At 33.9% G+C, this 265,145-nt stretch overlaps 40 protein-coding genes, 5 long non-coding RNA genes and 3 other non-coding genes across 65 annotated transcripts; 27 read left to right on the top strand and 21 right to left on the bottom strand.

Annotated features, from left to right (window-relative positions):
- The first annotated feature begins 2,590 nt into the window (after positions 1-2,590).
- On the top strand, positions 2,591-7,653 carry LOC108827642 (uncharacterized). The gene is made up of 14 exons (XM_018601079.2): positions 2,591-2,940; positions 3,024-3,185; positions 3,278-3,343; positions 3,441-3,584; positions 3,681-3,794; positions 3,905-4,006; positions 4,114-4,299; positions 4,549-4,638; positions 4,711-4,845; positions 4,945-5,067; positions 5,185-5,270; positions 5,372-5,984; positions 6,072-6,149; positions 6,310-7,653. The coding sequence occupies exons 1-14, from the start codon at positions 2,674-2,676 to the stop codon at positions 7,366-7,368; spliced, it is 3,225 nt and encodes a 1,074-aa protein (XP_018456581.1). The 5' UTR covers positions 2,591-2,673; the 3' UTR covers positions 7,369-7,653.
- A 1,905-nt stretch (positions 7,654-9,558) lies between these two features.
- On the bottom strand, positions 9,559-10,730 carry LOC108827640 (serine/threonine-protein kinase-like protein CCR1). The gene has a single exon (XM_018601076.2). The coding sequence runs from the start codon at positions 10,708-10,710 to the stop codon at positions 9,712-9,714; it is 999 nt and encodes a 332-aa protein (XP_018456578.1). The 5' UTR covers positions 10,711-10,730; the 3' UTR covers positions 9,559-9,711.
- LOC108827641 (uncharacterized) lies at positions 10,727-11,730 on the top strand. The gene is made up of 2 exons (XM_018601077.2): positions 10,727-11,234; positions 11,417-11,730. The coding sequence occupies exons 1-2, from the start codon at positions 10,913-10,915 to the stop codon at positions 11,503-11,505; spliced, it is 411 nt and encodes a 136-aa protein (XP_018456579.1). The 5' UTR covers positions 10,727-10,912; the 3' UTR covers positions 11,506-11,730.
- A 4,682-nt stretch (positions 11,731-16,412) lies between these two features.
- LOC108827639 (uncharacterized) lies at positions 16,413-17,180 on the bottom strand. The gene is made up of 3 exons (XR_001945709.2): positions 16,954-17,180; positions 16,792-16,854; positions 16,413-16,712 (listed from the first exon to the last, which is right to left on the bottom strand). It is a non-coding gene; the product is annotated as an uncharacterized LOC108827639 (long non-coding RNA).
- Positions 17,181-21,727: 4,547 nt separating this feature from the next.
- LOC108836373 (uncharacterized) lies at positions 21,728-23,386 on the top strand. Of its 4 annotated transcripts, XR_001947115.2 has the most exons (6): positions 21,729-22,012; positions 22,090-22,315; positions 22,419-22,559; positions 22,696-22,833; positions 22,907-22,963; positions 23,092-23,386. It is a non-coding gene; the product is annotated as an uncharacterized LOC108836373 (long non-coding RNA). The 4 variants fall into 4 exon arrangements; XR_001947113.2 differs by having other exon boundaries at positions 21,728-22,012; positions 22,419-22,833; XR_001947114.2 differs by having other exon boundaries at positions 22,237-22,315; positions 22,419-22,833.
- A 3,160-nt stretch (positions 23,387-26,546) lies between these two features.
- LOC108836374 (uncharacterized) lies at positions 26,547-28,079 on the top strand. Its single transcript, XR_001947117.2, has 3 exons — positions 26,547-26,752; positions 26,845-26,975; positions 27,269-28,079. It is a non-coding gene; the product is annotated as an uncharacterized LOC108836374 (long non-coding RNA).
- A 2,305-nt stretch (positions 28,080-30,384) lies between these two features.
- On the bottom strand, positions 30,385-32,649 carry LOC108823740 (putative ALA-interacting subunit 2). The gene is made up of 8 exons (XM_018597016.2): positions 32,355-32,649; positions 32,171-32,232; positions 31,992-32,066; positions 31,788-31,904; positions 31,637-31,707; positions 31,262-31,550; positions 30,888-31,177; positions 30,385-30,813 (listed from the first exon to the last, which is right to left on the bottom strand). Exons 1-8 carry the CDS (start codon positions 32,443-32,445, stop codon positions 30,768-30,770), a joined length of 1,041 nt encoding a protein of 346 aa, XP_018452518.2. The 5' UTR covers positions 32,446-32,649; the 3' UTR covers positions 30,385-30,767.
- A 2,785-nt stretch (positions 32,650-35,434) lies between these two features.
- LOC108824145 (50S ribosomal protein HLP, mitochondrial) lies at positions 35,435-36,663 on the bottom strand. Of its 4 annotated transcripts, none has more exons than XM_018597513.2 (4): positions 36,539-36,663; positions 36,390-36,425; positions 36,102-36,190; positions 35,435-35,982 (listed from the first exon to the last, which is right to left on the bottom strand). In XM_018597513.2, exons 2-4 carry the CDS (start codon positions 36,421-36,423, stop codon positions 35,581-35,583), a joined length of 525 nt encoding a protein of 174 aa, XP_018453015.1. In that variant the 5' UTR covers positions 36,424-36,425; positions 36,539-36,663; the 3' UTR covers positions 35,435-35,580. The 4 variants fall into 4 exon arrangements, with proteins under 4 accessions (XP_018453015.1, XP_018453016.1, XP_056851085.1 ...); XM_018597514.2 differs by having other exon boundaries at positions 35,435-35,979; XM_056995105.1 differs by having other exon boundaries at positions 35,435-35,979; positions 36,535-36,647.
- An 802-nt stretch (positions 36,664-37,465) lies between these two features.
- LOC108828439 (cullin-4) lies at positions 37,466-42,341 on the bottom strand. Its single transcript, XM_056994581.1, has 17 exons — positions 41,946-42,341; positions 41,508-41,623; positions 41,073-41,419; positions 40,806-40,986; positions 40,582-40,704; positions 40,210-40,497; positions 39,630-39,755; positions 39,387-39,488; positions 39,242-39,295; positions 38,977-39,083; positions 38,839-38,899; positions 38,624-38,755; positions 38,382-38,519; positions 38,199-38,279; positions 38,016-38,096; positions 37,853-37,933; positions 37,466-37,692 (listed from the first exon to the last, which is right to left on the bottom strand). Exons 1-17 carry the CDS (start codon positions 42,193-42,195, stop codon positions 37,579-37,581), a joined length of 2,382 nt encoding a protein of 793 aa, XP_056850561.1. The 5' UTR covers positions 42,196-42,341; the 3' UTR covers positions 37,466-37,578.
- Positions 42,342-43,822: 1,481 nt separating this feature from the next.
- LOC108823614 (vacuolar protein-sorting-associated protein 33 homolog) lies at positions 43,823-49,194 on the top strand. Its single transcript, XM_018596860.2, has 22 exons — positions 43,823-43,982; positions 44,066-44,105; positions 44,246-44,326; positions 44,410-44,604; positions 44,705-44,815; positions 44,910-44,975; positions 45,038-45,145; positions 45,243-45,287; positions 45,402-45,458; positions 45,753-45,847; positions 46,169-46,220; positions 46,302-46,355; positions 46,598-46,660; positions 46,778-46,884; positions 47,045-47,167; positions 47,258-47,339; positions 47,448-47,518; positions 48,060-48,140; positions 48,411-48,468; positions 48,577-48,629; positions 48,723-48,816; positions 48,908-49,194. Exons 1-22 carry the CDS (start codon positions 43,930-43,932, stop codon positions 48,995-48,997), a joined length of 1,779 nt encoding a protein of 592 aa, XP_018452362.1. The 5' UTR covers positions 43,823-43,929; the 3' UTR covers positions 48,998-49,194.
- Positions 49,195-51,532: 2,338 nt separating this feature from the next.
- Positions 51,533-52,143, bottom strand: LOC108826392 (uncharacterized). Its single transcript, XM_018599777.2, has one exon. It carries the CDS (start codon positions 52,114-52,116, stop codon positions 51,682-51,684), a length of 435 nt encoding a protein of 144 aa, XP_018455279.1. The 5' UTR covers positions 52,117-52,143; the 3' UTR covers positions 51,533-51,681.
- Positions 52,144-52,436: 293 nt separating this feature from the next.
- LOC108823898 (potassium channel KAT1) lies at positions 52,437-57,597 on the bottom strand. The gene is made up of 10 exons (XM_018597206.2): positions 56,737-57,597; positions 56,426-56,641; positions 56,182-56,337; positions 56,030-56,087; positions 54,625-54,942; positions 53,936-54,175; positions 53,747-53,845; positions 53,437-53,655; positions 52,904-53,351; positions 52,437-52,816 (listed from the first exon to the last, which is right to left on the bottom strand). The coding sequence occupies exons 1-10, from the start codon at positions 56,913-56,915 to the stop codon at positions 52,704-52,706; spliced, it is 2,046 nt and encodes a 681-aa protein (XP_018452708.1). The 5' UTR covers positions 56,916-57,597; the 3' UTR covers positions 52,437-52,703.
- Positions 57,598-68,317: 10,720 nt separating this feature from the next.
- On the top strand, positions 68,318-71,056 carry LOC108827843 (la-related protein 6A). 2 transcript variants are annotated; one of them, XM_056994124.1, is made up of 11 exons: positions 68,318-68,694; positions 68,797-68,878; positions 69,253-69,347; positions 69,481-69,546; positions 69,634-69,713; positions 69,786-69,870; positions 69,974-70,021; positions 70,083-70,148; positions 70,233-70,388; positions 70,495-70,570; positions 70,672-71,056. In XM_056994124.1, the coding sequence occupies exons 1-11, from the start codon at positions 68,431-68,433 to the stop codon at positions 70,860-70,862; spliced, it is 1,209 nt and encodes a 402-aa protein (XP_056850104.1). In that variant the 5' UTR covers positions 68,318-68,430; the 3' UTR covers positions 70,863-71,056. The 2 variants fall into 2 exon arrangements, with proteins under 2 accessions (XP_056850104.1, XP_018456846.2); XM_018601344.2 differs by having other exon boundaries at positions 68,319-68,694; positions 70,675-71,056.
- Positions 71,057-71,192: 136 nt separating this feature from the next.
- On the bottom strand, positions 71,193-73,935 carry LOC108827842 (3-oxoacyl-[acyl-carrier-protein] synthase I, chloroplastic). Its single transcript, XM_018601343.2, has 6 exons — positions 73,386-73,935; positions 72,379-72,810; positions 72,118-72,291; positions 71,918-72,031; positions 71,661-71,829; positions 71,193-71,574 (listed from the first exon to the last, which is right to left on the bottom strand). The coding sequence occupies exons 1-6, from the start codon at positions 73,845-73,847 to the stop codon at positions 71,507-71,509; spliced, it is 1,419 nt and encodes a 472-aa protein (XP_018456845.1). The 5' UTR covers positions 73,848-73,935; the 3' UTR covers positions 71,193-71,506.
- A 5,989-nt stretch (positions 73,936-79,924) lies between these two features.
- Positions 79,925-80,004, top strand: TRNAL-UAG (transfer RNA leucine (anticodon UAG)). The gene has a single exon. It is a non-coding gene; the product is annotated as a tRNA-Leu (tRNA).
- A 6,697-nt stretch (positions 80,005-86,701) lies between these two features.
- On the top strand, positions 86,702-90,574 carry LOC108827706 (LRR receptor-like serine/threonine-protein kinase FLS2). The gene is made up of 2 exons (XM_018601180.2): positions 86,702-89,884; positions 90,019-90,574. The coding sequence occupies exons 1-2, from the start codon at positions 86,740-86,742 to the stop codon at positions 90,387-90,389; spliced, it is 3,516 nt and encodes a 1,171-aa protein (XP_018456682.1). The 5' UTR covers positions 86,702-86,739; the 3' UTR covers positions 90,390-90,574.
- Positions 90,575-90,610: 36 nt separating this feature from the next.
- Positions 90,611-94,046, bottom strand: LOC108827707 (WRKY transcription factor 8-like). The gene is made up of 3 exons (XM_018601181.2): positions 93,428-94,046; positions 92,127-92,270; positions 90,611-91,153 (listed from the first exon to the last, which is right to left on the bottom strand). Exons 1-3 carry the CDS (start codon positions 93,874-93,876, stop codon positions 90,784-90,786), a joined length of 963 nt encoding a protein of 320 aa, XP_018456683.1. The 5' UTR covers positions 93,877-94,046; the 3' UTR covers positions 90,611-90,783.
- Positions 94,047-102,241: 8,195 nt separating this feature from the next.
- LOC108826249 (two-pore potassium channel 2) lies at positions 102,242-104,221 on the bottom strand. The gene is made up of 2 exons (XM_018599637.2): positions 102,844-104,221; positions 102,242-102,765 (listed from the first exon to the last, which is right to left on the bottom strand). Exons 1-2 carry the CDS (start codon positions 103,998-104,000, stop codon positions 102,591-102,593), a joined length of 1,332 nt encoding a protein of 443 aa, XP_018455139.1. The 5' UTR covers positions 104,001-104,221; the 3' UTR covers positions 102,242-102,590.
- A 2,788-nt stretch (positions 104,222-107,009) lies between these two features.
- Positions 107,010-109,161, bottom strand: LOC108826598 (uncharacterized). The gene is made up of 6 exons (XM_018599979.2): positions 108,884-109,161; positions 108,576-108,681; positions 108,270-108,497; positions 108,037-108,184; positions 107,421-107,939; positions 107,010-107,317 (listed from the first exon to the last, which is right to left on the bottom strand). The coding sequence occupies exons 1-6, from the start codon at positions 109,029-109,031 to the stop codon at positions 107,168-107,170; spliced, it is 1,299 nt and encodes a 432-aa protein (XP_018455481.1). The 5' UTR covers positions 109,032-109,161; the 3' UTR covers positions 107,010-107,167.
- A 512-nt stretch (positions 109,162-109,673) lies between these two features.
- On the bottom strand, positions 109,674-112,095 carry LOC108828324 (uncharacterized). 3 transcript variants are annotated; one of them, XM_056993852.1, is made up of 9 exons: positions 111,861-112,095; positions 111,559-111,630; positions 111,391-111,478; positions 111,057-111,299; positions 110,848-110,968; positions 110,614-110,745; positions 110,257-110,530; positions 110,057-110,121; positions 109,674-109,982 (listed from the first exon to the last, which is right to left on the bottom strand). In XM_056993852.1, the coding sequence occupies exons 1-9, from the start codon at positions 111,949-111,951 to the stop codon at positions 109,824-109,826; spliced, it is 1,245 nt and encodes a 414-aa protein (XP_056849832.1). In that variant the 5' UTR covers positions 111,952-112,095; the 3' UTR covers positions 109,674-109,823. The 3 variants fall into 3 exon arrangements, with proteins under 3 accessions (XP_056849832.1, XP_018457482.1, XP_056849833.1); XM_056993853.1 differs by having other exon boundaries at positions 109,817-109,982; positions 110,057-110,135; XM_018601980.2 differs by having other exon boundaries at positions 110,057-110,530; positions 111,861-112,094.
- A 239-nt stretch (positions 112,096-112,334) lies between these two features.
- LOC108828323 (carboxyl-terminal-processing peptidase 1, chloroplastic) lies at positions 112,335-114,971 on the top strand. Of its 2 annotated transcripts, XM_018601978.2 has the most exons (11): positions 112,335-112,777; positions 112,846-112,965; positions 113,133-113,270; positions 113,364-113,468; positions 113,543-113,711; positions 113,800-113,921; positions 113,999-114,082; positions 114,186-114,224; positions 114,325-114,387; positions 114,475-114,604; positions 114,729-114,971. In XM_018601978.2, the coding sequence occupies exons 1-11, from the start codon at positions 112,361-112,363 to the stop codon at positions 114,782-114,784; spliced, it is 1,443 nt and encodes a 480-aa protein (XP_018457480.1). In that variant the 5' UTR covers positions 112,335-112,360; the 3' UTR covers positions 114,785-114,971. The 2 variants fall into 2 exon arrangements, 1 of the variants encoding a protein (XP_018457480.1); XR_008938281.1 differs by lacking the exon at positions 114,729-114,971 and having other exon boundaries at positions 113,999-114,099; positions 114,475-114,513.
- A 289-nt stretch (positions 114,972-115,260) lies between these two features.
- LOC108828325 (60S ribosomal protein L32-1) lies at positions 115,261-116,349 on the top strand. Its single transcript, XM_018601981.2, has 3 exons — positions 115,261-115,408; positions 115,799-115,980; positions 116,068-116,349. The coding sequence occupies exons 1-3, from the start codon at positions 115,319-115,321 to the stop codon at positions 116,195-116,197; spliced, it is 402 nt and encodes a 133-aa protein (XP_018457483.1). The 5' UTR covers positions 115,261-115,318; the 3' UTR covers positions 116,198-116,349.
- A 536-nt stretch (positions 116,350-116,885) lies between these two features.
- Positions 116,886-121,568, top strand: LOC108828322 (disease resistance protein RPS6). 2 transcript variants are annotated; one of them, XM_056995107.1, is made up of 6 exons: positions 116,886-117,482; positions 117,565-118,681; positions 118,775-119,065; positions 119,162-119,533; positions 119,966-121,231; positions 121,322-121,568. In XM_056995107.1, the coding sequence occupies exons 1-6, from the start codon at positions 117,007-117,009 to the stop codon at positions 121,328-121,330; spliced, it is 3,531 nt and encodes a 1,176-aa protein (XP_056851087.1). In that variant the 5' UTR covers positions 116,886-117,006; the 3' UTR covers positions 121,331-121,568. The 2 variants fall into 2 exon arrangements, with proteins under 2 accessions (XP_056851087.1, XP_056851088.1); XM_056995108.1 differs by having other exon boundaries at positions 116,887-117,482; positions 117,565-118,135.
- Positions 121,569-123,570: 2,002 nt separating this feature from the next.
- On the top strand, positions 123,571-136,673 carry LOC108828685 (disease resistance protein RPS6). 5 transcript variants are annotated; one of them, XM_018602440.2, is made up of 7 exons: positions 129,881-130,019; positions 131,485-131,799; positions 131,908-132,837; positions 132,944-133,924; positions 134,200-134,517; positions 134,636-135,628; positions 135,707-136,673. In XM_018602440.2, the coding sequence occupies exons 2-7, from the start codon at positions 131,497-131,499 to the stop codon at positions 136,454-136,456; spliced, it is 4,275 nt and encodes a 1,424-aa protein (XP_018457942.1). In that variant the 5' UTR covers positions 129,881-130,019; positions 131,485-131,496; the 3' UTR covers positions 136,457-136,673. The 5 variants fall into 5 exon arrangements, with proteins under 5 accessions (XP_018457943.1, XP_018457941.1, XP_018457944.1 ...); XM_018602438.2 differs by lacking the exon at positions 129,881-130,019 and adding an exon at positions 130,444-131,248; XM_018602441.2 differs by lacking the exons at positions 131,908-132,837; positions 132,944-133,924; positions 134,200-134,517; positions 134,636-135,628; positions 135,707-136,673 and adding exons at positions 123,571-124,170; positions 124,266-125,355; positions 125,486-125,779; positions 125,882-126,289 and having other exon boundaries at positions 128,362-130,019; positions 131,485-131,644.
- A 4,526-nt stretch (positions 136,674-141,199) lies between these two features.
- Positions 141,200-141,673, bottom strand: LOC130500240 (uncharacterized). Its single transcript, XM_056995005.1, has one exon. It carries the CDS (start codon positions 141,671-141,673, stop codon positions 141,200-141,202), a length of 474 nt encoding a protein of 157 aa, XP_056850985.1.
- Positions 141,674-141,824: 151 nt separating this feature from the next.
- Positions 141,825-146,837, top strand: LOC108824378 (disease resistance-like protein CSA1). The gene is made up of 6 exons (XM_018597796.2): positions 141,825-141,922; positions 142,003-142,558; positions 143,270-144,409; positions 144,541-144,867; positions 145,017-145,982; positions 146,065-146,837. The coding sequence occupies exons 2-6, from the start codon at positions 142,499-142,501 to the stop codon at positions 146,713-146,715; spliced, it is 3,144 nt and encodes a 1,047-aa protein (XP_018453298.2). The 5' UTR covers positions 141,825-141,922; positions 142,003-142,498; the 3' UTR covers positions 146,716-146,837.
- A 1,908-nt stretch (positions 146,838-148,745) lies between these two features.
- LOC108825333 (disease resistance protein RPS6-like) lies at positions 148,746-153,944 on the bottom strand. The gene is made up of 5 exons (XM_018598636.1): positions 153,490-153,944; positions 152,274-153,393; positions 150,517-150,813; positions 149,989-150,396; positions 148,746-149,912 (listed from the first exon to the last, which is right to left on the bottom strand). The coding sequence occupies exons 1-5, from the start codon at positions 153,942-153,944 to the stop codon at positions 148,746-148,748; spliced, it is 3,447 nt and encodes a 1,148-aa protein (XP_018454138.1).
- Positions 153,945-156,013: 2,069 nt separating this feature from the next.
- On the top strand, positions 156,014-157,401 carry LOC108826187 (membrane protein PM19L). Its single transcript, XM_018599572.2, has 4 exons — positions 156,014-156,226; positions 156,600-156,819; positions 156,959-157,004; positions 157,154-157,401. Exons 1-4 carry the CDS (start codon positions 156,100-156,102, stop codon positions 157,232-157,234), a joined length of 474 nt encoding a protein of 157 aa, XP_018455074.1. The 5' UTR covers positions 156,014-156,099; the 3' UTR covers positions 157,235-157,401.
- A 95-nt stretch (positions 157,402-157,496) lies between these two features.
- Positions 157,497-171,832, bottom strand: LOC108825332 (ABC transporter B family member 7-like). The gene is given in 19 exon segments (XM_056995420.1): positions 157,497-158,169; positions 158,247-158,510; positions 158,601-158,867; positions 158,941-158,976; positions 159,167-159,374; positions 159,449-160,031; positions 160,104-160,377; positions 160,456-160,981; positions 161,061-161,299; positions 161,368-161,589; positions 161,680-161,855; positions 161,934-161,988; positions 163,536-163,618; positions 165,701-165,702; positions 166,421-166,572; positions 169,258-169,644; positions 169,848-170,309; positions 171,343-171,574; positions 171,793-171,832. Coding segments are annotated over 18 exon segments (4,779 nt in total). The 5' UTR covers positions 171,541-171,574; positions 171,793-171,832; the 3' UTR covers positions 157,497-157,524.
- Positions 163,844-165,922, top strand: LOC108823844 (uncharacterized). Of its 2 annotated transcripts, XR_008939012.1 has the most exons (6): positions 163,844-164,198; positions 164,286-164,458; positions 164,547-164,612; positions 164,769-164,850; positions 165,094-165,171; positions 165,586-165,922. It is a non-coding gene; the product is annotated as an uncharacterized LOC108823844 (long non-coding RNA). The 2 variants fall into 2 exon arrangements; XR_008939013.1 differs by lacking the exon at positions 164,547-164,612 and having other exon boundaries at positions 163,845-164,198.
- Positions 171,833-175,998: 4,166 nt separating the features above from the next.
- Positions 175,999-176,070, top strand: TRNAC-GCA (transfer RNA cysteine (anticodon GCA)). Its single transcript has one exon. It is a non-coding gene; the product is annotated as a tRNA-Cys (tRNA).
- A 2,941-nt stretch (positions 176,071-179,011) lies between these two features.
- LOC108823581 (AP-2 complex subunit mu) lies at positions 179,012-181,817 on the top strand. The gene is made up of 13 exons (XM_018596819.2): positions 179,012-179,243; positions 179,355-179,532; positions 179,602-179,692; positions 179,779-179,873; positions 179,956-180,048; positions 180,134-180,182; positions 180,263-180,401; positions 180,491-180,607; positions 180,697-180,787; positions 180,873-181,015; positions 181,102-181,216; positions 181,313-181,357; positions 181,510-181,817. Exons 1-13 carry the CDS (start codon positions 179,161-179,163, stop codon positions 181,588-181,590), a joined length of 1,320 nt encoding a protein of 439 aa, XP_018452321.1. The 5' UTR covers positions 179,012-179,160; the 3' UTR covers positions 181,591-181,817.
- Positions 181,818-184,285: 2,468 nt separating this feature from the next.
- Positions 184,286-184,921, top strand: LOC130499891 (uncharacterized). Its single transcript, XM_056994368.1, has 2 exons — positions 184,286-184,524; positions 184,715-184,921. The coding sequence occupies exons 1-2, from the start codon at positions 184,434-184,436 to the stop codon at positions 184,852-184,854; spliced, it is 231 nt and encodes a 76-aa protein (XP_056850348.1). The 5' UTR covers positions 184,286-184,433; the 3' UTR covers positions 184,855-184,921.
- Positions 184,922-187,654: 2,733 nt separating this feature from the next.
- LOC108826819 (uncharacterized) lies at positions 187,655-188,247 on the top strand. Its single transcript, XM_018600168.2, has 2 exons — positions 187,655-187,807; positions 188,001-188,247. The coding sequence occupies exons 1-2, from the start codon at positions 187,717-187,719 to the stop codon at positions 188,132-188,134; spliced, it is 225 nt and encodes a 74-aa protein (XP_018455670.1). The 5' UTR covers positions 187,655-187,716; the 3' UTR covers positions 188,135-188,247.
- A 2,402-nt stretch (positions 188,248-190,649) lies between these two features.
- On the top strand, positions 190,650-192,719 carry LOC108826243 (AT-hook motif nuclear-localized protein 8). Its single transcript, XM_018599630.2, has 5 exons — positions 190,650-191,434; positions 191,525-191,577; positions 191,756-191,878; positions 191,977-192,135; positions 192,218-192,719. The coding sequence occupies exons 1-5, from the start codon at positions 190,948-190,950 to the stop codon at positions 192,506-192,508; spliced, it is 1,113 nt and encodes a 370-aa protein (XP_018455132.1). The 5' UTR covers positions 190,650-190,947; the 3' UTR covers positions 192,509-192,719.
- A 1,415-nt stretch (positions 192,720-194,134) lies between these two features.
- Positions 194,135-195,153, top strand: LOC108826844 (RING-H2 finger protein ATL30-like). The gene has a single exon (XM_018600194.2). The coding sequence runs from the start codon at positions 194,296-194,298 to the stop codon at positions 195,151-195,153; it is 858 nt and encodes a 285-aa protein (XP_018455696.1). The 5' UTR covers positions 194,135-194,295.
- A 3,010-nt stretch (positions 195,154-198,163) lies between these two features.
- LOC108823931 (protein TORNADO 2) lies at positions 198,164-199,831 on the top strand. The gene is made up of 2 exons (XM_018597246.2): positions 198,164-198,809; positions 199,283-199,831. The coding sequence occupies exons 1-2, from the start codon at positions 198,312-198,314 to the stop codon at positions 199,592-199,594; spliced, it is 810 nt and encodes a 269-aa protein (XP_018452748.1). The 5' UTR covers positions 198,164-198,311; the 3' UTR covers positions 199,595-199,831.
- Positions 199,832-201,171: 1,340 nt separating this feature from the next.
- On the bottom strand, positions 201,172-202,955 carry LOC108825830 (protein RGF1 INDUCIBLE TRANSCRIPTION FACTOR 1). Its single transcript, XM_018599182.2, has 4 exons — positions 202,721-202,955; positions 202,231-202,422; positions 201,914-202,138; positions 201,172-201,726 (listed from the first exon to the last, which is right to left on the bottom strand). The coding sequence occupies exons 1-4, from the start codon at positions 202,781-202,783 to the stop codon at positions 201,526-201,528; spliced, it is 681 nt and encodes a 226-aa protein (XP_018454684.1). The 5' UTR covers positions 202,784-202,955; the 3' UTR covers positions 201,172-201,525.
- Positions 202,956-204,694: 1,739 nt separating this feature from the next.
- Positions 204,695-206,564, bottom strand: LOC130499536 (uncharacterized). Its single transcript, XR_008938412.1, has 3 exons — positions 206,059-206,564; positions 205,732-205,947; positions 204,695-205,499 (listed from the first exon to the last, which is right to left on the bottom strand). It is a non-coding gene; the product is annotated as an uncharacterized LOC130499536 (long non-coding RNA).
- Positions 206,565-212,150: 5,586 nt separating this feature from the next.
- LOC108824202 (putative gamma-glutamylcyclotransferase At3g02910) lies at positions 212,151-212,926 on the top strand. Its single transcript, XM_018597576.2, has one exon. The coding sequence runs from the start codon at positions 212,300-212,302 to the stop codon at positions 212,822-212,824; it is 525 nt and encodes a 174-aa protein (XP_018453078.1). The 5' UTR covers positions 212,151-212,299; the 3' UTR covers positions 212,825-212,926.
- Positions 212,927-223,260: 10,334 nt separating this feature from the next.
- LOC108835702 (glycine-rich cell wall structural protein 1.8-like) lies at positions 223,261-224,551 on the top strand. The gene has a single exon (XM_018608922.2). The coding sequence runs from the start codon at positions 223,290-223,292 to the stop codon at positions 224,340-224,342; it is 1,053 nt and encodes a 350-aa protein (XP_018464424.1). The 5' UTR covers positions 223,261-223,289; the 3' UTR covers positions 224,343-224,551.
- Positions 224,552-226,967: 2,416 nt separating this feature from the next.
- On the top strand, positions 226,968-229,606 carry LOC108825329 (uncharacterized). Its single transcript, XM_056995004.1, has 4 exons — positions 226,968-226,995; positions 227,094-227,229; positions 227,518-228,044; positions 228,129-229,606. Exons 1-4 carry the CDS (start codon positions 226,968-226,970, stop codon positions 229,604-229,606), a joined length of 2,169 nt encoding a protein of 722 aa, XP_056850984.1.
- On the bottom strand, positions 227,315-227,421 carry LOC130500616 (small nucleolar RNA R71). Its single transcript, XR_008939233.1, has one exon. It is a non-coding gene; the product is annotated as a small nucleolar RNA R71 (small nucleolar RNA).
- Positions 229,607-236,252: 6,646 nt separating the features above from the next.
- Positions 236,253-238,378, top strand: LOC108828003 (transcription factor MYC3). Its single transcript, XM_018601537.2, has one exon. The coding sequence runs from the start codon at positions 236,406-236,408 to the stop codon at positions 238,104-238,106; it is 1,701 nt and encodes a 566-aa protein (XP_018457039.1). The 5' UTR covers positions 236,253-236,405; the 3' UTR covers positions 238,107-238,378.
- A 4,676-nt stretch (positions 238,379-243,054) lies between these two features.
- LOC108823527 (abscisic acid receptor PYR1) lies at positions 243,055-244,310 on the bottom strand. Of its 2 annotated transcripts, none has more exons than XM_018596753.2 (2): positions 244,070-244,310; positions 243,055-243,925 (listed from the first exon to the last, which is right to left on the bottom strand). In XM_018596753.2, the coding sequence occupies exon 2, from the start codon at positions 243,911-243,913 to the stop codon at positions 243,263-243,265; it is 651 nt and encodes a 216-aa protein (XP_018452255.1). In that variant the 5' UTR covers positions 243,914-243,925; positions 244,070-244,310; the 3' UTR covers positions 243,055-243,262. The 2 variants fall into 2 exon arrangements, with proteins under 2 accessions (XP_018452255.1, XP_018452254.1); XM_018596752.2 differs by having other exon boundaries at positions 243,055-243,932; positions 244,070-244,309.
- Positions 244,311-245,699: 1,389 nt separating this feature from the next.
- LOC108826727 (uncharacterized) lies at positions 245,700-246,637 on the bottom strand. Its single transcript, XM_018600101.2, has 4 exons — positions 246,560-246,637; positions 246,288-246,446; positions 246,015-246,179; positions 245,700-245,934 (listed from the first exon to the last, which is right to left on the bottom strand). Exons 1-4 carry the CDS (start codon positions 246,635-246,637, stop codon positions 245,752-245,754), a joined length of 585 nt encoding a protein of 194 aa, XP_018455603.1. The 3' UTR covers positions 245,700-245,751.
- Positions 246,638-246,980: 343 nt separating this feature from the next.
- On the bottom strand, positions 246,981-249,067 carry LOC108823724 (mitochondrial carnitine/acylcarnitine carrier-like protein). The gene is made up of 3 exons (XM_018596998.2): positions 248,769-249,067; positions 247,997-248,388; positions 246,981-247,611 (listed from the first exon to the last, which is right to left on the bottom strand). Exons 2-3 carry the CDS (start codon positions 248,386-248,388, stop codon positions 247,101-247,103), a joined length of 903 nt encoding a protein of 300 aa, XP_018452500.1. The 5' UTR covers positions 248,769-249,067; the 3' UTR covers positions 246,981-247,100.
- An 8,880-nt stretch (positions 249,068-257,947) lies between these two features.
- Positions 257,948-259,665, top strand: LOC108826191 (transcription factor bHLH28-like). Its single transcript, XM_018599574.2, is given in 2 exon segments — positions 257,948-259,268; positions 259,271-259,665. Coding segments are annotated over 2 exon segments (1,479 nt in total). The 5' UTR covers positions 257,948-257,998; the 3' UTR covers positions 259,480-259,665.
- The last annotated feature ends 5,480 nt before the right edge of the window (positions 259,666-265,145 follow it).

The following is a 265,145-nucleotide window of genomic DNA, read 5'->3' as shown; positions in this document are numbered from 1 at the left end:
ACATTTTCTCTAACTTTGAAAACAATTATTATTGGGTTGGAGTATTATAGTAATGTACTTTAGTTTTCCACTTGTCTTACAAAAGAACTCATGGCCACATATACCTTTTTGTTCTTAACAATCACATGATTAATTGAATATTACTTGTCAAATATGATTAATTAATATTGCTCATACATTTTTCACGTAATTTATATGTATAAAAGTGGTGACTCTTGAGAGTTTTAGACTTTTGACTCCATTTTAAAATACACTAGAACCTAAAACACAAGAAAACTAACTCTTTGGACTTTGTTTTACCACTAATTACTAAACACCATTCCTTTGATATTTTCACCTAAGTTGATATGTTTTTATATAAAGTATATTAGACAGATAGTTTGGTTCAGTTTTTTTAATTTTTTTTTTGGTTATTTGGTTGATAAATAACGTGACAATACTTCACACAAACCTAGTTATTAGGACAGTTTAACACAGTTGGTTCAGGTTCTGATTTTATTTACAATCAAACATAATTTTAATTTAAAATTTTGAGTTTTAACATTAATTTATTATTTCTTTTCATTTGAATTTCCTGTAATACTAGTATACAAATAAACTAAACAAAACAAAACGTAATTCAGTTTTCTGGTTGATTATTTTGGTTCGGTTTGGTTAAATTATACTGGTTTATCGGGTTTGAACATCTTAACAGTTGACCTCTGGTATACATAAATTAAACGGTCTAAAAACTGTTAAAAAATTTGAACATGTAAAAAGACGGTCATATCTATTCTATTAATTCTTCAGCATGATCTATTGATATTAGTTATGTCCAAGTTAAAAAAAAACAGAAAACAATATATAACTGCATTTGTATATAAACTAAAGTGAATATGTACGTACACATATGTGAGTTTAGTGGTAAGTGGTAACTGCATAGAAATATAACTGCCTTATATAACTACCACTTACTAATATATTTTGTAACCTTCTTTATGATTCCAAAATTCTTTTTGACCGAATGTAAATTATACTATCAATACTATTAAAGTTGAAGTATGTTCTATTGACAAATTATAATGTGTAATATTTTTTGTTTGGTATAATATTACGTGTGTAATAATAATGTTTTATATCATAATATCTAAAATCATCTCATGAAATGTTAATGAGAAACATATAATTTTTTTATTTAATTACTATTTGATTACTAAACAAAATTATAACTATAGTTTATTTTTTATATATAAAATTAATAACTATCAATACTATTAAAGTTGAAATATGTTCTATTAATATTAGACGAGTCTAATTAAAATAAATATTATTACTATATGTAATTGCTTATGCGTGTGTATATATAACTATTTCTACACATGCTGTTGTGATCTTCAAAACCGTTTTTGTGTTCGAAAAAAGTACGGCCGACTATACGTGTGAGTTAGGTCTTCCGCATGTTCTTTAATATATTTTGCGCTCTAATTCACACGTCAACTACTTTCTTCATTTTTGTTTGTAAGTTTAATCAACTAAAAGTTATTTATTTTTAAAGTATTTGAAGCCTAAAAATATATCTGTTCTTTTAAGGACGGATCATAAATTTGGTCCAACTATTTAAAAAATCGATTTGCGGGTATGGATTATGAATATTTTATGCGGAGTGAGTGTAGGTTGGCGAGTTTTGGATCGCGACTATCCGTCGACCCGCAAAATATTTAAAAAAATAAAAAGTAAAAAAGTAAATATCTTTTTTAGAAATACAGGAATTTGAAAATAATAATTTAAAATTTAAATCATGTATAGTTTTTTTATTATAAATATATTTTTATAATAACTAAATTAAATAATGATTTTTAAAATATATATATATATTACCCGCAGATAACCACAAAATTAAACGGAGCGGGTTCAGGTACAAAATTATCTGTTTGCAGGTTGTGCTGGTCAGATTTTTTGACCAAAAAAATTGAAAATCCACGGGTTGGCGGGTCATTGGGATGAATTCGACCCGCAACCCAGTTTTAACTGTGCGTATACCGGATCAATTTTTTAAATTGCTATTATTTAACAAATATATTTCGATTAAGATCTATACAGAAATATGATTACAAAAAATATAAATATACTCAAAAAAACAAAAATATCAAAAATTGAATTTAAAACAAAAATATACCCGCCCTTTTAAGGGCGGGTCAAAATTTAGTTATACTTATTTATCTAGTTTGAACATATTAACAGTTAAATTGAGCCAACCATTTTTTATAAATTATCATTATATAATCATATAATCTCTAATTGTTGTTCTCTTCGATCCAAGACAGACGGTTCTACATGTATAATTATTTTTACAGTTTTTTTTTCACAATAATAAACCGTAGAAAAGTTGTGTTTGGTCCAAGATAGTTTTGTTAGTGTTTTATTTGAACACTAATAAAAAATAAAAAGAAATCTCCAAAGTTGAAATTTAGATGAGCTAAAGAAACTGGGCATTAACTAGAGAAACTGGGCTAGGCTTATCTCCTTCATAAGTAAAACTGGGCTAATAATAAAAAGTACACAGTACGGCCCATAGAATCTTACTTATCGCTGGCTCTCTCTAGCGAACGGATCTTACTTACTTAGGTCTCTCTCTGGATTTCGTCTCTTCCGTAGATTCTAAGATTTTTCGAAACTCCCAACAATCTCGTAGAGATGAGAGGTTTCTTCAGCCGAGGAACCAAAGACTCGCCGTCCACCTCCGCCTCTCCGTCGCCGAGATCACACCCTTCGACCTCCCCGGCGTCGTCCTCCGCGGCGACGGGACCACCGAGGCCGATCCGCCTAGTGTACTGCGACGAGAAAGGAAAGTTCCGGATGGACCCCGAAGCAGTCGCCACGCTGCAGCTCGTCAAGGAGCCGATCGGCGTCGTCTCGGTCTGTGGTAGGGCTCGTCAAGGCAAGAGCTTTATCCTCAATCAGGTAAGGTCTAGGGTTTTAGAAAATTAGGGTTTTTGATTTTTTTTTTCTGGAATTGAATTTGTGTTGTGTTGTGTTGTGTTAAGCTTCTTGGACGGAGTAATGGATTTCAAGTAGCGTCGACGCACAAGCCGTGTACTAAGGGGCTTTGGTTGTGGAGCTCTCCTATCAAACGAACTGCTCTTGATGGATCTGAGTATAATCTTTTGTTGTTGGATAGTGAAGGCATTGATGCTTATGATCAAACCGTAAGTTTCAAAAAAAAAAAAAAACAAACTTCGCTTTCCTTTTTAACATGTTTGTGTGATTCGGTTTCGTGTTTTGCAAATCCCCCACGCAGGGTACTTATAGCACTCAGATATTCTCGTTAGCTGTTCTTTTGTCAAGCATGTTCGTGTACAATCAGGTTTGTTTTGTTTTTTTTTCCATTTTGTTGTCTGACTGCCTTGGTATGTCGTTTTTTTGGTTTTGTTAGATGGTTGTTCTCTTCTGTTATGTTTCAGATGGGAGGGATTGACGAAGCTTCGCTTGATCGTCTTTCTCTTGTTACTCAAATGACTAAGCATATCCGTGTTAAGGCGTCTGGAGGGACGAGTTCACGTTCTGAGCTTGGACAGTTTTCTCCCATCTTTGTTTGGCTCCTTAGGGTAATCCTCTGCTATTTTTTTTGAAGTTAGTTTTGGTTGTCTATTTCTGTGGTTTACTGATGTATATGTGTTTAACCATGATATTTTTACTTGCAGGACTTTTATTTGGACCTAGTTGAAGATAACCGCAAGATTTCCCCGCGTGACTATTTAGAAATTGCGTTAAGGCCTGTTCAAGGTAGTGGAGGAGATATTGGTGCTAAGAATGAGGTAATAGTTGCATGTGCTTTACTTTTTTTTGGCATGTTTATTTAGGTAATCATTCACTCTTGAGAAAGAAAAAATTGTGAGTCAATGTTAATGAGAACAATGTTTTGCAGATCAGAGATTCGATCCGTGCTCTGTTTCCGGACCGAGAATGTTTTACCCTTGTAAGGCCTCTGACAAATGAAAAGGACCTCCAGAGACTTGATCAGATTCCGGTTAGTATCATTCTTTCTTTGTATGCTTCTTCACTTGTTATACTACGCTGAAAGGTTTGAATGTTTGTTTAATGCTTGGTTACATACTATCTCGTGTGTATGTGCAGTTGGAAGATTTGAGAGCCGAATTTGGTGCTGGCCTAGATGCATTGACCAAGTTTGTATTTGAGAAGACAAGGCCCAAACAGTTAGGGGGTACTGTGATGACCGGTCCTATACTTGTTGGTATTACACAGTCTTATCTGGATGCGTTGAATAATGGTGCCGTGCCAACAATAACCTCATCTTGGCAGGTTTGATATCTCTTACTTCTGTGGATGATCGATACATTTAATGTCAAAAGGCCGTTCTTTTCACAAGTGGTTAAATATCTGAGACTAGTATTTGACCGGATACGGCGGGTTTTACTTTACATAATATGAACGAGCATACATTTATAATGCCCCATCAAGGGGATCAGTTGGGATGTTTTTACTAATGCATTCTCTCCTCTATTTTCCTCAGATACTTCAAAAATTGATTTTAAAGTTATGTTCTTGTAGAGTGTGGAAGAAACTGAGTGTCGAAGAGCATATGATTCGGGTATAGAAGCCTATTTGGCTGCCTTTGACCAATCAAAAGCTCCTGAAGAAGTAAGTACTTTGCCTTAACCTCTTGTTATTTGTAACATATGATTATTTTTTTTTTCAAATTCTGCTACATAGGGTGCACTGAGGGAAGAACATGAAGAAGCAGTTCGAAAAGCCTTGGCTATGTTTAACGCTAATGCTGTAGGGGCTGGTTTAGCTAGAAAAAAATACGAGGATCTTCTCCATAAAGACTTGAAGAAAAAGTTTCAGGTAGTAGACTCTAAGACAGTGTTTATCACTGATAAGTACTTTTCACTTAATTTGCTCCTCGCTGCGTGATGCTGATATAGACCTTCTTTTGTTGTTTAGGATTACAAAAAGAATGCATTCATGGAGGCAGATTTGCGATGCACGAGTACCATCCAGAGTATGGAAAAGCAGCTTAGAGCAGCTTGCCATGCCTCTAATGCAAATATGGATAATGTTGTCAAGGTTGGTTTCTTATAGATATATATTTTGAGTAGATGTACTACAGATGGAAGTTCCCATGGTGTAGTTGGTTGCTGATTGTTTTTTTCCCTTTGTATTTAACGATCGATTGCGTCTCAGGTTTTAGAAGCTCGTTTGTCAGACTATGAAGCATCATGCCATGGCCCAGGGAAATGGCAGAAACTTTCTGTGTTCTTGCAGCAAAGGTACTTACTACTTCTATTCCCCCACTGATCTTGTGTTACGTGTTGTTTGTTAGAGGTTTGTTCATGTATTTTGCCCATTTTGTGTTTTGTTTCCAATGCAGCTTGGAAGGACCGATATATGATCTCACGAAAAGGCTTATAGATAATATCGCTATAGAGAAGAACTCACTAGCAGTGAAATTCCGTTCTGTTGAAGAGGCGATGAAACATCTAAAGCAGCAGCTGAAAGATAGCGAGAAATACAAGTTGGAATACCAGAAACGCTATGATGAATCCAACATCGACAAGAAGAAGCTGGAAGATGTATATAGAGAGCGCATAACTAAACTACAGGGGGAGAACAGTTCGCTGAACGAACGGTGCTCCACTTTGGTTAAAACCGTGGAATCCAAACAAGAAGAAATCAAGGAATGGAAAAGGAAGTATGACCAGCTCGTTTTGAAACAGAAAGCTGTTGAAGATCAGCTTAAGTCTGATATGGAAGTCCTTAGGACACGAAGTACTACTTCTGAAGCTAGGCTTGCTGCAGCGAGAGAACAAGCCAAATCCGCTCAAGAAGAGACTGATGAATGGAAAAGAAAGTATGATTATGCTGTGGGTGAGGCGAGATCTGCTCTTCAGAAGGCTGCTTCAGTTCAAGAACGTTCAGGCAAGGAAACACAATTGAGGGAAGATGTTCTGAGGGAGGAATTTACCTTAACTTTAGTTGAGAAGGTATTTTCTTTGTCCCATTCGTAACTACTTTTAAGTTTTGTAATCATCAGTATATCATCAATATGCGGTGTTGTTGATAAATTTCAGGATGAAGAAATTAAGGAGAAGGCGACAAAAATTGAGAAGGCGGAGCAGTCTCTAACTGTTCTAAGATCAGAGTTGAAGGTGAGCTTTTCGAAATGATAGTGCATCCAGTTCCAATCTTGTCTTGTTAATTATATTCTTATATGTGATATCTTTCTGCTCCTTTCATTCTGATAAGTTGGCTGAATCAGTTGAACGGTTAGTTGGAAGTGGATCTTAGTGATGGTCGTGTCTTTTGCAGGCGGCAGAGTTGAAAATCAAAACCTTTGACGTGGAAACAGCATCGCTGAAACTAGAGTTGAGGGAAATGATTGATAGGTTAGACAGTGCCAACACAAAGGCTCTAGCATATGAAAAGCAGGCAAACAAGTTGGAACAGGAGAAAATTCGCTTGGAGCAAAAGTACCGATCTGACTTTGAGAGATTCGACGAAGTCCAAGAGAGATGCAAAACAGCTGAGATAGAAGCTAAAAGGGCTACTGAACTGGCGGACAAAGCTCGAACCGATGCCGTCACTTCCCAAAAGGAGAAAAGTGAGAGTCAGAGGCTGGCAATGGAGAGACTTACTCAGATCGAGCGAGCCGAGAGACATGCGGAAAACTTAGAGAGGCAGAAAAATGACTTGGAAGATGAATTGCACAGACTCCGTGTGTCTGAGATCGATGCTGTCTCCAAGGTTGCAGTCTTGGAAGCAAGAGTAGGAGAACGAGAGAAAGAGATCGAGTCTTTGTTAAAGGAAACCAACGAACAGAGAGCGCATAACGTGAAGTCACTGGAGAAGCTGTTGGATGAAGAGCGGAAGGCTCATATAGCTGCAAACCGAAGAGCTGAAGCTCTTTCTCTTGAGCTGCAAGCCGCTCAAGCAACCGTTGATAATCTTCAGCAAGAGTTAGCTCAAGCTAGGTTGAAAGAAACTGCGCTTGACAACAGAATCAGAGCTGCTAGTTCTTCACGTGGGAAACGTACCAGGGTCGAAGATGTTGTTGATATGGATATTGAAGGAGCAAGTGATAGAATCTTGAAAACTAATAAACGGTCTCGGAGCGCAAGAGGAGATGATAATGGTGCTTATGACGATGATGTTTCTGTTTCCAGAGGAGGTGAAGACGAGGAGGAAGCTGAAGACTACAAGAAGCTAACGGTGCAGAAGCTTAGGCATGAACTGACGAAGTATGATTGCGGGCATTTGATACTGAACCAAGGCCATCAGAACAAGAAAGAGATTCTTGCTTTGTATGAAGCTCATGTTCTTCCCAAGAAAGAGGAAGAGAGAAAGAGACAGAGAGAAGCTACTTCTTAGGAAAAACTCTGTATAGAGTGAGGCGATATAAACATGCGTTGCTTTGATCTTGAAGAGATTAGTAAAGACTAAAAGAGTTGGACTTAGAAAGGCTCTGACATTTTAAGTATTGTTTTATCATACTGGAGCAAGTTGTGTATCGATTCTGAGGTTTAGGGTTTCTAAGTTTGTCTTTGTGTTGGTATTAATTTGGGTGTGGGGGTTTGAGTTGGTTTTGGTGTTGGACTTTTGATTTGTAGACCATATCTTTCTTCAGAAATTATGGTGATTGATTGTTGAGTTTGAGTTTGAGTTCGACCTTTTTTGCTTTGGGTTTTACTATTCAGTTCTCAGTCGACTGTATTAACAATTTGGTTGAAAATTACATCAGGAATTGAGTTTTCAGCTTTAGTGATAAAAGCTTTTCTATATTTGACTTGTATACTGATGTGGCCGAGAGAAGAAATTTAGTAGCTTGGATATTGGATTTAATATTTCGTAGTTAGTAATAAATGATTTGTTGACATTGTTATTTTATAACGGTTCTTTGCCGTGATATAAATTCGCCGAAAGCCATTATTTCTACAGAAAGAAAAATGATTTTATTCGTAGGATTATCTTAAAGGTGATCTATTATTTTTTTCTGTTATAAATTTTTCTTTTGCCATATAATCAGCCTTTTTCTAAAATGAAAATTCATTAGCTAATTCGAAAATAATGTAATCGCAGTAGAGAACATTATTTATATGTAAGGCACGTTTTAAATGGAGAATATAACTTGAATCACATCAATCGCTTGATTTTAAAATTATCATTAGAAAAACAAGAACATGTTTTGAATCTAGTCATTGTTATCGAGAGTTTCTCAAATGAAATATCTAACAAATTTTATTAGTATTTAATTAGAAATGCAGTCATATATCAAATATATAGGTTTCGTATATTCTGTATATGTTCTCCTCTGCGTTTTCGAATTTTGTATAATATTACTGGACCTTTAGGTCATGAATTAAATAACAGAATATATTCCAAGCTCTCTTCTCAAACGTTAATATAATGCAAAGATTAGGAATGGCGAATGAATGAAAAAAATTGGCTTATTTATTAGGTTGTAGATTATGTATTAAAGAATGCATGAGTGTGTCTTTTGTGTTAGGTTGTTTATTTGTGTGGGGCTTGAGTCGGTTTGGTTTTGGACTTTTTCTCATTTTCAGAATCATGTTAAGTTGTTCGACCGATCGCTTTGGATTTTACTCTTCAAACCGCATTGACTAATTTGGTTTTACGGAATGAAAGATGTGTATCTTACCTGACATGAAAACTATGTGATGTGACGCCGATAGAAGAAATTTAGTTATTTGGATGACTATATCATGTAAACCATTACATATGTGAGCTCTGGTTAATCGGATAAATGATTGTTGAATTAGGTTGTGTAGAAGATGTAGAACGGTTCCTCGGGGCCATGCGGTTAAAATACTCCAACTGTGATTGAGCAAATTCTTTTAATCAATCAATCTTTGGTTTCTGAAAAAAAACACTCTACAGAAAACACCTCTGTTTTACAAACATAGTTCAACTGGAAACCAAAATCTAAATGGTTTTCAGCAACCAAAAGTCTACGTTACATTCAGGACCGGCCCTGAGCAATGCGTAATGAAATATTTGCAACAAGTTCTCGAAAATTTTGAAGAAAATTACATAGACATAAATCCCTAAAAAATTTTTTTAGACCCCCAAAATTTTTATTTACATAGACAGTGTAACAGGTTTCCAAAATCTCAGGGCCGGTACTGGTTACATTCATTACAAAAACTTCAGTTTACAAATGCTTTTTAAATTCAGCAGTAGTTACACAAAAAGGTGATAACTCTGATGCAAACTTACACGAATCAAAACTGAATTATTACACCCAACAGAAATAAAAATAAAAATCTACCAATCTTCTTTCACCAAAAATAACAAAACTGACTTGTTCCACAAGGTGAAAGATTAGGTCCACCGTCCCATTTTGACGAAATCTAGCTTTCAAGTCTCGTCAAAGTATCAAAAACCCGGTGCGTTTAAATATTCTTTCGTACACACCCACCTACAATATTTTAATTTTAAATCCTCGTAATCTATGATTGTTTCGGACATAGCACGCAAATATTTTTTAAATACAAATCATCTAGAATTTGAGAATTTATTAATAGCTTGATGCGGATAAAATCATCAATAGAAATCAAATAAAATCACATGAAACCAGTTAAAAATGTACAATTCGTGAAATATACTCATTTACAGAATTAATTATCTTACATTCTCACCCCTAAAACATTCTTAATCTTCTCCGTAAAAAACCCCAAAACTTTTCGAAATTACTCAAACCACCCCTGCTTCCCTCTCCAAACTATTCAAAATCGCCGCCACCTGAGAAACCGACGGCCGGCTCCTCCGCGAATTCCCCACGCATGCCAAAGCCACCTTCGCCAGCCTTATCACCAAACACTTGACCTCGCTCCGAACAACCACTCTCGGATCCAAAAGCTCCCCGAATCTCTTCTCCTTGATCAACGGCGTCGCCCACTTCACGATCGATCCTCCCTCGCTTCTCCTCCCGCTCAAAATCTCCAGCAAAACGACGCCGAATCCGTACACGTCGCTCTCTCTACAGTACCCTTCCTCGACGCACCCCGCGATCTCCGACTTCTCCCGCGCGATCAGAAACGCGAGTCCGTAATCCGAAACCTTCGCCGCGAACTCGCCGTCGAGAAGCACGTTCGACGACGTGAACCTCCCGTGGACGATTCTAGGGTTCGCGACCTCGTGGAGATACTCCAGACCCCTCGCCGCTCCCGCCGCGACTTTAAAACGTTTCCGCCAGTCGAGATCGGAGTAGTCTCCGCCGTGTTGTTGTTGTAAGTGATCGCTCAAGCTCCTCGCTTCTCCGACGAACTCGGTGACGACGATCCTCTCGCCGGGAGCTTCCGAGAAGCCGAGGATCGAGACGACGTTGGGGTGGAGAGAGGAGGAGAGCGTTCTGAGGATCGTGGAGAAACCGGATCCCGGTTTGCTTAGAACCAAACCGGGATGTATTCTTTTGACCGCGACGAGGTTTTTGTGCGTTGGGATAACCGCGGCGTAAACCGTACCTAACCGGCCACTGCCGATGATTCGTCGCTGGTTGAAACCGTCGGTTGCCGAATCTATTTCGGTTAAGGGATAAGATAGACCGACCGGTTTGGTTTCTGGAAGGAGACATTCGTCGGTCCGGAGCGGTTTCTTTCTGCATAGTAAGAAGAGGAAGATGATGAGGAGGAGAAGAAAGAGCGAGAGAAGAGACAAAACCGAAACGTAAGCTATTTTTTCAGATTTCTCCATTTGATCTTTAATTTCTTTAAAAAGTCATTCATGATTATGGTTATGTGCTTTGCGTGTGCTATATATACACGTGAAAATAATATGATAAAATAAAGGTCAAACAAGACAAAGGTGAAGGAATAACTTTTCTAGATGGTCTTATAAATATTCACGGACTCTTTTTATTCAAGGGAAAAATATACTTTACTTTTCGTTATAATATATGAGGGAAAATCTCCACCTGAAACATGGAGTCACAAAGCTTGACGAGCACGCTCTGGTAGACGCAGACACTCACAATCAAGAAGAACTGCAGCCAGCCCGCGTACATTCTTGGGTGCAAGTTCCCATGAGAGGAATTTGGCCCCGTTTCAGGCCTCTCCTACGAACCATGGGTTCCCACACGCCTCTCCAATACAGTCCACACACACCAGGGCAAAAAGAACCACAACTAAAAGCAATGTGCCCCTCCCATAGAACACAAACTCCACTCTCCAAAGAGAACAGCATGATTTTCACTCCGATCATCCTCCGCTTCCTTAATGGTACTGAACTGGAACTGCCGTGGGATTGAGAATCATATGACAGTTCGGAGATTCATGGAACTTAACAAAAAAAAAAGCTGTAATATCATTTTCCTGCAAGAAACTAAAAATCTAAATGAGTTTGTGCTGAAAGAAGTTGAGAGCCTAAATCTTTACTCACATTTCTTGATCCCACCTTGCAGCCAAGGCGCTGGAAGCCTTGCTCTACTCTGGAAGAACTACATCAACCTGCAGATTCTGTCATCCAATCAAAATCACATTGATACGTTGATCACCTACAAAAATGCCATCTTCATCTATGGAGATCCGGATATAACAAAATGCAAGAGATCTTCAGCATGCTGCATGGTGTATGACGTATCATCGGAGATAGATTTTATTGGACAGTTCGGAGTGGTGCAGTCAGACGTATATTCTCATATGGTGGTAAAAGTTATGGCTGTGTAATCATCTATGTAATATTTCTCATCGATGTAATACATAATTAATCAGACGCTAAAAATATACTAATCAATTTTCACGTTTTTAATGAAAAACATTTTTTAAAACATGACCGAATATGGCGGTCCAATCAAATTAAAACATGAACCAAACATACCTAGGTCAAATGTATAAAAACAGTTTGTTCATAATTTACTATCAAAAATACTTTTTAATTGTTTTATCTTTAAATCATATAAATAAAAAAAAATTAGTTCTTTTTTAATTTATATGTATCTTTAAAATTTTCATAATTTACGATGATAAATATTCAAATTATTAATTTCTTTGAGGTCAAAATATTTATTTAATATTTATTTTTCATTTGGTTTGTACTAATATTTTGTTACATGATTATTTCTAAATAAATAAATTTATATTAAAGTTCACACCGAATATAACTAATAGAACATTTAGAATTATATTTTTATTATATGTTTTAATTTTTGAATTTAGTTGAAACTGAATGAATTCGATCTATGACTTAAAAAAATAGCGGTTCAGTTACCGGTCTAATTTTTAAAATATTGATAATAAATGATTCCACTACATGCAAGATACAACCAATATATTAAAAGTTTAGTTAAAAGATAATATTAAATGTTATTAAATTATTAAATTACTTTTTCTCTATCTAATTTCATATACATATTGTATGTCTTTAACAAAACCATATGAACAGAACCGTGCCTGAAATATCTCAGCTCAGAAGCAAAAAGAATTTGTGGGCTGGGCCTATTGTTCTTACAAAAACCACGAAAATATTAAAAATTTAGTGGGGCTTATTGGATTAGGCATTTGGTAAAATTTTGAGGATTTCATATTTGCTAGAATTTAACTGGTATTAGGATTTTGTGAAACTTTGAGGAGATTTTGAGGAGAGATTTGGTAGAATTTTAAAATATAAACAAAACTAGATTTGGTAATATCTTATAAAAAAATATTCTAAAACAGTGTAATCTCTTTCAAACTTTTTGTACATAGGAATTATCGTGTCTTTATCTTAACCATGATAGAAGAAACATCTGGAAAGTTGTCAAAAAGTTTGAACAACGAAGGGTGAACCTCCACGAGATACGATACACAATATACATCCACAATACTCTGGATAAAAAAAACTGATTTGATGAAATGTTTAACAGAAACCATTAAATTGACTGTCAAGGAGGTGTTGCCAAAGCAAAACGAAGAGACATGGGTCGTGGAACCTGGGTTTCCAAATCCATTTTCTCATTTTAAAAACTGATCACTATTGGAGCTATACCGGTTTCCTTTCGCCGGTTTACTAATTTATTAAGATTAGGTTTATTATGGTTTAGTAATATCAATTGTATATATAGATTTTGTACAGTTGACCGTTGAGTCTAATGAGAAAATCATCTTCTCCAACAAACTCTTTCTCTCTTATCTTCTTCTTTCTCTCTCAAACTCTGAATCGTAATATGGTATCAGAGCCATCGCGCTCATCTTCCGACTGATTCTCCGATCATCTCCGATCATCTTTGCTGTTGATCATCATCTCCGATGGTTTCAGTGAAGAAAATCCCTCGACGAACGATTCGAACGAGAGCTACTACTAGCTCAGCTCGCAATCCAACTCGGATCTCCTCTCGCGCCGATACCGATGTCGAATCTCCTCCTCCGATCCTGCATACTCCACCGATCGGAGCTCCTCCACCGATATCGGTACCGATCTCGACTGATCCAACTCAATCTCCTCTGTATATGCACAACTCCGATCATCCTGGTTTACAACTCGTATCTATTCGCTTAGATGAATCTAACTATGATGATTGGAATGCTGCTATGCGTATTGCCTTAGATGCGAAGAACAAAATAGGATTCATCGATGGTTCTTTACCTCGACCTGAGATCTCGGATCCTTCGTTTCGCCTATGGTCACGATGTAACAGTATGGTTAAATCGTGGATTCTCAACTCGGTTTCTCAACAAATCTATCGTAGTATATTGCGTTTGAATGATGCTACAGATATATGGAAGGATCTTCAAGGTCGTTTTCACATGACTAATCTCCCGAGAACATTCAACTTGACACAAGAGATACAAGATCTTCGTCAAGGATCTATGTCTCTCTCGGAGTACTATACGAAGCTGAAGACATTATGGGATAATCTGGAGAGTACTGATGAACCAGATCATCCTTGTGTTTGTGGAAATGCCGTGAAGATACAGCTTAAGGCTGAGCGTGCCAAGATTGTGAAATTTTTGGCAGGTCTCAATGAATCCTATGCCATCATTCGACGCCAAATTATCATGAAGAAAGCTTTACCATCTCTGGCTGAAATCTACAACATCCTTGATCAAGATGACAGTCAAAGAGGGTTCTCTGCTATTGCTCCTGCTCAAGCAACATTTCAAGTCTCTGATAACTCCTCTCCTTTGATGGATCAATCAATCTCATATGTGCAGAATGGTCCAAACAAAGGTCGCCCTATTTGTTCCTTCTGCAAACGAGTTGGCCACATTGCTGAGCGTTGCTATAAGAAGCATGGTTTTCCACCTGGCTTCGTCTCTAAGTACAAACAAGCTGAGAAAGGTGGTTCCTCTGCCAAGGTAGCGGCTCAGGTTTCTAAATCACCTGCTCCCTCGGCTCCTTCCTCTACGGTTGAGAATATGATTGGAAGTCTCAGTAAAGATCAGATTCAACAGTTCATTGCCTTGTTCAGCTCTCAGCTACAGGCTCCTTCAGGTTCTCTTCAAACCGACGCTGTTGAATCTGCTTCTGGTATTTTCTTTTCTCCTGCGACTTACAACTTTGTTGGTATACTTATGGTATCCCAACATCGTCTTTCTAGTCAGACATGGGTGATTGATTCAGGTGCTACACACCATGTTGCCCATGATCGAAATATATTCATCTCTCTGAACTCTGCTCTTACAAGCTCAGTTAATCTACCTACTGGCTCTACTATAAAAGTTAGTGGTGTGGGAACTATCAGATTGAATGAACACATTTTACTCCATAATGTGCTCTTCATTCCCGAGTTCAGATTGAATCTTCTCAGTATAAGTTCATTAACTGATGATATTGGTTCTTCTGTGACATTTGATCCCTCTTCTTGCACGATTCAGGATCCTACCAAGGCGTTGACGATTGGTCAGGGTAAAAGATTGGGGAACCTCTATGTCTTAGATACTCAAGCATCACCTACCTCAGTTCTTGCAGTGGTTGATATTGGTACTTGGCATGCGAGGCTTGGTCACCCGTCTTACAAGAAGCTTGATGAAATCTCTGGTGCTCTAGGAACTTCAAGATTGAAGAATAAAGGAAAATCTTTTTGTCATACATGTCATCTCTCCAAGCAAAAGAAGTTGTCTTACATATCTCATAACAATATTTGTAACGACAATTTTGAGCTTTTACATATAGACATTTGGGGTCCATTTTCTGTTGAGACAATTGAAGGATATCGCTATTTCTTAACGATTGTGGATGACCATTCCAGAGCTACTTGGATTTATCTGTTACGTACTAAAGATGAAGTCATACAAGTCTTCCCTGCTTTTGTCAAACAAGTTGAGACTAAGTATGGAGTCAGAGTCAAGTCAGTACGATCAGATAATGCACAAGAGCTGCTGTTTACCAAGTTCTATCAGGCTCAAGGCATCACTGCATATAACTCTTGTCCTGAAACTCCCGAACAGAACTCGGTAGTAGAACGAAAGCACCAGCATATACTGAATGTTGCTCGGTCTTTAATGTTCCAGTCTCATGTTCCACTATCTTTTTGGGGAGATTGTGTGCTTACAGCAGTCTTTCTTATCAATAGAACTCCTGCAAAGCTTCTCCACAATAAAACTCCTTTTGAGGTCCTCAATGGTACGTCTCCTGATTACTCACAACTCAAGACTTTTGGTTGTTTGTGTTATGGTTCCACGTCACCTAAACAGCGTCACAAGTTCCTTCCTCGTTCCAGAGCTTGTATATTCTTGGGATATCCTCCTGGTGTCAAGGGATATAAGCTTATGGATTTGGAGAGTAACAAGATTTATATCTCTCGGAATGTTCTGTTTCATGAAGATCTGTTCCCACTAAAGAAGAATTATGATCTACATGTCCCAGAATGGGTCAACCCGTCTTCTGAGCCTCTAGCTACTCTTCCTCATCCTACTCCTAATCCCACTTCACCAGAAATTCCCACTTCTACTTCTTCCTCTCCACCCGAAATTTCTAAAAGTCGTGTTAAGAAAGTCCCTCTCCATCTTCAGGACTATCATTGTTACACTCTCTTATCAGATCACACACACTCTGTTTCAAACTCCCTTTTATCTTCCAAACTTTCTCCATCTCATCTTGCTTACATAAATTCCATCACTAAAATACCCGTTCCTACTTCTTATGCTGAGGCTCAGACAGACAAAGAATGGTGTGACGCGGTTGATCTTGAATTTGGTGTTATGCACTACAGGAAATGTGGGTAGTAATAGCGGACGAAAAGCGCTATGATTCATGTTTAATAGCGTTTCCTTGGACGCTCTGACATCGCCCGTTATAATAGGTCCGACCCTTTTAATAGCGGTTTTTCTTTGTGCTATAGTTAAACATACAACGATAGCAAATGTTTGGTGTTATTAATTTGTTTTTAATTATCTAAAATTTATTAAAAATAATTACCAAACCGAACCAAAACATATTACATAATTAAATAATTAAAAATTAAATTAAAAATTAATTCATAATTAAAAATTAAATTTTATTTATTAAACTAAAACAATATACAAATAATTGGTTTACAATTAATACCAATTTATTTATTAACATTGGTTTACATACAAACCCGGTTTATTAAACCAATCCTATCTAAACCAAACCTAATAAACCAACCAACTAAACCTAATCTACCCCACTGCCTTCATCTTCTGCCGTCATCTTCCTCCCATCGTCATCTTCTGTCTTCTCTCCTTCTCCCTCTTACTATTTTTCTTCTTGCTCTGCTCCATCTCCACTAGCACAGCTTTTTCATATCATGCTTCTTCCTGTAAAAAGTACAAACAAATCAAATTCAAAACCAGAGAGAGAACAATGGCTATTGAATATTGACTGCATCATACATACCTATCGAGAACAAGAACAACCACCAGGCGTCCCATTATCTATTCCACTTCCTCTTCCCCGTCCCTGAAGTCAAATCCCCATTTAATCAAGTTACAATCTTGTCAAACAACACTAATAATTCATTCAAAAATCTCAAAGCAAAACAAGGAACATATGACAAACCTGACTATCTGAGATGTGGTTGGTGTTAACTAAGACCATGAATATGCATCTGGAAAAGAAGAAGCATTGATAAGATGATAGATAAAAAGAGTGGTTGAGACAGAAATAGAGAACGAGGAGAGACAGAGTTCGTTTCTGGTGTGATTTTTTGTAAGGTCTTGAATCTCGTTCTTTGTTTCAGAGAGAGAGAGACAGAGAGAAAGAAAGAGACGAAGAAAGTGAGAAGCGTGAGAGAGGGAGAGAGAGAGAGAGATAAACACAGAAATATTAAATCTGAACCCTTCAAAATATCTAATCTATGGTTGAGATTATCAATCCACCCACAACTTTTTCTAACCAATAGAAACAAAGTGTGAGGATTGATACAAGAATGAATATGGGCCATTGATTCAAATCAATCAATGGTTCAAATAAAACAATACAAATTGTCTTCTTATTTATATATTACTATTATAAAAAATTATTTAATTTTTAAATAATTTGGTATCATAATTTAAATTTTGAAATCTAAATTTTATATTTGAATTTTTAATTTATTTACAGAAACATAATTCATTTAGAAATTAAAATTTAATGTTTTATGATATATTTTAAAATGAGATATGTGGTTTGGGGGTTAGGGTTAAGATTTTGGATTAAGTATATGATTTAGTTTTAGAATAAACTTGAAGGTTTAGGTTTGGGGGTTTAGATTTAATTTCTGAAATAATTTTTTAAAATATTAAAAATGTGAGAATAGTGATTTTGGACCTTTGAAATTGTTTTAGACTTATGATACATGTGTTTCTTTTAACTCCCATGTCGATTGACTTCTATTACCATCTTTCATATATAATGTTTACGGAAAGAAATCATTTAGTGTAAAAGAAATACAAGTTTTCTTTTAAAATGAATTGTGCTACAGTTTATAGTTCTAACTAAATTAGATTTTAACAAATTTTATGAATATATTTCGAGATGTATTGTTTAAGTTTAAAGTTTAGGGTTTAGGGTAATGTCTATGGTGTATGAAGTTTGGATTTTAAAAATGAATTGTGAAAAATAAATTTTTGAGTTTAGAATTTAGAGTTTAAAGTTTGAAGTTTGAAGTATAATATAAGATTTGGGGTTTAGGATTTTAAATACACCAAACTCCATATATATTTATAAATATACAAACCCCTAAATTATTATACATATATATATATATATATATATATATTATAAAAAACTTTAATAATCATTTTTATCCTTTAGTTTTACATTTATATATCTTGAGGTTAAAAATATTAGGGTTGGGGTTTAGGGCATGTTTAGGGTTTTGATCTTGAGGTAATTTTTTTCTTTTTTTCGAATTTGTTATTAGAATTAGATTTTTCTTTTTTTATCATATTAGTTGTTGTGTTATCTTTTGATTTTACGATGAAATATTTAAACTGCAAATTGATTTATAACCAAAATATACATTGTATTAATTCATAAATTATACATTTTACATAGACTTTTACCCTAACAAAATTAAAATTTTAAAGCTTAGGGTTTATGTTTTAGGGTTTGAAAATATGTTTAGGGTTTAGGGTTTTTTTTGTTTTAAATACAAAATATAATTAATGATAGGTACTTTATAAATATAATTGTAAAATGAATTTTTTAATAATGATATAAGGTTTATGTTTAGAGGTTTAAGCCCTATAATTATATATATATATATATATATATTATTTTTTTTTGTTTTCAAAGTTGAGATTAGATTTTAAAATGATTAAATTTTGAGTTTAAGTTTAAGATTAAAATTTGATGAGTGTCATACATATATATATATATATATTTTGTGTTGATTTTTTAGCTAAGTTTAATTAGTTTTATTATGTATTATGGTCTTTTTCGAGCCTTTTTGTGTTCTATAGTATTTACTCAGGTCATGGGGGCTAAAATGCATAATCAAGAGTTATGGAGCAAAATCATGTATTATTCTGCACAAAATGAACGTTCTAGGCAAAAAGCCGAAGAGGAACAAAATGCAGGGACCAAATATACAAATTAAGAAAAGATGGATCACTGAATCACGAAGAAGTCGAAGCGCTCAACCTCTTCTCCGACTTGCTTGATCCGGTGTTCTAGACCCAACCATCGATCCTCCGGTCCGAGCTGAGCAAAGAGACCACTTGGAGAAGACGAGCTGCTCGACCCAGCACCCTCGAAGCTCAAATCGACCGCTTGGACTCGAACCGGTACGCTCGTCTCAGTGCTCTTAGTCCCAGATTTCAAATTCAAACCCAAAAAAACCCCAAATCAAAAAACCCTAAAAAAGAATTAAGAAGAAAAAGTGAACGATGAAGATTGGATGTTTTGTTCGATGGAAGCCATGGCAAACACGATGGAGGAGATATGGAGATGAAGAGACTATGACTTTGTGAGAGAAAGGTGGAGAAAGAGACTCAAGTTAACGATTCTGAGAAATAATACAAAGCCATCTCAAATTGAGAAGTGTTTTGGTGGCAAATTTCTTTTTTTTGGGTAAGTGTTGGCGCCTACACTTAAAAAATTAACATGACTATTTTTTTTATGTTCCCGCGATGATAATATAGCGTTTTAAATCTACAAACGCTATATAAAAAACAAGTTTTAGTATACAATAGCAGAATTGTCAAAAACGCTATAATATGATGCTATTAATACACAGATTTCCTGTAGTGATGGAATCTACTCATACATGGGATGTTACAAGTTTACCACAAGGAAAGAAGGCAGTGGGGTGTAAGCTTCTTTATTCTCTGAAGTTTAACGCTAATGGAACACTTGACAGAAGAAAAGTGAGACTTGTCGCAAAGGGATATACACAGAAGGAGGGATTAGATTTCAATGAGACGTTTTCTCCTGTCGCCAAGATGGTCACTATCAAGTTGTTGCTCAAAATCTCTGCTTCTAAGAGATGGGTTTTGCATCAACTTGATATCTCTAATGCATTTCTCAACGGTGAACTTGAAGAAGAAATATACATGAAGTTCCCTGAGGGATATGCAGATAGACTAACTAGACAGGGGGACACTATCCCTCAAAATGCAGCTTTGCGACTTCGACGCTCTATATACGGTCTGAAACAAGCTTCTAGACAGTGGTTCAGGAAGTTCTCTGAATCGTTGCTTATGATGGGATTTCAGAAGTGTCATGGAGATCATACATTGTTTGTCAAGAGTTGTCATGATGAGTTTGTGGTTGTACTCGTATATGTCGACGATATTATCATTGCTAGTACAAGCACAGATGAAGCATTACGTTTGACGAATGATCTCAAGAAGTGTTTCAAATTGCGTGATCTTGGAGTTTTGAAATATTTCTTGGGATTAGAGATTGCTCGAAAGTCTGACGGGATTTCTTTATGTCAACGGAAGTACGCATTGGATCTTTTGACATCTGAAGGTATGTTGAATTGCCGGACTTCTTCTGTCCCTATGGTACCGAATTTGAAGCTTTCCAAAACAGAGGGGGAGCTTCTTGATACACCAGAACGGTACCGTAGACTTGTAGGACGCCTGATGTATCTTACTATCACTCGCCCTGATATTACCTTTGCGGTAAAGAAACTCTGCCAGTACTCATCAGCTCCACGGCTTCCTCATCTTCATGCTGTATATAAAGTTCTTGAATATATACATGGAACGGTTGGTCGTGGTCTCTTTTACTCTGCTGAAGCTGATCTCACTCTCAAAGGATTTGCGGATGCAGATTGGGCTTCTTGTCAAGATAGTCGACGTTCTACTACTGGTTTTACTATGTTCGTTGGTTCTTCTTTGATCTCATGGCGGTCTAAGAAGCAACCAACTGTCTCACGGTCATCTGCAGAGGCTGAATACAGAGCATTGGCGTTAGCGACTTGTGAGATGATGTGGTTATGCCAATTACTTCGTGATTTACGCATTCATCATCTCCCAACTCCGGTGCTCTACTCCGACAGTACAGCTGCACTCTACATTGCTATTAATCCAGTCTTTCACGAACGCACGAAGCATATTGAGCTCGACTGTCATACGGTTCGTGAGAAGCTTGATAAAGGTCTTCTTCGCACACTACATGTTCGAACAGTGGACCAAGTAGCAGACATACTTACTAAACCATTGTTCCCTCATCAATTTCGGCATCTTATGTCCAAGATGAGCTTGATTGACATACATAGCTCATCTTGAGGGGGACTACTGGAGCTATACCGGTTTCCTTTCGCCGGTTTACTAATTTATTAAGATTAGGTTTATTATGGTTTAGTAATATCAATTGTATATATAGATTTTGTACAGTTGACCGTTGAGTCTAATGAGAAAATCATCTTCTCCAACAAACTCTTTCTCTCTTATCTTCTTCTTTCTCTCTCAAACTCTGAATCGTAATAATCACTTTTTACGGTGAAGAAGATGAAACTATTGTTTTTTTGTTTGAAATAGCATCTCTTTAGGTGGTATTTTTTCCATTAAATTTTGACTGTAAATCAAATTTCAAATAATTTCAAATAATTCTTGATATATATTGTTAGTGAAATCCTTATTTTCCAATAAGGGGGAATTTTATAGTTTTTGTATAAATGACTAATCCAATAACATTGGATTTGTAAGAATCAATACTATATTAAAAGGTAAATAAGTTTCATAGATAGAGTGTCCACGTCGATTAATTAAATTAGCCAATCAAGAGCTTCGAAATCGCCATGTCATTCCATGTTTACTCGAAGCAGATTTTTTTCGTGGGCCAATTCACGGAAACGTCTTATATTAGAAAGTTAGGGCCCATTTTAACCAGACCAAGTCTCCTTACCAAACTGCAACTAAAAGTCAGTCTTTTGCTCTACCTATGATTATCGTTTCTGATTTCTGCAATTCACAGTTTCTCTGTATTTATCACTCATCCATTCACATTCATTCAATTACGATATTGACTCCAATCTTCATAAGGATGCTATCCTTTCACCTCCCTTCGTTCTCCTCTTATATAAACCCTTCATTGAAGCTCACATTCAACCATATTCTACAACCTCTGTTCAACTATATTAATCCATGGCCATGAAATCGGTTCAGAACTCTGGCAAGTCTCGGTAAGACTGGATTTTCTTACACCCTTTACTTTTTCATCTTAGATAGTTAATTTATTCTATGACCCTAAATTATCCAGAGTCGGAGCAAACGAAGCGCTGAACGAGATTAGGGAAAGAATATCAGACTATAAATCTGAGAATATGAAACATGACGAAAACATATTGAATGTATTTGTATTTTATTCTTGGATCTGATATGATTTATTGTGCCTCTTCATTAGCAGATATTTGGCAGATAACAAAGCCATCGAGCTGGATCCTACACATAGCCAAGGCCGTCTCTATATGGCGTTATGTTAACGGGTTTTCGCCTGTCTTCTGTTAAAACTTTTTCTGGGGAGATTGTTTGGGTACATGGATAGATTTTCTAATCCTTTCACTTATTTCCCCTTGCATTCTATGGCAGAATCTCAAGTTTGATGAATAGTTCAAGCTGATGTCATGGCTGGACTTAAGGGCAAGTTGGAACGACTCTTATAGCTCTTGGAGTAGGTGCTAGGGCGAACACTCCGCTAAGAGGAACCAAGAAGCTACTGTGTACCCCAAGGTTTTCCTCCTTTCTCTCTGGCACCAACTTTAGGTTTCAGATTAATTCGGAAGATTTTGAGTGTGTTTCTCAGTTTCTCTTCTCTGTTAATGATGTCTATCTGGAGAATTGCTTTGGAAATTAATAATACGTGCAGGTCATGCTGGTAAGTTGGTCGCTTTGGTTCATATGAATAATCTTCACTCAGTAATGTATATGTTCCCAAAGAGAGGGTGACAATCTTCATCAAAGTTATGGAATCATTGAGTTCCTTAGTGAGGAAGACGCTGACTATGTAAGTCTTTTTCTTTTCCAAGAGTTTTAACTTCTTTCTCTACACAATAGTAAATGTTTCTTTCCATGTGCAGACAATTAAGGTTCTTAACATGATTAAGCTCCATGGAAAGTCTATACGTGTTAACAAGGTATCATTTTTGTTTCTATAAGCATCCTCTGTTTTGTTTACCGAGAAATTTCCTAGACTTTTTATAAGTTCTGAATTTGGCCCATCGTAGGAGTTTGCTAACACTTTGTTTCCTGGTTGAAATTGTAGTAGGCGTCTCAAGATAAGAAGATCATCGATGTTGGTGCTAACCTTTGGAAACAGTTGAAACCATGGTTGATGTTTACGCTTCTGCCAAATGATGTACATTAGAAGATCTTCATAAGAGAAATAGAACAAAATGGGTGTGGATTCTGAGCTCTACGAATCGGAATCGGGTTGTTCGTGATAAGTCTGAAATCAACAAGAAGCGTAGAGACAGCTGTCGGAGTTGGTCATGTTAATTTATTTTGATGCCAAGGCCAATAGTTGCGTATTTTAACAGAGGTCAGCAAGTGATCACTCGACAGCATTGATAAGTACTCAGATGGGCAGTTAGTGGGTCTCGGAAGGAGAGGAATTAAATGAAGCCCAAGACATATATTTTCTACTTTCTCTTTATATGTTGCAGTTGTTCTTTGTAAACATTTGATCGAAAAACGATCATAAACATATTTGGGTAAATCCCTAACTTCTTTTCTCTCTATCTTCTTCTTCTCCCTAAACTCTTCGTCGATTCTCCCCCTATTTCTGTCACACAGATAAGATCAACCTCTGATCTTATCATTGGTATCAGAGCTCAAGTTCCTCTCGACCTTGAGAGTCTTAATTTAAAAAAAAAAAAAAAAAAAAAAAAAAAAAAAAAAATGCCTTTCAGTGATGAGTTCGAGAAGTTACTGCAATCATGGAAACAGATGGATGTGGATCGAAAGCTTCGTGAGGAGCTTCGAATGGACAGTCAGAGACTGCATGAGGAGTTCCGTGAGGAGTATCGGAAGCGGCGGAAGCGGCCGTATGGTGAATCTCATCCTTATAACGCTTTCATCCCTAAAAGGTTTGAAGATCTCAAGCCCAACGGAGGTATCAGGTTCAGAAGGATTCCGATCAAGCTAACCTACCACAAGGCTAGGCTTAAGAGACGGAAAAGATGGCTGATGAGGGAAAACAGTGATCCATCGGTTACACAAAAACCAGAGATATCAACAAGCTGTCTGCGATTGGGTGTGAAGAGTGTGGGAATGAAGAAACAATACCATCAGAAGAAGAGAACTGCTCAGGTGAAGCTTGCTCAAGCTTGTAAGAGCTGGGGAATGTTCCTAGACTCTCCAAGTTTTAGAGACCCAAAAAGCTGTACGAAGATCTGTGTGGTTAAAAGGCAGATAGTAGATACAGGAGTGAAGCGAGAGACTTATCTCTTCCGGTATGAGTTTACTTCTCTTGATCCTAAGGATATAGATTGTCGTGTGGATATGTGGATAGGAGACCATTTTCTTTTCGCTGAGGAGGTTACAGCACTAGAACATGATGATCTTGATGCCGCGATGGAGTCTTTACAGGAGGTAACGTCAATGGAGACGAGCAAGTATAAGAATCGGATTAAACTCTCTCATGTTCATCAAAAGTGGGGCAAACGAGGGTTTCATAAGGTTCGGTTCAAGGATATACTTCACCAAGGAAGTAAAATGACAGCTGAGAAGGTTACACAAGGTGGAGAACCTTTCAAGATGGGAAAGTCAGAGTCGCTTCACAGAAGAGGATCCAAATACACAAGGCCTGGTACTGTCAGATGTTACAAGGTCAGGAAGCGCAAAAGGGGTTTTGATTTTCAGTTTAAGTATAGTGGTGATGACAGTAGCCTGTGTTTGTCTATGTTGTTTGGGAATTGTGAAGAAGTTTCAGAAGATGCTGGCGGTAAGGAGACAAAACTCAAGCATTCATTGAACTGTGGTGAGGAATTGGATCCGTCTCTGGAGATACATGACTGGGATCCAGGTCAAGCTGAGTCTGCCAAGAGACTGCTAGAGCTTCTCAAAAGCTCTCACTCAGAGAAAATTTTGGTTAATGGCGCAGAGGCAGTAACTATGGAGCAAGAACATGATTCAGTTAGTTCCTTTAGTGAGTTGGCGTTTGAAATTTGTGTGGCGGATACAGGATGGCAACGTGGAAGTGGAACTGACAATTTCAGCTTCTCTACGTGTGTGAAGAAACAGACTTGGAGGCTAGTGAAGAATTTTTGTGGGAGACAAGTCTCTGAGATTTTTTTGGCTGTTCAAGTTTGGGAGCCTGGTGGAGATTCTGATAAACAGGTTCAGTATATGAAGAAGCTTCCAGAACCTTTATGGAGTTTCGTTGGTGATAGCTTAACGGAGATGAAAGTTATACGAGGTGCAGTGGCTCCCTTCCTCAATGGAGAAAGTGTGATCACATTTTCAGTTTTTGGCTTCTTGGGCCTTGAGGACAAGGCTGTTCTTCTACCGGGCAGAAAGATGATCTATGACCAGAAGATGATAAAGCGACAACACAGTTACAAGAGCACTCTGTTGCTACCTTCAGTCGTTACATATGTAACATCTCAGTCACCAAGACCACCGGAGCTGAGTCTGTTCATAGTGAGGTATAGGCGTTGGAGGTCAATCAAGCCAGAAGTCGGAGAAGTGCAGAACGCAACTCGAGCTACATCAAGTTCAAACGACATGACCTGGTCACAAGTGTACGAGGTTATTTACAGCATCATTTCGGTGGAAGTGCTTGTTGCATCATACAAAGGTGTGGGTGAGGAGTTTGTCACTGATTTTGCCTGCTGGGTAATGAGGAAAGCAATTTGTGATGCGGTTGTGAAGCTTTTGTATCTATGTCCGCAGAGGAATGAAGAATCTGAGCCTGTGAATTGTCCTGAATGGGATCCTGGTGGGGTTAGCCTCGAGAAGGTTCAGATAGTCATTTTAAACATAAGTTGCGGCTTGCTTAAGATGGAACAGGGTATGGAAACGAGTTTTGCTAACTCGTGGCTGGAGTTGTTTACGAGAAAAGGAGTTACGGACGTTACGTCAGAGATGTTATGCGATGCAAAAATTATCGCGACGGTACTACTACACATCAACAATCTGGTTAATGTCGGCAGAAGGGTTGGAACAAGCTGTTTAGTAGCTATTGGATTGATGTTCCATCTCCCAAGACCGCCAGAACTCTTTTCAGACAAATTAGAATGCTGGTTTTGGTACGTGATGGGTTGGTTGTTGCATTTTGGCCTTAATGAGAACCTGATGATGAAGAAATGGCCAGGAGCTGTAATACGAGTTGAAAAGTACAGTTGCAGGTTGCAGGAGTTTCTTATTGATGGCAATTGTTCTCAAAAGATGAGTGGATCTGCAACTAACACAAAATCTCAGCTCAACCTTGTGGACAAGGTTGTTTCAACCGGGGAGTATTGATAAGTACTCAGATGGGCAGTTAGTGGGTCTCGGAAGGAGAGGAATTAAATGAAGCCCAAGACATATATTTTCTACTTTCTCTTTATATGTTGCAGTTGTTCTTTGTAAACATTTGATCGAAAAACGATCATAAACATATTTGGGTAAATCCCTAACTTCTTTTCTCTCTATCTTCTTCTTCTCCCTAAACTCTTCGTCGATTCTCCCCCTATTTCTGTCACACAGATAAGATCAACCTCTGATCTTATCAAGCAACTACTACGTTGAGAGAGTAGCACGAGGATGGTAGTAGCGAAAAGACAAGTTCTTTTGGTGTAAGAAAAGAGTAGTATAAAAAAAAAAAAAGAGAAGTAGTATAAGCCAAGGTAGTAAAGAAAACAGTAAAAGCTGATGAAGAGACATCAGGAAAGAAATATCACAAGTTTATTAAACTATCCTCTCTCACTCTCGATACGCCAGAGGTAATAAAGCTATAAGTTCATGTCATTTTTTTTTTTGTTTATTTTCGGGTAGGGAGGTTCATGAAATAACACTACATTTTTCTGTACATCAGATACCAGCTGTGAACGAGTGTTTTGTGGAGATGTTAGCAGCAAGAGTCATCGTAGAATCTGTTATCAGCGGATGATAGCAAAACTTGGTCTGATTTCAAATAAGTTATATGAAAAAGGATCTATACCAAAGGTAAACTTTTACAAAACTCACACCCTTTTGTCTCCCAACTACCTTCACTTCCAATCATTGGCTTTAAAGCAAATATTTGGTTTCCGTCTGTTTTTAGGCGGATGAATGCTTTAATCTGACCAACGTTGATTCTCCACCCTACTATCTCTTGCTCATTAACTTTTCTTTGTTTGGGTAGCTATGAAAGCTTAGTATAGATAAATATATAAAAAAGTGACACTGAGGAAATTGTATAATTTTCTGGGAATAAATTATTGTCAAACTTATAAGATATTGTTAATATTATGTTGCAGAATGTGTCACAGATTGCTTCGATTTGTTATGATGTGTTATTGTAAAAGTATCCAGCCAAAGTGAGGAAGAGCCCTCACCTTTGATTGCCACTGAACTTGGAGATCTGCTGCAACCATAAAAGCTGGACTTAGTCCACCGTTTGGTCTGGTTTTTTGCCTGCTTTGACCTTTGTAGATGCTGCTGCTGCAACTACTCCGGTGACGAACATGCCTGGTGCTGTCAGCAAAACTCTGAAACCATGTCCTATGCTGACCAAAAGTGTTCCAGTAAACACCACATGAGTGAGTGATTAGTAGCATTGTTGTTTCCTGTTTTTGGTTATCTTCACCACAGGAAAAAACTAAATTTTCTGCAAGTTGAATTTTTAATGTTTCTGATGAATCTCTTGCCTCTTCTTTGGTAAAAAATATTTTGGCAATTGTTTTTAATTAATTAGTCCTACTTTTTGCTCTACATTGTTGGGATCTGGTGGTGTTTCAGTCAAGAAACCCACCCAACCTTTAGTCTTTTCTGTGACAAGCCAATGACTCCTGGAAAATGCTATATGGTTGCACAGAGGCTTGGTGACTACCTGATTGAATCAGGGCTCTGAAACTCAAGTTGCTGCTATGTTCATGACATCAATATTGTCTTCATATTGAGAGGAAAACTATTTATATTATGAAATGTGATTGATCATTTTAATATTCAAACTATGTCTTACCTTCTATCATGCTATGGATCTCGGGATTGTATGATTCTAAAGCAGACTGGTATTGTTTTCATTTGTGTTAAGTTGAAAATATAAATAGTTGAGTTCTCGAGATTTGATTTCTATGGTGTGTGAAAAAAAAATCTTTCTGTGAATCCCAATGTATAACTGATTCACATAGACACTAAGACACATCTAATTACATTACAACTAACAAGTACTCTCTGTACATCAATTCCATTGAAGAAAGAAAAAAGAATCTTAATTGTACCAATTCCTAGACAAAACTCTTGAAAAGATATCTTACCTTTTTCCTACTATTGTTACATACTTATATTCATGCTGAAAATATGTCAAAATAAACAAAAATGATATGCACTGAAATAAATTAGATAATTAAAATCAAAATGTTTAACTTAATAAAAAATTTAGAACATTAGTTAGAAATTTAGTCTACAAAATTTTCCAAATTGGTAAATTTAGATAATTTTTTTACCCAAGTAATTTATAATCAGAGAACCCTAAATTTCAAAACTACTAATTAAATTTTTATAAAAATTAAATTATAAATAAAATTAATAAGAAAAAAATTATAAGTCACAATCCGCGCGTAGCGCGGACAATAGATCTAGTTTTTATAAATACTCAATTCAATAAGAGGAGATTTAAACAAAAACTGAAATTATACCAAATCCCTATTCCAATAAGGCCCTCTTAGTTTTGGAGATTCGAACCGGGTAAACATGTATGCTAAATTATTCATTACAAGTTGAACTGAGAAATATTTTCTTAAGATTGGCCCCTAAATAATTTATTTCTTATTGGCCATGTATGAGACGTTCTTGAACCTCATCAGAGATTTAGCAGATAAACATATATATCACATAAACTCATATATTATTATAGTATTTTTATGTAGCTTATAGTTTCCTGCGAAAATAGAATACATTATTTGTATGAATTCCAATGTAATGCTAAAACGGGTGGTATATCAAGGTTTCTTGAAAAATATATTCCATCAAGTTTTGATGTCCATATACGTATCTCACCACATTTAGGAATAAATCTATGTCCTGCTTTATATACTTCAACATTATAAAAGTATTCCAAGTCAGGTCCTTGTCTTAACAAACAATCCCATTCTGTTAAAAAAAGCACATCATCATGGAACTCGATGACAAATGGAGTACCATTGAAGGTTAAGTTCTGGATACCCAAATCATTGTATAAGGAATAACAATGGAACTCAAGAAGTCTACCAGGATTGAGTTCGTTATGAAGTACAACACGATTTTTTTTACAAGCTTCATGTAACCTAAAGTGTGTAGTAACCAATATAAAAAGTATGAGGCATTTCATTTCTTTTTTTCTTTTGATCTAAATGATCAAGATTGGAGTAGCAAAGGCATTAATATGTAGTATTTATATTTGCTCTCGTGTGGAACATCTTTTGGTTTAAAGTAATACTATATACTATCATACTTTATTAGTAAATTTCTTTTTGACCAAAATTTATTACTTATAGATTCTTTCAATAAATATAAATGTTGACCGTAATTTCAAGATCTTCTCTTGAAACAAAGTTTGACAAGTTGATATGTTTCTTTTTCTAATGTTTCAATATCTCTCTTAAACTAGTTATAAGATTTGCCATATTCTTTTACACTTTATTTTTTTCTGTTTCGTTATTCTTAACTTAATACTTTTATGCTTTCGATATTGGAATGGTTCAGTGGTCACTTAACAGAACTGAGCCTCACAACTTCCAGCCCAGAAGCAAATTAAAAAGTTGGCCCATAATATAAATAAAACGAAAAATATTTAAAAAATGGACCCAGGTGTTTCGAACACTCGAATGTTCTAGTATTTACCACCAGAACTACAGAGTAGCTTCGGTTAATGTTGGCCCATAAGACAAGTTCGACCTGTTTGGCATCAAGCCCGGCGCTGCATCTGAGAATTCTTCTCACCATCACATTCACATTAAAGAAAAAAAGTCCCGTAACTATTAAAAAAAAAAGAAAAATCAAGAATCCTTGATACTCTTGTGCAACACCATGTACAAGATCATTGAGAGTGCAAGAGGAAGAAAGATGACAACCCGCTTGGGCGCCCTAACACCAAAACTATAAACGCAACATCCTTCTTCAGCAATCGTCTCAAGCTTTGGCAAATTTGAGAACTGCTGTTGTTGTTTCTTGTTAGATACGATAAGCCTTGGTGATACCTCTCCCCATGTTTGAACAAACCTCATTCCCTTAGCCATTTCTTATGCAGTAGAAAAGGAGGGCAAAAGGAAGATTGAAAGGTGATTTTGACTAAATGACTGAAAGATCTTTCAATGGGAGAACATAGAGGTGCATATGAAGTGGAAGAGACGAATGGTGAGAGGTTTAAATAGAGAGAGTAGAGGTGACAAATATGGAAAATGAGAAAATGTTTTTAGGGATACCAAAGATCGAAAGTGTGTGGTTTGCAGATCGCCAATGATGCATTCTCTAACATATTTTCTGTTAGATATGCTAACTTTAGACACTCTAAAAACAGATTGTACCCAAATAAACCCATCACATATAGAGGTTTACGACTTCAAAAGGGGTCAAACACTTTATCTTTAGAACCCAAAAACCGAATTGTAATAGAGAAAACCGAGGAACCTTTATCAGTTTTTTTCTACAACTACAGGCTTCATAGAATGGTTCTATACTCTCACTATATCTATATGATCACATATACAGGCTCTTGAGTAATGTATATATGAACCTGGAATCGGAATATGTTAGAGAAAGAATGGTAACAACAGTTTCTTAACTCGAAAGGCTTTTCTTGTTCCAAGAATTGTCTCCATAAGGCCTGATTAAAAATGACACATTTTTAATTTAAAAAAAAAATAAGAGTGGTCTACAAAGAGATTGTATATTTTTTACCTCGGATTTTTTAAATGGAGCAATATGAAGATGATGGATATGACTATGGAAGAGGCACCAACGACGATATATGTGATGCCGAGGAAGTCGTTTCTTCCTCCTAACCAACTCGACGTGGAGAGAATAAGCTTCTTCTGCCCACTAAAGCTATAAGTGTTGTAGTTGTTGAACAAATTCACCACAACAACGCTCCCTGGTTCCAAGTCCTCTTCGATTCTTCCGTATAGTTTCCTGAAGCTTAGTAGAGCAGCTGCTCGCATCCACACAATAAAGTCCTCTTGGTCACTTAGCTGCAAAGTAAAAAACAAAATCTCTTAAGCTCAAAAAAAATATGATTGATGGTAATAAAACTGAAGTGGGTTAAGAATGCATACAGGAACTTTAGGATCCAACTTAGCTCCACCAACCAAAGAACCGTTCTGGAAATTGAAAGGATAAACATCCTTTCCAAACTTGTGCTCACGGTCACTCTTCCAGGCAATGTTGTTCCTGCTCACCTTCAGCTGAGCAAAGGTAAACGTATCATTGAACATACTCCAAGCGATTAACCCGCAGGGGACAATGGGGAGACCATCATTAGATGACTCCTCGGGTTCACAAGCACTCGTGTGGCTATACTCACGTCCGTGTAACAGTTGTTGATCACTTCTACTCTTTACATACCTGGAAATAAAGCAAATGATTTTTTGACTTTGTCATCATCAGTTTAAACTGAGAACAACATAAGGGTAGGGATCTTGTTAGTTTACCGGCGGTGGTTCTGATAGTAGTTATCAAGCTGGTAGTAGATAAAAATGGGAGCTTTCATATGCTTTTGTACCTACAAAAGTCAAAAGATTGTAACAATGAAGAAGATACCCTTTGATTGGGGGAATCAATGGGAAGGAGAAATGTAGTTACCTTTAAGTAACGAGTACAGTTCTTAGAGATGGATGAATCTGTAATGTAAGAGAGTTTGTTGGTTCTATATTCTTCAGGAATACACTCAACATCATACCGGTCAACAATTTCAATAGCCTGCCAGCCATTGAAGAGACTTTTTAAAAAGGTTTTGCTCCAGAAATTACAAGCTAAAAAAAAAGAGAGATCATATTAAAGACATACATCACGAGAAGCACGGAGAGTAACAAAGCCAATGGGAATGAAAACAAAACCCATCAACATAAACACTGTTATAACCTGCAATGACAGACATAAGCATTTTAGAGCTTTTAGACTTAATTTTTTGTTGATCAAAGAAAGAATCAGAACAGGTCACCACAAGGAGTAGATGAATTACTAACCGAGGTTGGAGTTAAGACTGGCTTACAAGCTGGTAGTTTCTGCTGCTTAAACTGATACAATACTGCCACAAAAACACACACAATGATTTAATTAATTAATGTTCAGTCAAACTGATGAAATGAATCTAACAAAAATGCAACGATCGGAGATTTATCGCCCTTAATCAATCAATCAATGAATCACCTTTGGATCGGCTGGAACGTAAGGAGGACGATTGAGGAGGAGGAGGAGGAGCACGATTCATGGAAGTGTTGGATCCATCCACTTCCATCATTTTTATCTTCTCTCCACTTCAACTAATACATATCAATTATACTCCCTCCGCGATTTGAAATTACAAATCGGCGGCGGCGGCTCAGTACGGTGGATCGAAAGGTCGATAGAGAATCCGCGTCGGCGTTCAATACGCGTAGAGAGAGTAGATTCATTCACCTGATCTCCACTTTTTTATTTTTTTCGCGTCTTTTTTTTTGTAGACTAACATATAAATTTATTGCATAGGTTGCACAAAAAAAAAATTATTGCATAATTAATCTTCTATGTATATGTATATGTTTTAATTTCTAACATTATTGTGTTTTCTTTATTTGAATCCACTAAATCAAGTATATAATCTAATCACTGAATTTTTTGGTTACTAAGAGCATCTCCAAGACTTACCTATTTTCACCTCTATATGCTATAATAGAGGAAAAAGTGCTCAATCCATCTCTATTTCCACCTCTATAATAGAGGAATGCTATTTTATTTTTAAAATAATCCTTTAATTTTCAAACTTTTATATTTATAACCAAAATAATTATTTTATAGAGAAATAAAATGTTTATAAAAATAAAATTATATTTTTTGTTTACATTATAGTTTTTGAATACAAATTTAGTTTAAACAAATTCATAATTTTATGAAAATATTTTAAAAATTAAAAGTAAATAGGGTTAGTTATCAATTTTTATAAATAAAAAGTATTTTTTGTAAACTTAAAATAGAATCTTTTGAGAATATTTCTTTATAGAGGCAAATATAGAGGAATACATCGAAGACAAACTCATCTCTATTTTAGAGTTCCTCTATTTTAGAGATAAAAATAGAGAACTACATTGAAAATGGTCTAAGAGCATCTCTAATGTATGTCTCTATATTTTCCTCTAAAATAGAGAATCTCTATTATAGAGGTGGATTTGCTCCAACGTATGCTTCTATAATAGAGATCTTCTATTTTAGAAGAATTTATAGAGGAATGTTACTTTTTAACTCTATATTTAAAGGTGAAAATAGCAAATCTCTATATTTTCCTCTATAAGTAGAGGAACTCTATTATAGAGGCATATATTGAAGCAAATCCATCTCTATAATAGAGATTCTCTATTTTAGGGAAAAATATAGAGATAAAAATAGAGGTGGGTTGGAGATGGTCTAACTATATATAGAAACCAGCAAGTATGGATGTATTCAATTTGTGATTTGAATTGATTTTGCATTAAGGTGATATATTTTGTTATTCAAATACAGTTCCAAAAGATCCTTTAAAATATAGTTGTTTTGTGGAAGTTCTTTCGTATAGTGGTTTGAATAAGAATTTATTAATGATTCTACTTCAGAAGATCTGATTTTCAAATTATAGAAAATGCAGATTATGGAAAAAAAATGTTACAAAAAGTTTTTAGAATGATGTAGGGCATTTGGAGTGACGTAATAAAATGTATATTTTCATATAGTGTTAGAATTATCGGTTGTAAAATCATTTATATAATATTTTCAGCATTGTAAAAACATAATTAATCAGATGTTAAAAAAATATAGATATTTTATTTGCAGTTTTTTTACTGAAATTTTAAAAGTTTTAGAAGAAAATGTCTAATGTCTGAAATAAAATCACACCAACTTTATTATTCACGCAAAATCATTTCAAAACTTGTTAAAAATCGGGAAAATCGCATTTTAAACCCTGAGAGTGTTACTTTCTAGCACTTTAAATACTGAAGTTTATTCACTAGCACTTTAAACCTTGAAAGTAACATTTTTAGCATAACAAACCTCCAAATCAAATAGGTGACCGGTACTGTTCATCTTGTGATGAGGTGTCAGTTTTTTATTTTTTTATAATAAAAATAATAAAAAATAATAAAATGCAGAAAAAATTTGAAAAATTCCAAAAGCAAATTCTAAAAAGTTGGAAGTTCAAAAAAAATCTAAAATTTCTAAAACATAAAAATTAAAATTTCAAAAATTAAATTTAAAATTTCAAACTGAAAATAAAAAAAAATCTTTTAAATATGTTAATTTTAAACTTCACTAATAAATTAATTTCTTATTAAACAAACTTAAATTTTCTATTTTTTATAAATAATACCAATAGATCTCTTAACAAATATGTAAAATTTACATAACATAATAATAATAATGTTTTTCTTTTCTATATTTTTAAAAGGTATGTCTCTTATCTAAGAAGTTTCACTCACACCACAACCTAATATATATAAGAAAAACTATTTTATCTAAAATTAACATATTTTTTAAAAAAATAATTGTTATATTTTTAGTTTTGAAATTTTAATTTTTATATTTTTAGATTTTTTTCTATTTGTTTTTATTTTTTTCGATTTTCTGTATTTTATTATTTAAAAAAAAACTGACACCTCATCATCAAATGAACAGTACCGGTCACTTATTTGCCTTGAAGAACAAGTAAACTTCGTTGGAGGTTTGTTATGCGAAAAACGACATTTTCAAGGTTTAAAGTGCTAGTGAAAAAAATTCAGTGTTTAAAGTGCTAGAATGTGACATTCTTAGGGTTTAAAATGCGATTTTCCCGTTAAAAATCTAATTATCATAAAGTATAGTTGTTCTGTTGGAGTGTTCTTTTTACATTAAAAATCTAAATCTTAAAGTTTTTAGATGAAATTTAAAATGTTTGAAATAAAATCATACAAACTGTCTAATTCACTCAAAATCATTAACCTTGTTAAGAAAATTAATCAGTTTTAAATCTTCTCAAATATCGAATTAAATACATCCTCCATAATGAATAAAGTGTGATTTTAACAAATATTTTGCAATCATTAATTCACTAGCACATAACTTTGATGAGATTTCAAAATCTATTTTAATTCAGTACACTGTTTGGTGACCTACAAAATGTTAGAAAGAAAAAAAGTTGGACCTTGAAAAGAATAACTTTTTTTTTTCTTTTGGAACAGATCTTAAAAGAGATAATTAACCAAAAAAGGAGTGAATTTGGAAATTTAGCCTTAAGAAGCAAGGTGTAACATAATTAAAAAACTTAATCAAAGCCGAGCAAAATTATTTCTGAGTTGCATAGTTCATGAAACTATTGATGAGAGTTTACAAAGAGAACATAAAAAAAAAGATAGACAGTAGCTGGTTCTAGCGCTTGATGTTGGTTGTTGTCTCAAGCAATGTGTTGAGCCAAAGCAAGAATCTTGAGATGCTTCTTCTTACGAAGCTCATGAGGAACAGGACCAAACACTCGAGTACCAATCGGCTGGCGATCGGTTTTAGTCTTCTTGTCTTTATTATCAACGAGAACAACCGCGTTATCATCGAACCTAACTTCGCTCCCATCAACACGACCTCTCTGCATCGCAGCTCGCACAACCACACCATACACAACCGCTCCTTTCTTCACTTTACCGTTTGGCATCGCTTCTTTCACCGAAGCAACTATCGTGTCCCCAAGCCTAGCTCCCTTTTTACCCTTTAGCGCTTGGATACACATCACTTTCTTGGCTCCTGAGTTGTCCACCACTTTCAGAACCGTTCCCATTTGAATGAATGTCCTTCGCTGTTGCTGCTGTTTCCACCAAAAAAAAAAAAAACTTTCAGACGTCAAAACAACCATTTTGATCTATTTATTATTTTCCTAAAAAAGGTTTTTTTTTTTGACCAAACGAACACAAAGAGGAAAATGACCTGAGAGAGGATACTCTCATTCATCATTCCAGTGGAAGTAATCATTGAACCGGAGAAATCATTTTTAAGACCTCCAAGCAATGAGCGTCCTGTAGTGAATAAACCAGATCAGACAACAACAACAACAAACAACCAAATGCTATATAGCATTTGAATCTGTCTCTCATAATCAAATAAAAAGTTGACGACTTTCTTCGATGTTAATCAACAAGATCCAAAACCCATCAGGGTTAGTAAACATTTAATCTCATTTCATTACTTTAAAAAAAAAGTCCTACAGTCTCTTACCACGAGATAATCTGGAAGCCAAAGCTGCAGCCATTTCTACAATCACAAGTTTCTTTTTTTAGTCAATAGTAAAGTAAAACAACATAATAATGTTATCGAGAAAAAGAGAGAGAGAGACATAATATGGATCTGGGGAAATACTAACTTACGATTTATTGAAGGAGAAACAGATTTGTCGGAGGAGGAAGAATCAGATCAGTAGTGACTAGAGAGAGGCGGAGGAGGATGGATGGTATACGGAAAGGTTTAAGGGTGGCAACAAATGGTAAATAGTAGGTTTTGACAAGGGTATAACCGTCATAATGTTTTGATTTTTCGGTATGTTTCTACTTTCGGCCCAAATTAAGTAATGTTGGGCTTCTTGTCGTGTATAGCTATTTTAAGCAAGCAAAAAAAAAAAAGGAGGGGGAAATGTTATTATAAATCCATATTTCAAAGGAGCTTTTGGTGCTGTTAGTTTGCTCTACTGATTTCTGGATGCATATTCGAATTATTTTTATTAAACACATATGCTAATTATTGTATTTCTGATGAGGAAAACAAAAGTTTGGATGAACGGAACTCATCTAAAGTTGTAATAGTCTAAAATAACCCATCTTTGAAAAAGTTCCGGTTTATGAAAATGAAATCAATGTTCGATAATACACCATGTATTATTCTGAAAACTTCATGTAATTCTTTTTCTCTATAATTTTCATAATTTATATTTCTAGTATCATTTTATATAATCCATGTTCGATGATACACTATATGTATTATATTTAAGACTTTTTGTAATTATACTTCTCTATAATTTACATTTTCTGAAATTTAAATTCATTCATCAAACCACTAGACTAAAAAAGACTTCCACAAGTTCTTTGATGATAAAAGCTTGCGGTGTGTTTAAGTCCGAAACTCCAAATTAAATTCTTGAGCTGCAGTGTTTAGCTTATATTGCTTTCCGCAATTATTTCAGTACAACTAGTCTCATAGGCGTTATTCGCTCACAAAAGTAGCAAGAGAACGAAGAAGGAAAATACCCCCAAGTTGGGGCTGGGCTGCAATATATAATAAAATCAGGCAAAAAGAAAAGATAATCGGAACTTAGTTTTTCAAATTGAAAAAGAAAATGTCGGCCATTTTTTTGTGAATAAAATATACAGATAAAGAGATAAAATGTTGAAAGACGTTCAACAAAGAGAGATAACTAAGCAAGATAATTATATATCTGAGGGTTGGTCTTGTCCCTCTCCAAGTATTCTCGATCGATCAGGCTCTCGATCCTCTTCTTCAGATCAGCCGGTTTTATTGGGAACTTCAGCTGCAAAATCACAAATCCATACGTTTGCTTAGTGTGCTACTTACATATACAATGGTACTAAGAGTGAGAGAGCTCTCTCATCATTATAGCAACAAATGGTCAAAAGATTAGACGAGTTCAGGCTTTTGATATCATCAAGAAAGAGAGGAAGAAAGTTTACCTGTTGGAAGAGCTCAGTGATTAGAAGAGTATGGCTCAATACTTTTCTAGTCTTCATGATTCGAACAATGGCTGCATCAATCTGTAAAAGACAAGGAGTGGTGATGGGAAGTCACTTTCACAAATCTTTTCTCGCTGTCAGAAAAACAGGAGCAGAAACGAACCTGGTATTGTCGGTCCTGGAATACTCTCTCGGTTGTACTCGTGTTCTCTTCTACTGTCTCTTTCATCTGGATTGCATTCACCTGCACCCAGATAATAATAATAATATGATATATTTTGGTTTATTATATGAAACGCGAGATTCTAGAAAAAAAAATGAAATGAGGCAACCAGAAAGAATATACCTTAATGCGGTACAGGGGAGCTGTAAAGGTGTCATTAAAATCAAATTCATCCCCGTCTTGAACATCTCTGCCTTTAGGATACTGCAAGAACATTTACACAAAGGCTCGTCAATATTGGGGAAAAAAAATGCAAACCCACAGAGCAGAGAGGCTAGTTAACAGAGTCCATATTTTAAGTCTAACCTTCTGCAGGACACGAACTTTCCCACAAGCAAGCGACTGAAGAGTCCTTCTCAGTTCCTTGTCCTCTATGCCAGTGGAATCTTTAATGTCCTCAAAGCTAAGTTTCATTGCATCGTTAAATAACATCAACACAACAGCCTGAGACAATCAAAGACAACACATAAAGAATAAAATCAGAAATGAAGGGCAGGAAAAGCTTGACAAGGAAAAAAAAAAAGAAAAAAAGAGAAAATCGGACTGACCTGAAACAGGGAAACTGCAAGCTCCTTTTTACCTTTGGAGAAATCAGCCTTCAAAACACAGTGACCTAATGAGTTTTGCCACATTAACCTCCTCCCACTGTACTTGCTCAAATAAAACTCTTTGAAGATATCCTACCAAGCAAACATATATATTAGAAAAAGAAAAAAAATTGAAAAACAATAGCGGAAATATATATTGGTGCTTCTGGTAAAACCTGGTAGACATTTAATTCATGAGGAAGTTTAACATCCATAGGTGGATATGTTGGCCAGTACCTGCATCATCCGTGGAACGTTAACACGATTTTATAAATATCTCGTTCTATACCCTATAATCCTGGTTGAATTCATACCCTGTTGTTAAAACGTGGACACTCATCTCAATTCCTGATGGCAATTTTGTTCTGGCCTGGGACGACTGTTTGAATGACTCGTTGATTTCCTTTGACAATTCAATATCCTGGAGAAAATATTCAAAGAGAAATGAATACTAGGATATACTGTAAGAATAAAACTCCAGAGATGATACATGTATAGGATCCTTTTGTGTGTTCCTTTAGCAACCGTTAAAGACCAACATCCATTTACAAAAAGAGAGAAGGAGAAAGAAAACGAAACCTTGAACATCCCTTCAAGCTTGTTTGTAAACTGGCTACCACACTCAGTCTTGAGCTGTAGGTGTCACCAAGTTTGGGTCAGCGGTTAAGAACTTACCGAAATAGAAAAAGAAAATCAGAGTGAGTTTGCAAGATCCTTTTGTTACCTTAGAGATCATTGATTTCTCAGCATCAATGGAAGCGCTTTTTCCCAACAGGAGTCTCTTTGCAAGATCCTTTTTATAGAATGCTTCGAACACATCCTTACCCTTTGATCAGAAAAAATAGAAATACTTCAGCAAAACTTAATTCAGATGGTCAGATAGTTGGTCTTCAGACCATCCACTAGCTTAAATGCAGTTATTTAACATAGACAAACACAGTACTAGATGTAAAGAATCGTAGGTAACCTGGATAAATCTGAACAAAACCAAGACTTTCTCAAGGGTACTCTCCAATTCTTCTTCAGAAGTACCCTTGTTCCCAGCACGGAGCTTCTCGTCCAAAAATTTGGCAATAAGTTCAGCTGGACGATTCTGCAAAACAGACCAGGAGCATTTATTATTTGAGTCACGTACTAACATGCAAACTTGAAACATCTATAGATTTAATATGGTGAATAATAAGCAGAATGCTAATGTGAACTTTTTATCAAGATGATTCTTGATATTGTTTTGCTAGATACTTGAGCTAGTACCAGATACAGAACAAAATTTATCAAGACTATTTTGTATTCTAAGTGATACTAGTAACAACACTACTGTAACGCCCAAAAAGAATCCCGATATCAAAAATATGTTTATACCCAGTAAAAATGCCTCATTGTTGAGTAGTAAATACAGTACGTAAACATTGCTATAAATTCCACATATTGCAACATTGTAGATTATGAGGTTGACACTTCCACAACAATCAGTACGTAGCTTTTATATGGAAGTAAAATTGTTAGCAAAAGATTAGTCAATAATAAATAAAAAAAAATATCAGTACCTGGCGAAGATTTATCAAATGCTCAAATGAATCTTTAATGGTGTTGCCAAATGATTCATTCTTGCAAAAGCTATCTTCCCATACTATGTCAAGAGAAGCCTTGAAGTCCAATAGTGATTGTACCATATCCTTATCTTTCTCTTCATCCATAACGATCTTCTGCCCAGTTTTCCGAGTGTAGGAACTTAACGCCTGCCTCATAGATTCAAGTGCAGTGACTCTAGAAAACAGGGTGTACATCCTCTGGAGGTCCTCAGTACGACGTCCATCCATTAATGGTGTGAAACCCTGGAGTATGTTCAGAGATAGAATAAACGTAAAGCAAACAAAAATTTGCTATATATGCAACCACAAGGATGACAGGAATTAAACCTTATCAAGGATAGCAAGTGTGTGACGCTCGAGAAGTTGCTTTTCAACAGTTGATATCAATGGTTTCCTGGTTGATGCATCTATGTACAGTATGCATTTTTCATTCTCTTCATGCAACCTTCCCTGCACCAATCACCAGTACAAAGCTTAGAGAGGCCACATCAACTAAAACATGTATGGCAGCTTATCATAAGGAGGAAAATATATGAAGTAATGCAAGGCACCTCGACATGCTTGAGGTACTCGGGAACGTCATACTGCTGCATGTATTTCATTCCTTCCGCAGCATAAAACTCAGAAGTGCATTCAAGGAAAGGTTTCTCAAAGCTTTCTGTATATATTCCCAGTGCAGTAAACATCTTTAAGAGATGGCTTAGTAGTGTCCTATTAACAGCTTCGGCCAACCTGCACGACCAATAAAATGAAAGAAAGGTGAGTAGATTCACATGAAAGTGAAAGAAAGACTGGAATTGTTACACTAGATTGATTACCTTTCGTTTTCAATCATTCTTAAAAGAGCAGTAACAGTCCTCTGCTCAACATCAGGGGAGAGAGAAAGATGCTTGCGAAAAAGCTGGAGGCCCATCTCCCACAAGGAACGCACGTTGGGGTTCAGTATAACATACTTCCTATCGAGAGTCAAGGCGATACTACGGATCATGAGCATCTGGTCACAGAAATCTTGCCAGCATTTCTCGACGAGGGACAAGAAAACAGAGAGATGGGTGTCTTGGCCAACCAAAGAGTGCAAAGCGGCAGAGATGTGGTCTTCACACTCCTTCTGCATCCGTTCGTAAAGCTTCCCTTCCAGCTTATGCAGGCAAAGGTCATCAACAGCCTGAGATAAAAAAAAACAATCAAACAGTCAATTAATTTCACCAAATACAAGAAGAAGAAAGATGGAAGAAAAAATTAGGGTTAAAAACCTGGTAAAGCCTCTCGAGGCTGAAAGAAAAGGGCTTTTTGAGGAAAATAGCTCTGATGGCTGACTGCAGATTCTCCCAGGTAGTATCTTCAAAGTTTGTTGGTAGTGTTGGTTTGGCTTCACACACATATATATAATATAACAAAATCAGAAACTTTCAATCCTCATAATTTTGCTTAGTGAGAAGGAAGACTATGGCATAACAAGATTCCGGATCTGGCTAGACAAAAACCCTAACCACTCAAAAACCAACAATCACAGTGAATCTGGACACAATTTTTAATCGCAGCCTAATACAAAACCCTAAAATCGAGAAGCCCTAAGCTAAAACAATCAATCTCGAGTCATTTCCAATCAATCGAGAGCATCGATTTAACACACTATCCCTAAGATTACGATTCAACAATCGGAATCGAGGGGGGCGGGGGGGATAAAACACCTTTATTGAGCTTGATGACGAGCTTCTTAGTGGGCTGGGGGAGTGTAGCCTTCTTCCGAGAGAGATTAGCGGTGGCGGAGGAGGGAGCTGGATCTTCTTCCTCCTCCATGGGGAAGGAGGAGGGGACCTTATCGGAAGGAGGAGCGTGGAGTCCGTTTTTGGATTTTTTCATGGGTGGGGAAGAGTCGTCGGTGGAGGCAGCTGCTGCGGAGGAGGGGCGAGTAGTAGAGCGTTTGTTTGGAAGAGACATGAAATATAGAGAGGGGGAGGTGGAATCAAGAGGACGACGAAGGCGATGGCTTGTCCCAATTTAAGCCTTGTTGTTAAGTTAAAAAAGAAAAAAGAAAAAAGAAAGAAAAAAACACTTTGCTCTCTCTCTCTCTCTCTCTCTCTCTTTCTCAGACCTAGGGAGAAATTCGCCGAAAGAAAATGTGTATATAAATACTTTTCTTTAATTCTGATGTAAAAATAGATTTATTAATTTAAAAACTATTATATGTGACAAATTAAGGTTCTACATTTTTAGTTATTTTTATAAACTTGAAAGATGAGATAATAAAAATAAAATTTCTGAGCTGGTTTTGGATTTAATTGTACCGGTTTAAATTTTTTATAAATTATAAACGTAAGTATATGGTCCAGTTAATTAATATCATTAGTTGGTTATTATTATTATTATCATTAGAAAAATTACACACAAATCAATAAATTTCTTGACTTTTTTCAAGTTGAAATTTCTTTATCTGTTGACAAAAAAAAGAAATTTCTTTATCTAATTTATATGCATCAAAATAATAAAGGTATTGTGTTTACACAATGCACCATTTTCGTAAAAAGAAGAAAGAAAGAGAGATGATATAGTTGTTTTTAGGTGATAGTTGTTTTGTTGCGCATAATCTGCTTTAAATATATTTTAATAATTATTTTTTTGGACAACTTATATAATAATTGACTTTGATTGGTAATATTTCTTAATTGTGGGGTTGCAAAAAAAAGTAATTAAACTGTAGAAAGAATTAATTGAGTTGCTGGAATTTTGAAATCTACTGAACAAAATTGTGAAATTGTTTTTTAAATAATTGGATAAATTTTAAGAAAACGCAAAATATATATTTTGTTTTTAAACTTTGGACTGTAGAATAGTCCGGTTATCTAATCCTTGAGAACCCTATATAAAACTATACCTTGTCTGTTTATGTATTTTTTGTTTGTACGAAAAAATCATTACAATAGACATTTGATCCTCTGTCGTGTTTTTCTTTGTACTAACTCTTATACATAGTCTACTTTTCGGATGCAGCTTGGAATCCATCGACAGGTAATTGTGGTTTGGGCTGGTGTCTTTGTAATACTATCGGAGTGTGCGAAGAAAGTTTTTTTCTCACTGTCGCGTTGTTCCCTCGGTTCTAGTAGCAGAGGTTTTGATGGTTAAAGCTGCAGTAGGTGCAGCTGTCTCTTCACATGTCAAATGCTTAAAGGTGTTATCTGATTCAAAAGCTCTCATTTTGCTCTTGAATTCTCAAATTCAGGATGTCTGTCTTAAAGGGTATTCTCCATGATATCAATGTTCTGGCTAGATCCTTCGACTCTATCTCGTTCAATTTTATTCCTCTTTTAGAAAATGCTTCTACTGATTCTGTAGCTAAATCAGCATTGTACTCCCTTCAATTTATGTAGCAGAATTCCTTAATGCAAGTTATTTAAAAAAAAAAAAACTTAAGTCCATGTACTTTTTTTTCCTTTAACAACCAAGCCCATGGCCATGTATTCTAAATCAAAATATTTAGTTTTTTTTTTTGGATTTTTGAATTTAGTTATTGTTAAGCCCATCGGTAGACTTATGTGGCCCATTTGATATTCTTAACTAATAGTATTCCCCACCGCACCGTATTCGCTGTTTCTGTTGCGGTGGTGACTAACTAACGTCGCGGTGAAAGAAAAACGGAGGAGAAAGATCGGTTCGGATCATCTCTGATCGTCTTCCATGGCTCAGATCCCTAACTTGGAAAATGCTCCTCTCAACCTCAAGTCCATTAGGTTTAGTCGATTGCAATCTTTTGATCGTTTTCTCCTTCTCCTTTCCTCTCTCATATGTTTGCTCAAATTCTATTCTAATCCAGGGAGAAGTCTCAGAGGGAGCTCGTAAACTTGCTCAAAGACGTAAGTCTCGTTACCATTCGCAATGTCCTACTTGATTATCCTCAACCTATTTATAATTATCGATTTCACTTTTGTTTTTTGGGTAGGAAAAAAAAACAACTTTCATTACACAACTAATGTTTTGCCCTCTCTCTTTGTAGATTCGTGGGACTAAGTGTCTGGTTATTGACCCAAAGCTCAGTGGTTCTGTCTCATTGATCATCCAGACCTCCACACTTAAGGTAAATGTTTAGCTTTGAGGAAGTTAGATAGATTACTCTGGATTGAACTTTTAAGTGTCTGATTTTTTTTTTCTGCTTAACAGGAACTTGGTTTGGAATTACGACATCTTTCTGAAGAACCAGTTCAGACTGAATGCACCAAAGTGGTTTATCTTGTCCGCTCTCAACTCAGTTTTATGAGACACATAGCTTCTCATATTCACAACGATATTTCAAAAGCCATTCAGAGAGACTACTACGTTTTCTTTGTTCCTCGTAGGTCTGTTGCGTGTGAGAAGGTATTGCCATCTTCTCTCTGACTCTTTGTGATTCAGTTTTATTATTGTTTTTACTATCTCTTAAATGAAGGGTGGTTTTCTATTGGAATATATATTTCAGATTCTTGAGCAGGAGAAAGTTCATAACCTGGTTACCGTTAAGGAGTTTCCCCTCTATATGGTTCCACTAGATGAGGATGTCATCTCATTTGAGCTTGACCTCTCTGAAAAAGTGTGTACAACTCTCCTCATCTCTACTTGTTGCTTCATCTACCCTTTCCCTTGAAGCCTTAACTTCACATTTATCTTGGTTTTATGAATGACAGGATTGCCTTGTGGATGGGGATGTTAGCTCACTTTGGCATGTTGCAAAAGCAATACATGAGCTCGAGGTTTTAATCTTTCCTTATTCTTGATCCACATAATGCTTTCTCATGCCTGACTTCTATCACAGTTTTCTTTTGGAGTTATACCCAAAGTGAGGGCAAAGGGAAAAGGATCAGTTCGTGTTGCAGATATACTTAATCGCATGCAAGTGGAGGAACCTGTCAATACCAATGATGTAAAATACGTTTTCAGTGCTATAAGATTCAATGACTTCGCTATCTTATACTGTTTCCTTTTGCCATCTATTCTAAATGATGCAAGTTCTATTCCAGGTGGGAAGGCCTGAAGTAGATACACTCATTCTCTTGGATAGAGAGGTACGATTATCATGCGTTTCCCAGTTATATGATATCCTTCAACACAAAGATATCCTTCACAAGTTGAATGTTGGGGAGTAAATTCTGATGGACTTAAAATACTTTTTGTTTCAGGTTGACATGGTTACACCAATGTGTACCCAGTTAACTTATGAGGGACTGTTAAACGAGGTAATGCCGCAGATTTGGAACTGCTATATTTGACTAGATTAGCTTGACTTGTATTTTCTAGGCAGGGCAACTGGTTTACTATTTACTAGTATTTTGAGCTATATTGAGTGTTTTCGCTTTCTCTTCTCATTACAAAGTCTTACAAAAGTGTGAGCCAGATTAGTTTTCACGGGCTTTCTCATTATCTTACTTGGTTTCATTGGTTGCATTGAAAACCAAAAACTATACAACTTGGATTTAAATTAAGCTGGTCGATTGGGTTTTCTGTGAGCTGACTCCAACCCCTATTTAAAGTTTTTGCATATCAGTAATGGGGCTGTCGAGGTCGACTCGTCTGTGATGGGTTCTCAGCAGGAGGGGAAAAAGATGAAGGTTCCCCTTAATTCAAGGTTAGTTTCTTGCGTCATATGTACAAATGCCTTCAACCGTATGAGACCATTTCTACTGCGCTGCTATATGGTTTTTGTGAGTATTTTTGATGCATGGAGTAGAAATTGTGATTTTCTTGAATTGGATAAGCACACTGTTGTGTTGATATTCATGTGTACTAATGGATTATGCCCACAAAAGCGCTCCCTGAACTGGTGGCTAGATTGGACATTCAAAGCTACATGTTGTGTGTCTATCTATGTCTTTCCTAAATTTGTATGTAATGCTGACCTTAAAACGAAAATCTGTTTGACTTATCGCTTGAATGTTTAAATTTACAGTGATAAATTGTTCAAGGAGACAAGGGATCTCAACTTTGAAGTCGTTGTGCAGGTTGACCTTTGTCCTTTTCGCTTTCATTTTTGCGTGGCATGGGATTCTTTTTACTCATATACAGACGCAGTATGATTGCAGGTTCTACGGCAGAAGGCAACAACCATGAAGGAGGACTATACTGAAATTAATTCTGTATGTTTGTTCTGTCGCTCTTTCCCTTTAGGTAGTCTTGTTTTCGCGGTAGAAGTTATGGTACATACATATATGTGCTCAGATCTCTTAGACTCGATCAGGAGTGTTCTTTGGCACAGAAATAGTTACCAAATTAATATAGACCATGCTATTCCTTGGGAACAATCAGCTTATCATACATTTTATACTTAGATTATTAGTTGGACCGAGATTTTGATGGTGTATGATAATAAAATGCACAGACCCAGACAGTTTCTGAGCTAAAGGACTTTGTCAAGAAGCTTAACTCATTACCAGAGATGACAGTAAGTATTGCCTTGTTTTCTTAAAGTTCCTTTTGTTTTATCTCGCAGATGGTTCAGAAAACGATAAGTTTCATCCTAACTTGATTTTGTATTATTTTGATTTTTTTTCTTTCCCAGAGGCACATACATCTTGCTCAGCACCTGACAACGTTCACGTCCAAGCAGTCATTTCTTTCGCAGCTTGACATGGAACAAACACTAGTTGAGGCAGAAAGTTATGACATGTAAGTTTCTTCCTAAGAAAATTGCATTTAATACTTCCACCCAAAAATATTTTGATGATTCTTTTTATTACAAGTGATGTGAAAAACATCTTACGTTGGTGGCATAATGGAGAAGTCTGTTATATGATTATTATTATTACTAACTCTAGTTTGTTAACAGATGCTTTGAGTACATAGAAGAATTGATCCATAAACAGGAGCCACTCACTAAAGTCCTGCGTCTATTGGTCCTGTTCTCTATTACGAACTCAGGATTACCAAAAAAGCAATTTGATTATATAAGGCAAGTTAAGATTCCATCATTCATTCTGTATTACAATAATTTAGTTTCTGTTTCTTTAATCATATTTTGTCTTCGTATCTCAACTTCCAGAACGGAACTACTCCACAGCTATGGGTTTGAGCATGTGGTCGCATTGAACAACTTGGAAAAAGCAGGATTGTTGAAGAAACAGGTTTGGTTATTCTTGGCTACTTTGTGGGATGAACAATCTTCTTGTTTATTGGGGTTAAGTGTGTCTGATATTCTAAGGGCTTGTTGTACATTCGTTTGATTTCTACAGGAGTTTAAAAGCAACTGGCAGACAGTGAAACGTACATTGAAACTTATAGTTGAAGACACAGATACGTCAAGGTAAATATTCCTTATAGTCATGTTGTCACCAACTGGATACATGATGACATGATTTTTGTATATGGGGTTAAGCTTATGAAGTGGGGTCCAGATGTCTAGGCCAGAAAATATTCAAACTCAATCTTGAATGAAATTATACCAACCTGAAAGCTCCTTTTCCAACTACAGTATCCAAAGATACCTCTCATTATCGCTAGCTAATGCATGATCTAATTACAGCACTGGCTGAATATTTTATTTTCAAATGTATCTCTGGTTTCTAAAGCACGGCTTGAAAGCTCGCTCTTGACTTGCAAATTTTGTTCATCTATGAGGACTCTCCCTTTCTCGACTTGCAATCTGTTTCCTCCTCGTTTATCTATTGTATTCTGTGCATTTATGGTTTGACGTCATCACTTTCTCACATGTTGCATTTGTGATATATCATGTCATATGTTACCTTCATTCACCTGATATGCTAGGCCTTGTACCAATCTTTTCTAATCGTAAGAAATAAAATTAGTGCTTATTTGAGTTGTTTGAAACACTGTTCTTGTTGCAGGCCTGTTGATATCGCTTATGTCTATTCTGGATATGCTCCTCTTAGCATTCGTCTTGTCCAACAGGCTATACATTCCGGATGGTTAGTATGTTCTTGCACTCTTTTAGACCAAAATCTTGACTAGCTAGCCTGTGTATGTAACACTTTGGGTTTTCTATATATGTATATATTAATATAACCATGAAGAGAAAAAGTCTAGAATTCTGTTCAGTTTCGACTTGAGAAGCATTAAGTGACATGCACAGAAGAATTCAGCAAATATCAGAACTTGAAGGAACATTGGTTAATTCATTTATGAATGTTGACAGAGTGATGTGTTTGTTATTAATGAGTCCTCAATTTACCTTACAGGCGTCCAATAGAAGACATTTTGAAGCTGTTGCCAGGACCACATCTGGAAACTAAAAGAGTCAGTACACGTTTACCCAACTAGAGAGAAAAAAATGGAATTGTTTTGTTATGTTCTCTATTCGACTATTTTGTGATCACATTGATGTACCATCTCATCTCTATGCAGAGTGGCTTCCCAAGTAGTCCATCAGTTGATTCATTGCATGGAGCTTCAAACGGGTAGCTTTATTATCATTAATTAACAATTAGTTCGACACCACAAAAGTAGTTTCTACAAAAGGATAGAACATTAATGCTATAACATGTTTACAGGGTTGCTGATGGAAGACGCTCAGTTATTCTTGTTGTCTTCATTGGAGGTGTAACATTTGCTGAAATCTCTGCCCTACGGTTTCTCGCCTCCAAGGTAATATGCAAAACTTCCAAGAGTTTATTATGATTAAAGGAGACACACTCTTTTGCTGAAGCCTTCCTCCTTCAAATTGCTTCTTTTTCAGGAAGGAATGGCTTATGATTTGATTATTGCTACAACAAAGATCGTCAATGGCGCAGCACTAATAGAAACATTCATGGACAAACAAGGCTGATCAGTAAGAGATCGTTATCTTTTTTGGAGTGCTATTGTGTGTTTATTTATTGTCTTTTTGTGGCTTTCTGAGTCTTCTTCTGGATCGCTTTGGTTGCAGAGTGAATGGTATTTAAATGTTCTAGTATATGTTTTCTTTTGTGGTGAGAGAGAGTGTGATCTTTTACATACTAATCAATCAATAATATATTTGTTTCATTACAACTTTACAATTGATGTCAGAATGCAGTAACGAGTAGAGAGAATATTATCTTACAACTACTAACAAATACTTTTAAGTAAAGAGGTTTTATTGTATACACAAAACTGAGTTAGACACTACATAAGCTTCTTTAGTCAGAGTCAAATCCAAACGTTTCCTATAAAATCTATACTGAAACAAATAAGATAACAGAAGAGCGAGACCGTTAGTAGATTTCACAACACCTTCAAGTTGCTGAATGATCTCCAACAAGCTCTCGCAGCTTTCCTCTTTGCTCTATCAGTCCCATTCTACTGCAGACCGAGACCGTTAGTAGATTTTTTTTTTTCCCCAACCTCTCTCGCTACATTCAACCTCTCCATATTTCCCAATATGGAGATACCAAAGTAGTATTGCTGCAGCGTTCTCCCTTTTCCTCGGTGACCCTGTCCTTATAATCTCAACCAAAACAGGAATAGTATCTGCTTCAGCTATAGCTGCTTTCCCTTCTTGGTTCGTAGAAAGTATTTTGCCAAGATAGAGCCAAAGCTTCCTCCACCTACATCTTTCAGTAACCTTGTCAGAGGATCAACGATACCTCCCTTAATGGTTCTTGATTTATTCCCTTGGTATATGCACATATTGAAAATAGCGTCTTTTCTTTCCCTCTTCTAGTTCCTTCCTCAAACAAGGTTATAAGAGCTTGTAAATAAACGATACAAATACACAAGAACAACAAATAAAAATAAATAACTTAATTCAGATATGATTTTGAAGTTAATAATTATTGAAATTTGAATAATTAAAAAGTTAAAGAATTTTAAGTGTTAAAAAGATTATATTAAAATTTATTTAATTAAAAAAATTTACAATACCAAATTAATGTAAACATATGGTCCAGTTAATTAATATCATTAGTTGATTATTATTATTAAAAAACTTACACATAAAGTTCCGATTCACGCTTAAGCAGATACTAGTCCTAACCAAAAAATTTCCTGACTTTTGTCAATTTGAAATTTCTGTATCTAGTTTATATGCATCAAAATAATCAAGGTGTTGCGTTTAAACAATGCACCACTTTTGTAAAAAGAAGAAAGAAATTACAGATGATAGTTGTTTTTAGGTGATAGTTGTTTTGCTGTGCATAATCTGCCTTAAATATATTTGAATAATTATTTTTTGGACAACTTATATAATAATTTACTTTGATTTATAACATTTCTTAATCGTGAAAATAATTAATTAAACTGTAGAAATAATTAACTGAGTTGCTGAAAATTTTGAAATCTGGTGAACAAAAATTGCGGAATAGTTTTTAAAATAATCGAATAAATTTTATGAAATGGCAGAATATAAATTTTTAAACAGAAACTCTAAAATCGAATACATTATTAAATCTATTGAAAATTAATAAATATGAATAATTACATATATTATTAAATAAAAATTCCAATTAAATTTAGTGAAAAACTTTATTTATCTTAATTATTTATTTTTTAAATACATTAATAATAATATATTACGTACAATTAAGAAATGAATTTATAGATTAATATTATTTTTCCATAATTATTTATAATTAACCAATATTAGTTAAAACTTTAAAATATTATTTTCATATAATTAAACAATATCAAAAAATTGATTCCACAAATAATTTACTAAAACATAACTTTTTTTGCCTAATGAATTATTTTTATGTTTTTATCAGCGTTTTCGCATTTTGTATTATATCCACAATTTTTTTGATCGATAAATTTTTTACCGATATTTATTTTTAAACATTATTCCGTATGTTACCAATTAAGGCCATCGTTTTCAATCTCCAAATCAATACAAAATATAATATTATCCATGGTATGTTATTGGTTCAGTTTGTATTTTATAATGCCGTGATATCGTTGTCTAGATGTTGAAAGACATGGACGAGTATGGAATCCTCAATGGAAATGAAACGTGCTTTAGTAGAGAAGAAGCTAACAAGATCATTTGAGAGAATATGATGGATGATAAAGATTCTCCACTACCTGGTTTTGAAATATTTATATTTATTATAGTGTACCTTGAGTTTTATATTAAGAGTAGTGTCTAAGAGGCCAGAAAGAATAAAAAATGTTCAATGTTCTTTTTTTGTTTGAAAACGTTCAATACTTTATTGACCACTGAGTTTATATGATTTTTGTTATTCTGTATGGCTGCATCCAGTGTTCATGTTGATGGACATTTCATGGTATGGATGAGGCTATGGAATTGTCTATGGCCTAATGGTGATTATTATTATAATAATCCTATAAGCATAGAACAATAACTTTTCGAAAGCATAAAAAAGAAGTATAGAACAATAAGAACGTATATCAAAAATAACTATATTAAGTAAATTTCTACAAGTTAGAACAATGAGAACTATATTAAAAACAAGTTTCTATAGCATTATTTCATCACTATTATAACTGGAAAGACGCAGATAAACAATAAAAGCAAAGTTCAAGACCGTTGACAAATCACTTCTCTTCCTCCTCAAAAGCAGTGACGGGGAAAGTACGTGACAGTCCCGTCGGATTAGCAAAAGTAATCTTAGTTTGGTCTCGATCATTAACAAAAATCTCGGAGATCGTAACCCAAAGAAGAAGCTCTTTGCTCTTGATCCCCGTAAGGCTACGCATCCGACGGTTCTCCACGAACGCAGTGACCTCCGAGTCATACGACACGTTTCTTCCGATCGCCTTGAACCGATGCTGAACGTTCTTGTTCATCTTGATCCAGATGTAACCGGTTGTTTTGTTGTGACCGATCTCTGTCATATTGTCCAAAGGGAGAAGTCCTCTGGGGAGATTCATGGTCGATAAGATCTCGTTTGCTTTTTGCTTGCACGTCGATCCTCCATTGAAGATCTCAGCTCCTTCTCTTTGGTCTGTTTTGGTTTCTAGAGACGACATTAGATTGGTTTGATATGATGAGGGTTTGTGAATATGAGAATCCTTGATGGTTTTTTATATATAGGTCTTTAGGTTTGGGACTTTGTGGGACATTTTTGGCTATGGTGAAGTTACGACATTGGGCTTGTAGAAACGAAGGAGCAATGCGCGAAGGCGAGGGTGCAATAGGAATACCAGTAAATAAGATGAGTAGGTTAAGCAACAGATGTGCGTACTGCGTAGGTGGGATGCATGCACTTCGTGTTCGTGGAATATATATTTAGTTTTGTCTTGTTTCAACTCGTGAAATAATTATTCTTACTAAACTAAGACGGTTAAAAAAGATGAACAACAAAAATTTATTTATTGCATTACATACTTTTCTTTTGACTTCTTATTTTTTCAAGTTTTTTGTTATTACATTATATATGTATATATCATATACATTCCACAAACTATTGACTGTGCCGTTTGTCAATCCATATCAGTTTCGCAGATTATGGTTTTTGATAATCTAGTTTTTTCTATGAAACCGGGGTAAGGATAGACTGGCGCAGATATACATTGATGTAACGAAGGGAGGCTAGTCTCAGTTACTACCTTCAAACTCAGTCTGATGTAAAAAACAAATGATCACCATCCCAAATGACATCTAAATCATCAATCTCAGTGTTCTCTACATTCGTGATCTTTGTGAAGCTGCAACCTCCAAACTTTTCACCTATATTATTCCCAAATCTTCGAGGTTAGATACTTTTGTCACAAGGGATGAGTTTTGTTCTTCATTTTGAGTATTTTAAGAGCTTACCTGCTAGACTTAGAAGCTCTTTAATGGATTTAGGTAAGACTATCAACTTCCCGTTATGGCACTGTGATAGATCCTTCTCTTGTGACAACATGTGAATAGTAACTCTCTTGTCTTTTCCTTTACATGGCTTGATTTTGATGCTGGAGCTGCAATGCTGATGTGAACTTAGTAAGTGATCACATATGCTTTTCTTTCTTTGTAGCTCTGCAAGAGCCTTTGGTTTCTCTATGTTAAACCCTTGTTTAAGTAGCTTCTTAACCATTTCAGTATCCCCCTTGTGAATTGCGTCCATTAGGGCCTTTTCTCCATTTTCTGAAGTCGACTCCGTATCATCTAAGTCATCGCCATATTTTCTTGAATCCATCCACTCCTCCCACCCCATTCGTTGGAAATCTCTGCTTTGCTGATCATAATCTTCTATCGCTATTGTTTGTTGTCCTCTGAGTTTCTGCAAGTTTTGTAACAAAACATGAGTTTAAATTTGTTTAAACTATATACATAAGTTTCAAGAGTATTGGTTTTAGCTCACACACCTTGAAGAGATTGTTCATTATAACTCGTCCATCTTCAGCATGAGCGTGCATCGCGCTCATGAGAGATCTTCTACTTATCCGTAGTATTTGAGATAGCTCGGTTGTCTTTACCGTAAAAGGTTGAGGTCTACAGCATAAGACTCCAATCTCTCCAAACATATCTCCTACAACTGCTTTGCCTTGAATCTGATCATTTCCATCAACATAGGCTGTGAAATCCTACAACAGTTACACAACGTTAGAAGATAATTAATTGATATTTCTATGTATTTAATTATATTTTTACTGATAACCGATATAATTTGCTTACCACTGATCCTGAGACCAAGATGTAAAGATCCGTAGGAGCTTCGTTTTGTAGAATTATATCTTCCTTAGGTGGGAAATATTCAGCATCTATATCTGAAACCTTGAACAAAAAATAATATAACTTTATGAAACCTCTTAGGAGTTGCAATGATATTAAGTTGAACTGAAAAGGTAGAGAATATAATTTTACCAATTGAAAGAGGAAGTTACGAGAAACTCCTTGAAAGAGGTAAATGTTTTGAACAATGGGGAAGAAGAGATAGTTTGCAATGCTTGACCGGATTGCTTTTGGCAAATTGTTCAAAGTTTCTTGTTGTTTCAAGCCCTCGGTTTTGAACTTCAGGCAAATGTGTGATAACATTTGGTCTTGTATGTCATGTGGGAGTTGGTTTCTTGAAGCAAACTCTGAAGCAGCTCTCACTGTATCTCTCTGTTGTATAGAAAGAATTAGTATTTTGTCTAGTTTGAACTGAAGATGAGTATATAGTTGAGTTTCTTTTTTTAAGAAGTCAAAGTATTGGACCATGAAAAATAACAAAGAAGTATTTGACCATGTCTATAACTTTCTTGTAGGTTGAACAATTATTTTGAGGTTCAAAATAGGCATATGCATTCATATCATGTTATATGATCCTACCAATACCTTATTAATATTGCCTAGAACTTTCATGTTAGTTACTAAGTTGTATCAAGAATTTTAAATCATCCATTTTTAATTAATTACTTTTAAAATATGTAAGTTTTTTTAAGTGTTTCAAAGTATCCATGTCAGAGTAATTCTATTGCACTGATTATACATACCCTATCCATATCCGATATTACCTAACTTTTTATCCAAAATGATCATGCCGGGATCAGAATAAAAGGGAACAAACTTACAAAGCTCCTGGTTCGTCTAGTCCAGTGAACGACGAGGTTAGTCATATTTCCAATCAGGTAAGCTGTCAAGCCGAGGTTGAACATCATGAAGAAAATGTCAAAGAGCATTTCTCTTGGATTCTCAGGATGCAAATCCCCATATCCAGTGGTCGTCAATGTCGTAATTGACCAGTAAAGAGCAGTCACATATCTATCACAGAGACTTGCTTTCTTAAAGTCTGGATATACATCTCCGATCCATGTCTTTCTTGGATTAGGGTATCTATCCGCGATCAGGTAGTTGAAACATCCAGCACAATGTACAGCGAACAAAGTGACCTGAATTGAATAATTCAAGTAAAGCTACTACGCTAAAACTTCTTTTTTTTTTAACAACAACTACGGTAAAACTTCTATAAACTAATAATATCATAACTAATATTTCATTACTAAAAGAAACCTATACTAAGACTAATTGGTTCCAAATAGACATGGACAATACTCCGGAACCCAACAACAAAATCAGAATCGAACCAAAAATTTGAAACCAAAACTTACAAAAACTCCATCGGTTCTTACTTTTCTAAATTCAAAAAACTAAAACTAAACTGAGAATCAAATACATATCCAAAATACAATTTATTTACCTATAATATTAGTTATTTTTAGTTCTATAACTCTATATCTAAAAAGTATAATTAATAAACCAGAAAATATCCCCAAAAACTGAAATACCTAAATATATTTTTCGAATTTAACTCGGGATTTTCATATTTTATCAGTTTTTAGGTTTAAATCTGAACTGCATGTAATTCAGTTCTAGTTCAGATTTCATTAAGAATAGAAAATTGATTCTAACCTGACAAGATAGATCTGAACCGATATGATCTAAAAATATTGATTTCTAAATTGGTCCAAAACACCTCGGCTCAGGTAACCAAAACCGTAATAACCCGACCTGACCTGAGTCTTTAACCCGAATAACCTGATCCAACCTTAATCATAACCCAAATGCACAGCATTAGCTCCAAATTTAATTTAAGTTTATTCTGCTTGAAATGAATCAATTTGCTCAAGTTTCTTTTATATTTGTTCTCTTTTAAATTTCAACATTATGAGATCTCAGCACGTCATATCAAGATGATGGTTCTTATCATTTCATTTCGAACCGAATCACTTAAGACCGTAAATACACATTTTTTGGGACTCTCCTATTTGCATGTTATGTTCTTATGGTTCCAACTACCAACTTTAAACCAATTGGTATGAGGTGAATTGGGTCAAATTTCTTCTCTATTAATGTTGGTCTATTGAAATATTGACGTGGAATCTCAGCGTAAAGTGAAAAAATACCAATTTTAGGAGATTATATTGTATTATAAATAAAAAGAAAATTTGTTTCTTTTTTTCTTGTTTTGCGACTAACCGAAATGAGTTTTGTGCATCGTATCCAGAAATAGTTGAAACGGATATCTTTCTCAAGCCTGAAGCAAAGTGAAAAAATAGTTAGAGAAATGAGATAAATACTTTCTTAGTCACATCCTAAGAAGAACATGGTCTCAAATAATTGAAATAAACCTTTCAAACAGCGAGCTCACTCGTCTCAGCCTCCATAACCTGAGCATGCTAAGAATTCTGAATCCTAACTCGCTTCCATTGTAGTTAAACAGTAGGCTCAAAGGCTGAAATGGTGCAGTCGAACACACATCGAAAGCGAACCAAGTAGAGAGGTACCTGAAAATGTTACATTTTCAAGATATTTTCAAGAATCTGATTCACTTATTAAAAAAAAAGGGTTTCAAGTAAATCTTTTTTTTCTCACCTTATTGCTATTTTCTTAGGATTGTCAACTAGAAGATAGGAGTGGCTATCGAGATAGGCGACGAAGAAGGTGAGGACAATATCAATGGCGAAGAAGCCATTAACAATATTGTCTATGATGAAAATCGCGTCCTTTTTGTAGGTGATGAATGCAAACTCAAATGGGCAAATCCAAGCTGAGTAAATGACTAGAAAGACTAGCCACATCTCCCATGCTCTGTTTCAAAATAAAACAGAGGATTGGCAAAAACAGAACATAATCTGGTTTAGTTAGAATTGACGTCCAACATAGTTTAGAGATGAGAAACTTACCTATATTTTGGATTGAAAGGAGATAATATGTGTTTACGTAGCTTTGTGGATTGGTTAATTCTGGCTCCAAGAGATGGCAAAAGATCTGCGGAGAGGAAACTACTCTGTTTAATGGTATCAATATTGTATTCATCAACGCAGAATCTTTCAAAGAAGTTTCTGGTACAAGAGATGGGCATCTTTTAGATGTTTTGGTAAGAAAAATGAGTATGTGAAAGGCTTTTTTTTCTTGGAGGTTTGAGGCTTTCTTCTTGGCAAGGAAGTTATATATATATATATATAGTGATGAAGATTGTGATGAATGACGCGGGAAAGTTCTGTTAGGAACTTTTGTAGCACAACTTGCTCTGGCCCAATTGCTATTGGGAAAGGTTAACGGCTTTAAGCAGAGTCAGTGCGCCATTTTCAGAAACGAAAATGGTTTAAATAGGAGAAGCAACAATGGTGAGCTTTCAAAAAAAAAAAAAAAAAAAAAACAATGGTGAGCAAGAAGCTTAAAACACGGAACAGAGTAGTGCGTGAAATGAGAAAAGCTTAAGAGATGAGACAAAACTTAAGTGGTAAACATTGAGCTTTTGAGGTAGAAACGCTCATGGTTTGTTTCTTTTGAGAGGAAACAGATTTGATATCCAACATAAAAGAAGAGGAAGAGTAGGACGCAAACTGGTTATGGAGATTGCTACTTGATTAGGTTTATGACTGTGGTGTGAAATCCACTTTCTCAGCATCTGAAGGTGGTAGTGATATATAGACATACCACACATAGAGAAAGAAGATACGTTTGGTGTGTCTGTGTGTCAATGGAAGGACAAAAATGGGCACGAAAAATTATGGTGTGTTCATTTCAGGAATCCAGATATGGAGTAAGCAAAAAATTAAAAAATAAAGAAAGAAAATGGCATTTAACCGAATATTTAAGGGGCCAGAGTATATGATTTTTCTTTCAGAATTATTTTCTCTTCTAGTATTATTTAAAGCATATCTTTTCCTTTTCTACTTATTCTCAAAAACTATCATTAACTTATTACATTGTTCAGAAAATCACTAGACTCTAATCCATGACATGGTATTTTCTTTTATCTGAGAAATTACATATATTAAACATAGAAAGATATTTTTTACATTAAATTACATAACAACATACAAACAATAGTAGAATTTTACTTAAACATTAATATTACTATATTTTTCCCACAAATTATCAATTAACGCATTCCGTAGAGAAAAATAAGTTTTTTGATCTTTAATTCGTCTAAATCGAATTTAAAACTTTTGGAATCAGATAATTACATATTAAGCTATTTTAATTTTGGGAGGTGAAACTTCTCTTTCAACTACAATCGAGATATCGAGATAACGTTCATCTTTAATTTTATATTCTAATTATTCAATTATAACTTATATTTAATTATATTTTAATAACAAATTGGTAATTGTATTTCAAGAAGTTCTATCAGTATATACATATTGAACTATAAAGTTTTTAAACTTATTTTTAGTGTTAAAATTTTTTTATGCATAAAATAAAGATTGTCAAAAATTAAAATCAATATACAAATAAAAAATTTTAACATTAAAATGAGTTTGTGAATAGTATTCCCTCGCAAATGATGTAATATTATTTTATATAATCATTTTTTTCAAAATAATATATTGTTGGAGAGAAAAATTTCCTTCAACTTTTATGATCTTCCTCATTATGATGGACAAAAAATGCCTAAAGGAATTGTAAAATTATTTATTCACATTATAATATACAAACCTTAAACGGATGTTTTTCTTAATACGTTCTGATTTTAAGTTGTTGGCTTTCGTGTTCAAAAAAAGTTCTTTGATTCTTTTTTTTTTGAAAAAAAAAAGAAAAGAAATCTTCGAGTTTGATTCACGTTTATTCACAACATTTATTGATAGGTTATAGCTTTGTAATCATTAGAACCTCATATGTTAACATATATTTATCTATATTACTAATTGCGATGTTCATCAATACAATTATTTAGATCAAATTAATGATTGTCATTACAGTGGTAATCATACGTCAAGGATATGAATTCTAAATTAAAAAGATGATTTCAGTTGTTTTAGGATCGATCCCTGCAAATTTCATAACTCTTCGTGATGATTTCATGAATAATAAACACATAAATCATATCGTTTTACATCATTTTATATTACTTTGCAAAGGAAAAAAACAGACTTGCATGTATCCGTGGGCATTTCTTCCCCTTGGGGATTAGTCTGGGCCTTCTGGGCCTGGGATACCCCCAGGTTAAACAAAAAAAAAACAAAAAAAAAAAAAAAACAGACTTGCATGTTTTCCATGCAAAGGAATCTTGTCCTAAATAGTGGAGAAAAAAATCTGAAGACCTGAAAATGGTTAACAGATAGTTTGCCACTTGCTGTCTTCCTAGTGCAAAGTGGGGTCGTTAATGTTAACGGCTTAAGTTTTCACATGCTCAGAGAGAGTGATGTAGGGTCCAAAAAAATGTTTTGTGGGACATAAGACCATCTTTATTGGAGTGACTTGGGAAGTCCCTTAAGGAGAGAGAGATCACGAAATGCAGAGACCGAGGAAGAAAGAGAAGGGAAAATCCCTTAATTAAAGGACATCCCTTAACCGTTTCCCGACCAAACAAAAAAAAAAAAAATTCTTAAGTCCCTTAATGGAGAGACTTTCCCAAGTCACTCCAATAATGATGCTCTAAGTTTTCCAATGGATCTGACTAAACCGGTTCGTTTTTTTGGTAAAATGTTAAAAACCGGTTCGTTTTTTTGGTAAAATATTAAAAACCGGTTCGTTTTTTTTGGTCAGCAACCGGCTCTTTTAAGTCTTGAAACGAAATTGGAGCCTAGAACATTAGGGTCTGTTTTCGACTGGTTTTAGTTTTTATAAAAACGATCATGTGATTCATGTTGATTGTTGAAGCACATTGGTCTACGGTTGGTATAAAATAAAAGTGATGTATTGAATCAACAGTTAAGTATTTTTTGAATTCTTTAAATTTGACGGGTTATTGTCTGTAAAACGTAAAAACCATATTACATTAAATACTAAACCATGGGGATGTTATGGTTTGGACAATTCCTCAAATATAGTTTTTGTTAGAAAAATAATATTCAAAAAATAAAATGATCAAAATAGTACTTTTTTGTTTTGAAAATTTTAATATTTATTTTTTATTTTTAAAAATTTGAACACATTTCTAAAACTCTACCCCTTAACTCTAAACTCTAAATCTTAAATTAATTAACCCAAAATGATAAATGTATATTTATCCTCCAATAAAATTTCTTTTAGTCATTTTCCTACTTCTAGTGCTGCTACTCTTATGACAAAAAACATCATGGTCTTTTTCTCTTTTGTGGTTTGTTTCCCGTTGGAAAGGACCAGACTGAACCTTTCTGATCTATTCCACTACAAAATAAAAAAATTGTTATCTAGAAACCTGTTTTTTCGAAGGATTTAGTACCCCACATACTATATTGCAAAATAATAAAGGATCCAATACTAGATAACAGATAGAGACATATTGCATTAATTATTTTGTATTTTAAATTGTCAAAAAACATTTTCCATTAATTCTTCCATTAAATTCAAAGACAAACAAATGTATTCTAAACTTTTTTTTGACTAAAGGCTTAAAAAAGGTTCAGAATACAATTGTTTGTCTTTCTCATGATAATTAGACCACAAGACTTTTAACGTCTATATAAGTATAATGATGTTTTTTTGTCATCAACAATGTGTTAATATCGACGTACTGTATAATTTGGATTTAAATTCATATAATGATGTTGAAAATTATAAAGTTGAATCGTTGATTATGGAGGAAAGATTTCGGACTCATTCTCTTTCCCATATGATTCTAGAGAAAAAAAAACTTACTTTACAAAAATAAATCAACTCATGTAATGTCGCAATGTCGACATAATCAACAACTGTCAGTAAAACGATAAACCTTTAGCGAAATATATTTATTTGAATTTAAGTTTATTTTTTACCATATATCTAGAAAATCAATCTTTTTATTTTGCGAAGAAAATCAATCTTCAACTCGCCTAAAAATTCAACTCGCCTACTCCATTTTAATTGATTTCAGTTATTATACTACTTAACTAATCATACTCAATATGAGATGAGAGATTGCTTGAAATACACTGAGTTGGATACTATTTAAAAATTGGATACTATTTAAAAATAATTAATCAAAATACATATAACTTTTTTTTTTTTACATATAACTTTATAGTTCATAATGTTCATCAACTTAAATAATTGAAATAATTGAAAGTATGTATATAATGCGATGAGGTTTATGTAGTTATAGTCGGGTAGAGGGGGTCAAAACCAGAAGGAAAATGCTCGCGGTTGTCCTACAACGTGGGAAACTTTTTGCTATAAAGCAAAATTAAAATCATTCACACATCTTTTGTTGTTTCGTTGGGTAGGTATATATAGCCTGTGAACTAGGAACGGTTTAAGCTTTTGAAAACTCTCTTTTTTTAGGAACCACACGATCAAAAGTTGTGTTAATTGGCTCTTTAATTTTCTTCCCCATAATTAGGTGCTTTGATTTCCTTCCGACAAAAAATTAAAATTCCATTTATTAAAAAAATACGGTACTGACATCTTAAAAGTCGGATATATAAAAGATTATTTAGGTGATGATATGCATCGTTATGTAGATTAATTTAGTTGCTGGCACATGCATATAGATGGATAAAACTTAAACTATAGATGGAAATCACGCTTAAAACAACAAACAAGATTTTCACTTTTATGTAATTACTAAAGAGTGACCTGACATAGTCTCACATACTGATTAAATCGAATATTTTAGGATGAGATAAATTGATATTATATTTCGTCGATCATGATGGAGCAGAAATGTTGTTATCTTGTAGTCGGTTCTCCACTTCTCCTTATCAAAGTTCTTTAGACCATCTCCAATGTATTTCCTTATTTTTTCCTCTATAATAGAAAAACTCTATAATAGAGATGTATTCTTCTCCAATGTATTTCTCTATTTTTTCCTCTAAAAATGAATATTCTTAAAAGATTTTTTTATTATCTTACAACTAAGACCTTTTATTTATAAATGTTGAAAGTTCACCCAATCATATAATCTTTTTAATTTTCATAAAATTGCAATATTATTTAAACTAAAAATTTTATTACAAAAAACTATCATATATAATAAAGTAGATATTACCTAACCATAATACTATATTTTTACATAAATAATTTGTTAATGCATTTCGAAGTGAAAAATAAATATTGATTAATATTTATGTTGAACTTAAAGATTTTTATTAATATGTTAAAGATATTTAAAACTTTTAATAGTTAAATTTTAATTTTAGTTTCAGTTAAATAAAACGTTAAATTTCATTTGTTAATTTTTTCAATTTTGAATAAATTAATAGTATTTTTATTTATGATTATTTATAATTGTGAAAATATAAATATTATGTAAACTAAAACTGTGTTATTATATGTAAAAAGAATTATATTTATCTATGAAAATGTATTTTAATTATAATCACAAAAATTTAAAGGACCATTTTGCAAATAAAAAAGTATGCCTCTATTATAGAAGAATGCTATTTTTTCCCCTAAATATAGAGGTGAAAATAGCAAATCTCTATTTTAAGAGAATAAATAGAGATGGATTGGAGTAGATTTTACTCTATTATAGAGTATAGAGGCAAATATAGCATAGGTTGGAGATGCTCTTAGCATAAGTATCAGTGGGATTCGGAAAGTTCCTTAGGGGAAGAAAACCACAAAATGTAGGGATCGAGAAGGAAAGAAAAAAAAATTCCTTAATTAAGAAATATTTTTTACCATATCCCGACCAAAAAAAGTAAATTTTTTAATTTAAGAATTTTCCCGAGTTCTACTGATAAAAATGCCCTTATGCCATAGTTATGTGAAATCTTAATATTCTCTTTTTGAAAGTTGCTTTTTACAGCTTTTGAAAGTTGCTACAGCTAAGAAATGTGTAAAAATATAAAGGTGGAAAAGGTTACATAAAATCTAAGAATGAACATTATAAATTTATAATAACCGGAAAGTTTTTGTTTGGAAACTTGTTAATAAATATGATAGTCTATCGTTTTGTTAGTAGAGTATGTAATATATAATGAATACCTTTTAATTGTTTTACTATACAATTTTACTGAAATGCCACGTTTACGTTAATATAATATATAACATATTCGTAAATTATATGATTATAGAAGTGCGCAAACTCATGCCTATTGCTAGTGGGAAATATTAGATTAACATTTTTGTGAAACATTTCACAATTTTCTGTGTAAAAAGCTATATTATTGACAAGAAAATATTAATCAAATTTAGCTTATACGACATATATGATATTCGTAATGGCCATAATTATATAGTTTATTTTCGTGTATATAGCTAGAAGAGTCCCAGTATAAAACGATACTCCCTCTATTTTTATTATATGATGTTTTGGCTTAATGCATATATATTAAAAAAATTAATTTTATCACAAATTATCATTAAAATATAACTTAAAATTAATTTATTTAATTATAAATAAATATAATAAAAATTCAATTGACTACACAGTTTTTGATAAAATTAAAGTTATCTATATTTATGTAAACTTCGTTTACTATAAAACAACAAAAAAATTTCAAAACATCATTTATATTAAAACGGAGGGAATATTAAACAGATGAAACAAATGTACACTTTGATTTCGATTTTTGTGGCAGGGAATGATTGACACTGAAGAAATTTTAATTAAAAAGGTAAAATATAATTTTTATGGTTCTTTGTAAAGATTCACACATATCTTGATTTATAGTCAAAAACAAAAGTGAGAGAGCTTCAGTTTTCAATGTTAGTGCGAACATATGCGAATGAAAAAAATTCTTAAAAATATACAAACTAATTTTTATTTGCTCATAAAATACACTAACTATTTTGGATCTTCATTTAAAATATACAAACTAATTTTCATTACCTATTAAATACACAAATTTTTGATATTAACAGATTTACATATCGTTTTAGACTACACTAATCATATTTAACAGAAGTGATAACAGCGTTAATGTATAAATAAACACATGTTTAAATTGTGAAAATTAAAATTTCTTAAAAATACACCAACTAATTTTCATTTGCTATTAAAATACACCAACTCTTTTAGTCAACGTTTACTGCACGAACTAATTTTTTTTTTATTAAATATACAAACTTTTGAAATTTGCAGATTTTTCTCATAAATAAAATAACATTAGTTTTAATTAAACGTGTGGTTAAACAGTGAAAAAACACGCTCATCCTCAGCCAAAACCTCTCAAATCGATTGAGTCTTAATTCGTCTTAATTCAAGTTAGTATCAATTCAAATTTAGCACCCTAATCTGTTCATTTTTCTTCTTCTTTGCTTTGATTTTCTTTTATATCGTTTCGAAGTGGAATCAATTTTCATGTAATGAAAAGGACGAAGAAAACTAGGTAATTTTAAACTAGTTTATGATATTGGAATTTGTTTACTGTTATGTATTTCTAATTCTTATTCTTCACTTTGAATCTAGTGATAATGATTCAATCAAGGTTAATTTACACTATGATAAATAATTTCAGTGTTATCAATTAGGCTGTACATATATTCTTTCTACCATGATCAATACATTTGAAATTCCATAAAAAAATTATACAATGAAAGCTAATGGTGAATAAAGCTAATAATCTATCGAAAGGATTTTTAATAAATTTTCCTTCACTTTAATCATATGTTTAATTAAATACTAACATTCAAACATAGATGACATCATCTAAATCATGTTAAACATAGTTGACGTTTTTTAAATCGATGTGTAAAATCTGAAAATTTCAAATATTTGTGTATTTAATAGAAAATAAACATTAGTTCGTATATTAAACGGAGATCCAAAATATTTAGTGTATTTTATTATAAAATTAAAATTAGTTTGTGTATTTTTTAAAGAATTTTATTTTAACAATTTAAACTTGTGTTTAATTAAACACGGACGCTGTCACTATTTCCATTAAATATAGTAAACGCCGTCTGAATCGATGTATAAAATTTATAAATTTTAAAAATATATTTAATAGGCAAGAGCGATCCAACAGATTTTGTGTATTTTATTAGTAAATATAAATCAGTCCGCGTATTTTTAAGTAATTTTCTCAATGCGAAATTGTACATTTATTTCCTAATTGTTTTTAGCATCCTATTTAATTTTGACTAATTCACTGACTTCTTTTTAGGTAAGTTCTAGATAAATGATGGTGACGAATAAATCACTTTCTTTCCCTCCTGATGATGGACACTCTTGACTCATGCCTCCGAGTCTCTTGTGACTTCCACGAGTCTCTTGTGACTTCCACGTGCGATGTATGTGAGTGGAGGTTATGGGAAATGGTCAAGTGGAGGTTATGGGAAATGGTCAACTAAATCATTTACTAAACTGAATACCGATATTAAAGTGTGTCATTAATGTTATCTATTTAATTAATAACATTTTAGATATATAAATTTATTTATAAAATCAATATATTTGTAACTAATATTAAATTAAAAATAAGTATAAACTTATTAGAACTGTAAAAATGTTAAACTAACATTTAATATGAAACATAACATATCCTTAAAATCCTAGAAAGAGAGAGTGTTATAAAAGTTTGTTACTCTTTATGTTCCAAAATACATAAAGTTTTAGAATTGTGTATAACAACTAAAATATTTTTTTTATCTAAAAAATATTTTTAAAATTTAAAAATACTCAGTCACAAAACATACTACAAATTATCATTGATTACACAGTTTTTGATATATGAAAACATCATATATTTTAAAATATCAAATACCCCATAAAACATCATTTATTTTGAAACTAAGGGAATACTATTTAAAAACTAAAACCTACTAAAACTCTAACAAAATTTTAACCTTTTTGACTTTGTCTTACAACTTTTAGCAGAATATTTAATATTTTTGTAAAAAGGTATTCATGTTGAATTTGTAAAGGGTCTTTGAAGGTCTTTATATGTAATGAAATATTTAAATTGAAACTACGTTACCATATCGAAGTCTCTTTCTATATAGTAGCCCAGAAAATATCAATGTTCTTTCATTCGCTCAGAACGTACTGCAAATTGGAATATGTACCGCACATCCATATCTACGGGAAGAATTAGAATAAACATTATTATTTTTGACCAAAAAAATAAACATTATTATTCCTTTTGAAACGTTTTCACATTAGACACAACACATACGACCTGTGATTACAAATAAAAAAGATTAACCGAATATAAGTCTACGAATCCTATATAAATGTTTTTATTTGTAAGAGATGTACGGACTAGGAAGCCCTACAAATTACATTACTAATACTTGATTATGTCGAATATTATCTATATTGCTAGTGTTGTTACATCAAATATTCTAACTTATAGAAGAAAACAACATGTGTGTACGTTATAAACTGGTCGTGTTTTCTAAAGTAGTGGGATGCCTTAAACAAACCTTTCAGCTGTTATAATATTATTATCGACAACAATCTTGATCAAACAATGTGTTTATCAACTACAGCCAAAAGTATTAAGCATTTGTACTTGATATAGACTCGAAACACAGTGAAAAAAAAAGACTCGAAACAAATTGTAGAAAGAAAGGAGAGAATATAAATGCTCTCATATAATAGGTGGAGGACCAAATGTGGACCAGAAAATAACTTAGCCAATCGCATCTCACGGCAAGCGAGAAGATACTATATGGGCATCTAATTATACAGCGTTTCATTTTATTATATGAATCACTTGGACCAATTTTACCACCAAATTCTTTAAAACTAGATATATACAAAAGTAAAGTCAGATAATTGAATTCACATAATATTTACAAATCTGATAACTATTATTAATTCATATAGATGATTTATTATTATGGTTCTTTTTATAATCAAGTGGTAGTGGTCTAATGATAAGAAAAATAAAAAACATAGGGTCAAATTAGGAGTCCAATTTGGTAAAAGCGAACCAATAAAATTAAACTGAATCGAAATAGAGAAAGTAGTTTGGATTAGATAATAATGAATCAACTAAATGAATGTTATTTTTAAGAAACCGCAGTATATGTATGTGATTTGATATATAAACCGATCAAACCAAATAAACCAATTAATTAAAGTATTAGTATACTTATATAGAAATTTTATGATAAAATTAATAATATATACATAATTTATTTTATTAATATTATATTCATAAATAATACATTGAAATTAATAATTTGTTAGTTTCTTTAAGTTAAACATTTTTCTAATTTTCATCAAATTAAATAACATAAATTTTATTTTTATTGGTAACTATTTGTGATAAAATATTCTTATATAATAATATTGTGATATTATTATTTTCTTACTTTTATTTTAACAGTTAAATAAAAAATATTATATTTAAAAGTTAGAGATAAAGGAATATATATTTATGTTTTAATAAATCTGATTTTTAAAATCAGTTGCAAATTAGAATCTTATTTTTAATAATATAATCTAAAATGTATTATAAACGATAAATATAGGTATAGGTTTTTGGTATAAAACCGAATAAACTAAAATTTGATAGTATATAAACTGAACCAAATAAAATTAAATATGTTTCTAATATGACTACTAACTTTTGTAAACCGAAATATAAAAAAAACAAATCAAAACTGGACCGAAATCCGGAATGAAAACTCGCTCACTTCCATTTGATAAGTGAAAACAATGCCATATTTTATGTCTATTGGTAAATTTTGTGAATGAGTTGAAGAGCTAATTTCGCCTTAAAAGATTATTCGGCTGTTAAAAACTCAAAGCCCCCTTTAAGGATAACTCAAACAATCTTACATGATCCATTATTGGTTTACAGTTTGTGGAGTTCAGGAAAACAAATGTAAAAATATCATCTAAGTTTCATGTACATTGCTAGTCCACATATTTAAAACAATCTAAAATTAATTATTATATGATATGTTTGACATATAGGAAATCAAATATATAGTGTTATACTTGATATATCAGAGTCTTAGTTGGTCATTGTCAGCATGTATAATGATCATTAGGTGTATAATATTTCATGATATGCTAGTGTATAGATCAACATTCCTTTTAAGTGGTTGATAAGAGAGACTATAATTTTCAATCTCTGAGTCATCTTCCAGTAATAGTATGAAGATTAGTTGTTCTCTCATGTCTTAATCCTTTAAGAGTGCAGATACAAGCCAACGTTTTGTCACATCATTTACAAATATGAATACAGTCTCGATCGTTTTTCTTTCTTGATTATATGCTTCATATTGATTGACCTCAACTTACAAAGTTACTTTGATTCAGTTTGATTTGATCTAAACATACATTTGTTTGACTATAAATTTTATTCATTCAAGTCAAACTTAGCTATGTTTTCCTAAAAGGACTTGACATGAAAGCCCATTAAGAGCCCACTATGTCCACTTTGAGCTAATGACGAAACTAACCTTTGACCGTTCACGAGAACTAGTCTTGGGAATCGAATAAAAACCTGGAGGAAGGAGAAGGGACGGAGAGGTAAGAGGAAGAGAGACTCAAAAGGACAAAGGGAGGCGGGGACTCATTCATCTCCCATCTCCGGCGATCTCTTCCTCTTCTCTCCGGGAACATGGAAACGGTAGAAATGCCTTCCGTCGTCGCCGCCGCCGCCGTCGTCAAATCGGAAGCAGCGGAAGACGCGATTGGCTCAACCGCGGATATTTCCCAACCGCATCCGCCGTCAGGTGAAGTCGATTCGTTACCAGCTTCTGGATCTTCCGATGAAGTTGTTGTTGTCTCGGATTTGACCCCGTCAGATGATGATTTTGATCACGGCGATCATCTTCCGGTCGAGGCCGACAAGGATGAGTTGAAGAAGAAGATCATTAGACAGGCAAATTGGTTTTTTTTTAATATGCTATGGCGCTTCTCTGTAGCTGTTAAGCTATAAGGATAGGTAGGTTCTGAATCAAGGGTGTGTGTTTTTGTGTTGCAGGTTGAGTACTACTTTAGTGACGAGAATCTGCCTACTGACAAGTTTCTTCTCAATGCTATGAAGAAGAACAAGAAAGGCTTTGGTTAGTTTACTATATAGACTCTGGAACAGTCGATATAGTCTTGTTTGTGTGATCGACTTTGAGGTTATTCGTTCATGTAGTAGTTTATACACTTTTCTGAAACATGGTTCATTGAAAGTTTGAGACTTAATGAACTAGAATTGGTGCCTAAGTAAGGTAGACTTACTTCTTTGAGTTGTTTTCTAGTGCGGCCAGCTTAACTCACGTTGCTGATCATTGAAAGTTTGAAACTTTGTGACTCATCAACTAGAGTTGGTGCTGATCAAATCTCGTTTCTTAATAGAATATAAATGTGGTTGGTTTATTTTGATTTACTCCTTCAACTATGTATCATCGTTTCGTTTGTGTATGAAAATTGTAACTTTTGTACGCAGTTCCCATATCTACCATTGCCACATTCCATAAAATGAAGAAGCTTACACGAGACCATGCTTTGATTGTATCCGCGTTAAAGGAGTCGTCATTTCTTGTAAGCTTCTTCATAGCACACTTAAGTAGTTACGTGTAGTATGAAAGAAAATCGTTGGAAGTAGTCAGTGCGATAGGAAATTAAATTAGAATAACAGATGTGGATTTTGAGTGTCTGTCTGGTCAAACTGCAGGTCGTTAGTTCGGATGAGAAGAAGGTGAAGCGTCTGAGTCCTCTTCCTGAGGTCAGGGATCCAAAGGTATCATCAATTGCCTCATAACATGAATCTAACTAGTGTGTTGTATAAGTGCTCCCTTTATTCGCTCCTAATTTTGGTGTACCATAGATCTTCACTGTGCTGGTAGAAAATTTGCCAGAGGATCATTCAGAAGATAACATTCGTACGATATTTGGTAAAGCTGGAAGGTAGGCCTAACCTTTATCTGTCACTCTTTCAATTCTTTTATTACTGATTCAATTTTTTTTTTCCAACTGTAGCATCAAAAGTGTATCCATATGTGATCCAAATGCTGCTGAAGAATCAGAGAAGGCTTGTAAGAAGGAAAAATTTATCAGAACCAGGGTAAGCAATTTCATGGAGAGCTTTCTTATATGGAATCACAATAACGGTTTTATGTATTTTTGTGTCCATGTAACTAATTGGCTTTTTCGTCTTTTGGCTATAGTTACATGCCTTTGTGGAATATGAAACAGTGGAGGCTGCTGAGAAAGCGGTAAGTGAACCTCTTATAAGGAATGATTGTCTTTATATACTTATATATTAAATTGGTGCAGGCAGCTACACTAAATAATGAGCAAGACTGGAGAAATGGGCTTCGAGTTAAGCTTCTTGAACAAAAAGTAATCCCTGATGAATTTCAACTTAAAAATACACATGGAAGCTAGCTATAGCATTTATAAATTGATTGGTTTATTCAACCATAGGGAAAGTTTGCACAGAGAAGACCGGGTAGGAAGGAAGTTGATACAGTGAAGGACAATACAGGCCAAGTGCATGATCAAATTGGAGGTGAGGAGAATAAAAAGTCAAATGAACATGAGCATCACCGTCACCATCGTTCTGATACTCCGGGTGATAATGTAAGTTCCATCTTATTTCTATTAGTAGATCTCATGACCTATCTTTCATGGCATCTAACGATTAGTAGTGTCATCATTCTGATTGTTTCTTTTAAACCCTTTTCAGGATAGTGGGGATAAAAATGGGAACAAAACCAGAAGTCGGGGACGGGGAAAGAGACAGAATCATCAAGGCAACAACGGTATTAGTACTTTCTTTAAGAGTAAAGTCCCTTTTGTTTGCAACAATGGAGAGAGTACAAATGAAATTATGAGACCCGTTTTTTTGGTCGTTGTGCTATAGCAGGACATGGAAGCTCACCATCAACCTCATCGTCTCTTCATCATAATTATAAGCATCATCATCATCATCACGTTGAGGTCTCAAAGCCTCCGCCGGGTCCGAGAATGCCTGATGGGACGAGAGGGTTCACAATGGGACGTGGTAAACAGGTTCCTCCTCCCACGTCTGCTCAAACCAGTCACGAAGTTTGATGGGTTTTCTATCTCTGTTGTATCATTGTGTTGTGTGTGGTTTTTAAAATGGGAAACATGTAAGTTATGATAACTGAGATTGTTGTGTGGGGCTTTGAATTTCCTTTTTTTGCATATTCAAGTCCTCTGAATCTTCACTTGGGTTTTCTAAGCCTTTTTTGGTTGAACGGGAGAATGAATCCATTTGATGACTTCATGCTGTCTTGTAGTTTTGTTCTTACCTCACACTAACGAACAACTCACTTTCATTTTTTGAGTGTTTGATTTCGATAATTACCCATTAGCTATGGATTAATACATTAAAGCTCATTATACACAGGGAGTTGCAAAAAAAAAAAAAGATTGAGAGCTTCCTTCCTTTCTGATAATAACATCATTGCTACAAGATTCATGGTTCTGTTTATAAATCAGACAAATATGAAACGAACTAAGATTACAGATACAAACATTTCTTAGGATTGAGAAGCAAAATCTGAAATCTCAACGGCTCAATGAAACAATGTTGAATAGAACGTAAAAAACGCCAAAGAAAGAGCCCAAACTCGTGGAACAAAAAGCTCCAAGGAGGAGGAGGATAGTGATGGATGATGATGGTGGTGTTGTAACAGTTGGAGCAGAGAATACAAAAAAGGTCTTTGAAGGAATCAGGGTTTGAAGGCAGAGAAGGCGACAACTGAGTTATGTCCACCGAACCCAAACGAATTTGATATCGCTGCAGCAAAATAAAAATACATTATCAGAGAAACCATCGTGTCCGTTCAAGACAACTAACTACAAGAAAGGCCGGTCGCCACTTACCAACGTTCACTTCATGCTGCTTCTTCTCGTTTGCCACCGTGTCAAAGTCCACGGCTGGTTCTGGGTTAAATTGGTTGATTGAGGGATGAAGCCATCCAGTGTTGATAGCCTTCACGGTGGCGATGGCTTCAAGACCTCCAGCTGCACCGAGGCAGTGACCTATCATAGACTGTTAACATGATTCATTCACAAAACTGTCATGTTATAGGAAATCCAAAACAGCACTAGTAGGTGTAGATGGAGCATTGAGAACAGACCTTGGTGGCATTGATTTTGATCCCTGAAGTGCTCTTGAATACTTTTTTAATGGCATTAATCTCAGCAATATCACCAGCTAGTGTGGAAGTTGCATGTGCATTGATGTAATTTACCTGAATACAAAAAAAACGTTTAAAACAAAACCACAAGCTATGAATAATATATAATTAGGAAATGTAATAAGGTATGTTTTTATTACCTCTTCGGGTGATACACCAGCATCTTCAAGGCAGCTCTCAATGCATGAAGAGACACCAAGCCCATCAGCTCTTGGATCAGTCATGTGATGAGCATCACAGTTAATAGCACCTCCTAGATATTCCGCTACAATTGGAGCCCCACGTTTCATCGCATGTTCCAAGCTTTCCATCACCTATAAATAACAACATTGACCATATTAACCTTATAATCCATGGACTTGCAGAAAACAAACATGTCACTATGTATGAACCAATCATACCAGAACACCAGCACCTTCACCCATGACAAACCCATCTCTCTGTTTATCCCATGGCCTTGAAGCCGTTTTAGGGTCATCATTCCTCTGCGAAAGCGCCCTGCAAGCAACAAAACCTCCCAAGCCAATAGGAATGATAGCAGCCTCTGTTCCACCAGCAATCATCATATCAGCTTCCCCACGCCGAATGTGGTTCGCAGCAGCGTAGAAGCAGTAGTTAGAAGTGGCACAAGCGGTCGAGATGGAGTAGTTTGGACCCATAAGACCAAGATCAATCGCCAACAAAGCAGAACCCATGTTTGTTATAGCATAAGGAATAAAAAACGGAGAAATCCTCCTGTGACCTTTCTCCATTAAAGCTTGAACACCGTCTGAAAACACTGTCAAACCACCCATACCAGTCCCAACTAGTACTCCAGCTCTCAACTTGTCAATCTACACGTAATGTGTCAAACCCATCAGAGAGAAATCAAGTTAATGTCTAAAAAATTAAACCAACAATCTTCAAAATCAATCATAAAGTTTTGAACTTTATCAAACTAAGACAGTAATGTGTTATACCCATTAGAGAGAAATCAAGTTCATGTCTAAAGATTAAACCTTTAAACTGAATAATCTTCGATTAATACATAAAGTTTTGAACTTTCTTAAACTAAGATAGTAACTTATCAAACTACTAAGTAACGTGTTAAACCCATCAGATATAAATCAAATTTACGTCTAAAGATTAAACCTTTAGACTAAATCAACCATAAAGTTTTGAACTTTGATCAAACTAAGATAGTACTTTATCAAACTACTAAGCTATGTCTTAACCCCACTAGAGATAAGATTAAACTTTTAATGAATAATCTTCGATTCATACATAAAAAGTTTTGCACTTTCTCAAACTAAGATAGTAATGTGTTAAACCCATGAGAGAGAAACCAAGTTCATGTCTAAAAGATCAAACCTTTCAGACAAATCAATCAAAAAGTGTTGAACTTTGATTCAAACTAAGAGTAGTGTACCGTGTTAAGCTTATCACCACCAAGATGAGCACTTTCAAGAGCCTTCTTCCCAGCAACAATGCAATACTTCAAGCAATCATCAAGCCTACGCTCGTTCTTCCCGTCGATGTAACCCTCCGAGCTAAACCCGCGGATCTGTCCGCCGAACCGAGTCGGGAACTTGGACGCATCGAACCGATCGATCGAGCTGATCCCACTCTCGCCGGAGAGCAGTTTCTCGTAGTAAGCGTCGACGTCGTTCCCGAAGACGGAGACGAGACCCATCCCGGTTATCACGACGCGTTTCTTCGGATCCGTCTCGCGTTTCGGAGCGGAGACGGCTGATGCGGAGATGAACGAGCGTCTCCTCCTCCAGGCGGGTTGTTGTCTCGCATTGGTGATTTGGTGGGACTGGCGGTTCGAAGGTTTGATGAGTGGGTTCGGCGGAGAAGAGCGGAGGGAAGAGGATTGAAGAGCTTGCATGGCGGATCTCAGAGAAGGAGAGAGGGAAGGCGATAAGTACGAGGTTGTGTGAAATGGAGTGTGTGTGTGTTTGTGAGAAAGAGCTTTTTTGAGTTCTGTCAGATTTATAAATTCACTGGAAAGTAAACTTTCTTCTTTTGTTTTAGTCCCTTTATATTTAGTATTTACAACTATTTTAGTTTCGGCCTATATAAGTTATATTGTTTTGTTTTCTGGGAATTTTTTTCATAAAAATACATCATCTAAGTTAAGTTTTGTTATGAAATTTAATATTATCATTTTTTTTGTTATCCGGTTACTGAAATTAATTATTTTTATTATTCTGTAAACGTTAGTTGTGAAATAATTTGCATATGTATCATCATTATTTTCTATATCGCCATTAAGGCAAAATTTTATATAAATATTTATATTTTAAAATGTTATTAAAATATATTAATAACTAATTAAATTTGTATGATTTGTACATAACTATTTCATATAAATTTGATCTCAATTAATCTTTTCTTTTTAACAGGGTCCCTAAACTATTAATCTCAGTGTAAAATTGCAGACAGGCTGCTGAACAAAAAAGTGGAGTCGACCTATTGTGATGTAGATTAGAAATGCCACTTCGCTCAGCTTATCAAAAAGCTACTAAATGCTAACGACCTCCCGTAAAATAAGACATTCAAAATTGAGCATGAACTTTTCAAATCTGATTCTATTTGATTTTGGATTGGAGAACACTTATAATTATTAAAATTTAAAACTTATAAATAAATTTAATTTAAAAATAAAAAGTGACAAGTAACCAGAAAAAAGTACTCGAAATACAGTTTAATGGAGATGGTAAGGTGGGTGAACAGATACTAACATGGAAGCATTCATCTCAAACGGTCAATTCAATAATGAATTGTGTGAGTAGATAGTCAGTATCAGTTGTTCAACACCTATCTTCTTTTCAAAATCTAATATTTCGTACAAAGTGTCTTTTAGTCTTCTAACGCGTTACGCCTACTTGTTTGAATGATAGATGATAATGTGCAATTGTTTTTCAACGCTAATAAGAGAAGATCTATTTACATTTTCTTATAGAATATGTTTGCCATATGCCAACTGCACGCAATGCTATAAACGTTATGTAACAGTGTTACAGTAACTACGGTCCGCAGATTTTCATGTCCTACCTCGGCCTATGGATCCCATCTTCGTCCAGTGGAATGTATTTTTTCTCGACCTTGGGCATATATAGGAGACAATGAAAGATTTTAGTCCTCTAGATAATGTATTGTACATATATAGACGTTCTAGACAGTCCACAAACCAACCAAATATAACTCGTCGTTGACTTTGTCAATCATACACTATATTGCATTGACCCAACTTGTACTAAAATAAACTGCTGCCAGAACGACTGACCCAATTTTATCATAGATAGAGAACTATTGGATTCGAGTTGGTTGGAATCATCAATTTTAACTATAACTTGATTTATGTTGAACTTAAATTTAAATATTAAATATTATTAGCAACCCAGACTAATTCCCATCATACTGTAATTCTGAACCTTTATCATTTCCTCGACTTCAGACTTTCGAGACTCAAGATAAACAATCTAACCTAGGACCAATATGAATTGTTTATGTTGCATTTCTGTTCTGCACATAGTTATACCAAATTCTCATTTCTCCATATATATAAATATATACCAAATTTTAAAATTAAAATGTTTTAATTTTAAAATATACAATGTTCAAAAAAAAAAAATATATCTTTTATTTTCTATTTTAGTTCAATATATGAATGGTTTATGTTGCATTTCTGTTCTGCACATAGTTATACCAAATTCTCACTTCTCCATATATCTAATCTATTAATTTAGGGTTCTATTTTTATCTACTATTAACAAGTCATAGTAGGACCACTTAAAGAATTAGTCAATATGACATATTTGATTATTAACAATAAACCAACTATAAATATATTAACAATAAACCAACTATAAATTTGATTTTTTTAATTATAATAAAATCTGTTGAGAAAGAATCTAACAAAATCTTAGTTTAAAATTTAAATATTTTTTTATAAATAACACATTAATATATTTCGAAATTAGTAATATAATATTATTATAAGTAAATTTAACTAAAACTTATTAAAAAAGAAAATAAAAAATTCTTTATACTATTTTTTTATTGATTCTATGATATATTCCGTATTATATAAAAATAGAAGTGCTATATGAATTAAATATTAAAAATATATTAAATAGGTAAATTAACAAAAAAAAATTATTTTATTTTTAACTTAAATAAATTATTGATCATCATTATAATGGATTAAACTTCGAAAACTATATAATACTTTTATATTAAAATAAATGTATTAACATAAGTTAAAATTTTATATTTACAGCCATATATTATCTTTTTAATTATTTTGAAACTATTAGCAATATATTGCTTAAAAATGTTTATATACAAAAATATAATAGTATATAATAACCTTTAGTTCATATACTATTTAAAAATATGTTATTAGTAAAATATGAAATTTCAGTAATTCATTTAAAATATTAGTGACAAAAATCAATTTTAATTATAAATTTTATTTTATTTTAATTGTAACAAAATTTGTTGATAAAAGAATTAAAAATATCACCAAAAATTCAAATATTTTATAAAATAATAAAGTAATGTAGTACCAAAACAAATTCAAAATTCATGTATTATTCCAAACTCAAATAGTTGTGTAATTTTCCAAAGTTGTCTCGAAAAAATATATTATTTTGAAAATAAATATTCAAACTCAAAATGATAATATTTCAAATTTTACAAAGACAAAATCATGGATAATAAAGATTAACTTTTTGAAATGTACCTGAAAAAACTAACTATATATGTTAGTAAAAATTTAAAGTAACCTAATGTTTTGACGTCTTAATTTAAAAAAAAACAGAATTTAATATCATAACATCCAAAACAAATATCCTATATAATAAATTTAATAAAATAGTATGATAGATACTACTAAGTTTACTAAAACAATAGGATTATATTATTTAAAATAAATAAATCCCGTAAAATACTAAAATGAGATATGTTAAAGTATATTTTCTTAAACACAACATGTAAATATAATTATTTTAGTCATATTTATTTTCTATAATATAAATAAATAAAATTTAAAAATGTATTATATGCAAAATGTTTAAATTAAAGAAAACAACATAATTTGAATGGGGTTCTATATTTGAGTATTTCATATTTTTATTTTATTTTACCTAACTCGAAAATATATTAGTAAGTAATAAAAATCAATAACAAAGTAAATTTTTTTAAAAACCATTATATATTAATAATACTGAATAAGAAATATAAACAATAATATGATATAATAATATATATAACACTAAAATAGAAATTATATATTTAAAACATTTTTAATAATATAAAATATATTTAAAAAATATAAATATATCCGCACGAACGTGCGGGTTAAAATCTAGTATTTACTTAACAGCGCGATCCCCTAATCTTTTTAAGATAAAAATGCATTTTTAGCTGCAGGAATATCTAGTATAGTATTGTTTAGCAAAAAAAAATATATCTGCTAAAATTACAGTTACAAAAAGAAAAGAATATCTGATAATAAATAATATAGATTAGGTCAAATCTCTAGAACATAAAAGCATTTACACCTTTCTTTTGCAAGTACGTATTTTTTTTTTTTTGCGAATACTTAATTTGCTTAAACTTACAAACCTGAACGAAGAAAAAATAAAAATGTTCCAACATTAAATAAGAAGATTCCCAAAGCACATTACAAAGTTTTTTTTTTTGAGAAAGGGTTTACACATTACAAAGTTCAGTATGTATTTTCTTGCTTATTCAGAAAATAGAAAACCCATTTAACAATAACAGATAATTACCTACTTTTACACATGCTTAAAAATGAAAATTTGAGTCATTAAATACAGTAACAGGGTAAGAATCCTAATAGCAGAAACGTACGAATTCGCATAAAAAAAGATACCTACAAACTAAATTTCGGTATTAAATTGAAATACTTAAAATCGATTTACATTATCCAAACTGAGAATAAAAAAAAGTTAAGAAAAACTGAAAAAAAGATAACAAACAGTTAAAGAGTTTACCATACAAAAATAAAAACTAACTTGTTAGAATCTGCAACCGCAACAAAGAAAGAAGAAAGCAAGCTTAGAAACCAAAATCATTCCTTCGATGATGGACATGATTCTAAACCTCAAACTTTCGAAAAACGACATCTTAAGATTCAATTTTTTCCACTTTAGCCCTCCAAGTCTCCAAAATTTCAACTTCGTCCTCTCTTTCCTCGTCTTGAATATCGAAAAGCTCCCTTTTCCCACCATCTTTAGTTTTGAGATCCTCTAGAAATGAATTGTGAAGAGAGAAGATTTAGGTTATTATGTTTGGCTTTATGGTTTTGATCTTGTGATGAAGTCTCTCAGAAGAACAAAGGAGTTTTATGCAAGCCGATGAGGGTGTTTGGTAATTAACAGTCGTTGGACTCAAGCGCGTTTTCACATTCCAGTTTCCGAATGATCAATGTAGGTGTCCTGACGTGAGGGCACTCTGGCTCTTTCCGAGGAAGTTTCGTTGATATATCGTTATCTATTGATATTTAAGTTATATATTTTTGTAGGTTTAGGAGATATTTGCGGATGATGACCATATCCTACTTCTATTTCATTTTTTACCTGGTTCATTTCAAACTAGAATTTCCTGAAAATACATTACTTTTGAATTTACTTAATATTTTATTTTTAATATCTTAATTACAGGTTTTTAGATTTAATTGAAAAAATAGGTTTAGTTTGAACTTAGATCAGTATATTTGATTGAAAACATAACCTAATTCTTCCCTCTGCACAATTTGATTTCTAGAGAACTCAAGCTCTTCTTCCAACTATTCATCCTCTACTACGATGTTTACGGAGAACCTCACAAGACCACTCTTCTTACAATACTTCATCGTCCTTGAGAAGGAACACGGGGGAGAAATCTAGACGTTTCCTATATGTTTTTTACAAATGGAGTAAAACGACTAAGAAAATGAAATGATCAAATCCTTATTTTACCGCAAGAGCTAAGAGTTCGTGAAAAATATGCTAATTCCTTGATGTTAAGGGTGGGTAATTACTAATGCAAATGCAGTAAAACGAGTAAGAAAAGGGTAAGAAAATGATCGGACCTTAATTTATCGCAAAATATGAGAAAATGAATAAACTCTTTCGAAAAAATATCTGCCATTTTCTAGCTAGAAAGACATATTGGGTTACAGAAAACCGAAGAAAATGGTCCATCATTTTACTTAGGGGCCATAACTTTCTGAGAAAGGGTCGACAGAAAACGAGATTATTTATCAAGAAAATTAATTCAAATGAAAGATGAAACACGTTTGATAGAAGAATCAATGGATGACAAAAGGAGATATATAGAGAAGATGCCTTAATATAGACGAGAAGATTCTTGCATTCCTCCAAAGCGGTTGCTATTAACAAAGAAACTGGAGTGACATGTCTCAGAAACCTTTGCAAACATTGGATATCCACATGTCAACATAGCGAAAACAACATCAAGAAAGAGGACTCCCTCCTCAGAATCCTTAATAATAAAATAGGGCATTTTTATGAGAAAGAACACATGGAAACTCTTACCTGATAACACAGTAAAAGAGAGTAGAGCATCAAAATCAGCTTTTAATAAGGTACGATGGCCTTTGACGAGGACCAGCTTTTGATAAGGGTATTCTTCTCCTAAATGTTATACGTTTCTAGTTTACCTGGATTCAACCACTAGCATGACTCCATTCTTCTTTTTTTATTAGTCTGTGTAACAATATTTATCTCAAAATATCACTTAACGCAATACTACTAAATCATTCAAACATCCAGAATAACTTATATATGTGTTGAAATAGTATTCAGATGTAACACTCTCAGTTTCAGACACAGAAGCAGAGTTACCGGAAGATATGTTTACAAACTTGGAAGATGATTCCATTTTTTACAAATACTGATATAAAAGGTGTAATGAGAACAATTAATAAGTGACAGTTTGGCCGAGTGGTCTAAGGCGCCAGATTTAGGCTCTGGTCCGAAAGGGCGTGGGTTCAAACCCCACAGCTGTCATATTTTTTTCTGAGTCCTTTGTTTATATTTTTTTCAGTGGACGTTGTGGGTCAACGTGAAGTAAGCATTACACCATTAGTATCCGGAAGAATCCATTAGTATCCGGGAGAATTTAGATGTGGTATTGTCAAATGGGTCAAGGTCAAGTAAGCACAGAATCCGGATACAGGTTGTCCAAATCGACTATATCATCGTACTGTATTTGAATGAATCCTCGATCCATATGAGTCCATTAATTGAATTCATTTTAAAATAACTTAGATGTGGTATTGTCAAATGGGTCAAGGTCAAGTAAGCGTAGAATCCGGATACAGGTTGTCCAAACCGACTATATCATCGTACTGTATTTGAATGAATCCTTGTTCCATATGAGTCCATTAATTGAATCTACTATATTAATTTAGAGTGCTAAAATTTATCTACCATTTAGAAGTTGTCATTTAAATTTGGACATTCTCTAGAATAGTAGGTGTTTGGCTACTTAAATCTGTTTGGTTCCTTGAATATATCAACATGTCTAACAACTTAATTTAAACCAACATAAATACACATTATAAATTGTTTAACTAATGGGCTTTGGAAAATTATTAAAATTGTGTTGCTTTACAAACAAAAGGCCATACGATTATGTAAACCAATTTACCTTAGGCCTTATAAAAAGGTTTTAACCAACTAACATTGTATTTGAAACTTAAAAATAAAAGACTATATAATATATCTACTATATTAATTTAGAGTGCTAAAATTTATCTACCATTTAGAAGTTGTCATTTAAATTTGGACATTCTCTAGAATAGTAGGTGTTTGGCTACTTAAATCTGTTTGGTTCCTTGAATATATCAACATGTCTAACAACTTAATTTAAACCAACATAAATACACATTATAAATTGTTTAACTAATGGGCTTTGGAAAATTATTAAAATTGTGTTGCTTTACAAACAAAAGGCCATACGATTATGTAAACCAATTTACCTTAAGCCTTATAAAAAGGTTTTAACCAACTAACATTGTATTTGAAACTTAAAAATAAAAGACTATATAATATATCCACAAATAATATTATAATAAAAAACACATTATTTTTTATGGAATTAAAGTTTATTTGATTTTTTTCGTTTTCTCAGTAACAATTAAAAGCATTGTCTAAATATTTTACCTATAAATTTTGAATCTCACACATATTAACGTTTATATACAGTATAAACTCTTTGAATTAATACTCTATAAATTAATATACACTAATTTTTTTTAATAAATATTATAACTTTATAGTCTCAACATTGAATTTTTGGTTCAATTATTATATCGATAAATTAATAACCTCTATAAATTAATTTTTTTATAGTTTTGGTGTAGTCCCAAACATTATTAATTTATAGAGGTTTCACTGTACAAGTTTTAATTTAAAAAATGTGTATATTTTATAACCAAAAACAATATTATTCAAAAACTATATATATAAAAACTATTTTTTTTTATAATTTGTATATTCTAATCTCGGTAACAATTAGAAAAGTTTGTTTAAATAATTTCCGCCCTTGAAAAGGGCGGGTCAGTATCTAGTTCATTTTAAAATCGTACTAGATTTTGATCATCACGTCCGTGCGGTGTATATATTTATAAAATATGCTATTTTTCATATCAATATTAGAGTTGGGCAAAAAATTTGAATCTAAAAAATCGAATCGATCCCGATCAAAAAGAAGTACAAAACATGAACCAAAATTGATTAAATGTCAAAATTTTGGTATTTAGAGAACTGAAAATAAATCCATTCCGAACCGAAGTATTTCAAGATACCTGAAGGTATTCGAAATAGATTTATATACTTATATCTATTTTTTTGACTTAGTGTATATAAAACATACAAAATATATATGGTACTTATAAGTTGGTTTAAATAATTGAAAATATATATAAATATCTAAAATAGTTAAAGTATACTCAAATCACTAAAAATACTTAACATAGCTATTGATTATTTATCTAAATATTTAACTCAAACCAATTTATATGTTAAGTTCAGGTATTTTGATATATGTTATTCAAATATATAAGTACTATATTATTTATTTATATTTTTTTGAGAAATTTAAAGTATATAATGAATTTAAATGGGTTATCTGAATCTGAACAAATCCGCAAAGATGCGAATTCGCATCCGAACCAAAATTTAGAAATATCTGAATGAAACTGAAATATTTGATCCCAAAAACCCGAAACTCAAACAGACCTAAACCGAACCCGAATGGATACCCGAACGCCCACCCCTAATTCACAATCTATTTTTTTCCTTTAAAACACACCAAACCTATAATTAATAGTATTTTATATGTATTATCATATAAATAATCACATATATTATATTTTCAATAATCACATATATTAAAAACATTTTTTTTAATAATGGTTGTTGGAAAATATTTTAATAAAAATAAAATTTTGAATATATGTATATTTTAAATTAATTTTTGATATAAATCAACTTTAAATTATTATTTTGATTTGAAATATGTATATAAAGTTTAAATTTTTTTTACGATTATTTTAGACAAATGATACTTTTAGATTATTAGATTAGCTCATTTCATGTATTTTAAAATTGACATAAATATATAGTTTCTCTTAATATAATAGATTTTCAATTTTTCTTAATAATATAAATTCATCCTTTTTAAAAATAATGATATCAATGTTTCCAAACAATATTATATCCTTTTTATATCGCTATTCATGTTTCCAAGTAAATCTATTTTTTCAAAATTGATATTCATGTTTTCAAACAAACCTATTTTTTTTAAACTAGTATCCAAGTTTCTAAACAAACATTTTTTAAAAATGTTATCTGTGTTTCCAAAAAAATCTAATTTGTAATTCAATTTTAATAATATAGAATAAAAATAGTGAATTCCTATATATTGTTATGAAATCACTGTTTATAATAAAAACTATAGATGCAGCGGAATCAGCCAATCAGGTCATAAATAGACAACAATTTAATCAATGATTTATTTATGCATGTAACAAAAATACGTTGTGATTTAACATTAGCAAAATGATTTTCCATATTTTAGTTATTTTCAGATATTGTGCATATCTACTGAGATTTTGTTTTGAAATTTAAGGTAACTAACATTTAAAAAGATATTCCATTAATTATACTTAATTTTCGATTTTATTAAAAAAATATTTAGTATCAATGGCACAAGTTGGTAAATATTAAGAAGAATTAAGTGTGAATTTTTATTTGTACTTCACTTTTAATAAAAATGAATTGAATGAATCCTCGATCCATATGAGTCCATTAATTGAATTCATTTTAAAACAACACACACATATATATATAGGACGAGATCTCGGTGGGACCGATGGACGCTTCTCTGAAGTTCGGGTCTTAGGAAACGACTCCGGTTCCTATATCTTCAATATAGTCGTTGGAGATGGAATCTGGTGGTCATGGTGTGTATCTGGTGGGTGTGTTCTGTTTCTTACAGCGTCGACTTCTATGGAGGAGGAAGTGCGGGTGACTTGCGATTCTGGTGAGATCTCGGTTTTCGATCTCGGCGGCGACCGACAACCCTTCGTATGACGAAACCTAACTTGCGGACACGCATCCCATGTTTGTTGCGTTTTGCACACGTGGTGAGCGGTGGAAGTGGGTCGGGTTTGGGTCTCAATTTTAGTTGAGCTTGCGGTTTAGGTTTATTGTGTAATCTTTGCTTGGGCTGTATGGGTCTTTTGTATGTTTTTGTTTTATATATAATAATCTTCAGATGGCAAAAAAAAGAATGTGTTAACAGCGGACTGAATGGTAGACGACAAACGGTACAACTGTGGTACAATTTTAACAGTTATAAAAACGTATAGCTATATAGTATATCTAGAGATTTTTAGTTATTGTTAAGTATTGTGTGGTACAGTGCGAATTTTAGCATTCAAAACCATAATTTTTGGCCTTTAAATTGGGCAAATAACAATTATATGTCTACACAAAAATACTATATTTTTATCCATAACTAGACGATGCTACATATATTGAAATGTAACATAAAAAGATTTAGGTTGCATGAAAACTCGGATGAAGGTATATTTCATGTCTTAGAAAAGTTTAGGAAACGATTTTTTTTTGAAAACTCGTGGAAATTCATTAGAAACTCATTTTTTGAAAAACTCATTTTGGAAATTCAGTGGAAACTTGCATTTTCACTTTGGAAACTTGTGATTTTATTTTAAAAACGCGAAGAAATTTTTTAAAAACAAATTCTGAAACTTGTATCTTTATTTTGATTTAAACTACTTAATACTTAAGTATAGATATCTGCTATTTTAAAGTTTTAATATGATTTTGATTTTTAACTATTACTTACTTTATTTTTGTATACTTAACATAAAACTGTATTTGTTGATTTATATTTTTAGATAGATTAAGCAGACAATTGTTAATCATTATATATATATATATATATTTATGAATGTTTCCAAAACGTTTTAATTCCTAAAAGATAAATAAAAATCATGTTTTCATGTTTCGAAATGTTTCATTTCCACATATCCAGATCCGATTCCATGCAACCTAGAAAAGGAGAATATAAAATGTATTGGTCAAAAATTTGTGCCATGAAAGTATATACGAAAGAAGCATAATTTCATTAGTTAATTTGACTTCTCATCTATTTTCATAACTCCTTTTTGTCACTGACTATTTTCATAACTTAAATATGTATAAGTATATAATAGAGTTTGACCCGAACGTCTATATGGATGTTGATTTTTATTTTAATTTTAATTTTTATAAATTATTTAACAACAATTTTAAACATATGAGTTTACTTGTTCATTTTTTAGTTCTTAAATATCACAACCGAACCAACCTGAATTTAAAAACCCCCGAATTGAATTCCATCCGAAAATTTATAATATTCGAACGGTATCTAATTTGAAAACTTGAGAAAATTGAACTCTAAATAGCTAAAATATGTACGCGAATACCCATATCTAACTGATAAATACTCATTCAAACATTTAGAACTATTATGGTTAATATATAAAATAAATAAGATCGAATTACGGTAAAAAATAATTAATGAAATAGTTAGGAAGTGTGAAAAAAAATATAGTAAAATAAGTAAGTTATGTTTTGTAAGTGTATAATAAATTTTATCAAATTATTTCGAATAAAATAATTAATAAATAATTAATATGAGTTAAAATAATGAACTAAAAGATGTAATATATTTGTTGAAAACAAAATTATTTTCTATATGTATTTTAGTTTTAATAATATAGATTATCAGAAACAATATCGTTTTACATATCTATCTAAAAATGAATGTCGAAAAAAAATTCAGATTATAACGAATCTTTGAGAGAAGAATTTTGTTTTCCCTTTTCTTTCCGGGTTGCGAAAAAACAATTTAAAATGCTTGACATTTTAGATTGTTCGAAAGAAAACAAAACTTGAATATCATACCAAAAACACTATTTGTAAATAAGTATCTTATTAATACAGCGTACAAGGTTTTTGATTCTTCTAGTCAGAACTCAGAAGACGTGTTAATGCATTAAATTATACTCATCCCTTTCGTAATATAATGATGTTTTGGTTTAGTGTACAAAAATTAAGAAAACTGTTTACTAAAAATAATCCTAAAAGTATAATTTTAAAATCATTTAATAAATTATAAAAAGATCATAAAATTTTATCAGCCGAATAGTTTTTAAAATTAATCTAAGAGTATTTTTTATTTTAAAACAATAAAACTTTTAAAATATTATATAAATTGAGACAGGGAATATATATCTAAAACCAGATATATATTTTTCTGTAGAAACAAAAAGATGATAATTGTTTTGTTGTTAAAGTACTCAATAGTCAAACACTACGTTGCGCACAATGGTTTTAATGATGCTACTCTTTGGACCAAAATGGCTGTCTTTGTCAGTTGCCAAATTCACGTTTTTTTTTTTTGAACTTATAAAGAGTTAAACCCGGATCAATGATGACACAAGCCTAACCCCCGGGTGAAGGTACAGCCTACGGATAGACCCTCTCCTGGACATTCAAATGAGTCGAAAGCAATAACTCATATCCGTGTGGCCGGTGGCCAAATTCACGTTATTTTTTCAAATAAGCGTTGACGCTTATTATATATTTTGAATAATAGTATAATACTTTACATTTTCTTAAAAGCTATGTTAAGTTTCAAAGATATATTCTGAATTTTTCGTATCCTATATATGTTTAGTTAAACGACCAAGCAAAAAAAAATTCATTTTAGCAGTAAAATATATAAACTTGAATATAACGTTTGGATACAGAAGTTTTTCAAAAAAAAAAACGTTTGGATACAGAAGAACATTGATTTTTTTTTTTTTGGTTGAGACAGAATATTATCGATTTATTAGCGAGATTAAATGAATAAAGATATAGTAGTACATTTTAAGAATGTATGGGTGGCAGAGTGGGAATGCATTTAGTTGCTTTTATGCAACTTGGCTGAATCATAAACTATATATATAAAATTGCTACTTGGCCAAAAGATATATTGCGTTTTGGCATTTTCACACCCGTGACATGATCCTTACGATAATATCGTCTTGACAGCATGTTCATATATACAAAGTTACAAATCTACGACTTTCTGTGTGTGTATATATAGATGGTTATCTCATAAGTCATAATGTCATATCACAAAGTCATTATATTTTCTCACTATTTTCAACTCGTCTAACAATGACTTCACTCTCAAAGACAACTTTGATCTTAAATCTCTTCTTCTTATTCTCTGGCTTTTCACTTGCGAGACAGAAGTTTAAACCAGAGATCGAAGCTTTAATTTCCTTCAAGAAAGGTATCTCTGAAGACCCTTTAGGGATATTATCGGATTGGAGCACCACCGGTCTGATACGACACTGCAATTGGACCGGAATCACCTGCGATCGTACCGGTCACGTTGTCTCCGTTACCTTGATGGAGAAGCAACTTCAAGGTGTCCTGTCTCCAGCCATAGCAAATCTCACCTATCTCCAGGTTCTTGATCTCACTTCCAATAACTTCTCCGGCAAAATACCGTCTGAGATAGGGAAATTAACAGAGCTTAACCAGCTCATTCTTTACTTAAATTACTTCTCTGGTTCAATTCCTTCTGAGATTTGGAGGCTTAGGAGTATCGTGTATCTTGATCTGAGGGATAACTTGTTGACCGGTGATATTCCCGAAGCGATCTGCAAAACTCTATCTTTGGAATTAGTAGGATTTGAAAACAACAACTTAACCGGAACGATACCAGGATGCTTAGGAGATTTGGCTCATCTCCAAATCTTTATGGCAGGCTTGAACCGGTTTAGTGGTTCGATTCCCATATCAATTGGTAATCTGGTTAATCTCACGGATTTTAGCCTGGATAGTAACCAATTAACCGGTAGAATACCGAGAGAGATAGGAAATCTCTCGAACTTACAAGCTCTAATTTTAACTGACAACTTGTTGGAAGGAGAGATACCAGCTGAGATCGGGAACTGCACGAGCTTGAACCAACTTGAGCTGTATGGTAATCAGCTAACCGGGGCAATCCCAGCTGAATTAGGGAATTTGGTTCAGCTGGAGGCACTTCGGTTATACAAGAACAAGCTGAATTCTTCAATTCCATCCTCATTATTTCGGTTAACGAGGTTAACCAATCTGGGATTGTCGGAAAACCAGTTGGTTGGACCAATACCTGAAGAGATTGGTTTCCTTACGTCAGTTAAAGTCCTTACGCTTCACTCCAACAACTTAACAGGGGAGTTTCCACAGTCGATCACAAACTTGAAGAACTTAACAGCGATAACGATGGGATTCAACTCGATTTCCGGTGAGCTCCCGGTGAATCTAGGGCTTCTTACAAACCTTCGGAACCTCTCGGCACACAACAATCTTCTTACCGGGTCAATACCTTCTAGCATACGTAACTGCACCAGTCTTAAATTTCTGGACCTGTCTCATAACCATATGACTGGCGAGATTCCTAGGGGTTTAGGACGGATGAATCTTACATCTCTTTCTCTTGGGCCGAATCGGTTTGCAGGTGAAATTCCAGATGATATCTTTAACTGTTCATACATGGAAACTCTTAATCTGGCAAGGAACAACTTCACAGGAACGATCAAGCCATTCATTGGGAAGCTTCAGAAGCTACGGATTTTGCAGCTATTTTCTAACTCTCTCACTGGATCAATTCCTCGAGAGATAGGGAATCTGAGGGAGCTGAGTCTCTTGCAACTTAACATTAATCACTTCACGGGAAGAATCCCGAGGGAGATCTCAAATCTGACTCTACTGCAGGGGCTTGAGCTGGATACAAATGAACTTGAAGGTCCAATTCCGGAAGAAATATTTGGTATGAAGCAACTCTCAGAGCTCTATCTGTCCAATAACAAGTTTTCAGGCCCAATTCCTACCTTCCTCTCGAAGCTTGAATCTCTTACCTACTTGGGTCTTCGTGGAAACAAGTTTAACGGGTCTATCCCAGCAAGCCTTAAGTCACTTTCGCAACTCAACGCATTGGATATCTCCGACAATCTTCTCACCGGAACCATCCCTGATGAGCTGATATCTTCGATGAAAAACTTGCAACTTACCCTCAACTTCTCAAACAATCTACTGTCAGGTTCCATTCCCAATGAGCTTGGAAAGCTAGAAATGGTTCAAGAAATCGACTTTTCAAACAATGACTTTTCTGGGTCTATTCCACGATCTTTACAAGCCTGTAAAAACGTGTACTTCTTGGATTTTTCACGAAACAATCTTTCAGGCCAGATTCCAGATGAAGTCTTCAAACAAGGCGGCATGGATATGATCAAAAGCTTGAACCTTTCAAGGAACAGTCTCTCAGGCGAAATCCCCGGAAGCTTTGGGAACATGACGCATTTAGTCTCTCTGGATCTCTCTTATAACAATCTCACAGGCGAAATTCCAGAGAGCCTGGCCAATCTTTCGACGCTGAAACATCTCAAACTATCATCAAACCACCTCAAAGGCCACGTCCCTGAATCCGGTGTGTTCAAAGAAATCAACGCAGCTGATCTGATGGGAAACAGTGATCTCTGCGGCACCAAGAAGCCTCTCAAGCCATGTATGCTAACCAAGAAGAAGCCAAGCCACTTCTCCAAAAGAACTGCAATCATCGTGATCGTTCTCGTATCAACCGCTGTTCTTCTTCTCACATTCCTCATCTTGCTTCTCACCTGTCGCAGAAAAAAAGAGAAAAAGTCTGAACCTTCATCAGAACCTCCAATGCCGGATCTGGACTCAGCTCTGAAGCTCAAGAGATTCAATCCAAAAGAGCTCGAACAAGCAACAGACTCATTCAACACCGCCAACATCATCGGCTCAAGCAGCTTAAGCACAGTCTACAAAGGCCATCTCCAAGACAACACAGCAATCGCAGTAAAAGTCCTAAACCTAAAGCAATTCTCATCAGAGTCAGACAAATGGTTCTACACGGAAGCCAAAACCCTAAGCCAGCTAAAGCATAGAAACCTAGCGAAGATCCTAGGGTTCGCTTGGGAGAGCGGGAAGATGAAAGCCTTGGTGCTTCCGTACATGGAGAAAGGAAGCTTAGAGGACGCGATTCACGGCTCCGGCGAACGGATCGGAGGCTTCGCGGAGAGAATCGATCTATGTATCGATGTAGCGAGCGGGATCGATTACCTTCATTCTGGATTCGGATTCCCGATCGTTCATTGCGATCTGAAGCCGGCGAATATACTCCTCGACGGAGATCGAGTTGCGCACGTCAGCGATTTCGGGACTGCGAGGATTCTAGGGTTACGTGAAGATGGAAGCGTCACTGCTTCTACATCAGCTTTCGAAGGGACGATCGGGTACTTAGCTCCAGGTAACGAACTCTAAACCCAAACTATAGTTAAAAAATCAAAAATATTTTATGTGGCTAAGTGGGCCGGAAGCCCATGATTATTGAATTTGGGCCAGGGCCTGCTCTTAACTCTTTTTCTTTCTTTTAATGAACAGAGTTTGCTTATATGAGGAGAGTGACGACGAAGGTTGACGTGTTCAGCTTCGGGATTGTGATGATGGAGCTGATGACGAAACGGAGACCGACTTCGGTGGTGGTCGATGAAGAATCACAAGGGGTGAGTAGTCTGCGTGAATTGGTGGAGGAAGCGATTGGAGATGGATTGGAAGGGATGGTTAATGCTCTTGATTCAGAGATTTGGTCTTCTATCATTTCTCGGAAGCAGGAAGAGGCTGTTGAAGATTTGTTGAAGCTTTGTTTGTACTGTACAAGCTCTAGACCTGAGGATAGGCCCGATATGAATGAGGTTCTTACGCATTTGATGAAACTCAGAGGAAAGACGATCTCAGTTGTTCCAGAAGTGTAGCAAGCTGAAGATGGTTGAAGCTATCAAAATTGTTTCTTTCTTTTTTCTTATTCTGCTCGAAAAATTGAATTGTAAAATATCTCTCGTAAGCTAATGGGCTCTAGACTAAGGGTCCATCACTTTAGGTCCAATAACAGATGTGTTGAGTTAGGCCCAAATTTATATATCTCGTAAGGTTTCTGAGATCCTTGGGCGTGGCTTTGTAGAACAAACTCTTAATATGTACATGCACATGCATATAACATTTCTACACTATATCATATCAGTCTCGAAAAAAATATACATGCAATTTTAATAAAACTACCACTTATAGTATGCATACGATATTGTTTATGTATGGTAGTACAACTACATCATCAAGGTTTTAACTTTTGCACCCAAAATAGTTTTTTTATCAAGGTTCTTGTTTGAAGAAAACCGAAGGAAACATCTCCTTCAAAAGCTTATAGTCACTGTCATGCTGAAACTCATGGTTTTGTTGCTGCTGATAATAAGGGTTTGCATTCACGCTTGAGTGTGGCACACGAAAGAGATCATCATGTGAGAAGCTTCTTGGAGTGTTGATGAAATTGGAAACGGGAGATAGAGACGATGATTTATAATCAGATGCGGCGGGTCCAGGAAACATTGCCGTGCGGCGAGTGGTTGGGATCGGGTGGTTGTGTTGACTCTCGTAGGTTGTGATCACGACTGTTGGATCTTGGTAAGATCTCTCAACTCTCTTCTTCACGTTGCACTTCTGCGTTGTACATCTATAGTAACTCCTGTTATCGTAATAGACATATAAGATATTGACATTATCATTCAAAATTTCACAAAGAACTTGAGCTGACCATAATATCGTTTTAATTTTTTAACTTGAATTTTTTTTTTAAATAAAATGAGTTGATTTATGAAAAATGTATGTAAATGTGAACAATCATCAATATTCTACAAGATATAAAACAAAAATTATTTTTTTTCTTACAAAAAGAAAATTAATTTTTTTGTCAAAAGAAAATTATTTTTTCTTACAAAAAGAGTTTTTCTTACCAAAAGAAAATTAATTCGTAGAACTGAAATCAAACCAAAGATAGACATACAAATAGAAAACCAGGAAATATAGCACACGAGGAAATCTTTCTTAGACCTTGAATGGATGTGAATATCAAAAAAAAAAAATTTTAAATAAAATGTTGTCTTTGTTTTACAAATAGAAAGAAATCATGAGGATTTTACATTAATATATACCAGACTATTTTTAAAATGAGAGGAGAATTTATGGTTTAAGAATTTTGAAATTAAAACAAAAACTGAAAAAAGATTAGGAGGAGAATTCAACTAAAGCTTTAGGTGGTTTGTATTAGAATGACAAATCTATTGTTATTCAAATATGAATTTTAAAACTCAATTAAAATCTATTATTATTGAATTTGATATTTCGTAAAATACTCAGAAATCTATTGTTATTGAAAATATTTTAAATTGTGAAGTTTTAAAGTTTCCCGTTGATTTTAGGATGTTTGAGTGGAGTTTCTTAGTTAACAAAATAAAAATTTAAATCTCATGGTTTTATGTGATATTCTAAAATACTTTAACCAAAAATCACCTAAATCTGTCCAACTTATTGAAATCATTTAAAATTCCATTAATATTAAATCAAATCAAATGTTAAATAATACACCCCAGCATTTCATTAGTTTATTGTACCTGATTATTTTTATCATATATAATTTATATAACAGCCGATTATGGTACCTCGGATAGGGACTGTTTTTGACTGCCTTTTGGCCGTACTTCCTCCAACGATAGCCGTCTTCGAGATGATCAACTTCAGTCTTAGTCATAAACGAGACTCGTGGCTCTCTTATCTTCTTCTCTTGATTCTTCTTTGCTTTAACTCTGAACCATAGATATCACGCAATTGAATTAATGCTTTGTCACAATGGACCGTATTGTAATCCATGAGATCGTACCATACAATTGACTTTGAACAATAGAGTTACTAATGCTTAGCACCAAATGATTGCTGGACGTACAAGTTTTTGCAACAATATTAGGTGGTAGTCTACCAAATATGGGACTCGTCGTTCTATTTAAGTGGGTTCTTTTGGTGGGCAGATAATTCATCAATGAACAAACAATTTTGGAATCACAATATGCATTACAGGAAAACACTAAGGGGGATGTATTCAATTTAGCATTTGATGTGATTTGATTTTTAATAAAGTTTTAGATGATTTTAATAAGTTGTAGAGATTTAGGTGATTTTTGTTAAACTACTCTAGAATATCATCTAAAACAATGGGATTTGAGTTTTATTTTTTTTAACTAAGAAACTCCACCCAAACACCCTAAAATCACCTCAAACTTTAAAATCCCACAACTTAAAATATTTTCAATAACAGTGGATTTCAGAGTACTTTACGAAATGTCAAGTTCAATAACAGTGGATTTTAAATGAGTTTTTAAAATTCATGTTTGAATAACAGTGGATTTATCATTTTAATACAAATCACCTAAAACTCTCAGTTGAATACACCCCCCTAAGCTTTAATTTGTGATTGAATAGCTAGAATCAATAAAGTATTCTTAAAGAGATCTCATTTATGATATTCAAATTCTGTATATGTATTCTCCGTATAAAATATTGTAAACTAAAATATCTTTTATTTATAATTAGTTAAAGAAACTTATGTTCGAGAAAAGATTGGCCCTCAAACTGAAAAAGGAAAGAAAAGAAATGCATTTTAAATTTTCGAAGAATTCAGGTTTTAGTTTGGTGTTTGATTGCTAGAGTTTTGTTTTTTTGTATGCAAAAGATGTTTGATTAGAATAACGAATCATTTTCAGTGATAGAAATCAAATAAAAGTTAATTTGATCGTGATTCATGTGATGATGAACTCTTAATATTTCCATCTTGCTTGACTATATTATAAAAGTTTAGCTACTAAAAACAAAACAAAAATAACTACAAAAAAAAATTATGAACTTTTCTCATAATTATGAACTTTTCAAAAAAAAATATTATGAACTTTTCTCAAAAAAAGAAACTTACACTTTTTGAGAACGTTGTTCATCTCCTCCATCGTCAGCTTCTCTTTTCATGAGGCTCTTGCCAGAATCTTTGCCGAGATAACGACCGGCCTCACTGGAAGAAGGAGATGCAGAAAGCCTAGTTTCATTCTCAATGATTGCACCACCACCACCGACAACTTCATGACTCTTCAGACTAGTATTATAATTATAAGCATTACAAAAACCATTTTCTTGATCGATCGAAGGATTGAAAAACTCGGTGGAAGATGGCGACGGATAGAAACCAAATCCGTTCGCTCCGTGAGAACTCGATAGATCAGAACCTATTTGTGATGAGATCATGTTTGCATCATAAGTGCATGGACCAGAAACGTAAGGGAGGAACATATTTTGGCTGTCAATGCTATTGTAATGATTATACGATGAAGTGTAGTGATTGTTGTTAAGATCTTTGGTCTCATTAGACATGATGAAGAACAAAGAGCTTCAAACCAAACAAGTTTGGGAATAAACAAGACAAGAGGAAAGAGCTTAAAGAAAGAAAGAAGGACGAACTTTTGACGTTTATGATTTTTAGTCGGTCTAAATTTGGTGATAGACTTTTGGGTCTTCTTGTATATATACCGTGTGAAAACTATATATTATTTAATATGTTTTGCTAAATAAAATATCGTAAAAATGGCGCTTTAGAATATGATTTAATAATAAACAAAACAATTAAAAAAACGAAGGGTTGAATGAATAGCTCGAGTGTGAATGATTTAAAGGTTTGTGATTTGGATGGCTTTTAATATTAAAAACGAAATTTCTTTTATACATTTGAGTTGACGAAAAGCATTTTACCTCTCAAACGGAGAGTTACAGAACTGTCCTCGAGTAAGGAAACATTACTTGGCTTTGTTTCTTAAATGCCTAATGTGAACATAAAATCAAAACCATTTTTATCATTCTTGAACTTCTTAAAAGTCTAATGAGTACATATGAAAAAAAATATATATTTGAATAACTAAAGTAAATTTTATAACTCTTACCATGTTCACCAAAAATATTGATGTTTTCTACAACGGATGTCCCATATTTAATTAACATGGAGTACTTATTTATATGTTTTTTTAAAAAGAATTGGATAACTACTAATACTATAACAAACAATGAAGCCTATTATAATTGTATTCTACAATCGACTATTTATTTATTTTATAAAATTCATGTCTACACATTATTTAAAGATTTTTAAATGAAATTCATGATTAACGGTATTCTTAGATCAATGTCGAAGATCTATTATAATCATTTTCCTTCATTTAATTCATATTATTTCTTCATACTGAAATTTGAATTAGACTTCTAACTCTAATTGTAAAAACTTTATAGGAATTAGTCAAACAAATGGATTAAAGAGCTTCTACATATGGGTTCCGATCCTTTTGTATATTAATTTTCTTTTGGAGTTTTCAATTAAAACGTGAAATCTATCTTATAATCTAAAGTTTAAGTGGAACTCACTTTTAGTTACATGTTTTTTTTGTCATCAGTTACATGTTTACTACAACAATTGGCACTAAAATAAACTTATTTTCTACCATTTTCAGTAAAATTATTTTGATCACAATTGTTACATAAATAACACACGTTTATGCGAAATCACAAGTGATTGTCTAGACCTTTTTAGGGTTAATTAGGAAATAACTTACGAACATGACTTACTAAAATAGTTTTCGTTGGTTGTTTGAAAATATCTGGCTTATACTTATACTTATCAAAGTATCTTTTTTTTTTCATTTGTAGTTTTTTATATATAATGTCTTAAAGACATATATTAAGAATACTTCAATTTTTATAGAAATTCACCAAAATTAATTTGTAAATATCCTTTCATGTATTAATATTAACATATACTGACATTCTGAGTTATGCAATAATTAATATTATTATTCTGAATTTTTATACTGTACGTCCCATTGTAAAAATGAATCGCCAATGTTCATTTTTATATATCATATTATACAGTAATACTAATTTGTTCCAATATCCAAATTATGCAATTATATTGTACGATTTTCATACATTTGGGAATAATAACTTAATATTCTAAATATTATTTTGGTTAACGAATCCAAAAAGGTATCTTGAAAAATACATATCTTAGGCTTTTCACTACATGAATACTTCAATAAGATTTTCTAACCTAATAGATTATTCTAAAAAATAATATATATCATATTCTTTAATTATTTTATTTTTAAACATAACTTGTGAAAATATTAATAAGCTTTTACTGTTATAGTAATGGAAATCGATCTTGTTAAATCAAGAACATATTTCAATTTTTAGCAATATATCTAAACCCTTTAAGATATATTGGAACACTTAGGTTAGAATCATGACTTAACTAAAAATTCTTAGGAATATTCTTCAATTGCTATATCCTAAGATTCCTAACACTGTATAGAATGTATACTCTATGTCAACTCCTAGTATTTATATATCTATGTTAAAAATCATGACTGTAAAAAATTGGTGTACATAAATCAACCAGCACGAGCTGGTCCATTTGCGATTACTTGAAAGAATATCGGTTTTAATACGGGAAACCATCCGAATTCGACTCGTGCCGGCCATTTAAACATTCATATTCTTTCTCCAGGAAAATGGAGTCACCCACTCACAACCATTTTTTTTTACTAACATAAATCGAATTTCTATCTTTATAAATCATTTTAACAGAATAGATTATTTAGATATATTGACAAAAAAAGATTATTTAGATATAATAATACAGAAGTTACATTTGAAATACTCATTAATTATCAGTCCAGTTTTTGAATTGTCAAACTAAAATGAATAAAGGCCGTGTAAGACATGGATCAAACGCTAGTTGATCTTATTATGGAGATGTAGAAGAAGGTGGGAACAATCTTGTGTGGAGAAGCCGATGACAAATGTTAAACCGTTTACGGCCTTACGGGAAACGGTCAGTCTCCGGTCATCTTTTGTGTAAAGAAGAAGAGCCAAGACAAAATTTCAAAGAAGGCAATAACAAAGGCAAATATCGTGAGGTTATTAGGATGACACGTCTTAGTCATAGCAGCGGAATTGACCGTAACCGACACATGACCTGGCACGTGGTGGACTTATTGCATTTGGTTCCTCAACCTTATAACAATAGCAAGCGTTAGTTTTTTGAATTTAGTATTTCTAAGTCAAAGGGGCATGATTACAAGTTAAGAAAATTATATAGAAAAACAAAATAACTGTTAGAAACTTGGAAACAATTTTTATCATATACTAAAATAAGATGTAGTTTGTATTTAATGTAAATCTGTTGTGAAAAAACTAATTTTCATATATAGTAATTAAGCAAGTAACAATTTCGTAATGACATAAAATAGGACAAAAATAGTTACAAATATAAAAAAAAACTGAAATATATACGATAAGAAATCTCTAATGTTACATTCATTTTTTCAAAATAGATTTGTGTTTACCTCAATAGTTACCTTCATTTTTCCAGCAAAACAAAATATTCCAAATATATTATTACTACTTATTTCTAACAATGCTATTTATTTAAAAAACTACAAATTTTATTTAACTATAGTTTATTTTAACTAAGTCTTTAATATACATAAATAAGTTTGTAAATAGAATAGACAATGTTTATGAAATATAATTATATTAATAAAAGTATTACTAATTTCAATAAAGCACAAAACGTAAATATTTGATCATTTTAGATGCCAAACAAAATCAATAAAAATGTAAGTATTAATTGCAAATAAAATTTTAATAATAAAAATGAAATTGTAAATAATATTTTTAAAATTTGAGAGACTTTCATATTTTCATTTTTTTCTTCAAAATGATTCATAAATTTAGATATTTTATTTGATGTTTTCTTTTAAATGAGAAGCCATCGGAGGTGGTCCAAAGAAAATATGAATCATATGTGACATATTACCAATGTGATCACTCTTCACAAATCTTAATTCAGTTTTCACATTAGAACTTTACTCGAGCATGTAAAATGAACATTAAATTATAAAATAAGATATTGTCATTTATCATGATATATATATAATTGTTTTCGAAATAAAACTTGTTATAAACATAGTAAAATAGTCGACTACATGGAATATAACATTATAACAAAATATCCATAGATGACGAAAAAGGAGCATATATTGACTTTACAAGTTTAATACATCACTAGATTTTGATCCGCGCTTCGAAAGCGCGGATTTTTTTTGAGTTATAAACAAATTTGTAAATTATCAATTTTAAATTGTGTGTTGTAATATCATTGTTACAAATTCATATTAAATTGAAAGAAAGAAAATTTCTTAAAATTATAATTTATCAATTAGTTTATTTAAAATTCTGTATGTATCTCTTATCTAACATTTTTCGAAAGCGTGGACATTTACCAGACTCGGGGAAACCAAAACCGAAATCGACTCAAAAATGTAAATGCTATTTGGATATGTCCATTGTAAATATAATATTAAGATTCTTTTGGACTGACGGATCCCTGTTGGAGTCTGGATCCTACCCGAGAGTCAATCGGTACAAAAATACATGAAATGTTTTGTGTATATCACATATATTGTGGGTATTTTAGATATGTTTTAGGTATTACATATACTTTTTAAGTTGTGAGTTCATTATTTTCGATTATAGTTTTGGGTTTCAAGGAAAATCAATATCTAAAAAAAAATATTTTTGGGTATTGAAAAAAAATTGGGTATTTTTGTGTTCCTCAAATCATTTTCGGTAAAAATTTGGATGCTTGGGTATTGCTTTTTTTTTGGTATTTATTTGGGTTTTCATGTTTAATATTTTTTCTGGTTTTCGGGTACTTCAATTTTTTCGGGTCTTAAATAACCAAACAATCCAGGCCCATTACAGATCCAAAAAATTAAAGATTTTAAAAAAATTTGAATTATGTATCCGAACATATCTGAATCTGAGAAAACCGACTTGAAACACATATCGAAATTTTAAATACTAGTTATGGCCACATGTTTAGGATCTGAAGAACTCAGACCCGAAAACCGATCTCTGTATTCGACACGAATACCCTAACCTAGTTTCTTTTATTATTTGTATGGGTAAATTTATAAGAGTTATATTTGTTGAGTGATAAGACTTAAGATTTATTTTGCACTTTTTGACTAATTTAAAATATAAGATTGTAAGGTTTTTAATAGTTTTTAAATCTATCTAAATAGATCTTTATTAAAATTATTTTTAAAGAGAATAATTTGTAATGTAAAAATAATCTTCAACAGGTGGTTGCTAAAGTGTTTTATTAAAGTTGAATTTGTAAATATTTGGAACTTTAATGTGAAAATGAACTTGTGTGATATTATGATATATATTCTTAAATAAATTTCAAAGTATATTAATTGGGTTCAGAAGTTGATTGCATATAATGTATATGTTTTGATTCGTGATTAGTCAACCAATAATTATGTATAGTTATCAAATTGATTAGGTTTCCTTCAAATTGTTTCTGAATGGTTAATATAATTAAATTAATAGAACTCCTTTAATGGCTAGAGGAAAAAAAGGAACATTAGAACCAAATATATTATAGGTCACGTGTTTTTAGGATATATAGAGATAGACTAAACAAATAATTAATTAAATGAAAGGGTCCAAAACAACTTACATAAGTAGATTTATTTAGACTCCTTCTCTTTTAATTGAATAGATATTTTCAGAGTTTCTTTGTGTTCATGATACTTATATAAAAATGCTCATGGTTCAGTAACGCTTCTTTGTGTTTCTTTTTCTAATTGTTTGTAATTAAACCTTTAAAAAGTTCATAGATGAAAATACATAACCCTAACAAGAATATAAGTTGTCATGTACATCTCGATCTTAAATTCAGATTACAACCTACAGCCGATGCATTGATATATAGTCTATCAGAACGTGGGTCACATCATTCAAAAAGAAAGAAAAAAAAAACTAATCGTCGTGAAAAGTTTCTGAAAAGCGAAAATGATGAAAAACGTTTGGAGACACCGTATGTAACTAATTTGTAACAAAATACTCTATCTATTTCAAAATACTCCCTCCGTTCCTAAATATAGGATTTTTGGAGTTTTTCTTTGTTCCACAATATAAGATTTTCTAATATTTAAGGTAGTTTTGTAACTTTGAGGTTCTTTTTTTAATAAAAGTGGTACTGATTAAATTTTATTGGTAGACAGTTATTGAAAGTGTGTAAATGATATAAATAATTAAATAAAGTGCAAAATTATTATTAGTCTTAATAAACGTGAAAAGTGTAAGAAATCCTATATTTAGGAACAGAGGGAGTATATAATATTGTAGGTAATGCACAACTATTAACAAAAATTACTTTTAACCTTAAAATCATTAAAATAAATTAAAAATATTCAACCAATTGTAAAATAGACTACAGAATATCATTAGGTAGACAATTTTTAATAAATTTAGAAGTTACTTAAAAATATGAAAATATCTTACATCTTAAAACATTGAAAACTCTATTAAACTTCATGTATTCGATAGGGAGTATAAATAATTGATTGATGTATAATTATAGCAATCTTTTGATAGATTATTGATGATCCCAAGAAAACGACTATGAGTCATGATTTTGATGGATCATAAACGTCAAAAAATGCTGTACTATACTTACGTTCTTGATACATTTTTTACTTTCCATATATCCAACAAAAAAGTATAGTTTCAAGTAAAATTTCATTTTATATAAGGTTGAAAACAAAATAAACACATGTATATTTATTTATTCATAGGGTTAAACTACCGACTAGATTATAATTGCATTTGGGTCTAACTGGTGACAACAATTGAGAAAAATAATAGCAAGGAATAGTACATTCCACCTAGTTCCTTTTTTTTTAACCAGTGTGTGAAATTTTGTATATTTGAAATTTAACAATTCCTTTTTTGAAGAATTTAGTGTAAATATATTCCACATCAAATTAGACAAAGATCTAAATTAATTCTTTTTTTTTCTACAGTTTTTTCCTTCCAGTTGATTCTTTATCATTCCTTTGGATTCCTTTTTTTTCATAGTTCCTATCATTTTTATAATGATCATCAGTTAATCCCATATTAGTATACATAGTATAATTGGTGGACTGTATTCGTTTCAGTGATATTTTTTTCGAAGCAGCCACTCATTACATAACCAGGACTCTGAACTACTCTGGACATTCGGATTTCCCTTCGGGTATTGATAAGAACCTATTCAAGCATGGACACATGCTCACTCAGATATTAAAAATTGCCTCATTCAGGTATTAAAAATTTTAAAATTTTGAAGAATTTCTCATTCAGATATTATAAAAAGCATATTAAGTTCGAGTCAAGCCTTCTTAGGTGGGATAAATTCAGTTTCAACCGAAATGATCAACAACTGATTCGTTTCTAGGTATTTTATATTTAGACTACCTAAACTTACTTAAAATAGTTTTAAAAACCAAATCACAGTAAATATGCTTCAAATCAGTTATTTTTATATGAAAATAATTCAACGTTAAATTTGATTCAGATATTTTGTAATCGAATCATCCATTCTATCCATAAATACTAAAAATAACTAAACTATTTAATTTATAATTTAAGTTAGATATTAATATTATAATAATTATAATATAATAATATATATATATACTATATATATATATATATAATTATTATATTTGGATACTTATTAATTAGTTTTCGGTGATAATCTGATTTGATATCGTATTTTGGGTTTAAGAAAAGATCTTCTCGGATATTTAAGTCCAGTTGAGTCTGGTATCCTGATTTACAGTCTATTTCATATCACTTTTTCGGTGCGAATATTATATTCAACCCTGCTATATTCTGAATATTTTCAAACTAGATTTCTAGTATAACTGTATATATATATATTACATTTACTTAGTGCTAATTTGCTCACACATCTTATTTGTCTACTCACTTGCGTCTTCATATCCAAGAGATTCTATGTACATGATTTTTAGAACTTTTTTATAATATTTATTTCGAAGTTTTAGTGTATTTTCTTTTATATTTTCAATCCTTACTGTAAATTAGTCAACCTCAACTTTGATAAGAGACAAAAGGCGAAGCTTACACAAAAAATACATGTTCGCAGATGATATCTACGACCAGTTGTTTTGTGGAATATGCATGTGCGGATGCACTAAACTTCTTAAAGATGTTGGTGCGTATGAAATTTCATTCACTATATATATTTGTTTGAGTTTTTATTTCTTTTTAGTTCAAATAATTGTTTGTTGAACAGTTAATTGTTGTATAAAATTGAAAAAAGCATAACTATAATTTATAAACATTATTAAAATCTACTTAGCGCTAACAAAAAGTCAATGTGATGATTGATATGTTGAATAAATAATAGAATTATGTGTTTAATTAGAGCCGAAAATTAGAAAAGGACTCAAATTGTTATATCATACGTGTATTAAGTAGTTATGGACATTTGGTTCTCAGTTTTGATTTTTCGATTCTAAAGGTTTAAAAATCCGTTCTAGTATTTGGAAAATTCAATTTGGTTTTGATTCTGTTAGCTTAGAATCCCTTCGGTTTGATTCAAGTAAGGGTTCGATTCAAGTAACAAAGTTAAGAACAAGATAATAAATGTAAAAAAACTAGAATAGGTTGTCTAAGGTATGATAATTCATAAAGGGAGAAGTTGACGATGAGATTGTTAACCTTTCCTAAGTTAAGAAAACATGTTTCTTGTTAGGGTGTGTGAAAAAATAGGAAGAAAGTAATTTTTTCTTATACATGAAAAATGTGAATACTTTACAAAAAATAGTTGACCGCAAAGAAACTGATTGAAAATAGCCCAGATACCAAATTATACATTAACATTTACAGTCTCATATTTGGGAACACTAGTTACTTTACTTCAAACGGTAACAAATAACTTCAATCAACAATATATGCATAAAATAAACCGTTCAACTCCTTAATTAACCTATCCATCAAACCGAAGCAAACCATTGGCATATACCCATTTGGTATGACAGGCATCAAACTGGTCAAAGGAAACCAAACATCAAACTTCTTTCTCTTCATCATCTTAGGTGAGAAGAAGACAAACTAGATTTCAAACCGGTTTAACTAAACCGGTTCAACTGCACATCTTTTTGTTAAGTTGCATGCTAAACAGAAGTTGCAGTGGGTAACTCGTTGGTGCTTGTTTCCAACAAGTCTAAAAGAGTAATCCTTCCACTATTGGTTTTGTCAAGCCTGTGAAACTGGTTACCGATCGGATCAATATCCTTATCGGTTATCTTCTCCATCTTCTTTAGTTTGTATATCACAAACTCCGCTTTACTGCAAAAACCAAGAAGATCATCAGATCCAAGAACCTGAACAAAGTATGAAACATTACTAATAGTATATATGAGTTACCTAACGCAGCCATTATGGTCGATATCAGCAGCAAAGAACTGAGAGACAGACATGTTCTCACCAAGCACCCTCTTCGCCCTCTCCCTATTCCTCTTATCAACCCTCGCCTCAGCCAAATACAAAAACGCTCTCGCCACAGCCAGAGTAGACACAAGCAACCAAACCGCAGCGAGAAGCCTCCCGGTCAAAGTCTTAAACGCCCTGTCCCCATACCCGACCGTAGTAACCGACATAACCGATAAATAAAACGAATCCAACCAATCGATCCTCTCCACGTAATGCATAATCAAAACCCCGAATCCAAGACACAGCATCACAACACCCAACGCCAGCCCAACCTTCAACCTAATCCTCATCCTCCCTTTACTCACGTCGATTATATACGACGTCGTTTTCTTCTTATTCTTCTCCGCCCCCTCATCGAAGCTAGCGTCCTTGGCGGCTTTTAACATATAGTCTTCTTGAAGATCAAGAACGTGACTAACCATCGCGCTAAGAAGTATATCCATGAAACCGAACCCGACGAGGACGAACAGGATCGAGAACACCTTGGTGAGTACGCTATCGGGTGTGATGTCTCCGTAGCCGATCGTGCACATCGTCACGATGCAGAAGTATAAACCGTCGACGACGGGGTGAGTGTGGACGACCGAGTAGCCGTCTCGGTTCAGACAATAGATAAGGACTCCCAAGGATAGATACACGAAAAGCAGAGCAGCGGCTTGTCGTACGACGGACTTTGAGTTTGGTCTCTCTGTTTTGAGGTCAAACGGGTGGGTCAAGTCGTTGATGGCGACCATGGCGGGAGCTGTTTTGGAGCGGTGGAAGGTCGGTTTGGGTTTTCGCGGTGGTGGTAAGTTGTGTTCTGGTGGGATGTCGACGGTGGAGGAGGTGTCAGAGAAGGAGGTGGAGGAGGGTGATGATGGGATGTTTTGAGAAATGGCGTCGATGAGGAGCGATGAGTCTCGTTGGGAGCGAGGGAAAGGGCCGAAGATTAAACGGTTTTTGAACTCCGTTGGTGTCATTGGCATCGGGACCGTTACGTCGTCGTTTTCGGGTAAGGGAAACAGAGGAGGCGGATGTGGTTGTGGTGGGTTGGTTCTTGGGCTGAGAAGGTACTGGAGTAATGGGTCAATCTCGTTTCCGTCGTTAGCCATCGCCGGAGTACAGAAACCACGGTAAGATCAAGCAAAGATGAAACCTTTATGAATTATGATGGGGTTTGGCTTATTCTTTTGGAGAATCGTTCAGAGGGACTGTGATTATTATAGGACGATGATAGTTTTGAGATGTTGACAGGTTTTAATAACAGAGATTAGTTTAATTTTGATTGACACGATCCTTTCATAGTTTTGTAGGTGTTAATTGTTACAGGTTTTTGTATTCTTATTTAAATGGTGATTAGATTTTTAAAAATGTTACAAAAATGGTGATTAGATACTTCTAACTATTTGATTAGCGAACCTTGTATCGTTGATCATTTATAAATTAGCAGTATAACTTTCCTATGTGTCAATTTTTGTTCTCCCTTTTTCCCTTAGGTAATCAAAGCTGCAACTGATTTTTCTTTTCTTTTTTTAATAAAATGATGTGAAATAGTTTACTCAGTCCATTCCACAATATTATCATTTATCTTCTATCAAACGAAATCTAAATTTCATGAAAATAATTAGAATCCTAAATATTTATTATAATTTTAACGAAAAATGAATTATCGTTTTATGTTATTATTATACTGTGATTATTTTATTTTATTCATTTTTCTTATTTATAATTCAGTATATTTAAAAATATGCTATATATTTTTTATAAATTAAATCATTTATTACACATCTATATTTAAAGATGGTTAACTTTAATAATAAAAAGATTTTGTTATGATACTTTTTTTTTTTTTTTTTTTTTTTTTAATTATAATTAGCAACCCGAACCGGGAATTACAGCGTCAATTACAAGCTTAAATCAACCAAAATGTTCTATATCAGACCTAACTAAACTCGCTTCGCTCGCCCACTTATCCGACGCCATCCGCAAGCTTCGCTCGGAAATCCCTAGAATATCAAGCACTGTTCTCTGCCGATAATGTTAACCACTCGAATGTGGGGTTTACCTAGTTGCCTAGGATGCCGGTTTTCTCATGACATCACCGTAGTAGCTGGATTTTGAGGATCTCTTCAAGCTCATAACTTAAACTGTCTATGAAGCGCGACCCACGGACTGAGAGAGAGATAGCAAACCTTTTTGAAGTGCCATCAAACTTCAGAACCGCAAACAACAGAGGGAGAAAGACGCCGAACCAAGGGACTACTCAGCTTGAAAAGCGACCTCTACCCTCCTGACAAACGGATTGCAATGGAGGTGACACCAGTACAAACACTTCACAACCCTGCAAAAAAGATAGAGATTAGCCTACAAAGAAGACCAAGAAGCCTCCTCTGCACGCAGATGACTAAACTCTCCCAAGCCTCCTCGCATTCTGCTACCTGAAGACTCAAACGAGCAACAGAAAAGCGACTTGGTCCGAACTTAGAGAACCTAAGTCGACCCTTTCTTGAACTGCAGGAACACTCCGCGCTGGAGACACGCATAGCGACTGACAGGAAGGGGTGAAAGAAACAAGACCACTCGCGATAATGGTCCGAAGAATGCACCAGACATGAGAACTAATCTGCAAGGAAAGAGCAACCGCAAGAGACAACGAGAACACTGCCATAGACGACAGATCCTCAACCGGCTCCGAAATTGCATACGCCAAACCACAGAGACGCAACTGTCACACAACCGCCGCGAAACCGTGCACGCACCGACGTAGAAGAGACGCCGCCTCTCCTGGTCGAAAGCAGACAAACCTTCGAAGCAGGACACCCAGCTCCGTCGAGAGAGAAAGCTTCACAACCCACTCCACATCGAGGAAGAAGCCTCGAGATTTAACTACCGAACAATTGGAACGAGGAGAGAGAGATCCCGAGTAACACCCACCACCACCGCCATGGAAACCAGACGGATCTACAAAGAGAAAAAGAGAAACGCTGGACTCCAAACCCTAAAAGCCGACTCCGTTCTAATTCACGGCCTTCAACGCCTCGTCTCGCCTCCAGATACAGCCATACCCACTGGATCTATCTCCCCCCGGGAGGATCTAGGGTTCCAGTTTCATGACCGCTCCACAACTCCGACATATCGACGACGAAGACCAGTGAGAGAAAGAGGCAAAAGAAAAAAAAGGGGGAGAGAGGAGAGGAGGAGTGCCTCCGACGGTGGAGCTAACGCACACCGGGCCAACTGCCGATGTCTCCAGTCGCCGGAGCAAGATCTTCTTTTTTTTTTAGTTTGTAGTGAGAAGCGAGAGAGATTTGTGAACAGTAGAGAAGAGAGCCCGCAATTTTGTTATGATACTTGGTGATATCATATATCTTCTTTTAGGGTTTATAGTTGAATTCTTGAATTGGTATGATGTGTAAGCTATTAACTATATGTTAATCAGAATTATAACTATTAAGGCAAAATGTTTAGGCTATGGAAAATTGAAAAACATACAAGTTGGTATTGTTATGGGTGAGATACGTTAGTATTGGAAATGAAGGGGTCAAAACCTATAAACTACGGAAATATATACCAAGTTAGTGCATATTATATACACCGTGTCACTTTCTAGCTGCGAGTGACAAACGGTACGACGTGTCGTTTTGGCCGTTCCAGATTACGTGGTTCCGGCGATTTTGAGCATTTCTTACACCTTTTTTTACAATATCATTTTACACCTTGCGGATTTCGAGAAATCATAAATAATATTTCTTCTGACAGTTTAAATCAGAAAAAAACAATCGAATTAAAAACAAGCTAAAATTGTTTTTGTTCAGTCTGGAGAAAAATCCATTCCAAGGAGACAAAGATCACATATTCAATCCAACATGTATTAGAAGCTAAATATGAAAGTAGAGCATACAAGCAATTTAAAAAAAAATGAAAAGATTTATCAACAATTACACTCTTTGGGATTTTGTGAGCACACGTTTTTTGTTACTAGAAACCTGAACAGAAAATTTCGGTCAAATGGAACTATCGATCATATAATTTGTTAAAATATATGCTTAAATATCCATGTATAGAAAAATTTAAGAAAAAACTAACCCTCATAGGAACAAACTAAGAAAAGTCGAAACTTTGTTCTAACAAAATATTCATTTTTGGTTTATATCATGAATTCTTGATGAACCTAGTGTATAACAAAACAAAAGATAGAACGTAGTACTTCAGAACACCTTATTATTCACAAACAAAGTAGCTTAAGCCATCGAAAGAAAATCACTCTGATTTGGGATTGCTAGTTGTCTCTTTGGGTTTGGTCAGACGGATCATCACTCCTATCGTTTTGTTGGTTCTGAGTTGCTAAGTCATCACTCCAAGGCAGGTGTTGTCGTTGTTGGCGGCTATGTGTGTTACTCGGTGGCCGCACAATTGAATCTCCAGTACTCTGTGAACAAAACAACAAGCAAGAGAAAAGATTAACAAAAAAACAAGCGTTACTTGTATGCCAAGTCATCCAAGCCCTAAGAGAGATTTGATGGGTTTTTCACCTGATGCTGCGGAATTGATGACAAGTAGTTGCCTGGGACACCTTCATAACCAAATCTCGAGTATGCAGACGTGTCAAAGGGGTTAGGAGAACCGTAAGCATAAGTAACCACAGAGCCATCTATCTGAGGCATGTTGTAGATGTCGGTCTGTTCTGGTCGCCAGTAAGTTGTCGTCACCATAGTACCATAAGGAACCACAAAGGCATTTGGCTGAGGCGTGTTGTAGATGTCGGTCTGTTCTGGTCGCCAGTAAGGATATGTCACCATAGTACCATAATGCGCCGTGTTACTACCACCAGGTTGCTGAAATGGTAGTGCTGATGGTGGCAAGTAAGGAGGTCTCGTGATATTACTATACTGCCCTGAAGGAACTTGCAACTGAGAGTAATGAGGGTTCATGGCTTGTGGGTTCCTCTGTGTCTGTGGTAGGTTCATGGCTTGTTGGTTCCTCTGCGGCTGCGGTAGGTTCATGGCTTGTTGGTTCCTTCTTGGTACAAAGTCAGTGGATGTCATAAATGCCTGCGTCAAATTTGATCAAAACTAAACGTATGAAAGAGAAGTAGTTTTAAAGAATATAATTTATATATATTAATGGTTTATGAGAGAAAGACTTTACCTTGGTCATCGAGACCGATGGGCTACGACCAGATGAAGATGCAGTAGTAGTAATGCTTTGTCTTGTAGGCGTTGGCTGAATCACCGGCTCATGAGTTCCGTACTGCACATGTTCTGCTTCAAGATGGTCTGAGGAGGAGGAGGGATCTCTGTGAAAACAAAAAAAAAACACATTGAAGAGATTATTAATAGAGCAAATAAAAAAATGGAGAAAGCTAGAGGAAGCAGACTTACATTTTGCTCAGCTCTTTTGAGTCATCATCATTCTCTAGAGGGAGTAGAGAGAAACCCTTTTTAAGTCGATCTCTTGTTTCATCATACCCCCAGCATGTGTTATCAATTAATTTAGTAACGTCTTCATCATCAGGCAAGGGACGGTCATTCTTGACAGGAGCATCAGACATTAATGGCACCCCAAGAGGGGAAAACATCATCTCGTATTCACCTGAATTTACTGGCACACTAGAACATGGGAATGATGTTACAAACCGAGATACAAACCATTGATTGGTACCAAAATAATTCGAAGCAGATTAATACCTAGAAGATGTTGCTTCACCCGAGGTTACAGGCACATTACTACTAGTGGTAGATGAAACAGGCAATAGTTGATTAGCACTGGTTCCTTGCTCATTATTACTCGTCCCTGAACCAACAACCACAGTATACAGAATCACAAAGATCAAGTCTTTTTTTGCATCACATGATCTCCAGCAAAGCATCACAAAACATTCGATGGATATATTGAACACAAAGAAAAACAGAGCGATCTTGCTGCAGCAACTGTACAAGATAAATGCACAGTCGAAGAAGAAGAAGAAGAAGAAGACGAATGTAAAGGAAGAGACCTTGACGAGAAAGAAGAACGTTCGATATGTCCTGCAACAGCTGATCGATCTCTCCCGATTCCGCCAGATTACCATCGGCGTTTACGTTACCGTCGGCGAAAGTGTCATCGGCGTTTAAGTTGCCGCCGTCTTCGTCTTTCGCCGCCATTTTTGTCGAAACTTGTCAGAGCTTTCTTGCTTTCACAAACTCACAGTCGCATGCAATGCAAGAAGAACGAACGAAAAGGATCCTCTCTCTCGCTTCTTCTTGAGTATCAAGAAACCTTTGTTCCTTTCCCTCTCACTCTCTGTGCTTTATAGTTTTTGGGAAGCGGTAAAAATATATATAATCAATATTATAAAAAAAATACATTACTTTCCAACTATATTCAAGAAATAATGCTATTCCATTTTAGTCAACGTCCTCAACGCCTCTAAATATTTTGAGGTAAAGACTGTATATTATAAAGTTAGTAGCTTTAAATATGATAATTTAAAAGTACAAGGATATATTTTTTGACGGTGAAGATCAATTCCATTCCATTTTAGTCAACGTACTCATCGTAATTTTCTATGGGTAAACATCTGTACTGTTATTTAAAAATGACCTCTTTTTTTATAGATTTACTCTTTATTTGCTTTAAGTATTACTACATCTTCTACCATTCATATATCTCCACTCTAGTGTTAAAACATGCATTTTTTTCCTTCTAGATTTACTCTATTATTTGCTTTGAATATTACATCATCTGTCACTTCTATATTAGTGGTAAACCATTATACATTTTGTTACTTAACAGTCATGTGTATATTTAGTTTCCAACATTTTATTATAACAAAAAGTAAAGAAACATAGAACGTAGTACATCCAGAAGACATTATTTGAGTTTTTTCTCACAAACAAAGTAACCCAGCTTAAGCCATTAAAAGAAAGTCATTGGTATGGTTGATTTTGAGCACTCTAGTTGTCTCTCTTGGGCCATGACCGTTCTTGGGTTTGGTCAGACGGATCACTCCTATCGTTTTGTTGGTTCAGAGATGCAAAGAAATCACTTCGAAGCTGCTGCTGTCGTTGGATACGTCTGGGACTAGGTCGCCACACATTTGAATCTCCAGTACTCTGTGAACAAAACAACAAGCGTTACTTATATGCCAAGTCATCCAAACCCTAAAAGAGATTTGATGGGGTTTCACCTGACGCTGCTGAATCGGTGGCAAGTGGTTCCTTGAGACACCACCTTCATAGCCAAACCTCGAGTCTGCAACGTCATCACTCGACGAGTAAGTGCCAAAGATGTTAACAGAACCGTAAGCATAAGGAGCAGCATGAGAGGCAGCTGACTGAGGAGGCATGTTGTAGTTGTTGCTTTCGTTCTGTTCTGGTATTATATTACCATAATGCGCCGAAGTGTTGTTGGTACTACCACCGAGTTGCTGAGGTGCTGCTGCTGCTGCTGGTGGCAAGTAAGGAGAGTTCGTGATATTACCATTATACGCCATGTTACTACCACCATGTTGCTGAAATGCTGCTGCTGATGGTGGCATGTTGTTGTAGTCCTCGTTCATGATATTACCGTACTGCCCTGAAAGAACCTGACGCTGAGAGTAATGTGGGTTCATTGCTTGTTGGTTCCTCTGTGGTACAAAGTCAGTAGCTGTTGTCAATGCCTGCGCCAAAATGAAAACCAAACTAAAAGTATGAATCAAAGAATGTAAAAAGAATAATGCTTTATTAGACAAAAAGACTTCACCTTGGTCATGGAGATGGGTGGCCTACGACCATGTGAAGATGCAGAAGTAATGCTATCTCTTGTAGGCATTGACTGATTCAAATAAGAAGCTGAGTATCCAGGATCCAGTTCTCTTGTGTGTCTTTGTCGTGGCTAAAAACATATAGAAGACACAAGCTTTACGTACAAGATCTTGAGTCAGCTATATATATATAAAGAGCCAAAGAGACAAGAAAAGCCATGATATGATCTCACCATAGCGTTCTGCCTCTGAAGTCTTGGTTTAGGAGGAGCTTGCGTAGGATTCACAGGAGCATGCTCATGAGTTCCATACTGCGCCTGTTCTGCTTCAAGATGGTCTGAGGAGGCGGAATCTCTGTGAGAAAAAAAAAACATTTAAGAGATCATTAAAAAGAGCATCTATATAAAAAATGGAGAGAGAGAGCTGGAGAAGCGCCTCTTACATTTTGCTCACGTACTGTTTGAGTGACGCATCATCTGAGTCATCATCATTCTCTATAGAGAGTTGAGAGAGCTGATCTCTTATAGCATCATAGTCACTAGATGAGTAATCAACTGGATTAGTAACTTGTTCATCATCAGGCAAGTTGTACTTGGATGCCAACTCAGAAGATGGCACGGACAAGGAAGACACTGCTTCACCCGAGCTTACTGGCACATTCCTGGTTTCTAGATTTGCTACATCGCTGCAATATACAAGGAGTGTTACAAACGGTGAAGATGAATCAACTGGACTTTAACAAGAGACTGGGAGAGAAGGAGATGAAAAGAACAAACCTCTGCTTGTATGCAACAAGGACGTTATACGTAGTAGATAAACCAGCCAACTGATGATCACTGGTTCCTTGCTGCTCATTACTCGTCTCTGAACCAACACAGAGTGTGATAAGTTTTAAAGACTTTTCTGTATGATACAGAGCCACAAAGATATATAAGTCTCATTACCATCTGAGTTAAGCTTGTTCTCACCACCTTGACCAACATCTTTCTTCTCGTTTAGGTTGCTCTCAACTTCATCTGGAAACAGGTGAAAACGAAGCAACGTCATCAGAAAAGAACTTGATGAACAAGAACCAAGAAGCAAAACGAGGTTTGAATATAATAAGAACAGAGCGATGCGGCAGAAACTGTACAAGAAAGAAGTAAAAGAAACAAACACAGAAGACGAAAAGAAGAAACAAACAAGTGATGATCCTAAGGGCGTTGCTTTGATCCTAAACCCTAGAAAGAAAGAGAAGGAAGAAAACCTTGAGAAATCATTTCCTGCAACTGCTGAACCATCTCTCTCAATCCCCCAAGCATACCCTCCTCGTTGACGTCTTCCTCTTTCCCCGCCATTGCTTTGCGAGCTTTCTTTCGCAGTCGCGTGCAGAAGAAGAAGGAACAGAAAGGATCCTCTCTCTCTCTCTCGCTCCTTCTTGAGTCTCAAGAAACCTTCTTGTGTTACTTTCCCTCTCTGTCTCACTCTTTCACTCTTTGAGCTTTATAGTTCTTTTCGGATACGAGAAAAATATATATTCAAATTAATTATATATTAATTTCCACACATTATTGAAGTAATAATTGACATTGAACATCAATTCCATTTTAGTCAACGTTCTGTTTGTTTTTTGGTAAATAATGTAAATTATAAAGTTAGTATCTTTATAGTTAATACTTAAAAGGTAGGAGGATATATTTGCAAATACTCTGTACCATATATCTGTTACCAGCAAATTAAAAAAAAAAACTAAACCGTTAAAACAAGATGAGGCTCTTACTCCCATTCTCCTCGCCGTTATCCGCCACGTCACCTCCGCCGTTACGGGAACATCCACCCCCGTCGAAAATCGACTGCTCTGTTCTGAACAAATTTTTCAAAAAATCGGTAATCGGAACCCTAACCGGAGCTCTCACGCTCACTCTCGTACTCTCGTCGCCGGCTCCGGCTCCCTCCGTCGCAGCTTCTATCGATCCTTACCTATCTATGACCCCGCCTTCGCTATCTCCCGATTCTTCTCCGGAAGACTGCCCTAACGAGGAAGAAGCTGATGCCGATGTGATAGAAGATGACGTCAGGCCTCAGTTAGTAACTAACAAAGGGATTGTTGAAGAAGCTTGGGAGATTGTTAACGACGCGTTTCTCGATGCTCGAAGCAATACATGGACTCCTGAGACTTGGCAGGTAGTTAGATAAAGGAAGAAGCTTTTATGTGTAAAGGTTGAATCTTTATACTTGTTGTTGCTTTGCAGAAACAGAAGGAAGAGATGTTGAGTAGTCCAATTAAGAGTAGGTCAAAGGCTCATGAAGTGATTAAGAAAATGCTGGGAAGTTTGGGTGATCAGTATACTCGCTTTCTCTCACCAGATGAGGTTTGGATTCTATGAGTTTGGTTGTATGGAGGAGTCTTTAAGTTGTCACAAGTTACACGTCTCTTTGGTTTTGAGACTTGTGTACAATCAAATCACATTTCATCAAAAAAAAAAAAATCACATTTCATCTTGTATGATCTTCTTTGTTTGTGTGTCACTTGTTGAAGTTCTCCAGGATGTCGAAGTACGACATCACGGGTATTGGGATAAATCTTAGAGAAGTTTCTGATGGTGGTGGAAATGCAAAGCTGAAGGTCCTTGGTATTGTGTTGGACGGTCCTGCTGACATTGCTGGCGTGAAACAGGTTTAAAAAACTAAGTTTAGTCTCTTTCTAGTAGTTTTTTGTTTGTTGTTGATGATTTAACTTAAAGAATGTGTAATGCATTTCTCTTGCTAGGGAGATGAGATTATTGCTGTCAATGGAGTTGATGTCAGTGGGAAATCATCATTTGAAGTATCATCTTTGTTACAAGGCCCTAGTAAAACTTTTGTGGTTCTCAAGGTTATTGTTCATAGTCACAAGATAAAAAAACTAAGTCCATGACTAAAGATTAATGATGTGTACTCGTATTGCAGGTGAAGCATGGAAAATGTGGATCTCTTAGGTCAATTAAAGTCCAGAGGCAAGTTAATGCGCAGACTCCAGTCTCCTATCGTCTGGAGAAAGTTGACAACGGGAAAATCTCTGTTGGGTATATCCGTCTAAAAGAGTTCAATGCATTGGCTAGAAAAGATTTGGTGATTGGTAAAGTCTTTTTAAATGTTTTGTCCTGTCACATCTAAAGTTTTCAACATGTGATTCTATCCCTTTATTAACTTCTGTGTATTTGCAGCAATGAAACGACTCCAGGACAAGGGTGCGTCTTATTTCGTAATGGATCTTAGAGATAACCTTGGTGGACTTGTGCAGGCTGGAATAGAAACTGCGAAGCTGTTCCTAGACGAAGGGGATACGGTAAGTCACATAATATAAAAGAGATCCATCGAAAGTTACTTAAAAACTTTTGTTGTATGTTTTCAACTGGGTAACAGGTGATATACACAGCCGGGAGAGACACGGAGACTCAAAAGACTATTGTTGCAGATAAACAACCGTTGATCACTGCCCCTCTTATTGTATGTGATTTGATCATGTAAGCCATTTAGTTTTTCTTTACACTAGAATTCTTTCTTTTTTCTTTGGCATTTGAGATGATTAGAATCCTTATCGTTGTTGCAGGTAATGGTAAATAACAGAACAGCAAGTGCTAGTGAAATTGTGAGTAATCTCATTGAGCTATATATGCCACGGAGACTCTTCTTCTTTTGGAGCACTAAACGAAGTGTTTTGTCTGTTTTTTCTTTGTTTGGGTTCCCAGGTGGCCTCTGCACTTCATGATAACTGTAAAGCAGTTCTTGTGGGCGAAAGAACTTATGGAAAGGTTACTACAAACTCCAAAGTCTTTTAATAATATTATATTGAATATGTTTGTGATCATGTTCTTGTGGGTTGAATTTACTGGTTTCAGGGTTTGATTCAATCGGTGTTCGAGCTCCGGGATGGTTCAGGGGTTGTTGTGACAATAGGAAAGTATGTCACACCTAACCATATAGACATTAATGGTGGTGGAATTGAACCTGATTTCAGAAGCTTACCAGGTTTACTTAAAAACTCTTGAATCTTTTTTTTTTTTTTCTTTGCGTGGATCGTTTGAACATTTACTCATTAACCTCGTTTTAAATATTGCGTTGGATGATGATACGGGAATTTTGACCAAAGCAGCTTGGGATGAAGTAAAAGAACGTTTGTCTAAGTGCAACACTCTCCAACAAAGCTGAAACGTGATGACCTTCATCAGAAGACTATATCTCCTGTTGTTCTTTCCCCAAACCACAAAACAAAAAATCAAACGATTAGCTTCTAAATCCTTTGATGTCTAAAATTAGAAAGACGTGTGAGGTTTGATTGATATTTGCACAAAATTGTAAGAGCTATTTAAATAATAATTTTATTCATGTGTAAAAATACGCTGCCAAATTTTGGACGTTTGAAAAGAAAAGAAACATTTTTGGCTGTCAAATTAATATTTTTGGTTAATACTCTGCAAAACCATAGTCATTTGTCTCAAACCCAAGTTATTAGTAGCCCCTTCAGACACCAGGGAGAAGCAGCAGCTTTGAACAACTTCAATATTACTTCATAGTTTAACAGCGGCCCGGTAAAGAAATTATATTGGGCCCATAACATGGGCATGAGCCCAATTCATGTGTAATCAGAAACCCTAGGAAACACTTAATATAAATTTTTTTTGTCCGCTGTCAAGTAAAAACGCCTCTGAGATCTCTCCCATCCCTGACGCAAAGGAAGCAAAAATGGCGGTACCGTTGCTAACGAAGAAGGTGGTGAAGAAGAGGTCTGCCAAGTTCATCAGACCCCAGAGCGACCGTAGAATCACCGTCAAGGTAACCTCTTCTTCTTCGTCTTCATTTTCATTCGTATAAACCTCTTATTGTAGCCGTTCGTTACTTCCTGTTGATTCATAGCTTTGTGTGATACTTTAACGATTACTGATGATAGTTTCAATCTTCATTTGCATCTCTATATAATGTGCCCTATGGTATCTGGTGGCTAGAATTAAACTTTTGTTTCTGGTCACTTCGTTTTTTCAAGGGCGTATAGTAAACACTCTTTACAGGTCTTGCGACACAGATTGCTTTATTTCAATAAGCTTACTGTTACTTTAAACCCTGTTTACATTTCAGATTATCAGACAATCTGCTGAGTTTGTTCTTACCGTATTGTTTCCTTGTTGTTGTCTCAGACAAGGTTTTGGTTTTGTAAAATGTGTTCAGGAAAGCTGGAGGAGGCCAAAAGGTATTGATTCCAGAGTTAGGAGGAAGTTCAAAGGTGTCACTTTGATGCCCAATGTTGGTTACGGATCCGACAAGAAGACCCGTCACTATCTCCCCAACGGTTTCAAGAAATTCGTCGTTCACAACTCTGCCGATCTTGAGTTGCTCATGATGCACAACAGGTTCCTCTAATCTATTCCTCCTTTTTTTTCATGTCTGAGACATATTATTAATGCTGATTATTTTTATGGTTTGTTTGGGGTTCTCAGGACGTACTGTGCGGAGATTGCTCACAATGTTTCGACGAAGAAGAGGAAAGCAATTGTTGAGAGAGCTTCTCAGCTAGACATTGTCGTTACCAACAGGCTTGCTAGGTTGCGTAGCCAGGAAGACGAGTAAAAAATTAAGCCCTAGGGTTTACTTTTCATCTCTCATTGACAATTTCAGACCGTTTTTTTTTTAATTTTGCGTATTAAGTTTGTTTTATTCATAATCTGTTTTACATTCGATAATACAGTTTCATATATTTAAAAGTAAAACATTGAACCGAATCTTCAAACTTTTAGACCAAATCTGTAAGATACTGACTTTTAAATTTTCTCCAGACGAGTCAGTCGAAGTTTATTTTGTTAGAAAGTTAAAAACATCGAATATGTTTCGAAGCGACGTTACCGCGAGAACATGGTCAAGTGGTGATACCAGTTTTCTACTGTTTGGATCCTTCCCACGTGAGGGAACAGACCGGAGACTTTGGGAAGATTTTAGCAAGACATGCAAAAATAAAACAGAGGACAAGAGAATTCTATGGGGTAGGGATAAAATTATGGATACTTACCAAATCAGTCAACCTTTCCCAGGGGATTAAAGAAATGCATAGAGCTGCAGTGAAGGTGTAGTCATGTACAGTTTCTGTGGAAATGAAAAAGATTATGTTTCGGTGTTCATAGACGATCATGATGACGAGGAAAGCGGGACCAAATGATTCAGTTAAACATAAAACCAGATGAGATCACTTTCACTGTCTTGTTCCAGAACTTTTGACTTGTGATGTGAGAGAAACTTTAAATATTAAACAATGTTGGTTGGTGATGTAATCAAGTCACCAAATAGTCAAGAAGAGGAAACTTCCGCCCAAGTTGCAGCTGAAAAGTCGCAGAAACACACATGCAATTGCTACATCTTCTCTGATCTTATCTGAACAATCTTGTATGGCTTCTTCTTCTTCGTCATCCTCTTCTCGCAATTGGTTATACGATGTTTTTCCGAGCTTCAGTGGAGAAGATGTCCGCAAGACGTTCCTCAGCCACTTTATGAAGGAGCTAGATCGGAAACTTATCATTGCTTTCAAAGACAATGAGATCGAGAGAAGCCGATCGCTTGGTCCGGAGCTTAGACAAGCGATTAAGGATTCAAGGATTGCGGTGATCATTTTCTCCACAAACTACGCCTCTTCAAGCTGGTGTATGAATGAGTTGCTTGAGATTGTGAAGTGCAAAGAAGAGTGTTGTCAAATGGTCATACCGGTTTTCTACGGTTTGGATCCTTCACATGTGAGGAAACAGACGGGAGACTTCGGGAAGATCTTTGACCAGACATGCAAAAATAAAACAGAGGACGAGATCATTCGATGGAGGGGAGCTTTGATTGATGTAGCTAACATCCTTGGATATCATAGTGTCACCTGGTACAAATTTATGGATATATATATATATTATTTATTGTTTAACAAACATGATTGTGGAATTTGAAATTTAATTTTTCCTTAGGGATAACGAAGCAAGGATGATCGAGGAAATCGCTAATGATGTTTTGGGTAAATTGAATTTATCTCCATCATATGAGGTTGAGGATTTTGTTGGAATTGAAGATCACATCAGAGCTATGAGTTCATTGCTTGATTTGGAATCCGAGGAAGTGAGAATGGTCGGGATATGGGGTCCCTCTGGAATCGGCAAGACTACCATTGCAAGAGCTCTATTTAATCGACTTTCTCGTCGGTTCCAAAGTAGTGTTTTGATAGATAAAGTTTTCATATCCAAGAGCATGGAATTTTATAGAGGAGCTAATCTAGGTGACTATAACATGAAATTGCACTTGCAAAGAGCTTTTCTAGCGGAAGTTTTAGATATGAGGTATATAAAGATAGACCATCTAGGTGCAGTGGAAAAGATGCTAAGGCACCGAAAAGCTCTTATCTTTATTGATGATTTGGATGATCAAGACGTGCTAGATGCCTTAGCGGGAAGAACTCAATGGTTTGGAAGTGGGAGTAGAGTCATTGTGGTTACAAAAGATAAGCATCTTTTAAGGGCTCATGGCATTGATCACATTTACGAGGTACATCTCCCTTCTTATAAACTCGCTCTCCAGATGTTTTGTCGGTCTGCCTTCAGAAAGAATTCTCCACCTGATGGTTTTAAAGAGCTTGCTTCTGAAGTTGTATTCTGTGCCGGTAGCCTTCCATTGGGTCTTGACGTTTTGGGTTCTAATTTAAGGGGCAGGGACAAAGAAGACTGGCTGGATATGTTGCCGAGGCTTCGAAAGTGTTTGGATGGAAAGATTGAGAGAACACTAAGAGTCAGCTATGACGGGTTAACTAACAAGAAAGATAAAGCAATATTTCGTCACGTTGCATGTCTTTTCAATGGGAGGAAAGTTGATCACATTAAACTGCTACTAGAAGATAGCAACTTGGATGTTAATATTGGGCTTAAGAATTTAGTTGATAAATCTCTTATCCATGAAAGATACAATTCTGTGGAAATGCACTCTTTGCTACAAGAAATGGGTAAAGAGATCGTCCGTACACAGTCCGATGAACCTGGAGAACGAGAATTCCTTATGGATTCGAAGGATATTTGGGATGTACTTGAAGATAATACTGTTAAGTTTTATTGTGCTTGTTTTCATATATGTATGTTATTTTATTGTTAAGCTAACTAGTTTTGTTTCCGTTTATTGATCTTATAATTTCAGGGTACCAAAAGGGTTTTGGGTATAGAGTTGATGATGGATGAGACTGATGAACTTCATGTACATGAGAATGCCTTCAAAGGGATGCGTAATCTCCGTTTCCTAGAAATTTTCGGATGTAACGTTGTTAGATTGCACTTACCCAAAAACTTCGACTATTTGCCTCCTAGTCTCAGATTATTGTCTTGGTATGGGTATCCGATGAGATGTATGCCTTCTAAGTTCAATCCTGAAAATCTCATCAAGCTTGTGATGCGTGAAGGCAATCTCGAGAAGCTGTGGGAAGGAGTTGCGGTAAGTTTTGCCACAATATGGCTTAGATTATTAGTTGTCACCCGATGTGTAATTTCTAATTAACTATGTGTTTTTTGTTTGTTTGTTTTGGTACAGTCACTTACATGTCTCAAGGAAATAGATTTGACCCTATCTGAAAACCTAAAGGAAATCCCAGATCTTTCGAAGGCCATGAAGCTCGAGAGGCTTTGTCTTGACTTTTGCTCGAGTTTACTGGAGCTTCCTTCCTCTATTCGGAATCTTAAAAAACTCAGGGATTTGGAAATGAATTTTTGCACAAACTTGGAGACTATTCCAACTGGGATTTATCTCAACTCTTTTGACGGCTTTGTTCTTTCTGGATGCTCACGGTTGAGAAGGTTTCCTGAAATCTTAACCAACATCTCAGAGTCCTCTTCTAATTTGAGTCTTGATGTGCTTAACATGACCAACCTAAAGAGTGAGAACCTATGGGAAGGAGTGCAGCAGGTATGTCGTTCCAAACTTTTTTTTTTTTTAACTGAAATGTAGTTCCAAACTTAACTTATAAATATATGCAAAAATTAAAAAAAATAAGAGAAAAATTGCATCGGATGTTACATGTAGGAGAACATAGGTAATGAAACTTTCTTTGCATTTTTTGATTTTTCTTTAAAAATATTCAAAACTAAATCGTATTTACTTTTTGAGCTTGGTTCTAGATTTACTACTTTTTGAGGAAAAAAACCACAACAGTTTTTCCATATCTTTAACTGAATTAAACAACTTTTAAAACATGCAAGTATACATCTTCTTAGCAGGATTTGAGCAAATAGAATAAAAAGATATAGTTGTAGTAATCTTTTCAACTGACAAACAGTAAACTTTAAAATTACCGGGTGATTTCATTCAAAATAAATTTTATTTTGTTTTTGGGTTCAGCCGTTTACACCCACTTTGACGAGGTTGTGTCTCTCGGAAATCCCAAGTATGGTGGAGCTTCCGTCTTCATTTCAGAATCTCAATAAACTGAAGCAGTTGGACATTCGAAACTGCATAAATCTGGAGACTCTTCCAACAGGCATTAACCTCCAATCACTCGAATTTCTAGTTCTCTCCGGATGCTCACGGTTGAAGAGTTTTCCTAATATCTCAAGAAACATCCAATACCTCAATCTAAGCTTTTCAGCGATAGAAGAGGTTCCTTGGTGGGTTGAGAAATTCTCTAGGCTCAAAGATCTAAATATGGCGAACTGCAACAACTTAAGGCGTGTATCCCTAAACATTTTAAAACTGAAACATCTTGAGAAGGTTGACTTTTCGAACTGCATGGCATTGACTGAAGCTAAGTGGGATGATAGTCCAAGCCTTGTGGCAATAACGCCAGACTATGTTCACTCTAGTCTCCCTGACGAGGCTTCTTATCTTCCTGACCGCTTTATCTCAATGGTCAACCTCAATTTCGTTGGCTGCTTCAACTTTGATCCTAAAGTTCTATTTCAACCACAAACAGTTCCCATGCAAGTAATACTATCAGGTGAAGAAGTGCTTTCATATTTCACTCACCGCACTACAGGAACCTCTCTCACCAATATCCCTCTACCTCACATCTCTCCCTCCCAACCATTCCTCAGATTTAAGGCCTGCGCCTCGTGTGAATTCCCTCTTGATACATTTGGTATTAATCATTTCAAAATTCAGGTACATTTTCGGTTTATATGCATATCCGGGAATCACTTTGATCATACTGATTTGCCACGAGGATTCTCAACAACGGGGTTGGGAAACCATCTGGTTATATTCGACGGTTGTTTCCCTCTAAACAAAGACATTACGCCTCTAGCTGATCAACTTACGTACCATCACATGGATATACAATTTCTTTTCATAAAGGAAGACTGTGAGTTTCAAGTAAAAGGATGCGGCATACTTCTTCCCGAGAACGGTCAGTCACTGAGTAACCAAACTTGTAGACCAAACATTCTTCCACATGTTTTTGGAGGAAGCACAAGCAACAATGGTTATTTGGGAGGCCATGAGACCGTACACAGCCAAGAGTGTGGAGATAGCGCTCTGGAGAGTAATCCAGATAAAAATATTTCACATGTTTTTGAAGCTGATGAAGGCAATGTTGTTAATGATGGATGCCATGTGTCTGACCAAATTAACGAATCTGTAGAGACATTGAGAAACAGCAAGCGCATGCGGGTAAGAACTAGGCATTAACTGAACATAATACTCTTTAACTATTTTAGTATCCGTCATATTTTTGCATTTACTGGACCTGTTTTGGTGCAGACTACGTGAAGAAACACTGGATCTTAGATTGTAAATCTTCGATAAATTTTACCTTCATGGATGTTTTGCTGATTCTAAAGCAACAACAAGATACTAGCTAGGAGGATAGCTAATGAATTTCATATTCATAGAATTGTTGTTTGCTCGGTGAAGTTTTAAAAGAAACGTGTGTGTGGCATTGGACAAAGGTCCAAACTGTGAGTACTGAGATATAATCAAAATTGTCCGTGTGGCTGTGGATCGATCACTCTAAATAATATGTAGGGAGATAATATTTTAACACTGGATAACACACCTTACATTATCATATAATCTCTAACTCGGTTACATATGATGATCCTCAGCCTGCAATATATGCGAGATATATACGATATTATAAACAACTCCACAGATAATAATTCAACTATGAAGTTCTCCACGAAACACTTTGGTCGACGTACAATTTTGTATATGCAACATCCTCGATGGCAAGCTTTCTCCACATTAAACAACCACAATGAACGGCTCTGCTTACAGTACTTTAGAACTTCTGAAAAAAAATTCATCTAATAATGTATAAGAAATGGTATAGTCTGGGATTTGAACCCTAAACATCCGTATAGAAACCTTTAAACGTGTTTCATCTCCACTGCCTCTTGGAAAACCTGGAAATTCTTAGCTTTGCACGAAACCCAACTGTTTGAAACTTGTTTCTAAGGATGGAGAGAATCTATTAGCCCTGTTCTTTTCATAAACGCCACGATTATATGGAGCGACCAAAAACTACGTCTATTTGCATGGCAAATATACCGCTGACTGGACAAAACCGATTTGATTTCCCAGTCGCTGCGGTAAAAATAAATAATAAATCTGATGTTGAAAGTAACAGAGTTAGCGACCTCCACTAGTTGTGTCTCCGTCAACTTGCTGGCGTCAGATTTGATTTTCAAAACCCGTTCAATTTGCCTTTGTCACAGTGAGTTTTTTTGACGCCAGCGACCATTAAAAGAACAGAGCTATTATTGATCTCCGAGACGGTATATATTAGATCGTAAGCTTTATCCCCTTCAAGCAACTCCATAAGCTCATGTTCATCAGCGAAATACGGTCTGTTGATTATACCATTCACATCTTTCAGATTCAGATACGTTGATCCTTCTTGCTCAGAATCTAAACTATTGCAACTCGGTTCTGGTTTAATCCATTGGAAGGGGAAAATATTTTTATGGTGGAAAACAATTAAAAAAGAACTGTAATCACCAAAAGAATAGCAATATCGCGTAAAAGACATATTGAATCTAAATGATACTCCCTCTGTTTCTCAATAAGTGTCATTGCAGAGAAAATTTTTCGTTGTAAAATAAGTGTCGTTTTAGTATTTCAATGCAGAATTTATTAACTTTATTCTGTATTTTATTTTTCTATTGGTTAATATGTATGGGTAATGATGTTTTTGTATGAAAAATATGCAAAATTTAATGATTTCTTAATCCGTGTGCACAACTCTAAAACGACACTTATTCAGAAACAGAGGGAGTAATAAACTTTAAGCAATTAAGCTTTGAATAGCTTTGTGTGTTTGTTTGATAAGAAAGCACAAGGACGTGAGCTCCAAGTGCATACATGTAAAAGGAATTTTAATAAATGAAAACTGGAACAAACACCTTTGGTTACGGTAATAGCATGAAACTTAAAATGGGAAATAAATGAGATTGATTCTTAACCTAAGGCTAAATCCAACATTTTATAAATTATTTTTATAATTAATAATCAAATTTAAGGCAATTCTCTCAAATAATTTTTTTTTAAATAATTCGTCACAAAATAGATTCAAACCAAAATAATCTCTTTTTATTTCGAAATTTTTAATATTTATTTTTCATTTTTTGAAATTTGAAATCATATCTCCAAATAATACTTTTTAACTCTGAAATTTAAATGAATACTTTACTTTCTAATAATATATTTTCTCGTCATCTTCTTCTTTAAAAACTATTTTTGTGAAAATAAACTAAAAATAACTATAAAAACATTTTTAAAATTTATTAGATTTAAAATAGAAGTAGTATACATTTAAAATAGTCAATTTTATTCTTTAATTGGGCAAATAAAAGTCATATTAGAAAAAAAAGTCATCTCTATAGTAAATATTTTCTATGGTAGAGCAAAAAAATTCGAGATGGTCTCGTAAGTTGTAAAAAGAATCACTCAAAAAAAAAAAAAAATAATGCAAGGAAATCACACATAAGAGGGTCAGGAAAAGATGAAGACTGAATCAAGTCAACAAATAGTAAACTACCCTCAAATCGCATCAGAAAAATCCGAGAAACATAACGACGACTTGGTGATTGCCAGGGCTCACTTCCCCTCTGATTTTCATCTCAGAATCTCAACCACCAACTCGTTCTTCTTCTTATGGCTTCTTCCAGTTGGGTATACGACGTCTTCCCCAGCTTCAGCGGGAAAGATATTCGCACACGTTTCCTGAGCCACTTTCTAAAGGAGCTCGATCGCAATTCGATCAATGTTTTCAAAGACAGTGAGGTCGAGAGAGGCCGATCCGTGTCCCCCGAGCTTCAAAACGCAATTAGTGGTTCAAGGATCGCAGTGGTTGTGTTATCAGAAAACTATGCCTCTTCCAGCTGGTGTCTAGACGAGTTGGTGGAGATTGCGAAGAGTAAAGAAGAGTTAGGGCAAATGGTGATACCCATTTTCTACGGTTTGGATCCTTCTCATGCTAGAAATCAGACTGGAGAGTTCGGAGTCCTCTTTGAAGAGACTTGCAAGAACAAAGCAGATGACAAGATACAGCTTTGGCGGAATGCATTGACCGATGTAGCTAATATCTCTGGTTATCAATCTGGGAACTGGTACAACTATCGAAAATCCATATTATTTTATACCAATATATGCACACTATACTTGTTGTTTCTTGCTTGTGCATTGATTCTTCTCCTTTTGTCAGGGATAGTGAAGAAAAACTGATAGGAAAAATCGTCAACGATCTTTTAGGTAAACTCGGTTTAGGTCTATCAAAGGAATTTGATGACCTTGTTGGCATGGAAGCTCATATTAGTAGGATGAAGTCGCTTTTGTGTTTGGATTCGGATAAAGTGAGGAAGGTTGGAATATGGGGACCCGCTGGAATTGGCAAGACTACCATTGCAAGAGCAGTATTTGCCCGATACTCTGATGAATTCGAAAATAGCGTTTTCATAGACAGGGCTTTTGTATCGAAGAGTCTGGAGAGATACAGTACAACCGACCTGGACTACTACAACATGAAGTTGCATTTGCAACAAACTTTTATGTCTACAATGTTAGGACAAGGTGCAGTCGGTAAGAGGCTAAAGAACAAGAAATCTCTTGTCGTTATTGATGATTTGGATGATCTACTGGTGCGAGATGCCTTGGCGGGTCAAACTCATTGGTTTGGAAGCGGAAGCAAAATCATTGTAACCTCAACGGATAAGCAACTTTTGACATCACTGGGTGTTAATCATATATACGAGGTGCCTTTTCCATCTCAAGAGGTCGCTGTTGAGATGCTCTGCCGTTCTGCTTTCAGTCAAAACAAACCACCTGATGGTTTTACTGAGCTTGCTTCTGAGATAGCATTGCTTTCCGGTAGTCTTCCTCTGGGTCTTAATGTTTTGGGTTCGTCTTTGCGGGGTAGGAACAAACAGGAATTGATGGATATGCTGCCCAGGCTTCGAAATGGTTTGAATGGAAAAATTGAGAACACACTAAGAGCCAGCTACGATGAATTAAATAACAAAGAAAAAGCAATATTTCGTCACATTGCATGTCTTTTCAATGGGGAGAAAGTCGATGACATCAAGATGCTACTAGCAGATAGTGAATTGGATGTTAATATTGGGTTGAGAAATCTTTGTGACAAATCTCTCTTAGATGTAAGAGGGGGTACTGTTCATATGCACCGTTTGCTACAAAAAATGGGCAAAGAGATCGTCCGTTCACAATCCACTGAGCCTGGAGAACGGGAGTTCCTTGTGGATGCGAAGGATATCTGCAATATGTTTGAAAAAAACAGTGTAAGTTTTTTTGTCCTCTTTTCATAAGTTGCACTCTATAAGATTAAAATCATGTCATGTGATAAAATCTGAACTGTAGCTCTTATAAACTAATGTCCTTGGTCTCGTTTTATTGATACTATGATTTCAGGGCACTGAGAAGATACTAGGCATATCATTAAATCTAGATGAGGCTGATGAATTGCATATAGATGAGAATGCATTCAAAGGGATGCGTAATCTCCGTTTTCTGACCATTTCCCAGCGGGTGAAAGAAGTTAGAGGGCATTTACCAAATTATTTCAACTATTTCCCCCCTAATCTTACAGTATTGAGGTTGAATGGATACCAAATGAGATATTTGCCTTCTAACTTTTGTCCTGAAAGCCTCGTTAAGCTCCAAATACGGAGGAGCAATGTGGTGAGGTTGTGGAAAGGACTTCGTGTAAGTTTTTCGTTGAAGTTTCATAAGTATCAAGATGAGAATGCTTACTTAACCTTAAACTGGAATGTCTTTTGATTAACATTTAACTTAATTATACTTCAGTCACTTAAAAGACTCAAGATTATGGATTTGCGGGGATCTAGAGATCTGAAAGAAATCCCCGATCTCTCTATGGCTACTAGTCTTAAGACACTTCGTCTCAACAATTGCTCGAGTTTGGTGGAGCTTCCTTCTTCCATTAAGCATCTTAATAAACTGAAGAAGTTGGAGATGTCATTCTGCACAAATTTGGTGACTCTTCCAACTGGAATCAACCTCAAATCTCTGAGTCAGTTCAATCTTAGGGGATGCTCACGGTTGAGGAACTTCCCTGATATCTCAACCAACATCTCATGTTTGGATATAAGCCAGACAGCGATTGAAGAAATCCCATCTAACTTTCGTCTAAATGATGGCGTTGATCTTTACATGGAGGACATGATGAGTGATAGACTGTGGGAAGGAGGGCAGGTATGTAACTTTAGTCTAACACTTTCCCCAACTTTTATTTAACTACCACCATTATTAGAAGTTACTAGTGATAAAAAAAAGTTACCGTCTCTAGGTCGCATATCTTTTTTTTTTTTGTCACGAGGTTGCATTTCCTTAAACATCAGTTTGTAGAGACAAACTGCTTGTGTAGACTGTAGTAACCGTTTTGAATATTATAACGTATTATCTATTTTCTGTGTGGGTAATAGCATATTTTTTATGTCGAAAAAATGTTGATCGTAAGCTTTAAAATTAAACAAATTGATCGTATGCTTAACTGGTAAATTAAAATGGAACTAATGGAATAAAAAGAAATGGAATGATAGGAATAGAATACTGAAAAAAGAGTGGAATTTATTCCGTTCATTCATGCACTAATTTGTTTTGGAATTGTTTTCTCTGTAGTTTATCTAATTATATTTGGAATCGGTCGAGTGACCATTCCATTATATTAATAGATTTACGTCAGGGATTTTAGTGAGAAAGTTTCGAGCTTAAAAGCCTTAGGTATTTATTTTTAAATAAATACATTATAGTGCATCTAATTTACCTTTAAACTAGATCATGATCCGCGCGATCGCGCGGATTTTATTTTTGTTTTAATACAAAAAATATATTCTATAATAGTTAATACAATTTGGAGTTTGTCTTTTTTTACATAATGTGGTTTTATATAATTTCGAGTTTGTCCAAAACATGTTGTTTAAGAACAATGTTAAAACTGTTTTTTGTATTAATAGTTTTTTTCGTTGGTGTATAAGAGATGTAACTGTGCAGTGAAAAAAATACTAATATAATATTAATCAATACGATTTGATTTTGATATTGTGTTTTTTAAGAGTTTTTTCTAAATGTTTTGTAATTGTCCAATGAATGATGAATGCGAATGCAAATATTTATATACACATTTTAGTGGGAGAAAATGAATATTCTCTAATCTATTAAATTACATATAATAAATACAAAATATCATGACACCGAAATTTTAGGTATAGTAGAATAAATTTGGAAAATGGGATTTTCCATATTCATGATTTATCAAATCTGGCAATTTGATTGTGAATATTTGATTGTAACCGAGATTTTAGGCCTAGTAGACTCAACTTGGTGAAGAGGTTTTCCTGCAACCGATTTTTTAAAGTATAAATTGATGTTTCTGTTATTGAAATAATAGTATACGATTAGTATATTCTATTTAGTGTATATTCAAAGCAAACCTTGATTATTTCAGCATCACAGAAAATATATTCTGATATCTTTAGTATTGAGTTTCAAAAGTTTTGTGTCAAGCTATTTAAAATTTAAAGATTCATCAGTATTTGATGCCAAATAATTGTTTTTTTAATTCAAAGAGGTTTTGTGTTTAAGATAATTATAGTTTGATGATGGGAGGAAACATGTTCTTAAGTTATTTGGTTAATTGAATCGATTGGTTTAGGAGATAATTGGATCAAGATAGTCAAAATTATATAATGACAGGCTAAGGATTCGTGTAATATTAATATTTTTTTGTCAATCTACTCTTATAATATTTGTATTTTTAATAACATGTGTAATATTTATTTTTATTTCTGTCTATTTATATTTTTATTTTTAAGAATTCAGACTCGTGTAATATTTATATTGGAGACATTTATTGTATTCATTTGACTATAATAAAAGAGAAGGATTGTTATATTTGTACTAATGATATAATATAAATATGATAATGTTAGTATACTTAAACGAAAGAATAGATATTTTCTTAAATATATGTATATAATGTAAGACATAGATCTTATAGTGGATTAAATGATAGATGGTTGATATTGAACTCTTTAGGGAAATATTTAAATGAAAGGTTAGACTAAAAATAATAATGTGATGTCCAATTTAAAAATCCACCTAGAAGAAGAGTTATAATGTTTCTGTTTTAATAAGATAGATTATACTTTCAATCGAAACTATTTCATTTGCCTTTAGAGTGTTAAATGAATTTGCGAATGTATGACTAAGCAAAGGAATGTCATTTAACACTAAATTGTTTTTTTTTTCTTTTTTAATTGGTTCAGCCGCTTGGACCCGTCATGAACATGTCGTCTTCCTCGTTGATGGGGTTGTCACTATCGAATATCCAAAGTTTGGTGGAACTTCCTTCTTCATTTCAGAATCTTAGTAAACTGAAGGAGTTGAGCATTACAGACTGCGAAAATCTGGCGATTCTTCCCATGGGAATCAACCTTGAATCACTCGATCTCCTCGATCTCAGTGGATGCTCTCAGTTGAAGAGTTTTCCTAATATGTCAACCAATATCTCGGAGCTCCATCTAGACAGGACAGCCATTGAGGAGGTTCCTTGTTGGATCGAGATCTTTACTCGTCTCAGTTGCCTACATATGAGTCGATGCCACAATTTACAATGCGTATCTCGAAACATTTATAAACTTAAACATCTTGAGACAGTAGACTTTTCAGACTGTGGGGCATTGACTGAAGCTGGCTGGCATGGTAGTCCAAATGTAGTGGCAATGGGAACAGACTATGTCCCAAAAGTAAAGCTCAATTTGATCAACTGCTTCAAATTGCATCAGGAAGCTCTATATCAGCAGCAATCAGTTTTCTTCAAGTCCATAGAGTTTTCAGGTGAGGAGGTGCCTTTATATTTCACTCACCGTACTACTGAAACCTCTTTGGCCGTCCCTCTACTTCAGCCATCTCCCACTCAGTACTTCAGATTTAGGGCTTGCACCTTGGTTGATTCAGAATCGTTTCTCAAAAGCCATATTTCATTCAACATCCATGTATCTTGTCGGTTCACAGATAGACCAGGAAACCATTTTGATTCCGCTTATACGCCACTACACTTTGTGAAAACTACTTCTGGTAGGCATCTGATTATATTTGATTGCTGTTTCTTGATAAAGGAAGACAATGCTCCACTTGCTGAACAGAATTACTATCAGGTGGTTATACGGTTTCGTCTCAGAAGTCATCACTCTCAACTCAAATTAAAAGGATGCGGTGTACGACTCCTTGAGGATTGTGAAGGCATTAAAGGAAATGAGACTAAACATAGTGAAGAGTGTGAAACTGATGGTATTCTCAGGGACGAAAAATCAGATGTAAATGCGATGAAAGCTCAGAGTGTTCGAGGTGGAAAAATTTTATACTTAAAATCAAGAAGCGGTGACAATAGCATCGATAACAAGACGGTTGACCCAGCAAAGGAACAAAGCAATCATGGAAAAGTTAGCGAAATCTCTACCATGGTGACCAACAACAAACAAACGTCTCAACATCAAGTGTTCATAAATTACTGGGGGGAGGAGGTCCGTTTCAGCTTCATCAGCCATCTTGTTTATGCCTTGTCAACGAGAGGTGTGAAGGTTCTCATAGATAAATATGAGAAGAGGAGTGAAGATCTTGGAAAAACTTTCCAGAGCATTGAGGATTCAAACATTGCGCTAGTCGTCTTCTCGAGCAGGTATACGGAATCAACATGGTGTTTAAATGAGTTGGTGAAGATCAAAGAACGCATGGATGAAGACAAGCTCTTAACCATTCCAATCTTCTACAAGGTGGAGTTATCAGAGGTGAAAGAACTCGAGGGAGATTTTGGTCTTAAGCTATGGGATTTGTGGGGAATTCATCGAGACCACCGTATCATTAAGTGGAAGGAAGCTTTGGAGTCTGTTTCGACAAGGATCGGTTTCTCTCTGAAGGATCATAGGTAATTGGATTTTTTTTTTTTTTTAATTTGTTATTGGTTTAAATAGATTTTTCGCTGAAATTGCTATAGTCTTTGGACATACATGACTAGAGAGTGAGTCTCAGTGGTATATTTTTCTTTTTCTCCCTCTCTTGTAGTTCTGAGAGCGAGTTCATCAGTCATATCGCCGAGAAGATCCTTAGCAGCATTTCGTTGCTGGAAGGCAAAAAACCGTCGCTCTTACCTTCTTCAGGGAAAATAGAATCGACTAAAATGTTCAAAGATGAAGGAGAATATCACGAAAATTTTCTTAACGGCTGTCCCCTCTTTGGACTGGAGCAACGCATGAAGCAATTAGAGCAGAAGTTAGAGTTTGATTGCAACGAAACTCGAATTATTGGAGTCATTGGGATGCCCGGCATTGGTAAAACCACTCTCGCAATGATGCTGCACGAAAAATGGAACTGCAAGTTTGTATGTTGCGTGCCTCTTTTGGGTATCCATAAGCTGTCGGAAAACTACGAGCCAGCTTGGTTACGAAAGACACTTCTTGAAGTGTTGTTCTAGATGATGTGAGTGACAAGATGCAGTTAAAATATCTCCTGGATGACCTCAGCTGGATTAAGAAGGGAAGCAAGATTGTTATTACATCTTGTGACAAGTCATGGATTCAAGAATTCGTTCATGATACCTATGTGGTACCTCCGTTGAAATATGGAGAGGCCTTGCAGCTCTTTAGCTATCATGCATTTGGTGATCATGTCTTTCATCCCACTGTAACTTCCATGAAGCTATGCAGAGAGATTGTGGATTGCGCTGGTGGCAACCCACTTGTTATCAAGTTGCTGGGCAAGCAACTTCATGGGAGAGATGAGTCTCTATGGGAAATGAGTAAAGGTGATTTGACACACCTCGACCTCGGCATGATGATTTTAGATATTTTTAGATTCGGTTATGATTTGAAAGACACGCAGAAAGACGTGTTTCTGGACATAGCGTGTTTTTTCAGATCAGAGGATGATAATTTTGTTAGAAGCATACTAGACTCACGACACCATGATGCTGAAAATGAAATAAGAGATCTCACTCATAAGGGCATAATTTCTATCTCCGGCTACCGAGTGGAGATGCATGATCTACTGTACATGTTCGGCAAGATCTATAGCTCTCAAGCATTGATTGAAGAAAATGGAGGGAAAATTAGACTGTGGTTTACTCAGGAAATTATTGATGCACTGGTCAATCAAAAGGTGATAAATGTAGAGCAGCTAAATAATTAAGTCTAGAGAAGTATGAAAGCTATGTTTTCATGATATTCTTCTACAGAATGCAAAGTTTTTCTTGGGAAATAAAAGAAATCAAGTCCCTAAATCCCATATCAATGGACTTTCTTGACGTAGTTGTTATAACAATCCTACATATTTGTTAGTTTTTAAGTGAACTTCATCTGAGCTTTGCTGACTTCTGTCTTTTAATTTGTTAACAGGATACGGAGAGCATGAGAGGCATTTTTCTAGACATGGCTGACGTAACAAAGGGAATAGTATTAAACAGACACACCTTCATCAATATGCTCAATCTTCGATATCTCAAAATATATGATTCCTGTTGTCCTCGGCCATGTAAAGATGTCTACAAGTTATCCTTTCCTGATGGGCTTGAGTTCTCCTTGGAAAAGGTTCGATATCTTCATTGGGTGAAATTTCCAATGAAGGAACTACCTCCAGACTACAGACCAGAGAATCTTGTTGACCTGAGGTTGCCTTACAGCAAGATTGAACGTATTTGGCAAGGTGCTAAGGTGTGTGTCTTCTTCTGACATCGTTTACAATATTTTTTTTCATCAGATGTCTAAGTAAGTTGTTTAGTTATTCTGATGGGGGAGTTGAATTCTGATGTGTTCTCACAGGATACACCATGGCTGAAGTGGGTGGATCTACGCCACTCGAAAAAGTTGGTCAACTTGTCAGGATTGGCAAAGGCTGAAAGTCTTCAGAGACTAAATCTAGAAGGCTGCACGAATTTAGCTGAGTTGCCAGGAGAAATGCAAAATATGAAGTCTCTCGTCTACCTAAACCTGAGAGGATGCATACGTATTTGGTCGCTTCCTGAGATGAATTTAACCTCTCTGAAAACTCTCATCCTCAGCAATTGCTCAAAACTCAAGGAATTTCGATTAATTTCTAAAGGTCTAGAAGTTCTACATTTAGATGGCACTGCAATCAAGGGACTCCCTCCATCCATCGGTAACCTCAGCAGTCTAGTCTTGTTCAATATGAAGAACTGCAAAAAGTTGGAGTATCTTCCCAACTGTCTCGGCCAGCTCAAAGTTCTTGAAGAGCTAATACTCTCAGGCTGTTCACGCCTTAAAAATATTCCAGCTGTTAGGCAAAACATGAAGCATGTTCAAATTTTACGTCTTGATGAGACAGGAGCGAAAAAGATGCCAAAAATATCGTGCTTCACTGGATCAAAAGGCCGAGCTTCTGTAGATATGTCCGAACTGCGACATCTATGTTTGAGTGGAAATGATTTCGCCAGCCTGCGAAATGACATCGGAAAACTTTACAATCTGACATGGCTTGACGTGAAGCGATGCAAGAAGCTCAGATCTATTCCGATGCTTCCACCAAGACTTGAGTACTTTGATGCTCATGGCTGTGATTCACTGGAAAATGTTGCACATCCTCTCGCCCTTCTAGCTGCGACGGAGCAGACACATGCTGTCTTCAATTTTTCTAACTGTTACAAACTGACACACGAAGCAAAAGATAATATCATATCCTATTCTAGGCGGAGAAGCCAGTTAATGCTAAGTGCACAAAGTCGATACAATGAGGTATTTCTTCTCCTCTATACCGAAATTCCACTCTTCTGAGAAGCATCTATTAGCTTTTGCTTTTTTTTTTTGAGCTAACTTTAATAATTTTTATTTATTTTATCAGGGTTTTTCCTCGGAAGCTTTGACTCGAACTTGCTTTCCTGGAGGGGAAGTACCGGAATGGTTTAGTCATCGAGGCTCTGGATCAGTATTGGAACCACAGCTTTCTCCACAGTGGTGGGACAGCAGGTTTACTGGGATAGCTCTATGTGCTGTTATTTTATTTCCTGCCTACCTTGAGCAGAGGAAGCGTGTTTTGGTAAATTGTAATTTTGAGTTCAAGAAGGACGACGGGTCTAGTATCCATTTTAGTTGCACTGTCGGAAGTTGGAACGAAATAAGTAACAAACAAAGTGAAATGGAGTCATCTCATGTCTTTATTGGCTATACCAGTAGGTTGGATATCAACAAACATGGTGGGTATGATGAAGAGGGATGCTTTTGTACTAAAAGCTTCTTTGAGTTTCAAGTGACAGATGGTACAGAGAATGTAGTAGGCTGTCAGGTGCTTCAGTGTGGCTTTAATTTGGTATATGCAACCGATGAAAGGGAGAATATATGTTGGGATGCAAAGACTCTGGTAATTCCAAAGAGGATTAATTATGCTACAAGGAGGCTTAGGCTTCAATTATACGGACACGGCTTTGGGAGCAAAGGATCCGACCTTTCAGAAAATAAAAGAGGAGAAATGAGCTCTAGACATCACATCACACCTTCAGAAGAGTCCAATACGAAGATCAACAATGTCTTGAGATTACTCATTGATCAACTTAATGAGCGGCAGAAAGACGTTTTGTTTGACTTGGCGTGTTTTTTCAGATCAGAGGATGAGTATTTTATTAGGACTCTATTTGATTCTGAAAATCCCGACTCTGTGAGTGAAGTAAGAGATCTTGCTGAGAAGTTCTTGATTACCATCTGTGACGGCCGGGTAGAGATGAATGATCAAGTCTACATGGTTTCTAAGGAACTTGGTTCCTCCGGGCGGCTTAGGCTGTTGAAGTACACAGATATACTCGACAAGTTGAGGGAAATGAAAAGTTTGGTAAGGTTATTCTTCTTTTAAATGAGACAATAATATTTTCCCTGAAGCAAAAAGAAAGTTCGATTCAAAAGTCAGATCTATCATGAATTTTTGACTAATATGAAAATAAAATAAAAGAGAACAATAAGTGGAATAGTCTAGTTTTTTTTTTATCACGATGTTGAGGATCAACCTTATAGAAGTGTAAAGCTTCTATTTTGGATAAATTATCTTGTTCGATTGTGGTTTTAGACATTTTGAGATTGCTAACTTGTTGTCTTTTTATTTATTACCAGCCGGAGAATAATAATGTGAGAGGTATATTCTTGGACTTGTCCGAAGTAATGCAAAGCATTGCCATGGAAAGTATGACCTTCATCAATATGCGCAATCTTCGATACCTTAAAATAGATGAAACATGTTGTCCTGGGAAAAGCGAAACTGACTGCAAACTGCAGTTCCCTGACGGGTTTGACTTCCCCTTGGAAGAGGTCCGATATTTCCACTGGCTGAAATTTCCATTGGAAGAACTTCCAAGAGACTTTAAACCAGAGAATCTTGTTGAACTTAGGCTGCCTTACAGCAATGTTGAACGTCTTTGGATAGATGTTAAGGTGTGTTATTATCTACCAGTTCTTTTTGTAAAAAAAAAATTGTATATTTAACTGGCAGAAGTGGGAGATGTAGTTTTTTATTAATTATTGATTGTGTTTTTTCGATGCATTGTTATAGGACACACCAAGGTTGAAGTGGGTAGATCTAAGCCACTCGAGTAAGTTGCTTAACTTGTCAGGATTGGCAAAGGCTGAAAGTCTTCAGAGATTAAATTTGGAAGGCTGCATAAATTTGGATGAGTTACCAAGGGATATGCAAAATATGAAGTCTCTCGTTTACCTGAACATGAGAGGATGCACTCGTCTTAGGTCTCTTCCACAGATGAATTTGACCGCCTTAAAAACACTTATTCTCAGTGATTGTTCAAACCTCAAGGAATTTCAGGTAATTTCCGAAAGTCTAGAAGTTCTACATTTAGATGGGACTATCATCAAGGGACTTCCTCTAGCCATCCAGAAACTCGAAAGACTTGTCTTATTGAATTTGAAGAACTGCAAAATGTTGGAGTGTCTTCCCAATTGTCTTGGCAAGTTAAAATTGCTTGAAGAGTTGGTACTCTCTGGTTGTTCAAGACTTAAGAATCTTCCAGATATCAGGTATAGCATGAAACATGTACAGACTTTACTCTTTGACGGGACAGAAGTAAATGAGATGCCAAACATATCGTGTTTCATTGGATCCCAAGACCATGCTTACATAGATATGTCTTTCCAACATTTCGGCTCATACTGCAGCCCTAGCGAATGGCCACAAAGTGTTAACAGAGTATCCTCACTGCGACGTCTATGTTTGAGTGGACATGGCTTTGTCAACTTGCATAATGACATTGGGCATCTTTACAATCTGAGATGGCTTGACGTGAAGCAATGCAAGAAGCTTAGATCTGTTCCCATGCTTCCGCCAAGACTCGAGTATTTCAATGCTCATGGCTGTGATTCACTGGAAAGAGTTGCAAATCCCCTTGGCATTCAAATTCTGACCGAGCAGATCCATGCCACCTTCAATTTTTCCAACTGCAACAAGCTGGATCAAGATGCAACAGATTCTATCATATCTTATACACAGTGGAAAAGCCAGTTGATACTAGACGCACGAAGTCGATACGATGGGGTCAGTTGCTTCTACAATTTTTTACTTGTTCTTGGTGGTATCCGTGGTTTCTTATTTTTCTCCTTGTATTTTTTTCAGGGTTTTACTTTGGAAGATTCTGTTGGAACATGCTTTCCTGGATGGGAAGTACCAGCATGGTTCAGTCACCGAGCCTCTGGATATTTGTTAGAACCAAAGCTGCCTCCACACTGGTGTGACAGCAGGTTTACAGGAATAGCTCTATGTGCTGTGGTTCTATTTCCTGGCCACGAACACCAAGGGAACCGTCTTTCTGTGAAATGTAATTGTGAGTTCAAAAGTAAAAATGGATCCCGTATCCGCTTCAGTTGCACTGTTGGAGGTTGGATTGAAAAAGGTAACACGATTGAGTCTTCTCATGTTTTTCTGGGCTATGCCAGTAAATTGGATGTCAGAAAAATTTGCCAAGACAACAACAATGAGGAGGGCTGTAGGCACACAGATGCGTCGTTTGAATTTCAAGTGACAGATGGCACAAAAAAGTTAGAAGGTTACGAGGTCATGAAATGTGGCTTTAGTTTGGTCTATGCATCTGATGAGTTGCAGGTTAAGTCTGGTGAATACGGAACCAATGTTGAAACAAATCAGGACATAACATCTTCAAGTTGGGTTGAAGATTTCTTTGGTTATATCTTTCTGGCATTCTCCTGCGTGATCGTCTTTGCAATATTGAGTTTGAGTGTGATTGTCTTTGCTCCTCAGTATTACTTGAGCTTCTCAGGTTTCTGTTGGGCGTTACTTGCTCGTATTCTTTTCTTTGTGGCATTTGGATTGTTTCTCAAGCAGGGCCACGTGAGAAAAAGAAAGTGATAATCTGAATGTCTGCTTCATTTCTGTCTTCGTCTGTACGTTTTTCTCCTTTTTCTCCTTTAAAACTATGATCTGTCTGTCATCTGTTAATATGACACTTCCATATTTGTATTTATACACATCCTTATCAGCGTCCCGCAAAAAGCGGAAAAAAGACCGGAGTAACTTTGTGGAATTTCTTTTTTTTTTCTTTTAAAAAGGGCTTTACTTTGTGAAATGTTTGCTTTTTGCTTTGTGGCAAAAAAAAAAAGTTTCTTTTTGCTAATGAGTAAAGACTGTGATTGCTTCTGTTCCTCAGGAAGTGATTTACATTTTAAATCACTTTATGACTTTTTATTACATTATAGATCACTTCTTGCTACTGAGATATTTTTCTCTAATTAAGTGTAACTATAACGAAGTCTAGTTCGTTCTTTTTGTTTTTATCTATTTTTTATTTTTAATATTTGTTTGACTCTCTCCTATATTCTAATTCATCTTTTTTCTCTAAAGTTTACTTTATACTTTTCTCCAACCAACCAAAATAACCTTCTTCTACTACAGTTTTCTTCTTTTCCTGACGGACAACAAACAACACTTCATCTCTGTAGCTTTGTTGAGTAAACATTTTTGTTTGATTATTTTCTGATTTTCAAGTTTTTCCTCTATCTTCGACTTAGATCTTTGTTCTCGTTGTTCCATGTGATGTAGAGAAAGTTGACAAGCTCTTGTTGGAGAGAAGCTCTTATTGGAGACAAGCTCTTGTCGGAGAAAAACTCTCGTCGAAGACAAACTCTGGTTGTCCCCGTCAGTGCTGAACAATGACCAAATATCACAAAAACTTACTATTGTGAAATATGAAGTTAAAAATCAAATTATAATTATAAATGATAAAGCTATGATCTTGAAGTAACCTATGATTAAAACGTGGAATGATAAAAGTTTATGTGAATTAAATTAAGGGAATTTGCAGTAGATATCAAAAATATAGGAGATAATTAGGTAGATGGGTAAGACACTGTATATTTTTAGGTAAAACCAAAACTGTCCTTATTTCCATACGAAAAACGAAGCACAATACCTGTTACACGTCAGACGTGATTCTTGAAACAGGTGGTTGCACAGAAAAAATGTCAATAATGCAAATAATCAGGATTTTCTTTCTCTTTTGTGCAAAAAACCAAAGGGATCTGTAATACTATTATTCCCCAATATATCATCTTCTTCGAAGCAAGTTCCTTCCAAAAAACCTACAATACATGTTGAGGCGGTATTAGGCTTGTAGGTTGATCACTGTATCAATCCTGCTACTTGCAATGTCAAAATTCCCGGTTCTTCCAAACAACCTACGGGAGTAGGTGATAGAACCAAAATCGGGATCACTCTTTCGGTAAGGTTGATATGGACTCTGATCCGGAAGGATAGAGAACTGGTGGGATGATTGGTGACACAATGGGATGCGGAAAGGCCCAATGATACTACCAGACTTCAAATGTTGCCGGATGTGACGCACCGGTCCAACAAAGGAAGGATCGAGACTTGGAGATAACCTCACCAAGAAACTAAAAATGTTCTAAGCAAAGAACAATGAGAGAAAAATCAAAAGAGATAATAGAAAAATCGATGTGTTTTTATTCATGAGAGACATCACATATATATAGTGTTTGTGAGTCAAAGAAACATAAAGAGAAATGTTGGAAAAGACAACATAGAAAATATAAATCAATGAAAACAAGACATAGATTTCTGAATTTTGACTAAAACTGGTCAAGGTGCGGATCCTCATGTTGACTGGTCCAGATTCATAAGAATGTCCAGATTCATTCAGAGGTGTCCAAGTTCATGCTGTGATGATCAGGTCGTGCACACCATGCTGGGAAAGATACGGACACACGCGGGACGATCCACACATGTCTGAATTCGCGAGAACTGAACATCATCTGAGTTGTACATGACATAACTCCCTCATCTGAACTCCGATTGATCTGATTCTTCTTCGAGGAGTTCCATAATTGAGTTGAGCACATTCTCCAAGTGGTTTCAAGCGAAGAAACATCATGGTTTAGAAGATATGCTTCGAACAATGAACGTATATCTGTGTTGCTTCTCGGGTGGTTTGATGGTCGAACCAGCTCGGAAGGTCGAACCAACTTGCTCAGCTCGTCCGGGTGAGTGTTAGTCCAGCTCAGCTCGTCCATGATAGTGTCAGTCCAGCTCACTTGAGTATTCAGCTCATCCAAGATTGCATAATCTGATGAGAAAACCTCGGCTAGGTCTAGCTGGTCGACAAGGTCACCATCTTGGGTCGTGTCCATGAACCAAGCAGGACGGTGCTGGATTTTGGGTGCATCAGTAGGTGAGTATGAGAATCGTAAGACAATAGAAAACGTGTTGGCAAATCTCAGCCATTACTCATCTCCGCCCGGATCACCTACAAAGTCCATGTAAGTCGACAAAAATAGTACTCAGACAATTATACTCGAATCTTGTTTCTATACCTTGTACGCGGTTTTTATGTATATACTCGAATCCGGTTTCTATAACTTGTATCCGGTTTTTTATGTATAGTCAACTACGTTTTCTTTACCTTGTACCTGGTTTATGATGTTTAAATATTTTGACCTCCAGGTTTCGGACGCCCATGTGATTGAAGAAACTTCTTCGGTACAAAGATGTGATCGGGCGGGAGAAAACACCCATCAACTCACTCCTATTTCACGTCTAGATATGAAAGTAAGGATTGCATTATTTTAACTTTTCACCTTAGTGTATATCACATTCAAATCTCAAGTTACTAATTTTATTATCCCATGAAAAATTAGTTAACCTTACAATTATGTCAGCTTAGTCAATCATATATATACATATCCAATTTCTTTTGCATTTTTTATTATATGGCATCTAACATCCAAGCTTCGTATCAAATATCTACACTTTCTCATCTTCGAAAATATCTTATATTCTCCAAAAATATCTTCTCCTCCTCTCTTCACTTCTCCTCTCCGAAAATATCTTACAATTCTTCTCTCACCAATTTGGAAAAATATAACCGGTTTCGTACGCTTGTTTACTTTTTCAATAAGTTCATAAATAAAACTGATAAATGATCATAACTGCCGGTTGCAGGTCACTTCTAATTATTCAATCACGTGTGGTCTTGAGGACAAAATCGGAAAGATATGCGTTAAATGACAAGGTTCTCAAATTATTAAAAAGTTTGCATAGATCTGCAATTACCACGCCGAATTTTGATACTGAGCTAAATAGACCTTAAATTAATTGCGGCCGTAAAAAATAGTTGCAGAAAACCCTAAAAATCTGGGGAAGAAGATGACATATTTACCAAAATGCCACTTATTAAAAAATTGAAAAATAATAATGATATTGTAGTGTACACTTTAATGCCAGTACACATGGATAATAATATGTATGTACACTATTATATTATGATATTGTACAGTTAGTTGTGATGGTGTGTACAAAAATATAATTGAATGTTTTGAAATGTAAATGTTGTGTTGAATTGTACTTCTTGGAGGCAGCAATGCAGGATGCAATATAGTGTGTGTTTACTAATTGGTGTATACATCTTTTTTGATGTCCAAATGTACACCAATCTCACCATGTACAGACACCTGATTGCTTTGTCATCGAATATATATACATATTGTTATCATGGATAAACCCAAGTTTCTTACGTCTTGGATTGTGCACATGTGTACAATTATGTATATGTACATATGTGATGTGTACATATGTGATGTGTACATAATACTAGATGAATGTTTTGACATGTACATATTATGTTTGTTGATGTAGGAGGCATGAGCTGGTAATGCATGAATATAACAAACAAAGTTGTGTGCTTCTAGCTCGAGTTGAAATATGTTTGAAATATGTTTTTATTTGTGTACTATAAGGAAAGGGTGACATATGTATAGTTGTACACAAGATCGGGTGTACACATGGATGTGTTCGATTTTGTTGTACACATTTCATTAATGATGGAAAATTACGAAAATAACCTTGTCTTTTTCCTTGGCCACTGTCGACCCACAAACCCTAATCACCACTTCTCTCAGCTATTTTCACGATTCTTTACATCTTCCACTTGTTTTTGATGTATTTTGTCCAGATCGGATAGATTTCAATCATAATTCATGGTTTTATATTTAAAATTTCGAACGAAAGTTTTTTTTTCTGATCTGTTGAATGTTTTGTTCAAACCATGGTTGAGTGCCACTTTCTTGATGACGCCATCCGAATCCTGTGTATCACGACTTCCAACAACTAGACATCACATCGATCTGTAGAAAAAGAATTAAAAAGATAATTTGTGTGTTCAGGATGATGAACGACGACGGTGAATCTGGCTGAGGGAGAGGTGACAAAGATGAATTTCCGACGGTGAAGATGAGTGGGAAGAGGTGAAATGTCTGAGACAATCTGGGTTGTCCGTAATAAGAAGTACAATATTAGATCTAACGGTGTGGATTGGAGACTGATATATGTCTTGTTCAGATCTGTAACATTTAATCTTGGTCGTCCATGTTTTTATAGATCAATGGCTGAGAATAAAGTTTGCTAATTAATCAGTTTAGTTAAAAAGATTCATGGTTAAAAGAGAACTAGAAAAGCTTATTTTCTTTCTTTCTAATGAATCTTTAAGAAAAAATGTTCTTGTATTTTTTCTGGGCAAAAAAAAAAAAAACAAAACAAGTGACTTTTTTTTTTTTGTTCAAACTCAAGCTTTCATTAATAAATCTAAGGTGGGCTCAAAGCCCATAGGGCTTGTTTTGCCAATAAATCTGCAGAGTTGTTTGACGATCTAGGAATGAACTTGAAATCAATGAAATTAAAAGAGGCAGATAGAGAGTAAATGTCCCTTAACGCGTTGAAAATCTCCAGCTTCATCTCTTTCTTGTTTATGGTGTTGATCAGGACTTGAGAATCACAGAAGATCGTGATGGAGTCAAGGCTTAGGGCGAGAGCAGAGGTTATGGCTGAGAGAACTGCCAAGGATTCCGCTACAAGAGGCGACGCTACAAAGAGTGAAGTCGCTGTGAAGAGGCGAGGCGATACCCGATCATCAATGATCCAACCAAGGCCTGCATGTCCAGAGGATTGATTCCACGCTGCATCAGCGTAGATCGAAGTTCCGTGGAGCCTAGGGTTTGGTTCGACTATGATCAAAGGTTTCGCTTTGGGTGGGGAGGAGGCGGTTGCGCAAGCATCCATTCCCTTGCATCTGATATCGCTTTGGATATTGTTTCTTCCGGTAATGTCGCCCTTTTTGGAAGATCAATTGATTTCGCGCCGTCCACAGATTCCAGATGATCCATGAGGCCAGAGTTCCTGAATCAAGGCCTACTGGGGCAAAGTTGTTAGCTTTCTGGCTCCTTCCCAACCTGCAATCATCTCTGTGACAGGGATTGTTTCAATCGTGTTGACAGTAGGTGCTAGGGGGTAGGTAGGTCGGGTGGGTGGGTGGGTGAAATTTGAAACGATTAATGATTTTTTCCACGTTGATCTATAGTTGACTTAATGATTAGAACTTGCATATGTAGAACTGGTCAACACTGCAAGCTTTCTACCAGCAGTCTAGCCAAAAGGTTCAATAAACTTTCCGATGGCTGCTTCTGCTTCCTCCTCCTCCTCCTCCTCTACCATGGTCAAACTAGTCTCTCCCTCTCCCCGGGTATTTGTCAATTTCAGAGGCGATGAACTGCGCGACAACTTCATAAGCCATCTTGAGACGGCCTTGCGAGACGGTGGCGTCAACTACTTTATCGACAATCTATTAGATGCAGGGACCGATCTCAAAGACCTTTTCAGTGAGATTGAGGATTCAGAGATCGCTTTGGCAGTCTTCTCGAAAAGGTACTCAGAATCCAAGTGGTGCTTGAACGAGCTAGTGAAGATTATGGAGAAGGTGGAGGAGAACAAACTCCATGTCATCCCCATCTTTTTCAAAGTGAAGGTGGATGATGTGAAGAAACAGATTGGAGATTTCGAGCGGAACTTATTAGGAGGAGGTCCAGGCGAAAGACCCGAGATGCCAAAATGGGAGAAAGCTTTACATTCTGCTACCGGAAAACTGGGCTTGAATTTGTCGAAGTACAGGTACAAAACTAAACTAAGTTGGTGGTATTGGTTGAGATTTAATTGGATTTGAAAATTTAAATTAAAATCCATATTGAAATTATGTGTATTTATAAATTCTAATTCGAATCAGGTTAACAAAAATTTTTTTATACAATTTCGTTCAAATCCATTATGAAATACCATCTATTAGCAAATCCGTATACAAAGTCTAAAATTCGAGGTAAACCTCATAAGTTGTAAAAACTGATTAAAATTCATATGTTAGATTTTAGTTTACTTGGATTTGTAAAATACTATATGATTTTTAATTCAATAAAATTATTTAAAATCAATTATTAATGTTTTATAATCCATCAAATTTTAAAATTTTAAGATAGTTTAAATTGATGGATTCTAAAATCTATGAAATATGCATTAGATTTTGAATTCAGTCATTTATTCATATATGAGATTATTTGAAATCAATTTAAAATACAATTTTTTTTTTTTTTTAAATTGAATAATACTATATTTTAAAAACTAGATTTAAATTATTCATTGAATAATATTATATTTTAAAACATAATTTTGGAATCATCATTTGAATAACAATAGATTGTATTTAGATTTAAGTTCTATTTAAAACGCATAATTAAATAACACCCACTAAATCAGTTAAAACACAAAAAAACAATTTCAGCTCTTTTGAAAGATTCCTATTGATAGATAGTTTCCTTATTTGTTTGGCAGGAACGAGAGAGAACTCATAGTCGACATTATACTGGAGGTGAAGAAAAAGGTAGTATTAATATCATCGGTAAGGGAGGAGAAAGAAGCAATATGCTTCTTTCTCCAAGCATCTCATCGGTAAGTAGTATTCGTAGCACTATCTGTAGAACCATTGAACAACGCCATAAGGATCTACCCCTGTATGGAATTGAGCAACGGCTTAATCAACTTGAAGGCAAGTTATTTGATATAAAATGCGCAGAAAGTCGAATTGTTGGAATTATTGGTATGCCTGGTATTGGTAAAACCAGTCTCGCGACATCCTACTACAATAAGTGGAACCACAAGTTTGTGATTCGCGAGAATATCCTAAGCGTCCGCGAGAAATCTAAAACCTATGGGACAGATTGGTTGCAGAACGCACTTCTGAAAGGTCAAGCCTGCAATGAGAAGGCAGACATGTTCAGCAAGAAGATTCTTTATGTCTTGGATGACGTGAGCCACAAGGACCAAGTAGATTTTCTACACACAAAACGCAAGTGGATCAAGGGTGGAAGCAAGATCATCATTACAACACGTGACAAGTCATCGATCCAAGAGCTGGTTGACGATATTTATGTGGTCCCTTGTTTGAACGATAAAGAAGCTCGACAGCTCTTTAACATTCATGCCTTTGAAGATCAAACCAGTAGTGCCACAGGGAATTTCCCAAAGCTATCGAAATGTTTTGTGGAGTATGCTGAAGGTAATCCACGAGCCCTGGAGGAGTTGGGAAAGGAGATTCGTGGGATGAACGAGGAGGACTGGAAAGCAAGACTAGCAACACTGCCACATCGCTGTAACCCGAATATCCTAACTGATTTGACAAGTAGTTATGACAAACTGACTTGTCAACAGAAAGATGTGTTTCTCGACATAGCTTGTTTCTTCAGATCAGAGGAGGAAGACTATGTGAAATGTTTACTGGATGACTATGAGTCAGGTGAAGCTGTTAGAGACCTCGCTGAAAAGTATTTCATATGCATCTCTGCCGGCAGAATAGAGATGCATAATCTACTGTGTACACTGGGCAAGGAACTTGGTTCATCATATGAAAATATTTCGGGGGGAAGAATGTGGGATCAGGAAATAATTATTAAGACTCTGCGTTCTGTGAAAGAGGTAATAAAAGAAATGTCAAGCCCCCCACTTTATACTTGAGTAATACTAGATTTTTTTTTTTTTTTTTCAAAATTAGCATCGTTAAGTTCTCTTTGTTAACTTCTCTGTCTTTTTGACTGACTTGTCACCAGGGTACAAAGAAGAAGGTGAGAGGTATTTTTCTAGACACGTCCAAAGTAAGCAAAGGAATACCCTTAGACACGAATACCTTTTTCGAAAAGTTCGACCAGTCGAGCCTGCGATACCTCAAAATCTATGATTCTCTTTGTCCTCAGCAATGTGAATCTGACGGTAAAGTTAACTTGCCCGATGAAATTAAGCTCCCCTTTCAAGAGATTCGATATCTCCACTGGCTGAAATTCCCATCGGATGAACTTCCATCAGACTTCAACCCAAATAATCTAATTGATCTCAGGCTACCTTATAGTAAGATTGAACGAGTTTGGAAAACTGCTAAGGTGCGCCGCGCCCTCTTGTGCAATCTTTTCGTTGTTACATTCCGTTTGAAACTGTTTCATTTGAAGAAAAATACACTTTGCTATTGAGGTCTAGATGACTTTACTTGTTGAATTTATATCTGATTGGTTGCTCTGAATGGTTGTCACAGAAAGCACCACGGTTGAAGTGGGTGGATCTAAGTTACTCGACTATGTTGACTGACCTGTCAGCATTGTCGAAGGCGATTGATCTCCAGAGAATAAATCTTGAAGGCTGCAGGAATCTGAGTGAGTTTCCAAGAGAGATGAAATATATGAAGAGCCTTGTTTTCATCAACCTCAAGGGATGCATACAGCTCTCATCTCTACCAGCAAAACTGAATTTAATCTCGCTGAAGACTCTAATCCTCAGTGGCTGCTCAAACTTCAACACGTTCAAGCTGAACTCTGAAAATCTTGAATTCCTACATTTAGATGGCACTGCAATCAGGAGTCTTCCTAGAACCATCCAGTATTTCAAGAAACTTGTGATATTGAATCTGAAAGACTGCAAAATGTTGGAGAGTCTGCCTCCTTACTGTCTCGACAAGTTGAAGGCTCTTGAAGAACTAATACTCTCTGGTTGTAAAAAGCTCACGAGATTTCCTGATATCAAGGAGAACATGGAAAACCTGCAGATTTTACTACTTGATGGGACCTCAATAGAAGAGGTGCCAAATGTATTATTACAGTCAGGTAAATTCAAAGACCAAGTGTTTTGTCAACCGCCACTACGGATGAACAGCGTATCCTTGTTGAGGCGCTTATGCTTAAGCGGTAATCATACAATCCTTAGCCTGGGATCAAGCATTAGCCAACTATACCATTTGAAATGGATCGACTTGAAGGATTGCAAGGAACTGGAATCAATTTCAACGCTCCCACCAAATCTTCAGCGCTTAGATGCGCATGACTGTATCGCACTAAAAGCAGTGGCGAATCCTCTGTCTCTTCTTGTCCCAACAACGCAGCAGGTCCCCTCTTCATTCATTTTCACCAACTGTGAAAAACTTGAGCACGTTGCAAAGAATGAAATCATATGTTGTGCTCACAATAAGAGCCGTCTCCTATCAGAAGCCTTAAATCGACACAGTCAGGTACCAGTTTCTCTAGGTCCAAGACCATTAACAATTGCAATGAGTTTATAATTTTAATAACTATGTTCATTTTACCTTTCAGGGTTTTGCTTCTGAAGCTTTGGTTGCTACTAGCTTTCCTGGAAGTGAAATTCCAGCTTGGTTTAGTCACATGGCTTCTGGAGCAGAGTTAGAGCCAGAGCTGCCTCGGCACTGGAGTGAAAAAGGGTTTGTTGGAATAGCTCTATCTGCCGTTATCTCATTCGAGGACCAGAAAACTCGATACAATAAGCTCCAGGTGAAATGCAAATGTGTATTCAACGATAATGAGACATCGCCTAGCAACTTTGATTGCCATATTGGAGGTTTATCTGAAACAGGAGATGAGGAACGCACGTTTAAGTCTACTCATGTGTTCATTGGCTACACCAATTGGTTGAATATAAAAAAATGTCAAGAAGGTGATTGTATGATGGGATGCGTTCCGACTAAGGCTTCCATTAAATTTGAAGTGACAGATGGTACTAAGGAGGTTAGGAGCTGTGAGATCATTAAGTGTGGCTTTAGTTTAGTTTATGAATCAGGTTCTTGGGAGGCAAGCTCGAGGAGAGAGAACGTCAGCCAAGGTGAAAGTGTATTGTTGAGTCTCTGGAGAGGAATCAATTGGTTCTTTAAACCATTAAACTATATTGCAACCGCAAAAAGGGACGAGAACTTCACTGGTAAAACAAGGTGTAGTAAGCAGCTCGACTGAGTGCTAAAATAGCTTCTTTTATCGACTTATCTTCTTGTAACAGCACTTTGTGAGGGAAGATTATTATAGATGTCACTCGTTTTCACATGTTCGGTTCTCATGTCTATTATTACTTGAACAGAGTTGGGTTCTTCACTTGTAAAAAAATCTCCAATCCCACTCCATATTTTACTGCAAAATGGAATGGAAAATAGAGTAATGACTAAAGAAAAAAATGATTATTCCATATATATGGAATAAGAGCATTTCCAATTCCACTCTATATTTTACCGCAAAATGGAGTGAGGTTAGAAATGCTCTAATGACTTTTTTGTTTGGTCATTATTCCATTTTTCACTCTATTTTGCAGTAAAATATGGAGTGTGGTTGGAGATACTCTAAGAAACTCGAAACTCATACAAAGATTAATGGACCCTTAATTAACCTATTATAGAGAATAAACTTCAAATCAGGATAACGCTCCAGTAAAGTATAAACTCTTGATTATTATTTTTTCCTAACTTTGTCAGTTACTATTCTGGTTTATATTCGTTGTTGGTATTTCATGTGTAACAGTATAATTATTTAAGAAACGAGAATTCGTCCAAAATTTTTTGAACTTTTCTGGAATTGTCAAAAGAATCTTGTACACTTGTCTGACCAATAAAAATCTAAACTTTTGTTGACTTATTTAAATAATTTAGAAACTTACGGTTGACTGACCAGATTATAGCATACCGTTAAACAAGAGTTAAGACAGCATTAACCCAACGTTAACTGTTGGCGTTAAGTTAAACGAGAGACCGAGTTTCGAACCCAGGTTGTTTGGATCAAATGGTAAATGATAAAGTATTTTACCACTAGGCTACTGATACATTCAATGTATGTGCTAACAGATTTACTTTTATTTAATACTAATTTGAATATAAAAAAATTCTCTAAAAATTTTAAAGGCCTTTAAAATTCCAAAAATATTAAAATAAAGAAATTTTTTATAAAATTAATTTTGAAACTAAAAGTAAAAATAAAAAAAAATTTCTTTAAAAAATCAAAAATCTTCCAACATTTTCATTTTTAAAAACAAATTCCAAAAAAAAAAAAAATTTCATTTTTCAGATAAAAAAAATTGAAAAATAAAAAAAATCGAAAAATATCAAAAAGTTATAAAAAAATTAGAATCTGAAAATAATCAAAATCTATTAAAAAAAAAAATTTTATATAAAAAAATGCCAAAAAAAGAAATTTTTCATTTTTCAAATTATAAAAAGAAAAAGTTTTTAAAAAATTCGAAAAAAAAATTTCAAAAAAAAGGAATAAAATTTTCAAATCTGAAAACATATAATCAGAAACTATAAAAAAATTAAAAATAGTAATAAATTTTTTATATATATTTTTTCTGATTATATGTTTTTAGATTCGAAATATTTTATAACTTTTTGGAATATTTTTCGATTTTTTTCTAAAAAAATTTCAAAATTTTTTTATAATCCGAAAAAATGAAAATTTTCTTTTTTTTGGAATTACTTTTTCAATTTAGAAATTTTAAAGATCTTTTTAAGTTTTTAGATAATTTTTTTTTATATTCAAAATCAGTATCAAATAAAAGTAAATGTGTTAGTACATACAATGAATGTACCATTAGCCCAGTGGTAAAGTACCTTGCCATTTTATCTAAACGAACCCGGGTTCGAACCTAACGGTCTACTTGATTTTACTTTTTCTGTTAAATTTCCTGACGACGTGCTAAATTGGCAAGTCAACGAAAACATTGTTAATTAATTTTAAAGTCAAAGAAAAGTTTGTGTTTTTCTGGTCAGCCCTAATATTCATGTTTTTCGGCGATTCCAGAAAAGTTCATGATTTTTTTGGCCGAATTCCCTTTAAGAAACCGAAGACTATTTGATTTTTGAAATAAGTTTTAATACATATATATTGAGTCATTATACTTTTTTATAAAATGAATTAAATATACTAAAATTACATGGTTCTCCAAAAAAAAATCACTCTTCATTTAGGCGATATGTAAATATGATGAGAGCGAAAACACAAAATCACCATTGACAAATAGCAAAAAACAGATTCGCAAATGAAAAACAACCCTGGACTTCACACTCGTCACCGTCTTCCGTCTCAGTAGCAATATTGTGTTCATCGTTGGATAGACTAGAAAGTTGGTTCTCCAGTGATGAAAAATCCTCCATCAGTCGTATACCCCATTCATTCAGTTTGCAGGGAACATTTGAAGGAAATTGAAGCTGTATATCCACGTGATCGCAGTTAAGTTTAGCTAGATGAGAATTCTCTTCATTTAGAGGGAAACAATAGTTGAATATAAACATATGACTACCCTTCTTATATGCCGTGATGTTTTCTTGGTGATAGGCGGATTCAAAGTAGTTTCCATGTTCGTCTTTGAACCTACAATTTACCTTGATATACACGCAAACGGAACCAAGGGTTGGTATAGGGTCAAAAACAACAACAGTGCAAGCTCTAAGTCTGAATATTTGTCGAGAGAGAGAGCTTTGAAGCAGAGGGACGGTGAGAGATGTGGATGCTCCTGTGGCTTTATGAGTGAAATATGAAGACATTTCTTCACAAGACAAGATGAGTTGCTCAAAAACTGATTGTTGCTGAAGAAGGGCTTCGAGATCCAAGTCAAAGCAGTTGATGAGTCTGAATTTGACCCTTGGGACAAAATTATCAGGAAGAGAAGAGGAGGCATCCTCGGGGACTAGTAACTCTATTTCGATATTGTCTGCTCTCATTGCCTCTCCCCTTGGATAACCAATCATACCAGCTCCAGTCAATGCTCCACAGTATGAAAAGTCAACCATCTCAAGATTTCTCAGTGTAGAAATGGATACATATTTTAACTTAGGGCAGCTTTCCATAAATAGGTATTTGAGTCTAGAGAAGTCCTCAACCCACCAAGGAATCTCTTCTATTCCTGTTTGGCTTAGAATGAGATCTAAGACATTTCTTGAGATATCAGGAAAACTCCTCAACCGCAAGCACCCACTAAAAATAAGGCGAATGAGCGAAGGAAGGTTGATATCAGTGGGAAGAATTTCTAGATTTTTGCATCTTGTAATGCTCAAATTTGTAAGCCTATGGAGATTCTGAAATGAAGAAGGAAGCTCCACCAAACTTGGGATATCCGAGAGAGACAAGATCGTCAAAGAAGGAGACAACATGGTCATGAGAGGTGCAAGGGGCTGAAAAAACATGTAAAATGTTGAATGGTGTTAGTAAAAAATCTCTTAGAAATCATTTAGGTTTATAACTAGGTACCTGTACTCTTTCCCATAGCTTCTCACTCTTTATGCCTTCCAGGGAAAACATAGTAAGATTTTCAAGATGCAAATTAGAAGGGATTTCAGTAATGGATGTTTCGTCTAGAATAAGCTCTGAGATGTTTCTTGAGATGTCTGGAAAGGTCCTCAAGCGTGTGCATCCTTTGAGATTGAGGCGGTTGAGCGATTCAAGGTTCATTCCAGTTGGAAGAGTCTCTAGATTTGTACATGCTGGCATGTTCAATTCAGTCAGTTTATTGAGTTTGCTAATAGATGAAGGGAGCTCCACCAAACTAGAACAACCTTTGAGATCCAATTTCTCAAGACTGGTTGCTTTCGAAAGATCAGGAATTTCTTTCAAGTTCTTAGATCCCCACAAATCAATTTTCTTCAGATGTCCAAGCGGCTGCAACCAAAAAAAGAAAAAGCTGAGAAAATCATAGTAGAAGTTACACATAATGTACATATCGGTTCTAAGAAGTGTTAAAAAAAAAAAAGAACACAACAATCATTCTCTAATCTTTACCGAGACGCCTTCCCACAAGTTCTCAAGATTGCTGTTATTCATTTCAAGAATGACAAGGTTTTGAGGACAGAACTTGGAAGGCATACATCTCATTGGATATTTGTCCCAACACAATAATCTGAGTTTTGATGGCAAATAGTCAAAGCTTTCATGTAACCGCAATCTGTCTTCCTTACCAAACGTGTAAAATTTAAGGAAACGGAGATTACTCATCCTTTTGAAGGCACATTCATGGACCTGTAACTCATCATGAATCTTTTCCATATCCAGTGATATACCTAAAACCTTCTTGGTACCCTGAAAATGAAATTTAAAATTAGAGAGAAAAAAATCCCCTATATATTAATCCTGGAACATTGCAACATTATTTGGTAGCCACATGTCATCATGAGAATTATTCTGAGGATTGTTAGAGAAATAAGTTGGTCCATCTACACATATATTATAGTTTTTATTAAATAACTATTAAATCAATTATTAATATACAAAAAAATCTCTATTGTTTCTTTAAATAAAAGCTACGGAACTTCCTAATATGATTGACATATATATCACCATTAATGATTATGAATAATAAAGATTTGATAATATTTTTTTATCCTCTATACTTTTCGTTTAATTTTATTTGTTAAAATAAATTAAACAATCACATTAAGCATATAATAAAAAAATTATATTTTTTCTTATATGTTGTATTTCGAATTTTTTAAAATGATTATAAATTACTAAAAATAGTACAAGCCTCACATTGAAAATTTTGTGATCAATGGTAACATTTTTTCAGTTCAGCCTATCGTTTTTAATGAGTCTTGAATATTTTTTAATGATTAACTAAATAAATCACGTACATAAAAGAAAGTGTTTTGGTTTAAAAATTGTTGCATACCCAAAATCAGTATGAACCATCGTCATTTTCATTTAAAATTTGGTTACAATATAAAAATCTGAATCCAAATAACCGAACCAAATCCAATCTAGAAAATAGTATAGAACTTTAATCAATTTGGTTAGATATCTGAACATGTTTAAAATTTTGGTATCTAAAAACCAGAACCGAACCCGATTCAGACCAAAATATTTTGGGTATCCGAGTATATTCAAACCAAATTTATATACTTAAATATATTATTTAAAAAAATTAATATCTAAAAGAAATATACAAAATACTTAAGATGTTTTAAATTGTCCAAAATATTTAGAAATATATAAAAATAGTAAAAATTATATATTTAAAATAACTAAACATTACTCAAAATACCAAAATACTGAAAATATCTATTCATTTTCTATCCAAATATTTAAGTTAAACCAATTTTTATGTTAAATTTAAGTATTTTGGTATACATTATTCAAATTTATATGTAACATATTATTTTTATTTATATGTTTTGAGAAATTTAAAGTATATATGAACTTTAAGTTTTTAAAAAATTAAATGGGTTATCTGAATCTAAGACCAAACCGAACATATAAAGATTCGAACTAAATTTGCAAAGATCCAAACCGAACCTAACCAAACCAAATGATACCTACCCACATATCATCCCTAATCAAATATAAAAAAAAAATTATTGATAACAAAAAAATATATTATTTATTTAGATACAACGTATTTTAAAAAAAAGTTCACTCCGCGCAAAGCGGGGGTTATCATCTAGTAGCTTAGTAAAAGCCTATAGTTTCTCCTCTAATCAAAATTACTTGCTATCAACCGTCTATATAATGAGTTATGAAAACAAAACGTAAGAACCACTTACACTGTTCTCACTAAGCACATCGCATATATCATCCGAATCCACCAAAAATTCGCGGTTTCCTGGCTCATCAATGGATTGTTCACGAACAATTTTTCTACCTATTTTTTGTAACAAACTGTGCATCTCCACGGTATCACTTCTTATGTATATGAGGGACTTATCAACTAGGTTTTCGATCCCAACATGTACACCCAGGTTCCTATCTTCCAGCAACAACTTAATGTAAGGGATTTTCTCACCATTGAAAAGACATGCAATGTGACGATATATCACTTTATCTTCTTCTCTATCCAACCCATCATAGCTAATTTTTAGGGTTTTCTCTATTTTCTCACCAACACCATTTTGCAGTGTTGACAGCATATCCATCCAATACGCCTTGTCCCTCCCCCGCAAAGTGGAACCTAAAACAGTAAGACCCAAAGGAAGACTACCAGCATGTCTTGTAACTTCAACTGCGAGCTTCTCAAAACCTTCACGTGGAGAGTTTTTCCTGAAAGCAGATCGACATAGAATCTCTAGAGCACGGTCTTCAGATGGGAGACAGACCTCGTAAATGTGATCAATCCCATGAGCCCTTAAAAAATGTCTATCTTTTGTAACCACAATGATTCTGCTTCCACTTCCGAACCAATGAGCTTGACCCGCCAATGCATCTAGTACCACTTGATCATCCAAATCATCAATGAAGATAAGGACTTTCTGGTGTTTTAGCCTATTTTCCACCGCGCCTAAGTGATCTATCTGTGTGTGCCTTGTGCCTAAAATCTCAGACAGAAAATGCCTTTGCAAACTCAACTTCATGTTATAGTCATCAGGGTTGGCTCCCCTATAACCTTCCATAATCTTAGATATGAATCTCCTGTCAGTGAAAACACTGCATTGGAACCGTCGAGAGAGTCGACTAAATAGAGCTCTTGCAATGGTAGTCTTGCCAATTCCGGATGGACCCCATATCCCAACCATTCTCACTTCCTCAGATTCCAAATCCAACAGAAAGCTCATCTCTGCGATATGATCTTCAATGCCAACACATTCCTCAAAATCTTTTGATGGAGTAAAATTCAGTTTGCCCAAAAGGTCATTTACGATTACTTCAATCATTTTTGCTTCGTTATTGCTAACATGAACAACAAGAATACATTGTCAAATGTCACGTAGAAACATATATTCAAGACATACAATATAGCACTAGTAGAGTTTGAAATAGTCGTACAAATTTTGCGAATGATATCCGAGTAGATTCGCAACAACGGTCAACGCCTGCTGCCATCTGATTTTCACTGCTTTCGTTTTCACCTTACAAGTCTTGGCAAAACCCTCTCCAAATTTTCCCGTTTGTTTCCTGACATGAGAAGGATCTAGACCATAGAAAATGGGTAGAACCAGTTGACCCAACTCTTCCTTACATCTCACGATCTCGACCAACTCGTCCAGACACCAACTGGAAGAGGCATACTTTGGCGAGAACACAACGACCGCAATCCTGGAAGTCCTGATCGCCATTTCAAGCGCAGGGGCAATCGAGTGGCTTCTCTCGATCTCGTTGTCTTTGAAAACATTGATCAGTTTTCGATCTAGCTCCTTGAGGAAATGGCTAAGGAAAGTTATGCGCACATCTTCCCCACTGAAGCTCGGAAAAACATCGTATAGCCAATTACGAGAATCCATTAGCCAAAGAAAAAGAAAAAAAAAACTTGGAAAGTCATGAACTGAAAAACAATAGCTCGTAACTGAGAGGAAAACGTTCACATAATTTAGGAGACTTCATCGTTTTTATGAATAGTGGAAACCATGATGGAACTTGTTGGACACATGTTTGATCGAAGAAAGTCAACGTCCCCCATTTTCACTTTACATAAGAAACAAGAATGTATACTAGACAAGAGGAAATGGGGCCGTTTAGTCGAAGAAAGTCAACTACTCCCCTTAACGCCCGTTTGGAGGTAGCATATATACTTGTTTAGTCGAAGAAGGTAAAAGACACGCCCGTTTGTGAACAAGTCTAATGGAGACTTTTTTGGTACCAATAGAATGTTTTTTTTTGTTTGAAAAGAATACCAATAGAATGTTTCCTCTACGAGACCAAACACTAATTAGATAGATTGCTAAGTTTGACCGTTAATGTTTTTCGTTCTGTTCATAGAGGAAGAATGTGGATGTTCATTTGGTTGATATTCGTTAGTTGAGGCACTCGATTGATTAGTGCTCCTCGGAAGCAGGATAGCTAAGGTCCTTCGGTTGCTTAGCAGGGCCAGCGTCCCTCGGGGATCACTTGGACTACCCTTATAATCTTGTATTTCTTTTATTTCAAAGTTCGAAACTTTCTCAACTAACTTCTTTAAATACACCAAATCTGTCTTTGATTTAAAAATAATTTAAAAAATTAAATCTTTCCAGAATCTAAAACAATCCTTGACGAATTAATTTCATCAAGCCAAAGAATAAATATAAAGCTCGAGAGATGAAAGTTATTTTTATTAAAATATATCATTATTTTTTATTATTATTAACTTTTACTCCATTAAGTTGTATGGAATACTCCCTCTGTTTTAGATTATTTGATGTTTAAAAAAACATTTTTGTAAAATAAATGATGTTCTCATTATCAGATAAAAAGCCTTAGAGATTTGTGATGATTTACATAATAATTTATTTTTATTGGTTGATTTGTTTCTTATTGATTATTTTTTATAGTGAAGATAGTTGTATAAAAACTTGTAATATCTTAGTCTATGTGCATTAACTTTAAACATCAGGTAAAATTAAACAGAGTGAGTAGAAACTTTTGAATTTTTGTTAAACAGAATCTTTTTATCTGTTAAAGAAACTTGGCTTCTCAAAATAAAGAAACAATAAAAAAACTCAAGAATATTCAAAATGTGAATAAGATATAGAAACTCATAAATTGAAAATCATCGACTGTAAAATAGAAAAAAATATTGTAGCTCGAAATATAAAGATACACTGAAAAAGAACTAAATCATATTGACATCTTCAAATACAGTCGAAATAAAAAAAATACATAACAAAAACATCTTTAAATGAGAAATTAAAATCCAATATTCTTATTACTTCTCATACACGTTTCTTATTCTTTTTCTTTCTGAAAGTCTATGAAATGGGTCGCGAATGTTATAGCTGTATCCATACTGAATAGAATAATGAATATTTATGTACATGTATTTTTTTTTTTTTTTTGTAAACATTTATGTACATGTATGATACAATAAAGTCTAAGAACTATATAAAACAAGAAAATTACGAAAGAAACAAAGTGAACCAAAGAATCTTTTACAAGTTACCAAAGGTTTTCATACGTTGTGCCTTGAAGTTTGGTGGTAAAGGAACCTCAGCTGAGATGTCCGCCATCACGAGTTCGAGCCTCGGCCACAGCAGATTTAACATGGTTTCCGTTTGGCTTCCAGGACCTTCCTCGCCAGTTTCGGTTGGACGCGGTGGGATAGTCGGACTAAGTGAGAGGTCCGGATACCTGGATTATCAAAAAAAAAAAAAAAAATGTTGTGCCTTGTGAATGAAGCAAAACATAGATTCTTTGTAAGAAAAACAGCACCCTACTTACACCAAAAAAAAAAAAAAAAGCAGTACCCTACCTTTACAACCTGCGAGAACAAGTTTTTAATTCCTTAACGAATCCCGAAAACCCAAACAGCCTTAAGCAAGAAAAGCACCATCTAATCAAAACTTATATATAAATCTAAGCTCTTAATTCATTCCACAATTAAGACTTTAACTTCAAATATCTTCCTCAAAATTTTTTTTTACATAGTTCTGGATTTGTCTTGTCTAGGGCGACACGAAGAAAATGGCGGAACAGAGGATGCAACCAGTGGCATCTTTGCTTCTACTCCTAAATTTCTGCATGTACGCCATTGTTCTCGGAATTGGAGCATGGTCCATGAACAAAGCTATCAGCCATGGCTTCCATATTGGTATATAATCTTTTATTTTGTAATAGAAATACTGTTTCAAAACAAACAAAAAATACTGTTTTCAAGATATATACTTTTCATAATTAAGCAATAATTATAGTTTTCTGACTTTAATTGTACACCACAACAAACTGAACCAAAAAAAAAACTTAAGCTGTAAGAATCTGGTAGTTAATCCAAACTTGGTCCTGTGTTCTTGCCGAACTGTGTGAATAATATTTGTGTACTTCATCGACTTAGACTTTTGTGTCGGCTTTAAATATCACTAGTATGAATCCCTACCTCAGTAATATTTCTTATAAATAAACCTAGACCAATCATTTGATGATGGTTTGAACTAAGCAGCTCAAATTTCTTTTTCCAAACATTCAAGGTGCGGATTACAGCCTTCCCACTCATTTCTCGCCAATATATTTTCCGATGGGTAATGCGGCCACCGGATTCTTTGTGATGTTTGCCTTAATTGCCGGAGTTGCTGGAGCTGCCTCTGTTATCTCCGGTGTTAGTCATCTCCAGTCATCCACTACAGCCAGTCTTCCGGCTGCTGTCTCTGCCGCCACCATTGCTTGGTCGCTCACAGTTTTAGCCATGGGGTAAGGCATTAATCAGAAAAACACTTTGACATAACATTCAATCATTTTCTTTCCTAGAATTCTTTTACTTTTCCACGCCAAAGATAAAAAGCCAATTATTGTTTATGAAATTTTCTGTTTCTTGAATGCTCTTGTGCAGATTTGGCTGCAAGGAAATTGAACTTGGAATGAGAAATGCCCGTCTGGTAAGCAAACTGTCTTAGCTATAATATTCTGTATAAATATATATATATATATATATATATATATCAGTTATTTAAATACTTCAATTTGTGACCAAAAATATTTCAACTAGTTTAAGAGCCTTAATTTCATTTGATCTTTTTTTTGGCAGAGGACAATGGAGGCATTTCTAATCATTCTTTCTGCAACGCAACTTATCTATATAGCTGCTATATATGTAATTCGAAAATAAATCGAGAAAAAAAAACAAAACTGATTTCTTTTCTTCTTATTTATTTGTTTTGCAATTTATATTTTCCTATCCAGTTTGGTTATTTGAAGATGTGTATGCGTATGGTTTGTATTATTTTATTGACTTTACTCAAAAATATATATACTGTAATTTTTAACCTTGATGAAAGGAAATTAGAATTCCAGGCAAGGGATGATTACAAAATTTTAAATAATGTGTGCTAGAAAAAGTACAAATGTAGGCAAAAAAAATACAAGCTCCTTAAAATCATTACAAACAAAAACGTTTTCTCAGTTCCCACTAATGTGAAAAGCTACAAGCGAAGCATAGGCACCACCTGAAATCTCCATCAACGTTTCATGTCTCCCTCTCTCCGCGATCACACCGTTCTTCACAACAGCAATTACATCCGCGTGCTTAATCGTAGTGAGCCGGTGAGCCACCACAACCGTGGTCCGGTTCACCATCACACGGTCAAGCGCATCCTGCACCACCCGCTCAGACTCTGCATCTAACGCGCTTGTTGCTTCGTCAAGCAACAAAACCTTAGGATCCTTGAGAATAGCTCTAGCTATGGCGATCCTCTGTTTCTGACCACCGGATAAGTGTACACCTCGTTCGCCTACCGAAGTCTCGTAACCTTGAGGTAACGTGCTTATGAAGTTGTGCGCATTAGCTGCTTTCGCCGCGGTTATGATCTCTTCCTCTGTGGCTTCACCGGTTTTGCCATAAGCTATGTTTGATCTGATTGTCTCGTTGAATAAAACCGGTTCTTGACTAACCAAACCCATCTGTTGCCTTAACCAACTCAGTTTCAATGTTTGAACTTCAACTTGATCCAAGAGAATCTTGCCTGAATCTGGATCGTAGAATCTCTCGATTAAGCTTATCACCGTAGATTTACCACTCCCGCTCTCTCCAACCAATGCTACGGTCTGAAACCCAAATCGTTAACCGGTTATATCAATTTGGTATTATTGAACCGGAAATATCATCTTAACATGTTTTTTACCTGTCCGGAGGAGATAGTTAAGCATAAGTCAGTAAAAATCTGAATGTCTGGTCGTGTCGGATACCTGAAACTGACGTGTTGAAACTCGATATGACCGTGCACAATTGGTAACACTGTCCCCTCGTTGGAACTCGAATCGATTTTCGGTTTACTGTCAAGTATCTCGAAAATAGAAGCAGCCGAGTCTTTGGCTTTGTTTCTATCAGGTGCCATAGCACTCGTTTGAGACACTGCTAGTGCGGTCATAGTTAACGCAAAGAAAACCTGAAACGTTAATTAAAAACCCACTAAAATATTACAAAACAAATCATTATCTAAACCGAACCGGATAATGTCTAGCTCACTCTTTTATACCTGAAAGAATTCTCCAAACGTGGCTACCCTCTTCTGAATCAACCAAGAACCAACGTAAAAACATAAGGAATTGATGCAATAGAGAGCCAAGAATGAGATTCCGTAGCCCGAACCGCTCACTAGTCCTAACCGGACACCTTGTTTCTTTGGTGCCTCGCATTTCTTTTGGTAAAGATCCATCACTTTACCCTCTGCACAGAATGATGCAACTGTTCTTATGCTGCTCACCGCATCACTGGCGACCTGACTTGCTTCTTCGTATTTTTCCTGAACCGAAGTAAACCGGATTAGACTAGGTTGATCTTGAAATTAAACAAAAGCATTGTTGAATACTACTAACTTTGGCGCTTGCGCTAAAACCGGCTATACACTTGGTCTGAAAGCAGTGGCGGCCCTAGCCGAAATTTTCACTGGGTTCAAAAAGTTTTAAAATGGACAATACAGGGTCTCGAACTGGGGTTTAGTGGGTTCAATACACCTACTTTACCAACTATGCTAGGAGATTTCCTTGTAATTTAGGTGTAATTCAAAATATATCATGATTTTTTGTGGTGTATGTTGCTTACTGGGTTCGTCCCTGTCTGAAAGTAACCCTGAAGGACTATAACTGGCGTCATAAGAAGGATTATTATAGCTAATATCCAATTAGCCGTAAACGCTATAATCAATGCAGCGATTACAGTCGCTATATTTTGCATGATCAACGCCAACGCATCACCCACTATACTCTTCACTGCCACAGCATCTGTAGACAACCTTGCTCCAATCACGCCACTGAAAAATAATAACTCAATATTAAAAAAAACGTAAGAAAAAACGATGTATTAATCATATGGTGGTTACATCACCTAGAATTCGCGGTATTATCAAACCAACTTATCTCCTGATGAATAACTTTATCAAAGGATAATGATCTAATACGTCTGATAAGTCTTCCTCCAGCTATAGCGAACAGATAGTTTTGAAACGGAACCACCATCAAATCCGTTAAACCGAGCAAGACGAAAATGATGGCCCAGAAATGTGAATCTTTTCGTAGTTGATCTGACGGCTCGAAGAATATCTTGATAGTGCTAGACATAAGCAAACCTTGGACCGGGTACACAATACCGTGAACCGCTGCAGCCAATGAACCGGCCAACAAAACTGGAATCTCTGGTTTGTTGAGGTGAGCAAGGCGTCTCAACGATACTTTCTTGCGTTTCCTTGTCGTTTTGTTTTCCATGGAAGAGTTATTATCTTGATTTTCTTTGGTTAGGTTCAAATTAACCGGTCCTGGTAAACCAGAATCGATTTCGGTGTGGCTAACGGAGATACTCTCATCCGGCTCCAGTTCCTCCACTCCTCCTCCTTCTTTCTTTGATACTTCCTGTAGACTAACAAGCTTTGAATACGCTCCCTCGGAATCTTGTATCATCTCCTCGTGAGTTCCTGATTACAACTTCTGTTAATATATACATAAAAACTGAATACTTGCATTGCACGGTATTATGCAAACCTAACCTTTCTCAATGATTTTGCCCTGCTGCACAACGGCGATCATGTTGGCGGTTCTAATAGTGGTAAGCCGATGAGCCACCACGACAGTTGTCCGGCTTGACATCAGCTTAACCAGGGCGTCTTGAACAATTCGTTCGGATTCTGCGTCTAAAGCACTAGTTGCTTCATCAAGAAGCAAGATTTTAGGGTTTTTCAGTATGGCCCTAGCAATCGCGAGCCTCTGCTTCTGCCCACCGGATAATTGTATCCCGTGTTCTCCTACCATTGTGTCCAAACCCTTAACAAAATAGAGGATTAATTAAGACTTTTAAACTCGGTTTATAAATCAAATTTGTTATAACTAAAGTTTAAGTACCTGCGGTAGTTTGTCGACAAACCTAGTAGCATTAGCCAGCTTAACCGCTGCTCTAATTTCATCATCGGATGCATCTTCTTTTCCATAAACAATGTTCTGCCTGATTGTGGTCGCGAAAAGTATAGGTTCTTGGCTTACTAAACCAATCTTGCGTCTGATCCATTTTAACTGAAGCTTTTTTAAATCAATTCCATCAATTAAAACTTCTCCTGATTCCGGATCATAGAACCTCTCAATCAGACTGATCACTGTTGATTTTCCACTCCCACTATGTCCCACCAAAGCCAAGGTTGTGCTGTTCGGTACAATCAGCGAAAATCCAGCAAAGATCTGCACGTCGGGTCTTGCTGGATATCGAAAATACACGTCTTTTAGCTCAATGTCTCCTTTAATCTCGTCCAAAACCTTACCAGTCATGCTATAAGCATCGATCTTTGGTTTTCTTTTTATCGTCTCAAACATTTTGTAGGCTGCGGCTTGTCCAGCAGCAAAAGCGTTAAGAGAAGGTAATGTCTGCCCCAACGACCTGAGAATGTGTAAGAAATTTAGGATTTTCAGTATCACAAAAATTATTTAAGGACAAAGTAATTAATAGTTATACTCACATTCCTCCACCCAAGATTGCGAAAATCACGTTCATGACTTGACCTCCAGTATATCCTTACTCCATTATAAGCCAAGCACCGTACCAAATCGCAATACCATAGGTACAATAGATTACAACCATCATTATCCCAAGGCCTAAACCAGAGAAAAGCCCTTGTTGAACCATAGACTCATAGGCAATCTCGAGCTTCTTCTCATATGTTTCGGTTGCTTGTTTCTCTCCGGTGAATGCCACAACCTGACAAAACATCAAAAATTGTGATTATCTAAAAAAAGAAGAGAATTTCGGACTGCTCGAGAACTTACTGTTCTAATCGACCCAACAGCTTGTTCTATAACATTTCCAGCTTCCGCATAAGCGAGTTGGCCACGACCAGCCATTTTTGACATGATCAAGGCCATTGCACCACCAGTGGCCACGATCAGTGGAATGCACGGAATAAGAGCTAATGTGAGGCGTCTGCCAATTATACAAGCCACTGTGAATCCACCAAAGAATGTTGACATCAGCTGTATAAATTTCCCAACCTGAAAATTTTGAAATCATGGAAAAAAGAATATTCACTAGCTTGCATCGCAAGAAACAGTCGATAAGTATATATACAAATTTATCAAAACCTTTTCTCCCATGGATTCTTGAATAAGAATGGTGTCCCCGGACATTCTTCCGATTACTTCACCGGTGTTTGTCTCGGTGTCAAAAAAGCCAATATCTTGTCTTAATATTGTTTTGAGGTATAGCCCTCGAATTCTGGTGGACTGACGCTCGCCGGTTACCATCCAACATGAGACCTCTGTGAAAGAACGAAAAGGCTTTGTGAACAAGTTAGGTTAATTTAAATGTGAAGAAGGAAAACAGAGTTTCGGCTCACGGAGGAAAGACACAATGCACGCGTAGACTGCAAGGTAAAGAAACTTCACAGCAACCTGAGATAAATTAATTAAGATCAGTGTCTATATTAAAAGCAAGCAATTTAGATTTTTTTTCTTTTGAGATTTAAAGTTACAATTCAATGCAAATGAGAAAATTCAAATTTTAGTTTTCCATTTTGTAATAAATGTTGCATTAAGTTTAGCAAAAAAATAAAAATAAATGTTGCATTAATCAAGACGCAAATGAGGAAGTAAATTTTCTATTCATTTCAAGAAAACAGAAAAGAGGAATTATAACAAAGTAAAAACGCAAATATAAATTGTTTCCAATTAATCACATAAAACCATTTACGAACTATTGAACCTTTTCATGCATATACAGTTGGACCAAATTTTGTATTTCTGTGAAGAAAATGTAAAATGAATTTGAGAATGGAAAAAGAAAGAAAGAAAATCTCTTTACAATTTACGAATTAAAGATCAAATTAGGAAAAAAAACATTTGGTCAAAACCTTGGTCAATCTGACAATTCATGAAATAAACGTAACATATAAAGTCTTTTGGATTTCCCCTTTAAGATTACACATGCATGATACCAGAAAAATTATAAAACCAAATACATACATCTAAATATCATAACAATAATAATAATAATCTTAACCAGACATGAATTTTTTTTTTACAAAAAAAAAATCAGTTTTGTTGTGAAAGACAACTCCTTTCATTTTAATTTTTTATTTTTTTATTTTTAATTTATGTTATGTTGTTTCTCCTTTTCTGTTCAGAGCATCTCCAAAAGACACTCTATAACTTCATATTTGAAGTTTTTTATTCTCCAAAAGTAAACTTCAAAACTTCAAATTTGAAGTTTTTAATAGTGAAACTTCAAATATAGAGTATCACTACTCAAAACTTCAAATTTGAAGTTTCACATTTTTATTTGCATTTTGGTCCTTACAATTAAATATTACATTTTATGATTCTTAGATATTTTTTATTTTTCATTTTAATCTTTAAAAATATCATATCTTATAATATTTCATATTTGTTTTCATAAATTTTAGTTTTACACATAAAACTAAATATAAACCTTAAAATAAAAAGTTTTAAGATTTAAAAATATCTTTAGATTTCAAATGTGAAATTTAAAACATCTTTAAACTTCAAATATGAAGTTTTGAAAGCTTCAAAATATAGTGTCTTTTTCTTGTAGTTTAATATTTAGTTATGTATTTATATTTATAATTTATATATTTACTGTAATATTTTATTAATTAATATTAATGTGATATTTTTTTATATATGTGCTAGTTATTTATAAGTTTTATGGATTTATATTAATTATAACAAATATAGGGACCATAGTGTAAAATACAAATACTTTTGAAGTTAGGTTTGAAGTTTTTCTTTTGGAGAAGCACACATTAAAATTTCAAATTTAGAGTTTTGCAAACTCTATAATAGAGAGTCCTTTTGGAGATGCTCTCAAAAGGACCAACTAAAACAATAGTTAGAAGAAAATAAAAGTCCATACAGTGAAACTGATATCAGTAATAAGTAATAACAACTATAAAATGTCATAAATCATTTGAGCTCCTAACCTTGGAGACTTCTTTAACCATGTGATCATGATCAGAGAGGCCAAAGACGTTAATGATTTGGCCTATGAGTACTGACATAAGCGCTGTTCGTTTGGTCGCCGCACGTACCTGCGGCTGCGGCTGCGTCAATATTTTCTTTAGACGCTTGTTCGTTTCATTGACGCGGGTATCGGCGTCTGCGTCTGCGGCCGAACGCAGCAGGCATGCGTCTGACGCCATAAAATCCGGCGTCCGCGACGTAAATCCGCGTCTATTTACTGCAATTACAATTTTACCCCTAACCTAATTTAATATTTACAAAAATTTGCCATCACCTAAATCTATTGACGCTGCTTCTTCTTCTCCATCGACCCCGCTCTCTTCTCTTCTCCTTTGAGCTTTCTCTACAGACGCATCTGGAGCTCTCTCCATCTCCAACCTCTCTCAAGCTCGCTCTCCATCTCTCTCAAACTCTCGACCCTCTCTCCATCTCGCACGATCTCGAGCTCTCCATCTCCAACCTCTCTCAAGCTCGCTCTCCATCTCCAACGCATCTCAAGCTCGCTCGAGCTCTTCATCTCCAACGCATCTCAAGCTCGCTCTCCACCTCTCGACCCTCTCTCCATCAAGCTTCGTCTCGTCTCTCACACCATCTCCAGAGCTCTCTCTCGATCTCAAACCCAGGTGAGACTCTCTTCCATCTCTGCAATGTGTTGTGTGTGTGTTTGAGATTTTGATGCGTCTGTGTATATGGGTTTGTCACTGTTGCAGAACTTGAATGAGATTATAGCCTCACGAACTTGCTTTGTCTCAGGCTCTCCACCTCTCGACCCTCTCTCCATCAAGCTTCGTGCATCTCCTTCAAGGACTCTGCTTGTCGCTGCTTCGGTTATATGGTGGTGTCTAAGAAGAAGTACATCTTCACTATTGACGACGATTGCTTCGTAAGTTTTCTTCAAATTCTCAAAGTTTGCTCCTCTTTCTTTCGTTCTGTTTTGTCTGATTGGTTCTTGCTCTGTTTTGTTTTTTCAGAATTGCAATTGTATAGTTTAGCTTCGTTGGTCACTGATTTAATCGGTCATGATCTTCTATGTCTAGGTAATTTTAGTGATGCCATTGTTGTTCAACCAATCTAACAATGTTATGTCTTATCAGTTCAACTTCAACGCAACTGCAACATTAGTTCTTTTTTTTTGTTCTGTGATTTATTCTGAAACTGAGAATAAGATGTGTTGTGTGTTTGCTTTATCTCAGGCTCTCTCAGGCTTCTCCATAGCATCTCCGGCTCTGTCTGTGTGTCTCAAGCTCTCCTAAGCTTTGTCTGTCTCACTCTCTCGTAAGTTCCTCTTTGTTACATGTGCTGTGTTTTTTATTTGTGTACATCTACTTGTGTTTGTGTTTGCGGTTGTGTTGAGTACAAAGTATCAGACTTTTCATGACTCTTCTCTTTCCTCTTGTTATCATCTTCCACAGTTCATGGCTTTTTCTTTAAACCAAACTGAAGCTCACTCAGTGTCTGTCTCCCTCTCTCTGTAAGCTCACTCAGTGTCTGTCTCCCTCTTTCTGTCTTTTTTTGCAGGCTCACAAGTACTTGCGGCAAAGAAGTGTGTTCTGTGCTTTGTCTCAAGGTCTCCAAAGCTTTGTCGCTCACTCTATTGTAAGAGCTTTTCCTCTGTTGTTTTGTCTGAAATTTGAACAATTGCTTGGTTATCTGAGTCTCTCTCTACCATTATTGTTGTAAAAAAATGTTTTCTTTATCATTGGAATCAGTTTATTTTAGTTGTATCTTTGTAATTGGATCTCTAGGCTTTTAGACAAGAAATTGATTTGTTTCTGATCTTTTGTATGAAATGTGAACAATTGTTTGTTTGTATATATGAATCTCTGTTCCACTATTGTTGTAAAAAAATGTTCTTTATCACTGAAATCAGTTTATTTTATCGTAATTGGATATCTAAGCTGATGTTCAGACAAAGACATTGATTTGTTCTGTTCTTGTGTTTGTTTGTCTGAAACTCTGTTTCATTATTGTTGTAAAATAAATGTTTTTTTTGTATTTCGTTGGCTGCAGAACCGTCACCACTGCATACGACCACAATTGTGGAGAAGTGCACTCTCAAGCTTGTTGATGATTATAAGCATATGCTTTGTCCAGCTCAGATTCTCCAGCTCTCTCCTTCTCTGACGCCTCTCCAGCTCTCTCTCTCAAGCTCACACTCTCCAAGTTCACGGTGGAGAAGTGCACTCTCAAGCTTGTTGATGATTAAATCATGTTTTAGTTAAATGATTTGATTTTTTTTTAAGACTTGCTGTAATATTTTTTTTATCAACCAACCTAATTTTATGTTTCTTTTATCTGTAAAACATATTTGCCTTATTTATTTGAAGTGATAATTTCAAAAATTAAATGTATGATTTTATCATATTTACTTCAGTATAATTTTTTTAATATGATTGATTATGATTATAAAGTAGTTTGATGTATTATTTTTATTTTTCTTAGCTTATGATTTATGACATCAAATATTTTTATATTTGACCAAAAATTTATTACCAATTAAACATAATATTCTTATGGATGTAAATATATTTAAACTACATTTTATTTATTTAAAATACAATTTTACAAATTTTTAAAAATAAAATATGAATAAATGAAAATAGTCGCAGCGTCAACCAAACGAACAACCCAAAACAGCGTCATGCGTCGGCGTCTTGCGGCTGCGTCAATTTCCTGCGTCTTCGAAACGAACAACAATCGGCGTCAACGTCAGCGTCGGCGTCGGCGTCGGCGGCAACCAAACGAACATCAGATAAACGAGTTTGACGCAGCCGCTGACGCTGACGCCGACGCCGACGCTGACGCTGAAACCGGCGGCAACCAAACGAACATGGCTATAATCGACTGAGCTAGGCGGTTGGCCATGGCAGAGATGGTCCCAACCGCCATTAAAATGATGTCGTATCGATCTGCAAACGTGAAAAGCTTATAAAACGCCAGTTTCTGATTGCCTCCGTCTCCATTCTTCATTCTCTTCGCTTTCTCCTCCATTGGTTGCTTTCCGGAGAGAAAATAAATGAGAATTTAACCCCAAAAGAAAACTACTGGAATTATACGAGTCACTTTAAAAACTCGGTTCATCTGGCCGGTTACATTGAATGAGAGAGCACAAGGAACAAAATCCAACATTGCCTTCTCAAGGTACTTTGTCCATTTAAGTTTGTATTTATTCAAATGCTTTTGAATCCTTTGTACTTTGGTACTCCCTCCGTTTCAATTTATTTGTCGTTCTAGACTTCGGCACACAGATTAATAAAACATTTAATTTTGTATATTTACTAGATAAAAACATCATTACCAATACACCTAATTAGATTTCAACCAATAGAAAAATAGATTAGATTAAAAAGTCAATAAATTTTGCATTGAAATCATAAAACGACACTTATTTTGAAACGAAAATTTTGCTCCAAAACGACATATAAATCGAAACGGAGGGAATACTCCTTATAGTTTATTCTATTCTTTTTTTTTGCCTAATCTACCTTTTTGTTTTATTTTACAAGGTGTGATCTAACTTTTTATAGTGAATTGTCTCATATGTAAAATATGACTGCCATATCCTTTTTCAAAAAAAAAAAAAATATGACTGCCATTATTACATTGTAAATCTCTCTTCCTTTGAAAATCATGCATTAGGCCTTGGGCTAAATCTCATCAATGTAGTGGCATGTCCAACTTTCTTAGGAATCATATAGGGGTTCAAATTCCAAATTAGTGGTTTTGTAATTTTATTCATATTTATGGTTATAATTTTATTTTGCCGCCGACAAAAAACAATTTGCTTGAAACAAACAAATGAAGGCCTGAGGAGACTGATGGGTTGGATAACATTTACCCAGTTAATAGAGTTTTAAAAACTGCACTATCTATTGTGGGCACTATTGGTTTGAGTACTGATGCTCTGTATGAAATGAGTTACATGCAGTGATGTACCCAATCAACTGTTATATATGTACCGTTCATGTGTTCCTCTGTATAAGATAAATTTTACCCATTTAGTTGTTATGTACATATGTTCCTCTTTTAGTTATACAACCAAATTTCTCTTGGAAATTGCTATTTTTTTCTACCGCTAAAAAAAAAATCACTAATGCTACTGGCTTTTACATCTGTCTCACCAATGTTGAATCTATATCGCATATATAAATATTAAACAGTCTCATCATAAAACATAGTATTAAAAAAAAAGTTTGTGATGAATAATTGTTGGATTGTAAGTAACAAATGTACTTTTAATCGCTTTTACTAACGGATTGTAAACGTTATTCATGCAAGTCTTTCGTTTGTCAAATGGCAACGCGAAAAGCTTGGCTTCACTCGTCGGCAGCTTCTCGCTGAAAAGAGCTAAGCAGAAAGCTCAAGAGAAACAAACAAACAAAATAACTTCGAACAGGTAAATGAAAATCTCTCATTGCAGATTGTTTCCTTCTTCTGGGCTTTCCAATTCATATTTGGGTTTCCAAGTGCGCAATTGCTATAGAGTCATAATCTTGTTCTTGTAGGCTGTACTAAATTTTCGAATTTTGCTGTTTAAACAAAACTTTATAATCCTGTTTCATCATAACCAGGATTGTTGATAACTTGTATGAGTATTTTAGAGTAGATTTGAGTGTTTCAGGTTACTTTAACCCGTTTTAAAACTGAACCCATAATTTTAGCGAATTTAACCGGATTTTACATTAATTACTAAAGCCAAACCGAATCTGAGTAAATCGAATCGAAACTTTATAATATCCGAATGGACCTAAATATTATGCTTCAAAAACCTGAACCCGAATTGATTCCGACGAACCGATTGGACGCCCCAAAAACCATGACTAAACCTAAGCAAGGCTGCACCAATCGAATCCAAGTAAATCCGAACCGCAACTGAATCGAATTTTATAATATCCGAATGAGGTTAAATATTATGCTTCCTGAACTTCTGACGTATCCGATTGGACGCCTGAACCCCTAGACCAAGGCTGTACGATTTTTTTTGTCACTGACCAAGGCTGTACGAATAAACACAAAAGTTAACCAAACTCTAAATAGTAGTTGAAAAGAAACATTCTTTATTAAAAAGTTTACAATGGACAACACATATCCTTTATTAAACTGTTGACACACATCCTTTATCAAGGTAGATAACATCACACTAACAACAAAACATACACATACATGGTAGAACCAGACTTCGGGTGACCTTATTTATGGAATTAACGAGAAGAAGATTATAAAGAGCAAGTCTGGAATTGGCGAATGGACTCTGATCGGATGAAACCTCCTTAAGCTCCTCCATTACCAACTCTATCACCGGAATCAGTCTAGAAGTGAGCTCCAATGGCATCAATAGCTGTACCACCACGTCCATAAATTCCAAGAAGCTTTTCTCCATTTTCACCTTTGAGCTCGAAGTCTATTCCCTTCGTCTTACCGAATAAGGGAGAGGTAAATCCTTTGGAAGTTGTGAAGTACAGCGATGTGATAAGCGTTGTATCATAGTTGAAAATATGATTGTAGCTTCCACCAATGGCCGTGATACTTTCTTTCGGATAATCCACCGAAAACTGTATTTCATTTTTTATTAGAAACAACAAATTAATATTGAACTAAAAGAATATTAAACAATGAAAAAATAATATATATTTTCACCTTTCCTAGCTCCCCGCGATTTGTCCCATGTTCACGGATTACAACCTTTCTGTCCTTTTCATATTCGATCTTGATATAAGTTATACTGAATTCATCAGCTCCGACGGTTATATTCTTCACACCATTGAAAACACCATCGTCAAATAGCTTTCCCTTGATGCCACCGAGCGGTCCGAAGTAAGCTCCAATGGCATCAAGAGCTTGACCAGAGCGTCCAAAGAATCCGAGAAACTTTTCTCCACGTTTACCCTTTAGCAAAAATTCTCTCCCACCTGGTTTTCCAGAAGCTGTTACCCCACCAAGTACCGGAGATGTTCTTCCAGTGTTGGTTTTAAAGATAAGCGATTTGATCAGCACTGTATTATAGTAGAGAACATGATCATAGCTCCCTCCAACGGATGTGATATATTCATTTGGATAATCCAACGAAAACTGGATTTCAATAGAAACAAACAGATCAGTAACATTTAAGCGTTCATTAACAAGAATATGTTAAACAATAGCTACTTGAAGCTTATTTTTTTATTTTAAGAAAAATTCTATACCAATATAACACAAAGTGTAAAACAGTTTTTTCATTTGAATTAGTTTAACATTTTTTCAAAAAAAATAACTAGTCACAATCTTTTTATTACCTCTTTTAGTCCTCCACGAATCGTCCCGTGTTCACAGGTCTCCAGGAAATTCCTGTCTTTTACATATTCGATCTTGATATATGATATACAGTTAAAAGGACCTCCCTCTATTGCGACAATTATTTTCTTCACACCAATGAAAATGCCATCGTCAAATGCTGCTCCATTGTTACCACCGCGCAGTCCCACAGCTCCTAGTGAACCAAAATAAGCTCCAATGGCATCAAGGGCTTGACCAGAGCGTCCAAAGAATCCAAGAAGCTTTTCTCCACATTTATCCTCTAGCAAAAATTCTCTCCCAGCTGGTTTTCCAGAAGCCGTTACCCCACCAAGTACCGGAGATGTTCTTCCAGTATTGGTTTTAAAGATTAGCGATTTGATCAGCACTGTATTATAGTAGGGAACACGATCATAGCTCCCACCAACGGATGTGATATATTCATTCGGATAAGCCACCGAAAACTGGATTTCAGTTCCCAAACAAATAAAAAAAATTATTACTTTAAAAGATTTTATAAGAAACGAAGAAAAATAATTATAACAAAACCAAGATACTCTTATGAGGAAAATGTAATATAGTATTTATGAAATATCAAACTAAGTCTCACATTGGAAAATTAGACAATGAGTATCTAATATATAAAGAGAAATCCAACTTTAATTAATACGAGGCTTTTTGGAAAGAAGTTCAAAAATAAATCGATGCGGGCTAGATTTTTAGACCCAAAACGGACAATATCAAACGAATCGGATAATATAGAGTTGAACGTGGGCTCAATAAATTCCAATGGTATTCACACTTTCCACCAAAATAAGCTTCTAGTTTTTTATCATCTGACTTTTTTTATAAATTTTTTTTTGGATCTAATCATTTTAATCACTATTTTTCATCCAAAAATAGATCTTTATATTCAAATTTATAGGATTTTTAGATTACTGCCATTAAAATAGTTATACAGTTAGGTTAAATTTTGGAGTAAGAAAAACAATTGGGGATATGAAAATATTTACGAGTTAGTAATTATGTTAATAAAACTATTGTTATAAATTTATATATTTAGCTAATGATATTTGTATTAACACAGGTTAATATTGAAAATTACTATATAGCTACATAGAAAACTAGATATATTGATTACATAAGTAAAACTATATTATTATTTTAAGATGGATATTAACTTTGCATATATGTATATATATAGCTGATATTATAAAATATAATTAAGTAAAAATCGACTTTTTGCAAAATATGATTTTTTTTGTTTCAGTCAAAAAGCATCATTTTAATTCGCCAAATCATTTTGATCTTTATATTATTCAACAATTATAGCTGATTAATTAACGTTTCGACTAAAACTGTTTTGCTCAGTAAAAGTCAGAGACTAGAATATTAAGAATAGTCTAGTTAACAAAAAAATTTAAAAGACGAATTGAGTGGTTGAAGGTTTGGTTGGTCGACCATGTCTAATATGTTTTTCGCAATTTTGCCTTTTACCTCTTTTAATTCCCCGCGAATTGTCCCGTGTTTACGGGTTTCAAGTTTCCCGTCCTTTTCGTATTCTATCTTGATATATGATACACAGTCAAAAGGACTTCCCTCTTTTGCCACAGTTATTTTCTTCACACCGTCGAAAACACCATCGTCGAATGCTCCTCCCATATTGCCACCCGTTGCTCCAACCTTTTTAGACATTATTTCCTTCTCTTCTTTTCACAAAAACCTAAAACTGAATCAAAGAGAAACAAACATAGTACGTTGTTATCTCAAAACTCCACATAAATTCACATGCAAGTGAAAAGAAAAAAAAAACAGTGGAAGAAGTAGGAGAGAGAGAGAGAGAGAGAGAGAGAGAGAGAGAGAGAGAGAGAGAGAGAGAGAGAGAGAGAGAGAGAGAGAGAGAGAGAGAGAGAGAGAGAGAGAGAGAGAGAGAGAGAGAGAGAGTACCTGAGTGTCAATATGAGGATGAGAGTGAGTTGGGCCGTTGGGGGATGGGAAATGGTTTGATATTTATAGCCATTTTGGCGATAAGGTTAGTTTATATTTATGACATGGCGAAATGAACCCCTTATTTCCTTTTTTTTTTTGTCACACAAACGATTATATTAAATCTAAAACGAGTTCAAGAGATTACATCCGGAGCTATGCTCAACGGTAACAAGATAATAACCGGAGGGGTCCTCGACGGTTTGATGAACAGCATAAAGACACAAAACTAAAACAAGGGATAACACAACTAAAAGGAGAGTCTTGCTCGATAAATGGAGAACCGTGGGAAGCAACGGATGTGTCCCTGAATAGGCTACTACCACGAGCATGAAACAGTCGCACGCGACGTTGAATAGACCAAACTGCCAAGTTTGGAAGGCGGTGGAACGAGCATGAACAACTCTAATTCTGACCTCGGTGTTCCCCGAAGAGACTACGTGAATCTCATCAGAAATGAAGAGTAACAAGGTCCTGGATTTGTAGCTGACAAATATATAGACTGGACCTTGAAACTGAATAGCGCCAGTGACAACTTCAGAGCTAGAGCTAACTCTACTGACCTGTGATGGATGTATGAATAATGGCGATTTTAGTTTGACATCACGGCTATGGGCTAGGTGAACCCTTTGCACTAGGCGCGACGGCGGACCACGGACAGACATGATGCTTCGGAGGAGGATTGATGGCTCAAGTATATAATAATCAGCACGTTTGAAGCTCCATAAATGGTTTTGGTTCAAGCCAAAGCATGTGTCGGTTGAGCACCAGCGGCTCTCGGAGGGGATAGGAGTGACAAGGCGACGTGGCGGATGTGAGGAGATGCTCTTGACGATCAAGCATGAGGGACTGCGCACTGAGATCCAGCTGAGAAGGTGAACTCCGATATTACCGTATCGAAAACCCCTTATTTCCTCCTTTAACGAAAAAAAAGAGAAAAATACGGTCCTCTTTTTCACACACCAGAAAATAAAAGCCGATCTTTAACCTAAATTATGTTCACATTATGTTCCCAGAAAATAAGAACGGTGCACATTATTTTCACATATGTTCCCAGAAATTATTGTAGTGTATTGAAAAAGGCATTCGCTTTAGGCTCTTGATTAATATAACTTCATTTAAGGCTCCAAAATTTAAAATAATTTCTACTATATTAGTTTAGACTTATGTTAAAAAAATTATTTCCACGAAAATTTGACTAACTTACATTTTGAATTTATATATTTATTTTTATATAATATAATAGTAGCATATTTTCGTGATAAAGTTAGTAATTTATAGTTTTAGATTTGTGTGTTTAATGAAGATGATATATAGTTTTTTTAAAAAATTCACTATAATTGTAAATATTTTTTTTTCAAAATTTGCCTTAGGCCTTTAAAATCCTTCCGCACGATACTGATTGTAACAATAGATTAGTTGGTGTAGAAATCAGTTTACACATTTTTATTGTTATAACTAATTTTTTGTGTAGATAAAAACGCACCAGACCCAGTGACATTTAAATTGCTTAGGTTAAAAAAGTTAATTAACATATTTGAAATTGATTTTTACTAGTTTTAGATTTATAGTAAATGTGTAGATTCCGATATCTACGGGTTTTAGATTTATAGTAATGTGTAGATTTCGATTTCTACAGATTTTAGAACAATACGGTAAACGCGGAATGTGTTTTCCAAACATTTTTAGATTACTATTAGTTACGTCGAACATGTATTCTAAACATAGTATATCCTATGAAAAAAAAATTCATCTTTTACTTCATAGAATATCAATTCAACAGAATATGAAATTGTGATTTAAACATTTTTAAAACTGAAAAAATATCACTAAATTCATATATGTATTCATTAGTACTTATTATTTTCCAATTTTTTGTTTGTACTATTTATTTTATTTATTTTTGAAAATACTAAAAAACATTAGAAGAAAAAATTGTACAAAATAGAAATTAGCCTAATAGAACATACTTATCATTTTTTGGTGTAAAAAACAATTTTCCCTAAAAAACATTTTTCACAAAATAGCACATAAAAGTCCAATTATATCTCTACTTTATAAATATATTAAAAATAAATAAGTATATCAATAAAATTTGATTTTTTATTATCCGAAAATTTCAAAAATAGCTTTTAAATTCTTTTTCGAATTCTTTTTTTCAATAATACTTTTCATAAAATTTATAAAAGCTTTCACAAAAGTATATTTAAAATATATTTAATATGTATTTAAGAAGATTTCCATGAAAATATATTTGTGGACGAGAAGAAGAGGATCTTAATCTGGACAATGGATTATACTCCCTTAAATAATGTGAAATCTTATTCAGCTATTATTCTAAAATTGATAACTGGTTAGAGGACATTCCAAATTTAATGTGAAATCTTATTCAGCTATTATTCCTTTTCCCCACTGGAAAAAAAGGTAAGCTATTCTCGAGAATAGATACCAAATGAATAAATACTGTTGGCTTAAATCGGCATTTATGCATCCCATCTTTTTTTTTTTTTTTTTTGTCATCAAACATACATACTCATATAGACTCTGTACACCAAACTGGTAGCTCGGCATCCATGTGAATGACAAAAGACGATTGTTGTCTGGCACTGCGTGTTAGACGATCCGCCCTTGAATTTGACGTCCGTGGTACATGAATGAGCTGTGAGCTATTGAAACTACTTTGTAAACTCTTGATATCCTCCAGATAGCTTGCGAACGCTGGCCATTCCTCTGGTTCCAAAACCATCTTCACCAACTGAGAACAATCCGTTGCAAACGTAACCTGAAATTGTCTTAAATTTTTCATACATTTCATTATCCAAATCAATGCCTTCACCTCCGAATGAAGGGGAGACATACTTGCCCTAACATTGCGTGCCCCCATTACTCTCTCAACCCTCAGTCCCTCACCGTGTCTCAGAAAGTAACCATCTCTGCACTGCCACGTTAGATTCAAGCGCAGCCTTGTCCCGTAGAAACCACGGTAGTGGCTTAAAAATGTACCTCATTCCTGATCAAACTGTCTGCAAGACTGTAACCTTTAAAACAAACTTTTATGTAAGTGATATGTTGATAACAAAGATTTTACGTTAAACACATCTTTTTATGTTATGTTTGTTTTTTAATATAAAGAACTAGATTTTGATCCGTCCTTACAAAGAACGGATATATTTGTTGTTTTAATTTTTATTTATTGAAATTTAGTTTTCATATTTGTATTTTTTTTATAATTATATTTGTGTTTTTCTTTATAATCATATTTATGTATAAATCTTAATCAAAATATGTTTTATAAAATAATAGCAATTCAAAAGTTAACCCGGCGTACAATCATTTCTTCGCAGTCATATGCCGTATGCCCGTTTCTTTGTAACATTTTCTGTATTTTTTTCTTATATGTTCAAGAAATTTAATTTATATGTTTGTGTATAATATTTTTAAAATTATTAGCAAGAGATTTAGATAATTGTATTGAATTTGTGATGTTGCATAACTATACACTTATCTCGTAGCCATTTTACACATTAATTTTGTACTTTATTCCTAAGCAGTGATTATTATTATTACAATTAAATATTATAAATTTTATTGGGGTTATATTAAATTTCTATGGTAAAAGATGAACCAAATAACTCATAATTTAGTATTTTCTGTTGCAGTAGTGATATGAAGAGAAGCAAAGTTAGTTTAATTTTCTGTTGCAGGTAATGATCTCAAAAGAAGCAAAGTTAGTTTAATTAACCAACTTAACCAACAGAAAATACCAACTTAAGATGTTACCTCGCGACGGAGTTATTGTATTGATTTTGTAAAACAGTAAATAATATATCGGTTAAGTTAGTCTAATTTTGGATGGGATTAGATTTTAGTTTATTTTAAGTAATTTTGTTATATTTTTTAGTTAGCGTAAAATTATTATGATAACAAACATGTAATGGTCTAATATATAAGGTAGTGTGATAGCAAATTTTAAAAATTTCAAAATTTAAAATTAACTTTCTTAAATAGATAAATATAGGATTTTGTTTTAGTAGATTAGATGATCGGGTACAATATGTAAACTTTTTAATATAAAGGAATGGTCGGGGACCATCATATGCTGTATATAACATTTATAATGTGATTATCAAACTATTAATAGTACATACAGAGACGAGGTAACAATATGGGTCCATAGCTCAGTGGTAGAGCAATTGACTGCAGATCAATAGGTCACCGGTTCGAACCCGGTTGGGCCCTAAGTCTTCTGCTGTTTTTTTCTATTTTTTCTGTTAATTATGAACTGACTCGACTTGCCACAAATGACATCCCAGAAATGGGTCATAAAAGTTCTTTTCTGTTAGTTATGAACATTTTGGTATATAATATTTAGCTAAACAGGAGGTCATGTACCATGTATTCACACATAACTTGTAGTACTTTAAAGAACTCCAAAAATTGCACATTCGTTTTCACATAGCCCCGAAGAATTTCTTTTTCTATTTCCAAAAGCAAAGTTCACAGTAATACATTTTAAGTGCCACATTTTAAATGCTTAAGTATCGACAACCACAGTCTCGTAATATGAACGTGCACATTAGTAACACACTTTTTCACAAACCAATCTACCCTCTAGTATAGCGCAGTGGCGGACTCAGGAAAAATTTTAACCTGAGTCATAATTTATACTTCAACTGAAAGCCTAACAAAAAAGTCCAAACGATAATTAATTTAAACTAAAAACGGACAAAAAAGGATGTAGGACTGCGCTTCAAAGCCAGATTAGGGGTCAGTAGAAGGACACAGTGACCAACTGAGCCATTCAGTTCTATTATATATACCTTAAATTTTTATTCTCTTATATTTAACCTGTGTCAATTGCACCCATTTTCTTCCACGTAGATCCATCTCTGGTATAGCGTGATACCAAACTCATGAACTAAGAATCCTGCTACAGAAGAAGCATAAAACTGTAGTAATGAGATACCACATTACACTTTACCATAAAACCTAAAGAATCAGAATCAAGCAAGCAATTAAACACTGTCATCAGAAAGAGAGAAATTAAACTTTGACTTAAAAAATACTATTAATATTACATAATATTTTAAAATTATATTTTGTCTAGGATTTAGAAAAATAAAATTACTATGAAATAATTATTTCAAGTTAATATTAACTATTTTGCCATTTTTTAAAGTTGCCATTTTCAAAAAAAAAATTTCAATATCACTAATATTTTTAGATTTTTAAAGTAATGACAGATTTTTATTGATACATTCATAATCTAATTTTTAATTGACACATGTTACAATGATATCAAGTGAAATATTTGAAGTTATTTTTAGTTTATAATTTTTTAACACAAAATTATTAAAAATGAAAGTTAGTTAGTTATAAAAAAATAAAATTACTTTTACATTTTTATTTTATTTAGAATTTTAGAGAAAGAAAATTAATTATTTTATAATTAGTTTTTCTGTAAGATTTTTATACACATAACTTGGTTTTTATAAAAGCAGTTTATGTTTAGTTAATTATATATTTGTCTTATATGTACAAACATATATTCATCATATTCACATATACTCATGTACGACAACAACCTCATAATTAAAAAAAATATGTTAGCATCATAAAATGTAACAACGATGATAAAGAAAATTGAGTTGTATCAAGAACTTTAAAGAAAATACTCATGTAATATTTTCGCATAAATACTATTGTGTTTTGTAAAAAATAATATGTGGAAATTTAAACCTAAATATTTATAGCTTTTTGTCATAATTGTTTAACATACAATTATATATTACAAATGAAAGTTAGTTAATTATAGGGAAATTTAATAAGAGCACTTTTACAATTTTCTTTAGTTTAGAATTTAATAAGAGCTTTTTGTCATAATTGTTTAACATACAATTATAATTCGTTTTTTAATATTTGTTTTTTAAAAGTTAATATTTATCTTTTATAATTCTCTTTCTTTAGTAAATTTAAAAAAAAATATAAAAAACCTTTTTAAAAAATAATTATTTTCAAATCGTTTTTAAAATTTTTTTTTTGTTTAGGCTTAAAAAAGAAAATTTGATCAATTTTTTTAACAATATGTAATTCTTAAAAACAATATAATAGTAATTTTTATAAAATTCTAAAAAGAACCATAAAAGACTATTTTTTTAATGATTTTTTTTTTATTTTCTAAACCCCTTATAAATCATAAAGAAAGAGAATTGCATCGTTTTATACACATGTCACAATTTTTTTAAAAAAATATTAGCAAAGAAATAATTACTTTAAAATAGATTTTTACAATAATTTTCTTGTTTAGATTTTTTTTTAAAAAATGAAAATTTACTATCAAATATATTTAAAAATATATAATGTAAAATACTAAAATAGTAATTTTGTAACTTTCCTTTTCTAAAAATACTAAAATAGAACTTTAAAAAACTATTTTTGTAATGATAATTTTTCTTTTTCTTAATCTCTTTTAAATCCTAAAAAAATAATTGTATCATATTTTAATACATGTCACAATCTTAAAAAATTATTGACACATGTCGCAATCAAAAAATTAAAAACACTATCAAATATTTTTAACAATATATAATATAAAAATGGTAATTTTTTAAATTTTCTTTTTCTAAAACTAAATTATAAATTGACCTTTAAAATACTATTTTGTAATGAGAATTTTCCTTTTTCTTAATCTCTTTTAAATCCTTAGAAAAGAATTGTATCATATTTTTGTCACATGTAATAATAATCTTAAAAAAAAGTTTGACATATGTTACAATCATGTTAATTAGTAACTTTGAAAAACTAAGTTCTATATAATAAGATTTTATAATTTTTCCTTTTTCTAAAAATAATGAATCATAAATTGAATTTAAAAGATTATTTTTATAATGAGAATTTTCTTTTTTAATCTCTTTTAAATCTTTAAAAAAGAATTGTGTCATATTTTTGACGTATGTCATAATTTTTAAAAAAGTTTGACACATATCACAATTATATTAATTAGTAATTTTGAAGAACCAACTTTATATTATATAATAAGATTTGGTGAATTTTTTATACCTTTATTAAGTATCACCAATGCAACGGACCAGAATCGCATAAGACTAGCCCATTAATATTCTCAAGGCCCATTTAAATGTAACGAAATAGTCAAACACTTTCACGCTTCAATGTCGTCGTCGTCGTCTCCGTCTCCCCTCATTTCTGACTCCTCCGATACAGAAGATCTCGTTTAAGAAAAAAAAAAAAGTTTAATCTCAAATCTCCGAAACTCAGCTCGTGTTGATCGTCGCCTACAAAGGAAAGCCAAAATCGATCTAGGAGTCGAAGATGCCGGTTGCAGCTTCCGCCATCTACTTTCTCAATCTCCGCGGCGATGTACTCATCAACCGCACCTACCGAGACGACGTCGGGTGAGATCGCTTCCCTATTCTCTCTTAACCATGGATCTATCTTCACTTAGCTTGTGGAAATTCGAGCTCTCCTCTTCTTCTCTATTTTTTTGGAATTTTGGGTTTAATTAGGGGAAACATGGTGGACGCGTTTCGAACGCATATAATGCAAACGAAGGAGCTAGGGAACTGTCCGGTGCGTCAGATCGGTGGATGCTCCTTCGTCTATATGAGGATCAGCAATGTCTACATCGTCATTGTTGTTAGCAGCAATGCTAATGTTGCTTGTGGCTTCAAGTTCGTTGTTGAGGTAGTTTTCTTCTTGTTGAAAGATTGATATGATTAGTTAATGGAGCTGATGTTGATTCATTTACTACAGGCTGTTGCTTTGTTTAAATCTTACTTTGGTGGAGCTTTTGATGAAGACGCTATTAAGAATAACTTTGTCCTCATCTATGAATTGTTGGACGGTATGTTAGCATGTGATTCTTTCATAGTTTAACTGTTTTTCTTCTTTTACAAGTATTACTTGTTTAATTACTGTCTGGAATTGCAGAGATTATGGACTTTGGGTATCCACAGAATCTCTCCCCTGAAATTTTGAAACTTTATATTACTCAGGAGGGTGTGCGGTCACCGTTTTCATCAAAGGTAAAGGATTTAACTTTATGTTATTCCTTTGTTTTTTCATTGATATATTCATTTTTTTTTTGTTATGTAAAAATGGAAACAGCCGAAGGACAACAAGCCTGTTCCAAATGCAACGCTGCAAGTTACAGGTGCTGTTGGTTGGCGAAGAGAGGGTCTTTCTTATAAGAAGAATGAGGTCAGAGTTGTGTTTCTTTCTTTATGTGTGACTCGTTTCCTAGATTGTGCGGAAGTGTTGACATCATGCATTTTCACTACTGCAGGTGTTTCTGGATATTGTGGAAAGTGTAAACCTTCTTATGTCCTCTAAAGGTAAGTAACTCCCTTTCTTGAAAGTTTCTTTCTTCCTTGTTTTCTTTGTATAAATTGTTTTTTTTTATGGAAACTATTAGGCAATGTTCTTCGGTGTGATGTGACGGGGAAAGTTTTAATGAAATGTTTCCTTTCGGGAATGCCTGATTTGAAGTTGGGGTTGAATGATAAAATTGGTCTTGAGAAAGAATCTGAAATGAAATCTCGCCCAGCTAAGAGGTAGTAGCCTTTGTTTAAAACGGTGGACCACACACTAGCTACAGACTTTTCTTGTTTCTCACCTGGCTCACTCTTTGTTTTGTTTATAGTGGTAAAACTATTGAGCTGGATGATGTCACTTTTCACCAGTGTGTGAACCTGACAAGATTTAACTCCGAGAAGACCGTTAGCTTTGTACCACCGGATGGTGAATTTGAACTGATGAAGTAAGTTTTGAGAATTGTTCACTCACTGTTGTTGCATATTGTTCTGATACTTAAAAAGTTTACTGATTTTGATAATGTCTCTCTCTCAGGTACCGAATAACAGAGGGCGTGAATCTGCCTTTCCGTGTATTGCCAACAATTAAAGAACTTGGTCGCACACGAATGGAAGTAAATGTGAAGGTACATACATAACTTTCCTTCCTCAAAGATTAAAAAAAGCGGCTTGATTCTTGCGTTCTCACAGTCCACTGTTTTGTTTATTCAGGTCAAAAGTGTGTTTGGTGCTAAAATGTTTGCGCTTGGAGTCGTGGTTAAAATTCCAGTGCCAAAACAAACAGCAAAGACGAACTTCCAAGTGACAACTGGTCGTGCTAAGTACAACCCATCAATCGATTGCTTAGTTTGGAAGTGAGTTTTATTCCCTTTTAAAATTGTTCTATCTTTTATTACTCTGTTGCTTGGTATTATATCAATCATTTGCCTTCTCTCTTTAGGATAAGAAAATTTCCCGGACAAACAGAGTCCACACTAAGCGCAGAGATTGAGTTGATCTCAACAATGGGAGAAAAGAAATCTTGGACAAGGCCACCAATCCAAATGGAATTTCAAGTCAGTCTTCTTCTCTTGTTGCCCACTGTTGGATAGAACCAGATTTGTGTTAAGGTGATTGGTTAGTTAACCGTCTCAGCTTTGTTCTCTTTACAGGTGCCAATGTTCACAGCCTCTGGTTTGCGAGTTCGTTTCCTCAAGGTAACGCTTTGATTTATATGCTTTTGTAGACTAATAATGTGAAGTATTGGAATCTTTAACCCAATTTAACTTTTAATCCAGTTCAATTTTTTATGTTATTTTGGTTTGCTTCCTTTGCTTCACTATTACCCTGGGACTTGAATCGTTTATAGGTGTGGGAGAAGAGCGGTTACAACACGGTGGAGTGGGTTCGATACATAACAAAAGCTGGATCTTATGAGATCAGATGCTGAAGTTAAAGATCACACTTCAGGTTAAGTCACATCAAACTCCGAGGCTCATGGCTTCTAGCTTTTGTTCCTTGTTCAAACAAGAGTTAAATATCATTGAATTGGTTTTCTCTTCTCTTTTGTGGTTTTCTACGAATTATAGTTTAAATTAATTTGTAGTTTGCGTCATCGTATTTGTGAAAGAAATATTAATCGGGCTTATATGTTAAATAAATTGTATTTTCGTATGACATAGGAAATAACGCAATTAGTCTAATCTTCTGTTTAATTTCTTTGAGCAGAAGACTTGATCTTGTTTAAAATTGTATAAAACTATGAATAATGACATTTCTCTGTTAATAATTTTTCCAAAGCTCTTCACGCGGTATTATGAAAATTGTAAAACTATGTTTGAATAAATGATAAGTATAAAAGAGCATACATACTTCGAAAGCTCAAGTAACATACTCTTGAGAGCTTATGCCATAAAGTAAAAAAAAATACCAGAACAAAAATAAAGTAAAAAAATACCAGCACAAAAATATTTTTAGATTGATCTGTTTTTTGTTTCTCTCTTTGGTGATATCATCGAAGGCGGCCTCAGCACAACCTTACAAACTTTGCAACTCAGTGAGTAATTATCATGTACCTCTTCTAGTTCTAGTAATGTCAGTATGTGTTGTTCAAAAAAAAAAAAAAGTAATGTCAGTATGTTTGATCTATTCGTGTTTGTAAATGAATCAAAATTATATTATAGGATATGTATAAGTATAGTGACTTGTATACATAATTACATTACGTATCTATAAATACATCATCAATCAAATCGGATATTCGTTTCTTTTCTTTCAATATAGTACTAGATTTTGACCCGCGCTTTTGAAGCGCGGGATATTTTACGATGAAAAATTTCACTAATAATTTAACAAATATTTTGGTTATTTTTAAAGAGTGTGTATTTAAAATATTTTTGCATTTAAATCAATATTTTTAAATTCAACCCGATTGTGATTATACCGGTTAATCCGGAGATCTGACAATTCAATTTATGTTTTTAAAATATTCATATTAAAAAATCACTAAAACCCGAGACTAACCGATTGAACTGATGGATGACCGATATGTAATCTAATTGGATTTAAATTGTAATAGTTTCATAATTTGTAATCTTATAATCGAAATTTTAAAGTTCACTATTTTGCAATTTATGAAATTATGACGTTTCTACAAAATTTTAAAGAGAAAATGATAGATATAAAATAACTAAGATTAATTATTGTATTATTTGGAAACATTGATAGTAGTATAAAAAATATATTGTTTGGAAATATTGATAGTAGTATAAAGAAATAAGTATATTGTTTGGAAACATGGATAGTAGTATAAAGAAAGGAACATTAGTGACTTAATGTATGTTTAACTATAAAGTATAAATGTGTATTTAATTTAAAAACTTACAAAATAAATGTTAAGTCCAACAGAATGTTTCTGTTTTAATAAGATAGATGTCTAATAATAAGTAGATTAATATAGCATTAATTACATAAGGTCCAACTTTAAAATCCACCTAGAAGAAGTTGTAATGTTTCTGTTTTAATAAGATAGATTTGTATGCTTTGGTTTTACAGATATTATATTTTACTAGTAAATATATTTAGAATTTTTGAATCTAAATAACAAAATGATTTATATTTAACTAATAAAATGCCCAATCATAATTCCTACGTGTAGATGTAGCTTAAAGGTGAGCCGAAAAATAGATTTCTAGTTCAAAGGTACAATCCATGCTTTTAGAATGACACTATTTTATTTACCAAGCTTACAGATCGTCAGCATTTTGAACAGAATTGATAAAATATCGATTGAAAGCTTTCATATAGTAACCTGGGAAACTTCTAGCCATGCGTGTGACGCTTTCTATATAACGTACACACACAAAACAAAAAGATAATCAACAAAAACAATAGAAAACAAAAGGGCAAGTTGTGGTTTATTGCTTCAAAGAACCAGTGACTACTGTATCCATATTTACCATCCTAGTTGCTTTATGTTTTTAAACTTATATGCTAAGCCAAATCACCTAAGGAACTTATATACGATTTTAAGCACCATAAGTGAGCAGTTATATTATATCTCACAGGTTGATGATAAACCTACAAAAATGAAGTAAGATAAGGAAATTACTAACCTATATGTTTTGTACATTATTTTTGCTGTGTAAGCATATAACTCTGTTTAAATGCATGGGGGGGGGGGGGGGGGGGGGGAGTATTTGTGTTTGACTTGCATATAAGTTTGCTTTAATGGTAACCAACTAACCATATGTTTTCCCAAAAAATATGATAACCATATATACGCTTCAATAGTATTATCTTAGACTAGCTTGAATAACACAATCCTTACTAAGAAATTAACTAATCCAAAAATTTAGAGCATCAGCATCAGTATATACTCATTTAAAGTATCTCATAAATATAATATTAATATAGTATTGTTTTGTAAATTAAATAACATTATAAAATATCTAAACAAATTGAAAAAGCTTTTCAAGAAAGAAATCTCTCTCATATCTCTTTTGATTATTTTATTTTATTATAATAAATTGCGAGAGACTGCATGCATGCTGCTTTTAATCAACCTACAAAAGTTTGATACTAGATAATCAAATTAGAAAATAGTCAACTTTCGCTTGAACCAAAAAGCGTGCACATAGCTTATTTCTTTCCCGCAAACATAGATATTGACTTCATGATTGTATCAGTTATATACGTCGAATATGTTTATATAGAGAGACGCGCAAACTTTTATTTTGTAGCTTATGATAAAACCCTGAAGTTGCATATTTGATTGGCCGTATCACCAGAAAAATGAAGGGAAAATTATGTTTGATTGTTTCGCTCTTGATTCTCTCTTTGGCGACTTCGTCCTACGTCGTTTCAACTCAATCATACCAGTCCAGTAAGTATTATTGATATTATTTTCATTATCTTTCCTATGTATGTCAAATAAGAGGTTATTAGGTTACTACTAGTAGTAATGAAACTGCAAAAAGAGAGTAAATAGCTTGATAGTATATTTGTTAGTTTTACATGTATGCTATTACTAGTGTTATATATCAATTCATCTTTTCGTATTTAAAACTTTATAGAAGAAGAAAACATAGCAGAAATGATTCACATTCCAAAAATAAAGATGATCGAAGTCTTTCCGAGTAGATCGCCACCTGCTCGTCGATGGAGTCGGTGGCTCCCTCTTCCTCCACAAGCTGCAGGCCCAAGTGCAGTCTAAGACGTGATATATGTTTTTATATTGTAATTTGGTTTGGTATGAAACTTATACTCTCTATAATTCTGAAAGTTACATTTTTAGATTTTTTTTTCTACAAAGATCAATTTTGTAAATATTAAGAATATTTTGTATATTTCAAAAGACACTAATTAAGAATATTTAAATTGACTAAATATTACTGGTTAATATTATAAAGTATATAGTAATATAAAGAAAAATAAAATAAATTTAAAACAAAATATTTTGGACTTATTTTAACATACATAATTATTGGACTATACTTTAATAATATTAATAAAAATGGATGGACGTCATATCAATATCGTTTGACATGTTGAGAAATTGATGTAGTCTATAACCACTAATATTATAAAGTATATAGTAATATAAAGAAAAATAAAATAAATTTAAAACAAATATTTTGGACTTATTTTAACATACATAATTATTGGCTATAATTTAATAATATTAATAAAAATGGATGGACGTCGTATCAATATCGTTTGACATGTTGTGAAATTGATGTAGTCTATAACCACTAATATATATTTTCTTAGAGAAAAAGCTTGGTAAATATAATAAAAGATGATAGAATTGAGTGAAAAGTGTTATAAATGTGTGGAAATAATGTGGTATCTTTATTCTGCACATGAATTCTGTTTTTTCGATCAATATCACGAATCTTGTTTTTTAAAAGTTTTTCTGATTTTTGATTTTTTCTAGTAATTTGATAATATTTCTAAATTTTGGTCAATGTGAAAATTTCGTTAAAAAAAACCTATTTGGCTAAACTATAGATCCGAGTTTGTGTGTGTGGTGTTTTTCTTATTTCAGTTTCTTTAATTCATCACCAATCATAATATTTATTGCATTCATGTACAAAAAGTCTTAACTATGGATAAATTCAGAAATATATGAAATTTTCTGTTTCTAAAAACATTTTCATTTTAATATTTAGTTGATGTGAATCTTAATAATTTTGTAAATTCTTTCTTTCAAAATCGTATTATTCAGTAGTTGTACCGAGAGATTTTCAATTCATTAATACCAAGATTAAAAAAACTAGTGTAAACACATTAAATTCTTTGCAATGGAGTCAAAATAAAATAAAATATGAACGTATTAATTATCAAATGATTGTAAAACCGACACGTTATCATATTCAAATTAAAATCGATGTGAAACTGTCACGTGTCAAATATAATGTGAAAATATTAAATTAAAATGTTTTTCTTTTAATACATAGGAGATATTTTATTTAGAAAACATAAAAACTAAATATTTTAATTCTAAAATGATGGATCGGATTCGGGTCGGTTCCTTTCGGATCCATGTTCTTCCGGGTCTTGAACATTTGGACCCAACATGTACTTCTAAATTTTCACTCCGGGTCCGGATCGGTTCTTCTCGGGTCTAGGTCGGTTCGGGTCTATAATCAAAATACTTATAAATATCCATGATTTTTTGGGTCCATATCGGGTACGGGTCGGATTCGGGTATTTAAAATCTAAAAACACAAAATACACAAATTTCATCAAATTTAGTCAAAAATATGTCATGTATATCTAAAATCTTACAAAATAACTTTAAATGAATTATTTAAAAAATGAATTTTACATTTAAAACTTCATATCACTTGAAAATGTTAAAAATAATAACAAAGATTGTTAACAAAAATATATTTCAATTAAATCATAAAATAAAATATATAAAATAGAACATAACAAAGCATAATTTTGGATATTCATGTTTTTTAAGTTGGGTATGAGTCGGTTCTTGTCGGGTCGGATCTATTCGGATCGGTTCTTTTCGGGTTCGGGTCTATTCGGATCGATTTTTTTTGGATCTGGGTCTATTCGGATAGGAAAATTTTGGATCCAACAGGTACTTCTAAGTGTTTGGGATGATTCCGGTTCAAATATTTTTGGGTCGGTTCTGGATCGGGTCTTCGGGTCCAGATTAAAATGCCAAGGCTTAATGATATCTATTTCAGAACGAAAGAGTATAGATGAAAGACCATCATGTAAAAGTAAGCCGCCCAAAGTAGTGGCGGTTAGGCATATACATGTTTCATAAGTTGTTTTCATATATATTGTTGTAACGTTCTGCAGCTATAAAAATGTGCCACCACCTATAATAAAAGCCATATCATATCTATCGGCTTTCCCGATCAAATCCGTTGCAGTTCTAAGTATCATTTCAGATTAGCTCTAGTAAAGAGATCCTTATTAAAAAATTAATAAATTCAAGAACTTAGAGCATCAATAAGATAACCACTCAACGTATTTAACAAATATAATATTACTATGGTTTATATTTTGCGATTAAAATTTAAAATAAAAATTAATTAATAGAAATAACGTAAACGATGATATGCTGGTCATCAATTTTCGGTCTCGTTTTATTATTTTATTTTATTGTAGTAATCATGAAAAATTGTATGCTGGTCTTAGAGTATCTCCATCATCATTTTATATTTTTCTTTAAAATGGTATGTAATGAACAGAAAATAAAAAGTTATTTTACAAATAGAACAATATTTTTATCTTTTGTTCATTATTCTATTTTCACACTGTTTTGTAATAAAATATAGAGTGAGAATGAAGATGTCTTTAACTAGCTTACAATTTTTGTTATATGGAGTAAGTAAATGACAAAATAGTCAACTTCCGCTCGAAGCAAAAGAGCGTGTAAAAAGTCTAATGTCCTCGTCAGAAACATAGATATTGACTTTTATGATTGTCAGTAATATACGTCGAATATGTTTACATATAGAGAAGTCTTCTGACGCGCAAACTTTAATTTAATAGCTTATGATAAAACCCTGAAGTTGTGCGTTTGACTGAATGTTTCACCAGAAAAATGAAGGGCAAGTTCTGTTTGATTGTTTCGCTTTTGATTCTCTCTTTGGCGGTTTCATCATCCGTCGTTTTAACTCAATCATACCAGTCTAGTAAGTATTATTGATCATTTTCATTATCTTTCTTATGTATGCCAACTGAGTAGTTATAAGGTTAATATGATCATATTTTCTACTTGTAATTGTACTGCTAGTGTTATACATCAATTCATATTTTTCTTTGAACAAATACCAATTCATCTTTTCATATTTGAAAATTCATCTTTTCATATTTGAAAATGTATAGAAGAAGAAAACATAGTAGAAACGATTCACATTCGAAAGATAATGAAGATCGGAGCACCTCGGAGTAAATCGCCACGGGATCGTCAATGGGGAGGGAGGGAGCCACCTCAAGCCCCAGGTCCAATTGCAGTCTAATGCGTCATATATGTTTTTATATTTTAATTTGGTATGAAATTATATATAGTTTTAAGTTAAGAAAAATAAGAAGACAATTAATGGCCGGCTTAATATTTAGTCTTGCATCTCAAGTTCTCTTTCCTAACCGGCTAACCTCATCAAATCCCCTAAATTGAGTGAGTTTACTGATTTTATTTACTAACCGATTCTGGTTTTTTCCATACGGATATTAAAAGAACGTAATGTGGCCATTGAATAATTTTCTGTAACTAAAATGAATTTAGTAATTAATGTTTCGAGTGTTACACTGAAATTCCAAAAATTATTCAATGGCCACATTACGTTCTTTTAATCAACTCGTAGATCCGCTCTTTTGTGTTAAAAGAAAACAGACTAGAAGCTGTTGGATATTTTACGTCTCCTAGGAGCATATTTATAAGATAATTTGTCTTAGAACTTTTAAATATATACATAACAAGATGGATAACGTACTTTAGGCATCAATGTACACCTTTTGAAGGCAAGAACAACGGGAGAATGATCACGATAAACCTGCACCACTAGCTGCCTTAGTGGGATGTGGTGATCCATCGAATTGGCAAACGAGCTTCAGCCATGTCCGAAATAATCCTCCATGTGGAAGCAATTTTTTCTCTTCCATCCTTTATTCGTTCATTTCTTTTAACAAAAATTATTATAAAGTAAGAGTCTATCATAACTATATACTATCATTTTTTTTTGCTTGAGCTTAACTTATAGTTAGAGACATCAGCCAAAAACAAAAACGCGTCGACATCACAGCAAATGCTGGCTATAGTTAGGTGGATTTTGTATGGACATGACAGGAAAAGCTGCTCAAAAGGTTATGATCAGTCCCACCAATACAGACTTCTATGTAAATAGAAGCTGAAGTTTCTAATACTTGCAATAACCAATCTGAAAAGGCTTGGATATGCTAATATAAAGGCCACTAGTGCTGTGAGGAAAACTATATGAACTTTCAATAATATAATTTAAATCTATATAAAAATATATTAACTATAAAACGAAAATGTCAAAAGATCTCTAAAAAATGTTTCAAATCTTTTGAACGAAAACTATTTTAAATTCTCTTTTTTCATTATTAATTTTTATTGCTAATAGAGATGTCTTGACTTTTTGTGGAAGATTAATGAATGTTCTCACATATGGAAACATGTCTATTACAATATATTTGCATAATATAATCAAAACTCCAGAATGTCGTATTTTTTCTTACAAAAAGCTAGGCTTGAAGCTAATGTTTGGCTAATGAACTGGTCAAACAAGCTAATATTAAATAAAAAGTATGTAATCAAATGGATCATATAAATTTTAATAGTAATTAATAACTAAAATAGGATCCGCATTGAAAATGCGGGTTATCTTTTTTCTACAAATTTAGAAATTTTATTTTAATTCAAAATAAGTTATATTTTTTACAAAATCGAAAAATCAATTATTTAAGTTTTTCAAATTGGCAAGACATATTTATTTATATCTACTTTAAATTTTAATTATGTTGAATACAAATTCACAGTTTTAATAAGTGGAAACTAAAATTTAAAATTGTATACTTTTAAAATCTGTTTGTTTTGATATATAAATGAGTTATAATCTTCTTTAAATTGAGAAAATATAAAATGATGAATAAGAATCTACACAATTACATTTTAGTTTAAAACTTAATTTTTTGATTGGCTAACTTATATTATTAGTGTTATTAATTTGATAGAACCATCATCATAACTTTTTGATAGTCCAAAAATCTATCGATAAAAAAAATTAATTTAATGGAGTAGATAAATTTGTAGTGATTATTAAAAATTCTCAATTCTATTGTTATTGATTAGTGGATTCTAAAATTCTTACTAAAATTTAGTGTTGTTGATTTGATAATTGTTTAATGACTTATGAAATAAATTGTTATTCAATTTTTTAGTTTTTAATGATTCTAAGATTCTATCAAATTTAGTGTTATTGAAAATTGATTTCTACACATTTTACTCATAAAACAAAACTTCAAAATCTTGCATATTTTTTCTAGATTCTTAAAATCTTAAAATTATAATATTTTGTAAACTTTTTAAATATAAAAAAAAAACTCTTTAGAAGTGTTTATAAATTCAACAAAACTCTTGAATTTAACAAATTTTACATAAAATTATATCCCCACTAACCCCATATATGTACCGTCAAGTTTTTTTTTGTTAAACACCACATATTAGATATTAAACTATACCGTCAAAATTTATAACACATACTTACATTATTCATAACTTTATAAAAATATTAAATTCTTGTGCCAAGAAAATAAATAAATATTAATATTAAATTTAAATTGGAAAGGATAACCACAAATATTCGTTGTTGTTATAAGGATGACAATAAAATCAAACTAAGACCAGATAGAATATTTTATCGCATGATTTAAGTAAAATATCCAATCAAAAGTGCAGATTAACGTCTCTAGGACCCTTAATAATATCTATAAAGTATTAAACTAAAAACAAACTCTAATAAATTCTCCCGAAAACCCTATATCAAACAAAAATTCTTTGATTTTTTCCTATTAAACTACAAGTTCCGCCCACAACTTCGTCCTCTCTCTCGGACTCTCTAGCCTCTAGGTGTGTGACAGAGATAGAGTTGTTAGCTTGGTCACACGCTTTACCTTTAAAGCTTTACTATTTTCTCGATTCGATTTTCTAGGAATTATCAAAATAGAAAAAAGATAAAAACTAGGTCTACGAAAATTAGGCCGAAAGAAACAATCAAACTGTCTTTGATAGTTGATTTTCTCTCTCTTTCTAATGGATTCAAGAGATATCCCACAACCTCAGCCCCAACAGTTTCAGCCAGCGCCACTGGCAATGTTAAGGTCTCCTTACCCTAACTCTATCACTGGTGCAATGATTGAACCTAACTCAACATCCCAACCGATCCATCATCGTCTAACTTTTGGCGCTCTCACACCACATCGGACGTTTCAGCAGCAACAACAGATGGATCAGAAAACGCATGAGTCACTTGGATACGTCGAAGAAGTATCAACGCCTTCTTCTCAACCGATGCGATCTGGGATAGACCCGAACCAGAATGAGCAACAACAAGTGAAGAGGAAGAGAGGAAGGCCAAGGAAGTACGCTCCTGATGGTACCATTGCATTAGGTTTGGCTCCGACTTCTCCTCTTCTGGACGGAGATAGCGGCAGAGTAAATACAAAATCAGCTGATCCACCTGCTAAACGAGCAAGAGGAAGACCTCCGGGCTCCATCAAGAAACAATTTGGTGCTTTAGGTGAAATAGAAACTCGTGACCCTTTTGGACATGTTTGTTTGTGGGTTACATGCAATATATTTGACTGTTTTGTTTTGTGTGTGTGAACAGGAACATCAGGAGGTATGTTTACTGCTCATGTCATTGAAGTGAAAGAAGGAGAGGTAAACCTTTATTGTTTTGTTTTAGTAATCTTAAAATGTGATTATCTTTAAATGCTTCTAAGATTTTTTAATTATTATAAAAGTTTGGAGGAAGTATTTATTTTCACAAAGTATTATTTTGAGTAACTTAGATGGAAATGATTTACTAGTTTTTTTTTCGTTTTTTTGGCTAAATCAGGATATATTATCAAAGGTGGTGGCTTTTACGAATCAAGGGCCAATAACAATTACTGTTCTCTCTGCAACTGGGGCAGTTTCTACAGCGACAATTTGTTATCCTAGTGGAATTAATAATTATAAGGTCTTTTTTTTTAAACTATGTTCTTTCACTACAGTAGTAGCGTAACGCTAATATTTGTTTTCTAGTGTTGAGATTTGTACATGTGTTTAATTATGCAGGGACGGTTCGAGATCGTTGCACTCTCAGGCCACTTCTCCAATTATGAGGTAAATGGTTCTATCAACAGAACTGGTAGTTTGACTGTGGCTTTGGTTTGTCCCAGTGGCCAGATTTTAGGTGGCACAGTTGGTCAGTTAGTAGCTGCAACACCAGTGCAGGTAACAAAACATGAACTTTTTCATTATTGGGTTTGTTGGAGTCAAATTTTTCATTTGACTCGTAATGTGGTTCCTTAATTAGGTCACAGTGGGAAGCTTTGTTGATGAAGCAAAGAAAGTGAAACAGAGTACCGGTAACAATGCTCAGGGACAGAATCCTGAACCGGCTTCAGCACCAGCTAATATGTTGAACTTTGGATCGAACTCTCAAGGACCATCAAGCGAGTCATCTGAAGAGAACGAAAGCGGTTCTCCTTCAATAATGCAGCAACATGACAACAACAATAGTGGGATTTTTGGAAACTCAATGGCTCAACAACAGCAACTGCGTCAGATGCAAATGTATAATCTTTGGCCTAGTAGTGGTCAATAAACAGAATTTGCCGCAAATTTGTTTTTGGTTTTGATCTTTGTTTTTGTTCCTTTGAGAATGTTAAGCTTCAAGCTTGAAGCTTTTTTTTTTTTTGGAGGTTTTAGAAATATAGGGAGATCTTAAGATTAGGGTTCTTTCAGGTTTTTTTTCTCCTTACTCATTGTAGTGGTGATTATTTAGTTTCTCGGTCAATTTTCCGTGACTCTTTTTATTTAATTTTTGCCTTGATGGTCAATAAAAATTTCTCTTTTTCTTGTTTATTATTTAGGAATTTAAAGAAAACTTGTTCGTGACGTTACGGTTAATGTATATGCTATTATTTGTGTTAGTTAATTAAACATTTGAGTAAAATGTATAAAAATGGTTAAGAAAATTTCCCTTGATTGATAAATACATTACCTGAAGTGAGAGTAGTATTCTTCATTCCATTCCTATATTTATATAATATTATTGCTAAAACTATTCCAACCATTTTGGGGCCTTAGCCTTATAAATTATTGCAATAATATTATACTCACAATTTCTACAAGAAATTCAAGGCTAAGGCCCCAAAAATCAAATAATTGCCAAACTTTGAAAACTTGACATACAGATTGAATATAGGTTATCTAGTAATCTTACAAAAAAGAAACAGCACTGAATAAAAATTAACAAAAGAGGTCTTTTAGAAGAAAAAAAAAACATGATAATAATACAAAAGAAAAAGGTATTTTAGAATACCTCGTTTATGCATATACAGTAAAACTCAATAAATTAACTTCAGACAAATCTAGTTTGCTTTTGAATCGGTGCAACTATTCGAACGTAGGTCGCCAAAGCACTGACCCATGCTCGTCACACCACTACGCCGCGAATAGCTGCGATATTAAACCTACCCAAAAGCTCTATTATCATTAGAACATCTTTAATGGTATAAATGGAAAGATATAGCTTAGGTGTGAAAAATTAATAAAATAGTGTAAAAAATAAATTTTAGTAATATTTACTAGTGAAATAAGTGAAATAACCTAGACAAAACACTTATTGTCTAATACTTTAGATATACATCTTTCATCACTTTTTTAATTTTTTCCTTTTATTATAATGCTCTAAAATTTATTGAAATATGCTGATAAAGATGCTTTTAGCTTTCTCATCAAAATATTAAAAGGAGAGAAATTTCAAAGCTTGTCGTTTATCAATTTCCATAAATATTTGACATGTACCATTCTCTAATTTCATACTACTTTCAAAGCTTTTTTTTTTTTTGACAACTTTCAAAGCTTTTAAGAGGTAACAATGTATGATGTTTAATTAGTACAAAGTGGTTGTATAACTTGTATCCCATCAATAAATGGTTAGACACTGAATAACTGATAGATTACATCAATGGTAAATCCATGTCAAAAATACTAAATGAGAATGTAAAGCTCATATAGAACATCTGAACATGTCTGGCTGAACATACACAACAGAAGGGCGAGCCAAAGATCTTGATATCTTGAGATCATTAAGCAACCCTCCTGCGCTTTTTAGTCAGTAGCTTAGGTGGGTTTTTTTTTTTTTGTAATACAAGGGTGGTTAAATCATCAAAATAATGTAACAAAAGACTCGTTCAATGCAAGTTAAACTAATCACACACTCATTTCTAAATTAAGTAAACCAATCCTACGCACACTACACACTCACATTCTCACCATACACAAAATCACAACACTGCCATAATTCAGCAACCAGAAAAAACAAAATATAAATTGAGAAACCAAATTAACATTCTAATCTTTGAATCTCCGACACTCTTTTCTTCAATGCTGGCGCAGAAACCGATCGGACCAAACACAACTCTTGAATCTCAGCAGCCGCATCATTACAATAACCCACAACTAGTGGTAATCCTCCTCCTCGTCCTCTTCATCGGTTTCTTCGCTCTATGTTGCTGCAAATGCTTCTTCAACACTCTCTCGCAAGCTTGGGATCGCCTTAACCGCAACGGACCACCCGAAGATCAAACCCAATCACAACAAGAAACCGCCGGTCAACCACCGGTTAACCCCGGTTTAGAGCCAGAAATCATCAAGTCCTTCCCATTATTCCCATTCTCCTCAGTCAAAGATCTCCGAGAAGACAAACACGGACTCGAATGCGCCATTTGTCTTCTTGAATTCGAAGAAGAACATGTCCTTCTCCGACTCTTAACAACTTGTTACCATATTTTTCATCAAGAATGCATCGACCGTTGGCTCGAATCTAACAAAACATGTCCTGTTTGTCGACGGAATTTAGATCCGACCGCGCCTGAAAACATCAAAGAACTGATCATTGAAGTCATACACAAAAACAGAAACCAAGATCAATCGTCAACATCAAACGAGGTTTTGTTGTCGAGACAGAGTAGTAGTAGTTGTTGTGGTAATAACGAGAGGATGATGGAGTCCTTACCAGACAAATTCTCGAGATCGAAAACCACTGGTCATTCTATAGTGAGGAATAAACCGGAGGAAGAAGATCGGTTTACTTTGAGATTACCGGATCATGTTAAGATTAAGGTAACGAGAAGACATAATAATAACCAAACAGAGAGTTGTATTTCGTTTGGTGAGCTTATGAGAAACAGAGAAGGCCGGTTTGGTGAACTCTCTGGTCAATCACTTGTACCGGAATCATAAAAAAAAAAATTTAAAAAGATTTAAAATTATCTTTTGTTCGTTAATTCTTAAACCTAGAAACAAACTTTTCATATTATGTTAAACATCCGTGACCCTCACGTCTTGCTACTTCGAGCTATGGAAACAAGGAGAAGTGTTTCGGATTCTACACTTCTAATGCAGCCGAGTGTCGTCAGTTGTAACTGTTTGATTGATGGTTGTGTAAAGCGGGTCAGGCATACCGTGCAAAGAGGTGGTTTGCATTCAATGAAGATTAGAGATGAGTACATTTACACTATGCAAAGATGGTCGGCTCGTATGCGAAGCTTCTTTTGTCTTGTTACTACAAGTAAGGAGATTTCGTCATCGGCTAGACGAGCAGTGTGTCTTACCAGGCAACAAGGAAGACACATTACAGTATCAAAGCTGCTATTGAGTCCAATGCGATAATGTATCCTAAAGACAATAAAAGTATCATAGAGGAAAATTGTAGATCCATAAGAGCTCTGATTTTAGTTGTGATTCGAAAAGTCTCTCTTGAGCTAGAGAGTATTCTCTTGAACTAAAAATATATAATATAATATTTTGTTATATAATATATTTTTATAATAATTAATATTTATAAAAACTAATTGAATCTTAATTAATAATATAATAATAAGTAATATTCTTTTTAATGTAATATATAGTGTTGTGGTTGGAGATTCAAAAAAATTAATGCTAAAATTACATTACAATGGAGTGACTTTACACAAATAATATCATAGATTAGAGATGCTGTTAGAGTTTTTGACATTTTGGTATAAAAGATTACTGTGAAGCAAATCGAACTGGATAAAAAATTCTTAAAACCAAATCATAAGCTGATTTTATTTTAGTGGACGGTAATGTTAGGTTTTTGTCGAGAATTCTGATTTGTGAAAGTTAACTTATTTGTTTTGAGGAATCTGACAATATCTACCGAAAAGGTGGCAGATGAAAACTTAAAAGTGATTTAAAGAAAATATAAATAAATTTGTTTATTCACGTGTTGTGTTCTTCTGGTCATAATGTGCAATCAAGTCTGAATATGTAAGGACAGTCCTTTTCAATTATAACCAAAAAATATTACTCGTATCCCAAATTCATCAAAGAAAAATTATTACTCGTATACCAAATTCATCAAAGAAAAATTATTAAGGATCAGTTTCAAACAAAAAAGGATCAGTTTCAAACAAAAAAAATTATTGAGGATAGGCATGGAGCATTTTACATGGACTCCAAAATTTGAACCAAACCGTTTAATTGTATAGCCGTGTAAATTAAAAAAAATGAAGTGGTCTTTATTTTTACAACATGATTTTCTTAGCAACTGTAAAATAAATTGTTCAAAGAGAAAATAAAATGATTGAAATAATATGTACATTAGAACTCTATAAATTAATATTCTATAAATTGATAACCACGATAGATTAATAAAATATTCAATTCCAGATCAGGCCGATCAAAATATTATACAAATCTATAAAATTATAAGATAATAATTATTTAGAAAAATTTATGTAAACATATGGTTTTACTAAAATCGTAAATTAATAATTTATCTATATATAATTTATCTAAGTATAAAAAATGGTATAGTTTATTTTCTATTCAGAATAAAATTTACCTCTGTTTTAACACTTTAATATATTTCGATAAATTTAGTAAAACTATATCTAAAACAACATTAAATTTTATGAAATATATTTCATATGCCCAAATAAATAATAAAATAATAGAAAAATAGAAAAATCAATTTCCTAAAATTTAGTTAATTTATATATGATAAATTAAAATAGTATAATCCCAACATTATTAATTTATTAAAAATTATTGTAATTGATGGCAATTCAATACAAAACGTAAACTCCATTTAGTTTAGAATTCCACCGCAATAAACATATTTTCATTTTTTTCCTTCATTTAATCAAAAATAAATATAAAAACTCGTCAAAGTTATTTGTCTATGGCTATACAAAATCAATTTCCTTCATACTGGTGCTATTTAATATTCTTTTTTATAAAAATAGACAAGAAATTATTGATGCATATGTGATAAATGTTTAAATTTACTGTTTTGAAAATCTAATAAAAACTATTCTGTATTTTAAAAAAAAAATCACTAGTTCTTAGAATGTCGAATAAACCGTGGTGTATTTGTTTATTTACCTTTTTTCTTTTTGTTTAAAACTTCAATTCAATCATAAACAAATATCCCCGCTCAATATTGCATCCATTAAGGCAAATGCAAATGTTCCCGCTCAATATTGCATCCACACAATAGATACCAACAAAATAATATTGCATACATGATGAATGAATATCAATTTATTTATTTATTTTGCTTATTTGGAGATTTTATATGGTCAGTAGCACCTTTCATATATAATTCGTATTATGTTTTCATTGTATCTTTTAAGTTTGTGATTGTATGTTTAAATTTTGTGTTGAAACTTTGAAATGAATAACAATTTAGTTTTTACCAAATATGTTCTACATACTGTTTTTAAGGAAAAGTTGGTTATTGATATACACCCAAGAATCAACTTTTCTAGAAGAACGTTGATTAGATTTTTCAAGTAGTTCTTATTATTTACACTAATTTCCTTCATACTAGTTTTGACTAATTTACTAAAAAAAATTACAATTTACTCGCCTTTAATGTTAGTAGGATAAGAGTATTAAAAGCTGAACACGCTGCATATCTTAGTTCTGTGTGTCATCTTCTTTAAATGTTTCTCTTCTGATATCATTAAAATCAAGTATAATTGACAAAAAAATCAAGTATAATAATGTTCAATTTTTTTTTTGAAAGTTATATACTGATTCTGAGAATATATACAAATGTGTGATAAATAAGTTTTGATTTATTTCCCTCTTTTGAGAAAGGATATCAAGTCAAATTACCTGTTCAATACAATTCACTTTTTCAAATTTTATTATTACCCTTTTTTGTCAGCAATTTTTATTACCCTAAAACTAACAAAAACATTTTATATAACACTATACACTTTTTCACACATGTGAATGTGGATCTTCTATCTCTCTCGCTCCATTTTTTCTCTCTCCCTAAGTTATCACGATTGTTGTTAAATCCCTTTCTTAACCCAAACAGATTTCAAAAACACAAAAGAGTCTATCTTCCTCTCCTCCCAAAAATGCCTTTAAGCAACAATGTAATCGGTTGCATAAACTTCATCTCCGTCCTCCTCTCAGTTCCGGTCATCGGCGCCGGGATCTGGCTCGCCACCGGAGAGGTAAACTCCTGCGTGAAGCTCCTTCAGTGGCCAGTAATAATCCTCGGAGTCTTGATCCTTCTTGTCGGTCTTGCTGGTTTCATAGGAGGGTTCTGGAGAATCACTTGGCTTCTCATAGTTTACTTGATGGCCATGCTTGTTCTCATCGTACTTTTAGGTATTCTTGTCGGATTTATTTACATGGTCACCATTAAAGGCTCTGGTCATCCGGAACCAAGCAGAGCTTATCTTGAGTATAGTCTTCAAGATTTCTCTGGTTACTTGCGTCGACGTGTTCAGAGGTCTTACAAATGGGATAGGATCCGTACTTGTTTGAGTACTACTAGTATTTGTCCTGAACTGAATCAGACATACACTTCGGCTCTAGATTTCTTCAATGCTCATCTTAGTCCCATTCAAGTAAGTATATCTTCTTCTTTATTTTGTTATATGGTCTTTTAACTTTTTGTTAGTTTTTGTTTAAGTTTTGGAGGATTCTTGCCGCAATCTACGCATTCGAGTTGTCGTTTCTTTTTGTTTAATTAGTGCAGCAACTCGTTATTCGAGGAAAAAATATGGGGTAAATAAGAAACAATAAGTTTAGGGTTGAAAAGCGAATAAATGAAAGAAACGGGGCGGTAATGTAAAATGTATATAGAATTAGTGCTTTACTTGTTAGGTTTGTCTTCCAGAACAGAGATTTGATTCTTAAGTTATAGGCTTTGTCTGAACGAGAACTGAAAAAGTTTAAACTTTTGATTAAAATAAAAATGAAATCCCCAACTTTTCCAGATCTTTCCACTAAGGTAAACTCTAATCAGACACGCGGAACAACTTTTTGCCCCCTTATTTAAAATAATTTTTTAAATCTAACCCCGTTTGTTTATTTTCAGTCTGGATGCTGCAAGCCCCCAACAAAATGTGGATTCACATTCGTGAACCCTACTTACTGGATAAGTCCCATAGATATGAATGCAGATATGGATTGTCTACAGTGGAGCAATGACCAAAACGCTTTGTGCTACGCTTGTGATTCGTGCAAAGCCGGTTTGCTTCAAAATCTTAAGGTTGATTGGTTAAAGGCAGATATCTTTCTCCTGTTGGCGTTAATCGGGTTGATAATCGTTTATATAATTGGCTGCTGCGCGTTCCGAAACGCTAAAACCGAGGATCTTTTCAGAAAGTATAGGCAGGGTTATACATGATCAGGTTGAGAAGTTTAGAGGCAAAACCGGGGAGAATGTTTCAAATTATTGGGGGTTCCTCTATTTTTAGTTTCTTGATGTTTCGACCATTGTAGTCTTCTCTTTTATTGCACGCATTACCAGAACATTTGGTGTAACTGGAAGAATGTTTGGTGTACCTCCTTAGTTTGGGTTTGCAAAACTTTCCATTGTTAATTAATATTGATTATATATATATGATTTTTGTTTTTGAATGAATATATTATGATTATCTATATAATCTTCAAAACCAAATTCACATCCAAGAGACATTGCGGCGCATTGGTTGGATAGTAACAGTAGAAAATTTACTGTATGATTTAGACGGTTGGATAGTAACTGTAGAAATTAAATGAAAAAATGATAAAAATAAAATATATTCCTACATCAATATTTTTAAAAAGAAATAAATTTCTACAATCATATTTTTTTGTTTTAGAAAATAAAGTTTCTACAACCATTTTTTATTTTTATCGACTTCAGCTTTAAAAACTATATAAAACATGATTGGTAACTTAAATATTATAAATAGAAACTAAAGATAAAAGTCACTATTTATAACTCAACCAATCACCCTTATTGCCAAAAACAACCAATACTTAAAGTCTTATTGTAGCTTTAATATTTTTGCTCTAAATTAAAGTTGTAAGTTTTTTGCTGTAGTTCTAGATTTTATTCCTATAAAATTTTGGTAGTAAGATTTGAGTTTTAACTTTTTTTTATCGACGGCTATCTTCTAAGATCAAGTGGTAGTTGGGCTTGAATCGTTTCGGAGCTTTAATTTTTTTATAAAGCATGATTGATATAAATAGTTGTATCTTCATATTATATACATATATGAAACAATATATATAAACAAATATGAAATAAAATTTTTATTTTTAAAAATTTTGCTGAAAAAATAACAAATAATAATTCTAAAATTTCAGTAAAGTAGATTAATTATCTTTAACAATTTTTAATAAATAAAACATGTGTTTTGCGTTTTGCATAACAGAAAGTTAATAGTGTGTATACGATGTTTTGAATTTTAATCATCTCTCTAACTGTTTTTTTGCTAGTTTTGGTTGGCAAAAAAACCTTCTTATCAGGATTGTTATTCTTTGTTACGAGGTGTGTGTATACTAGGATGAAAACGTTGTTGTTAAGATTTTGTTATTTATCGTATTCTTTAATAAATGGTAAATTAAAGATTACCATTTTTTTTTTGAAAACCCATAGAACTAGGCTGTAGGTATTTGGTTTTGTAAATCACCTTACACAAACATTGCAGAACATTTGTTTATTTTTTGTTTCCATCGACCACTATCAATTCCATGTGATGCTTGTGGATCGATTGATCAATCGGTTTCGAGTTATGCTTGAATACAACTGACCAGCGTTATTAAAATTACGTGCCAACAGGGATATCTTTCTCATATTCCCTACCTTTCTCCTGAAATGTGGTCAGGCTAGATGTCTCAAGAATGTTGACAACAAGTATGGCCAGTATTCTTGCATAGATGAAGGTTGTTCTTAGGTATAAATTATGTTTATCCTTACGTTTGCATAACTTTGGATTTGTCTAATAAGCATTTCAAAGACGAAATATATAAATTATATGTTATTTTGTTATATAATCTCCATCAAAACCAAATTTACACACAAGAACTTTTGTCAAAAACCAATTACTTAAAAAGCCCTCATGATCTTGTCTTATTCCCACTTCAACTCCCTAAAAACCCCATAGTATCACTCCTATCTATCCTCAATGGCATCACCTTTAAGAATATACAAGAAGATGATCATATATATATACACTTTTACTAGTTATTTGACTACTTCATAGCACACAAAAACTAAGGCCCTACTTTGGTAACCTTTTTATGTTATGTCTTGTATTGAGCTTTAAACCCCTTCTTTGCGACCAAACCTCATTGCAAGGGAGATTGGTAAGGGATTCCCTTTCTTCGTCTTTTTCGCAAAGAAGTGGAAGTAGGAAGTTGAGGCGTTGATGGGGTCAAACTCTGTGGATTTGGGATGAGATCCTCTACTCCTGAGCTGTTGCTTGAATTCTCTGATTCCGTTGCTATATTCTTCACTCTCTTCTCAAAGCTTCTAGAAGTTCCTGCTACCTGTTGATTCCAGTTGCCAAAAAAACATAGAAAAAGTTCATCAGAAGAAAGACTCTTTGCTCAGAGTTATAGATATTGGCAAGAAAAGGAAGATACTAATCAAAAGCTTCAAACTTTTCTCTGTAAATAAAACCATAGACTTGAAACAGAACAAGACTTATTGGTCATGTGAGATAGGGGAATGTACCTTGCAGCCAAGAGAGCAGAAGCGGAAGCAATCATCGACAAGGCCACGATAGCAGACGGTGCAGGCGTTAGAAACTCCTTTAGCAGGTCTAGGCTGAGGCTGAGGCCTTTCATTCAAAAACACAACCTTTGCACTGTTGATCACATACGTCTGAACGCTGAAGATATCTAAATGCTTCTGAATCTCACTTACCCTTATCACATCATGATAAGATGATCTCCTTATCTGCAAAATCATGTTAACAGCAGCAACATTTCAAAAACCAAACTTTCTCCAAAGGCAGTCGTCTAAATATGTAATGTAAATGCAAAAGGCACCTGAATGGTACGATGATCCTTGTGATGGGCAAGACAGAGAGAGCAGAGCGAGCCGTTAGTGCAGTCCAAACAATACATCTTGCATTCGCTTTTCGGTGAGTGTCCATGGAAGTTGCATTGAACAAAGAAGTGTTCTTTGAGTAAAGGTTTCAACCATGAAGGCCACCACTTCTCCTCCTCTCCACCACCTCCCTGAAAAAGAAGTTAGCTTTTAATCTTAACAGAATACAACATTGACTTCCACATTATCATAAAGTCTTCTCCTTTATAAGACTTAAAGGAGACTCTTGACTAGTTCTCTCAAGTTTTGACATTTTTTTTTTCTAAATTTCATATGATTCTGTCAAATAAAGAAAAGCATTTGGAACCGAATATTAAGCAGCGAATCTAGTTTTGAGAAAATCCTTATTATCAACAATGCATAACAATGAGAAACAGAGCCAATAATGTAAAAGTCTAAAAAAAGAGAGAAGCTTTGTTTAAGACATACCATGATTGTTCTGTTCTTAGGAGTGATTTCTCGATTTGGGTTCTCGTGTTCTTCAATGGCCATTGTCCGAATGCAGTAAAAGAGCAAACTTTTTCTGAGTAAGCTCCCAAAAGTTTTTGGATAAAAGGGTTTTTTCAGAGAGAGAAAGCGGTAAGGGTTTAAAAAAGCGAGAGAGTAGAGAGAGATTGGTTTCTTGCAGAGTGGGTTTTTAGAGAAGAAGAGTCCTAATTATCCTTCTTATGCCGACTAACCGAACCTAATATCTGAGCCTAATAAGAAGTGTTTTGGTGTTTAAAACCGAAGCTAAATCCGAACCTAGAATCCGAGCCTAAGAAGCGTTGCCTTCAAGGAACTCTCCTTGGCCTCTTCTCTTTGATTATTCCTTTTGTACTAGGGGCGGTGCCCCGCGCAAGCGCGGGGTTATTGACAATGATACATGTGATTCCTACCAATCAATCAGAGGCTGAGCTAGGTCGAGAGAATCCTTCCTTGTATGTAAAGTTAAAGATTTGCATGCAATGTTGGCTTGCAGTAAAAAAATGTGAAATTACACTTAGTACGAAACATGTATGCCGTGTGGATAGTGATGTCCATTTTGGAAAAAAAAAAAATAGTGATACCCATTTTAGAGGGGTTTTGTATTTGGTGCTGCTGCGATGGATCAATAAGTGGAGAGAGATCAGTTGTGTTTTTTTTTGTTTTAACACAAAGGAGGTGGTTTTAGTTTTCAGTATTTGGTTGTTTGTTGTATGAATTATTAGTGTATACGTATAGTATTTATACTATTATTTATGAAGTGATTTTACTTACTTGTCATGTTCTCCATAATTTTAGCTAATTTTGTTTATTTGTCATGTTTTATTAAATTTAAACTAAATTATCATTGATTTATTATTTGTTTTTAGCTGAGTCACTAATTTATTAATTTCAAAATAGCTTTGATGAATCTTGTATAAATAAAAACGAATTTTATTTCTATTAGTCATAAATTTATATGTTATATTAGCTTTTCTTATTTGTCATATTTTTATTAGGTTTTAGACTTTTAGATAGTTTATTGGTTTATTATTAGTTTCTAACTATTCACTATTTTATTAACTTAAATAATACCCTTACTGAATTTATATATAAATAAAAACGAATTTTATTTTAATGATATAAAGTTTATATGTAATATGCTATATTAAATAATTGATTACAAAATAATATTATAGATTTAAAAAAAAAAAAAAAGATAACTCTTATATATATATTGTGTGCCTATCTGAAAACAATATTTTTATTATAAAGTTAAAAAAAATTAAGATACAAAACAATTTATAATTAAATATTAGTTAACCAAAAAAATATAAATATATTTTCTAAACTATCTCTAAGATATGAGTGTTTTAAAAAAACTTAACACACTAATATTTGACATATATATTTTGATAAAAGATATTTGACATATATAAATATTTTGATGTTTGATTTAATTGGTTAAAAACATAAATAATAATTTATTATGCTGGTTTTAGATTAGTAAGACATAAACTAATAAGTATTTATAAAAAATTTATGCCCGCATATGCGGGCAAAACATCTAGTAACATGTATATAACATGTTGACAATAAAAGTTTTCTAATACTTTAAAAAAGTGTAAAAAGTGGTGGATTTGGGTGATTTTTTTGGTTTAGTTGAAGAGGTTTTAATTGATATATTAAAGTGAAGTTTTGATACAAGAAACAAATCAGAAGCGAAAGCCAAGATTATAAAACAAAAATCAGATTGTGGAACCAAGAAAAGTTGTGAGAAAGTTCTCGTAGTCACCAGAAACATATCAGAAACATCAGCAACAGTGTTATCAATACGTTATCTATTACATTTTGAAATTGTTTCTTGGTAAAGATGTTTCTCCACAGATATATTCATATTCAAATGTCAAAAGCTACCGGATATATTAAATCTAAATTGGAAAAAGAAATGAAGAAGGTAATGTCTATGTCATTTTATAAATATAATCATTATCCACGAAGTAATGTCCATTAAGAATTTGTTCATCGTGTGATCTTCTCAGTGCTTTCACTCATCATTAATTATCCATGAAGCAAGTACATCTCAGTCTTACTACAAACCAAAGGTTCAATTTTCTGCACCCTTATTTACAAAGACAAGACCACAAATCTCTACTCCTTGCATGCCTTTGACCATCGGCCCGAACCTCCGCAGCCAAAGCTTCCTTATTGACCTCAACAGAGCCACGCCTCTATTACTAAACTGCTCCACCGCCGCCAAATCCACTTCTTACCACTCCATCAGACAAGATCGACCAGTCAATACCAGGCTCCTTCAAGACATCATTGGCTTACTATACACACCTAATGGAATATACTCCATGGACGGCGAAAAGATCTCTACGTTACTTTGACGTGCACTGACGATGCTACTGCGTTGAAACCTACCCCCAAGGATTTCGGTGGATCCATTGGTCTCGCTAACAACCACTTACTTATCTGTTCCCTCGCAGCTTGTCTCCATGTACAAGCTTCCTACAAAGATGTCTCTTTGCTTGCCTTCCACGGAAGGTATAAAGTCTTATTACAATGAAGATTTTTGGATCGGCGGTGGTCCTTTTTTCTATCTCCCTTACCTTAAAGATGCGTCTAAGATCTTTGCCTCGACGACTTGATTATAATTTATTGTCTTTCTTGATCCTTTTGATATTTGAATCTGCTCAATATTTTTAGTACCTTTGCAAAGTCTCTTCTCAGAAATCAATGCAACCATATATCTTACAACCTGTACGAAGAAGAAAACAAAGTGGCGTCTCAGATCAGTGTCTCCAGGATATTTATCAACGGCATGTCCAAATATAACATCAAACCCGATGCCGAGGGAAGAAAATAAATGTCAATGAAAGCGGAGCTTAAGACCTTATTAAGCTTGTAAGTTTCTCTGAGTTAATAGATATTGCGAGACCCTAATATAGTTATATGTATTTGACATGATTATGATCTAAGAGAAGAAAAACCTTTGCGAAGGGAGAAGGCACAGAAGAAGCAATGTATTCTTCAAGCGATGAGTCAAAGAGAGAACATTAAGCATTCTTCACAGCAATCAGATAGTTTGGAGAAGTGGTGGGAGAGACCTATACGATAACTTTCAGTTTATCTTTGCTTTTCTTTTTTTCCTTCAAGACCATGTTCGTTCGCAGAGCCTTGCATATCTCTTTGGTGGATCATGGATCCTACAAAATCACAGTTTTAATGCCAATAAATCAGAAGCGTTTCATTTTAAAGAGGATAAAAGACATCAAATCTCAATAATTTTAAATGAAATGTCACTACCAACAATTTACCTGACAGAGGAGAGAATATCAATAAGATCTTTGCCATAAGTTCAGTTATTTCGAAAGTGAAAGAACAGAGGAAATGGAGAAAACAATAGATGATGAAGGAGTTATAGGTGGAATTCATCGCTGGAAAGTCGTTATGTATAAAGTAAATGTAACCACCGGTCGAAACGGCTCGAGTGGGAGTTATGAAGTATTCGTAATAACACAGCATGTTTGGACTTCCATGGTGAGCAAAAGAGTCACAGTCACAGCACCGGAAGAAGACATTATCGAAGAATCTTGCAACGCTTGATGAAGAAGATTAACAGAGAGTGGTTGTGGGTGTTTATCCCAACTCTCAACCCTCTCCATTTTAGTGATTCGACGTGAAGGCAACGGAGAGGTCACCAGCTTAATGATAATAACATTTATTGGCGAGATTAAGAGAAATACGTTGAACCTAGGAGAGGCTAAGAGATGATAGAAGAATTCATTGTCTTTGCAGTCTAAGATCTGAGGAGAATGTGAAGTTGAAGAGACAAAAGACGATAACATTGAAACCCTAATACTGTATCAATCACAAAACGCAGAGTTCAGTTCATTAACCAAACTCATATGCATAACCAAACGTACCAAATGACTGAACCAAAGAGGAAAACCGAAATCAAACGGGAGAACAAATGTCCTAACCAAACCGAGAACAATATGGGGCCCACAAATCATTAAAAATATGCCGAGGTGGACACATTGAGAAGAGAGGAAAGTCCCTCATTATATATATGATTTTTAAAATATCTTTTTTTGTCCCTCTTCGGTCTTATCTCTCATAACTATATACTTTTTTTCCAATATAAATTGTTATATAGTCATCACATTTATTGGTTGTTAGAGTTTGTTTACTATTTCAATGTTTTGATACTTTTTTCCAATATAAATTGTTATATAGTCACCACATCTATTGGTTGTTAGAGATTGTTAACTATTTCAAAGTTTTGATACTTTTTTTTAAAAAAAAAGTTGATTAAAGTATTGTTCCATTATTGCCATTTGACATCTCATATCTTATCCTTAATTTCCATTACATGATTCTTTGTTTCCTCATTATGCGTTTTCTAAATCATAGCATTCCAATTTATTTAGATTTTTTTACGTTTTGAACAAAAGAAAACTATTTTATTTATTTATAACAATATTCTTCAAATTTTTAAAGTTTGATGTATCTAAGAAAATTATGTTAAAATTGCAGCTCATAAAACTAAAAATACATTGTTTACCAAAATTCTAGATTTTAGTGTCACGTATTCAGCAGTATTTTGTTCTCCTAAACGTTTCGTTAATTTATTTTATTATTTTATTATTCATTATGTTGTTTATTAGTAATTGCTGAATTTCAATTTATTTTATGCATGGATTTAGTGTTGGGATATTTTACACGTTTTAGTTTTTTTTCTTCTAATTACCACGATTAGAAAAATCAAAAGACTATAAACCTTATGACTTAAAACTTGTATAAATCATAACTATTTTATATTCAAAATTTTAAATAATTTAAAAGTAAATTTTTTTAAAAAAAATTGTTGTTTATATAACTTCTCCTTTGGAACGGAGAATTATATCTATACATATCAAAATTTACCAGTTAACTAGTTAACCCTCAAAGTTCAAATAAGTATCTAATTATGTAAGAGAATGTATGCTTACATATTATTTAAATTTATTGTATCTATATGTATTGATAAATTTGTGTTACTTTATTGTTAGTTATACACATTTTATCTCAAATATATACTTCAAATTAATATTAATATAAAACAATTTGATTAACAAGTAAACTACACGCTCACACAATGTGACAGTGATGTAATACTATCTTTTTAAAAGTAAATTGCGTTTACATCATGTATCATTTATGCTTTTTTATATATGGAAGTGTTTATGCTTAATTTTAATTATTCGCTTACTGATAACTATGAGTTGGAAAGAGAGTGAATTGCATTTTATGATTACGTAGTACTTTATTTGATCAAAGAAAAAGTAAAGTAGTACTTACTGGGGAAATTGGACATCTAGCTAATTAGTGTTTTTCACTGTTATACAATCCAATTTCCCTACTTTATATATACGCAACGAAAAAAGTGATAGTGGAAGAAAAAAATAAAAGACCAATGTTGTATATAGTAGATATACAAAAAAGATAAGCTTATTAATTTGGAGAACTAACCTAATCACTATATTATTTTAGTGAAAGGAAGAGATTAGTCCACAGATTTGGACAACTCAGTGTCCATTTGTGTTTTAGTGTTTGAGCTTGGTTGATGGTTCAATTTAATTTATCAAAGAGGAAACCTAAATTGCAAAGTCAATACTAACTATTCCAGCATGCGTCACCTAAAAGGGAATTTTTTTTTTTTTTTGAAAAAGGGCTTATCTGAAAGGGAATTTCGAAACTAATACCGTCCTCGATGCAATATTTTTCTTTTATAAAACTTCAAAGATAGACAATTAACCGATATGAACGACAATTAACCAAACTGAAAAACATCTGTTTCATGTTATTTTGATTGTCGTCACGATATATAGAAACAAAAAAAACTATAAAAACGAATAGTAAAAAAAATCTCTGGAAGTTCCAAATGAATGATGAGCTTCGTACAAAAAAAACTGAACAGGAACTAAAATCAAATACAAAAATTTAGTTGTTAGTTAGATATACATAAATTTCCTACTTAGAGATGTTCTTTTTATTAACTTGTGGGTAGTACCATGAACCTATGGTGAAATTTAGACTAATTTCCGATAGAAATTGCAATCCACAAATATATTTTCTTTCTGTATATGCAAATAGACGGTAAGTATGAATTCATATCCGTGTAAATGTCAAAGAATAATGTAACTTAATTTCGAACAACAGATGTATCTAACTTGAAACATTTTAGTGTCTCAATCATGTTTTCTCACCATTTGACCAAGTTTATTTTGAATTGGAATAAACTCAAGTTTTTTTGGCCAAACTAATTTTACCACTAAAATATAAAAGTTAAGATTAAGACTAAATCCAACCCAAATCGAAAATGAGATTTTGGACAAAAAAATATTAAAAAGTGTTTGACTAATTAATTATAGGACTGGATTAAGCCCTTACGAAATTGAACTAATCTCGTTTACTTTGGTAACTAGCTAGTTGTTTTAAGCGGACAGAAAACAATTTGAACCTATATCGATCTCGATCTCACCAAAGTCCAGAGTTAGTAATATATTTGTCTCAAGCGGACAAAAATTAATATACTGACGACTAATCTTGTTTACTTTGGTCACTAGCTAGTTGTTTAAAGCGGATAGTTAAATATCAAGTTAATTATGTAGGCTTATCCTCCATGAATCATGCACACTTGTAACACTTATTGTCCTGATGGGCAAGTGAATGTTCTTACTTACATGAATCACACCATAAATTATTGATATTTCTTTAGACTTAAAAGGCCATAGACATATGTAGTCATCATGCATAAATGTCTGTCGAGATATGCATCATAAATAAATGAAACAAGGCAAAACGATTATTATACTAAAGGAAACATATACTTTGTGTGCACTATTAATCCGTCATGATAATAACAGCCTATCTTCATTTGTCATGGCATTTGATAGACAGTTTTTGTTTTTGCATTCATGTGGTTATCGATTGAAATTTAGAGTAAATCCTAGGAATGTAGAAGAAAAACATAGAGTATCATTTTGTCATGTGACGTCAATAATAGTTAATCACTTTACGAAATCATAGTAGATCGCCGTGAACTAGCTTCAAAATATTTATATGTATATGTATCCTATGATAAATCTAGCAAAAAAATATCATAGAAAAACTGGTGGCCCTTGAAAGGAAGAAAAAGTGAAGCAATGGGACTCGCCACGCCATATCTGACTCGGGAGTATTCACACTTTCCCATTAGTCCAATATTGTATGATTTTCTTCTCTTATATGGTTATGGCCTTATGGGACCAATCGGAATATCGGTTTTATAAAATAGTAATTATATTAAGATAAACATACAATGTGCCTCATAATGGACTCAAGAGTAAGATATATACGTAACTTAGAAATTCAAATCAAATTAATGAAGATTTTTCAGATTTAGTGAAAGTGTAAATGTGGTTAAGGACGTAGACTTGTGTGGAATTTACTTAATAAACAAACTGGTCTTCATAGGCCACCCAACCGGTTAAGCAAACTGGCTTTGGTCGTTGTGTGACTTGCAGCTTTCTACGCGTTGGTCGTTGTGTGACTTGCAGCTTTCTACGCGTTGGTCGTTGACTTACTATTCAATTCTCATTTATCAAGTCTTCTGTACGGATATTACATCCTTTCTCACGGTATATTCTGTGGATTAAAATGTTTAAATAATGAGCGTGTAAAATGGTAGGGTTTTTATGCGTCCAAAGCGGTCCAAATTCACCATAAACTTGTATTGTCATCATTAGAAATAGTGTGTGAACGCAACTTTTACTTGGTGCAGCTATGAACGTTTTTTTTTGTCTTTTAATTTTGTTAACCGTCACATCTTAACAGGTGCCACTCTGTTTTTTCTTTCTTCAAAAAATATATCTATAATATTTTGTTTAAATAAAGTTTTTAAAATGTTATACGGCAAAATCTCAAATTTTAGTAGAGTTAACTAGACAATTCACATTCTATTTGATAAAAAAAATCGAAAGTATTTTTTTTTAAGATTGAATCTGAAACCATATAATTTTAAAAAATAATAAATAAATAATTTTTTTTACTTATTTATTTTTATTAATTATATATTTTTCTTTTTTATTTTTTTTGTTAATTATGCATTTTTATAACTATAAAATAAGGAGTAAAAATTTGTTTACCGTTTTAGTTTTTTTTTCTTCGATAACTCTTTTGATGACAAAAACTTACAAATGACTATATAAAAACATCCGGGGGGATAATTATGTATAATCTATATATTGATTATCCATAATTATTATAGAATATTAATTACTGAATAATAATTCTAGCAAAGAAACATGCGTGTTTGATAAAAATGAGAAAATGCTGCTACTGCTAAACAATCAACTTCTAGTACTGTACAAATTTCAAAACTCCAAGCAATTTCTAACCGACCTCTTCACTCTTTTATTCAAAAGATCAAAGAGTTATGTGAACACACATTACACACTCGACTTTCACTATGTGTAGATGATCTCATATTCTCATTGGTGGACCCAAATTAAATGAAGAGTTCTTTTTTCTTGGCTAAAAATGAATAAGTGAAGTTCTGACATTTTGTCGTTTTATCTATTTAAAAAAATTGATAGAAAAATGATAGATGGTTAACATTTAACAAGCTGATTCGTTCCTTATATTAGTTAGTGCAGATTATCAAATAATTTCCTCTCATTTTACCTTAAAAGGTAATCAAAAATGAAAATTAGTAAATGCATAGGCACACATAGTCTTCTCTACTTGGCTTCACTCCTAATTTGAATTGAGCTAGAACATGTGAGCTGTTTTAACAATTTTCTCGCCATTGTACTCTGTGTTTGTTATTTCCTTTGGTATGAGGCCTTAACAGCTTCTGCAACATGTACTGGGCCTTTTTGTTGTACTATGTTAATACTAACATTCTAAGGGGGGTGTATTCAACTGAGAGTTTCAAGTGATTTGTATTAAAATGACAAATCCACTGTTATTCAAACATGAATTTTAAAAACTCATTTAAAATCTACTGTTATTGAACTTGACATTTCGTAAAGTACTCTGAAATCCACTGTTATTGAAAATATTTTAAGTTGTGGGATTTTAAAGTTTTGAGGTGATTTTAGGGTGTTTGGGTGAAGTTTCTTAGTTAAAAAAAATAAAACTCAAATCTCATTGTTTTAGATGATATTCTAGAGTAGTTTAACAAAAATCACCTAAATCTCTGCAACTTATTAAAATCATCTAAAACTCCATTAAAAATCAAATCACATCAAATGCTAAATTGAATACATCCCCCTAAGTTTTTCTTTCTTCACAAGTCAAATTCAGTCAGTGTTTCGTACGTTTAAAACATAGTCCAACAAAAAGAGCCAAACGCATGACACAGTCTAAATACTGTGATTTAAAAAGCCCATATATTGATAATATCCATTTTTGAATCGCACGACATAAAAGCCCATTATAGATTATTAAGAAGCCCAAAATAAAACGAGTAAGATAAGCTTTACAACTCAGCCACCGTGTTCAATCCCGAGCCTCGCGTCGCGCGAAACCATGGGAGGAGGAGGAGCACTCGCGAACCACATCTTCGTGTACGGAACGCTGAAAAGAAACCATCCAAACCATTTCCTCATAGAAGATCTCATCTCCAAAAACGACGCCGTTTACGTCGGCCAACGCACGACCCGTTTATCGTTCCCGCTCGTCACGGGTCTCTACGGGATCCCTTACCTGATCAACCGATCCGGGTCGGGTCAAAGGATCCGCGGCGAGCTTTACGCGGTTTCGAAACGCGGCCTTGTGAGGCTTGACGAGTTGGAAGGGATCAAAGTCGAGCACTACGAGAGGTTGCCGGTGGAAGTGGTTGAGGAGGAGTCTAACGGCGTCGTTTTCTTGGCCGAAGCTTACTTTGCTCACCGTAGGTTCGGTGAGAGACTATGGGATAAGAGGGGAAAGGTTGGGATGTGTGAGTTTGGTGAAAACGACGGCGTTTTGTATGTTAGGCCTAAGGATAGGCCCAAATTTAGCTCTGTTATTGATGAAATGGAAGCGTTTGTGTCTTCTTCTACTACTGATTGAAGCGCATTTATTCGAAGGTTTATTGCAAATATAACAATGTGTATAGCTCAAAATTCTATATTTGCTGCTACTTTTGGAATAAAAATGTCTATGTTTTAATAATTGGTTTCTTTGGATGATTGTTGTGATTATGTTTAACTCTGTTCTGTAAGGCTAATAATGTGTGTAGCTAAATATCCTATCTTTAATGCTCATTTTGGAGTAAGAAGACCTCTAGAGAGTAATGTAATGATCTATTGTTTAGAGAATTTAACAGTATTGTGCTTCTCATGGTCATGATCGAGTTTATAAGAAAGATGTTACCAATTTACCATTATTATCGCCAAAAGTTTTAAGCTTTGATATCACAAAACCAGACCTCCAAAGAAATCATATACCATCCTTATTAAAGACAGTAACCAATTATTAATAGTTATCATATTTTATGTTTTATATACCAAAACTACCACAAAACTCTAAAATTTTCAGACTACCATAAACTTTTTAGGTTTTGGAGAGGATACTAATCATGTTGTGATTACGTTTTTGCTATTGGATTGCATTCTACTATAACTATTCATTTAACATGTACCATTTAACTACAATGTTTCTCGAAGAAAATAAGCAACGATTATAGATTACAGATTGATGAGTGGTGGTGGGAGAAGTAGGCGATGAGATTCGTTCGCTTGCGGCTTTATAATGCCTAACCTATCCTATCTATACGCACTTTGTTTTGTTTTCTCTCTTTTTCTTGTCGATTCAAGGTTTAACGGTACGTGTCATGTCTGAGAGAGACCAAAAATCAAGTAGTGGACTTTTTTGTTGTTGTATGTTGTTGTCAGGCTATGTGATCTCCATTGTCAGTGAGGGACCAAACGCTTTTGTCCTAGCGCAATTTTCAGTAAAACTCTTAAAGTAAAAAAAAAACGTTACGTTCCGACCAATTATGATTTGAGCTAGAAAGGAGCTAAAGGTCAGTCTAGAGTTATTAGGATATGGACTTAAAACCCATAGTCTAATCCGTCCGGAGTTGTAATGTTTCTAGAGAACCAGGGTTGGGCTCGGTTCCTCTCTTATAGGCCGAACAGGTGGACCAAACCCGTCACCAAACCGAGTCGTAAAATCTGGATCAGACTAAATCACCACGGATCAAATACATATCAGACTTAGCTTAACTAGCTTATCAGAACATTTCTATCCGCACCATTCACGAGGAATACATTTAATGAATTGTGACATATGGTAACCTAATCCAACAAGTTACGTCTATTATGTAATTAGTTGATAGTAATTGTACTTGATATTGGTAGATGGAGTTACAAAGATTGTATGTTCAAAAAGAAAAAGAGTTTTAAAGATTGTCAAACCTCTCTTGCGGATCAAACGTGCTGATTCATGATTCAAATGAATACACTTTTCTTGATCATCAACTCCTCTTAGGACACTGTGTGGGATTTATGATTCGATTGAGAAAACTAAGTAATTAAGCATTTTTTGGGGAAGCGTGTGAAGATAAGTGAAAGAACAAGGAGCACTATGGTACAAGTACTGGTCCTACAACTTCCCCACGCCAATCTTCAACAACGACGGTGTGTGCTTTTTCCCACTTTGTGTTGCGGATGAAACTGTACATATACCCATTCATATGTATGTCTGTACCTACGTATCATCATTACCTTCATCTCTCAATGGAACAAAACTGTATTTTGCTGGAAACCAATTATGGGAAATTGGGTGCTTATCTTTGGACGATGCCAAAAGCTTGAGCTCTTCATTTGTCAATGTTCTTATTTGTTAAATTTTTATACACAGTAACTTATTTGTTAAATTTTTATACACAGTAAACTTTAACCCCATATGAACAAAAAGTTCTTTATTTGTGATAAAATCGTGTATATATGTGGTGCGATAAAATGATAGATCTGTATGGGATGTATGAGGTAATCTGATCAATTGATTTACTCTTTAATAATAAAACTAGATTTTGACTAGATTTTTCAAAAATGATATAGATTTGTAGTTATGTTTTGATTTTATCTGTAATTGACAATATATAATAAACACGATATATATGTTTTCTAATTATTAATGATATTTAGTGGTGTATAATATAGGTATATAATATTTTAAATGTAATTTAGATGTATAAAATACATGTCCGTACATATATTTAACTGTGATGGGGTTAAAAGTATGATGTACATTGTTGTTTTTATTATGCAAAAAGTAAAATATAGTACATGATGTTTTCTCTTTTAGTTTTAGATTTTTAATTGTACATTAAATATTTAAAAGCTTGATATATTTCAATATTTTTTAATAATAATCATTATATGTTATTTATTTATAGTATTCCACATTATAAATGTAAATTATACATGACAAATTCCTAAATATTGTTGTTGTTAAAAAGATGAAATATATATATATATATAGACCAAAATGTTATGGATTTATAAAAATAATATATCTGACTTTTGATTTTATGGTTTGACATCATTGGGTAAAGTGATCGTTGGGTCTGCGGCAGTGTTATTAATCCCGGATCGAACCGACGGTCGGACCATGTTCAACCACGAACCGGACACAAATGCGGGTTGGGTTAATGCCAAAACCCAACTATAGTTGAACCGGTTAAAAATTCCTATCGAACCATTAAAAACCCGTAAACCGGCGACCCAACGAACCGGCTAAACCCTGATTCTTGTATAAACCAAAAATTTATTAATAAAACAATTAAAATTTCCTTTTTAAAATAAAAATAGGATTCAGATTAATAAGGTAAAGCCATCTCATCTTTTTCTCTTGAATCTTTAACGTCTATGCAAGACTGCAACTCACAAGGTATCTACTTCTCAAGGTATTGTTTTTGTTTCGAAGATTTTAAGAATTGAAAACTTAGATTTGAAGAACTCAATCATGGTATAATTTTTAATTTTATTTCATAGTATAAATTTTTAATTAATGTGTATATATTTTTTGTAAAGGTGATGAAGATTTGGAGTGACAAAAACCTGGAGAATAAAATTTAAATGTGTTTTTTCTATTGATTTTAGATTTGGACTATTACATTGTTCTATTACTTTTATTACATTTTCAGTTTGTTATTTTTTAAAATTTTCTAAACATTATGGTTATTCTTTATCTTTTTAAGAATATACATATTCAAAATATCATTAAATTTAGTTTAGTCTAATCAAACCCGGATCAAACCGGATCGAACCCGGTCGAACCATATTGACCCATGACCCAAAAAAATTCCGGTTCGTTTGCCGGTCCGGTTTTAACAACACTGGTCTGAGGTAACCATAGACATATCAGTTTAACTTTTTTTTGTATGTAGAAGGTATTAGGATATGAAAGACTATTTATATAATATCCTAAAGTCTAGGCAATGTTTTGAAACCCGACCCGGACCCGCAGTCGAACCAGTAAACCCGGTGGCCCAAGATAAATCCGATTTGGGTTTTGTAATAAAAAACCAAAAATTTAAAACCCACTAAAACTCGCTAAAAACCACTAAAACCCGGAATCTGGTACTGGTCGAACCAAAACCAATGGACAATTTTTTTTATTTTAAAAAAAATATTTTGTATACTTTTTAATTAAGAAATTAGGGTTTTCGGTTTTTTATCCATAAATTATTACTGATGTTTTACCTTTGATATATTTTAGATTTGAATTTTAATTTTATTATTTACATTAGACATATAAATATTTATGAATTTTACGTCCTGATATTTTTTTGTTAGATGTCATAAATCTTAACTTTTAACAACTTTTTAAAATAATCTAAATTTTTTTTTACTTTTTTATGTCAAATAAAAATCAAAATTTAGAAACTAAATTTAAACGGTTTCTAAATATTTTGTAATCATAAAATATATACATATCCAACTTAGCATAAAATATGTACATATCCAAACTATTATTTTATGTTTCATAAAAATATTTAAGAAATACTTAATTTTAGTTTCTATATATATATATATATTTCATAACTAATATTATTATTATATAATAAAAATTAATTTATATATTAATCTGCGGTTCACCCGCGGTCGATCCAATGATCCGGTGATCCGGAGAGTCATTTTATTCAGTGTACGGGTCGGGTTTAAAAACTTTGCGTCTAGGTATAATGATAAGGTGCTGAGATATTTCAATGTCCATTTAAAATTTTTTTGATTACATATTTTGTTGAAGTCCATACCATATTCTGTTGAAATTGGTATCCTTCGGTAAAATATGATAGATTATGAATGTAGATGGATTAGAATATTTATATAATGTGTGCTAACGTCTAGGCAGTGTTTTGAAACCCGATTCGGATCCGTGGTCGAACCGGTAAACCCGGTGGCCCAATATAAATCCGATTTGGGTTTTGTAAAAAAAAAACAAAAGTTTAAAAAGCCACTAAAACTCTCTAAAAATCACTAAAACCCGGAATCTCCAAAACCAATGGACAATGTTTAAAAAAAATATATTTTGTATAAATTTTAATTAAGAAATTAGGTTTTCGGTTTTTTATCGATAACTTATTACTGATGTTTTACTTTTGGTATATTTTAGATTTGAAATTTAATTTTGTTATTCACATTAGACATATAAATATTTATGAATTTTTAAGTCCTGATATTTTTTGTTAGATGTCATAAATTTTAACTTTTAACAACTTTTTTAAATAATCTAAAATATTTTTGATTTTTTTATGTCAAATAAAAATCAAAATTTAGAAACTAATAGTTTCTAAATATTTTTCAAACATGAAATATATACATATCCAATTTAGTATAAAATATGTACAGTTTAGCATTAAATGTAATAATGCATATAACCTAACTATGCTATAGAAAAAAGAAGCAGTCAACATAACATATCCTCATGTCAAATGATTTTTTATTTGTTTGAGTGGATTTTTTTAAATAAATGTGTCAAATAGTAGACCACAAATAAAATAATGAAAGTTTAAAACAATTTATGTTGACAAATTTTGGTTTAGCCCCACGACAAACTGAAGTAACTTTATGTTTGGTACGTGACCTGTTAATATAAGTCAGCTAGTGTATTAGGAAAGAATCTAAAAAATGGATATTGCGTAACTGAATTACAGGAAACATATATATTCTGTCACATCCTAACTTGAAACATGCCAAAATTTAAATGAAAACATTCTATGGTAGATAATTTTTAGGACTCTATTTTAATAGAGTAGAAGTCTATTTATCTATAAGAATTTGAGTGCGTGGCTCCTAATCGTTGTGTATTTTACACTGAATTTTGCCTTTATAATAATTACTAACTTATGAAGTATCATTGAAATTCATTCAATTGCTACTATATTATGCGAATATTTTACAAGTATTTTAGCTTTGAATAGCACCATACTGGTGAAGTATGTAACTAGTCTTAATTAAAAACATAATATAGAAATCGCATGTCTAATAACACAATATTTTATTACACATGATTTAGAATAAGCTATTGAATAATGGATTGCATCTGAAATTATATTCTATTAAGTTATATGATTAAATAACACTTTGATTGGTAATTAATGTAAACTAGATCTTGACCCGTAAGACCGCACGGGTATTTATTTTCTGTTTTTAGTTTTCTTTTTTTATTAAATGATGTATTTGTAATATTTGATAATAAATTTATATCGAAAACTAATTTTTGCAGTTATAACAAAAATTAAAATTTTAATAAAATATTCTTATATAAATTCAGTTATCCTAATTAAAATAGTATAGGTGTGAGTCATAATGCTTTCGAATTCCAAATATTTGGAATTTATATTAATATAAATTTGTTAAAAATAATCACACTCGGTATTTAATTTTAAATCTTAATTTGGGTGTACTAAATGTTATATTTGTAAATGTAATCATATTAAATTAAGTAATTTTATATTTTTGCGTTTAACGTAAAATGTATCACCGACACTGAAGATCACCTAAACAAATCTAACATTTATATGATTAGATGTATGTGTAAGATATATAACAAACAAAGTTTTTAAATGATAAGTATGAAAATACACAATATGGTTAGTATGCTATTAAACATGATACGTTACTTATAAAATTTGTAAGGGTAAATAATTATTAGACTTTTAACAAATTTGTGACATATAAAAATTAAGATTATAATTTGTAAGAAAATGAAATGTAATATAATATATATTTGATCTAACTGCTAATTCATTATAAATGGGCTTACGTGTTCAATAATTTTCAGATTGGATTTTGACAATTAGTTTTCATAATTACTGTAGACTAATGAGAAAATCAATGGAAAATAATTTTTTGAAAATAAATAAAGTGATTCAGTTTCTATATCTTGTAGTAGAGATGGGCGTTCGGATATTCATTCGGATTTGATTCAGGTCTCTTTGGGTTTTAGATTTTTGGGGTGAAAGGTTTTAGCCTCATTCGTATTTATTATTTCGGTTCATGTTCTGGTTCGGATAACTCATTTGAATTGTTTTAAAAAATTAAAATTCTTAAAATATAAAAGTAAAAATTTATATAACAAATAAATTTAAATAACATATGGCAAAAACTTAAACTTAACACAAAAATTGTTTTGGTTCGAATATTAAAAGATAGTGATCTCCTACCATATCATATGCGATTTTTATTATCATTAAATGTGGTAAATTTAGAATTAGGAAATGTATTTATTAAACTGAAAAGACAACATTAATAAAATTTTAAATAATTTCGAAATTGATTTAATAGAAAAAGAAAATTAAATTTTATATTAGGATAACACATTAACTCAACTGAAAAAGACAACATTAAAATAGGTAACTTAATTTATATTAGGACAACACATTAACTCAACAGGAAAAAATAAGCATTAAATTAGGTATTTTAATTTAAATTTCAGTAGCATTTAGACGTAAATATTGTGCAACTTGTAGGGTTAATCCATATGTGTACTTCTGTTTTAATAAAGTAGATATGATTATGCGATCATGCAGGTTGTTACAAATCACACAATTTTTACGGTAAGTACACTACGCCATTCTACTATAGTAGCCTTTTTTATAAATAATGGTTTTCTTGGTATGATATAAAAATATATACTAACATACCATATTGTAAAAAAGAAAAAGTAAAACAACTTTCATGTACTATTATTCCATCACGAATATCTGTTTTATGATCTGCAATGTTATCAAATGTAGCTTTTGTTACTGTATCATCAGTGAATCTAAATTTCAAGGGACTATCCAATCTATATTATTAAAGTTGTAGTACAAAATGGAGATGTTTGGATACAAGGACAGAAGTATTAAAAAAAATTAAAGTGTTTGGAAACATGGATTGTAGTCTTTTAAGAAAAATTAATTTTGTTTGGAAACAAAGATAGTAGTATTAAGCAAAAAAAAGTAATGGGCTTAAGTTATTAAGTCCATTATAAAAAAAATATTGTCAATATATATAAGAAAAATATAATACAAAGCCCGATTTCAAATACCAACTCAAATTATAGTTTTTATATTTCATATTAAGTTTTAAAAATATAATATATGTAATTATCTATATAATGGTACGTATAAAATATTATTAATTATATGATTACTTATATGATGGTACGTACAAAAAATGATTAATTATATGATGAAAATATACGATGTATAATAATGACTAAGGATGGGTTTTCGGGTACCCATACGGGTTTGGTTCTGATCGATTTTCGAGGTCAAAGATTTCAGTCCTATTAGAATGTTTCTAAATTTTTGTTTGATTTAAAATCAACCTAAGCTTAACATAACAATTGGGTTGATTTAAAATTATGAATACAAAATCAATAATTATTTTAAGTATTTTTGGTGATTTGAATATACTTTAACTATTTCAGATATTTATTTTTGACTATCTATAAATATTTTTAAGGTATTTTAAACCAATTTAAAAGTATCATTTTGATGTTTTATATAAGTATATAAATCTATAAGTATATAAATCTATTTAGATAAATTCAAGTACCCGAATTCTTTGGTTATTAGATTCGGTTCTTTAAATAACAAAATTTTGAATAATTTGAATATTTTAATCAATTTATGTTCGGGTTTGGTACTATATTTTCGGATCGGTATCGGTTATGTTCCTTGCCAAATCCTAATAATTACATAAAAAACAAATATCATCATATTTTTTCATAATATGCATCCGCGCTCCTTGATCAAAGTCTATAATCATTTATTTTAACAACAAGCTAAATAAATATGTTGATTGGAGAGAGAATAAAACAAAACCAGAGAAATACATAGTTTACCGGAGACACTCTATGTGTCAAATTTATTATAAAAATGTTTTACTAAGATAAATATATTCAATAATTACAAAAAATAATATATTTCATAAAAGTGAAAATAATATCCGCGCTTTCGAAGCGCGGATCAAAATCTAGTTAGCTTTTAAATTTTCATCATATAATATCATATTCTAACAAGAATCTTTATTCTTATTTTTGTAAATGAACGTTATTTTCGACAGTACGTAATGCATACAGTTTTCTTTTCGACAACGCGTATTGTATACACTTACTGAAATGTTTTTGTATATATTTATTTCATTGTATTGTTATCTCTAGGACATAATAGGTAGAGAAGTGGTCATTGGCTGGACAGCACCAAAGTCTCAAATCTTGATAGGTCTTCTTCTTAGTGGCAATGCTAAGACGCTTTAATAAGTGTTTAGATTGTTAGTAGTTTTTCACCAAAACCTTTTTTCTATTCATATATGTTTCGGCACCGAATTTTTCGTGCATTAAATAATCATGATTTGAATTCAACTTTCTAGAAGAGAGACCTCATCAGTAAGTATTTAGGTTCTTAATAAATTTTAAATACATATATTGGAGTGGTAAGCCTACGCATCTTCTATAGGTGATTGATATATTACGTGATCATGTCAAAAGAAGCGTGTATTTACGAAATCAAATTAGTGTATAATATAGACTTGGCATTAACTAAAAGATACAGAAGTAAGAGATTAGCTTAATTAGGAGAAACTAAGAGCTTTTATAGCTCAACGCAGTATCTGTCTTAGCAAGAAGTTGAAGTATAAAGAAAAGATAAATTGGTTTGAGACACAATGGTCGTTTGAAAATTTGGTGATCAGTGGAGGATATGATAAAAAGGAATACTAAACATCGTAATTCAAGATATGTACTAATTTGTATATATTTCTATAGATAACCTCTAACTGTATTATCTGTGTTTACTGGAGTCTACACTGCCTATGGAAACTATGTGATTAAGGGTTTGTGTGTACATGTTTCTTGTTCATGAGTTCGTCTTCATAATAATCAAACGACAAATCGTTTATGCAACAATGAGTTTAGTTAACTATATGACAACGCAAGACCATAATAATTAAGTTTTTAGTGAAAATAAAAGAATATAGAAAATGTTAGGTGAAAGTAAAAGATTATAGAAAAGAGGATATGGCTTGGGAATATATGGGTTGGCAACTCTTAGTTGATGAATGGAAGATAGAAGTCAGATTGAAATACTCAACACTATACTTCACGATAATGTATATTGTTCATGATATTCAATTAACTTTCTATCCATTTTAAAGATATTTTTGTATCCATTTTAACAATGTAAATCAGTGACACTCTATTTTAACACATTCATACAAAAGTACTCTAGAAGTATCATTTGGGCCAAACCCAAATTAATTTTGCTAGGAGAAGATTTCCAATGGTTAATAAAGGTATATAAAAAGTACTTAGTTTGATTAAAAAGTACTCTAGAGTATGGTTTATGCCAAAATTGGACCTAATTTATACAAGTTCTAATTGCACCCTTTTGTGGTTAACAAGTTCAAAGCTCATGAGCATGTACATTTACTCAAGACGATGTTCAAACCATAAAATTTAACTCTTTGAAAAATATATCCTCCCAACCGGAATACATACTAATACTTTTTACGTTTGGAGTGACTAAAGGACTTGACCAAAATGTCGATTTGCCATTTTTGGCAACATAAATGGTAGCTGCAGGCAGCAGGCTTATAATCTCTTGAGGCCGATGATTAAATGAATTATTATCATCTCCTTCGTCCATGTTAGAGCTGGAAACCTTCCTAGTTGTCTCTTTTGGGTTGAGAGTGCATGCGTGTTAGCTTAACAAGGCCGATCCGTAATTACATCTTTACCTCAAATTTATAAGTATAATACTATAATCTTGTTTTTAACGATTTAGAAAGACGTCTTGATCATTAAAGTTGCTATAATATAACTTATAATTAAGAATGTTGATTAACTTAGAGAAATAAAGAAAGAGTGAAACCAAAATTAGGAGTAATGGTGGGGACAGTAAATCTACACTTTTCAAGTCATATGCATGTGCTTCATCAACCACTCTTTTTACACTGAACGCGGCTTAAGATACAAACCCCAATTGCTATAAATACCTCACTGAGCCCTTTCATTTTACTTCATCAAACTCCAAACAATGGTTTCTCTCAAAGCTCTCTCAACCGTCTTTTTTCTTGTACTCGGCGTTGGCATTTGCTACGCCACTAGCCGGAATCTCTTAACGTACGGGGATATACCAGCTGGCCATGGTGGTGGAGGAGGAGGACATGGTGGTGGTGAAGGTTATGGAGGAGTGAGTGGTGGTGGTTATGGGGGCGGTAGTGGAGAAGGTGGTGGTGGTGGATATGGAGGAGCTGAAGGGTATGCCGGTGGTGGTGGTGGTGGCCACGGTGGTGGAGGTGGTGGAGCTTCTTCTTCTGGTGGATACGCTAGTGGAGGTGGAGAAGGAGGTGGTGGCGGTTATGGTGGAGCAACTGGTGGATACGGTGGTCATGCTGGTGGTGGTGGTCATGGTGGAGGCGGTGGTGGAGCTTCTTCTTCTGGTGGATACGCTAGTGGAGGTGGAGAAGGAGGTGGTGGCGGTTATGGTGGAGCAACTGGTGGATACGGTGGTCATGCTGGTGGTGGTGGTCATGGTGGAGGCGGTGGTGGAGCTTCTTCTTCCGGTGGGTATGCTAGTGGAGGAGGAGAAGGCGGAGGTGGTGGTTACGGTGGAGAAGCTGGTGGTTATGGTGGTCATGCTGCTGGTGGCGGTGGAGGTAGTGGCGGTGGTGGTGGAGCTGCTTATGGCGGTGGAGGAGATCATGCTAGTGGTTATGGAAGTGGTGGTGGTGGTGGTGAAGGTGCTGGTGGTGTAATTGGTGGTCATGCTGGCGGTGGAGGTGGTGGCAGCGGAGGCGGTGGAGGATCAGCAGGTGGAGGGTCTTATGGTGGTGGTGCTTATGGAGGCGGTGAAGGAGGAGGAGCTGGAGGTGGGTCAGGAGCCGGAGGGTATGGAGGTGGTGGAGGAGGAGGAAGTGGTGGAGGAGGAGCTTATGGTGGAGGTGGAGCACATGGAGGTGGTTATGGAAGTGGTGGTGGTGGTGGTGAAGGAGGTGGTTATGGTGGTGCAGCAGGTGGATATGGAAGTGGTGGTGGAGGTGGTCACGGTGGTGGTGGTGGTTCAGGCGGTGGAGGCTATGCCCCATGAAGAAACCAACTCAAAATATTACCAAAAAAGAAAGAGGCTGGAAATAAAAGATGATTGTGGAGGCAGGGGTATACAAATTAAAATGCCTTGATTGAAAACATTTTGTATCCATTATTGAACGTTGTATTTCCTAATAATTAAATATTTGCATTGTCTTACTATTATATCATTAAAAACATTAGTTTATATAAAGTAATGTTTTATAGATTTTTGGTTGGACCTTTACAAAATCTGATAAGGTGATATACACCAGAACCACAAACACAAAAGACCAGAAGATGAACTTTTCATTTTATCTAAAACAATTAATTCTTCATAACAAGTTAAAGAAAGTTGAACAGATTCCAGTTTTTATCCTAAACTCTCACTGGATTGCCGTTCAGAGAGATTCCTGTGAAGATCCGATCTTCTGATGTTAGAGATTCTCTTCTTCTTGACCTCAACACCCAAAGCTGCAGCAAACATTCAAGAGCGCGACTGAGGCATGCTCATACAGTCGTACTAGTAAAACAACATGTTCTTTCTCCTTAGGATCTGCAACAGAAAGTGCAGCAACAATGCTTCTAAACGGCGCTTTGTTCCACGAGTTTTTGTTTATTTTTCTTATTTTGCAAATGGTGACGTTGAATCTGAAAGGTTCGTATATACGAGTCGCACACACTTTCAGACGTCATGATCTTTCAATTTTATCTCCTATCTTACTTAGTAATCTCTTCCACATGTTTTAGACTAAAGCTTATCAAATACACATAGTAGAGTACCTCGGCGTTTCGAAAAGGAATTTGGTTTTTGAATCTTTAGCTTCGTGATATCTTGCATATTTACATTGTTTTAGCCATTCATTCTTGTACATTTTGATCATATATATGAGGATTTAGTCATCTTTAGGTTACATTTTGCATACATGAGTCTTTATTAGGTGTTGGAGTGTGCTATGGAGTTTTTGGAAGTGTTTGGAGGCATTTATGGTGTAAAAGGTTGAAAGATGAACATGGATGGAGACCTTAAAGATATCTTTTGAAGCCCATCTTCTGGGAGAACATTGGAAATTGAGATAGCTTTCTAATGGAAGTGGTCTCAAGTCATTTGGAGCTGTATTGGAGGAGTTATGATCAATCTACTGGAGGCATATCAATACTCGAACACAGTACGCCTGGAGCGGGGTGACGGAGCGGGGTTACGACCCCGCTGTGTATCCAGAGCGGGGTGACGGAGCGGGGTTAAGACCCCGCTCGGGTTTACACAGAAATGGAGGAAAAACGGCTGGAGCGGGGTTGTGACCCGGGTACGGAGACCCCGCTGCGTGTTATCACTTGGTCGTTTTTATGATTTTTAAGGGGTTTTTTAGACTTTTCTATTGGTACCATTAGGTTTCTAAAGACCATATAAATACTCTTGTAATCCCAAATTAGGGAAGGAACTCTTTTTCTCTCAAAAACACATTTGTAAACTTTGAAGAAAGCTTGGATCTTTGATCCTTTTTCATCTCATTTTCTTTGTGTTTGTTGGATTATCTTGTTCACTAGCATGTTTAACCTTGAATCATCTTTGGTTTTTGGGTTAATTATGTCTATTAGTGAGTAGATCTATCTAGGATTCATGGGCTAGGGTGATTAAGGGTGATTATTGAAGATCTAGGGTGTTTAGTGTTAAATCTATTTCTTTCTTTGCTTGTTGAGGGTTCTCAATGCTATTTTGGTCTTGATCATACTAAAATAGATCCTTAGGCATTTCTCGCCCGAAAGGTGTATGATGAAATGTCTGAACCAACTCTTCAATGCTTTTAATGCACTTTGCCAAAGAGATTTGTTGTTAAAGGTGTTAAGATTGCTAGTAGACTTGTTCTCCATGATTGCTTTAGTAACATTCAACCAAAGGGATTTGATGCTTGAGTTGCTTTAGCAAATGAACATTCATCTAGGGATAGAGCTTGTTTAGTATCGTGTCTAGGCATAAGGAAAGTGCTTGATTGATAGCTTGTCACCTTTAGATTGGATCTACATCACCCAAGATCAAATGCCTAGCCCCATGAGTCCACTTGCTTCACATTGAGAAAGAAAGTTCACTCTTTTATAGCATTTCTAGTCTAGTTTTAGTTCACTTCACTTCACTCAATTGGTTGCGCTTAGATTAAGCATAGACTTGCATTCCCTTTGCATTAGAATCACTTAGGATTGGTTCGACAATCTTTTACACTACAACATTTGATTGGGACCCTTGAAAAGTCCTAGCATCAAATTGGCGCCGTTGCCAAGTTCTATTGTGATTTTGACATTGGGATTTAGTCACTTGCTTGAGACTAAGTCATTTTTATTTTATTGCGATATTGGCTCTGCTTCTTCTTTCTTTTTCATTTCAGGTGTATGAACTTGAGAAGTAGAGGGACTACAAACCTCACTCCTCTAGTACCAGACATCCGGGCTTTGGAAAGAGAGAATACAAGAAGAAAGAGAGAAGAGGAGCAACAGGCTCATTTCAACAGATTGGGTTTTGATATGGCTCACCATCAGAACCAGAATCAAGATGGAGAGATCCCTTTGGGAGCTGCCCAAGAGGGAAATGGTCAAGGAGCTGCCAACCTTCGACCACAACACCCACAGCGCCAAGCTCGCGCCATTGGAACCTATGATCTCCCTCACATTCATGGTCATAGGTTGGGAATCAGGGCACCACCTGTGGAGAACAACAACTTCGAGATCAAGTCAGGACTACTCAACACCATTGAGCACAACAAGTTTCATGGCCTGGCAGCTGAAGATCCTATTGATCACTTGTACAAGTTTGATCAGTATTGTAGTTTGTCCAAGACAAATGGTGTCTCTGAAGATGCATTCAAGCTGAAGCTGTTTCCCTTCTCTTTGGGAGACAAGGCACATCAGTGGGAGAGGTCTGTCCCAAGTGACACTATCACCACTTGGGAGGGATGTAAGGAAGCCTTCTTGGAGAAATTCTTCTCTACCTCAAGGACAGCTAAGATAAGGAATGAGATCTCTGGTTTCCAGCAGAAGAATCTAGAGAGCTTTAATGAGGCATGGGAGAGATTCAAGGACTACCAAGCTCAGTGTCCTCATCATGGTTTCAGCAATGAGAGTTTGCTTAGCACTTTCTACAGAGGAGTTCTCCCATCTTGCAGAAACAGGCTTGACACTGCTAGTAATGGTTTCTTCTTGGGCAGAACTGAGCAGGATGCCGAGGAGCTGGTGGAGAACATGGCAAAGAGTGATTCAGTCTACAATGAGGAGTATGATAGAGCCAACAGAGGGGATGACCAGCAGACAAGGAGAGATATCAAGTCTCTGCAAGACAAGTTGGACTTGGTTCTTTTAAACCAATCCAAGAAGGAACATGTTAGCTTTGTTGGTGATCCTAGTCAAGAGGTTCCTCCTAAGGTGAATGAAGTGGATGGGTTAGAAGGTCAAGAGGAGTTATGCTTCATCAACAACAATGGTACTTGGTACAAGAAGGAGCCCAACTTTCAGTATAACAACTACCAGCAAAGACCTTATTCCAACAACCAACCAGGTGGTTACCAACCTAGGAACAACCAGCAAGGAAGCCATCAACCTCAGCAGAACCCTCCTCCTGGTTTCTCCAACAAAGGAAACCAGTCTACTCAAGCCCAAGGAAGTTCTTCTCAACATCAGGCTCAAGACACAAGTGTGGAATCAATGTTCAAGCAACTACTTGAAGCTCAGTCAAGAAGTGAGAAGCAAATTGGTTATGAGTTGAAGAACATCCACTCAAAGATTGATGGGAGCTACAATGAGCTCAACAACAAGTTCAAAGCTTTGGAGAATCAGTTTGCCTCTATGAGTTCCAACTCCAATCGCCAACAAGGAACTCTACCAGGAAAACCAGAAAAGAATCCCAAGGAGTCTTGCAATGTTATCATCTCTACTACTTCTTCAAAGATTGAGCTGAGTGATTATGAAAAAGAGGTAGATGAGATTGAGAAGATAGTGTTTGGGACTGAGCTTGGGAAAGTTGAGCAATTGGTTGTAGCAACAGCTGAAGCACAGATGGTGGATAAAGCTATAGAAAGGGTTCATGTACAAGCTGAAAGGAAGGTTGAAGCAATGAATCTGCTGAGAGTTGAGCCTAGTGCTGAGAAACCAGTTGAGAGGAGAGCTGACCAGAAGCTGAAAGAGGTGAAGAAAGACGACACTGAGATTGAGCCACCACCGTATGAGGTCCCACTCCCATTTCCACAAAGGGTCCTCACCAAAGCTCAGAAGAAGGTTATCTCCAAGCTCAGGAAAGATCTTAGTGATGTTGGGGTTAGGCTCCCAGAAATCTCTGGTATGCGTGAAGCTCATGTCCAAATGATGCTCATCAAGGACATTCTAGACCACCAAACAGAAGTGGCCGAGCTTTTGGACATCTCCATTTTGAAGATTGATCCACCAGTCCCTCCAAAGTCTCTCCCTAAGCTAGAGTCTCAAGGGAAGTTCACATTGTCTTGCTCCCTTGGTAAGATCACTATGAATGATGCTTTGGTTGATTCTGGTGCAAGTGTGAATGTGATCTCATTGGAAATGGTGAAAAGTCTTGGTATTGAGAGCATGGAGCCAGACACATCTTCTCTTATGTTTGGGGATTCATCTTCTACAACCCCCATTGGCCTCATCAAGGATTTTCCTTTGAAGATTGGAGCATGCACAATTCCTATAGACCTCACTGTTCTGAAGATGACAACTGAGAAGAGAGTTCCTTTGATCCTTGGCACTCCATTTCTCACAACAGTTGGAGCATGTATTGATTTCCCAAACAAGAAGGTCACACTCCTCAATGTGAACAAGACTGTCTCTTACCCAATCCAATCTCCAATAGATGTTGGGTATTGTGGAACAATCACTTGTGAAGAACCATCCATTGAGAAGACCCAAGCTAAAGTGGTTGTTCCTGAGAAAGAAGATCTTGTTGGAGAGTCCTCTAAAAAGTTGTGTGTTGAGCACTTGGAAAGTGCTAAAAGGGAGGAGGTGAGTAGAGCCACAAAAGCTGCTCATGACATGAGGAAGATAGTGAAAGAACCTCATCCTCCACCTCTTGATAAGACTCCTCACACTCTCACTCTCCACCCAATGAAGCTCAAGGATGGAGCCATTGAGTACAAGATCAAGTGCAAAGGCAGGTCCAAGCCATTCTCAAGTGCAAGGGCCATCATCACTCCTCAGCTTCAAAACGACCCCATCAAGCTCCAAGAGCTCCTCTCTCAGGTCCTCACCATCACTCTTGAAGGTGGGAAGGATCCTACTTCTCACTAGTATGAGAGAAAAGGTAGTCAAGCTAGTGACTCAAAACAAGCTCACTTGGGAGGAATTCCCATGGTTATCCTTGTATATAAATTTGCTATTTCATTTCTTTATGTTTTCAATAAGTGTGGCAGAAGTTTCAGGCCAGCTCAAAGCTCAAGCTCTAGACACCCATTACCACACTTCACTCTCCACTTGAGGTATCACTCCAACCCTTCTTTGTACATGCCATTGCTTTTATCATATTTTCGGTATCTTCTTCTCTCTTATTCATACAGAGACTGTGTGATTTAAGTGTGGGGGAGGTACCAAGTATTTGATCATGTTTGCTTTGTTGATTGTGCGTCTCATGCATTGCATTGTACATTCATATATCCATAGAAAAACCATAAAAATTAAAATTTTGAAAAGTGCATAAAGAATCATGTAGTTGCATCACTTGCATTCTTAGGATTGAGTCTAGATCATATATGTTGCATTCACTTGCATAAGGAGCAGCTGTTGATAATGCCATGTAAAGAACACTTGTTTGCACTGAATTTGACACTCTGGTTAAACATATCAAATAGCTTAGGCATCTCTTTAAAGCCTTGCACGCTTCGAGTTTTGAAAACTCTTCTTGAAGCATGTGCTTGCTTGATATTGGCATTGTTCTTGAAACCAGCTCCAACCTGAATCTTGAGTTAAATGAACTTAATCTCTCTTGCATATGGGCATTTGCATACTTGATCATGGATCTCATACATATTTGGGTTATCTTTTCCATTGTACCACTCTTTGTTAACCCAAATGGCACTCCCTTACCCTAAAACCCTTACCATTCTTTGAAGCCTACATTGATTTGTATGAGTGAGGTCTCATTTGATAGTTTGTCATGTGCAAAATCTTGAGAGTATTGGGAGCGACATGGATTTGTTCTCATCTCTTGCTAGCATAGGGTCATCATTTGAGCTAGCTTCTAGGATGGTGAGTGGGTGTATGTTTCTTAAAAGATTAATGTCTTGGGTTTGGGGTGTGAGAAAGATGAGCAATAAAGTGTTATGAGAAAGAAAAGCCCTAAGGACCTAGAATAGAAAGAAAAGAAAGCTCTAGTTTGTATTGTTTGAGACCTTCCCCCTAAATATATAAAAAAAAAGAAAAAAAAAAGAAAAGAAAAGAAAAGAAAAAAAAAAGAAAAAAAAAGGATTCAAAAAGATAGTGGGGAAGAGAAAATAAAAAGAGTTAGAGCTTAGAAAAATGAATAAGAGGTCCTTAGTGGTTAAGTCATAAGAAAAGAGAGTTGTTCATTGGGTGAGTGATGTGAGTGTTTGTTATTTTGGGGTATGAGATGAATGAAAGGGGTGTAGAATTTGTAATCACTTAGGAATGGGTAGAATGATGAGGATGGATCCATGTATGCATGAATTGCTCCTAGTCTTAGATAAATTTTGCATAATGATCAAACTCCTTGATTCTTGAGTGATTGCCACCTGAAAATGATGCATTGAACCCTCTTTTTCATCCATATTAGACCATTTGATCACTTAGCCAAATGATTGAGATCATGTGCCCATTTGTGAGAATTCACCTTGTGTGTGTGTGTGTGAATCAATGTGAGGGCTGGTTAAGAGGAATTGTTGGTTGATGAGTATTGCATCTTGTGTAGAGGCATAAGAGTATTGATAGGCCTAGAGAAGCTAGAGTATAATAAGAGAGTGTGCTCATGATATTTGCTATGTTTCTTTAGGATGTCAAGTTGAGTGCTATGAGTGTTTCTTTTGGTTATAAGCTCCCATCTTTATATCTATCCTCCTTGAGTTTTTGAAAAGTTTACTTGAGGACAAGTAAAGGACTAGTGTGGGGGAGTTGATATCTTGCATATTTACATTGTTTTAGCCATTCATTCTTGTACATTTTGATCATATATATGAGGATTTAGTCATCTTTAGGTTACATTTTGCATACATGAGTCTTTATTAGGTGTTGGAGTGTGCTATGGAGTTTTTGGAAGTGTTTGGAGGCATTTATGGTGTAAAAGTTGAAAGATGAACATGGATGGAGACCTTAAAGATATCTTTTGAAGCCCATCTTCTGGGAGAACATTGGAAATTGAGATAGCTTTCTAATGGAAGTGGTCTCAAGTCATTTGGAGCTGTATTGGAGGAGTTATGATCAATCTACTGGAGGCATATCAATACTCGAACACAGTACGCCTGGAGCGGGGTGACGGAGCGGGGTTACGACCCCGCTGTGTATCCAGAGCGGGGTGACGGAGCGGGGTTAAGACCCCGCTCGGGTTTACACAGAAATGGAGGAAAAACGGCTGGAGCGGGGTTGTGACCCGGGTACGGAGACCCCGCTGCGTGTTATCACTTGGTCGTTTTTATGATTTTTAAGGGGTTTTTTAGACTTTTCTATTGGTACCATTAGGTTTCTAAAGACCATATAAATACTCTTGTAATCCCAAATTAGGGAAGGAACTCTTTTTCTCTCAAAAACACATTTGTAAACTTTGAAGAAAGCTTGGATCTTTGATCCTTTTTCATCTCATTTTCTTTGTGTTTGTTGGATTATCTTGTTCACTAGCATGTTTAACCTTGAATCATCTTTGGTTTTTGGGTTAATTATGTCTATTAGTGAGTAGATCTATCTAGGATTCATGGGCTAGGGTGATTAAGGGTGATTATTGAAGATCTAGGGTGTTTAGTGTTAAATCTATTTCTTTCTTTGCTTGTTGAGGGTTCTCAATGCTATTTTGGTATTGATCATACTAAAATAGATCCTTAGGCATTTCTCGCCCGAAAGGTGTATGATGAAATGTCTGAACCAACTCTTCAATGCTTTTAATGCACTTTGCCAAAGAGATTTGTTGTTAAAGGTGTTAAGATTGCTAGTAGACTTGTTCTCCATGATTGCTTTAGTAACATTCAACCAAAGGGATTTGATGCTTGAGTTGCTTTAGCAAATGAACATTCATCTAGGGATAGAGCTTGTTTAGTATCGTGTCTAGGCATAAGGAAAGTGCTTGATTGATAGCTTGTCACCTTTAGATTGGATCTACATCACCCAAGATCAAATGCCTAGCCCCATGAGTCCACTTGCTTCACATTGAGAAAGAAAGTTCACTCTTTTATAGCATTTCTAGTCTAGTTTTAGTTCACTTCACTTCACTCAATTGGTTGCGCTTAGATTAAGCATAGACTTGCATTCCCTTTGCATTAGAATCACTTAGGATTGGTTCGACAATCTTTTACACTACAACATTTGATTGGGACCCTTGAAAAGTCCTAGCATCACTTCGGCCGATAAAGTTTACCAATGATAGCTAGCCTCTCGTCAGCTGTACATAGAACCAAACAAAACAAAACAAAACAAAGCCTTAATGTCAACAGCAGGTTGGATTATGAGGGATGATCATGGTCTCTATTTAGGTGAAGGACAGAGCAAAAGAGTAACAAATAATGGAAGTTTGGAGATCGAAATCCAGCTTTATTAATGGCGATGCGACATATTTAGATAAGAGATTATCGAAAGGTCATATTTGAAGGAGATAGCAAACAAGTTTACTGTTTATGAGTTACTCAATACAAACAAGATGAACTTCCAAGTTTATAACTTAACAAACACACATAAAACATAGTATATATTACTCAAATAAACTAATGTCAAATATTTTAAAATGCTAAACTGTCGTGCCATGCAAAGTTCAAATATTTAATTTTGACAAACAATTTTGTATTGATATTTAAATCAATATATTTTAATTTGATACAAAATCAAATATTTTAAATTAACGAATATCTATTCTTGGATTGTGTGATGGGCGGATGGTCGATATTTTTACGAATGCAGTTTTCAGAATATTTAATGAACTTAACTCTTTTATCAAAGTATTCTATTTTATTTTATTTTTTGATCAAATTCTATTTTATTTTAAACTTATGATTTTGTACGGTTCATTTAAGATAGATTTTACAATTTATTTTGAAATTTTATCTTTCACAAACTCAAATTTTAAATATTTTTGTTAAACAAAAACTGATTTCACGCTTTAAAAAATGAGATTCATGAGGGATGTCTAGATTGAATTGTAGAAGTTGTATTTAGCCAATAGTAATCCTTTACCAAAAAAAAAATTGTATTTAGCTTTAATTTCTTAGCTACAATTTTAAAAATCATCAACTATAGTTTATATTGGTTATTAATACTACAGCTTAAAAAATACAAATAGCTATAAAAACTTTTAACTTTAAAACAATATATTTTAATTTGTAGAAAAAAATTGTTGTACCAATTTTTTTTTTAGTTTAAATTTTAGAAATACAACTGATACATCCAAATAGAAAAACTACTGACTAAATTTTAGAATTGTTTTCACTATTACATCTCAACCAATAATTACTCGAACTACTATAGTTATAAGTTGTAACTAGGATATTACCCATGTTAAAATGCGGAATATTTTTTTTTAATTTTCAAAATCAACAAAATATTATTGAAATGTTAGGATTTATATGTTTATAATATGAGATTCAACTTTACATTTTTGACAAATATATACTATGCTAATAATTTGAGCTTAATAAAATACTTTGCTTTTGTTATCATGTTTACTAAACAGTTTATTATGCAGAATAAATTAACATACTTTTAGTTATTTTTCATTCCTTTAAAATTATTTTGGATATCTATAAAAATAAAATGTTAACCATATTTATAGGTTTAATAACTAAAACAATAATATTTTGTTTATTTTTTAAAAAATTGAACTCTAAAGAGTATATTTAGAAAAATATATTTCAGAATATTATGTTTGATTTAATAGATTAAATTTTTGATTGATTAAGGTAATATATCAAATAAACATATATTTAGAATTGGTCTAACATAAACTCTTGTATTGTAGATAAAAATGGGAGCCTAAATTAATAGAATAAATCTTAGCCAAATATAATAGCGGATACATACGAAAGTAAATGGGATTTGTGGCCCTTGTAAACTCATCTTTTAATTATTCTTTACTTTGTATATTACAGAATTGGCCCCCAATACACAAGTGAAAAGTTGTGTCTGGGAATTACATACATTTTTTTCAGACATCTCTCCAATTGTAATTGAAATTGTTTTTCTTTGTCTGGCAAATATGTTTCTAACAATAATAATCAGAAATCTTCTAGCTCTCCAAAACTTTCAGTCTTGAGAATTCTCCCGGGGGAGATTTGTTAAGCTGTAAAAATTATCTTTAACTTTAATTTTTAAGCTATTAAAATTACCAATTATATTTTATTTAATTTTTTAAATTACAGTTTAGAAAATAATTTAAAAAAAGTTGTAAGATACACATTTCAAAACATCATTTTAAGTTATAAATGTAAATATTATTTTTCTCATTAAAATTTTGTGTTTACGTCAAATATAACTATATGAAAAGTTGTACATACTAAACTCTACAAAAAGTATCTACGGTTAAAGTCTAGCCAATCGTCCAATCTTATGTATATTCTAATATAACTATTGTAATTTTATTATTTTGAATTTAGTAAGATTTAGTATAGCTTTAAATATCATCTTATTGATTTTAAATCGTAAATTCAAAATTTTAGCTCTATGATTACAATCCAGTATCATATTTGTTATTTTTAGTCCATTATGATCTATCTTGTTGAATGTATGGAATTATTCTCTTAAATTAGATCATAAGAGATAAATCATTAGATTATGTCAATTTTTTATTTAAAACAATAAACTATTTATTTATGAAATCCAAAAACGTGTGATAAGAGTAAACTAAGTTATTAAAAGAGTTTATGAATCTAATTCTCTTAAAACGAATTCACTTGATACAATGATTTTGGCCAGTTTACTTGAATGAATTATTATGTTTATTATGAGATAACGTATAACTATAATCATATGCTGTTAGTCTATGATTAGTGCTTCTAAAGTTTGTTGGAAGTTACATCATCCACGAGCAACACGTGAAGTGGAGGATGTTTAGCCATCATGATTCAACCATTTGATATTATGTATTAAAATAATTTATATTGTCCTTTCACTGAATACTTTTCTTCTTTTTTTTTTCTTGAATATCATGTGCAATTGTTTTGTCGTTTTCATGTGTAACTGTTCAAAAATGATATTATCGTGGTCATGAAATTCACAATAAAACGGTAAGAAATTACAATGTGGATAAAAACTGAGTACAACATACTTATAGTCTCTCTATTTCTACAAAATAGATTTTTATATTTATTCTTCGTTTCGCAAAAATAAATCTTGTAAATTTAAAATACTATTAGTAAGTTATATTAATAAGTTGTATATTTATAAGAAATAACAATCAAAGATATTTGAAATAATTAAATATCATCAAATGATAAATTTTAGAAAATATATAATAAATTAAATATTATATTAACTTGTAAATATTATTCTATTTGTAATATACATAATATCTTTAAAAATTACATTTGTTGAGAATAGAGATAGTAGTTTCAAAAAGAAACAGAGATAAGAGTATCTAATCAACTAGATTTAAACAAATAAAAATGTCAGTACTGGTGAGAAAATAATGAAAAAGCAGACAGAAACTAGGCCAAGTCAGGACCCAGACAATAAAAGTGGGCTACACAAAGATATAATTCCAACATTATATTTTTATTTATTTATCCGAATATGACTTGATAATGTAAAAAAAAACAAGTCATACTTTCCTTTGTTCTCTATCTCTCTTCTCCTCCTCTTCTATCTTCTTTTCCAGATCTTCATCTCTCCCGTGAACCTCAGAAAAAAAAAAGAACACGTAAGCTCTCTTCCTCTGTGCGGTTTTCAGATGGATGATCATCGAAGCCGTGTCTCTCTCTCTCCACCTGATCCTCACATGAGCAACTACTTCCTCAACCAGACAACACCCCCCGCCGACAACGATAACGCCGTGGAAGCTTTCATCGGAACGAATCACTGGTCACAACAAACTCAACCTCCTCCTCCTCAGACACTGTCTCAGTTCAACGAAGACACTCTCCAGCAACGTCTCCAGACGCTGATCGAGTCCGCGGGGGAGAGATGGACGTACGCGATCTTCTGGCAGATCTCGCACGAGTTCGACTCTCCCACCGGAGAGAACACGGTGATCCTCGGGTGGGGGGATGGGTACTACAGAGGAGAGGAAGACAAAGAGAAGAAGAAGAAACAGAGCTTGTCTTCGAATCCGGCGGAGCAGGAGCATCGGAAGAGAGTGATCCGGGAGCTTAACTCGTTAATCGCCGGCGGAGGCGGAGCCGGAGTCTCCGACGAGGCCAACGACGAGGAGGTCACGGATACGGAGTGGTTCTTCTTGGTATCGATGACGCAGAGCTTCGTGAACGGCGTCGGGCTCCCCGGGGAGTCTTTTTTGAACTCCCGCGTGATTTGGTTATCCGGGTCGGGCGCGTTGACCGGGTCGGGTTGCGAGCGGGCGAGGCAAGGGGAGGTTTACGGGCTGCAGACGATTGTGTGTATCGCTGCGGAAAACGGCGTCGTTGAGCTCGGTTCTTCGGAAGTGATAAGTCAGAGCTCAGATCTGATGGATAAAGTCAACGGTCTCTTCAACGGTAACGGTAACGGGGAAGCTTCTTCTTGGGGGTTTAATCTCAATCCCGATCAAGGAGAGAACGATCCGGCTTTGTGGCTATCTGAACCGAACGTAACCGGAATCGAACCGGTGGTTCAGGAAACGCCGCAGCCGGGGGCGATTGAAAACGCGGCGGGAGATTTGAACTTCTCGAGCTCGGGGTTGAATCAGAGCGGGAACTTTAAGCAAGGGTCGTCGAGCAGCAAGAAGAGATCTCCGGTTGTTTCGAAAGACGAAGAGATGCTTTCTTTCACCACGGTGGTTCGGTCCGCGGCGAAGTCGGTGGACTCTGATCATTCCGACATCGAGGCGTCGGTGGTTAAGGAGGCGATCATCGTCGAACCGGAGAAGAAACCGAGGAAACGCGGGAGGAAACCGGCTAACGGAAGAGAAGAGCCGTTGAACCACGTGGAAGCAGAGAGGCAGAGAAGGGAGAAGCTGAACCAGAGGTTCTACTCTTTGAGAGCTGTGGTTCCCAACGTTTCGAAAATGGACAAGGCTTCTCTTCTCGGAGACGCCATCTCGTACATCAACGAGCTTAAGACGAAGCTGCAGCAAGCGGAGGCGGATAAGGAAGAGGCTCAGAAGCAGCTAGATGGGATGGGGAAGGAAGGTGGCGGGTCGAGGAGGGCGAAAGAGCGAAAATCGAATCGAGATTCGGGGAGTTCTGTGGAAATGGAGATTGATGTGAAGATCATAGGTTGGGATGTGATGATACGTGTACAATGCGGCAAGAAGAATCATCCTGGTGCGAGGTTCATGGAAGCGCTCAAGGAGTTGGATTTGGAAGTGAATCATGCTAGCTTATCTGTGGTGAATGATTTGATGATTCAACAAGCTACTGTGAAGATGGGAAGCCAGTTTTTCAATCATGATCAGCTCAAGGCTGCTTTGATGTTGAAAGTTGGAGAAGACATTTAAACAGCTTCAGCTCAAGATGCAACTCTTGTGTTTCTTTGATGCACCACCAACTTCATGTTGTTAACATTGTTGTTCATTAGGAGAAACAGACCTGTTTTAGCTCTTAGTTTAGTGGGTTTCATAAATCTTAAAGCGATATCCAAGTTGGAGACCAGAGAGATGTAGTAATATAAGAAATCTTGTACTGTACTTGTTTGTATATGTATGGAGTAATAAGTGGGATCATTTCTGTTGAAGTGTATTTGGTTCTGTGAATGAAGGTTTTGTGTACACTTTTATGTTCTGAAAACTTTTAGATTAGATTATTGACCATAACGGTCCAACTTGATGATTTGTAACGTAACGAAAAGCAAAGGAAAATAATTGGTCTTAAATGGGTTTTGGAGAGGGATGGTACCCTCATCTCTTCGAGCAGATATGAAGAAACTGTTTATAGTACCTAAAATGTGGAAACATGTGGAAACATGTGTCATCTGTGTTGTACATGTCTATGACTTATTGTTTATTTTAAAGCTATGGGTAAAAAACACAATGATTTACTGTTTAAAGTTCAAAGCTGTGGGTAAGAACCTTTTAGTGTCTATCTTATGTGTATTTGAGTATATCTCTAAGTTGAGAGAGTCGTGTGTCTATCTATCTATGACTTCTGAAATAGTAAGACTGATTCATAATTCTTAAAACATACGGGGGAAACTAACCAAGGTTTGAACACGCACAAGTTTAACCAAGGTTTGTATTTTAGTGGTTTGTCTTAGTGTTGGCATTATGTCATAACCAAAGTTTTGCGCAAGTGTGAGTTGTAGTGTCAAGGCATTTTGTTGATCTTTCCAGAAGCACCAAGAGCATTTATTCATTCATTCATAGTAGTAAAGTAAGAAGATGGCTAGAAAACTACTTTTCTCCATCATTGATGAGTTCAAATAAATTGTACCAGCTTTATTTTATTATTTCGTCAATCAAGTAGACAGAAAAATTATTTAGTACCATCAAGTTGACCCCTTTCTTAAGGATATTAACTAGTACCCATCTTTCAGTCTATCTTTGTTTTATGTCTACTAAATAATTCACTCGTTCGTTCACACTACATATTGTTATAAAATATGATAACAACTATCGTATGACCAAGATATATAGGTTAATAATTCATTGATTTGTATTAGAAGTAAATAATAAATGTCGTTATCAAAATTCAGATCTGCATATTCCATGATTGTCAGTAAATCGCATTTGGTTTACGTTTCTTTCTTAGACACATATTGGTGTATTCGTTTGTAATATTCAAACTGAAAATGAAATGGAGTTAACTATCGTCCGGAAAATTATCAATTAACAAAAGTTTCAAAAAAATAATTTCAATTAGTACACAACAATTGAAATCCCTTTATCAAGAAGAAAAAAAGAAGAAGAAACAAATGAAATCCAAAAAGAAAAAACAAACCTTATCTTTAATATTCTGTCATTCAACTTAAGTCAAGAATATCATCATTAGAGCATCATTATTGGTGGGTAGAGACAAAAGTCCTTAACTTTTTTTTTTTTTGTCATTAAAACTTAAAGGCACATAAGAGCAGCCCTTATCTAAGGGCTTTTTCCCCATTATTTGCATCGGTTCCCTCCCCCTTTCCCTTAAGGCTTGCCCCTTTGCCCACCAATAATGATGGTCTTACAATTCGGCCTTAACTTTCTCACTCCGTACTTTTCGAAATAATACGCATTTGACATGGCTGATTTCGTGTTTTAGCCTTCTCGATGATAATGGCGTCGCCGTGGTTAAATAGGAATTCATTTTGATAATTTGGTCACCGTGATTAATTCTTGAGAACAAAAATAAATCTTAAAAACATTTTTTGTTATACAATGGTGCATCATGACAAATTTACTGTGAATATTTCCGAGCGTATTTTACCATCACTAAATTCTATAACTATATTACTCCCTCCGTTTCATGTTATATGTCGTTCTAATCTTATGCACACAGATTAAGAAAACATTTAATTTTATATATTTCTAAAATAAAAACACTATTACCAATACACCTAACCATGTATTAACCAATAGAAAAATAGAAAAAAAAATATTGTCAATAAATTTTGCATTGAAAACCGAAAACGACACTTATTTTGAAACAAAAAAATTCCTCTAGAACGACATATAATTTGAAACAAATGAAATATTCTTTTTCTGTATAAAGTTATATAACTATATAAAATTAAAACTAATAGAACTGTACCAAATAAAAGAAGTTTAAAGTTAATCATTAAAGTGTGAGCCTTTGATTTTTACTTTTATATTAAGTTTTTATTGTCCAATCAATAAATCTTAAATTTTAACTTTCTGACATTCTTTTATGGGTATCAACCAAGTTGGCAACTTGCTCTCTCTCTCAGTACCCACTAGATTCGTCCTTGTCTTCCCTAATGGAATAATACGAGAAGCAATGATTCAACGGCTCTGGTTTAGCTTCTCTCTTCTTTTGCGTCTAATTAAAATGAGAAAAAAAAATCTGACTCCAACTTTGTAGCAATATCTATTATCCATAAATTGACTTAAAAAGCATCTACAATCCCATTACAAAATTTACTGCAAAAAAAATAGAGAATCCAGTTATAAACAAACAAAAAAATATTACTCCAAATATAGAACAATGCAATTTTTGTTTGTTCATGACTGCACTTTTCACTTAATTTTACAGTAAATTTTGCAGTGGAGTTGAAAATGCTCTTATAGCTCATTCCATCAAGTGCCCAATTTCTCCTTCCCTCAAAATACCCAATTAAATTAGCTATCTTTTTTTTTGGTGCACAAAAGAAATTCAAAATATGATGTGGATGTGACTTACATAAATGTGATTTAAAAATCAATTTCTATTATAAAATTCTTCTATTTTAAAAGTAGAAATAGAAAATAAATTAAGAATGATTTGAGATATAGAAATAAAGTAACATTCATATATATTTTTTTCTAAAAGAGAGAAATTCTATTATAAAATCATAAATCGCAGCAAATCCACTTTTATAGTATAGATCTCTATTTTAAAGAAAAATATATGAATATATATAGGAGATTCTCTTGCACAATAAGTTGAATACATGCACTCAAGAGATAAGTGAATCGACAAATAGTGTTATAAAAGAAAAGTAAATCAACCAATACTTTTAAAAAAGTTTTCATATAAATATTTTTATATTTTTGTTACATAAAATGGAGAATTTAAAAATATATAGATAAATAAAATATATACATGAATCAACGGATACTTTGTATTTTTTTCTTTTAAAGAGAAAATATGAAATCCAACCAAATTTATAATTGATTCAGAGAATAAAAATCTTATTGCAACTAACTCACAACAGACTACAAAAAAAAACATGGGAATCTAGCCACACAAGTAAATTACCGTCAACAACCATACAACCACCGCCGAGACTACCATAACAACAGAACTCAACATAAATTCGGAGAGTTGAAAACAAAATACACCATTGCATCAGCCACCAAAGAGATCCACACTACGACTCACTGACGAATGACTACAAGTGGAATAACTCATGGTAGATGGCTAATCGAAAGAGTTACGAAAAAGCTGAGTTAGTCGTAACAAAACTATTCACATAACCAGCCACCACCAGAAGAATTTTCGCCATTGCCCTTGAATAACGCTCCTCCAAACCTCCCTCAAGCTACACACACCCTATGGCTCACCGCTCCCCCTTCCATTGACAAGAAACAATCCACGATCCAATGTGCTCACCAGTGAGAGAAGAATATTCCTTTTACGAAAATGCATTGGAGCTTATCTTCAATTGACTAAACATACAAGAGAACATAGATCTAACCACCGCTTAGATAAAGCCGGATAGTGACACAAAAGCTGCACTCAAGGTGAATCTAGAACCACAAATGAAGCACCAATGCAAATAAAAGAAGAAAGAAGGTTAACCCATCATGGCTCCGACGAAAAAACACATAAATTTTTTGAAAACGGTTAAAAGCTTGTTTGAAAAAAATATTTGAATAATCAATTGAATATCTATTCTCAAACAAATAAAAAATTGGGAAATGTATTGACAAGTGACCCATAATTTCACATTTCCATGTACAATAAATATTTATTCCATGTTCTATTTGTTGATAAAAATTATACCACACTTGTTCAAAAATTGGACTTGCTTAAAAAGTTCAATAGACTCTAGCAGATCAAGTTCTTTTTCTCATATGGCTTACAAATTTAAGCTATTCTTTTTTTTGAGCAACTTTTTAAGCTATTTTATAATTCATTTAAAATATAAAAATGAGCAATATAACAATACTTGAAAAATACAAATCCCTAAATTTTCACAAAAATTATAGGGAGAGGAAAAGTGAACATTCTCATTCCCCTCTGGTAATCTGTGCATGACTGTTTCCGTGTAGGATCTGTGAGGAGAGGGCTTATTATTGTCTTTATTTTTCTTTGTTTTTCTTCTATGATTTCTTAGATCTACGAGGCAAGAACCATGTTTGTAAATGATAAGTAAGAAATGACTTAACCAACATAAATCTCGTTAGCTTTGAGTATGGTGAAGGTTTGACAATGGGTTCTGGCCGCAACGGTGATGGATATGTATCTTTGGGTTGTTTGTGCTTCGCTTGTCTATCTCATGTATTAAAGACATGTAGGGACGCATGGGTGGCGTATGGGAGCTTCGATGACTCTCAATCATGTGATTTCATTAAATCTAGAAGTGATTATGTGGCAACGACATTCTATTGTAACCAAGTCGGAGTTGATTTTTTGTTCTCGTCGTCTATTGGGATGGTTCTCTTTGAAGTTTTCTGATTTGGTACACTGGTGACTTGTTACTGTTTAGGCTGTTTGGTTTATTGAGTTTTTGAATCCGTCAAAAATAAGCATTGATAATCAGTTTCTGGCTAAACGAAGATACTATCATGAAATGCTATCGAACACTAGATTTAAATCCAGATTCCAACTATCTAGGAGAGAACAAAACACAATAGGGATAAAAACGGAAATACGACAACAATGGAAGGAGGAAATTACAGTTCAGTAAGAATGTTCTTTCAAATGAAAAATTACAATTATAAAACGAGAAAAAAAAAAAGAAGAATATTCCCAATTTTTTGTCGTATTCATTTATTTTTCCCCACCAACACTTTCACATCACCGGAGAGTTTCTCCCGTCGCCGGAGTTACCATCCATCCCTTCAGCAACCGAAGCAAGTTTCTGCAGATTCAGTTTAACCACAGTGTCAGCGAACAAACGAGTATCCTCCTCCGTGTTCCCTTCCGGCACATCGACGACGTACGATTCAAGAACAACGGACCAGACCCGTCCATCTCTCTCGAACCCGTGAACCGTCGTCACCGACTTGTAGTTCCTCAGCCTGTGCTCGCCTCCGGTGATGCTGAACCCCGTCACTCTCCGACCATCGTCGAGCAGGTCGAGCCTCTCCCTCGACGTGTTCGCAGGGAGCCCGCTGATCACGTCCACGTAGCGCGTGCACCCCACCCGCATCTCGAACCCTTCGTCGACGGAGCAGCTTTTAATGAAGTGTTTGTAAGTCTGGGGACGGTCGAAGCGTCTCACGACGGACCAGACGGTCTCCGGCGGAGATTTGACGCGCTGGGCGAGGAGGGAGGAGCAGCGCCCCGGGCCGAGTTGGTAGGTGTGGAACTCGGTGATCGAGTCGGTTAACTCGGCGAACTCGTCTTGAGTCAACTCGGAAGGGATCATTTGGTGGTGGAGAGTAGAGAGTGGTGGTTGGGTTGCTTCTTCCTCTTCTCTGATTGGCTGTGAATCCACCATTGATTTGTTGAACTGAAATCTAAACCAAACACGAGTTTAAGTAACCATAAGAGATACGGTCGGTACAAGTTTATATGTGACTAGTTAGGACAATAACTGTAATTACAAAATTATAATCCAATTTTGGATCTAAGTGACAAGATCGATCAAACTAACCTCGATTGTCCTAAAGGATCAGCTTAACGAGACCTTCTTACACAGATCCAGAACTCGTTTTCTAGAAAGAGTCACTAACCCTTCTCTACCTTTCGCTTGAACAAGGTCTATAACTTTCTTGAGAGGAAGATGATGTTAGAGAAAGAAGATGGAGATGAGAGGAAGGAGAGGAGAGAGAGAGATATAGAAGTGGATGAATAAAAAAAATTCTCGATTAGTCTGTGGAGATGGGCAAAGGCTCTTTTCAAATTATTATAGGGAAACTGTATACTATAACCATGAAAAAATTATAAGTAAATAAGTGTATATTTTATACAATACTAGGTTTTTTTATTTAACGCTGATTTATTATAATATTACAATTATTAGAAGATTACATAGACGATTTGACAACCGACAATATTCTATCTTATAAAGATCTACACCTAACTGCATCATCTGAACTGTCATATTAAGATGTACGTCTGACCAGATTTACTTGCACCATGTTGAAGATCCTTTATAATCTTTCTTTCTATAATCTGCATAGTTGTCTGTAATCATTCCTTCCATAATCTGCATAGTTGCCTAATAAATCGCATTTTTTTCGAGGTTTAAAACTTAGATTTGAGATAATCTGCAATAAATTGCAGAGTCTGACATTCGAACCCCAGATCTAGGTATAGAAACCTTTAGACCTTAACCATTAGGCTACAATGCTTCCACATATAATACGAGGTTAAGACATGAGCATTGTACAGGGACATTCGGCATACAATTTTTATGTATAGTCTTATTTATTTTGCAATATTATAATATATATATATATATATATTAAATAATTAAAAAGTAAGTAACTATTTTATATATAACTAAACTGAACACATAAATAAAAATAACCACTCTTTTTATTTACAATTTATATATGATAATAAATCAAAGAAAGTATATTTACCTATTTTATGGTATATAATTAAATTTAGGAGATAATTTGGAAAAATGCATTACTGATGAATTACAATTTAAAAATACATCTTTTTTTTTGAAAAATACACTTTTATATGTTAAAATACATTTTATAATATATTTAAATAATATAAAACTATTATTTGAATATAAATCACTTTATATTCTCAGACTGAATACACTTTTAAATAAATTCTGTATTAAGAAAATTAAACAAAAAGAATATTACAAACAGTTGGTACTGATAAATTGTCAACTGAATTATTTGATATTCGCTCTTTTTCAAAATAATGTATGTTCTATAGAAATTTTTTGTTTCAAAAAGATACATTTTATATTTCCAATGTAATTTTGTCAACTAATAATAAAATTTTAAAAAATTCAAAACATTAGTTACATTTTTAATGTCTTATTGGTTTTAAAATATAAAAAATATAAAATTACATAAAACTATGTATCTATAACTAAATTTTATTATGTTTTATTAAAAAGTGTGAAAAAATCTAAAAATATGTATCATTTTGAAAACAGGTAAATATGTTAAGCAAACATTTTAATTAATTGCTAGATTTTCTTTTATAGATAACCATGTTTGCTTAAACAGGTAAATATGTTAAGCAAACATTTTAATTAATTAGTCCTAACTTTGACGGATAGCATATCACATATTTTTTAGAAGGAAAACTTAGATTTAAACGAAATATGAAATATTGCATAGTCCAAACAATAAAAGAAATTTAGCAACCCAATAAGTTAAACCAGGACCATTTCTTGGAATATTTTTTCTTCTTCCTGTTTGGTTTGCAAGTTTCATTAGCATCCTTCTTCATCCCCAGCAGTGGTTTCTCAATATTTATCACTTTCTCTTCTTCCTCTTCCTCCTCCTCCTCCTCTTCCTCTTCAATCTTCTCTTTTGTTTCCTACATATCACAATGATATGTTAATATATGTTTAACTACTTTATAAATATGAAAATAGACAAAATGATAAATATATATACCTGAGGGTCTAGTGAATGCTGTAAGGGAATATGAAAAGGATTAATGTTGCTACTGAAAATGGGTAATGTCTTTGTCAAATCTCTCTTAATCCTTTGACTTGATGTTTCACCGGACCCTCCAGTTGAAGTAGAAGATGCACTGCTCGATTCCAACTCCAAACATATCTTATAAACATTATATAAACCATTCAACATATTATTAAATACAAAAACCTTAAGAAATTATACTCAATTTGAAGAGAACTTTTGTGTAAAATCTATAGTAAACCATACCTGAAAAAGTCTGGTCTCCAAAGCTGCAATTCTATCAAGTAGTGATCCTTTGAAATAAGCTTCTCTAACCGCCGTGCCTCTATCGATTAATCCGCGTGTAGTAGATGTGCTTTCGTCTTTCCATTTCGGAAGGTCTTGTTGTCTTTCTAAGTTCTTTATCTACATTTGAAAGAATACGAATCATAGTCGATGCATGTAATGAAAAGTAAATCAATCACGACGTAATTAAACGATCTTTTAGCTTAAAGTTCAAAGGTAATAGAGAGATTTACAACAAAATCCAAATGCTCAAGCCTAGAGAGCATAGGCAAAGAAGAGAGTGAATGTCTTTGTTGCTCCATCGTCTCCATCAGACCTAATATTTTTTTTCTCGTACTATGATTTTCCTTTTGCGTATTTATAGTGAAAAGATGCAAATAATAACCAAAAAGTAAGTAGAAAAAGGATAAAGCAGTTATGAGTTCCCTCCTTTTTTTCTGTTGACACTCTACTGTACAAGGCACTAGTCATACGCTAGTTTGTTATCACATACGCTAGTTTGTTATCCGCCACGCAACAAATATACAATTGGCCTATGTTTATTGGCCCGGTCCATGACAACTTTTGGTTCACTCTACTTGTTTATCTGTTAAAAAACGTTATAATTTATAATATTTCTAATATTAATAACCACTTTCGAGTTTCAGAAATAAATTGTGTAAAAAAATGATGACTTTTTTCTTAAAATTTTAAAGAATAATTTAATAACCGAAAGGTTAATCAAATAGAACAACAACAAATTGAACCAAAAGTTAAAACCCAAACCAAACCGGTTTATCCCAAGCTAGACCTTGTCATCTCATAAGCCAAGAAGCAAGCAGCATTAGCAGGGACACTCCTAGCCATGGCTGGACCAAACCCTTTATACAAACCTTTAACTCCTTCAGCTTTCAAAATCTTCCTAAAAGCATCCATCGAACCCGCATACTTAGGGTTTCTGTAATCATCAACTTGAAGAACACTCTTCACAACATCGGTTGGGTACACAAACCCCCAATAGGATGCACCAGCGACACCACCAGCCATGATCAATGACCCTTGTCCTAAGCTCGAAGTGTCTGAACCACCGGCTAAAAACCTCTTGAAACCTTCGTAGGCTGCAAACATTGTCGCGTTCCCGGGGACTTCACGGGCAAATGTAGGGAATAAACCTTTGAATAGACCTCGTGCTCCACCTTCCGATCGTAGCACATGACGTGCTACATCCATTGGTCCACCGTATTTCACAGCTGCAACCACTGAGCCTGTGGTAGAGGCACCAGCTAATGCACCTTGTGCTTGCAACCTGAATAAACACACGCAAAGAGACATCTTTTAGTACAGATTTATAAATATTTTTGAAAAGAAATTTACTAATATATATATATATATATATATATATATACTTTTTTTTAAAAAAAAACTAATGCACTATCATTTAATATAGAAATTTACTAATATATTTCATTTCTAATAAATTTATAAATATTGTTGAAAAGTTCAACAAATGTATACTAACTAAAATTGCCTAACAAATAATATTTTAACCAAAAAAAAAACATTACAAAATTTTATTCAGATATTAATATATATATATATTTTTAAATGTCCCACTAACTTGGATTGGTGGCTTGCCATCTAGGCCAGCCCCTGGTACCAAGTTTCTAATGAGCAGAACGTAAGAAGCTAACCTGCATTTGATCAACTCGGTAGGACAAGCAAGGAACGAGACAGCGAAACCAGCACCCGCACCGCACACAAACTGTTGACTAATGGTCAAAGGAACACCAGGTTCAGACCTAAACATCCCTTCCATCTGACCTCTCACGGTGAACAGAACCGCGTTGAAGGCAGCAACGGTTGCAAGAGGAGCTCCCATACCTTTGTACAAACCTTTAGGTCCTTCAGCAGCAACGGTCTTTTTAACCGCATCGATTGCGCCCGTGTACATGGGTTGCTGTCCAGGTGCTGGAGCAGGTTGGCTCTGAAGTTTGACCTTGATTGTGTCGAAAGGGTGACCTACAATGAGCTGAGCCGCTCCTCCAACAGTCCCTGAAGCTAAATCTTTCGCTGCATCCGCCATCTCCAGTAAAAAAAAAAAAAAAAAAAGGTCAAAACTTTTTTTTTTGTTAATGAAGAACTTTTGGACTAAGCTATTTAAATAAACCAAAATCAAAAAGGTTAAGAATCTTGCAAGATTAGCAACCAAATATCTCAAAAATCAAAACTTTTACGTTAATGAAGGATATTTCTGATTATAAGCAAACTCAGATTCTATAAAGATGTGATTTTTTTTTCTTGGAAAATTAGATTTCCTCGGAGAAAGTTTGAATCTTTATCAAAATAACGCAAATGTGGAAGATTCAGAAGACAATGAAACGTTCAATAAAAGATTACATTTTCGATATCAATTTGAAAAGAAAAAAAAAGAATCAAGAGAAAATGAGGAGATATTTGGCTTACCAGGGATTGACTAGAGAGAGGGCAATCGATATCGAATGGATCTCAGAATACAGAAATCCTCTCCTTAAAATAAAATAAAATATATTTAAAAGGGAAAACAAACGAATCGAGATGCGGATGCAAGGGATAGATTCAGAGACACAAACGAGTGATCAGATAAAATCCAAAAAAAAAAAATAAAGAAAATAAAAAAACTTTCAAGTGGACGTAAAAAGTTTAATCACTCAAACTGTTTTCTACGCCACAAAAGATGGTGAAGCTTCGTAGAGACAGAAGCTTTTTGTTGTTCCCATTTTTTTAGTGGTTGGTGAAAACATGGGAAGATGAGTTGGTACGACATGTCAAATTAGTTGGTACGATCAGCCAAGTTGGTCCAACGAGAACCGGGTTCTATTGTAGTCCTTTTTGCGGTATGAAATTTTCTTGTAGTTCGGTTCAGTTGTGATTTGGTTAGGTTTTGTATTAAAACTCTTTAAACAAGAGTCTTTCAGTTTCAAAAAAAAAAAAAAAAGAGTCTTTCTGTTTTGCATGTAAAATAACAAGTTTTGTGAAATCTATATTGCTAAACACACACTGAGTAAAGAGAAAATGTTTTGCCTGTAAAATATAAAAAATTCGAAAGTATAAACCTAATGAATCAATGACAGTTTGTTTATATTTAGTTATTTACAACTGACTACTCTTTTTCTTTCTTTTCTATAAAATATGATTAAAAAGTTTTTGTTATTTCAATATAAAATTATTGACATTTCTCAACTTTAATCTTATTGAAATCTGTTAATCAATTATTTGACAGCTTCTTTTATAATTGGCTAAATTATTTTAATTTATATTTTTAAAAGTGCTTAAAAACTTTATTTTTACACGACAATACCAAACTTCATATATATTATAAAACAGAATGGGTATCAAATAAATAATGACAGCGATTATAAATTCATCTGGGGAGATGCATATTACTTTCTGTAGAAAAACAAACAAAAATAAATCCAAAATATTTGATCCACATTGGAATGTTTAAACATATGTCTATCATAATCAATAATATATATACATATATATATATATATATATATATTATATATATATATGTATATATATATATATTATATATATATTCAAGTAAAGAAGTTTTATTTGTTTGTTAAAATAAATATGTAATTTATTCATATACAAAACGTTTCTACGTCAAATGCATTATGAATTTGAATTTTATAGGAAAACTAGGATTGGCCCGCCCTACGGGCGGGAAGTTATAGTAAAAATGATTCTATATGAATTTATATTAATTTTATGAAGCATTTGAAAACAAAACATCGTGAATTGAAAATGATATTATACACAAATAAATAATGAATAGAGTTTTGAGACCATATTGTTATTTTTAATAATCATTTTTAGATTTTTAAAGTGACAGCAATCTTCACTATTCTCTATATTTCAGAAAATATAAAATTAGCAAAAATAAATTAGAATATATATATATATATATATATATATATATATATATATATTGTTATTATTTATTTCACTTTGGCATAAATAAAATAAAATCTGACATTTATATTACTTTATTTCATTCAAGAAGTTTCAAGATTTAAAAAACATTTACACTAATTAAATTGATCATGATAATAAATTAATTAGTCTAACTCAAAACCAAATCAGTTAAAATATATATAATACAATTTGATAAAATAATGAAATGTCAATTTTAAAATACCAATTTTATAACATATTGTGTTTCAAAAATACTGATTTTTGTTTGCTCAGTTTCGCGAGGCTGCAAAGAGAGGAAATAGTTCTAGATACTTAATGTTATGTCAAACTACGGTATGCAGTACTGCACCAAGTTCTACTTGCGTATTTGTCATTGTTTTATGCTCCTATCTTGAAACGAAAGCTGATTAAAATCATTGTTGCAGGTGAGGAGGTTGTTACGATTGTTAAAAAAATAATTTTAACTATATTTTGTAAGTATAGTTCATTATACTGAATTGACATATGTTATAAATATATAAGTCTAATTCATATTAATTTTCTTCTCAGTTCTTAAAATTTGTGATATTTTTAGTTACTACAAATATTATACATATAACATGATAAACAGAATGAATAAAAATAATTGAGTTTTTGTTATGATCTTAATATTATTTTATTTTACTTATTTTGGTTATCCATAAATAAAGCTTATTTTGGGTTTAAATACATTAAATTCATAACTTTCAAGAGAATTAAAAAAATTATTTTGATATATATATAATCAATTATGTTCCACCTTGTCTTAGCACTATTTTATATACATAATCAATTTTGCAACATCTATTTTTTTTTTTGCTATATATAATCAATTATGAATAATGACCCTAACTTTATTATGAAAACACCATTATCGACAAAGTAAAACAAAAAAGATAAAGTATAACAAATTATGTTATGTGCTTAAAAATCTATATTGTTGTCTTTGGATTACACATGATAATGCACGATATGTAACCAACGCTTTTTCTAAGAAAAGAAAATATAGACAATTAATTTAACCCATATTAAATATTCGAACATGGATCTCATAAGACGGTTCAGAGTGGTATAGTCAGACGTGTATTTTAATAGGATGATAGAATTGTCGACTGTAGAATCGTCTTTGTAATATTCTCATCGTTGTAATGGCATAATTATTCGATAATAATCGATTCAGACGTTCAAACAAAAAAACTCGTTTCCTTCTTGTTTTGAATGTTCTATCCTTAATTTATTTTATTCTCAATCTTGAATAATTTTCTTTAATAAATAGGATCTCGTCTCCGCCTTTAAATTTCTACAACCTTCTTGTCTTTTTATTATTAGTTTTGCTTAACCATTTGGTAACTTGAACACAACCGGTAACTATGATAACCGTATGTTCACATATAAATTTTTACCTTCTTGCAAAACGTTTTTTTAACCATCTAAAGCTAAAAACATTGTAGTACAGACAGAATTTAGCAAGTAAATCTCAATTAACATATATTTTATATATCTGAAAGAGAGGCTCAACTATCATCTTACATTTATTTAAAACAAACTGGGTTAATCACTTAAGAATAGCATCTCATTCATTTGTAACTATAATATAATTTCACATACTTCAGATAGTATAATTTCACATACTTCTGAAAGAGATTGACTGACTGATCTACTTGATGTCTTTAGCTTTTTAGTTGTTCCATTTGTTCAAAATCCAAAAGACTAATCATATTATGTTTCCTAACTTTTACAACCTTCACTATGAAGATAGATTTATAATCTTTTGAAAAAAATAGCCCCTTAACCAAAAAGATACGTCTGGTGGCATCAAACGCAGCTTGGCCAATTTTGGGATAGGTCTTGAGGGCAGACTCATTGTCAAGGTAGAAGCCATGAATATTGCAGGGTAGAAAGAAAGTAAACCGTATATAAACAGTGGTGTCCGAACCATCCTCCTTCTTTGGCAGCTTCGAACAAATGAAGCTCCACATATAACGTTCTATCCTGCACATGGCCCCACGTGTTTTAGAAAAAAGATGATCATTATGAACTGACCAAAGAGAAAAAGATAAACAATTTTGTTCATGTGTAAACGCAGATGCGTGAATAAATGCCGAACTAAAGCTGGTGCTGAGAAAATGCAGGGGTTATTGTCTCTTCTATGTTTGAGAAAGATACACCTACAACAAACAAAGCCTTCAATTTTAGTGATAGTAGAAGCACTAAAATCCACATAAGAAAAAGTTCATGAAATTTGCAGACAGACAAAAAAACGATATTTTTACATAAACCGAAAATTCACACATACACACGCAAACATAAAACAGAACCAAATCAGAATAGTGGTACTTCTGCAGTACAGAACATGAACAAATACCATGCCTCTTCGAGCGATACGATGATAAGAAGAGTTCAAGAGTTCAAGGAGAGGAAACTAACATATATTTATACTGAACATACACCGCCTCTCAGATCTAAACGACGCTTGGAAGACACATCGTGTGAGAGCAAATCAATAGGATTTAAGACGAATCCATAAAGCAGACCGTTTCAGTCATGAGGAGAAGGGTTAACGTCACCGCCTACCGCCGCACGAAGAGGAGAACGAACTTTGTGTTTTCGCTTACGCCGTCTTAGGGTTAGAGGGACATCGTTTTTTGTTTCCGGGCCAGATAATCTCACAACTTGAAAACCAAATCACACACTAAAAAGCCCATGATGCCATCAATTAAATGATACGGTGCGTATAGAGGAGATGGACACATGGCGACTTCAGGATAAATGAATTAGTGACATGGCATCTGACGTGTCGAAAGGAGGGAAACAACCCTATTTTATAGTAATAGATAACATTTCTAAATGGAGACTGCTCTTATGATTGAGGCTTCTAAAACGAAATTAATATCTAACACGAGCTCAACAGCAAAATGAAGCCCATACACAAAATGGAAAATCAGCGATGGGCCTACTCAACAAAATCAGCAACGGTAATTCAAAATGCAGAATAACTCACTAGAAAGATGCAGGCGGTACAAGCTCTGCAACAGAGGGATCAGTGATTAAGAATAAGTTATCTGCTCTTAAGAACATCGACCGTTAAAAGCTTGGGACCACATAGATCATATACATTCCACATGATATTCCTTATGTCTAGAATGTGTTATGGAGCTTTAGTCTATTCGTTACATTCTTAAACCTTTATTAAACTCTGCTTCTATTTAGCTTACATGATATCTGAGCCATGAATTTCCTTCAGGTGTTTTCGCTCTTGCTACTCTTTCTATTACTCAAGTTGTTACCCTGAAATTAAGTGATACGAATTATCTTTCTTGGAAGCTCTTTTTTAAGCAGTTTTTGAACAGCCAACTCTTACTGGGTTATGTCACTGGTGCATTCCAAGACCTACTCCAACTCTCACCGTTATTTGGAAGCCATAAGTTATTTGCAATCATGAATCAAGTTCCAAGTGGAAGGTAGAGAGGAGAGGCAAGCTTTGAGTTAATTCTGATCATGTTTCCATAGTGTTATATCAGTTCCGGCATAAGCATTGGGTGGAGGGAGTGTACAAATCTTGGCCACGATATTTTATTGGAACCAGGATATTTAATCATCAAAAAATTTAGCCAAATTTTCTAATTACCACAGACCCAAAACTATATAATATTACAGTTGTCATTGTTTTACTGTATATATATTTAATTAGTAAACTATTTTTTTTTGTTTAAACGTTATATATGGGCATAGTTATTATTAAGTAAAATATCCAGAGTAATTATAGAAATATTGGCACATGAGCCAGAATTTAAAGTTATATAAAATTTCTGAAATATGAAAAGAGTTGAAATGAAAATCATCTATATGGAGAAAATATATGTTTAATAATGTATCCACTAATTTTAAAAATTTTGAAATGAATAAGATGGTATACAGAAAAGATGAATACTAATTAATGGAGTCACTAGCTGTGTAACATAAAGACAATTATGATGGCATTCACTTCAACAGAGCAAGATATATTTACAATGTAAGAAAATAAACTTTTATATATGTAAGTAGGGGCAGCTACCCAACAAGCATCAAAGAGCCACCAGCCAGGATGGAGGTCAGAATCTGATCTCTACGTCTTGAGGCAAACCTATCTGACGACAAAAACAAAACAAGCTAAGGTGATCAGCAAAACGGAGGACAATCCAGATTTGGGAACATGCTCTGCAATATAAAGGATTGCATGACGAAACTACTGGAATGTTCACTTGACCATATTAACAGGAGGCAAAAACCATGTTGAGACATACCATCAAAGGAAACACATTTCAAAATTTTAATGTACCACCAAATTTGTTATCAAATTTGTATACTCTCTTCTTAATTAAAACCTAAAAAGTAAGTTGACGTTGACAATGGAAAGGAACTGCCAATAACGTATTTTACGTAAATATGTTACATATTTTGATTAAAGAGCTAATTCTTTTTGGGTCAAATATTAAAGAGCCAATTAACCTTCAAAGTTAGTCACCATTTAGTCTAGTGGCCGATCTGTGTCTCACGGAGGAAACTATCACAACGAATAAACTGAATATTGTATTTGCCGTCAACCAAAATTATAAATATAAATCAATTTTGTGGTAGAATATAGTGTCATTTTGTTTTATTTTATTTGCCGTTTGTTGCAAGTGTCACTTGTATCGAACTTTACCGAGTTTTAAAGATATATTAATGGCCATTGCAATATAAGACATGTGGGATATAATACAGTCCACGGAGTTGGTGCCGAAATAACAAAAAGACAAAAAGTTCCTGCATCTGTCACCTCCCCTCGGAGGACAATGCATGATAGCAACCAGAGCCCAAATTAAAAAAAATGGCTGAAAACAAATATTTCACCAGATAGGCATGGAACCCGAGCTCTGCTTATACTGTTAAGACATAACTAACCACTAGACTAGTGACAATTTTTATTGAATCGGCCGGTTAAACACTTAAATAAAATGGCGGCCGCAAGCATGGCCGCAAGCATGGCCGCAAGCATGTGCTTCTTTCGCTTGTTTTCAAGGCTGGCTCTGATAGCAACATCCAAAGATAGCTAAATAGAATAGATATTGAATTTCTAATCTGAGGAAAGCATGTTTACACGTACGATGTTACTATTACGCCTGCAAGTCTTTGTGGGTGTAAAGAGCCAATGGCCCAATTTGCTATCACTCACTGGCTACAAAAATCGGGACCATGATTAGTCTCTGTCTTTTTAAACAATGGTAGGGAGTTGGGACCATGAATCATTGTATATATCATCAGGCGGATCCATAAGTTTTATTAACTAGGAGCGGAGTGATCAATATTCATAAATATAGAAAAAGCTAATATGCAAAATAAGTCAAATAAATCATTTAAGATAGCATGAAAATGAATAAGAAAGAATGTGCGGAAGAAAAGCAGCCAAGCTCATTCCGTTCTCATCCTGGGCCACAAAATCATACATTTTATGCAAATGATATTTAATTTAATAGTTTTAATAAGTTTAAATAACGTCTCCAATTTGATTATTAATTTGTATAGAAACTCATTTATTTGAAAGAAAAAAACATAAAAGATATAAAGAAACTAAAACCACTACCAAAACTAAGAGAAGTAACAGCAAAGTTAGGGAAAACAGAATCACCAAGCATGCATTTTGAATCGGTAAAAATGTAATTAGATCATATAACAAAGAATGCATCATTGTTTCTAAAACTGTAGAAACAATCTATCAAAATTTAAACATCATATAGTTGTCACTTTGTTCATCGAGTGGAGAACTACATATCCATTGCATTTGTATACCGTCCCCATTTGAGCCCTCAGATCGATGATCTTTTGCTTCGAACTTGTTTATCAATTATGAGTTATAGTCGTGAAGCGAGTTGAAGAGGATCAACATGTCGCTGACTATTTTCTCTTTCTCCAAATGGTATGTAAGGTTGCCCGACACACATAGCGAAATAGGAAAAGGCTTGGTTTTCTCAAGATCTATCTGCCACCATTTTCAATGATATCCATTCATTTGTGTAACTATTACCAAGAAGGGTTTTTTTTGGTCCAAATGTTAAGATTGTTACCAAGAATTTTTCTTGGTCTCTCTCTATTACCAAGAAAGATAGTTAACGGCTTCCAAACTTTCACTGAGAAAGTGCAAATGGTCTCTTGTTTCTACTAATTCATTGCAAAAATGTATGATGCATCAGCCTGATGTTTCATGTATTTGTATATATATCACTTAAACTCCTACGTTGATTAGAGAACTTTTTCACACAAAAACAAGAAATATATAGATTTAGAGGGGAAGCTTAATAAATTTGTTCAACCTTAAAATGGTAACTTTAACAGTTCAGTAATAATAATATTAAACACAATGATAGGAAATGATCTATTGATAATAATATACTTGAATTCACAGTAGTAATTTTGACAAAATGGTAGAGAAGAATGATTTATTTTCAAAATTTAATATGTTTTAATTACTGTGCAAAAGCAAAAATTTACATAAGTGTATTTCTCTAATTTTAAACAGAATAAATTATATTTTCATGTTAATATTATTATATAAAATATATCATGAAAATAAATTTATTCTTGTTATATAAACCTAAATTAAAAAATCTAACTATCAAAGTTATATATTTTTAGTTTGATATTGTACCTCCACTGTTTTAACACCAACACTAACTTCCAAAAAAATAATGGGGAACATCATAAAAAAATATTTTGATGCTTGTAATGAAATTTTGCTGAAGAATATAGTCAATCTCAGGCTTTGTAACAAGTAATGAAATTTTAACGGTAAGAAATCAAGCTTCAATTCCAAACAATATGGTGAATTTATTACTATTCCAACCACCATTAATTATTTAGTTAAGTAAGATGCTTTATAATTTTAGGCAACAAGTAAAGAAAATTTTGCTGAACCACCTGAGTTCTTAGTTGACATTCCTACATTTTTAATAAAAATAGATATTAAAATTTTGTATCTTATTTATCAAAAAATATTACCATATACAAAAGGTTATATATCATATTGTAATTTAAGTATGGCGACAAAGCAGAACAGATATTTAATAATATAAACAAAACAAATTGATGTCAAGTCAGGTACAATCATTTTTCATAAGATATTGGCCTTAAAGGAAAAAACGAAAAATGAGAAAATAATTTAGAAAAACAGACCGACGACAAGTATATGACATCGACTCAATAATTAGTAAATACTAAATTAACTTGTGGAACTTTCTACTATAGTCTTTCGGAAACGGAAGTTTAAACTGACTAACACAATAGACCACGTGCGATTTTGAAAGTGTTGGTTCATTTATAGCTAACAATTGGGTTAGTGAATACTGACTAAACTTAATATGTATTATATGAGAAAAAGAAAGAATATGTTGTTTAGCACAACTTTTTCTGTATGAGCAACATATAATCAAAATAATTTACAAAAAAAAACTATAATCAAAACATTGCCATTGACCTTGACCCATTTGTTTAAAAGACAGCCTTGACTTAAAAGAAAAACACGAAAATATAGAATAATAAATCAATTGATTACTATTCAGTCGTGTATTAAATATTGTCTCCCTTCCAATAAAAAAATAATTTATAATTTATAATTTTTTCTTTTGTTAAATGTTTTATATAGCTTCTATAAATTTCTCATGCAAAACACTTACTTTCTCACAGACTAATAATCCACGATGGATAGCTCAAATACAAACGTCACCGCGTCAATGATAGACGCTCTCATGAGCTCTCCTTCTTCCAGTTTCTGGCCGCCACTATCTCCGGCGAATCCCAGCCCAGACATTGCTCTCCAGAAGCGGTTACAAGCTGTGTTAAATGGCACCCACGAGGCTTGGACCTACGCCATTTTCTGGACACCGTCCTATTACGACTACTCCGGCGAGTCGGTAGTCAAATGGGGCGACGGAATTTATAAAGGCCAAGAAGCTGATAAGACTCGGCGCCGTCGGCCGAGGAGGACGACGATGATCTCAGACGAAGCTTTGCCTATGGTGTACGATGAAAACGACGTGGAGGTGTCGGATACGGAGTGGTTTTACGTGGTTTCGATGGCGGCTAGCTTTGGTAGTGAGACCGGGTTACCGGGCAAGGCTTTTGCTACGTATAAACCAGTTTGGGTTACCGGGTCGGATCAAATATTGGGATTGGGTTGTGATCGTGCGAAACAAGGTGGGGCTTCAGGGTTGCGTACCATCGTATGTATTCCTTTGGATAACGGTGTGTTGGAGCTTGGATCCACCGTTGAGATCCAACAAAATTCGGATCTTATGAATAAGATCCGAGTCGTTTTTAGTTTCGAAGGAACCAGAGATTTTTCGGGTGACCCGAGTTCAAACTCCTTCCCGCTTTTCTCAACTCAGTTAGAGAATGGTGGTGGTTCAAGTACCGTAACCGTCAACGCAAACCGGTATCCGAATCCGGTTTATCCGCAAACCGTAAATTTCGCGACTGAGGAAGCTCTACATAGTCCGAACCGGAGTTATCCCGGTCAGATGCAGAACGACGACGGTGAACTCTTACATGTGGTTGAAGACATGGATGGTTCTGACCACTCTGACATCGTAGCCGCCACAGTGGCGCGGGAGAACATGCAGAAAAAGAAACGCGGGAGAAAGCTCGCAAACGGTAGGAAAGAGCCGTTGAATCACGTGGAAGCGGAGCGGTTGAGACGCGAGAAGCTAAACCAGAGATTCTACGCGTTAAGAGCGACTGTGCCAAACGTATCGAAGATGGACAAAGCGTCCTTACTAGGAGACGCGATTTGTTACATCAACGAACTGAAACTAAGAGCGGAAAACGCGGAATCGGAGAAAAACGCGATTCAAATCGAGCTCAACAAACTGAGGGAGGAGATAGCGGGACGAAACGCGACCTCCAGCGTCCCTAGGGGCGGACAAAACGCATCGGAGATTGAAACGGCTAGTATCGACGTGAAGGTTTTGGTTGCGATGTGATGGTTAGGTTGGAGTCGAGCAAGACAAATCATCCTGCGGCGAGACTGATGAGTGCGTTTATGGATTTGGATGTGGAATTGAATCATGCTAGCATTTCGGTGATTCATGATCTTATGGTTCAACAAGCTACGGTGAAGATGGGATCGAGAATGTACACGCAAGAGCAGCTTCAGGCCATGTTGGTCTCTAAAATTAACTAATTACTAGGATAAGACTCGCGGCTTGCGCGGGATGAAGTTGTTATTTTTATTATGTTTTGGAGAAAGAAACAATAGTTCGGTTTCCTTTAGATTAGAAGTGTTCAATCCGGATATCGGGTTGGTTTCGGTTATGTTCGGTTTTTACTGTATTTCGGTTAGTAAAATATAACTACTATTCTAAATCCATATTTACTTCGGTTCGATTTGACTTATATACCGTCGGTTTTCAGTTTATTCGGTTTTATACCAAAAAATAATTATTTAGTTTGAGATCATATTATATATTATACGAATTTTAGAGTCATGTTGTCAAAAAGTCATTTATTAAAAAATATTATATAATTAAATAAAATAATAAAAATAAAAATACTTCTATTATCTAATAAAATAATCAAATCTAGAATTAATATCAAAGCTCTAAATTTTGAAAATAAAAATAAAAGACAAAACTGAAGCATGAAATAAAAGCTTCTATATTCTTCCATATTTAGTGTTCATCAAATTAATATGTTTTCGATTGAACACAATTCTGTTTGTTTAAAGATAAAAAAAGTTGTAAAGAATTTCAACTAATTGTTGATCAAATTTATAATCTTTACTTTAATTTAGTTATTGTTAAAATAAAGCAAAAATATCGAAAAAGAAAGACTAAGAAAATAAGAAGTCTTAGTTGCAGTAAATTGTTACTTAATTATAATTCAAGTGATTCAAGCGATTTACAAATTATAATTATGGTTCAACTCAAATAACAAATAGATATTCATGCGTCGTTATAAATATATACATATTTACATGTTTCAGGTTAATCGGTTATAAATCAAACTATATCCAAATCCTACGGTTTTTATAAAATTACATCCATTTGGTTACGACGGTGTTCGATACTCTTCGGTTTAGCATATTGAACAGCCCTAATTTGAATATTAGTTGTTTTTGGATTGTTTTTTTATCATATATTAATATCCTATCGTAGAATTGGATTTTAGATTCATATTTTTTGGAACCTTACATGTGAATTTATATTAAAAATAAAACATAAAATACATAGTTTGAACACATTTATGTAGAGCGTGAAAAAAATTATTAGAGTGTGAATGTTCATTCTTAAATAATTGTGAGACTGCCACATTCCATTATAGTGTGAATAAATTTCTTAAAATGTTTCTCCTTTAATATATATATACAATGAAACCTCTATAAATTAATAATTTTGGGACTACACCAAAATTATAAATTTTTATTAATTTATAGAGATTATTAATTTATCGATATACTAATTGAATCAAAAACTCAATTTGGGATTATAAATTATATTAATTTATATAGATTTTTAGTATATGTTAATTTATTGATTATTAATTTAAAGATGTTATACTGTATATATGAGATATGTTGGGCTGAACATTTGTAACTGTAATTGTGTACTGAAATCTATTTTGAATTTATGATGAGTCTAATCAATTTGGGCTTAAATTTTTTATCACCATGTTTATATCTATAAAAACTGTAATATGGTCAATAAATCATTTTTATTACAAAAACATGTTTTACAATTTTTTAATATTTAACTTTCACATCATTGAGAACTATTTTAATGGTTTTAGAACTATCATCTTATTATTTCTAAAATTGAATTACTTTGAATTTAGTCTTCCACATAGTTTTGAAAGCTTTCAACTGAACGAATAAAATTGATGCATCCAATATATATATATATATATATATATATATATATATATATATTATTTAATTTGAATATTTATAAAATAAAAATTCATGTTAATACAATTTTATAATTATTTGTATCTTATTATAACAAAACAAATTAAGCTATTGATCACAAAATTTTCAAAGTGATATATTCAAATTTCTAATAATTTATAAACATTTTGAAAAATTCAAAAAATAACATATAAGAAAAAATCTAAATGTTTTTATTATATAGTTAATGTGATTTTAATATCTTTTAATAATATAAAATAAAGAAGCTAAGATACAAAAATTGCTATCAAATATTCACTATTCATAATAATTAATTTTTATATATACGTTAATTATATTAGGTAATTTCATAGATTTTATTCAAGGAAAGTGCGAGATTGTTTTTGTACATTATTTATCAATTCGATAGTTAGTTTAACAAAAAGTGTAATATAAATTAAGATGGACCAATTTACTTTTCTAAGAATAATATATTTTATATATTATATTTTATATAGTTATTTATTAAATGAAACTTCACAATCATACGGTTCTATGATCATTTATATCGTTTTATAACAAAATATTTAAATCACTGATAACAAAATTTTCAATGTGAAAAATTTAATAAGTTTATAATTTATAAATGTTCTTGAAAACTCATTGAAAGTTTTGAAATTAAAATATTTATGTAGTCTTATATGGTATATAGTTTAATCTATATATTTATTTGTTTTATTATTAAATGATACATTTTACTCATATGGTTTTAAAATCATGTGTATTTTTTTATAATAAAAGTGTTAAACCATTGATCATTAATTTTTAACATAATAGTTTAATAGTTTTAGTCATTTATTGTCATTTTTTAAAATTCGAAATATAACATATACGAAAAATCTAAAATTTTAATTTTATAGCTAATTCGATTGTTTAATTTATTTTAATAATATAAAATTAAACAAAAAATGATGGAGGAGATATAAATTGTTATCAAATATATATTATTAGATACATTAATTGTCATATATATATTAGTCATTTATGGTAATTTCGTAGGTTTTATTTAAGGAAAGAAAAGAAAATAGTAATTATATCTAGCGGAACAATCATAAATGCTTCTATCGTAAATATCATATCATATCATATAGTTTGACCAAAGAATGTATCTAGCGACATATAAAAATCGAATGTATCTAGCAACACATAAAAATCGAATGTGGGTTTAAAATCATGTGTATCTTTTTATAATAAAAGTGTTAAACCATTGATCATTAATTTTTAACATAATAATTTTAATAGCTTTAGTCATTTATTGTCATTTTTTTAAATTCAAAATATAACATATACGAAAAAATCTAAATTTTAATTTTATAGCTAATTCGATTATTTAATTTATTTTAATAATATAAAATGAAACAAAAAATGATGGAGGAGATATAAATTGTTATCAAATCTTTATTATTAGAAACATTAATTGTCATATATATATATATATTAGTCATTATGATAATTCCGTAGGTTTTATTTAAGGAAATAAAATAAAATAGTAATTATATCTAGCGGAACAATCATAAATGCTTCTATTATAAATATCATATCATATCATCATATCATATAGTTTGACCAACGAATGTATCTAGCAACATATAAAAATCGAATGTGGACCTACTTATTTTTTAATTGAATGTAATTGACTATCTAATTGAGTGACACCTAAGCATCGGTGTCTTTTTTAATTATTACAAAATTGAGGTTACAATTTTTCAAATGTTTCTCAATTAATATATAAGGGATATCCAAACTCCTTAATTTTGAGATTTTATTGGATGGATATTAGAGCTTCATTAATCACTTTTGCTTTAATTATCAATTAATCATTTTTTAAGAACTCTTACCTCATACCATTGATGAAGATGTTCTTAGAAACTGATCCGGCAAACTGTCAATTGTGGTTATTATTTTATAATTATTCTTTCTGAAATATTTACTTTAAGTACTATTGATGATGATGTTCTAACCTCCGGTTCCACCAATAATCAAGTCTACCTGTTCAAAGTTGTCCTTGAAACTGTTGGTTGTACGTTCTGAAAAGAAGCTCTTTCGTACGTCAAACAAACGTGGTGAAAGCTTTTAAATCAGTAATTTCACCTATAATCTAATACTGGAGTAGACGTAACAGATAAGGTTGTCAATGTTTTGTTCCGCTCTAGTTCTTGTAGTGATAATACCTCTTCTTGCTTTTTGTGTTGAGTTCACTTCTTAAAGCATCTTCAATCCTATTCTATTTTTTCAATATGTTTTAGAATAAAAAAGTGACATTTTCTATATTTTTTTATAATAAAGTAACTCAATTATAAAGATAGCTATATATAATAGCAAACCTGTTTTTTCAGCAGTTGATGTCATCTTTTTATTATAGAAAAAAAAAAAATCTAACGGTGAGAAAAATTAGGAAAATCCAATCTAAAGGATATAATTTTGTTTAGGATAAAGGTATGACGTCATGATTCATATTAGCAAACGACGCCTTCATTGTATCTCCTCGAAGGCGTCCCAATTGCAGAACCATCGTACCATTTAAAAATTGTTATCTTTTCACATTCAGTTTTTTGGTGAACCGTTTGCCATCTTGGAAGTTGTGTCTTTTCAGAATACTATATATTGAAGAGATTTTATATATTTTCAGACGTTTATACATTACGAAGCCAACATTACCGTAACGATAGGCTACGGAAGCATCAGTTCAGGTATATCGGCAGAGGATCTCTTCTTGCGGTTGCCGGTTAAAGGGATCTGTGTGGACATACCTAGCTCCGGTTTTTTATACTTCTATGTCGGAGTTGTTCACAAACGGAATTCCATGTCTTTGTTCTAGACTCCGAGAGATTGTGTCGCTAGGTTGAGTTTCCTGGGGATAACAAGGTACGGATTTGGAAGTTCCAGAATTTAAATCTCTTGTCTTGACTGTTGATTGTGGAACTTCCCGGCATTCTAATAGGTTTTGTAATTCCTTCTTGGAACTTTTCGTTTCTGCAATATTAGTTTTGGATAGTGTTGGAAGTTAGTGTCAGGTTCATTGTTAAATATGCATGGAGGAAGTGATTAACTTTTTTTTAATACTAATGTATATATCCATCCTGGGTTTTGTAGGCAGATTCAGTCATCATGTTGCAATTCTATGAAGTAGATCAAAGTGTTGGGAGAAACATTGTGTAGACAAAAGGGTTGACTAATATGTTTACAGTATACAAGTTAGAAACTTTTAGCTGCTCATGGTTTTTTGAAGACACAGACAGACACACACACACCATCCATTTGAGGTTAGATGCTCCTTTCTTCCCCAATTGCTTTGAGCACTCTGTTTGAAGTGAAATGAGAGAGATTGTCCTCTGCACAAGTTTAGAAGGGAAGAGCACGTGTTGGAGAGACCTTTGCTTGAAATGTCTAGAATGTAGATACCATGGCCAAGCCAACGGGCAAATACCATGATGCTTTTACATTCATGAAGAGCCCCAAAATTTAGGAAATCACAGATATCAACACAGACTTTAACATCATCAATCTCAAACACCTGAAGAAAAATCATGTTCGAAATAATGAGAACAAGAAGAAAAAGTTGGGCAATACTTATTGGAAAACTATATACTTTTTTGGGAAGCTTAATTCATTATATGTCCATTATATGTCATAAAGTGACATTATCGCGCGGGAACATCTTGTCCAGTACGTATGAATCCATAGCTTTATGCTTACTTTTCTCTGTTTTCTACACTGTTACCTGGAACAGCCACTGTTTTTATACACATCCAAACCTTTTTTGCAGGAACCAAGGACGGTCTCCTTCTATGCGTCGGTCTCCTCCTATGCGTCTTCCTGTTAATTAAAGATCAATCATTTCACAACGTACACATCTAAAAAACATATAAACCCTCAAAGTCACTTCCTTTTTTATTTTTCTGACA

The sequence above is a fragment of the Raphanus sativus genome, chromosome 9 (genome assembly GCF_000801105.2).
Source record: "Raphanus sativus cultivar WK10039 chromosome 9, ASM80110v3, whole genome shotgun sequence".
NCBI lineage: Eukaryota > Viridiplantae > Streptophyta > Magnoliopsida > Brassicales > Brassicaceae > Raphanus > Raphanus sativus.
This window is presented reverse-complemented; position numbering and strand designations above follow the sequence as displayed.

What these genes read in the sequence shown, in the direction of transcription:
- LOC108827642 (XM_018601079.2), top strand. Translation starts at nt 2,674, where the DNA reads ATGAGAGGTTTCTTCAGCCGAGGAACCAAAGACTCGCCGTCCACCTCC. An exon ending in GCATGTTCGTGTACAATCAG is followed by an intron (nt 3,344 to 3,440) that starts GTTTGTTTTGTT and finishes GTTATGTTTCAG; the next exon opens with ATGGGAGGGATTGACGAAGC. An exon ending in TTCTAAGATCAGAGTTGAAG is followed by an intron (nt 6,150 to 6,309) that starts GTGAGCTTTTCG and finishes TGTCTTTTGCAG; the next exon opens with GCGGCAGAGTTGAAAATCAA.
- LOC108827640 (XM_018601076.2), bottom strand. Translation starts at nt 10,710, where the DNA reads ATGGAGAAATCTGAAAAAATAGCTTACGTTTCGGTTTTGTCTCTTCTC.
- LOC108827641 (XM_018601077.2), top strand. Translation starts at nt 10,913, where the DNA reads ATGAGGGAAAATCTCCACCTGAAACATGGAGTCACAAAGCTTGACGAG. An exon ending in CATCCTCCGCTTCCTTAATG is followed by an intron (nt 11,235 to 11,416) that starts GTACTGAACTGG and finishes CCCACCTTGCAG; the next exon opens with CCAAGGCGCTGGAAGCCTTG.
- LOC108823740 (XM_018597016.2), bottom strand. Translation starts at nt 32,445, where the DNA reads ATGATGGAAGTGGATGGATCCAACACTTCCATGAATCGTGCTCCTCCT. An exon ending in TACTATCAGAACCACCGCCG is followed by an intron (nt 31,551 to 31,636) that starts GTAAACTAACAA and finishes CTTTATTTCCAG; the next exon opens with GTATGTAAAGAGTAGAAGTG. An exon ending in AGTTGGATCCTAAAGTTCCT is followed by an intron (nt 31,178 to 31,261) that starts GTATGCATTCTT and finishes TTTACTTTGCAG; the next exon opens with CTAAGTGACCAAGAGGACTT.
- LOC108824145 (XM_018597513.2), bottom strand. Translation starts at nt 36,423, where the DNA reads ATGGCTGCAGCTTTGGCTTCCAGATTATCTCGTG. An exon ending in GGCTTCCAGATTATCTCGTG is followed by an intron (nt 36,191 to 36,389) that starts GTAAGAGACTGT and finishes TATTCACTACAG; the next exon opens with GACGCTCATTGCTTGGAGGT. An exon ending in ATGAGAGTATCCTCTCTCAG is followed by an intron (nt 35,983 to 36,101) that starts GTCATTTTCCTC and finishes TGGTGGAAACAG; the next exon opens with CAGCAACAGCGAAGGACATT.
- LOC108828439 (XM_056994581.1), bottom strand. Translation starts at nt 42,195, where the DNA reads ATGTCTCTTCCAAACAAACGCTCTACTACTCGCCCCTCCTCCGCAGCA. An exon ending in CGTCATCAAGCTCAATAAAG is followed by an intron (nt 41,624 to 41,945) that starts GTGTTTTATCCC and finishes ATGTGTGTGAAG; the next exon opens with CCAAACCAACACTACCAACA. An exon ending in AGTACCTCAAGCATGTCGAG is followed by an intron (nt 40,705 to 40,805) that starts GTGCCTTGCATT and finishes TGATTGGTGCAG; the next exon opens with GGAAGGTTGCATGAAGAGAA.
- LOC108823614 (XM_018596860.2), top strand. Translation starts at nt 43,930, where the DNA reads ATGGCTCAGATCCCTAACTTGGAAAATGCTCCTCTCAACCTCAAGTCC. An exon ending in GAGGCAGAAAGTTATGACAT is followed by an intron (nt 46,885 to 47,044) that starts GTAAGTTTCTTC and finishes GTTTGTTAACAG; the next exon opens with ATGCTTTGAGTACATAGAAG. An exon ending in CACATCTGGAAACTAAAAGA is followed by an intron (nt 48,469 to 48,576) that starts GTCAGTACACGT and finishes ATCTCTATGCAG; the next exon opens with AGTGGCTTCCCAAGTAGTCC.
- LOC108826392 (XM_018599777.2), bottom strand. Translation starts at nt 52,116, where the DNA reads ATGTCGTCTCTAGAAACCAAAACAGACCAAAGAGAAGGAGCTGAGATC.
- LOC108823898 (XM_018597206.2), bottom strand. Translation starts at nt 56,915, where the DNA reads ATGCCCATCTCTTGTACCAGAAACTTCTTTGAAAGATTCTGCGTTGAT. An exon ending in GATGCACAAAACTCATTTCG is followed by an intron (nt 54,943 to 56,029) that starts GTTAGTCGCAAA and finishes TATTCAATTCAG; the next exon opens with GTCACTTTGTTCGCTGTACA. An exon ending in TAATGAACAATCTCTTCAAG is followed by an intron (nt 53,352 to 53,436) that starts GTGTGTGAGCTA and finishes CAAAACTTGCAG; the next exon opens with AAACTCAGAGGACAACAAAC.
- LOC108827843 (XM_056994124.1), top strand. Translation starts at nt 68,431, where the DNA reads ATGGAAACGGTAGAAATGCCTTCCGTCGTCGCCGCCGCCGCCGTCGTC. An exon ending in ATATTTGGTAAAGCTGGAAG is followed by an intron (nt 69,714 to 69,785) that starts GTAGGCCTAACC and finishes TTCCAACTGTAG; the next exon opens with CATCAAAAGTGTATCCATAT. An exon ending in TGGAGGCTGCTGAGAAAGCG is followed by an intron (nt 70,022 to 70,082) that starts GTAAGTGAACCT and finishes AAATTGGTGCAG; the next exon opens with GCAGCTACACTAAATAATGA.
- LOC108827842 (XM_018601343.2), bottom strand. Translation starts at nt 73,847, where the DNA reads ATGCAAGCTCTTCAATCCTCTTCCCTCCGCTCTTCTCCGCCGAACCCA. An exon ending in GTGAAGGTGCTGGTGTTCTG is followed by an intron (nt 72,292 to 72,378) that starts GTATGATTGGTT and finishes TGTTATTTATAG; the next exon opens with GTGATGGAAAGCTTGGAACA. An exon ending in GCAGCATGAAGTGAACGTTG is followed by an intron (nt 71,575 to 71,660) that starts GTAAGTGGCGAC and finishes ATTTTGCTGCAG; the next exon opens with CGATATCAAATTCGTTTGGG.
- LOC108827706 (XM_018601180.2), top strand. Translation starts at nt 86,740, where the DNA reads ATGACTTCACTCTCAAAGACAACTTTGATCTTAAATCTCTTCTTCTTA. An exon ending in GATCGGGTACTTAGCTCCAG is followed by an intron (nt 89,885 to 90,018) that starts GTAACGAACTCT and finishes TTTAATGAACAG; the next exon opens with AGTTTGCTTATATGAGGAGA.
- LOC108827707 (XM_018601181.2), bottom strand. Translation starts at nt 93,876, where the DNA reads ATGTCTAATGAGACCAAAGATCTTAACAACAATCACTACACTTCATCG. An exon ending in GAACAACGTTCTCAAAAAGT is followed by an intron (nt 92,271 to 93,427) that starts GTAAGTTTCTTT and finishes TCTATGGTTCAG; the next exon opens with AGTTAAAGCAAAGAAGAATC. An exon ending in AAAAACAGTCCCTATCCGAG is followed by an intron (nt 91,154 to 92,126) that starts GTACCATAATCG and finishes TTACGATAACAG; the next exon opens with GAGTTACTATAGATGTACAA.
- LOC108826249 (XM_018599637.2), bottom strand. Translation starts at nt 104,000, where the DNA reads ATGGCTAACGACGGAAACGAGATTGACCCATTACTCCAGTACCTTCTC. An exon ending in GACCATAATGGCTGCGTTAG is followed by an intron (nt 102,766 to 102,843) that starts GTAACTCATATA and finishes TGGTTTTTGCAG; the next exon opens with TAAAGCGGAGTTTGTGATAT.
- LOC108826598 (XM_018599979.2), bottom strand. Translation starts at nt 109,031, where the DNA reads ATGGCGGCGAAAGACGAAGACGGCGGCAACTTAAACGCCGATGACACT. An exon ending in CGTTCTTCTTTCTCGTCAAG is followed by an intron (nt 108,682 to 108,883) that starts GTCTCTTCCTTT and finishes TTGTTGGTTCAG; the next exon opens with GGACGAGTAATAATGAGCAA. An exon ending in GGTGAAGCAACATCTTCTAG is followed by an intron (nt 108,498 to 108,575) that starts GTATTAATCTGC and finishes CCCATGTTCTAG; the next exon opens with TGTGCCAGTAAATTCAGGTG.
- LOC108828324 (XM_018601980.2), bottom strand. Translation starts at nt 111,951, where the DNA reads ATGGCGGGGAAAGAGGAAGACGTCAACGAGGAGGGTATGCTTGGGGGA. An exon ending in CTTGTTGCATACAAGCAGAG is followed by an intron (nt 111,300 to 111,390) that starts GTTTGTTCTTTT and finishes TGTATATTGCAG; the next exon opens with CGATGTAGCAAATCTAGAAA. An exon ending in CACCCATCTCCATGACCAAG is followed by an intron (nt 110,531 to 110,613) that starts GTGAAGTCTTTT and finishes ATTTTGGCGCAG; the next exon opens with GCATTGACAACAGCTACTGA.
- LOC108828323 (XM_018601978.2), top strand. Translation starts at nt 112,361, where the DNA reads ATGAGGCTCTTACTCCCATTCTCCTCGCCGTTATCCGCCACGTCACCT. An exon ending in AAACTTTTGTGGTTCTCAAG is followed by an intron (nt 113,469 to 113,542) that starts GTTATTGTTCAT and finishes CTCGTATTGCAG; the next exon opens with GTGAAGCATGGAAAATGTGG. An exon ending in TGATCACTGCCCCTCTTATT is followed by an intron (nt 114,083 to 114,185) that starts GTATGTGATTTG and finishes TCGTTGTTGCAG; the next exon opens with GTAATGGTAAATAACAGAAC.
- LOC108828325 (XM_018601981.2), top strand. Translation starts at nt 115,319, where the DNA reads ATGGCGGTACCGTTGCTAACGAAGAAGGTGGTGAAGAAGAGGTCTGCC. An exon ending in ACCGTAGAATCACCGTCAAG is followed by an intron (nt 115,409 to 115,798) that starts GTAACCTCTTCT and finishes AAATGTGTTCAG; the next exon opens with GAAAGCTGGAGGAGGCCAAA. An exon ending in TTGCTCATGATGCACAACAG is followed by an intron (nt 115,981 to 116,067) that starts GTTCCTCTAATC and finishes TGGGGTTCTCAG; the next exon opens with GACGTACTGTGCGGAGATTG.
- LOC108828322 (XM_056995107.1), top strand. Translation starts at nt 117,007, where the DNA reads ATGGCTTCTTCTTCTTCGTCATCCTCTTCTCGCAATTGGTTATACGAT. An exon ending in ATGTACTTGAAGATAATACT is followed by an intron (nt 118,682 to 118,774) that starts GTTAAGTTTTAT and finishes TTATAATTTCAG; the next exon opens with GGTACCAAAAGGGTTTTGGG. An exon ending in TATGGGAAGGAGTGCAGCAG is followed by an intron (nt 119,534 to 119,965) that starts GTATGTCGTTCC and finishes TTTTGGGTTCAG; the next exon opens with CCGTTTACACCCACTTTGAC.
- LOC108828685 (XM_018602438.2), top strand. Translation starts at nt 130,583, where the DNA reads ATGCAGTTAAAATATCTCCTGGATGACCTCAGCTGGATTAAGAAGGGA. An exon ending in ATGCACTGGTCAATCAAAAG is followed by an intron (nt 131,249 to 131,484) that starts GTGATAAATGTA and finishes ATTTGTTAACAG; the next exon opens with GATACGGAGAGCATGAGAGG. An exon ending in TGAGGGAAATGAAAAGTTTG is followed by an intron (nt 133,925 to 134,199) that starts GTAAGGTTATTC and finishes ATTTATTACCAG; the next exon opens with CCGGAGAATAATAATGTGAG.
- LOC130500240 (XM_056995005.1), bottom strand. Translation starts at nt 141,673, where the DNA reads ATGGATGCTTGCGCAACCGCCTCCTCCCCACCCAAAGCGAAACCTTTG.
- LOC108824378 (XM_018597796.2), top strand. Translation starts at nt 142,499, where the DNA reads ATGGGAGAAAGCTTTACATTCTGCTACCGGAAAACTGGGCTTGAATTT. An exon ending in CTCTGCGTTCTGTGAAAGAG is followed by an intron (nt 144,410 to 144,540) that starts GTAATAAAAGAA and finishes ACTTGTCACCAG; the next exon opens with GGTACAAAGAAGAAGGTGAG. An exon ending in GAGTTTGGAAAACTGCTAAG is followed by an intron (nt 144,868 to 145,016) that starts GTGCGCCGCGCC and finishes TGGTTGTCACAG; the next exon opens with AAAGCACCACGGTTGAAGTG.
- LOC108825333 (XM_018598636.1), bottom strand. Translation starts at nt 153,944, where the DNA reads ATGGATTCTCGTAATTGGCTATACGATGTTTTTCCGAGCTTCAGTGGG. An exon ending in ATGTGCTTAGTGAGAACAGT is followed by an intron (nt 150,814 to 152,273) that starts GTAAGTGGTTCT and finishes TTTCATTTTCAG; the next exon opens with GGTACCAAGAAGGTTTTAGG. An exon ending in AGCTATGGGAAAGAGTACAG is followed by an intron (nt 149,913 to 149,988) that starts GTACCTAGTTAT and finishes ATGTTTTTTCAG; the next exon opens with CCCCTTGCACCTCTCATGAC.
- LOC108826187 (XM_018599572.2), top strand. Translation starts at nt 156,100, where the DNA reads ATGGCGGAACAGAGGATGCAACCAGTGGCATCTTTGCTTCTACTCCTA. An exon ending in CTCACAGTTTTAGCCATGGG is followed by an intron (nt 156,820 to 156,958) that starts GTAAGGCATTAA and finishes GCTCTTGTGCAG; the next exon opens with ATTTGGCTGCAAGGAAATTG. An exon ending in GAATGAGAAATGCCCGTCTG is followed by an intron (nt 157,005 to 157,153) that starts GTAAGCAAACTG and finishes TTTTTTTGGCAG; the next exon opens with AGGACAATGGAGGCATTTCT.
- LOC108823581 (XM_018596819.2), top strand. Translation starts at nt 179,161, where the DNA reads ATGCCGGTTGCAGCTTCCGCCATCTACTTTCTCAATCTCCGCGGCGAT. An exon ending in CCTTCTTATGTCCTCTAAAG is followed by an intron (nt 180,183 to 180,262) that starts GTAAGTAACTCC and finishes GGAAACTATTAG; the next exon opens with GCAATGTTCTTCGGTGTGAT. An exon ending in TGCGAGTTCGTTTCCTCAAG is followed by an intron (nt 181,358 to 181,509) that starts GTAACGCTTTGA and finishes AATCGTTTATAG; the next exon opens with GTGTGGGAGAAGAGCGGTTA.
- LOC130499891 (XM_056994368.1), top strand. Translation starts at nt 184,434, where the DNA reads ATGAAGGGAAAATTATGTTTGATTGTTTCGCTCTTGATTCTCTCTTTG. An exon ending in AACTCAATCATACCAGTCCA is followed by an intron (nt 184,525 to 184,714) that starts GTAAGTATTATT and finishes AAAACTTTATAG; the next exon opens with AAGAAGAAAACATAGCAGAA.
- LOC108826819 (XM_018600168.2), top strand. Translation starts at nt 187,717, where the DNA reads ATGAAGGGCAAGTTCTGTTTGATTGTTTCGCTTTTGATTCTCTCTTTG. An exon ending in AACTCAATCATACCAGTCTA is followed by an intron (nt 187,808 to 188,000) that starts GTAAGTATTATT and finishes GAAAATGTATAG; the next exon opens with AAGAAGAAAACATAGTAGAA.
- LOC108826243 (XM_018599630.2), top strand. Translation starts at nt 190,948, where the DNA reads ATGGATTCAAGAGATATCCCACAACCTCAGCCCCAACAGTTTCAGCCA. An exon ending in GTGGAATTAATAATTATAAG is followed by an intron (nt 191,879 to 191,976) that starts GTCTTTTTTTTT and finishes TTAATTATGCAG; the next exon opens with GGACGGTTCGAGATCGTTGC. An exon ending in TAGCTGCAACACCAGTGCAG is followed by an intron (nt 192,136 to 192,217) that starts GTAACAAAACAT and finishes TTCCTTAATTAG; the next exon opens with GTCACAGTGGGAAGCTTTGT.
- LOC108826844 (XM_018600194.2), top strand. Translation starts at nt 194,296, where the DNA reads ATGCTGGCGCAGAAACCGATCGGACCAAACACAACTCTTGAATCTCAG.
- LOC108823931 (XM_018597246.2), top strand. Translation starts at nt 198,312, where the DNA reads ATGCCTTTAAGCAACAATGTAATCGGTTGCATAAACTTCATCTCCGTC. An exon ending in CTCATCTTAGTCCCATTCAA is followed by an intron (nt 198,810 to 199,282) that starts GTAAGTATATCT and finishes GTTTATTTTCAG; the next exon opens with TCTGGATGCTGCAAGCCCCC.
- LOC108825830 (XM_018599182.2), bottom strand. Translation starts at nt 202,783, where the DNA reads ATGGCCATTGAAGAACACGAGAACCCAAATCGAGAAATCACTCCTAAG. An exon ending in CTAAGAACAGAACAATCATG is followed by an intron (nt 202,423 to 202,720) that starts GTATGTCTTAAA and finishes CTTCTTTTTCAG; the next exon opens with GGAGGTGGTGGAGAGGAGGA. An exon ending in TCTGCTCTCTTGGCTGCAAG is followed by an intron (nt 201,727 to 201,913) that starts GTACATTCCCCT and finishes TGGAATCAACAG; the next exon opens with GTAGCAGGAACTTCTAGAAG.
- LOC108824202 (XM_018597576.2), top strand. Translation starts at nt 212,300, where the DNA reads ATGGGAGGAGGAGGAGCACTCGCGAACCACATCTTCGTGTACGGAACG.
- LOC108835702 (XM_018608922.2), top strand. Translation starts at nt 223,290, where the DNA reads ATGGTTTCTCTCAAAGCTCTCTCAACCGTCTTTTTTCTTGTACTCGGC.
- LOC108825329 (XM_056995004.1), top strand. Translation starts at nt 226,968, where the DNA reads ATGATCTCCCTCACATTCATGGTCATAG. An exon ending in CCTCACATTCATGGTCATAG is followed by an intron (nt 226,996 to 227,093) that starts GTTGGGAATCAG and finishes ATGGCCTGGCAG; the next exon opens with CTGAAGATCCTATTGATCAC. An exon ending in AAGGCACATCAGTGGGAGAG is followed by an intron (nt 227,230 to 227,517) that starts GTCTGTCCCAAG and finishes CTTCTTGGGCAG; the next exon opens with AACTGAGCAGGATGCCGAGG.
- LOC108828003 (XM_018601537.2), top strand. Translation starts at nt 236,406, where the DNA reads ATGGATGATCATCGAAGCCGTGTCTCTCTCTCTCCACCTGATCCTCAC.
- LOC108823527 (XM_018596753.2), bottom strand. Translation starts at nt 243,913, where the DNA reads ATGGTGGATTCACAGCCAATCAGAGAAGAGGAAGAAGCAACCCAACCA.
- LOC108826727 (XM_018600101.2), bottom strand. Translation starts at nt 246,637, where the DNA reads ATGGAGACGATGGAGCAACAAAGACATTCACTCTCTTCTTTGCCTATG. An exon ending in TTGAGCATTTGGATTTTGTT is followed by an intron (nt 246,447 to 246,559) that starts GTAAATCTCTCT and finishes TTTCAAATGTAG; the next exon opens with ATAAAGAACTTAGAAAGACA. An exon ending in TGGAGACCAGACTTTTTCAG is followed by an intron (nt 246,180 to 246,287) that starts GTATGGTTTACT and finishes AATGTTTATAAG; the next exon opens with ATATGTTTGGAGTTGGAATC.
- LOC108823724 (XM_018596998.2), bottom strand. Translation starts at nt 248,388, where the DNA reads ATGGCGGATGCAGCGAAAGATTTAGCTTCAGGGACTGTTGGAGGAGCG. An exon ending in ACCGAGTTGATCAAATGCAG is followed by an intron (nt 247,612 to 247,996) that starts GTTAGCTTCTTA and finishes GTGTTTATTCAG; the next exon opens with GTTGCAAGCACAAGGTGCAT.